Source organism: Drosophila miranda, chromosome 3, assembly GCF_003369915.1.
Source record: "Drosophila miranda strain MSH22 chromosome 3, D.miranda_PacBio2.1, whole genome shotgun sequence".
In the NCBI taxonomy this organism is placed as follows: domain Eukaryota; kingdom Metazoa; phylum Arthropoda; class Insecta; order Diptera; family Drosophilidae; genus Drosophila; species Drosophila miranda.
Window position 1 is genome coordinate 9,929,802 of NC_046676.1, and position 254,134 is coordinate 10,183,935.

Sequence of the window (254,134 nt, forward strand, 5' to 3'; positions counted from 1 at the left end):
ATAATGTACTTCCGAAATCGAATCATTGAAATCACCTTCAGGTTCGGCAGGGCAATCCGAGCTGTTCAAGGCATCGGACACCGCGGGATTTTGATGGAAGAAGGCAACCAATGCGGTTATACAAATGTTCCGATAAATTCTGTTGAAGAGTTTTCTTGGAAAATGAACTGATAAGAGTTTCCTTCGAAAGCAGCTGCCTTCTCTTTGTGCCTGCATATTCGTATATCTCATGGCAAAGTTCCACCTAAAACTGCACCAATTAATAACCTTGTAGATTATAACAATTAGCTTTGTTAATTCACATAAATATAGAATGGCAAAGACTCATTCTTCGTCGAGAAACTAACCCCTAACTAATGGCAGAGACCGATCCAACCCTCGCCGCGATGACTATGTAAATTGACTCATCCGTGTAGTCATTGGTATCCGACTGAGTTTCAGATTATGCCAACATTCTGCCAAATGCTGTAATTTGAACTCACTTCAGCGTCAGACATAGATGGGCAGGAGCGTACAGGGGACAGTGGTAGGGGGACAAGGCAATTCTTGTGCCACCTTATTTCTATTTTCAATTTTTTGCCTGATTCATTCCTGAATAGAAATCATTGTACGAGTATAGTATTGTGCTTTGTATGCCTACCATGGCCTCTGCTAATGGCATAATGCGCCTTCCTTTTGCCTCTTGCCTCTGCCTGCGTCTATGGCCTGTCCTTCCTGTGGCATGCCGTTCCTCGGGCTCGTTCGGCCTCTCGTTGGGCACAACAGTAACTGATTTTTTAATTTCATTATGGCGCACAATAGGCGTTCCATGTACTGTGACGATTGTGACCCGTTGACTACCATGCTATGCCCTCCTGCTCCTCCTCCTCCTCCTCCTCCTCCTCCTCCTCTTCAAATGCAGGAGGCTTTGGAAATTGTTGCCATTTAATGTGGCTGCCATTTCCATTGCCCGCTCCTTTGTATGGGTATGGGCGTGAGCATGGGCCACAGCCGGGAACTAAGCAGGAGGTAAACTCATACATACATACCACACAAATATACATACATATGTACATTGTATGTATGGATGTACATAATGTGCGCAATTTCAATTTATTTGTATTGCAAAGTTTGAACAGTGGAGTGGAGTGAAATGAAATGAAATGTTCTCCGAGTGTACGTACCGCTAACGTGGCTTTTGTGGCATTTATGCTTCTGTTTCTGTTGCCATTCGGGGGGTGGTTTGGCTTCGGCCAAGTGGGGGCAAGAGATATGCTGTGGGAGTGGTTTCTAACGCCCAAAATGTGAGGCACGAACGCGCGACGCCATTTCAAAAGGAAAATATATACGCTCTGGCGGCCAGTGACGTAGTCACAAGCAAAAGAGGGGACTTCTGTAGATGTAAATCCGAAATTTTCCATCAAACGAACCGCAAACGCATTTACCAGTTATGGCTAAATTATTGCTAGCCCTAGCTATCCGCAGAACCCACCTCCCCATCTCTTTCCCCTTCCCACACCACTGCCCCAATCAGCTCACGTACTCAATGTATTACAAAATGACTTCCATGTCATGTAACTGGCTGCTCTGTGGCTGAGAATGGAGCAGATGGACCGGGATGACGCCCCATCGGGTTTCCTTTGAATTGCGCCCGAAGTTGGAACAACTGGCCGCCACCAGCCCTCCCCCGCCCACCGAGACCCCTGCGAACATGTTGGAAATCACATAATGTGTCATTTAATAATCAAGCTCAATATTGACAACGACACAGCGCAACAATGTGATGTGTGCTGCAGTGGCAGAGGCAAGAAGCAGGCACAAAGTAATACAACAATCCCGCCATTAGGCATAAATTCATTTGTATCTGTGTGGAGTGCGTGTGCGTTTGTGTGTGGCAGCATCAGCCATTGGCACAATCATAAAAGCATTGCAAGCATATCCATCTTCACATTCATCTCCCATCATCTCATCCGATCCCATCCCATCCCATTCCATCCCATTCCATCCATCGCTTCAACATCATCGGTGTGTGAATCCCTGTGGCCGGCTGCTGCTGCTCCTCTGGAAATGGAATAAAAAAGTTAAATAAACCTTAAATGAAAAATTCAACTCAATTGAATTCGTTAGCGTGAAATGTCGTTCTTCCTTGTTACTTCATCGTCATATAGCCACATTGCCAGCGACAAGGAGAACACCATGAACATCATCGTCAATGGACATCAATGTCATGGAGCGGAGCTGGAGCTGGCGTTGGACTCGGCGCGGGTCTGTTTCAGCCATTGTCGAGCCGGTCCTGTCACTGGCAATGTCCTTTGGGGCGGCCGAGGCATGTGGGATGCAATGTTTTTTTTTTACGCAAAGCTTTAAGAATGGTTCCGAATGGAGCGGAAGACGATTATGGGTAGCTTATGGATGCGCTATTATTTCTAAGGCTGTACGTACATCCTAAAAGGGTTGAAAATGCAGAGATCTAAGGTTACATAATTCCATGCATCAACACATTTAGTTGTTGGGGGGAAAGGAACAGCCTGTCGGATGGGGCTGACGGTGTGGCAGGTAGTTTTCACACAAAGGAATAATAAGAGAAGAGACTTTTCAAACATGGTCAATGACTACGACGGCTGATGATGATGATGATGATGATGATGATCGTGGCGTGGTGATAATGACTGCGATGATATGGCAGAAATGAGCGAGGCGGATGCCAATGCTAGCAAATGCGGCCTGTCAACACGACTCGCGCTACCGTGTGCGGGGGCGACTCTATTCTGCCACCGCCCGACAAATTGCCATTTACACCACTCTCAAAGACAGTTACAACAACAAAAACAACAACAAAAACGGCAACAACGCCGACAAGTGGCGCACTGCACGCACACAGCTGCACAGATACATTGTGAGAGTGTAAGTAGTATGTTCATTAAGTATTTTCCCTTCAAGAGTTCCATCTAGATGGTTGTCTCTTTTCCGCTATTGTGGGGCGTGACCAACTCTCGACACGCCCTCTTTGCCAATGGAAGCCACACAATACAGAGAGAAAGAGAGACAGACAGAGAGAGAGAGAGAGAGAGAGGGACAGCGTGTATATAGCTTACATCCGCTAGAGCGTGCGTATCTATATCTGTGTGCAGGAAAACTTCACAGATGCAGATACTGGGACACTTTGTTGCAACGGCAACAGCAGCAGCAGCAGCAGCGACAGCGGCAACAACAGTAGCAGCAGGCAGGCAGACAGCCGCAGCAGCAGCAGCAGCAGCAGTAGAAGAAGCAGCTTTGAGTAGCTGCCTTTGACGTATTTTGAATAAATTTTAATTGAATTCGCACAATGAAACTGTTTACTTAACTTGCCACTTTGCTCGATGAGCTTCATCTGGGCGCCAAAGTCAAAGCCAACGCCAAAGCCAACGCCAAAGCGAAGATACGGTTACACACTCGTGGAGAGCAGAGCCCCACTCCGTCGCTGCTTCCATGTGTCGTTTAAATTGTGGCTGTGGCTGAGGCTGAGGCGGGAGTCTGTGTGCTACTCTTAGCATCTGTTTAATTACAGCAGCCAGTTTCTTGGTTTGGTTAGCTGCTGTTAGGTCTCTAGGAAAATGGCTGAAGTTCCGCTGAGGCGGACCCCAATGAATCTCAAGGAGGTCATCATAGCTGCAAAGCATTAAATCAATTTAATAATTTTACAACACCCACGGCGGAGACCCACAATTTCTTTAGTTAGTTGTTACTGTACTCCGGGAGGTACAGTCTGAAGACCACAAGAGGTTAGCTGTTAAATACTTCGTACCCTCCACGTTTCCCCAATAGATTAGAGGACAGCTCCAGCATCCAGGAAAATGTGTGAATAAAGTGAAATTAAGAATGAACGTAAGAAGAGTCTCATTGCAATTAATTACCTCCTTCCCCAAGCCGCTGCCGGACCCAGGGTTTCCGGTACATGGTGAACGGTGCTCGGATCCCGAATCACGTGTCAGGTAAATGTGACGCGCAACACTCCTTCATTAAGTTAATAACAGTTTTCCAAGTACAAAGCGAAATTCCGTTTCACAACTTTTCAGCGACGTTTTCCACCACAGTCCCCGTCCCCGTCCCCAACCCCGTCCCGTCCTCATCTCTGCGCCCTTTGTGTGAGGCAACTGCAACTGTAACTGGAACGAACTGTTTTTTTTTTTTTTCTTTAGCATCGCATCTCACAGATCTGTAATTTGCCATCGCTTGCCTTTTGATTCTTTGACGATTTTGTTTGGTTTTGAATTACAGCCGCCGTGTTAAAGCCTGAGACCCTCGCCCTCGCCCTCATCCTCACCCTCACTCCCCCGACCGGGAGACCCTCGACCCCCCGCCACACTTCTGCCGGATTGTGTTTTACATCTTGATTATCTTCCGTTTGTTTATATAGGACTCAGAGCAGGGCAGAGAGGCGTTCCAACCAACCCCCCAGCTCCTTATGCACCCCCCATTAGCAGCAAAGAAAAGTGAAGTAAAATTCTATTCAAATCTATTCAAGGATAAGAAGTCAATCAGTCTTCAAAGTGTAAAGGATTTCGCACTTTGTCAAATGCAAAGTCCGCTCGTATCCCAATGTTGATTTCCCCCGGCTGGCTGGCTTTCCCCCCTGGCATCATAAGCATAAGCCACACTTCCACAGCCACAGCCACAGATGGCAGCCAGAGGACAGCGCAGCGCAGCACAGCACAGCACAGCACGAGTGCTGCTCCAGTTGCCTGAAAACTTAATCCATGCCCTGAAACAACCCCAAGACGCTCGGCAAGGCAAAGGAATATCAAATTGAAACTTTTGTCCAGACCAACCGCCAGATGAAGGCGTCTTGTGGCACGTGGCAACACCAGCACCATAAGCAGCAGCGCAACCAAGAAGGGAATGGGTTGAACGGCCTGTTCTTCAATTACCCTTTCGACTGCGTTCGGTCATGTTATCATAATCGCATCCTAATTGCGAGAAAATTACGCCCACGTGCGGCTGTAACCTGATCAGGATTGCCATCAAAGGAGTAGCCGGCAGAGGTATACGAGTATTGGAAACTCCGCAAATTCAATATGTTTAACAGGTTAAAGTATTCATGTGTACATTGTACGAGTATAGGATGCATAGCTGCAGAGGGAAAATCATTCAATTGAAGGCGACTTAATTAGGTTTTTTGCTATACAATTTGAAGTAATGGCAAACGTTGGAAGATCAACAATCCCTTACACTTTATTAGTATATCAATTAGAGAGTCAGAATGGCATTCCCCTCCCAGATCGGGCAAAATACTGCATACAACTTACAGCAATCTCAACATCAATCTTTCACTCACCCATGCGATGTATTTGTGTCGATCATGAAATTGTTATACCCGATACTCAAAATGAGTATTGGGGTATATTAGATTTGTGGTAAAAGTGGATGTGTGTAACCTCCAGAAGGAATCGTTTCCGACCCCATAAAGTATATATATTCTTGATCAGCATCAATAGCCGAGTCGATTGAGCCATGTCTGTCTGTCCGTCTGTCCGTCCGTCCGTCCGTCCGTCCGTCCGTCCGTCCGTCCGTCCGTCCGTCCCCTTCAGCGCCTAGTTCTCAAAGACTATAAGAGCTAGAGCAACGATGTTTTGGATCCAGACTTCTGTGATATGTCACTGCTACAAAAATATTTCAAAACTTCGCCCCGCCCACTTCCGCCCCCACAAAGGACGAAAATCTGTGGCATCCACATTTTTAAAGATACGATAAAACCAAAAACGCAGAATCGGTGAGGATGACCATATCTTCTACAGTGCAAAATCTGAACCAGATTGGCTATAATGATTATAGCCAGAATCAAGAAAACAATTTCATTCTTTCTCGCTCTGTCTCTCTCTAACACACAGGTTTCATGGTCGGTTTTGTCAATTGCAAAATATGAGTTCAAGGATCTCAGAACCTATAAGAGCCAGAGCAACCAAATTTGGTATCCACACTCCTGTGATATCGGACCTTGACCGTTTCGTGTCCAAATTTCGCCACACCCCCTTCCGCCCCCGCAAAGGACGAAAATCTGGGGCATCCACAAATCTCAGAGACTATTAAGGCTAGAGTAACCAAATTTGGTATCCGCACTTCTGTTAGATCTCACTATAAAACGTATATCTCAGAATTTCGCCCCACCCCCTTCGCCCCCACAAAAGACGAAAATCTGTTGCATCCACAATATTGCACATTCGAGAAAACTAAAAATCATAGATAATGACCATATCTATCAGATTGCTGAATCTGGATCAGATCGGATCATTTTTGTAGCCAAAAGCAAGAAATCAATTTTCAGTGGCTACGCAGCGCCCGACGTCACGCTCAGACTGATTTTCTGTCTCTCTCGCACGCACTCTTTGTCGTGTGGTTCAATATTAGCGGCGTCTGCCGCAGGAGAGCCATACTGACTTAGTATCGGGTATAACTGTAGAGTTGCGGTGTCCGCAGCAACTCACAACGTTCCACCTCGTTTACGTTATAGTCGGTGTTATCATCTTTAGCAATTAAATATGAGTATGCTTTCGCTTTTAATCCTGCAAACGACGTCATTATTTTTCCTGCATTTTCGTCTTTCATTAATCCTAGCTCTTTGTTATTAGCGAGATTGATACCGAATCTGTTTGAGGCTAGGTAATTGGTTGTATCAAAGCGATTAGGATTGAATTTAATTAAATCATAAAAATCTTCTTCTGATGATATAATAAATGAATCTGTATCCATATAGAGTATTTTTGATGATGGACATTTTACAGAATGAAAATTATAGAAATAGTCATACATTAACTATTTTGAAAGTTCTAGTACACTAACTCCAATGTATATGGGCTTATCATAAAAAATTCGGGACTTAGTTGATTCAATGGCAGCCAAATTATCTCCAAAGATTTCAACACTGTGGAAATTATGTCTTGCTTTTACCACAAATCTAATATACCCCAATACTCATTTTGAGTATCGGGTATAAAAAGGTTAAGGGCGTAAAAAAGTCAGTAGTGAAACGATTAACTCATACTCATTATATTGAATGCATTAAACATAAAAAAACTTATTATGGACAACAGAGAGTTATTAGAAGTAGAGGTCATAAAATGTATACTGAAATTGTAAATAAGATAAGTCTAAATTATAAGGATGACAAAAGATTTATATTACCTGATAATATTTCAACATTAGCTCATAATCACTATGAAATTAAAAATATTTTAGGTGCTAGTAATAATACACAAAATATGGTATAAGTAAATTTAACATTATATTATTATTATTTTTATACCCGATACTCAAAATGAGTATTGGGGTATATTAGATTTGTGGTAAAAGTGGATGTGTGTAACGTCCAGAAGGAACCGTTTCCGACCCCATAAAGTATATATATTCTTGATCAGCATCAATAGCCGAGTCGATTGAGCCCTGTCTGTCTGTCCGTCTGTCCGTCCGTCCGTCCGTCCGTCCGTCCCCTTCAGCGCCTAGTGCTCAAAGACTATAAGAGCTAGAGCAACGATGTTTTGGATCCAGACTTCTGTGATATGTCACTGCTACAAAAATATTTCAAAACTTCGCCCCGCCCACTTCCGCCCCCACAAAGGACGAAAATCTGTGGCATCCACATTTTTAAAGATACGATAAAACCAAAAACGCAGAATCGGTGAGGATGACCATATCTTCTACAGTGCAAAATCTGAACCAGATCGTATAATGATTATAGCCAGAATCAAGAAAACAATTTCATTCTTTCTCGCTCTGTCTCTCTCTAACACACAGTTTTCATGGTCGGTTTTGTCAATTGCAAAATATGAGTTCAAGGATCTCAGAACCTATAAGAGCCAGAGCAACCAAATTTGGTATCCACACTCCTGTGATATCGGACCTTGACCGTTTCGTGTCCAAATTTCGCCACACCCCCTTCCGCCCCCGCAAAGGACGAAAATCTGGGGCATCGACAAATCTCAGAGACTATTAAGGCTAGAGTAACCAAATTTGGTATCCGCACTTCTGTTAGATCTCACTATAAAACGTATATCTCAGAATTTCGCCCCACCCCCTTCGCCCCCACAAAAGACGAAAATCTGTTGCATCCACAATATTGCACATTCGAGAAAACTAAAAAAAGATAATGACCATATCTATCAGATTGCTGAATCTGGATCAGATCGGATCATTTTTGTAGCCAAAAGCAAGAAATCAATTTTCAGTGGCTACGCAGCGCCCGACGTCACGCTCAGACTGATTTTCTGTCTCTCTCGCAAGCACTCTTTGTCGTGTGGTTCAATATTAGCGGCGTCTGCCGCAGGAGAGCCATACTGACTTAGTATCGGGTATAACTGTAGAGTTGCGGTGTCCGCAGCAACTCACAACGTTCCACCTCGTTTTCTTATATAAATGGTAGGAGTAATATATAATAGATTAGAGCAGATAAACGTTTTCTTGTTTAAATTTTATATTTTCAAAATTTGCGCCAAGTTTCATAGCTGCGAGTAATTTATTGTTGTTATTGTTGACCGATTTCATCGCCAGGTGTCGTCTCTGGCAATAGTAACCGAACCGGTTCCCTTCCAACACTACAATGAGTCTTGAAAAACTACGCCATCTGTTGGCAACATTTTCTTCGCAGCATCGTCCTTTTACGAAATTCGCAATATTTTCGCATTTCCAAAATTAGCAACATTTCTGAATATTTTCAGTGTGGCCGAAAATTTTCAACCTCCCTAGTGAGATCTTAAAACATTGATGTCTGCCACCCCCCCACCAGCACTTCTGCCCAATATTCTAGCTTTTCAAAACATTCCAAAAAGTGCCATTTGTGGATGACCAGTTAAGAAAATGTATTAACTATTTAAAGCGGCCGGAAATGTTGGAGGGAAAAATTTACTTCGTGTCTCACTTGACATATTTCAAGAACGAACCTTTTTTCATCATGATAGATGAGTATCATATCCCTCATATGGTAAGTGTTCGACTCAACCGTCTCCACCTCCTGATCCAGCTGCTTCGGCAAATTATAATTAATAACTATATATTTACAGACATTTCTTCCGATACCGAAGTGGAAAGTGCTGGCGATAGCTGCAAACAACGGTTCAGCTACGGCATTGCATTATTTGTGCATTCGTGTGGTAAGTATTATCCTTATAAGTAGTTATTATATAGGCACTTTGCTATGGGACAGTGTTAGGTAAACAAAGGAGGAATATAAATTATAGAGAAAGTAGAAAGGTTCAAGGGCATCGAAACCGTTTTTCAGGAAACACTTAAATAATACCTCTAAACTATCACATTAGATTCATTGCAAAGGGATGACCTACCTGTTTGAGGGTTGTTTGAATCGCAACACGGGACCAATCGTAAAAACAGGTTCATTGACAGTAAGAGGGAGGAGAGAGAATATAAATGAGTGAAGGATCGATTTGAGAGGATTTTACATGGTTGAGAAGGAGGATTGAGATCGAAGTTAGTTCACATTATCACCGATAGGTGGCGCTACCAAGTAGTAAGGATAAGGGACGCTCGCATTTTATACTGAATTACCAAATTCGCAACATGCTGCAGCAGCATGTGCTTAAGCATGTGCAGCTTGGCAACATGTTGAATGTAAGTGTGCATCATATTTCTATGTTATTACGTGATCATGTTAAATAAATACTTATAAGATATTTTATTAACATTGAATTGGGAAACAATTTCTGCTATGTTATTAACTGGTCAAGTTAAATAAATACTTATAGGATATTTTATAAACATTGAATTGGGAAAACAAATGTGTGAAGTTTCTGAAATTTACATCCTATAGAAAAACATAGGTTGGAAAACTGGGTTTCTAGATGTCCGTATAGAGGGTTGAATGGTAAGAGAACACAAATTAATGGAGATATATACAGGAGCACACAAAGAATAAAATTATAATAGGAAGACATAAAAATTAATTAAAGCTACTTATAGTAAATATACGGCCGTCCCTTATCCTTACTACTTAGTGGCGCCACCTATCGGTGATAATGTGAACTAACTTCGATCTCAATCCTCCTTCTCAACCATGTAAAATCCTCTCAAATCGATCCTTCACTCATTTATATTCTCTCTCCTCCCTCTTACTGTCAATTAACCTGTTTTTACGATTGGTCCCGTGTTGCGATTCAAACAACCCTCAAACAGGTAGGTCATCCCTTTGCAATGAATCTAATGTGATAGTTTAGAGGTATTATTTAAGTGTTTCCTGAAAAACGGTTTCGATGCCCTTGAACCTTTCTACTTTCTCTATAATTTATATTCCTCCTTTGTGTACCTAACACTGTCCCATAGCAAAGTGCCTATATAATAACTACTCACAGCTAACAGCTAGTACATAAACTAGTAATCTTTCAACAACGATGGATGACCTCGAAATCATTTTTATCGATTCCCAACCGGAATCAACCATAAATCTGGACTCTCAGCCGAGCTCCGTAGACCTGTCCTTGATTTTTGGGATTAAGACCCAAACCTATCTCGAGAGCAACTTGACCTGGTTAAGTGACATTAAATGGGATGATGACGACGATGACCCAAGGAATGCAACGCCTAATAATGATAATCCATCATACATTTTCCCGGATGATGACAACATTTTCGATTTAGTAGATAATCAGGATGATGATAAAAGATCTCAACTCCAGGAACTACTTCGGGATGAAGATGATGATGACTTAATTGCTGCGGTAAAATTAGCTGAAGCGAAATTTTAATAATACGAATACATATTTATATAATAAGAATATTTTATGTATTTTTCTAAAAATAATATATACATATGTATATAATAAATATAACACATTTAACCACTATTTATTTTAAATGTTTGCTGTTTTACTTTTGATTGGTTGAATTTCACTTCCTCTTATTACAAGAGAATCATAGGATTCGTTTGAAACAGGTTTCTTCCAAGTGAGGATTACACAAAAAGAATAAGTGGATTTCAGGTAGAATACTGATGCTTTTGAATGAATTTATTGAGTCATTTTTACATCATATTATACTTAGTTGGTAAATTTATGTAAAGGTATTTATATTTAAAAACGCACAGATTATTTCATTTTTGAATATTTATTTTATATTTTTCGCTTTAATTCCATGTTATGCTTAAATAAAATATGCATATTGAAGTCAATTCTCAACCAAAACAGTTCAGTTCCTGGACATAAGTAACATCGATAAAATGATGATTTTGATTTTGAATAACTAAAACTGTGGATTTTTAATGTATGTTTTTTCAGTTCATTGCGGGAACTAAAAGATGTTTTTAAATAGCACAACTCGCAATGAAATGTCCTCATTTCGAAGTAAAAGTGAACTAACCTATCTTAGTAACTTACAGTTCTTATATAGGAAGTGATCAGCATATAAACAAAAATTCTATGCATTTTGTTCTGTTTTATAATTTTTTCATGTTGACTGTTATATAAGACCAAAAATGTAAATATAATATTTGAACCAATATACAGCAGTGTATCCATAGTTCATCCCTTATTACTCAACCACCAATCAGACTTAAGACATCTGGCCATTACAGCTTTAAAACCATTTACTTATTATCACTCAACTACCAATCTGCTCAGATCACATTTGTATAAAATTGAATTAATGAGAGTATAAAAGATCATGCAATCTTTTAAATAATTTAGTATAAAATCGTTAGTAGGTTGAATAGTTTCTATTACTATAATGGTATGTAAGAATATTTAAATCTCTATATAGAAAATGATAAGCACTTAATCAAATATATACCTAGGCTTTCCTAGAATTACTTAACGAGACAAAGCCGGCGGTTGGATACACCAAGGTTGAGGACCTGTGCATAGGATTTGAGTACAAGATGAATGGATGTAAAATCAAAAAAACATCATTTGGAAATAAAGTAGTCCTTTATTTAACTGATAAGGACAACGAACCGCTTTGGATATTTTTACCTAAAAGTTATGTGACCAAATTTTTCACAAAAACACCCTTTAAGATGTTGAAGGAGCATGGAATCTCACATCTTATATATAAAGGAAAAGAGATGAATAGATATAGCACTGCCCATTTCCAATTTATATGTAAAGAGTAAATAAAGAGTTCCCATTATATATATGTAAGAGAAGAAGAGACAACTATACATGTAAAGACAAAAATAAAGAAAAAGGTTAAGAATATACATATGTACATATGTAAACGAGGTGGAACGTTGTGAGTTGCTGCGGACACCGCAACTCTACAGTTATACCCGATACTAAGTCAGTATGGCTCTCCTGCGGCAGACGCCGCTAATATTGAACCACACGACAAAGAGTGCGTGCGAGAGAGACAGAAAATCAGTCTGAGCGTGACGTCGGGCGCTGCGTAGCCACTGAAAATTGATTTCTTGCTTTTGGCTACAAAAATGATCCGATCTGATCCAGATTCAGCAATCTGATAGATATGGTCATTATCTATGATTCTGCGTTTTTAGTTTTCTCGAATGTGCAATATTGTGGATGCAACAGATTTTCGTCTTTTGTGGGGGCGGAAGGGGGTGGGGCGAAATTCTGAGATATACGTTTTATAGTGATATCTAACAGAAGTGCAGATACCAAATTTGGTTACTCTAGCCTTAATAGTCTCTGAGATTTGTGGATGCCCCAGATTTTCGTCCTTTGCGGGGGCGGAAGGGGGTGTGGCGAAATTTGGACACGAAACGATCAAGGTCCGATATCACAGGAGTGTGGATACCAAATTTGGTTGCTCTGGCTCTTATAGGTTCTGAGATCCTTGAACTCATATTTTGCAATTGACAAAACCGACCATGAAACCTGTGTGTTAGAGAGAGACAGAGCGAGAAAGAATGAAATTGTTTTCTTGATTCTGGCTATAATCATTATACGATCTGGTTCAGATTTTGCACTGTAGAAGATATGGTCATCCTCACCGATTCTGCGTTTTTGGTTTTATCGTATCTTTAAAAATGTGGATGCCACAGATTTTCGCTCTTTGTGGGGGCGGAAGTGGGCGGGGCGAAGTTTTGAAATATTTTTGTAGCAGTGACATATCACAGAAGTCTGGATCCAAAACATCGTTGCTCTAGCTCTTATAGTCTTTGAGCACTAGGCGCTGAAGGGGACGGACGGACGGACGGACGGACGGACGGACGGACGGACGGACGGACGGACGGACGGACGGACAGACGGACAGACAGACAGGGCTCAATCGACTCGGCTATTGATGCTGATCAAGAATATATATACTTTATGGGGTCGGAAACGATTCCTTCTGGACGTTACACACATCCACTTTTACCACAAATCTAATATACCCCAATACTCATTTTGAGTATCGGGTATAAAAAGAGATGGCTAGATATAGTACTTATCATTTCCAATACATGGGTAAAGAAAAATATAAGGGAAACAGAGCAAAGACGTGGATATAAAGAGTCCTGCTCTTTGAAACATTATCAGTAATAGATTCAAGAAGTCAGCTGCAAGATGCATGCCAAACAAATAAAACTTTTTTTAATGCAATTCGAGGAGATGATCTTCGAGGAGCACGTACAAATTCTTGAAAATTTGATGAGCATTTTGGAAGATCTGGAGGAAAAGGAGCTTCAGTACTCCAAGTTTGGCTTTCATTATAAGCCATGCCCCTGGAGTGATGACGATGCAACGGACGGACCTGACACATGCCTGTGTCATACCCTACCAAATAAGAAAGCAGAAGCTATAGACCTAATGTTAAAGTACTATAACTTAAATAAAAGAATGTATCCCAGCTCAAAAATTCAATAAACATCTTAAATGTCTCTGAAATAATATTGTGTTTTATTTTAAACGAATTTTCTTAAACATTTGTATTATTAACTTATCATTATAGTTAAAATCATTTTTCTTAAATTGTTTTAAAAAACAATTTAATGTTTTTTTGCTGCTTTTAAATATTCCATATAGGATACAGTAATGACCGCATGTATTTGAAAAATAACCTTGCAGTGGTTGTTTATTAAATGTAAACTTTATGGAATTTTTCCTTAATATTTTTAAAAAATCTTTATTTTGAGGATATTGACCATATGAATCAAAAAATTCGGCGGAATATTTGTTTTCAAACTAAAAAGCAGCCCAATGAGTTCCTGAATGGCTTGAAGAATCTGTGTTTGCTATTATTAAAGCAGGATATTTCGAAATTACTTGAGGCAGCTGATCAGAGGGATAAACTCCTTTAAACATTTTTTTTTGTTTTTGAATGCTTGGAAAGCAACTTATCGATTTGCAATGTATTCATTTTTACAATAGAACACGAATATTTCTATGTTTATCAATATCAATCATTGAGTCATATTCACAGTATACCAGACAAGTAACTGCTTCTGTAAGAGGCTCCGAAAATCGTCCTTCAATTCGGATGGCTCCTTGTGATATTAAATTTGAGCATACAGTTGAATTGTGATGGTCTGCAGTTAGGTCAAATGCTAATATAAAACTATTTTTATCAAACATTTTCTTTGTAATTTGTAAGCCTCGATCATAATGTTTTATTCCACTTGATCTGAATAGCATATTATATCCTCTAGAGCTTTGAGCTCAAACTCAAGTGCCTGCGATGGTACTTGTACTCCATTAACCAATAGATTAAAGCGTTGAATTTTAAAATGATCAAAATGGAAGGGGTTTAATGCCCGATTTCCAGAATATGATTTGTTTTTTACCATGCAAAAAGCCAAAAAATTGGGAAGCTGTCCAATAACTGCATTGTCAATTGATAATGTATTATTTCCTGGATATATTGTAAATGATTTTACTTGAACTTTGCTGTATGGATAAATGGCATTTTTAGTTTGTAAAACATGATGATGAGCCAATAAAATGCTCGGATTAATAGTTATGTGGTTCATGAATAGTTGGGCCTCCAATATTTTAAGATTTGATTCAGTTTCAGATTCCATTAAATAAAATGCTGTTTTTTCAATGTTAAAAGTAATCCTCAAATCTACATTATTTATAAGCAGTTTTGGTTGATTAAATATATCTCCATGAACTTTTCCGAATAGTTCAACCTTATTACTGTTTTGAAAAATATTTTTGAGCATAATGGATCCATCGGTGTTAACGTATCTACCAGATAATAATTTACCATAATTAGGATAATAACCTTGAGTGGCTAAGTGACTTTCACTGGCATCACTACCATAGTATAAAATCTTTTGCAAATACGATCTATAATGATAGTTATTATTACTCTGAGAAACCAAAATATTATTTAAATATACGGACGAACTTCTAAACATTGAATGCAAAATATTATTCACTACTCCAACATCGTTTCCTTCAATGTTGGTATTATCACTTTTTCTTAGTTGCACAACAAGTCTTAAGTAAACACTTGATAGGTCTCGATATGTTTCCCCATTTCCTAAGCAAACGAATTCAATTGAAGAAGCACTGTCCAACGAAGCTATGGGGTTATATGAAACTTCTTCTGTTCTCAGAATAGAGCTTTGTGTAGGATGTGGCTCAAAGAGATCCAATGCGCTTTTCATACATTCAATATGGGTGGTCATTTTGATTTAGAAAAAATGTCTCTTATAGTTAATTTCTTTGTTGATTTTTTTTTTTTGGGTCTCGACTGCGTATGTTTGCTTCCTTCTTTAGATGATAAATGAGAAAGTTTTTTCCTAGACCTTCTCTTTTTATTCTTTTTACCTGCCCCATTCTGGAATCGGGTTAACTTATTAATGGCTTTATTTGACAGGTTTTGCAAAGCAATTTTACTTTGTTCTTGGATAATAGTTCTTAAAGGTTTTCGACCAAACTCATTTATTACTGCCTTTCCAGTCTCAGAAGCTTGGTTTTTCATAGCGTTTATCCCCGAAAGGAATAGTGGTTTTATGTAATTAAAGACCACTAAAAAAATTCCCAATTCCTCTACCTTGTTGGATAACTCTGGGTGAAACATAAAGACTTCCTATATGATTCAACCCTCCTCCACACTGATTTAAATAATATTGTTGATAAGATTTCGTCATGGTGGTTATTTCTACTCTGAATAAATTTCCATCTTTACAGTATTATTTATAGCATTTCTTTTCGTTTTTTAAAGTGAAGGGTAACAAAAATTGGAATTGCTGAAGATTCAAATGGTACTTTATACCCTTTGGAATCGGTAATTAAGATCGAAATTTCTTTTGGAGACCATATTTCAATGGGATAATATTCAATATTGTTGAATTGTATAAGTTGCTCTTTTCCATTATAATGTAATACTCGAAGACATCGAGGTCTTTTATTTCCAACACATCTTGGTTTGATAATGTCAGTGTAAACAAAAATCAACCCATTTTGAAACTGTTCAGACTCTATTGACTCATTTTTTATACCCGATACTCAAAATGAGTATTGGGGTATATTAGATTTGTGGTAAAAGTGGATGTGTGTAACGTCCAGAAGGAATCGTTTCCGACCCCATAAAGTATATATATTCTTGATCAGCATCAATAGCCGAGTCGATTGAGCCCTGTCTGTCTGTCCGTCTGTCCGTCCGTCCGTCCGTCCGTCCGTCCGTCCGTCCGTCCCCTTCAGCGCCTAGTGCTCAAAGACTATAAGAGCTAGAGCAACGATGTTTTGGATCCAGACTTCTGTGATATGTCACTGCTACAAAAATATTTCAAAACTTCGCCCCGCCCACTTCCGCCCCCACAAAGGACGAAAATCTGTGGCATCCACATTTTTAAAGATACGATAAAACCAAAAACGCAGAATCGGTGAGGATGACCATATCTTCTACAGTGCAAAATCTGAACCAGATCGTATAATGATTATAGCCAGAATCAAGAAAACAATTTCATTCTTTCTCGCTCTGTCTCTCTCTAACACACAGGTTTCATGGTCGGTTTTGTCAATTGCAAAATATGAGTTCAAGGATCTCAGAACCTATAAGAGCCAGAGCAACCAAAGACGAAAATCTGTTGCATCCACAATATTGCACATTCGAGAAAACTAAAAACGCAGAATCATAGATAATGACCATATGTATCAGATTGCTGAATCTGGATCAGATCGGATCATTTTTGTAGCCAAAAGCAAGACATCAATTTTCAGTGGCTACGCAGCGCCCGACGTCACGCTCAGACTGATTTTCTGTCTCTCTCGCACGCACTCTTTGTCGTGTGGTTCCACCTCGTTAGTTCTACGTTCTTTGCAGTTTATTAATTATAGGAAAACCAATTAATTTTGTTTTTTCCAATTTGCACGGCCTTACTGTTTCTAACAGCCCTCATCAACTTTTCTCGTCCACTTACGTATTTCAAGTCTTGAAATGGATTTGGTTCACTTTTATACCTCTTAAGTTTTACTCTTAGCTTTCGCTGTTTATCAGTAAGCTTCACTTTAGTCAATGCTGATTTTTTTTATGCTTGAGTGTCTAAAAATGAAGTGTCCTCAACTTTACGCTTATTAGGTTTTGAGTTGAAAGATTTTTCGGTCAGAAAATCTTCATCCTCGATGTCGTTAGGTAAATCAGAGAACTCATTTGTGATAGAGAGTTCCTTTTTTGAGGACCCATTATTTGTATTGTTATGCATAGAAGTGTTAGGTTTTACATCTAACCAAACTGACTCGTCTTGTGTTTGTATACCAATGCTTTGAGGTGGTGAAAGTGGTTTGATCTGCGTAGTTCGTATATCCATTGTCTTATTTCTTTTTTTATTTTGATAGTAACACAATTCTTGACGCATTTTAATCCATTTATTAAAGTCACTAGTTTTTTTATCTTTTAAAATAGGCAAAAACGTTATATTTATTAAATCGTTTATGTGTGGACGTTGACATGCAATGACTGCATCTTTCAAGAGGCGATGCAGTTACTGCACCGTCAAGTGGCCCGTGTGACACCAGCAGAAGGCTGTTACGCGCGGATCCCAGGCAAAACGCAGACCTCCTCCCGCCCAACCGACCGAGGGGCGCTGCCGCATGACGCGCGGTGCGTAGCCGAACCAAACGCGAACATGCAAGAAAGATAGCTATTAGACTAACATTCGAGGAAAATTAGTACTAAACTTACTAAGAAACTAAGCATGCAATCAAAGTACAAATACCACTACAGTTACTAATTAATAGAAAGGTGTGTAAGGATTAATAATTTAATAAGAGGAAGAAAATTAGTGGTGGATATAATATGGTAGAGGGAATTATAATCCGAGCATAAGACCCTAAACGGTTCATGCAAGGAATAATTCGATCTACAAAGTGGAAGGAACAACGGTATAAAATTTCTAGTCAGTCTAATAGGAATCGTGAAGTTTATGCGGCTCAACAGATCAGGGCTGTCTATGTCACCCCTGATCAAGTTGTGCATAAATATCACACCAAGCATTTTTCTACGGTTAACTAAGGATGGGAGGTTTACTAATAGTAGTCTACTAGAGTAAGATGGGAGTCTTACACCCGCATCCCAGTTAAGGCTCCGCAGAGCAAAGAGTAAAAAGTTTTTCTGTACTGATTCTATACGGTCCTGGTGTACTTTGTACTGAGGGCACCATACACAGGAGCCGTATTCTAAGATCGGACGAACAAGCGAGGTATAGAGAGTCTTTGTTATATAGGGGTCGTCAAATTCCTTTGACCACCTCTTTATAAACCCAAGCACGCCCATGGCCTTATTTACCATGGTAGAAATGTGCTCGGAAAACTTTAACTTGGGGTCTAACATAACACCCAGATCATCCACCAGGGTAATTCTCTCAAGAGAACCACCAAATAGGGTGTAGGGAGCCAACAAAGGGCTAGAACGATGAAATGTCATAACTTTGCATTTCGAGGCATTAAGGTGTAACAAGTTTGCACAACACCATGACTGAAAGTTATTGAGATCGGATTGCAAGCGAGAATGAAATGAAATGTCCTTGTACTGGACACAGAGTTTAACATCATCCGCATACATAAGTACTCGAGAGTATGTTAATACTGAAGGTAAGTCATTAATAAAGAGTGTGAAGAGTAAGGGGCCTAGATGGCTGCCTTGTGGTACTCCCGAAGAAACCTTTACTGGGAAAGAGAGGGAGTTTTTGAAGAGGACTCTTTGAGACCTAGAACAAAGATAGCTAGAAATCCATCTCAGGAGGTTGGGCGGAAACCCTAAAAGGTCAAGTTTATGCGCTAAAAGGGAATGGTTTACAGAGTCGAATGCTTTACTAAAGTCGGTGTAAATAACATCCGTCTGTAAGTTACCTTGAAAGCCTTTAATAATGAAAGAGGTAAACTCTAACAAGTTCGTGGTGGTTGATCGCCGCCTTATAAATCCATGCTGAGTTGGAGATATAAGTGACTTGCAGAGATGTTGCAAGTGCGGAGTTAAAACCTTCTCAAACATTTTAGGAATAGCGGATAACTTTGCTATACCTCTATAATTTTTTGCATCAGACTTGCTACCTTTTTTATGGAGAGGAATTATAAACGATTCCTTCCAGATCGGGGGGAAGCAAGAAGAATCAATGGATAGGGTGAATAGTTTAAGCAAAGGTCCACACAGAGCCTCGGCGCAGTACCTGAGTACACAACCTGGAACCCCGTCTGGACCCGGTGAAAACACCGGCTTAACTAGTCGAAGATCATGAAGTAGGGAACATTCATTTAACAAGGGACTGAAAATGCCGTTCGACCTCGGTAAACCGTATGGGTACGGATGACCAGAGTAGCTTTCCTCAGAATAGGTGGTTTGGAAGAATTGGGCAAAAAGATCGGCAATTGCCTGATCATTATTTGCCGACGTATTACAAAATGATAGCGAGGATGGGTGTGCGGACGTTCTACGCTTACTGTTTACGAAGCTGTAAAACTGTTTAGGGTCCTGAGAAAAACGTATCCTGCATCGAGATAGGTAGTTCTTATAGCATTGAGCATTAAGAACTGAAAAGTTTGACCGAGCTAATACATAGCGAGAGTGAGAAGTAGGAGAACCCACTTCTTGAAATTTTTTATAAAGTCTTGATTTTAAGTTTTTTAGACTGGATAACTCTTTGGTAAACCAAGGGGGTTTTCCAGATCTAGTCGGACAAGAAAGCGGGACACAAGAATCGAAAAATGTGCCAAGAGCATTGTAAAAAATGTTTGTGCCTTTTATGATATCAGTGCACAAGTACAAAGCGGACCAATCAAAATCCCTAATGAGGTTATTAAGCTTCGCAAACTCGGCTTTACGAAAGCAGCGGACACGTTCGGGCAGCCTACTCGACCGATCCAATACAGTTGGTCCTATATCTAGCGACACCTCGAAAGTAGGGTGGTAGGCGTCTTCAGGTATAGTGAGCGGAAGGGCTCGGGTTAACAACACTATGGTCGGATCCAATACAAAGCACAGATCAAGCAATCGACCCAAGGAATTTTTCACATGGTTGACTTGAGACAGGGATAGGTCAAGCAAGCCGTCAACAAAGTCATGTCGTGACATGGGCACTAGGATACTAGACTCGTTTACCGAAGACCAAACAGTTCCTGGCAAGTTGAAGTCACCAAGAACTATCATACGATCTTTATCAGATAGCGAGGAAGAAACAGCGGTTAAAGCGGACAAATGCTGCTCATAAATTGAAATATCCGAAGAAGGTGGGATATACGAGCAAGTAATGAATATAGCGAAAGCGGGAAGAATTTTCTGGGCATTATTTACCAATTTTTGATATGCATTCGGATGCATTAATATAACTTTGGTTAATTGATGCTTATTTTTAAGCATTGTTCAATATTTTTCCAAAAATTCCCGAAAGCAATGAACTTATTAAAACAGGTAAAAATCCTCCTTTCTGGATGAGAACTTTTCTCTTAGAATTTATTGACCGTTTTGGACATGAAATAAGACGTAATGCATTTTTATACTTTTTTAGAGCATATAGTTGCTTTTTTGATATCTTATGATTTCCTCGTAGAGTATTCAACACTATCTCCACTAATGCTTTTACTAACTCAATGTCACAATTACTTATAATTGCATTTCGAAGTTTATTATTTGCCCTTTTGAGCACATACAATAAATGTTTGTTCGCTTTCAGTCGATTTAGATTCTTTTTGTAAACCATTTTCATCTGAAAAGCAAACTGTATACTCAGAATTAAAAATATGTGTACGAAATCTAAGGAGATCATTTATTCCCTGAGTAAGATCAATAAGTAAATAACCATGTGGTTCATCTGTCACCTCCTTATATATTCTGAAGAGCTCCTGAGAATTTTCAGGATAAATTTGTCTTGCTAAGCATTGAAATTGTAGCTTATCTCTAGGATTTTTGAACGCAACGATGTATTTTGTGTTTAGTGAAATATCTCGAGTATGTGATGATTTATGAAATATATTTTGTGTGACCACTATTACGGATAAATTCCTGTGGTGTGATCCTTTTGTAAATAGCTCACAGACATTTTTATTAAATGCACCCATCATTAAGTCATCTAGTATTAAAAGAATAGGCTCATGATTTTCATTTTCAATTGTTTCGGGAACTCCTTTATAGTATTCGATGGTATTAAAATTTGGCTTAGCATGCTCCTCTCCATAACACCAAATTATTCGATTAATTGAAATGCTCAGCAAATCATTCCTTTTGTTTATTAAATTTTCTAAAAACGTTGTCTTACCAGATCCTGAAGGTCCGCAAAAAAGCATTGTAAAAGGATGTATAAATTGCTTAAACATTTTTGGGTTTTGTTTTATTTATTAATATTTTATAAATGTTTTCTAACATCTAAGATATTCTAATTACGCGTCTCCTGATCGCGCTTTTTGGGACAGTTTTTTTCTAAGTGAGTATCAGATCCGCAATAATTACAATAAACAACTTGTGTGTATCCGCTTTTGTGAGGATCCTTTTCAAACAAACGCTTAAATGAATCCATTTTATACAACTAGTTACTACAAGTGCTGAATATAAACAGAAAGTCTAAACATATGAGTCACTATTACAGTAGATAGCGTAGTTAGAATTTTCCAAGATAACAAATAGCTTAAATAAATTATTTAGAGCACATCTAAGAGGAATTTTTTTGTGGATTCTACAGTTTGTAAAAAAATTTGGATAAAATGTGAGACTTTTTCCTATATCGATATCAATAATATTATTTGTTAAATACTTAGATAATATTGTGTATTGCGCCTTTTGTCATGTATTAAATAGAGAACGACGCGTCTGTGCTCATAAGTGGTTTATTCAGAACTGAAGAGATGACATGTGTACATATGTACTTACATACGAATAGGAGAGACGAGAGATAACAGAGGCTCTCGCTGTTCATGTACATTATGTTAATTAGCGTTGCCAGACAGATCATATTATGGTTACACTTCAAATTTCAACACTTTTGCTTAAGCATAATATTTTGTGATTACAATGTATTAATCAATTAATCCAAGCGATTTTACAAATCTATAATGCTTTTGCTTACATAAACTTTTGGTTAATACATCGGCAACGTTTTTCTGTGTGGATACATATTCAAGTTTTATCTCTTTACTTTCTACTTTGTCTCTAACAAAATGATATTTTAAATCTATATGCTTTGTGCGTTTATGGTGAATAGGATTTTTCGCAATATGATGCGCACTGAGGTTGTCACCATAGATAGCCATTGGCCCTTGATTTGAGTATCCAATCTCTTGCAACAGACCTTGTAGATATACTGCTTCTCTAGCGGCTGTTGATAGCGCCACATACTCTGCTTCGGTGCTGCTCATGGCGACGACGCTCTGCTTGGCTGATGTCCACGAAAACGCACTACCAGCTAGGAAGAAAACGTATCCGGGATATGATTTTCGGTCCAGCTTGTCATTTGCCCAATCAGCATCGGCGAACCCTTTTACTGGCTCTCCAGACTTTTGGTAGATGATGCTCATATTCATTGTGCCTCGTAAATAGCGCAACACATGCTTAGCTGCAGTTTCGTGCTCCACATGAGGGTCTTGGTTTCGCTGTGATAGTTTGCTCACAGCATGAAGAATGTCGGGCCGGCTCAAAACCTAAGTACATGAGCGAACTAATAAGTGATTGATAATATGTCTTATTTACCTTTACACATTCTTCATCTTTACAACCAACGTGAAAACCTGGGTCAAGTGGTGTTGCGACTGGACGGCAATCCTGCATACCGAAAGTATTCAAAACGCTTTCAATATACCTCTTCTGGCATAACTTGAGGGCGCCTTGTTTGCCTTCTCGATGAATTTCCATGCCTAGGAAAAAGTTGAGCTGACCTCCATCTTTCATCTCAAATACGGATGCGATATTTTGCTTGGCTAACTTTTCAGTAATTTCCACGAAAGAATTTACATATTGTACCACGTTATCACCGTTTTGCATATTTTGCCGCAAAAGTTTTTGGCATAACTGTACCTTTCGCACTGGTCCCACTGACACATGTACATCGCGTAATTTTTGCCACGCCTGCTTCGACGTTGTGCACGACTTTATGTGCATCAACTGCGTTGCTTTTCCATTTAATATAATACATGCCAACGCCTTTTGATCAGCCTTGTCCCACTGTGCCAAGTGTTCCTGTGTTCCTGCTGCTTCCTCCTGTGGCCTTTCCGTTTTACCACTTACATATGTCCACAAATCCGTTGTGATCAATACACTACGCATGGACATAGACCACACATCGTAATTGTCTTCCCCCAATTTTTCAATTTGCAGAGACACACTCATTTTGTTTTAATTGCTACACGCCACTTTCTAACTGGTGCACGATTTATTTGCAATTGCATCAAACAAAATATTAACTTCCAGTTCTACCACGGTTTTTTAATTGTTTTTAATACACGCCCGATCTTTCGGTGATCTGGGCCCATAACCTATTGTGTATTGCGCCTTTTGTCATGTATTAAATAGAGAACGACGCGTCTGTGCTCATAAGTGGTTTATTCAGAACTGAAGAGATGACATGTGTACATATGTACTTACATACGAATAGGAGAGACGAGAGATAACAGAGGCTCTCGCTGTTCATGTACATTATGTTAATTAGCGTTGCCAGACAGATCATATTATGGTTACACTTCAAATTTCAACAGATAAAAACTTTTTTTTAATTTCACCACGTACAATAACGGTGCTAAATCTATTTAGTGGTGAAAGTATTTCACCTAAACTTAAATATGATATTTCACCATCTGACAATTCCAATCCATTTATGGTTTGACGATTAATACTTTGTTGTTTAATCATTTCATTATCCAATTCATTCAGATGATATGGTGGTTTGAAATGAAAGAAGTTTGGTGTTACTGTTCCGGTTTGCATAAACGCCAATTCCTTAATAAAAAGTTGTTTATTATTTCCAAAGAGATATTGAAAATCAACTATAACGCTTGAATTCCTGTCGATTGTGTTCATGTTGGTTTGAGATTTTGTAATAAACTGAATGAGTCGTTGATTCCTATCTCCTTTATATACAGCCCAATTCAGTAAGAGTTCTTAGTTTAACAAAAGCATTCAACCCAAATGGACACGCTTCAATCAAAAAGAATTAGGTCCACTAGAAAGAAGCAGGATCACGAAGTCATTTTCGGTCTCGAATATTATGTAGTACATAATTTAAAACTTAAATGCGGTTTTTCAGTATATCCAATTGAAACTTGATCAGTATGATTTTTTGATGCCTGATACAATTATAGACCATCCATTATTGCCCACAATTAAGTGCAATTTTAGATTTCGAAAATCAGATAAGCAGTATGTGTTTATAATAAATCAGTTTGGAAATAAAATTGAATTTGATAGTGAGTCCTGGAGATCGTTTTTAAGATTAGGCATTTTTTTTACCACATTTTTATGTTGGAATACGATACTTAAGCAACAAATTATATACCTCTACTATAATAATATTATTCCTAAGTGTGCAGCCTTACAAAAATTTGATGTTCAACTAGCTGATTTAGACGGTACTTATGATAGAAATGTGCAAATAGATTTAACCCGTTTATGCTTTGAAATTTCCAAAAAAATGTGTAATCAAATAAAACGCCATGTTCTTGAGTATAAGCAAACACTTTTAAATAAGCAATCATCCCAACATAACAATAGAAAATAAGAATTATATTAAAAATGAGTAAGCAACAAGTTGTTAATGAAATACATAAGCCTGCTAGAAGAAATTTCATTCGACGTAAATTCGTACAAAAGGGAATTAATGACACGTGGCAAATCGATTTAGTTGAAATGATACCCTTTTATAAGGAAAACAAAGGATATAGGTACTTGCTGACAGTAATTGACACGTTCTCGAAGTATGCATATGCAGTTCCCGTTAAGTCTAAAACAGCTTTAGATGTTTTATCAGCATTGAAGAAAATATTAAAAATATCTAAACATAAACCTAAAAATATTCAGTCTGATCAAGGAAAGGAGTTTTTTAATGTAGCCTTCGGAGAGTTAATGAAAAAGAATAACATTAACCATTACCATACATATACACACCTTAAGGCATCTATTTGTGAACGTTTTAATAGAACATTAAAAAATCGTATGTGGAAAATCTTCAGTATGCAGGGTAATCATACGTGGATTTATACCTTGCATGACTTACTAAAAGATTATAATAATTCATATCACCGTACTATAAAAATGAGGCCTATAGATGTAAACAAACAAAATGAAGAGTTTATTTTTAAAACAGCTTATAATATTTGTAAGGTATTTCCTAAACACAAGTTTTCCATTGGTGATCCTGTTAGAATAAGTAAATATAAAGGTATTTTTACAAAGGGCTATGATCCAAACTGGACAACCGAAGTTTTTAAAATTTTAAAAGTAAAGTCTACTAATCCTGTAACATATGAACTGGAGGACTATAAGGGGGAAATGATCAAAGGCTCATTTTATGATCAAGAACTCCAAAAAGTTAAAGATGAAAATGCTTTCTTAGTGGAAAAAGTACTCAGAAGGAAAAAAGAACAAGTTTTTGTTAAATGGTTAGGTTTCGATGAAACACACAATTCATGGATAGATAAAAAGAGTATATTAAAATAATTAAGCACGCAAACAATGGGTTGTTTGACCAAGGGCCTATAGTTTCTCCAGATGTGCCTGCATTAATGTAAACTAGTCTCCAGCCCGTCAGCGATTTTCCACAGTTTATTTCTGTCCGTATCGGATTAATAATGTAATATATCAATGAATACAAATCAATTTTTTCGAGGCTGTGGTGTTAAGTGATTTTTTTCGGCAGTACAGTAAAACCAGAACGTGGTATTTTGTGTGCACTGTGTACAGGGTTCACTGTTCCTGCTGTATACTTGAAACCGCTAAGATCAGATCTACTATCATATCAGGTACTACATATTCAAAAACAAAAAACTCACTTGAAAGGAGTTACATTTTATTTGTGTACTCATTTTCTTGGAGGATTATTTGACAACCCTGCACCATATTTGGTATTTTCAGTGTGTACACATCTAATGAATTAATAAAGAACAAGCCGTCACAATTTTCTTGTCAAAAAAATAAATCAAGTACTTGCAAAATTTTTTCTGAGCGAAGACTGAAGTAAACTGTTTGTGTGCTGTTTTGCGCTAGATAAATAAATAAATCTTACCCTTCTGTGATTCAGAGTCTTGTGGAACTTAAGCCGAGAAGCGCATTGGAAGCGCAGCTGCAGTTGGCATTATCAGCAGAAAATAGTATTATTTTTTTCACTTCGGATCGAGAATCGACTCAGCAAAGTTCGGTTTAGCAAATAGCAGAATTTCGCCAGGAATATGTCTACGATTCAAGCGATCTTGTGGCGCGTCTACGTGTATGCCAATTCTTTGTACTCGCTGCCACCACGGCAGACGCGCAGCTTCCGCAAGTGGAGCCCTCGGGTGCTCAGGTAAGTGTCCGCCATGGCGACCAATGACACCCTTCTTGATCAACTTTTGCCAACAGAAATGATCCGTGTGCGATTCACCGCATCATGGAGTGGGCGATCCGCGATACAGCTGTCGTATGCAGGAGCAAGGCGGAGATGGTGAAAGCTTTCGAGGCGTTGTACGGCATGCTGTCGCATGTCAGCATGCAGAGCGCCGAGTTCGAGAACACTTTGCTTACCTTCTTTGGGCCCAAGACAAATCAGTTTATCCACGAGCTGATCAACTTTGCCCGCTCGCCGTACGACCACTTGATCTCCTACGATTTGAACGTGAAGTATCGCGCTGTGCACGATGTGCCGGATGATGGAAATGATGTGGAAATGCCGTGCACCTCGGCGGAGGCTCTTAAAAAGGAACAGGCGGGGGCAGTGCTTCATAGCCTTGTGGAGTTCGCCACCCGCATGAATAACGATTACTACCTTAGCTTCGACGCGGACTTGAATATCGAGGAAGAAGATTGCTTCCCCATAGACGCGTTGGGCGTCAGCAGGGCTCAGAGAAGCAGTCCCGCGCTAATAAGCCTTTCGCAAGCGGTGCCTGCGGGATATGCTCAGATGCCCGGATGGCAACAGCTGTCGCCAACACAAGAGGAGCAGCACTCGTACCCTGCTTTGCAGGAGGCCCTATCAAGGAGCGTGTTCGATGTGGGTGGCAATCGTCAGCGGATGCGGTTGCAGCGCTGGCTTCCGGCATTGCTGCCCTCGGGAACGCTCCCAAACTGGATGACAGTTCGGGCTCACCTGGAAGCTCAAAGGACTTTGGCTAATTCTGCTTCTTCTACGGGTTCTATTAGACGCAGGCGCAGACGCGCCCTTAACCGCGACGCAGCTTGGGGCAATTTTTCAGTTCCTAGGACCCGTCGGGACTAACCCGATCTTTGCTTATAATTACATTTCATTATCTCGTTTGCTTCGCAATAGCCCATATACTATAACACACAACGAACTCTACGAATTCCAAATTATTAATGCGCACAAAGGGCTCTAGGACCCTTCATCAAAAATTGATAACGCCCATCCGAATGGCAACTGTAACCATGACGGTATTGGATAACTGAAAACGGATTGGCCATCAATAAAAGGGCGAACCGTAGAAAACGGTGTACCAAATATGCCTCCAACGCATATTTTGTGCTTTGCAACACGGCACGGTCCTTTGTCTTAATTTTTCGAGAATAAAAAGGTAGCTCCTGCCACACTACGCCCCCGCTCCACCTCTATCCCATGTCCCACGGCGTCGAGTCCGGGCCCCGGCTGTTTGGAAGCGCATGAAAAATTGAATCACACGCACTTTTGCGCATAAACGAGAGAAGAAATAAACAAAAAAAATTTGAACAAAACAAAAAAAAATTAAGAAGCGATTACCATCGATGTACAAATACCCTTTCAGTTTCGGCGAACACTTAGCTTAATTCAATCTCAATGAAATCTGAAGGTAATCCCCTGCAGGACATTTTGTACAAAATCAGAAATAATTGTAGTTAGACAAACGATTATCTAGAACAGTAGAAATATGAGGGGATTACCTACAGAACACAGTGTACTTACATTTTAAATTTTAACGAGGGGGAACGTTGTGAGTTGCTGCGGACACCGCAACTCTACAGTTATACCCGATACTAAGTCAGTATGGCTCTCCTCCGGCAGACGCAGCTAATATTAAACGACACGACAAAGAGTGCGTGCGAGAGAGACAGAAAATCAGTCTGAGCGTGACGTCGGGCGCTGCGTAGCCACTGAAAATTGATTTCTTGCTTTTGGCTACAAAAATGATCCGATCTGATCCAGATTCAGCAATCTGATAGATATGGTCATTATCTATGATTTTAAGTTTTCTCGAATGTGCAATATTGTGGATGCAACAGATTTTCGTCTTTTGTGGGGGCGAAGGGAGTGGGGCGAAATTCTGAGATATACGTTTTATAGTGAGATCTAACAGAAGTGCAGATACCAAATTTGGTTACTCTAGCCTTAATAGTCTCTGAGATTTGTGGATGCCCCAGATTTTCGTCCTTTGCGGGGGCGGAAGGGGGTGTGGCGAAATTTGGACACGAAACGGTCAAGGTCCGATATCACAGGAGTGTGGATACCAAATTTGGTTGCTCTGGCTCTTATAGGTTCTGAGATCCTTGAACTCATATTTTGCAATTGACAAAACCGACCATGAAACCTGTGTGTTAGAGAGAGACAGAGCGAGAAAGAATGAAATTGTTTTCTTGATTCTGGCTATAATCATTATACGATCTGGTTCAGATTTTGCACTGTAGAAGATATGGTCATCCTCACCGATTCTGCGTTTTTGGTTTTATCGTATCTTTAAAAATGTGGATGCCACAGATTTTCGTCCTTTGTGGGGGCGGAAGTGGGCGGGGCGAAGTTTTGAAATATTTTTGTAGCAGTGACATATCACAGAAGTCTGGATCCAAAACATCGTTGCTCTAGCTCTTATAGTCTTTGAGAACTAGGCGCTGAAGGGGACGGACGGACGGACGGACGGACGGACGGACGGACGGACGGACGGACGGACAGACGGACAGACAGACATGGCTCAATCGACTCGGCTATTGATGCTGATCAAGAATATATATACTTTATGGGGTCGGAAACGATTCCTTCTGGACGTTACACACATCCACTTTTACCACAAATCTAATATACCCCAATACTCATTTTGAGTATCGGGTATAAAAATTCGGGACTTAGTTTATTCAATGGCAGCCAAATTATCTCCAAAGATTTTAACACTGTGGAAATTATGTCTTGCTATGCGTTGTCTAAACCCTGCTGAGTTTTGTCTTGAATCATAATGCTTAACTAATGCAACCTCACGACGTTTTTCTACATTCTCCATTGTTTAACCGTAAACGGCATTAACCATTAATTTGTAAAAGTTTATCTCAAAGTCATTGCTAGCTAATTTTCTAAGAGATGTATTGAGGTCAATATAAGGTTTCAGCCAACAGGACTGATTAAATGATAAAACTCTAGATATTTTTTCTAAAATCATACCTTGCTCTATACATAACTGTAGCTGCTTCAAATGGATTATATAGTTCTTTTTATCACTTAAGTCAGCTATTAGTTTTGTCTGCTTTCCTCCTGGTGGAATCTTATTTTCGGGGCAAAAAGGTAAACTATTATGCTTATTATGAATATCATCAGGATATCGCATATCTACTTCTAAAATATATCCAACATCACTAGATGCCGATATGCTAAGAACGTTGAAAGATGAAATTTCATCGTTACTTAGAAATTTAAAATTAGAAAATGGAAGGGGTTGACTCATAGCCCATCCATATAAGTTGTTGGCGTCAATATATGAAAGGAAATTTATGGGTTCGGTAGGCTTAAATTTATTATTTAAATATTTGTTATTTGCTGTTGCAATCCGTTGAGTACATTGGGTCAACCCTCCACGAACAGCAGTTTTTAAAAAATTATAAATGTCAGGATCACTAACAAGTTCTAATTCTACCCTTGTGTATTTTAACATTGCATCCCATGAAACTGAAGGAGCAGTAACATAATTAATGGGGTCTAACCTGTACACTCGGGAACAAAGACTCCTAAAATTCTCAAATACATCAGCAAGAATTAAAACATCGCTTTCCAAATATAATTTTAAATAATCTCTAATAGATTTGCAATTAAATGCGCTCCAAGCCTTCTGAGCAAAGTTGTAGTCTTCAACACTACATTCCTCATCATTCAGTGAATTATAAAAATTATCTCGCGAAGGAAGCAGGGATTCATCAAATTTTTCAAAACTATCCAAATAATCATAGGGAAATACTCCCTTTCGTCGTAGCATATCAAATTTTTCACCTTGATATTTAGTTTTCAAAATTTTAAAATTCGCTATGTTCATATAACTAGCGAGTTTTTCTAAGCTTGAATTTAAAAATCAATTTGAATCTATATATCTAATTATATATTGATGAAGATAAGATTCATCGAGCTTACAAATTTGAGTTAACGCAATATATAACTCTTTAATGCAAGGTATGGGTCTTAGTTCATCTTTTATTGACGTAACAAATAAATGTATATCATAACGAGACAAGTTATGAACGAGGGGGAACGTTGTGAGTTGCTGCGGACACCGCAACTCTACAGTTATACCCGATACTAAGTCAGTATGGCTCTCCTCCGGCAGACGCAGCTAATATTAAACGACACGACAAAGAGTGCGTGCGAGAGAGACAGAAAATCAGTCTGAGCGTGACGTCGGGCGCTGCGAAGCCAGTGCAAATTGATTTGTTCCTTTTGGCTATAAAAATTATCTGATCTGGTCCAGATTCAGCAATCTGATAGATATGGTCATTATCTATGATTCTGCGTTTTTAGTTTTCTCAAATGTGCAATATTGTGGATGCAACAGATTTTCGTCCTTTGTGGGGGCGGAAGGGGGTGGGGCGAAATTCTGAGATATACGTTTTATAGTGAGATCTAACAGAAGTGCGGATACCAAATTTGGTTACTCTAGCCTTAATAGTCTCTGAGATTTGTGGATGCCCCAGTTTTTCGTCCTTTGCGGGGGCGGAAGGGGGTGTGGCGAAATTTAGACACAAAACGGTCAAGGTCCAATATCACAGGAGTGTGGATACCAAATTTGGTTGCTCTGGCTCTTATAGGTTCTGAGATCCTTGAACTCATATTATGCAATTGGCAAAACCGAACATGAAACCTGTGTGTTAGAGAGAGACAGAGCGAGAAATAATGAAATTGTTTTCTTGATTCTGGCTATAATAATTATACGATCTGGTTGAGATCTTACATTCTAAAGCATACAGTCATCCTTTACGATTCTGCGTTTTTGGTTTTATCGTATCTTTCAAAATGTGGATGCCACAGATTTTCGTCCTTTGTGGAGGCGGAAGTGGGCGGGGCGAAGTTTTGAAATATTTTTGTAGCAGTGACATATCACAGAAGTCTGGATCCAAAACATCGTTGCTCTAGCTCTTATAGTCTTTGAGGACTAAGCGCTGAAGGGGACGGACGGACGGACGGACGGACGGACGGACGGACGGACGGACGGACGGACAGACGGACAGACAGACAGGGCTCAATCGACTCGGCTATTGATGCTGATCAAGAATATATATACTTTATGGGGTCGGAAACGATTCCTTCTGGACGTTACACACATCCACTTTTACCACAAATCTAATATACCCCAATACTCATTTTGAGTATCGGGTATAAAAACTACCGGGAAAAAGGGATCGCTTAATCTAAATGTCTGTTTACACAGCTTATGAATAGGACCTACATATTGTCCTGTAAACTGATCAAAGAATTTTTCTCGATCATCATCAGAAATTTGTTTCTCGCAGGCATAGCAAACACCGTGTTCCTGGTAATCCTCATCCCAAATGTTAAACTGGTAGATTGGTTTTTTATAGGACTTGCAGTACTTCTCATAAAGTCCATCGGTTTTCATCCTAAGTGCTTGACAAAATTTTTGGATACAATCCGGTCCGAAATAACGAAATCATAATGTTTATGAGTTTATTGCCTTTGCTGGAATGTTAAAATATTTACCTTCGTATGTCCACATCTCATTTAGATGATCATTGTATTTATGTACAATATAAAATGATGCTGCACATGCTGTATGCCTCTGTGCCATAGTAGTTGATGATTTTGATGGATCATTAAGATTTATATGGTAATTTTCCAAAACTGCTTCGATGTCAGCATAAATTACTACTGGTGGAGATAGTTTTTTAGAAAAACTTTTGAATACAGTTTTGGTATTAGGTTCAGGATACAAAGCAGCAACTTTTCCACACTCTTTAGTGTCATGTATAGTATTTGTTGTACTATAAAATTGCAAGCAGTTCTCGCAAAAATATGCAGTATTATGGGATTTACTATGTTGTGAATAGCATCATTTTCTCATGCACGTTATATATGCATAATGCATCATTTGCATATTATCACTATTAATTCCAAGCAAGTTTATGTGGTGAGTCCGAATTTTCTTAGTTCTCACTGTGGGTAGCATGCTCCTCTCCATAACACCAAATTATTCGATTAATTGAAATGCTCAGCAAATCATTCCTTTTGTTTATTAAATTTTCTAAAAACGTTGTCTTACCAGATCCTGAAGGTCCGCAAATAAGCATTGTAAAAGGATGTATAAATTGCTTAAACATTTTTGGGTTTATTTTTATTTATTAATATTTTATAAATGTTTTCTAACATCTAAGATAAGCGTCTCCTGATCGCGCTTTTTGGGGCAGTTTTTTTCTAAGTGAGTATCAGATCCGCAATAATTACAATAAACAACTTGTGTGTATCCGCTTTTGTGAGGATCCTTTTCAAAAAAACGCTTAAATGAATCCATTTTAAACAACTAGTTACTACAAGTGCTGAATATAAACAGAAAATCTAAACATATGAGTCACTATTACAGTAGATAGCGTAGTTAGAATTTTCCAAGATAACAAATAGCTTAAATAAATTATTTAGAGCACATCTAAGAGGAATTTTTTTGTGGATTCTACAGTTTGTAAAAAAATTTGGATAAAATGTGAGACTTTTTCCTATATCGATATCAATAATATTATTTGTTAAATACTTAGATAAAAACTTTTTTTTAATTTCACCACGTACAATAACGGTGCTAAATCTATTTAGTGGTGAAAGTATTTCACCTAAACTTAAATATGATATTTCACCATCTGACCATTCTAATCCATTTATGGTTTGACGATTAATACTTTGTTGTTTAATCATTTCATTATCCAATTCATTCAGATGATATGGTGGTTTGAAATGAAAGAAGTTTGGTGTTACTGTTCCGGTTTGCATAAACGCCAATTCCTTAATAAAAAGTTGTTTATTATTTCCAAAGAGATATTGAAAATCAACTATAACGCTTGAATTCCTGTCGATTGTGTTCATGTTGGTTTGAGATTTTGTAATAAACTGAATGAGTCGTTGATTCCTATCTCCTTTATATACAGCCCAATTCAGTAAGAGTTCTTAGTTTAACAAAGCATTCAACCCAAATGGACACGCTTCAATCAAAAAGAATTAGGTCCACTAGAAAGAAGCAGGATCACGAAGTCATTTTCGGTCTCGAATATTATGTAGTACATAATTTAAAACTTAAATGCGGTTTTTCAACTACAAGAAAATTCACTCCAATGATATGGATGCAGCAAAGCAAAAACAATTTCGTCGGTTTAGATAAAGATGAATGGATGCAATTGGTTACATACAAGGAGTATATCCAATTGAAACTTGATCAGTATGATTTTTTGATGCCTGATACAATTATAGACCATCCATTATTGCCCACAATTAAGTGCAATTTTAGATTTCGAAAATCAGATAAGCAGTATGTGTTTATAATAAATCAGTTTGGAAATAAAATTGAATTTGATAGTGAGTCCTGGAGATCGTTTTTAAGATTAGGCATTTTTTTTTACCACATTTTTATGTTGGAATACGATACTTAAGCAACAAATTATATACCTCTACTATAATAATATTATTCCTAAGTGTGGAGCCTTACAAAAATTTGATGTTCAACTAGCTGATTTAGACGGTACTTATGATAGAAATGTGCAAATAGATTTAACCCGTTTATGCTTTGAAATTTCCAAAAAAATGTGTAATCAAATAAAACGCAATGTTCTTGAGTATAAGCAAACACTTTTAAATAAGCAATCATCCCAACATAACAATAGAAAATAAAAATTATATTAAAAATGAGTAAGCAACAAGTTGTTAATGAAATACATAAGCCTGCTAGAAGAAATTTCATTCGACGTAAATTCGTACAAAAGGGAATTAATGACACGTGGCAAATCGATTTAGTTGAAATGATACCCTTTTATAAGGAAAACAAAGGATATAGGTACTTGCTGACAGTAATTGACACGTTCTCGAAGTATGCATATGCAGTTCCCGTTAAGTCTAAAACAGCTTTAGATGTTTTATCAGCATTGAAGAAAATATTAAAAATATCTAAACATAAACCTAAAAATATTCAGTCTGATCAAGGAAAGGAGTTTTTTAATGTAGCCTTCGGAGAGTTAATGAAAAAGAATAACATTAACCATTACCATACATATACACACCTTAAGGCATCTATTTGTGAACGTTTTAATAGAACATTAAAAAATCGTATGTGGAAAATCTTTAGTATGCAGGGTAATCATACGTGGATTTATACCTTGCATGACTTACTAAAAGATTATAATAATTCATATCACCGTACTATAAAAATGAGGCCTATAGATGTAAACAAACAAAATGAAGAGTTTATTTTTAAAACAGCTTATAATATTTGTAAGGTATTTCCTAAACACAAGTTTTCCATTGGTGATCCTGTTAGAATAAGTAAATATAAAGGTATTTTTACAAAGGGCTATGATCCAAACTGGACAACCGAAGTTTTTAAAATTTTAAAAGTAAAGTCTACTAATCCTGTAACATATGAACTGGAGGACTATAAGGGGGAAATGATCAAAGGCTCATTTTATGATCAAGAACTCCAAAAAGTTAAAGATGAAAATGCTTTCTTAGTGGAAAAAGTACTCAGAAGGAAAAAAGAACAAGTTTTTGTTAAATGGTTAGGTTTCGATGAAACACACAATTCATGGATAGATAAAAAGAGTATATTAAAATAATTAAGCACGCAAAATATTTATCAGATTTAATTTATTTTTGTGTATTTTTTACATTGAAATATAGTTTTAAAATTTAAAATACTAAAATTTCCACACTCTTTAGTGTCATGTATAGTATTTGTTGTACTATAAAATTGCAAGCAGTTCTCGCAAAAATATGCAGTATTATGGGATTTACTACTTGGTAGCGCCACCTATCGGTGATAATGTGAACTAACTTCGATCTCAATCCTCCTTCTCAACCATGTAAAATCCTCTCAAATCGATCCTTCACTCATTTATATTCTCTCTCCTCCCTCTTACTGTCAATTAACCTGTTTTTACGATTGGTCCCGTGTTGCGATTCAAACAACCCTCAAACAGGTAGGTCATCCCTTTGCAATGAATCTAATGTGATAGTTTAGAGGTATTATTTAAGTGTTTCCTGAAAAACGGTTTCGATGCCCTTGAACCTTTCTACTTTCTCTATAATTTATATTCCTCCTTTGTGTACCTAACACTGTCCCATAGCAAAGTGCCTATATAATAACTACTCTTATACATAACAACATTATATTTTCGAATATCGAACATCGATGTTTTAGAAAAAATAGATTGCATTTAAGTCCTTTTCGCTCATTAACTTTCAAACAATTTCTATTTGGCGCGCACCACTTGTGTCCAGTCGATAGTATCGATAACCGAACTTGAATCGGGTAAGGCGCTCCTTGAACCGATTGACAGACCATTTTCGCTAAAACCTCTTTTTACGCAAAATGCAATAAAAGCAAGTGTTTAAAATAAAACAGTCAACTAGAAAATATGTTCATTAATTGGATAAAATTATGTGGGCATGGCTAAATGTTCTACTCAGCTAGTAATATTCCACGGAATATCAAAATCGGAATATGTAAAATAGAACTTGAATTCGTCGGTATATTTACGGTATATTTTTAAAATGAGACGGTATATTTTAACGATAAGTCCGCGGATCGTCGCTTCGTCGGTTCATTCAATTTTCGCACTTATATCTGAATCCGAATCTGCTGCTGCTGCTGCTTACAGCTCGACCTAGTCTAAAGATAATGCAACAGGAACAACAGTGAATAATCACTGATAACCCGCTGGCCTGACTGCCAGTGTTCCTCCCTGCTCTGTGTGTGCGTGTAACGGAATTTAAGGATACGACCTACGATTTCGAAGAACAGTTATAGCATCCTCTATAATATATGTACGGACTGTTGAATTGAATTAGTCAGAAGCAACAATTACAAACAAATTCCAGTCCTCGTACCACCGTTATTTTCATTTGGCGTGCGTGTGTGTGTGTGTGTGTGTGTGTGTGCGTGTGGGCGGTTCTCGTGTACGGGTGTGTGTTCGAAACGAAACTAAGGCGAGGAGGGAAGACAACAAAACGGTTGGTTTGTGCCATTCAACAACCTCTTTGTGGCAGTATCGATTTTCCGTTACATCGTTATACACACACATTTGACCGACTTTGCAGCCAGCTATTACGCACACGCCACCCCACCCCACCCCACACGCCAAACGCCACACGCCCCAAGCCCCTCCTTAAGTTTAGCGCGGTTCGAGCAGGCGGGTTGATGCGCGGCAGCAGCAAGCAGAGCCAGAGGCAGAGCTAATCTGTTGGCTTAGTGTGAGCGAATTTGTTGCATCTTGGCGGCACTGGAGGCATGTTTATTTGGCACTTGTCAGTCGCCGGACGGACAAACCATTTAGGTGAGAGCCACCACTTCCACAGCGAGCGTAACCAGGCACGGCAGCAACAATAGGAGCGATCCCACTGTACGTAAGGCTCAATTGCGGGCAATTTATATTTAATCCACGATTCCACAACCCAAATAAAATCGCGCATTGTGCGCTTAATTTGCGTTTCGCTGTTGTTGTTGTTGCCGCGCCGGATTTCAATGAATGTACCCGTACGAGCATTCACACACATTCTCTGCTCTCCGCTCTCCACTGACCACTCTCCACTATCCATTCTTCTCGACAGGAATACAGCAATAACCACTGTAAATAGTATCATCAGCATCCACTGCAGGCACATCATCCACAACATTTACAACATCCAGCGCACCTTGGGAACGGTAATTTTCTGAGAGAAAGCTCAACATCCAAGATCCACATCGACATCGGGATCCACCAGTAGATGTTCACCATGATCCAGTTGAAGGAACTAAAGCTCCCCTTCAGCCACGCGGCGTTATTACTGATGCTGGCGGCGGTGGTGGGCGTGGGACAGGCGGGGTCCCAGAACACACCGCAGCAGCAGGTGTGTCCGGAGCAGGGCGACATCTCGCCCTGCATCTGCACGGTGAAGAAGAACGGCCTGGACATACTCTGCGAGACAACGGACTTGGCGCACATCACCAAATCGATGGGCACACTCAAGGGCAAAAGTCCCATCATTTTCTACCTGAAGTTGCGCCACAACAACCTGCCCAAGCTGCAGGGATTCGTTTTCCTGGCCCTGGACATTCGCCACCTGACCATACACAACAGCAGCCTGGCAACTATCGAAGAGAATGCTCTCAGTTCCTTGGGTGAGTGGTTCAGAAAGCTAGATTTTAGAAGCTCAGTACCGTACCATCTCCATTCTCTCCTACCATGTCCCATTACAGGCACTGGACTCACACAGCTGGACGTATCGCTGAACCAAATGAAAACCGTGCCTTCACAGGCACTGCAGCATCTGTTCCACCTGTTGATCTTGAACCTGAACCACAACAAAATCACCGTGATCCACAACAACGCCTTCGAGGGACTAGGAACACTGGAGATTCTTACGCTCTATGAGAACAAGATCACCCAGATAGACCCCGAGGCGTTCCGCGGACTGGAAGGGTAAGTTTATCTATCCTTGATTGTGTGTTCGTTCCGCATCTAAAATCGCTGGGACTTGCAGAAAATTGAAGCGTTTGAATCTGGGTGGTAATGATTTAAGCAGAGTTCCCCAAAAGTCCCTGTCTATATTGGACACGCTGAAGAAGCTGGAAATACAGGAGAACAAGATCCGCTCCATCATTGAGGGTGACTTTGAGGGCTTGGTAAACCTCGATTCCTTGATTCTGGCCCACAACATGATCACCACAGTGCCTGCAAATGTTTTCATACACCTTACCCAGCTAAATTCTCTGGAATTGGAGGGCAACAAGATCAGCGTTATCGATAAGGATGCGTTCAAGGGCTTGGAGGGTAGGTTTTCCACCACCATTACCTCTTGACTTAAAATTCTGATATTTTCCGAACTTCCACGTCTTTTAATCCTCAGAGAACCTGCAGTATCTGCGCCTAGGAGACAACCAGATCCATGCCATTCCCAGCGAGGCCCTGCGCCCACTGCACCGTCTTCGCCATTTGGATTTGCGGAACAACAACATTAATGTCCTGGCCGATGACGCCTTCACCGGATTTGGCGACTCGCTCACGTTCCTCAACCTCCAGAAGAATGAGTAAAGCTGCCGCGCAATATCACATACGGAATACTCCTACTTATCCCATTGTGATCCGTTCTGCGTTCCAATTTCAGAATCAAGGTGCTGCCAAGTGTGCTCTTCGAGAACCTAAACTCGCTGGAGACCCTGAATCTGCAGAACAACAAGCTGCAGCGCATTCCCCAGGACATCATGGAACCGGTCATTGATACCCTACGAATCATCGATATCACGGGCAAGTCATGGGCATCCAGATCCTGTGAAGCACACAACCACAGCAAAGAAAACTTATCTAAATCGATTGCAGATAATCCGCTGAACTGCTCCTGCGAATTGACCTGGTTCCCCAAGCTGCTCGAGGACCTGAAGAACAAGGATGACGAAATGTCGCAGAAGAAGAAGCCGCTGTGCCACATGTCGCAGGACAACCGCGAGTACTTTGTGCAGGCCATGCCCACCGAAAAGATGCACTGCGCCGGCCTCAATGTGAGTCCCTCACCCACGAGCGGCGGTCTGATGCGGATACTGCAAGTGAACCTTCTGGCCCAAATTGCCATGTGTAGCGTGGCGTTTCTGATTAGCGTTTAATCGCTTCCGATCTGATCCGATCTGAAGCGGGTCCCCAGTCTAGTTAGGTCCGGAGACCACTTTTCCATGTGGGTCAGTTTCATATCCAGATTCAGATTCAAGCACAGTGATAGAAGTTGATGGGGAGTCCTCGATTGCGGGCTCCCCATTCAATACAAATCGATTCGAACCAATTCGATGCTGAGACCATAGAAAATCCCACAAAAAAGAAATACCCATAGACCTTTTGTACGTCTGCAAACCATTTCTGTGTTGTTGTATTGTATATTTTCTTATAGATTATAGTGAATCCGTGAATTATGCAACTCTGCCAATTATTAGACCCAAAAAGCACGCTTTTGAACCGTACCAAACTGTTCGCTCGGCCTGCAGCCTACCCGCCACACCAGCAGCAAACATCACGAGATCAGCCAATCCAGAGCGACTTGTCCATTTCTGTGTCTGTTCCCCCCACCTCCACTCTGTTGAATTGATGCACCAACAGACAGACACCACAATCCAGTCCACAGTTGCAACATCATCAGCATCTACAACACGAGACACATGCACAGTAGCTCGACAGCGACGCGCTCCCAGCTCGCTCTCCTGGAAAAGCCCGAGAGAAGGGCGTTAGATGATAGCATCCCTTACATATCGATACGGATAAAGCTTAGACCTAAGACTTGAACTCAAACATATCAGATTTTGTGACACAGAATCAGAAGCAGAAGAATTGTTACGGTTAAGCAGCGACAGAACATTATTGTTACGATTACATTTGCATACGAGCATTACATGTTATTTCGTATTGTGTACATACTTACTCGTATCTATGATATTCCCATATGTGCACAGGTGCACTGGCACCTATATATGTATTTATTATGCGTAGTTTATCGTCGTTTTGTCGTCGGTGTTGTGAGATACAATCATTATAAGCAAGTTTTCTTCGTTTCCTGACCTGTTCCCTTCCTGTACCCGCCCCAGCCACCAAAGCAGCTTACAAGCAATCTAACCTAGTCGAAATTGTCAAATCTATATAAATATAAATATATATATAATTATATATATAATTATATGCATCGCAACCCAATGCGGTTCCACTTTGGGCGCCGGTCAGGAAAATATGCAAAAAAGGCAAGGCGATCAGGCGAAAGGAATAGATAAAAACAAATCATTTGCATCAATCACCAAGAACTGATTATGGAATAAGTAGTTTGTACTCTTTATTTGTGAGAAACATGGGGCAAGTACTGCAAATTATAACTGTAGTCGACACTCAACCCACTTCCAACTTCCAAATCCCAACTCCCTATGGCCCCCATCCCGTGTGCCCCCCCATATGATCCCTATATGCATATCGTTATATTGTTATTATCGTGACATATCAAGAGCTCCAAGTGCACGCACTGGATGACTCGACACGCACCTAAAATATAGGCATTTTATAGAATTTACTTACAATTTTAAAACATATGAAAAGTTGATATTTACGCGAACGGAATGGAACCGAACACACAAAGAACATTAACAAAGTGTATGCAAAGTGGAATTTTTGAAATGTTTTTATACATATACCTACTTTTAGATACACATACAGACATGCATATGAATTCTGTCTATTCGAACTAAGTTGTAATCTCCATTAGAAATTATCATTACATTACCATTAACATTGACACTGACACTCACACTGATATTTTCTGGTTTCCGCCGGGTTAGCCAGCAGTTGGACCCGTACCATACCCACTCCGCATCGGCCAGTCCGAGGCTTCGGTCAGTAGCCACTCTCTGGTGGATGGCGGGGAAGTGGTGCTCCAGCGGCTCGCCAACCCGACAGGCTATCCAGACAGAACGAGAACTCTGTCGAAAGGGATCAGAAATATTTTCAAGAGAATGCGCTACCACCAAATCGGGTCAGTATTTTTGGCAACAGCTGTTCTCTTCAAAATATTGTAGAACCCCAGCAGAGAGTGGGTAACGAAAGATGCTTTCCATAGGAGGAGCTATGTCTTCTCAGCCGAAATAATAAAGAATCCCATGATGGTTACAAATGCAAGCAAACGCTTCCTTTATTTCTGTCATTCTGTCCGATGTTAGTCACATAGCCCGGAAGTACAGGGTCCTTGGCACCTCGAAGCCATTAAACGGACTGGCAATAGGCACCGTGTAAGCACCCATGTTGGGGAAGCCAATCAGGTCGCCTCGGTTCAGGTTGGGCAGCCGCAGGTCCTCCGAGATCTGAAAAGAAGAGATATATTGAAGGCTGTAGGTTCAATCAGAAGAGGGGAAAACGGAACCCCTACCTTGTCCAAGGCATCACAGCTGGGACCCCAAATCAAGGATTTGAATTCGGGGAAGGCCTCGGATTCATCCTAGAAAGATATCAAACATGTGTTGAGCAGGGAACTCCCTGGATTCCCAGGTGATACTCACCAAATAATGCTCAGGCGTCACCACCTGATGGTCGTAGAGAATGCAGTTGAAGGAGCCGTAGACTCCGTCATTCAGGTAGTACATGATAGTGTCCAGCTTTCCGGCCTCATTGCGCACCTCACGTTTGGCATGGATCTTGCAGACCAGCGTGTAGGCCGCCGCCACGAAGAAGCGTCCGGGTTCGGCAATGATCTGGACGCGATCGTCTGGGAAGTGGCGCTGCACTGAGGTGTTGACAATCTCCGCAATCTGCAAAGTACTCGTATTAATACCAGAGCTTCGGTGATTCGGGGGGTCGAATAAACCTTTTGGAATTTCTCATCATCGCTGCCAGGAAAGCCGCCACCTATGTCCAGGAAATTCATGTCATAGCCCAGCAGCTCTCCGAACTTGAAAATGTTCTTGGCCTTCTTGATGGCCCGATCGTAGGCCTCCAGCTCGCTGCAGCCGGATCCTACGTGGAAACTGGTGCCGGTCACCTTCAGGTCGAGCGCCTTGGCCAGCAGCATCAGCGCCGTGGCTTCCGCGTCCGCATCGCAGCCGAACTTGTCGCCAAGCGGACACTGGGCCTCCTTTGCCTCGCTCTTGAAGCGCACAATCAAGCTGCGAGAGAGATCAAACGATAAGAGTTAAGTCGGAGAGATCGGATCGAACACTAATGTACTTGGACTGGGGATAATGCTTGTGCAGCTTGTAGATCTCGAACTCGTTGTCCACCGTGCCATTGGCCACCCGATGCTGCTGGGCGTACTCCAGGTGGCTGACGGGACGGCAGGGATTGGCGAATATAATCCGCTCAGGCGCTACATCCAATCCCAGAACCTGCAACAAAATGGTAATTGGAATCCGCATCTTACATCAATGATTTTTGTGGATTTTTCTCACCAATTTCACCTCGTTCTTGGAGGCACAGTCGAAGCCGGCGCCGAGTTCCGCCAGCACCTTGACAATCATAGGATCGTCATTGCATTTCACGGCATAGTAGGGGGTGATTCGGGGAAGATACTTCACCCAGAGATTGTATTTCCGCTCCACACTGGACAGATCGCAGATGTTGAGGGCCGCGTCCATGTTCTGCAGACTGGCCTGCTCCTCGATAACCCGGCGAATGTTGAGCTCGTGCTCGTAGTATGTGATTTCCTGGATTCCGCTCGCCATCTTAGCACGGCTCCCCACTCAGAATGCGACTGATCGAGAACGATTGAGGGCCTCGAGTGCCTTGGCTTGACCGACTTATAGCTGATAAGAATATTATCAGTCATCGGAGCACGACTAGGGTCCGAATCCGAACAGACTTGCGAGCCATTTAAGCTGGAAAGTGAATGCGGTCGTTGGCTCCGGGGAACGGAACAATGAGGCTCTAATTAGCAGCAAAGGTCAAGCGATAGTGCCGTCCGTTACAATTCCATTCCACGCAACTCACATCCCTTCCTGCATCCTGCCTCGTGCCTGATATTTGGCAGAATGGGAAATTTACAACCAACAATATTTGGCATCGTAAATAATTTTAATGCCCTCGAACCGCTGGCCGAGCATGTAAAACTAATAAAATGTAAATTTTCAACAGCGATTGCGGCGAGGCCATCATCAAGACGTGCATAATTGACACTTGCCCGAGGACACTCTCCGGTCCACTCCAGGGCATGCCACAATCGAGCCGTGTCAAACCCCTCCACACACCCCTAACAAATTCCACGGCAATGACCATAAAAATAGTAGAGTGCGTGTCCTGGAAGGAGGAGGTGAATGGCAGGGGAGGATTGCGGTCTGTTCTCCTGACAAATCGAGCGCAACCCCCTCGAGGGCACATCGAACGGCAATTAAAAATTAAAATCCAACTTTTGTAATCGATATTGGCAATTGCGGAGCCTCTTCATTCTGCACTCTGCACGGCACTTTCCAATCGGCTTTGGCGGAGATGGGTATATCAATCAACTGTTAATTGGGCAACTTCATCAATATCTTCCGCCTCTGATCGGACACTGCACGGCACCCTTTTGGGCCGCAGCCAAAGAGTATCTCTTTAAAAAGAATGGTCCAAAAGGGAGCCCAGAATGACAACTGTCAAAAGTCAGAGTCAAAAATATTGAGCGATGACCAAAAAGGGATCTTGTCACGCTCAAGAGCCAGAAAGATGGGATTGTGACTGTCGGTGCGAGTGCCGAATCATCGCGATTTGATTGCAATTTGCTGCGAGTGTCATCATTCACACTAGATTTTATTTCAGTTTTCAATTCGATTTCAAAATAGTCCCGAAACCACAGCAATGTCCTGTGTCCTGTGTGCTGCTCCTTGCTGCACAGCCCTCACTTTGAGTGATGTGACAAATCGACGTAAAGTGCTATCCGAAAGTGTTTCCATTCTCAAACGGCAATGGGTTCGACATCCAAATAAAAAGTGAACTCGAATGGAAAAACTGGTTTGGATATTTACACGGAAATGCATTTAAATCATTTGCTTAATTTGCTTGAAATTTACATGCAAATGTCATTAATTAGGACACACGGGGCCGGCGTCAGTCCCTCGGGTTCCCATAGCAATTGATTAAGAGTTTAAATCCATTTCGATTCCGGGTCCAGTCTCTAGAATTCTTTTATAAAAATTTCTCCTTGCTGAAGTCTTAGCTGATCCTTGTTTCAGTTGCTTCTCTATTCTTTATTCAACCTCTTATCTGTGCTTTTAACCGTCGTCTGTTCTTGATTTCATTATCATTTAGGCTCGGGTCGAGGGTTCAGACAGCTTTGATTTGGTTCCAGCGCACTTAAAAGCTGATAAGGCAGACAAAAAGCAATGTAAGCAATATACAATGTTCCGGGTACGTATTTCTGCAGCTAAGTCCTGAAAAGTATCACAAGCATATACGAAGAAAGAGTTATATAGGTCTACCTATCATATACTACTATACAGTTGGAAAGCCAGGAAACTCATTGAAAGGAAATTGGAAAAAGGAAACCCTCTCCGGAAATAGTTTCATAAGAAACTTTCCGTCGAGACTCATGGCGCCCACAATACCGCACGAAGCCAATAATCCGAGTGCAGGCCCTACCTTCGGCCCAGGTTATTACTGGGTTAGGGTTGGGGCCCAACCACTTGACCGGCCATTCGAGGGCACTCTGACGAGGAGGATGATTGTGGGCTGAGGGGTCTAGGTTCGGTTTAAGTACCGCTATTACCGCATTAGGCGAACCCCTCCTCCCCTTCGAGATTCCGCAATCTGTGCGCTCGCTGCGGCCTGGTCATGTTCTGCGGATTATACTGCGCCTGTGCCGACTGTGGCGTCGCGTGGGGGTCGTCTCTCAGCTGGAATTTGCAGTGGCTGCCATGAGTCATATGCCACACGACCGAGGCAGGGTGTCCTTGCCTGCTCCACCTGCAAGCCGCCGACGCCGCCAGCGAGTGTTCAATTCCCATTTCAGTTTCAGTTTTGTTTGGTTAGGCCAAGGTGCTGCAGCAGCTGTCGCGATGAGGCATGCTCCTGTCAAAGCCGCAACGTTTAGGCAACAACAATAGCAGCAATAATTGCACACTTCTGCCTTATTTTTGGGCAGCAAACAAAGGAACACCGAGGGAAAGAGCCGCAGAATGTCCCATTTGCTGAGGCGCACCAAAAAGTCCTGTCTGAAGGTGAGTGGGCGGTGGGGCCGAGGTGGCCGAGGGAGTGGGCAATCGATAAAAAATCGATGCCCCTGAAGGCACTAAAATAACCATTTTACGAACACGCGGAACAGGAAACAAGGAACCTCCGCCTTCCGTGTAGTTTATTATTCATACGCCGCGTTGCCTGCTCATTTGAACGATTTATTTTTAACGACTTGCATTACAGCTGCTGCGCAGGATATCAACTTCAAGGCAACTCTTTGTCCAGCGTCTGGACGAGGAGGATGGCGACGAGGAGCAGGAGATGGAGCCGGCCGAGGGGGAGGCGTATCAGCAAAAGGATGTGAACAGCAATTGCCACACGGCAGAGGCCATCTACGAGGAGCTGCAGCTGAATGAGTGCAGTCCCAAGCCTGACCAACACCAACCTCAACCGCAACCACAACCACAAGCCGTCCAACACTTTGAGTATGCCAGCGAGGCAGAGGAGGAGATGGAGAAGCAGCCGCACCTGCACTATCCGGAGGCTAAGCTCGACCTGAGGAGCAGGTACTTGCTCAGCTCGAGCAACTACGAGGTGCTCGAGTCCACCCCCGTCCCAGGCTCCGGCATCGAGTTTGAGCGCGTGCCCTACAAGGCCAACGTGCGCTATCTGCGCCACACCCCGTCCAACTCCAGCCTGGATCTGCGCCAGGCGGAGGAGTCACAGAAGCAGCAGTCGCAGCCAAAAAAGAAGACGCAGCAGCTGCAACAGATGCAGACTGCAGCCAGATTCCATCCGTGCAGCATCAGCCTGGGGTCGAAGATCGAGGGCAACTACCACAACGTGATGATCATGGAGCCGCCGCACGACGACTACCCCATCGTCAAGTGGGACATCAATGGCAACTCAATGGACGACGAGAGCCTCGATCGCTGGCAGCTGTCCACCCACTGGGATGACTTTGACAGTCGGTGGCGTAGGGCGGCGACCGGTCTCTCCCACTCCCACAACCGATCCCAGTCGCAGTCGCAGAGGTCGAGCCACCAGTCGAGCTCCTGCACCCTGGAGACGTGGATCGATGAGGCGGAGCCGCTTAGCCTGGGGCCCTTCGTCGATGAGCAGCAGAAGACCCCACAGCCGACAGGAACACACAGTAATCTTTGCCTTAAGAGCTTCTAAATTCGGAATTCGGTGGCCTTTGACTTTGAACACCGCCCGAATCAATATAGATGTAACCAGATATGTGAGAAATACTTACCCCGCTACTTATGTAGATACATGTGAACGTGTACGAGTATTGTACTATATGGTAGACCGCAATTTTCATTATAGAAAGTTGTTGCTAGAAATCCATTAAAATAAAGTGTTTGCGACGCTCCTTTGGCTCCATACCTTGAATGCACTTCAAGCAATTTGTCTCTCCTGTCTCTCGAACCGGGGAGCACGAGCACCCCGAAGAACTCCCCGGTCCTCTCTCTCTTTCGCTCTACAAAGCGGACGGCGCACGACCTGCACGTGCTGAACATGCGTGAGAATCCCCGGACCTTTGGCTTTCCCACGAGCCACGAGCCAGGGCTGCGATTTGGGTCTCGATTGCGAGTCCGTCGGTGGTGCAAGTTCAACTCGTCGTGCACTATCCATCCACTTGATTAGGGGTGGGTTCCGCTCTCAGTTCCATAGTTGCCGCCGCTTAGAGATTGTCCCACGCTGGGCCTGGCATTGGCCATTAAACATTTTTACTTTACTTTTTGCTACATTTGAAACCTGAGCGACAGCATGCCGAATCAAATTAAAAGCACGTTTTTTATTATTTTCCATTTTCAATTCATTTCGAAATTGATATGAGAGCGCATTAATATCAAGCATACGCCACGGAAATGAATACAGTTTTGGGGGATCGGATCTGAATGGGTCAGTTTTAGTCGCGAATTGTTTGATGATGAGAATTGTGTGGGGGAGGGCATGGAATGCAATAGAAACTGATGGGGTGGGCAGACTTTTTACATTAATTTCTTTATTTTTAATTTCTTTTGAAGAGTTTCTAATAGCAATTACATTGAGAGATATCAGTGCCCATCCACAAATATTTGTTTCCAAGGTATGCAAAAAACTTGAGAAGATTGTATATGTAGACCATCAGTATTCGTACCACAGCTGGTGCAGTTGATATCCGAAAATCTGGATATCTACAGACAGAGAAAAAAGCCCTGAGTATTGAATAGTGGCACTGAGATCTATAAATTTTTACCCATAGATTTGCACCGAGAGTGAAAATTGTAAAAAGAAAGTGTTTCTCACTTACGTTTTACCATTAATATGAAAATATTTGATATAAGTACATATTTCATATTATATTCATATTTAAATTAAATATTTCTATATTTAAATTAAATATATTTCTTATAAATTTATGATATTTTCTTTTGTTTTAACCGCTTTATACTCGTATTTAGCTTAAAAATGAAGAGTATTACTTAAAACCGCATATTTAATTAAAATATGGGTTCTTTTCTTAATACTCCGGCATATTTCTCTAGCTGTAGCTCTTACTACCATATTTTATTAGGTTTTTTAAAAGCACTACCCAGGAAGCAAAGAAAATACACTTTAAGGACATGTGAATATAAGCAACAAGTTATCATTTACTTTAAAATAGTAAAGAGTATAGTAAATAGTACCCTTCTGATGGGTAGCCCCAAGCTAAAGCAATTGAAGAGTACATTCATTAATTATCCTTTTCTTGTTTCTACCATTTTCCGCTCTATATTTTACCCAAAAATGGATAATAAAAGGCTTAATGTCAATGTACTTTACCTGCTTGATTGCCTTGTAATTAAAATGGCCTCAGCACAAAGGAAATGTATCGATTTCATCTCAGGCACTAGGTCAACACACCGCCTTCGGGCACCTGTCCACGCATTCCTCTTATCTCGGCCCCCGGGATGCGGCGGTGGCTGCGGCTCCCGTAACCTTGAGGCAGCACTGACCTAGAAATGTGGGCCAAACACGGGACGGGACGTGTGTTCGTATGCAGATAAAGGTCAACGGCGGCCGTTGCACTTGTTGGGGCACGGCGCCAGGGCCACGCCACACGACCGGCCGCTGTTCGGGTCGCGTGCTCCAGTTCCAGCCATTCAACGGGCCAGCGGCGGCAGGAGCAAGTGGCAGCATAAGTCAGCCGGCGGACAGGCAGACAGACTGACGCCCACGGCGATGATTCAAGGCGATGTCGTGATGCTGGTGCTGATACCGATGCTGATGCCATCGACATCGATGACAGGAGGATGCAATCGCGCCCGTCCACACAGTGATTGCTCTTTTGCCCGGCATCAATCCATCTATTCCTCTCGCACACCAAGTCCGTACTGCTCACTCCAAGGCCGTCTCTCTCTTCACTCTCTCTCTCGCTCACTGTCCGCCCTTGTTCATTTGTTGGTTTTTCGGCCTTATAGCGATCATTGTGGACTATTACCTACCCCCAGCCAGCGCCTGAGTCCTGGAGAGCGGCGGCACGCGTTGCCAAGGGGTGGTTGCTGCTGCATCTTATTGGGCGTTTGCCGGCGGCGTTAGAAAGGGGTTGAGCGGCGGCAGCGACGACGGCGACGGCAACGGCAACGGCGGTCAGGTCGTCCGCTAGTCGTGTGCTGCAAAATCAGTCGAACGCCGTTCGCGCACACGATAAGTCACGTGTTCAAGCCAGCTCCGCTCTTCGGTTCCGAGTCCAGATCCAGCCAGTGCCGCAGGAGAAAGAATCCCAAGTGATAAGACAATCGCCCAGTGTTCCCAGTCAAGTGTCAAGTGCGCAGGATCAGCAAAGGACAAAGATGGACCACAACATGCACGTGAATGCGCCACTCCACCATTGGGGCTATGGGGCAGGCCCGGCTGTGGCCTTGCCAGCGACTGCCAGCACCCCCCAGAGCCACTGGGTGCAGCCGCCGCAGAGTCATCACAGTCAAGGACACAACAGTCTGAAGAGGTCGCTCTCCGAGAGCGACTGCGACGACCTCTACTCGGAGGAGTCCTCCAAAGAACAGTGCGTATGCGTAATCTGACGAAATATCTGTGGGATCTTCTTATTAACATTTTGTTTTTTTTCTGATCCGCTCACAGAATCTCTCCCAGTCAGCCGGGAAGCTGCCAACTGATGAGCCGCAAGAAGCGTCGCGGGGTCATTGAGAAGAAGCGGCGCGATCGCATCAACTCCTCGCTCACCGAACTGAAGCGTCTGGTGCCCTCGGCCTACGAGAAGCAGGGATCCGCCAAGCTCGAGAAGGCCGAAATCCTCCAGCTCACAGTGGAGCATCTGAAGAATTTGCAGTCGAAAAGTAAGTTTCAATTTCTTGGTTGTGGAAAAACAGAATAAGAGAATGTTAGGGATATGTTAAAGGTTATGGGAAGAGCAGCGATAGGGAATTTCTCTCGTGGATCAGACTAACAGTTTGAGATCATTATAATCGATTTTCATTAAAAATTATGGATAAGGATAATCAAAAAGGTTTTCTGAGATCGGATAAATCATTGAAATACTACAAAATTGAATGATGAATCATATATTATCCAACATGAATCTTATTGAATTTTTTTTTTAAAGTTGAGAAAGGAATAGTCTATTAATTGGTATTGAAAAAATCTTAACAGTTTCGGACAAATAGTCTTAAACATTATCTTAAAGTTCAATATTATTTGGATAAATCATGAAAAGCACGACTCCAATATCCCACAGGATACGATAGGCTAACAATTTAAACACTAAACTGGGATAAGTGTTCCACAAATTATTTGAAATCTGGGTAAACGGTCCTAACCTGTTGTCCCAAAACAGGAGGGAGGACAAGGGTAAGAGGCAGGCTGGCATTATGGGAAAATTATGATTGCCGCAAACACAGAGACAATAACAGCGCACCGCCCAAGTGAATCTCGAATCTCGGGGCTTCCCACGCTGCTCATTGCTCGCCTCCCACTGCCTTTGCACCACTCGCTTTTTACACCCAGAAGCGGGCGAACATTGCTTCCACCCCTGGAAGCAACCATTAGCATTAGCAGTGCCACCCCCTGCCCCTGTCCGACTCTTCACATCCCGAACAAGGACATGGGGGTGGTTGTTTAGGCAGTCGCGTGGGAACAACTATTTTAATTGTTTGCCCTGGTCTGTGTCGATGTGGATGGATTAGACAGCTTATTGACTTTCGCCTCCTCCTCCTCCTCCTCTTGTTGCAGCATTGGACTCGCTCAGCTACGACCCGCAGCGCGTGGCCATGGACTACCACATCATCGGGTTCCGAGAGTGCGCCGCCGAGGTGGCCCGCTACCTGGTGACCATCGAGGGCATGGACATCCAGGATCCGCTGCGCCTGCGCCTCATGTCCCACCTGCAGTACTTCGTGCAGCAGCGGGAGCTCTCGGCCCAGAGCTGTGCCAGTCCCAGTGGCTGGTCGGCTTCCGCTCCAAGTGCCGCAGGCTACCAGGCCACGAGCAGCTGTGCAGCCCCGCCCTACCAGACCTATGCCTCCGCAGGAAATCCCGGAGCAGCCTATGTCTCCAGCTCATCGCTGCACAGCTATCCAACGTTGAGTGCATCGCCCTCGCAGCAGCAACCGCAACAGCAGCAGCAGCAGCAGCATGGTGGACGGACCAGCGTCTCCAGGACGAGTGGATCAGGTGTTGTCAGTGAGGCTCTGCCACCTCATAAGCTCCACTCCGATACCAGCAGCCAGCAACAGCAGCAGCAACAACAACAACAACAACAGGTGCAACATCAGCAGCAACCTCCCACCCATGTCCGAACCCAGACCACGCCTCAGCCGGCCCAACAGCCACAGCAGCAACAACAACAACAGCAGCAACATCAACAGCAACAGCAGCAGCAACAGCAACAACAACAACACTACACACACGATCACACTGTTGTTCATCCGGAGCAACAGATTCCCACCTACATAGATCTGACCAACAGCCATCGACCTCCAGCCGGCGGGGAAAGCCTCAGCTATAGCACAGCTCCACAGTATCCGGTGAGCGGAGGGCAGGATTACAACAACGCCAGCGTCCTGCAATATGCCACGCCCAACGGGGCCAAACCCTATCGACCCTGGGGAGCCGAGATGGCCTATTGAAGAGGTGGAACAGTATCCGAAAGTGGAAAGCCCAGAAAACAGAGTCTAGTCAGGCCCAGTGTGATAGTCTTAAGTTTGGCCTCCTCCAGGAGATCCTAACGAGAAAATCTCGTTGAGATTGAATACAGGAATAGGCACATTAACTAGTAATCTAAGAAACCATCTATCATCTAGAATTACGATCTACGAACCTTTTGTGAAACTATTGTAAATAAAGGCATTTTTTTTAGAAGAAATATACAAAAACGGGATGGCATTTAGCAGTGCAGGGTATACAAAATTCCCTTTTCTAGCTGACAAAGATAGGCGGCCTGGAGTATCACTCCATCCAAACAGATTTTTATATTTTTTACTATGTCGAAGTAGCCCGGATTCCACATAAAGAACAAATATTAACGAGTCCACCGATACATGTCAGAGAACGACAACAAGCGTCTGCCGCGATGGTGGTCGGGAGGAGTCTGCTCGGCCATTGCGGTGACCACCACACATCCGCTGGATCTGGTCAAGGTGCAGCTGCAGACGCAGACGCAGGCCGAGAAGGTTTCGGTCGGCCAGGTCATATCGAATATCTATCAGAAGGGCGGTCTCACGGGCTTCTACAGTGGCATCTCTGCCTCCTGGTTTCGGCAGCTAACCTATACGACGGCCCGCTTCGCCCTCTACGAGTACGGCAAGAATTTCGTGGACGCCAGCAACGTCAGTGCCAAGGTGCAACTGGCAACCTTTGCCGGCGTCTTCGGAGGCATTGTGGGAGTGCCGGGCGATGTGGTCACGGTGCGGCTGCAGAACGACATTAAGCTGCCGCCGGAGAAGCGGCGAAAGTGAGTACCGGTGATCGTCCGGAGTGATCAGCGATATGTAAACGAATCACTTCCTCAGCTACAAGCACGTCTTCGATGGCCTGTACCGCATACAGAAGGAGGAGGGCGTCAAGAGTCTCTTTCGGGGAGCCGTGCCCGCTGTGACCAGAGCCGTGGTCCTGACGATCGGCACTAACGCGACATACGATCAGGTGAAGCAGGTCATTCAGGGCACCTTCGGCACAAAGGAGGGCCTGCCCCTGCACTTCCTCACCTCGACGATAGCCGGATGCATTGGCACCATCATGACGCAGCCCATCGACGTGATCAAGACCAGATACATGAATGCCAAGCCGGGCGAGTACTCCGGCCTTATCGCGGTGGTCATAAGCATCTTCAAGCAGTCGCCGATGGCATTCTACAAGGGCTTTATTCCGGCCCTGATGCGGGTTAGTCCAAACACGATCATCACCTTCATGCTGTACGAGCAGGCACGTCTGCGCTTTGGCTACCTTCCGCCGAACGCCAAAAAAGAATAGTATCGAATATCCACGGCCTCCCACTCCGCCGTAAAAGTACTACGATACACAAATTGTTAGTAATCCAAACCCCTCATCGTATTGTTGCGTACCAATTGGCCTGGAAGTAATCCCCTCATGCCGTAATCGCGACTAATAAGCTGCCACCATGTTCGCCCGCTCGACCACTGACCGTTGGTCAGCAGAAACAGCGATGGGGGTCAACGGCAGTGCAGCGTGTCCATATGGAAATGATGTTTATGGTTTATGAAATTTGCATAAGCGCAGGGATACCCGTATACCCCATGTACCTGTGTGGCAAGCGCTAACTAAAAACAGAGCCCGAGAAAACCCAGTCCAAATGAGTTAGTTAAGCCGGCTGCACGTTCGCCGCTAGTAATTAGGAAACAGGGGCCACAAGGTGCAAAGGGTCGAACCAAACCCTCGCCGAAAACCCCGGGAGCTACAGAAGAAACAAGAATTTTCACAACAACAACCATAACTGGAAACCAAATGGGCTCAAGATTTTGTCACCCCTGTACATGTGTGTTTTACAAAATATATTTTTTAATAAAAATTCATTCTTTTACGTTCATTTGTGAGTTAAAATTGAAAATTATAGACCTTTAGACCTATTAGTTCTAATTATTTTATATACAAACTTATGTTGAAGTTTTATTTAAAATGGATATATCCCTCGAAAAGTTGAGAAATATGTTGAGGTGAAATTACGAATGTTAATGCGCAATATATAATCCAATTTCAAACTAAAGGAATGCAAAATATATCCTTAATTCCTTTTTCCATACTGGAAAAACACTTGAGTCCAAATTACATTTGTAACCGAGCAACTTCTCAGTTGCATGGGAATATTCCGATCTAAATCAACCCCTAAACAGCCATGCGCCCACTGTTTTTTATACCACACTTAAAGAGTATTGGGATTTATTAAATTTGTGTGTAATAGCAAAAAGGAATCGTTTTCGACCCCATAAAGTAGTCATGTCTATCTGTCTTGATGAGCCCTTAGATCTCAGAGACTATGAGAGCTAGAACAACCAAATTTTATACTTTGTACTGCTGTGATATCCCACTGGAAGAAATGTATTTCATAATTTTGCCAAGAGAAAAGAGTAGTGCAGGTTACATACAGTAAAAGTTATATAAATCATTGCATATTATCAAACTGAGTACCGGATAGAATGCATAGTGTCCGAACGTTTCGACTGGTTTTTAGTTGTTTGACTACTTCAAAATTTTAAAAGCCTAGGACCGCCCAAGTAAATTTATAAGCATTTTATACAAAATTGTATCGGCCCCAGTCTTATATTTCATGTGAGCGAACTAAAATAAGTGCCAAGGTAGAAAACAGACGGTGGGCCTTACGTCTTTAAAAGAAGAAATGTCCCAATAAAGTAACGTAAGTGTTTCCACCGTAAGTGTTTCCGGATTCCACCTCTGTGTCCTGTAGCTCTAAATAAATTTGACGTGTGCCATCAATAGAGCTACTCGAATCGGAGTCTTCATGCCAGAGTTGGTCATCTTCAGCGGGGCACAGTAGATTGCTACTCGAGCTGCTGCTCCCGTCTTCCGTGGCAGTGTTCTTTATCTGATCTAAAAAAAAGAGCAAGAATTAACATTTAAAACAAACTCGAGCGAGTAGATCCTCTCTTTCCCTCTATTTTGTTTCTTTCATGACAAGTGCAAGCAAAAGTTTTGATTTTTGTTTGCGGTGTGCATTGCCCTAAGAAAATGGCGGCCATAGCATCTATTAAATCGTGCCACTGCAGTGCACTGGTGTGTGCATGGCTAGATTTTAACATGCGCTTGAGCTGAGAGAATTTTAAGCCGGCAAAACTACATACATACATAGAAGGAAAGAATAAATAAAACTCACCTTTTCATCTATAATTCACCAATTCTTTCTGTCTGTCTTTTTTCACCGAACAAATTTGAACATACCAATAATGACACTATCGATAATATCGATATGTATATATGTACGATACCGTACAAAAAATGCTTCCCCGGCAATCCTCTATGACGCATAATAATTGATCCCAATGCTTCCATGCTTTCGACTCATTCGTTTTTGCTCAACTTCTCTCTCCTACAGCGAAAGTGGAATGCAAGCAAAGTCTCCTTTGCTCATCTTTTTCTCCCTCTCTGATGCAGAGGGAGATCGAAAGGACACCTGTTGGTGGGAGTTTGACCGACAAGGGAGTGAGAGGTTGCGTAGGTGCTCTCTCATTTCATGATCTCGTTTTCCTCTTCTTCATAATTGTCCTTTATTCCCTCTCCTACTGAAAAATTACAGTCATGGCGGAGCTCAATAGGAATTACCGCTGGTGATTCTTGTGTGGTTTTCTGTACCCGCACGTTTTTATTACCGCTCACGAAGAAACAATCTTTTGCGCATTAATTTATTTTTTGCCAGCTAAACACATACAAAAAAAATAAATGTTGTCAATACTTGCGCTTCAGCAGGGTTGCGCGGCCGAGTGAGAGACCTCTGAGCTTTGACTTCCCACGCTGGTCGGTGGCTCTACTATTAACAATCATCCACCACCCCAGGCGGAGAGAAAGTCCCGCATTGGAATACCACTCGAGGGTGGGCCGGGCCGGTCCCGAAGATCGGCGTCAACACCATCAGCATAATACACACGTCACAACTTCCAATTAGAGACAATCATTCGGATACAGGACAGGCGGGGGGGATACATACCATGTGGACTTCGATGGGGTGGTTTTACTGTCCTCGGCAGTGGCTACAAAACCGAAAGAACGCTACGAAGTGACTTTCATTCCTTGGATTACGTTCGGGCTACAAACACACATAGGACAGGAGCTGATATAACCAGCAGGACCGGACCTGGCGCGGGGTGGATTCAAGGAGTGCATGGTGTAGTTTTCATTGTGTGAATGGATGTCATAAATAGTCAAATGATTTCGTTTTTATTGCGGTGCGAGTCAATTAAGTGGAATAGTTTTGCCATATTTCTGAATGGATTTTCGTGTTAAAGGTGACGGAAATGTCCATAAAAGCTGGCCACTTGTTTGGATTATTTAATTTAATTTATGCACATGTGCAGTTGAAAAGGATATCATGTGCGGCGTAATGGTTCATTGATTTGAGTTGGAGAATCGGCGATTATGTATTTATGTAGATCATTTCACATGTGTAGGGTTGATTAATCGAACCAAAAACATTGCATCAATAAATCAACTCAATTTGAATTAAATAAATGAACTTGAAAAATGTGTTGTTTTTTTGTTGCTATATTTGCCCCCGGTGCATTCTACCTATCCCTGTCTTTCTTTCCCACCGCTTTTAAAATTAGCACATCAGCTCCAAGGCATATTAATACAAGGAGCGGCGTAGTCGGGAGTGTTCTCACTGGTTGTCACAGATTTGTTTACGGTTTGTCAAAAGAGGCGGGTTTCCAGCAAAAACGGAAAATTTGGCTCCATTTTGAAAGTCCTAAGCTTTCGTTTAACCACCTATTTTCGGCAGGTTTTACGGTCACACTGCTCCTTTGACAAAATTTTTATTTATTTCAGGAATATTTATGAAAGAGATTGACCTCACCTTACTTGAATACACCCTTGTGTAAGATCTGCCTCTAGCGCTGCGCGAATTTCGTTTATTATTATTTTGCGAGTGAAAGTAATTTGATTTGAGTTTTTGTTATTGGAAACTTTTCATAAAATCAATAATCGAACTGTTTCAGTTTGCCGCGATACGCTTATGCCACAGCCATGCGGCTGCTGCACGCGATCCACACGTTTCTGTGATGTAATCCGTGAGTGCGAGATCCAAAAAATGTGATCGGCAGAAATGTTAGCCAGGACGCTGTTTAACCGTTGCTGCAACGGATGCTGCATCAGAATGGCGGCTCCACACGTGAGGCGTAAGTGGGGTCATCGCACACACCGTAAAAAAATCACCACCAAGGGGAATCAGTTTCTAGATACATATTTTATTTAAGTGTGAATTTAAGCAAACTACAACATGCATCATCAGTGCCACGGCACCTGGTTTCCAATGGTGCCCTTCTTGTAGTACTTCGCTGTGGCCGAGGCGGTGGCGGCCAGAGTAGGGGTTGGTGGGGCCGGCTCGTAAGTGGGTCCACCGCCCTCGGCCTTCAGGACAGCGGCACACCTCCACTGCTTGTTGTAGTTCATCCGCCAGAGCCGCACACAACCGTCATCACCGGTGGAGATCAGCATGGTTGCCAGCATGTTCCAGCAGACGCGCCACACGGGGCAGTTGTGGTCGCTAAACTTTACCGTCTGGATGTCTAGTTTGGTGGTGCCCGTGGAATCTCTAAACAGATGGGAAATTATTAAGTTGGGGCAGCCTGACGAGAAAAATTTTTCCTGTTCTTACGTCACTCCGCGAAGATTCACAATATAAAGATCCTTGCTGGCCACGGCCAGCATGTGGAAGGTACGTCCTGCATTCGGAGCAAAGGCCACATCCGTGACGGGGTCTGTGATGTCGTTTACAGTGTCAATCTTCACACATTTGCGGGCGTTGTCGCTGTAGGCAAAGAGGAACACTTTACCCGTGGGCGTGGCGGAGTCGTCGCTGCCAGCCTGCAAGTGTGTGGAGATGCGGGATCAAAAAGTGTGCTGGGTCGCGTACTTACCGCCAGCAGTTGGGTGACCATGTAAGTGGATGTGTTCCAGGACAGACAGCTCAGCGGCAGCTTGTTTGCTATCTCATGCTGCACCGGCCACTGGGAGAGGTTCATAATGTCGGGAGCTTCGTAAATGCGTATGATGCCATCCGCGGAGGCGGTGGCCAGCAGCAAGCCCAGGTATTTTGGGGCGAACTCCACATCCGTGACGCTGGTCCGCGAATCCACGAGAGTGGTGCGGCGCACCCATCTCCGAGTAGGCGTGTTCGTGGTCGAGACTTTCTCGCCAATCACCTCCTCCCACACGGAGGCCGTGCGATCGAAGGAACAGGTGGCCACCACTTGGCCGAACTCCGGATGGGCCCACGACACGCGCCAGATAGAGCCCGAGTGCGCCTTCCAGCTGCTCGTCACAGTCCACTTGCCCTGCGCATCTTCATCCCAGATCTGCAAACTTAGATTCTTTGAAAATGCTCTTGTTTACCCCGGCGGCAAGCTATTCACCATAACTGTCTGATCGCTGGAGCAGGTGGCCATGCGGCGACCATAATAGTCAAACACCACGTCATGTATCACATCCTTGTGGTCGGCGGTAATGGTCTCCACATCGAACATATTTCTGTCGTTGGATTTCTTTGTGAAATGTTTATAAAATGCACGCGCGGAAAAATCTCCACTACTGCAGCGAAATGCAGCCCTGAGAAAGCCAAGTGTTGGTAAGCGACCGGCAGTCAGCTGTTTGGCAGTATTTTTCTTCTGCTGTTTCTGTTTATAATTCTGGGGCGGGAAAACGGTCACATTGGCGCTGCAGTCCGAATTACGCGTGAAGTACGAAAAAAATTAAGTGGAAAAAATACAAGAACAAAAAAAAAAGCAGACGATCTGCCCATTGACCATACCCGAAGAAGTAATCAACGGTGCCACACGCACGGTCATTGCCTGTGCTGTGAAAGTGAAGTGATAGAATTGGCAATCAAAAATTTTAGTGGCAAACACAGCCAGAGCTTCCCACCCGGAAAAGAACAGTTACACAAAACAAAATTGCTAACAGAAAGAAACGTGGAAAGCAGCGCATTACGATGGAGAAAAGTAAGTCGATGTGGAGGGGTGTAATCTAGTCGGTAAACATATAATTACTATCTGATTAGTGGCAGTAGCAGATAATATGCGCATATGCAAATAACAACAGTAGCCGCACCTGGGGGTTATTCACCCTTTTGGGGAGAGGCATTATGTATATGTCTGGGAACCGCCGGGACCCAGCATAAATCAAGATTCCGTTTGTTTATCATTTGCATTCGTTTGATAAAGTCCACATTCTGTGTTTGGTTCCATCAATCAAAGTACAGGCCAGCCAGGCAGGCCAGCATATTTTCCTTCCAATATGTTGTGCTTTTGCTCTCGCCACTCTCTTTCGCTCTCATCACTGTTACTGACCTTGATTCCCATTGGACTGTGAACATCGCGCGATGGTCGAGTCTGTATGTGTGTATATAGGCGAGTGGGCGAGAGTGTAAATATATGTATGTGTGTGTGATGCTGCAGCGTGTGGGCGGATGCGTAGCCAGCCTCATTCCAGTCTTAGTACAAGCCGGCTTTCATTACCTAATCGGTGTGAGTGCATCCACATGTTAGCCCGAACGAGAGCCGGCCCCAGCTGATAGGCGTCCCCACTTCTCCTTCGTCTATTATTGGCCGTGGTATCAGCAGCAGACGCACTGGCCACGCGCCAAACATGAATAATGCGACCGAATTTCGGCAGATCCCAACACAACAGTAAATTTCCGCCAGCCTGTGATAAGCGCTGCCTGCCCCGCCACTTGATCGCATTGAGTGGTGGAGGAAAAGCGGGGAACCGACAGCGCCAATTATTAATCATAATTCGTCGGAGCATACAGGTCGGCTGTTTTCAATGCCACAATCGGAAGATTCTCTGCAGCTTATCGCGGAGATTACAGGGAGCAGGCGTCGTCGACGGGAATTTCTTTTATGACTTTAAAAAAACCTCTGCTGATGCCCAAACAATCAGGAATCCGAGAGATTCGCGTGTTCTGCTCGTGGCAGCGTGCTGAAATCGTTATTAATTCTGATTTCAAGTGCAACCGAGGCGAATCAATCGAGATAATCAATTTTGTATTACCTCGTTAATTCAACTCAAATGCGTAATCAGAATCTGTCTACTTACGGTAGAAAATTGATAGAATTTTGTGGCTAATGTTCTCGTACGTACCCGTAAAGTGCACTATCGTCATCGGGAAAGGGTCAGCTTAAAGTTTACACAATAGCAACAGCAACAGCAACAACAACAGCCTTGACATTGAAAGCTCCCACAGTGCGAGAGGAGAGTGACACGTTTTAAAGCAACGGCCAAACACAGCTGATCGCTATCGACTCTTATCGACTGGAAATAAACATGAAAAATGGATGGCAACTAGCGAAAATAAACTGCTAATAAAACGCGGCTGCTCTTTTACCTTTTCTTTTTGTTTAGCAGCAGCAGCGGCAGCAACAACAGCAGCTCGACCTCTGAGGCCCTCTGTCGCGATTAACATACAGGCGCAACAACCTGTACACGCACACAACAGCACACCCGTCCCGTCCATGCACGCACCAGTGTAGTTGATATCGATAGTGACAGCGACGCCAGCAGCACTGGCCGCTGGACAGCAGCAGCAGCAGCAGCAGCAGCCCTCGCGATAGTGGGTTCCAGACGAGGAGCCTGGCCCCACAGCGCCACAGTTTGATTTTAAGCGTCGGTCACTGCAGTACCACTCGTGCGGAACTTGTGCCCGTTTAAAGCTACGAATGCAGTAGTCTGCCCCGTTAAAGAAATACAGAAACATAAAAGCAGAGTGGTAAAACTCCCATTAACTCGAATTCAAATATACTACTCCGTATGTATATGTCAGCAAGTCAAGGCATTAAAAAGTGTCCATAAGTGTGGTCCTAAAGATAATTGGCCCTGGCATTGAATTTGTTGGGTATTTTCTGTGTGTTTGTGTGCTTTCGACGATTGAATAATCTTTTCGGCAGAGATTTCGATTCCAGTCGAGCAGTTCAGCTAAGAATTTCTTATCGGATCGATGGGTAGAAAAACATACGACTCTCATCAAGCCAATTAGAATTGTTTATAGAACTGGGCCACAAACTCACAGATCGAATTCGCCGTCTACATCAGCTTCAGCTTGGGATCGATCAGGGATTGTATACCACGTCTCGAATACTTGAGATGGCCTGTCTTGGCAAAAAGCTGAAAAACTGATCCGCAGCCTTGTATTACATAATTAGCTGATAAGCCAGTGCTACTTAGTGGATCGATTCACCTTTTTGTGCCTTTGAAAGCGCTGGCTCTGGCTGGCTGGCACACTTACATATATATTGTAATGGCAAAATCATTGACCTCTTCTATAAGCAAAGCCAATTTGCATTTCCACATACCATACTACTACTCTAGTCGCTGTGCTGGTGATTTTTTGTTGTTTTTTGTTTCAGCTTTTGTTATTTCTCATTCTCCCCTCTTCCATTTTTGGTTTTTCGGTTTCGGTTTCTGTTTTAAATTTAAAAATGCGCCGTACATTGAACACCCAATAACAACATTTTAATCTTGGGTGTTTTGTAGTTTTATTACCCTTTCGAAGGGTATTAATTGAGAGGCATGTACGTCATTAGCAGAGGAATCTTTGGCCTTTGACTCACGGAACCATGGAATTGTAATATTCCGTAATCTACACAGTTTTCTTATTTATTTTCGTACATCATGATTCCATAATGAAATTCACCTGGGAACTTTTCTTGCTTTCAATTCCGAGGAATTTTTAATAACAACATACATTGCGTGTGCAGGACACGCACTGCATTCGCTAACAAGGGTTTTAAAAGTCCTTTCCACCGCTGTTAAAGGGTATTCCGATTTCGTATCGTCTTTGGGATCTTCGTTGACCTGTCAACGATATTCGATTCGGGTATTTGGGTCTCTAAATTATGGATTTTCGGTTTCTTAATTGTATCTGCAAACTAGTTTATGCATAGATAAGCATTTTGGTTTTGTTTTGTTTTTTTTTTGTTTTTTTTTGCTTCGTCGTTGCTTCTGTGGCCCACAAATTTGTGGCAAAGTCTTTGAACTTGAAAAATGTGAAATCGTGACGAGACGAGACCTACTGCTATTATCATATTCACGTAGATTTGGGTCTCCTTTATCCGCACAGCCACTTTCACTGACCCATAAAATGCATTTGTACGATACTTTTGTGCCGGAAACGAAAGATATCCATTATCTAATCCAATTTGAATTCACTGATTTAAAGCAGCTTTTTGGATATAGCCGATGTTGATCACACTATTAGTCACTCTGGCAGCATATATCGCGTTCCTCTTCACCCTGATCTTTGGCCGGGGCCAGAAAAGACCAGTCCACGCGCCATCCACCAGAGCAGCCAGTGAAACAGAAACTACAACACCGATTAATCGTAAGAATCTGAACACTTTATGAATCCATAAGCAGCACTTGAAGGGCCCCCAAACACAAACACAAACACAAAGCACATTTAGCTGATAGTCGAACCGATGCACTAGTAATCTGTATAATAATCAATATTTGCTGATTGATTGATTGATTTTCAGACAACTCCAGCGTGATTGCAGCTACAGCACCACCAGTCACAGCCACAAGCAGCTTGTCGTCGACCGCAACGGGAGGAGCCACAACAAAGCTGAACGAGAAGCGATTCCCCAAAGGAGCCAGCATCAAGAAGGTTCAGTTCTCCAGCGAAAGCCTTAAGGAGGTGGATATTGCCTTGTCCGATCTGAGCTATCACCAGAACCACAACAACAACACAACCGTCATCAAGAACAAGAACAACAATAATAGCATTGTCGAAATCAAAAAGAAATCATCAGTCGAGATGAGCGAGGAAACAAATGCAACGGCAGCCACGGATGCGGAGCGTCCAAGTTTCTTGGTAGGTCTTTGACAGTGGCACCCTCTTGAATCTGAATCTGTATCTAAATCTGAATCTTCTCTCTGACTCTGACAGGTGGGCGATGAGATTGACGAAAAGGCAGCCGAAGCCGGCGAGGCTGTGGACGAGTTCCCCCAGAAGATGCAGAGCGCGGCCCGGCAGAATGGCGATATATCGGAGAAACGCAAGCGATTAAGGTAAGGGGCACGCCCAGCCCTCCACATAGAGCAAACGCAGTGGGAGGATGGGTAGGCGGATGGGGTGACTGAGCAAAACAAAGAACAGGTGACTGCGTCATAGATATCGCGCGAGTTTATCAAAAAGAGACAGCGCGCAAAGCTCTTCCTCTAAGTGCGAATGGGAGGGAAGGAGCGAAGCTTTTTCGAGAGCTCTGAGAGAGGGCGAGAGCCAAGCATTTTGTGTGAGAGAGCGAGAGAGCCGCCTTTGGGGACGGACGCCGTCACATTTTGTTTTCATTCATAACGGAAAGCGTTGCCTCAAAACTTGTTTTATTGCGAGACTCGGAATCGCTACTCTCCCTCGCTCTCTCTCTCTCTCTGTCTCTCCAGGCGACCTCTGAGCAAACGGTGGCCCAACTATTTGTTGGCCGGCTATCTGTTTTGGCCCGCTCGAGACCGACCCGCCAGCAGTTCCACAGCAGTCGTCGGTTCCGTCGGTCAGAAAAGTAAAACCCCACAACAGCAGCAAAACTCGAACCTCCGCCAGTCGCCGAATTTCTCGTTGCCTAAATAGGTTTCTCGCGTGTGTGGATATTCCGTTCGACATTGATTTTCTGCCGTGTGGCTCGTCATCGTCATATCGTTGTCGGTGGGGAGAAAGTGTTGCTTGCAGCAAAAAGTGGTGTGTGTGGTGTGGCATAAACAGTGTTTTTTTTTTTGTTTGTTCTCCGTTCAGTTTTTCGGTTCTTAGTCAGAATTGCATAATTCGCGTGGGGTTGCCCGTCCGAGCTGAGTTTCCCCTGACCCCTGAATGCTATTGGCCCTCGTTGAGCTAGCCAGCATGTTGAAGCGTCGCACCAGTAAGCGTTTTGTACTTGTTGAGTCTGGCGAGGAGCCGGTGGTGCAGGCAGGAGCAGGTGCTGCAGCAGGAGCATCTGGATCGGGCCCTGTCATTCCACACTTTGTGGCCGTGGACTGTGGACAGAGCGACAGCAACCACAATGAGATGAGTCCCAGCGCCAACACCAGCCCCAGTAGCATCTCCATCAACGGCGGTGACAGCAGCACCAACAACAACAACAACCTCAGCAACCCATCGCCAGGACTCCTTAGTGTGCCCACCGTGGGAACCCTAAAGTAAATAAATGTTCAAAGTGAATAACTATATAGAATATTTGGGAGGGATAAAGCTCATTGTTTGCTAGAATATCGATTCCATTTGACAGGTAGACCCCAGAACCGGTTCCGCCAAATCTTCTTTCAATTGCGCTCTCACCTTCCGCTCTACACTGAGCAACAAAACAATTACTTGCGAATATTTACCGATCATTCAATATCTTTCAGACCGAGCATGTCGCGGGGCACTGGCCTGGGCCAGGACCGTCATCAGGATCGTGACTTTCATATAGCCACCACCGAGGAGTTTGTGAAGCGATTCGGCGGTACACGTGTCATAAATCGCGTCCTCATTGCCAACAATGGCATTGCGGCTGTCAAATGCATGCGTTCCATTCGCCGATGGGCCTACGAGATGTTCAAGAACGAGCGGGCCATTCGATTTGTGGTGATGGTCACCCCGGAGGACCTGAAGGCGAATGCCGAGTACATCAAGATGGCCGATCACTATGTCCCCGTGCCCGGCGGTTCCAACAACAACAACTATGCGAATGTTGAGCTCATTGTGGACATTGCACTTCGCACACAAGTGCAGGTGAGTAGTCTGGAGTGAGCGTCTGTAGGCCAGTGGCCAGCCGTAGATGTGGCCCAGTGTCAATCCGTTTGGGTTGGTTGCGCCTTAACCGCATCGTACGATTCGTATTTACACTCTGTTCTGTCGATCTCCAGGGGCTGAAAGAGTCGAACGATCGTATCTCGCATACCAATGCAAAAGCTCGAAAACTTCTGCTCCACCCCTCTACCAAACAGTCTTCTGTGGCTGTGGCTGTGGCTGTGGCTGTGTCTGTGTGGATAGCAACACTGTGCAACAAAAAGTGTGCGCTGTAACCTTGCTGAAAGTGCCTCTACCTTCTAGTAGAATCTCTCCTGCTTCTGTGTACCGTAAAAATTCCTTCATGCAAGTACAAGTACGAGTACTATTTGCTGATCACGTAACCTTTTATTTTCTGTAGTCCTCCCTCTAGATAATTGCATTGAGAGTAGCAAGAGATCACATCTAAAATACTATCTATAGGTATTTCTCTAACTGTTGTTCACATTAACTTTTACTTTGTTGTAGATCAGATCTTAATAGGGCACTTCTAGTATGTATGTATACTACAAAGTTGATTGAGATGTAAACAGTTGCTGCTTTTAAGTACATAGTAATTCTGTTTCCTGAAATTGCACTTTGTCGCTGCTCAAATAAACTTGATTTTCTGTAGATCTTTTAAGATTCAAGGGAATAGCTAATATCGGTCTACAACCCTTGCAATTGTAGCCGTAGCAATTAGTTACGTGATCTTTAGATGTTTAGCAATAACAACGAAATCCTTGTCAGCTAATCTCGAGGGGAGTTCTCGCACATTCTCTTTAATATTATTCGCTTGTGCGTCTCGAGTCCTGCTCGCATTATGTGAGAGGCTCTGCTTTCGCCTTCCTTCTTTCTAGTAAAATTCGAAGCGAACAAATGCCTTTCATAGGTTGTTATTCTTCAGTTCTAATCTAAAGCCTTCACTCGGAGAAGGCGGACAGATAGTGGAGATATTACCGATTCCCATTAGTGGAGTGTGTTTGCTTTCCATTAGTCAGGCACTAGAGATCTGAGTGAAGCGAGTTTATTCGAAGAGGTGTGTTTACGTCCAGCAAAACAACAATACTCTTATACAAATTCACGAAAAAATCGAATCCCTCGTTCGCACTCGTTCAATTCGTGCCTCTTTGCTTAAATGTTGTGCGCCCGAGCCTTACGGGCAACGTTTTATTTCACTCAATTCATTCTGAGCATTGTTGATTCCAATGGTGCACACACAAACACTGGCTTAGGTGTGGGACTAATTAGTAAAAAGTGGAGATAACAGGCAACACCTTGCTGCACAGTGTGAATTATCTAATTTTTTGTTGTGCTATCATTCGCTATGAGGTCATAAAGTGTTATATTGGGGCTTCAATTATTGATTATCGATGAAATTATGATTACAGGCTGTCTGGGCTGGATGGGGTCATGCCTCGGAGAACCCCAAGTTGCCGGAGCTGCTGCACAAGGAGGGTTTGGTGTTCCTCGGGCCACCGGAGCGCGCCATGTGGGCGCTGGGCGACAAGGTGGCCTCCTCGATTGTGGCCCAAACGGCCGAAATACCCACACTACCATGGTCCGGCTCCGACCTGAAAGCCCAGTACAGCGGCAAGAAGATCAAGATCACCAGCGACCTTTTTGCCCGCGGCTGTGTGACCAATGTGGAGCAGGGTCTGGCGGCTGTCGCCAAGATTGGTAAGTCCCATCAAAGGTCATGCGATGGAGCTCTCATTCTAATCTGTGTCTCCCACGTGCAGGCTTTCCCGTGATGATCAAGGCATCGGAAGGCGGCGGCGGCAAGGGCATTCGTCGCGTGGACACCACCGAAGAGTTCCCCGCCCTGTTCCGGCAGGTGCAGGCCGAGGTGCCCGGCTCCCCCATCTTTGTGATGAAGCTGGCTCGCGGCGCACGCCACTTGGAAGTGCAGCTGCTGGCGGATCAGTACGGAAATGCCATCAGTCTCTTTGGCCGCGATTGCTCCATACAGCGTCGCCATCAGAAGATCATCGAGGAGGCCCCGGCCATTGTGGCCCAGCCGGAGGTGTTCGAGGACATGGAAAAGGCGGCCGTGCGTCTGGCCAAGATGGTGGGCTATGTGAGCGCCGGCACCGTGGAGTACCTATACGATCCGGAGGGCAGGTACTTCTTCCTGGAGCTGAACCCCCGTCTGCAGGTGGAGCATCCCTGCACGGAGATGGTGGCCGATGTCAATCTGCCGGCCTGCCAGCTGCAGATCGGCATGGGCATCCCCCTATACCGCCTCAAGGACATTCGCCTGCTGTACGGCGAGTCGCCGTGGGGCTCCTCCATCATTGACTTTGAGAATCCGCCGAACAAGCCCATGCCCTCGGGCCATGTGATCGCTGCGCGCATCACCTCCGAGAATCCCGACGAGGGCTTCAAGCCCAGCTCGGGCACAGTTCAGGAGCTCAACTTCCGCTCCAGCAAGAACGTCTGGGGCTACTTCAGTGTGGCCGCCTCCGGGGGATTGCACGAGTTTGCCGACTCGCAGTTCGGTCACTGCTTCTCCTGGGGTGAGAACCGGCAGCAGGCGCGCGAGAATCTCGTGATTGCCCTCAAGGAGCTGTCGATCCGTGGCGATTTCCGCACCACCGTCGAGTACCTGATCACGCTGCTCGAGACGAATCGCTTCCTGGAGAACACCATCGACACGGCCTGGCTGGATGCTCTGATTGCCGAGCGCGTGCAGTCCGAGAAGCCGGACATACTGCTGGGCGTGATGTGCGGGGCCCTGCACATTGCCGATCGCCAGATCACCGAATCCTTCTCCAGCTTCCAAACGTCGCTGGAGAGGGGCCAGATCCAGGCGGCCAACACCCTGACGAATGTGATAGACGTGGAGCTGATCAACGGAGGGATCCGGTACAAGGTTCAAGCGGCCAAGAGCGGTGCCAACTCGTACTTCCTGCTGATGAACAACTCCTTCAAGGAGATCGAGGTGCATCGCCTGTCCGATGGCGGTCTGTTGATTTCCCTCGAGGGTGCCTCGTACACCACCTACATGAAGGAGGAGGTGGACCGCTACCGCATCGTTATTGGCAACCAGACGTGCGTCTTCGAGAAGGAGAACGATCCGTCGCTGCTGCGCAGCCCATCGGCGGGAAAGCTCATCAATCTGATTGTGGAGGATGGGGCACATGTGGCCAAGGGCCAGGCCTTTGCCGAGATCGAGGTGATGAAGATGGTGATGACCCTCAACTCGCAGGAGGCAGGCACGGTGAGCTTTGTGCGGCGTCCAGGCGCCGTCCTCGACCCGGGCTCCCTGCTGGGCCACCTGGAGCTCGATGATCCCTCGCTGGTGACCACGGCGCAGCCCTGCAAGAGCCAGTTCCACCAGGCCGAGAACGCGCCCATTCCCGAGAAGCTGAACCGCGTGCACAACACGTACAAGAGCATTTTGGAGAACACCTTGGCCGGCTACTGCCTGCCGGAGCCCTTCAATGCCCAGCGGCTGCGCGACATCATTGAGAAGTTCATGCAGAGTCTGAGAGATCCATCGCTGCCGCTGCTGGAACTCCAGGAGGTGATTGCCTCCATCTCGGGCCGCATCCCCATCTCCGTGGAGAAGAAGATCCGCAAGCTGATGACCCTCTACGAGCGGAACATCACCAGTGTGTTGGCCCAGTTCCCCTCCCAGCAGATCGCCAGCGTCATCGACAGCCACGCGGCCACCCTGCAGAAGCGCGCCGATCGCGACGTCTTCTTCCTGACCACCCAGAGCATTGTGCAGCTGGTGCAGCGCTACCGGAATGGCATTCGCGGCCGCATGAAGGCCGCCGTTCACGAACTGCTGCGCCAGTACTACGACGTGGAGTCGCAGTTCCAGCACGGCCACTACGACAAGTGCGTGGGCCTGGTGCGGGAGCACAACAAGGACGACATGCTGACGGTGGTGAACACGATATTCTCGCACTCGCAAGTGGCCAAGAAGAACTTGCTCGTTACGCTGCTCATCGACCATCTGTGGGCCAACGAGCCGGGACTCACCGACGAGCTGGCCAACACCCTCAGCGAGCTGACGTCCCTCAACAGGGCCGAGCACTCGCGGGTGGCTCTGCGCTCTCGCCAGGTACTGATTGCCGCCCACCAGCCGGCCTACGAGCTGCGCCACAATCAAATGGAGTCGATATTCCTGTCGGCCGTAGACATGTACGGCCACGACTTCCATCCGGAGAATCTGCAGCGCCTGATCCTCTCGGAGACCTCAATCTTTGATATTCTCCACGATTTCTTCTACCACACGAACCGAGCCGTGTGCAACGCCGCCCTCGAGGTGTACGTGAGGCGCGCCTACACCTCCTATGAGCTGACTTGCCTGCAGCACTTGGAGCTGTCCGGCGGCCTGCCGCTGGTGCATTTTCAGTTCCTGCTGCCCACGGCCCATCCGAATCGTCTGTTCTCGCGCATGTCCTCGCCGGAGGGGCTTGACCAGGCGGCCGCCGAGTCGATGGGCAGCTCCTTTGTCCGCACCGGAGCGATTGCCGCCTTCGATTCGTTCGAGCACTTTGAGATGTACTCGGACGAGATACTGGACCTACTCGAGGACTTTGTCTCGCCCGCGATGGTCAATGCCAAGGTGCTGGAGGCTGTGGAGGCAGCCGACTCCATCTCGGACGGCCGTCACAGCACCTCCATCAACGTGTCGCTGTCGGATCCCGTCACCAGAGCCAATGCCGCCGAGGAGGCCAAGTCCACGGAGCCCATTCACATTGTGAGTGTGGCTGTGCGGGAGACCGGAGATATGGACGACTTGCAGATGGCCCAGATCTTCGGGAGCTACTGCAAGGAGCACAACGAGGAGCTCTTCCAGCGCCGCATTCGGAGGATAACGTTTGCCTCTTTGAAGAAGCGCCAGTTCCCCAAGTTCTTTACATACCGCGCACGCGACAAGTTCGAGGAGGATCGCATTTATCGGCACCTGGAGCCGGCCTCTGCCTTCCATCTGGAGCTGAACCGCATGAAGACCTACAACCTGGAGGCCCTGCCGACGGCCAACCAGAAGATGCATCTGTATTTGGGCAGGGCAAAGGTGTCCAAGGGGCAGGAGGTGACCGACTATCGTTTCTTCATCCGCTCGATCATCCGCCACTCGGACCTCATCACCAAGGAGGCTTCATTCGAGTACCTCCAGAACGAGGGCGAACGGGTGCTGCTGGAGGCCATGGACGAGCTGGAGGTGGCCTTCTCCCACCCGCATGCCAAGCGCACCGACTGCAATCACATCTTTCTCAATTTCGTGCCCACCGTTATCATGGACCCGGCCAAGATCGAGGAGTCCGTCACCAAGATGATCATGCGCTATGGCCCCCGCCTGTGGAAGCTGCGCGTCCTCCAGGCCGAGCTGAAGATGGTCATCCGCCAGTCGCCGCAATCGCCCACCCAAGCGGTGCGCCTCTGTATTGCCAACGATTCTGGCTACTTCCTGGACATCTCCATGTACACGGAGCAGACGGAGCCGGAGACGGGAATTGTACGTGTCAAATAATCGACTATCTACCCTGTTCTCCTGTTCTTATTAGATCACCTTTGATTGCCGTTTCAGATCAAGTTCAAGGCCTATGGAGAGAAGCAGGGTTCCCTTCACGGCCATCCCATTTCGACGCCCTACATGACCAAGGACTTCCTGCAGCAGAAGCGCTTCCAGGCGCAGTCGAGCGGCACCACGTACGTGTACGATGTGCCTGACATGTTCCGCCAGATGACCGAGCGCCACTGGAAGGAGTTCTCCAATGCCCGGCCCTCCGTGGACATACGCATACCCGACAAGATTCTGATTGAATGCAAGGAGCTGGTGCTGGAGGGCGACAGCCTCATTGAGATGCAGCGTCTGCCGGGCGAGAACAATGTAGGTTTCCCTGCATTCCCATCGGCATTGCGGCCTCTCTATTGACTAACCTCTGATCTTTCAGTGCGGCATGGTGGCCTGGCGCATTGTCCTGGCCACGCCGGAGTACCCGAATGGGCGCGAGATCATTGTGATAGCCAATGATCTGACCTACCTGATTGGCTCCTTTGGCATCAAAGAGGATGTGCTGTTCGCCAAGGCTTCCCAGTTGGCGCGCCAACGGAAAGTGCCCAGGGTAAGCATTCAGATCATTCCAGGCTCCAATCATCCCTCACTCATCCACAAATCCCCTGCTGTAGATCTATATATCGGTGAACAGCGGTGCCCGCATTGGACTGGCCGAGGAGGTGAAGGCAATGTTCAAGATAGCATGGGAGGATCCCGAGGAGCCGGACAAGGGCTTCAAGTACCTCTATCTGAGCACCGAGGACTATGCCCAGGTGGCCAATCTCAATTCGGTGCGTGCCATTCTCATCGAGGATGAGGGCGAGCAGCGCTACAAAATCACCGACATCATCGGCAAGGACGATGGCCTGGGCGTCGAAAATCTGCGCTATGCCGGCCTGATTGCCGGCGAAACGTCGCAGGCGTACGAAGAGATTGTCACCATTGCGATGGTCACCTGCCGCACCATCGGCATCGGCTCCTATGTGGTGCGTCTGGGCCAGCGTGTCATCCAGATCGACAACTCGCACATTATACTCACGGGGTATGCGGCCCTGAATAAGGTAAGTCCTTCAAATCAGAATCCCAAAGCGGATCTTCAGATATCTTCTTCTTGCAGTTGCTCGGTCGCAAGGTATACGCCTCAAACAACCAATTGGGCGGCACGCAGATCATGTTCAACAATGGCGTGACCCACAAAACTGAGGCCATCGACTTGGACGGCGTGTATACCATCCTCGACTGGCTCTCGTACATTCCCGCCCACATTGGCTGCGACCTGCCCATCGTTTTGCCCAGCGATCGCATCGATCGGCCTGTCGATTTTATGCCCACCAAGTCGCCGTACGATCCGCGCTGCATGCTGGCCGGTCGTGTGAATCCCACCAATGCAAATGAGTGGGAGAATGGGTTCTTTGATCGTGATTCCTGGAGCGAGATTATGGCCCCGTGGGCCAAGACCGTGGTCACGGGACGTGCTCGACTGGGCGGTGTGCCTGTGGGTGTGATTGCCGTGGAGACGCGAACTGTGGAGGTGGAAATGCCCGCGGATCCGGCCAACCTGGATTCGGAAGCCAAGACACTGCAGCAGGCGGGTCAGGTGTGGTATCCCGACTCATCCTACAAGACGGCGCAGGCCATCAAGGACTTTGGGCGCGAGGAGTTGCCGCTGATTGTGTTCGCCAACTGGCGTGGCTTCTCCGGCGGCATGAAGGACATGTATGAGCAGATCGTCAAGTTTGGGGCCTACATCGTCGACGGACTGCGGGAGTACAAGAAGCCGGTGCTCATCTACCTGCCGCCCAATGCCGAGCTGCGTGGCGGAGCCTGGGCCGTTCTGGACTCGTTGATCAATCCGCGCTACATGGAAACCTATGCGGATCCGGAGGCCCGAGGTGGTGTCCTCGAGCCCGAGGGTATTGTGGAAATCAAATACAAAGAGAAGGACCTCATCAAGACGATAAATCGTCTGGATGCGACCACAATTGCCGTGAGTTTCATCTGCCACGGTTACCTGGTCTGTTCTTTCACCAATTCCCTGTATTCCTTATTCCCTGCAGCTAAAGAAGGAATTCGAAGAGGCAACTGCAGCTGGTGATAACACGAAGGCCGAGCAGGTGGATGAGAAGATCAAGGCTCGTCTTGCGCAGCTAATGCATGTCTATCATACGGTGGCCGTGCACTTTGCCGACCTACACGACACGCCCGAGCGCATGCTGGAGAAGGAGTGCATCAGCGAGATTGTTCCATGGCGTGGCTCGCGACGTTGGCTCTACTGGCGCCTGCGCCGCCTCTTGCTGGAGGATGCCTACATCAAGAAGATCTTGCGGGCACAGGACAATCTATCTGTCGGACAGGCCAAGCAGATGCTCAGACGCTGGCTAGTCGAAGAAAAGGGTGCCACAGAGGTAAAAGGATACACAAATCGATATATTTTTCGACTGCTTTACAATCATTTTGTTCTGTTTTGCAGGCATATCTGTGGGACAAGAATGAAGAAATGGTGGCCTGGTATGAAGAGCAGACGAATACAGAATCTATTGTCTCCCGCAATGTGAGTTCCGTGCGACGGGATGCCATCATCTCAACCATTTCGAAAATGCTCGAGGTAAGATCAGCTGCAATCTGGTTATTTAACAATATGAATATTAAATGACATTCTCTGGATCAATTGATGGATCTTTTAGGACTGTCCCGATGTAGCGCTGGACGCTGTGGTTGGCCTCTGTCAAGGCCTGACTCCCGTCAATCGTGGAGTCGTCGTACGCACACTGGCGCAAATGCAGCTGAACGAGGAGTCCTCTAGCAATACCCAGGGATGATTGTACGCTAGATTCTAAGTTCTTTTAAGCCCCCCCACCCCCTCTCGAAGCCATCGCAGCGGTTAGGTGATGCCTGGAAGAGAGCCCTCCGTCATCTTGTTGTGAAGCCTAGCGTCCTGGCTATTGTAAAATACTGGAAAAACTAGCATGATGTGCATTTTGTTTAGTTGAATTTGTTTAAACGTAATTAGTTAAATTTAGAATGTAGTATCTTGATAGAGAGCCCCACTCGAGTTGTGTGGGGCATGGGTTGGATGTTGCATGAATAGCCCTGAAGTAACTTGTAGTATCATGTACATATTTGTGTATGTATGGTATGTATATCACTTGAATACAGAACTTTCCACTAGTTGTCTAAGAACAAAGACCTTTGTACACAGAGCCTTTTGAATTATATGAATTATTGAAAATATATACATATATGGTACAAAACAGACAATCTTCAAGTCTTGCAAAATTCAAGTGTGAATTAGAACTATTGTTTGGGTATTTTTGTTTTTCATCGCACACCCGAGTCCACAGGATCGATAATGTACATAATTTCATTTATTTCGTAAATTAAAAATGAAATCTATCGCAGCACAGGTGAAACTTTTCTGAAATGCTTCGCTTGCATGGGTTCCGTTCGGGTTTGGAAGTTCTTCTTGGTGCTGCGTTGAGTTGAAGATGATGAAGTGGAGAATTTCAGTAAAATGGTATTGGGAAGGGGAGAGCATTCAGTTCAGTTTATCAAGCCAATCGGGTTCGGCGACACCTATCTTCTCAATGATGGAATTGACTTGATAGCAGAGTGACTGGATTTGTCGATCCCATTGTGGCAGTAGTTCGCGATTCTCGAAATGGACAATGCCGGAGATCTGGTCGATGTGCCCGTTCATGCGATCCTCGGTAATCATCTGGGAAGCGATTTTCTCCGCCTTGGCAGCAGGTATGTCCAGCAGGGCACCCAATTCCTCAAAGGTGATGTTGTTGTACAGCTTACTGGCCGACAACAAGTTGTGCTCGAAGACAGCGCGATCCAGAATGGACGAGCCGTCTGGGGTCGCTGCCTTCTGGTGCTCTTGCAGCAGAGCCTCAAACTCCTGCAGCTCCGAGCGGCGAATGATGCGCTCCAAGTACATCTTCTCCAGGATGCCGTAGGCTGGCAGGTGCTGGCAGCGCTCATCCTTGAAGAGTGTGGCCAGCATGCGAGAGCGCTGCTGTCCGGCCGAGGCCAGAACGGTGCAGATAAGCGCCTTCTTCAGCGCCGTCATGCGTTCGCCTTGGTCGACTATTTTGCGGTAGGAGAGCTCGTTGTAGCGTTGGGCAGCCTCGATAAACTTGCGCCTGTAGTCGAGCACCCGAGCATAGCACACTTTATAAAGCACCTGGCAAGAAAAGTGCGTAGGTTTTGGTGTGTGTGAGGGAAGGGCGCAACGTTAGTCCAAAGTTTATACGCACCTGGAGTTCCTCGGAGTTGGTCTCGGCCTGCAGCAGCGAGGCGCGATTAATGAACAGCTCGGCCTGCACGGAGTCATTGTCTTCTAGGTAGAGCCGGGCTATTTTCAAGTAGGTGCCCAATTTACACTCGACGGAATATTGCTTTTGACCAGTCTCCAAGGGTATGCCAACTAGCACTGTGGCAGCGGCACGCCACTGCTGGTTCCGTTCGTAGATGTTCGCCAAATGAAAACGGATGCCGGCAACCTGTTCCTCAAACGAAATTACGCGTGGATGGACCTTTTCCAGTGTGAAGTGCGACAATTGCTTAGAGAGATCATCGGGCAGCTTGCTCAGCTCCACGCCCACATCGTTCAGGATCTGACGCGAGATTACCAGGCTGACATGCTCATTGACAATTGCCTCAACAAAGAGCCTCAGCGCATCAATCAATTCTTGTCCGGTATTCGACAGAACAGTCCTTAGAAGCTGGCGGTACTTGTCCGCCTGGTCCTTGTGTGTGCCAGTGAAGTTGATCAGGCTCATCAACTGGTTCCGCAGGATAGCCGTCGAAATGCCCATTTTTGAGGATGCAGCTACGTTTAATTTAATATATTTATAATTATTTCGCACTAAAAACAACAATGCAAACTATCGATTGTCGATGTCGCGACAGTGCTGTAAGACGCGATAGCAAAAGTTTGGGCAGTTTTACAGCACTGGATTAACGAAAACAGTGAAAAATTATTTGGTACGGGTTCAATTGCAAAATAACAATAGAAAATCTTAGAAAAAACCCGCTTCCAATTAAATTAAGTGAAATTATTTTTTAGTTTAACCATTTGTTATTGTAATATTCTTGTGCTGTGTCCGTGCAATCGATAAAGGGGAGCGACACTCCGGTATACACACACAAACACACATATCGTTTCGTAGAGTGTCTGGCAGATTGAAAGAAAATGTATCCAGATACAACCAATGGCAATTTTTGCGAGCAAATATGAACGAAAATTGCCAATTGATGATACCCAACCGCTGAGCTGCGAGATAACCACAGTTGAGGAAGTCGACGGGCATACGGTGAGTGGCAGGCAGGAAGAAATCTTTTCGTGGGGCCCCAAGAAAAATCAATAATTGTTGATGATTTCATGCGAATGATAATAAGTATGTATCTTGTAATGTATGTGCATGTGCATGTCTGTCTGTCTGCCTGCAGGAGTACTTGCTGCGTGTGCAGAGGGGGCCGACCACAGAAAACTCCTGGAATGTTCTGCGCCGCTACAATGACTTCGACAAGCTGGACAAATGTCTCCGCATCTCGGGCATTGAGCTACCGTTGCCTCGCAAGCGCATCTTCGGTAATATGCGCCCGGACTTCGTAGCTGAACGAAAACAAGCACTGCAAGTATACATAAACGCTGTACTAATGAATCCCATATTGGCATCATCGTTGCCAGCGAAGCGCTTCGTTGACCCCGAGAGCTACTCGCAATCATTTCATGGTAACACTATACCCCACCCATTTGCATATTGATTAGTTACAATAATTCAATTGCAGACCATGCTGTGCAGAATGCAGTGCTCTGCCTGCGCAACGATTCGGCGTGGGCCCTGGGTGGCACAATGGGTGCCATAGGCTGGCGTCTACGCAAGCACTACTTTAAGGTGACGCCCAAGCCGCCGGAGAAGAGCAGCAACAAGTTGGTGAAGAGCGGCTCCCAGTCGCACCAGAGCAAGCATTTCGCCGCCGGCAGCAGCAATGGCAGCGGACATTCAATGGATGGCGGATCGTATGACCCCAATGCCGAGATGGTGGCCGAATGGCTCGAGGCTGGACCAGACAAGTTTATCGAAGAGAAGGAGATGACCGGGATTCTAAAGAGCCTGATGGGCCTCCAGCATCAACACATCGAGCCAGTAATCATGGCCGGCCACACGGAAAGCGGATGTCTTGTCATCAGAAAGTAAAATTGGAGAATGGGATTAATGTCGTACGTTTGCCTGAGTTTTTGTCTGCTTTTCTTCCAGATTCCACAAGCATGGCACCCTCAAAGATGTGTTGTGCATGGCCACGAACCCAAAGAACCCCTTCCTGACCAAGTACGGCAATCCGAAGGGACGCACTGCGCTCTCCATGAAGCAAGTGGCCACCTACGGCAGGCAGATCCTAGAGGCTCTCATATTTTTGCATTCCAAGGGCTATGCCTATGGTGAGTAGATTTCTTAGGGATCCCCTACCTGGTCAGTCAAAAAGGGATTTCTCATCTGAGTGTTCTCATTCCACAATTTCCATGGAATCGAATACGCCCTTAATACATTTGTTCCGCAAATCACTGTATCTGTATCATCCAAGCCTCACTGGTTCTCCAGGAATTGGTCTACCTAAAGAAAAAAAAACCAGGCTCTTTTCCACCTGTCTTTGGAACAGTCTTGTCTCCCCGCGATTTGATTTCCTGGTCACCCATCACATGTGCCCTTAAGATTATGGCACTTAATATTTAGCATCATCCGAACTTAGCAAATTCGTAAAACTGTTTTCTTTCTTTCCTCTCCTTTATTTTTTTAATTGTTGATAAATAATATACTTGTGTACACTCATGCAGGCCACCTACATTCCGGTAACATAGTCATTTTGGACGATTGTGTCAGGCTGCTGGATATTGAAAATCAACTGCTGGGCGTGCCGGCCTTCTATCGGCCATTCTTCATGCAGCACAGCAAGATTCATACAATGGAGACCGTGGACGTGTACTGCTTCGGCCATGTACTATTTGAAATGACCATGGGCTATCCCCTTCAAGAATCTGTGGTGCGACAAATTACCGAATGCCCCGAGACGCTAAGTGAGTCCCAATCCATGCTGTGCCTTCTCTACTTAAGCTATTTCATTTGCAGAATGTTTGCTGGAGAGCATCCTCTCAAAGGAGGCTTGCAAGTCTGGGCTTCCGACACTGGAGCAACTGATTGGCCACCGCTTCTTCGCACAATATGCCTCGACGGGTGAGGCAGCTGCTGCTGGCGGGGCTAATACCGAGAAGCCACACTTTAAATTGTCCTTAAACGCCAAAGAGCTGCTCAAGCAGGCAGCCATAAAGACAGAGAATCGGCTGCGCGACGAGCAAAAGTCGGTGAAGAACCAGAAGCGAATTGTGCGGGTGCAGGAGCTGATGAGCTCCGAGGAGGAGAAGCGCAAGTCCAAGCAGAAAGCAGTTAGTTATCAAACTCTAGCATCCCACGTAGCTCCTTTTGTCTCACAGCAATTTAACGATCACGTTTTGATTTCTCTTTTTCATTTATTGAAACATTAAACGCTTATATCTAGAAACTAGAGCACAAACAGTCCAAGCTAAAGCAGCAAGGTTCACTGCAAACAAACAACGGACGCTTGTCGCTTGCGGCTGCGACTGCAACTGCAGCGACTGCTTCATCCAGCACCCTGGCTGCTAGTGGGCCAAACGCGGCAGACTCCTTCAACCGCTCCGACAGCACTCCTGAAGAACCCACTCTGGCCGCCTTCAAATGTAGTTATCTCTGTCGTCCACACCTTAAAATTGATAGTTTGCTTTCCGTATCTCTTCATACTTACCCAACTGATATGCTGTTTCGTATTCCTCGCAGCCCCACCGCTTACACCGGCCCCACATTTTGGCACGATTTACCAGCGGGATCGGGACCTACCTGCTGCAAGCAGCACATCCACATCGGCATCTGGATCGGTGGAAAGGCAGTCATCCACACCAAATTTGCTGGCAGAGGACCCTGAAGCCGCTGAAGGCGAGGGCGATGAACTAACGCGTTCCGCACTGCTCGAGTCTATTTGCAAATTCAATCGCGGCTCTCTCCGCAAAGTGCGCTCAAACGACTAGTGCGGCAGGAGTGCAAATAGGCAAGAGATTTATAAACGTTAAAATTTGGACCAAATGTGGCGTTATGAAATAACCGTGCCATCAAAATCAATATAAAAACCATTTTTAGATGCATATTGAGACAAAAAACGGAACGCATGCCGGGCGGCAGATGAATGAAAGAATCGATCGATCTATCGCTAAGCTTAGCATACCCAGAGAAACAATCCAGCCTAATACTACTTGTATTTACGAAACCCACTGATTATACATATATATAATTACAGCCTATATGTGTCCACTATTTATAGCATACTCGTACAAATAATCAGCTAAAGGGATCTATTTATACTATATGTACACGTTACGAGTCACAACACGTTGCGAAACGGTCTAACGAATCCCAAAACAGGCTCCAGATCGCAACTAAAGCTTTACTTATGTGTCCACTACACGACTGAAACTGACTTTGGTACGAATGAATATCAAAAGAAACAAAAACAGAAGAACAAACGACATACAGAGGAATCTAATACTTTCCAATATTTACATACAAATAAGTCTGCACCAAAATTTGCACCACGGACGATGCTATCAAAGAGAGAACTATCTTTTATAATAACCCAAGGGTTACTTTCGTACAGTACATTGATGTTAGATGTCTAAGAACTTGTTCCTCGGTGTTGTACTCTCTCACACACTCTCTCTCTCTCTCTCTCTCTCCACCAAGAACACAATTTTTAGTAGTTTTACGACTTTTGTATTTTGTATCTTAACTTGAGTTTTAGTTTTCGAGAACCACGAGTGTTTCAAAAACGCTCAACTGTTCGTTAAAGTCTAGACATACCCCCAGAGTCGTGGACTCGCAAAGGAAGGAACAAAGTAGCCAAAAATGGACAAGGAAAGGTGGCCCACAATCTAGCACTGTTATTGTTTTTCCCCTTTTTATAGAGAATTTATTATGTGTGTAATTATCCGAATTATGTGAATCAGAATAATGTATGTATTTGAATATGTGTGTGTATATACGTGTACCGTAATCGATGTTTTGTAGTATGGCCCATAGCATACATACCCATCCACCATTAGAGCACAGAAACTTAAGATTAACTCGTAACTTGATACATATGTGTGTTATATTGTCTACAGACTGTGTATACAAATGTCTAACGATACTTAAAGGCAAACGAAACGCGATACCTACTCCCCACATCCAATTATTGCAAACCAAATAAAGTCTAAAGTAACTTGCCGTTGTAATCTGACTTACAATCGTAGGGCTCAGGGGAGGGTTCTCAGTATAATTCTCAGGGAATTCTCTGGAATATTTCCAAGTCTAAACAAATATGAGAGTCGTCGTACCTTACCTTTGGATCTCAATTACTCAGAGCTACTCAGATTTCATGAAGACATCACTGACTCAGACTCAGACAAAGTTTTAGTTTAACATCACGCCAAGCTATGATATCCCCGAATCCCAGCAGGCTATCCCAGTTCTGGGATTCTGTCCCCGCTCAGCTTAGATATTTATTTGTAGTCACAACAGGAAGAGCTAGTATTTTTTGCCTCTAAAATAAAAATAAGAAAAAAAAACTCGGATAATGTCCGACACTCCAGAAGAGCAGCCCAGCAAGGAGGATGGGCCTGCGGCTCCCGCTGCCAAGGAGGAGGATAAAGCATCTGCGTCTGCTGCTTCTTCCAAAGAGAAATCCGGCAAGGGAAAAGACAAGGACAAGGAGGGCAAGGACAAAGCGGCCAAGGGAGAGGTAAGTTCGGCACTCGGCAGTCGGCTGCCAAGTGGCACACAAAAACACATCCACATCCCAGCCATCGGCATCGGATTGGGGGCAGAATGTGTGCCATTTATTGATCCAACAATGTCCCGGGACATTGCCACGGCGACATGCGGCACTTTGTCATGCTGGAAATGGCTAATCATTTGTGGTTTTATGGTTAACCGCGATGTACTCGACTCGATTCCAATATTGACGGCACGCCAAGCGTTCAACCGAAATGGCCGACTCTGCAGCCAAGAACTGGTCGGGTCTGGTTACCCTGTGTCTGGGCCAGGAGCGTGAGAAGGTACACGATTGATTTTGCCATCATGATTCCATGGGTATTTGATGTCTTTTTAATGGATTGATGCTTGTAACGAAATGTGAACATGGGAATGCATTTGCTGCCCGAAATTTGACACAGTCACGCATATCCCGGCCAGGCATCAGTTTTGGGTTGGGTTTAGGGATTGGGATGTGTTGTGCAGTGCCGTGGATCTGGTTTTGGGTTTGGGGACATGTCTAATCCAGAACTAACGTGTTGTTTCGTTCCGCCACCATGCAGAGAGGGACTGGCAGCCAGCGCACATCTCTGACTAAGTCTGGGGGGGTGACCAGCCCCTTGGGCATGGCTCCGCAGCCGAAGGTAAGTTCTGGAAGTTCTTTTAAATCCCGTTCCCCGTCTAACCTGTCCCTTTTGTGGTAGCCCACTATGCGCTTTATGCCCACGTATCGCCTGGAACCCAAGAACCCTTTGAACAAGGAACGGGTGGAAATAATTATGAAGGCGGTTATGAACAAGCACTACAACGATGAGTACATGTTTCATCCGAAGCACTCGCTGCACATGGCAGCCCAGATCAGCGAGGAGATCAAAAATCGCATTAAATTAATGAACTATGATAGGTAATCCCCATCCCCATGTGGAGTTCTACCTAATCCCCAGTCTATATAATCTGTTCTCCCGCAGATATCGTTACATAGTGCTCGTCACTGTGGGCGAGTGCCTGATGCAGGGCCTCTATTCAATGGTTAACTTCTTGTGGGATGCTGAAAAGGATGGATTCGTCACATATAAGGTTGAGCAACCTTCATATTATGCCATCTGCACAACCTTTTATATATATTACGATTGAACTTGGATTGCTATTAAATCAAACACAAGTGTTTACGTTGTACATATCCATGGCGCGGATTATTTTACCTTCCTCCATCTGGGATCGGATTGGATCGTTGCACTGCATCACGACGGGCACTAGAACTCACTTTTTTCACAGCGTAACTTTGAACACATTGACATTGACATTGTAATTGGGATAGATTGTTGACGATTATATTTTATTTAAGTATCAGTATAATAGACAATTGTTTGTAATATTTTTTGAAGCATAGCATGGAATATTTTCATGGTTATCTTTATCCTTTTGGTATAGGTATATATGCTTTGCTTTCAACTTGAATTATTTTACTTTTTTTCGGTACAACTATCTCTGAGGGTACAGATTCAGGATCTATTAGGCTCGATTAAACAGAATTTTCGAATTTTCAATAAATATGTACGTATCTCTCTCGATATTTGTGATTTGACAACGCACGCATACACATACAATTGCACTTTCTTTTCTGGGATAGGTAGCTATTATCATCTATAGCTATATAGCAATGATATTGTTCCGGAATGGACACTTAAACACACAGAAACGGAAAATCATATATGTATTTGTATTTGTAAAATTATAATCGAAACACCACACCACACCACTTTGTTGTTGAGAGCAACCACAAGAGAACCAATGTAACAATCGCCAAACCCATTCAAACAGCGAAAACATTTTGGAGCGAATGCTACACGACGTTCTCTATTCGGATGGAAGGTGAACGTATCGGAACGGATCGAGAACAGGGTCCAGGTCCAGAAGGACCGAATACAGCACAGATTCACCACACCACACCTCACTCACCACAGCAAGCGCCAAGCCACGAGGAGATTCGAGTGAAGCTGATGGCATCATCAGGCCACCAATGGAACAATTCAAATCATTGTTTATTTAACACACTTTTTGCACAGGGGGAAACTGCACTGCTGCACTGCACCATGCACCATGCACCAAGCAACGAAATCAACTCGGAGGGCACTGCTTAACTGCTCATCTGCTTCAGAAACGAGTTCTGGTGTTTGGTCGCATGTAATGTCGACAATCAGACTGGGGGTGCACTTGTTGTCGCACTGTTTTACGGTCTTAAACTAAAACTTTGCATAAACAGGGTATCGAAAATAACACAACTCGAAATAAGGATGAATTTTAAAATAACACAAAACTCTTTTTTGCACTCGTTGAATGTTTTCTGAATTGTTTCGTAAGGGAGATATCTTGCATTTCATTCGGAAATTGGACACTTTATCATATATAATTACAAATTAAAAAAATACTTGTGTAGTTTAGATAGCAATTACAAAAAATTTTTCTTGTGGGTTTCATTCCACAACTTTTTAAGCACAACTGTACACTGTCACTAACACATCGGGAGAACTTTCAAGAAACCATAAGGATCAGACTGCCTCTCAAAGAACTGCAAAAAGAACAATAATTGATTAATTACAATGGATTATGGGGGAGTACTGGTTCTGTTACTGGTTATGGGATGTCTGCTCGATTCTCCGGCTCTTCTCTAAGGGAGTGCATGGGTGTGTAGAGATTTCTATGGCTAAGTGAATCGAATGTGTTTTTGTGTATGGGGATGAGTGATGTCTAGGATGTCAAGGATGTCTGGATGTTTGGTGTCCACCATATACACGACCCTTGCGTGTATGTCACGTCTCCTCTGGATAGGGGACTTTTAGATACATTAGGTTCTCTACTTAATAGTTACGTTGTGGCGGGGAGTGTGCTTTCCAACAAGCCCTGTGGATAGCTTTTTACCTCGCAGTTTGTCCAGCACTTTAGCTCTCCTCCTCCCAACACTGCCACTCCCCTTCCCCGGCCCAAGTTAGGCCGTTCCACCGCGCACCACAACAATGACGAGATGATCCTCCTTGAGGGCTTCCTCGGTGAGGCTGACGCACGTTCGCTTCAGCAGCTCTGTAGAAAAGTCACAGGGAGGGAAGGCATACAGAACTCCCGTCGCCTCGGTCTCCTTGTTCAGCAAGGAGATCACACCAGCCGCCTCCTTTTGCTTTAGGTAGGACACAAGGTTGCGCAGTGGACGCGTCTGAACGCTTGTGTCATCGCAATTGGTGTCCACCGTGGATCCGGCCAGACCCATGAAGATGGCATGCGCCGAGGAGGAGGCGATGCGCTTCTGCACATCATCTAGCTTTGGGGGGTCGAGGCGCAGTCTCTGGGTTATGCGTAGGTTATGCTTGCCCTCCTCGTCCCGCATCAGAGACTCCACGATGTCCGTGTCACCGTCTGTCAAATGGAACTTGGCCGGGAAGAGGGAGCTCTTCAGGATCAGAGCTCCAGTCCACACCGTGCCGCACTTGCGCGCCACTTCTGGTACTGTGGTGGCCGTGCCGAGTGCATCGTTGCGTCGAGTCGAGGTGTCCGAGTCGGAGCCTGGAGAACGGCCGCGCTTGAGGGGCGAACGAGAACGGGAACGCTCAACGCCAGGTTCGCGTGAAATGGAACGAGCTGTCCGATCGTAGGACTCGCCCGGTGGCCGACGCCACTCATCATCCACTCCGCCCGGTGGCGGCACCGAAGAGGGCCCTCCGCCCAGCGCCCCAGGGTGTGGAGGCCTGTGTACATCATTGTGATAGTGATACATGCCGCGACCACGTCCGCGATAGCCACCACGACCGCGGTAGCCGCCACGCGGCGGATAGGGGGAATAGCCGCCCCGGGGGGCATATACAGGTGCCTCTTCGTAGTAGGGATCGTACTCCGGACGTCGATACTCCAGTGCACTCTCATCGTACGGCGGCTTGGATGTCTTAAACGAGGAGGCCGCTGGTGTGGCTCCCGGCAGCTCTGCAAAATCAGTGCGCAGTCTTCGCTCCGGACCACCCAGGGGGAAGCCTCGCATCTCCTTGACCGCTGCTGTGGCTGCCTCCACAGTCTCGTATTGTATGTACGCGTAGGGCTCTCCCTTTTGATACTCAATCTTCTTGATGGCCCCAAAGCGGTCGAATTCTCGCTCCAGCTGTGTCACCGAGGTCCAAGCACCCAGTCCGCCGATCCACATGCGTGTAGCTGGCGTCACTTTTCCGTAGCCAATCTTACACTGGAACTTGCCAATGTACTGTCCGGAGAGTTCGATTTTGGCCCGATGAGCCATGTCAAGATTCTGGTACCGCACAAAGGCGAATGCGTTTCCGGTGCCAGGCGGCGGCCGCTTTATATCGATGTCGTCGACCACGCCGTACTTGCTGAATATGCGACGCAGCTCATCGTCGGCTATGGTCACCTCCAAGTTGCCAGCGAAGAGAGTGCGCGTCGCGAGCGGATCATCCTCGGGCTGCACGTGGTGCAGATAGTTGGGAAACTTGTCCTTTTTGCTCTCGGGCTTTTCATACGGAACGTGCGGTGCCCGCGGCGCCATGGGCCTCATGGGGGGATACTGATGGGGCGGAGGATGACCTCCGTGCAGATGATGCGGATGACCACGGTGCATCGGGGGACCACGTGGTGGATGAGGATACTCGTGGTGCATGGGACGGTACTCGCGTGGATGCACTGCATGCGGATGCATATGCGGTAACGATCCGTAACGATCGTACGGATCAATCGGAGGTCGACGGTGGTCGATGGGCCCTGGTCCCATGGGCGAGCGCGAGTAGTGGTAACGTTCGTAGTCCGGCGGCGATATAGAGTGCCCGCGAGGTCTGTAAATAGTTCAGGTATCGGTAATTGCTCGCAGGAAACAACTACAGCTCAGAGCTAACGAATCATACCTGAAGTCAGGACGGGGGATCGATTTGTACACTGGCTCCACCATCACCATTTTGTCGTAGATGATCAGGCGCGGCTTGTGATGCTTCGCCTCTCGAGCATCGTCGGGTGTGCGGAAGCACACATAAGCCACCCGCTCGTCGAGGTCATGCGTGATGCGAACACTAAAGTCCCCGAATTTCTTGTATTCGCGGTAAAGCGTCTCCTCGACGAACTCGTCCGGTGCCTTTGGCGGCAGTGCACTCACACACAAAACCTTGTAGGCGGCAGGGCGTTCCGCAGACGGTGGCCCACGCATATACTGCTCCCTATGCGGCGATCCGTAGCGGCCACGTGGACTCGGTGACCTATCCAAGCGGCGTCGCATGCGCTCCGGGGAGACGCGCTCGGGCGAGTCGCCTGGCACTCCGCTGCCATTGTCGTAGCCGCGTCCTATGCTCCTGGAGTTCCTGGGAGGCAAGGGTCCTCTGCCTGGACCAGGGCCTGGGGAGCGCGAGGCGCTTCGCTTCATGTTGTGGATTTTGACTGTGATGCGATCGAGTTCAGGTCCGGGTCCGTCTCTATGACTACTCATGAGCGGGTGGGTAATGCTCTTGCAATTATGGGGCTGCCTGAGAAGCTTTTCTCGTGACTATGTCTGCAAGATGGCCAAGAACAGAGTGAATTGAAAACTTAGTGATGAAATGCGACACGAATAACCAATTAGTTGCACCGTAAAAGTGCCCCTTGGTGAAAAAAGAGAAAAGGCGACACCGACAATGGCAGAAAAAAAATGGCGGCCGCCACTGACAAAGAAAAAACTCTTTAAGGGTATGTAGGGAGCCCAATGGAAAAAGATTCGGTTTGACAATTAAGTCCTTACCACTGTTTTCACTTCGAAACTAAAATATATATTAACTTTAGACAATTCGTCGGTAAAATAGACCAGTTTTCTGGTTTTTTCTGCGGCGTTGCAAATTCTGTATGCGCTAGAGGTGGACTTTTGGCGATGAGTAGCGAGTCGGAGCATCATTTTCTCCGATATCGGCAATGCAACTCTTCTCGACATAACCTTTATGGAGGGAAAATTTCTGTGCTCTTAAAATCCGAATTCAAAGTAACGCAGGTAAACTGAAAACAGGTAAGGAAGCCTTCGTATTTAGGTAATTAAACTCTCATTATCGCAGCAGATGCTGGGAATCCCGATGACTAGTCTGACGTGTTGGTGTTCTTGAAATTTGGCTATCTAATCATATAAAAGGATACCGGCAAAGATCTTGAGACTCACAGTTCCGAAGCATAGACGAAATGGTACATGTAGCAACGGAAAAGGCATCGGCGGCGGTTCCACGACAACTCCAACTGGGGGGCCATGTGGGCTTCGACACTCTCCCCGACCAATTGGTCAATAAAAGCGTGCAGAATGGCTTCAGCTTCAACATCATGTGTATTGGCGAAACGGCGCTGGGAAAGTCAACTTTGATGGACACCTTGTTCAACACCAGCTTTGGGTCGGCGCCCAGCACCCACAACCTGCCCAATGTCAAGTTGAAGGCCCACACCTACGAACTGCAGGAGAGCAACGTTCGGTTGAAGCTAACAATTTGCGACACGATTGGCTACGGCGACCAGGTTAACAAGGAGGACTCGTACAAGGCGCTCGTCGAATATGTGGACTCACAGTTTGAGTCCTACTTGCAGGAGGAGCTCAAGATTCAGCGATCGATGGCCACCGCCCATGACGGGCGCGTCCACGTCTGTCTCTACTTCATCTGCCCAACCGGACATGGCCTAAAGTCGATGGATCTGGTGTGCATGAAGCAGTTGGACACCAAGGTCAACATTATACCGGTCATTGCCAAGGCCGACACCATATCAAAGTCGGAGCTGGCTGGCTTCAAGGCGAGGATTCTCGCCGAGCTACGCGAGAACAAAGTTAACATCTATGAGTTTCCCACCGACGACGAGACGGTGTCCGAGACGAACGAGTCCATGAACAGCCATGTTCCCTTCGCTGTCGTCGGCAGCACAGAGTTTGTGAAGATCGGCAGCAAGATGGTACGCGCCCGCCAGTATCCCTGGGGCACGGTGCAGATCGAGAACGAAGTTCACTGTGACTTTGTGAAGCTTCGCGAGATGCTCATTCGCACCAACATGGAGGATCTGCGGGAGCTGACACACACGCGCCACTACGAGCTCTTCCGCCAGCGACGTCTGCAGCAGATGGGCTTTGTTGATGTGGATTGCAACAACAAGCCGGTTTCCTTCCAGCAGACATTCGAGACGAAGCGCACCAATCACTTGGCCTGTCTGCAGGCCAAGGAGGAGGAAGTGCGTCAAATGTTCGTGCAGCGTGTCAAGCAGAAGGAGAACGAGCTCAAGGAAAGCGAGAAGGAGCTGCACACCAAATTCGAGTGCCTCAAGAGGGAGCATCTGGAGGAGAAGGCCAGACTGGAGGAGACCCGTCGCCTGCTCGAGGAGGAGTGCCAGGAACTGCAGCGCCGCAAGCAGCAGCTCTCCAACGGCAGCAGCCACCTATCGACGCTGACCCTGGGCCGCGGAAAGAAGAAGTAGGTCACATAACATGAGGGGGAATAAAACTACTGTAAAACCATTTGCAGTACCTAGGATTAAGCCTGTCACATTTTCTATGAAACAATAAAACAACAGACCCGCGAAACATGTCTGCGACTCTCTTTCTCTCTTGATTTTCCGGATTAGTCCACAGCTGTGACGGATCTGGTTTGCCCGCACCCGCACCCTCTCAATCGCAAACATACGTACATATGTTTCCTGCCCGCCCGCTGCAAAGTGTTGATAACAAATACTCTCTGGGCCTCGAGCCTCTCGCTCGCACTTGCCTGCATATACATACGCTCTTCGGCGAACTAGTCTACGGCCTGAGCAGGGGGAACGGGGACAGAAATAATATTATATATATGCTAACATGGCAAGTCGGCGCGCGGTTGTTAGTCATTCCGATTCTGACGATGGCAGCGAGTGGTATTAAACTGGAATGTGGCGACGGAATTTGCCTGATTGACGCTGGGTCCCCGCCTCCGCCGGATCAGGCCCGGTACGACCATTATCGCATCTACAATGTACAATTTGACAATCAGGAGCAGATCGAGTTGTTCCAGAAACTGGAGGACCAGAGCGACAGCCTCACATTCATCGGCCATGCCCGCGAGATTGGCCAGAAGTTGTCCATTCTGGTGGCGGCCCATCGAGTGTCAGACTTTGCCGATCTGCTGAAGACCTACAAGCTGAAGCATCGTGTTCTGGTATTGCATGGCGATTGAATCTGTTCATTATACGTTGATTTGACCTCTAACATTTGGCCTCTTTGCAGACGTACAACTTTCAGGAAAAGATCGATCGCAATATGGGCGAGGTGCTGCCCGAGAGCATTGATGCCACACAGTACGACTGGCAGCATTTCTTCCACCTGAAGACCATCTACGGTTGGATGGATGTAATGGCGAAGAAGTACCCCGATCTGTTGACCGTGCTCGACATGGGCAAAAGCACTCAGGGCCACGCCATTAAGGGCATCAAGCTGGCCAGCAAACCGGACAACAAGGCCATCTTCATTGAGAGCGGCATACATGCCCGCGAATGGATTGCGCCGGCCACAGCGACGTACATTATCAATGAGCTGCTGACTTCGCAGGACGCTGGCGTGCTGAAGCTGGCCAAGAACTTCAATTGGATCATATTTCCCTGCGTGAATCCCGACGGCTACAAGTACACCTTCGAGCATGACCGCATGTGGCGCAAGAATCGTCAATTGTTCGGCACCTGCCGCGGCGTAGACCTGAACCGAAACTATCCCGATCACTGGAACTCCACCGGCTCCAGCAGTGATCCGACGCGGTATGACTTTGCCGGCCCCTCTGCCGGAAGCGAGCTGGAGACCCAGTGCCTCCTCCAGTTCATACGCAGCAACGTCCAGAAGGAGCAGATCAAAACATACATTGCATTGCATTCGTACTCGCAGATGCTCATGTTCCCGTATGGATATACCAAGGAGCGTGTGTCCAACTACGACGATCTGCAAGAGTTTGGCAAGAAGGCGGCGGCCGCCATCAAGGCGGAGAGTGGACGCGACTATGTCAGCGGGAGTCTCTACGAGACCATCTATCCCTCGAGCGGTGGCAGCATGGACTGGGCCCATGAAGAGGCGGGCATTCCGATTGCTTACACATTCGAGCTGCGCGGACCGCCCGACAGCCAGGACCTCTTCATTCTACCCGCCGTGGAAATACAGCCAACAGCCAGCGAGGCCTTCACCGCCATTCGCACCATTGTGGAGGCAGCCGACGAGAAGGGCTACTACAACTAGGAAAGAAGGTCCTGAGGAGCAACATCTATCCGATTCTATCCGTTCAACGATCTAGACAGACTTTAAGTACTTAGTGTATCTGACTTATGATAATATCTTTATCTTTGTTTTAATAAACCCGTATAAAAAAAACTTTAAATCTTTAAGATAAGCCACTTGAGGTCTGAGGTCTGCGGTTTATTGCTGACCCAGATTATTACTGAGGCAGCGTCTGGTTTTAACAGCCCTGGTGATGTGGTTTCTCGGCGATAGGCGGGGATTGAAGATTGCCTGAACCTCCACCTGACAATCTGCAAGTAAGGGATTGCTTGTAAAGGAATATCATATAAATCAAGAGGATCAGAAGAATACCATTCTCAGATAGAAAGAGAGCACGATCGTAGAGGATAATGCTTTCCACAAGCGGCGCAAGCATTAGGCGAAGCGTGTAGAAGATAACAAGCCGCTTCCAGTGCTTTACATCTGCAACGCATTGCCTAATACTCAGAACCTGCCGTTCTAGCATTTCAAATCGAGTCCCCTGCACGGCTTTCTGGAAATAACTATAGACCAGACCATCTGGATATCGAATTATCAAGATAACAAGGAGTGTGGTGCATGACTTACTCGTCGAACGACATTCCAGGGGCATGTTTCACGTTACGGAGAGCACAGTGCCGTAGATGTGGAAACTGCTGGACAATAATACGTTCGGCGGCGGCCCTAAACGAGTGTATTTTCAGATGGTCATATTGACCAGCCTGTAGGCGGTCACGGTACACCTCCATGGCATGGCAAGAGATCTCCCTGGCCTCGTAGCTGAGTTGAGTATCTGTATCCGGTTTGCTCTGCAGGAACGAACTCAACGGATAACCATGCACCTCCGCGCCGGGATGTGTTGCTGGAGTGCTCATTTTCTGGTAGCAGCAGCCCACGAAGTTCAGGAACTTGGCTTGCGAGCACCCAAGGAACGTTCGCATCAGGGTCGCCCCCAGATTCCCACACGGATGCAGGCCTATGATTCCAAATCGAAAGTCATCGCTTGCCAGTTGCAAGGTATCCCGGATCCCGGCGATGAATTGCGCCGGTTGCGTGTTACTCTCCAAACGCTGAGTGAGATGTACAGGTCGCTTGTAGCCGCTGGCCTCCGTGAGCTTTGATGCAATCGATTCCAGCTTCATATCAATGGCCACTGCTTGCTGATTTAGCTCGGCCTGCATCTCGAAACAGCAGACTTGTATGCCAAATCCATAGCCCAGAATGCGTGCCAGGTGACCAACGCCTGCTCCGAAATCAACAACGAAATCCACTGGTGTCGTCCGGCAGCTGAGAGCACAAATTTCCGCCATTCGGGTGATTTCATGTTGCTTCTTTGGCTTGACACGTTTCATGAACAGGTGCTTCAGCTTGTGATGATGCAGCAACGGACAAGGAAACGATTCCTGCATGCGAAAAGACGATTAGAACCATGACCCTCTTCCTCTTCAGGCTGGGGCTAGAGTTTACCAACTTTGGGTTGATTCTCTTCTGTCCGTGCAATGCAGAGATTACGAAGCGCTCCTCGCAACGCCAACAACTCCAGCGGCCATACTATGCTCGTAGTGTTGGGAGCAGCTTCACTGTCACTAATGTAGAGCAGCGCTTCAAATCTTTCTATAGGAATGCTTTCCAGGTGATGTTGCCAACTATCCGGCAGTTTGCTCCAATGGTCATCCACATAAAAGTCCTACGGGAGGCGACTCAATTAATAATTGAATAAACTCAAACAATTCACTTACCATAACATAGGCGTTCAAAAGCCATTCGTACCGTTTCAGCAACTCCAAAGAGGATCGCAGTTTTTGTTTTGTTAACATCTTTGGAGCCGGTGATGAATTAATACCAAAGCATGATGTACATACCCAGCAAACAAACAAACGTGACTTTCGCGAAAAGTCCGCCAAACTCTCGCAAACGATCTCGCAAGCGAGCAACAGTCTCGCAAAAGATATCGCACGAGGCTCGCAATAGATCCGTTTGCGAGCTATCATAAATCATATCATATCATAAATCACAAGTATCATATATCTATCCAATTGCGAGCGTTTCTTATATGATATAGTTTGCGAGCGTTTGGTTTTCTGGGTGGTCGTTGTCCACAGTGTGACCAGGTACACTGTTGTTTGTTAACAAATAAAATCAGATAAATATTCAAATTTTGTATGAAGGAAAGAAGGCATGTATTTTTTGAGGACCATGTAACGCGGGAGGCCAACAATTCACCTAGAAAGCACCGCAATCAACATAATTTTATCGCATTAAAAATTAATAAAATTAATTTAGATAGGTCGATAGTGTTTAATGTCATTCGACCATAAGTAGAATCGAAAATCGCGGCTATCGATACAACTGTTAACAATGCAACGAAAAAACGAGTCGTAGTTTTGAAAAGCCTATAGAAGGGGTATGGACAACAGGCAAAAGCAGGCAAGGCAAATTGCAAGGTTCGTACGAACCTCACCTCGCGTGTGAGGAAAATATACCTTGAAGACAAAATCTCGATATTTGGCAAAAGGGGTGGAATTTACCTTGCAAGTGTTGGCTTTTTGGGCCGTTTTGCCTTTTGTCCTTACCCTCTTTTTCATCCCATTATGTAGCCAATGTGTAGTTACCGTGTAGTTCTGCTGTTTTTGTAAATATTGTATTGTTATAATTTGTACCGCCGCGGTCGGACGCGTCTCGTCTCACTTCCTCCTACTAGGGTAGATTAGTATTTAAAAACAACTATATAAATATATTATATTCGGGGAAAACAATCGGTGGACCAGCAGTTTGATTTATGTTTACGTGTAATTTGTCCATGTTTAAAGTAGTCAAAAGTTGATAGAAGCCCCGCGCGTCCCCTGTGCAGGGAAATGCTTTAATATTTTTTTCTTATAACAAAATTGGCGAGTTAAACAGCAATAGAGCCAGCCGCAGGCCTATTTACATAATATTGTCAACAAATCACCAGCACACACACACCCATGCAGACTCGAGCGCTTTGAGGAAAATTAACAATTTGCTTGACGAAGGAGAGTGTGAGGGGCAAACAACAAGATCAAGTTGAGCGAAATGCAAGTGAAAATGCAAATGCAAATGCAACTGGATTTAAATTGAAAAGTGTCGGACAAAAAAGTGAAAACTAACTCAATTGACATTCTCCTGGGATTGGATCGGCTGCAGGCACAAATAAAAGCAAATATGTCGAATACTGAAGAGAGCGAGCTGGACCCGCAAATTCAGGTGAGTGGGGGGCTTCCACCTCTCTGCGTACCCCCTGTGACCCTCAAATATGCACGTGCCCCGTACCAGGCAGTGCCAGGCGTTTCACTCAAATATACATTCATATATATGTATGTACGTACCTAAGTACATATAGAAAACGCTGCCTTGGCACGTTGTTTTGTTTTTGTGTGTTGCTGCAATTGTTGTTCCTACTATTTGTTAGTTCTCTCCCCCTCTTTCTTTGTGTCTCTCTGCTCTCTTTTAATTGGCTTTGACAGACTCTTTACAGGAAAGCGCCGTTATGTTTTGCATTCCATTTCGTTGGCTCTTTTTATTGCGTGCAACCTTTTTTACGCTTTGCTGACTTTAAGCCACACTCACACAGCAGAAATCAATTTCCCAAGCGCTTTAACAAATTGCAAGTTTCCTTTCCCATCGAAAAACTAATATTCATTGTGAAAAATGCTGCAGGAATTGTAACTCTCCATCACACGCACACACACTCATAAAGTGCCCCAGGGTCAAGTGTTTGTTTCTTTATCCTCCATTTCTCCCTCTTCGACTCACACTCACTTCCTGGTAATGGGATTATATTTTGTTCTTTCCTGCGTAATTTCGGAAATTTCCTCTCCGTTCGGGGTACCTAAAACAGATTCAAGTGCAGTTATTGCCCTCTCGCTCCCTCTATATCGCTCTTGGTGATTTTCGGGAGAGGCCTGGTGGCTGCATGCAAAATTTAATAAATGGAAATACCGAAGCGCACACGCAAGCACTGTACACCCTGTGCTCGTAAAGAAGAAAGGCCTATGATGTTTGAGCTCTGTTTGGTACATCCGAGTAGGAGAGCTGTAAATGCAGCTTCTACGTTCAAACAGCTCAAATGAATTCGTTGTTACTGGGTGTTTTACAGTCGAAACATCTCTGGTTTCGGGTTCATTTCGTTATGAGGCAATTCGAGAAAAGAGACGACACAACACAATACAAAGTGTCTGCGTCGCGTCTCTGGTTCGGTGCTTCGTATCGCCCCCGGCGCATTTTGAATAATTTAAGATTTATTTTGTTACTTGTTCAACAGCGCGAAATAATTTGCAAATTTCTAGTCGCTGGGCATTAATGGGCATTAAAGGAGGCGATGAATGTGCCGGAGAATATTCCCCGTTTGGATCAAATTGGATCCGCACTAGACCTTCGTTTGTCTATTTTTGGAGCCCGAAAACCTAGCGGGAGACGTCACACGCGGCGTAAAAACATTACCGTTGATTCTGGCCATGTGACTTGATTGAAACACTCGATAATGTCTATAAATATGGTGTGTGCGAAAATATACAATTCGAATGGGAGAATCACACAGAGAAAGAGAGCGAGAGATAAGGTTCTACTCTAAACAAAATTTGTTTTGCTATGGCATACCGAATGGAATGCGAAACCGGTTAGTGTGAGCTCTCTCATCTATAAAAAATATATTACCAAATACGCAAAAACATCTTGCTTTTTGCTATGTATTCTATTTAGCCGATTTTTCAATGTTTTATGCGCGACTTCCTCTTTAGACAAGCTTTGTTTCCTTTCTCTGTTCTCCGCCGTTCTCTATTGTCAATGATTTATCAATGGAAAAGGTGGGTTTTGTTCGCTAGTTCTTTGCGCGTGCAGATTCTTTTATCAGAGGAAACTTGGTGACGACAAATGGCATAGACAACGAAAAGATTAGGGCGGCGATGGCCCAAAGTCTATTTAACTTCAATTCGTGCGCCTCGACAGCTGTTTCTTTGTGTTTTTTCTGCCAAAACACCGAGTATTTGCGTTTGTTTTTATTTCTGTACAAAATCCCACACGCGTCACGTCTCTGGAAAGCTTTATCATTTGCGTGCCGGGGGAGTTTTTCTACTCGTTTTCTTTGCCCAAAACTTTCTTCGTCATGAGTCGTATAATTATGTGGCACTTATCGATTATACGATAATTGTTTTCACAGACAAATGGTGGGGACAGGAGGCGAGTTAGTTGTCTCTATCTTGGAGAGAAAACTGGTGGGAAAAACTTTGAAGCAAATTATAAATAATAATTATCGCACAGCCTTGTCCCAGTAGATAATGCTGGTAATTTGATTAGCAAAGGAAACTTTATCCACTCCAATGCTCAAACTGATAAAGTTCAATGCCTAAATGACTAACAAATACTTGGATTTGGATGGGTGTCAGTTACGCAAGAAAGGTGAGAGTACATAAGCTTCCAGGGGGCTTTTGAAAGGGAATTAGAGAACACCACCGAGGTGGGGGGACAATGATTCAGAAAAGCGGGTCCAATAAGTGAGTCAGCGGCGAAAATTATAGACTTTAATAATCGGACTCCAAAAATGTAGTTTTCTTAAACGATCCACTCCATAATACCATAAAAGATTTACACCATCTTAAATTATACAAAGCTCTATACCTTTAATTTAGTAATTGATTTTCTCACGATTTAGAGAACACGATTTTAAGTAAAATGAATCACTAAACCATGTCCAATGACATGCGTCATTAACGTGGCTTTAATTAAGTGTTATGTCGACTCAATTTTAGATGGAAATAATTCACTCAGAAAACTTCGTAATGAACTCAAGTCTGAATTCTTTTAAGAACTGAAAAAGTACTCGTATTAAATCTAAACTCTCCTAAAAACTGAAAACATATAAAGTACATTAATTCTCTGAAAATGAAAGAAAAAAGATCATTCTCTATGTGGCAGCGGTGGGATTCGAACCCACGCCTCCGAGGAGACTGGTGCCTTAAACCAGCGCCTTAGACCGCTCGGCCACGCTACCCCTGCGAGATCCATCGGTGAGAGTCGGTTCTGATCGTCGGACGAGACGACGATCGTCGGTTGGGTTTATTTATAGTGTGAAAAAACGCGAAGCAACTGTAGGAAGTTTATTGAAATAAAAAAGCACTTGCATAAATATACCACACCCTCTCCTCTCGCCCACTGTTCGTTGAACTTTTAAATGAAAGCAGTGCAGTGTCTCTGAGGGGTGGCCTTTACCTTCATCATCATCGTCATAATAATTATCATCAATGATGCATAGCTGAGAGAGAGAGAGAGAGAGAGGGAGAAAGAGTGGCTCCTCTGACTTTGAGGCTTAATGAATTCATTTACATTTTGATTTGTTTCGTTTGTGGCTCGTTGTCTTTGAATTGGAATTGTTAATGCCATTTGTATGTAACAACTATTATTATGCAGTCAAATGGCCATTTCCTGTGTTATCGAATCAGCAATGGGGGGGCATGCCGCTGGCGTATCTTATCAGTCAGCAAGTCTCATAAATGAATATTTCACAATTGCACTCCGATTGCCTTTAGTTGAACTTTGAAGAGAGACCAGATCGTTTCGGCAATTGACATTAATTTGTATAAACATTAAAGCAAAGTCCCCAACCTCTTCAGCGTTCTGAAAGTTCCCCCACGAAAGTTGACATAACGCTTGGAGAGCGAACGGTGGGGGTACTAGAGCTTGAACTAATTATAAAACACAACAATTGGCTTGGCTTTCGAGTTCACGCAATGCTGTGCCGTTAGCCCCCCCCACCCCACCCCTTTATATAACCAACTCTTTGACCTCTCCGCGTCTTGCAGAGCGACTTTCTTAGCCAAGTGCTGTTCCAGTTTGGTTTCGAGTACTTTCTACGGGTTGATTGTCCTTTGTGTCGCCTGCGCAAGTCGTATCGATTGTAGATATGTATAATTTTTTATGGGTTTCCATTACAGTACGTTCCCTATTGCCATTTTGGCAATGTTGTCGCACCAACAGGGCAAGAGAGAGAGAGAGAGAGAGAGTGCGGATGTATGTAGGTCAGGTCAGGTCAGCCCCGACGTCGGCATCACGCCACTAAAAAGGCAGCTGTCGAGCGGAACAGGGAGGGGAGTGCCGGCAATGGAAAAAGGGAAAGTATAACTGAAACGGGAAGGGATAAGTTAATGTATAATAATCATACGATATGCCGGGGTGCTGTTTGCATAGGATATTGCTAATAAACGAAGGTAAAGGATGGGATAGGGGAGGCTGTTTTTGCACAGTCCTCGAGGGAGAAGTCCTGTCCATTTCCTCGATGGGTGTGGCCGCACTTCCATTTTATTTATTGCTTTCTGTCTGTCTGTTTGCAAATATCCTAAATATAGTCATTACACTATGTCATATCCCCTCAGGGCTGACTGTCTGTTGTCCAAACAATGCGGCGGGGGCGGCCGGCGCCTTCTTGTCTGACGAAATTGTTTGGGATCCTAACGAGCCGCACTCACGTCATCTACCGATTCTGGCCAAGAGACGCGCGCTGTAACCTGGCTGTAACCTTTTGCATTTGATGATTCGCTTCAGTCTGTGACTCAAGCCGGTCTTTGGCTCGGGCTGCCCTTTGGCAACGCCACTCCGACGAGATTGCACAACGAAAGGCAAGAAAAACGTCGGCACATCGCGTGATTTGGTAACGTTTCGGGCCCAGACCAGAATAGACCTTGTTCCACATGACTACGGCTTTGTTTTGCTTCAGATGTGTAAAATGATACAAATCAATAGTTAAAATACAATTCTCTGAAATATGTATTCAGGGGCTTGCAATATTCCAGGAATATTTGCCATATGCCATAAGAATTGAGCTCTTTGAAAATACTATTGATATTTATTGAGTCCAGTTCCCCCATTTGCCATTTTGGATGTTTATTTTTTGACGATAAAGTTGCGAAAATATTTGTACACATTTTTTCCAGCGTCATTTCAGCATTTAATATTTATTTTGTATTTTTTGTGGATAATCAAATATTACTTTCTGCCACAATGCATACACAGCCGGGCTACCTTGGCTGGTAAAATTTACAATTGAAATGGCAGCGTAATAAAGTTTTTTTCCCCTCCATTGGCTTCAGAGGGGGAGTGGGGGAGGTCTCCAGAGAGTATCTAGAGAGTATCCAGAGAGGAGGTCTAGGCCTCCTCCCTCCGCTGCATACGACAGCATTAATTATTGAGCTTTGTTTTGTGGGGTTTTTGTTTTGTTTTGTTTTGTTTTTCCAGGTCTTTGGCTCAACTTTTTCAATTGCATGTTGCTGCATGTGGAAATGTGAGAAAGTAAACTTTTAATTAGCCAAAAACTACATCATCCGAGGGAAATGCCAGACCAAAAATGCTGGCTCACTCGTGAGTCCCTCCTCGCTTCTGGAGAAGCCAGAAATTCCAGGAAAGTTCAAGCTTCAAGCTGCCTTTCATCTGCGGCGAATCGGATGCCCCAAACTGGTTTCGTTTGTTTACAGGCGCAAAAACCCGTTTGGAGGGCACCCTACGCCTTGTCTCGGCTCTTGAATCAATCACGATTATGAGACAGGGCCAACTCGAGCGACTCGTTGAGAAGACCTGCCCTCTCGCTGGCCTCTCAGCGGCTCATGTTTATGTCCGGGATGTGGAGAAATGGTCAACGGACACGATTAAAATCAAACTGGGACAAGCCCAACAAAGAGCAGCCGTAAAAAGAGGCAAACCTACAAACCAAAAATATTATAATTAAAACCTGTTTTCTCGACCACGAAATGTATGTGTGGGTCCAACGCTACACTGAAAACTTGTGTATAAAAAACCAAACTGTAACCGCATGCAGTTCAGCGATCCATGAACATGTCCGCTTCCCCATCCATGCCCTGCCCCTGCCCCTGCCTCTGCCTCTGCCTGTGAATGTAGATTTTGGCCATATGGAAGAGCTAGGAATTCTGTAAAATTTTGAAACGTGCACTAAACTTAAGCAACGCATGTTTTCAACAATGGATATGTTTGTTCTCTTACTGAACATCATCATTTCTTAAAGTTCCCCTCAAACGAGGGGAATGTAACAAATTTAATTCAATAACATGTTTTTTTTCATAAAAACTCGTATACATAATATAACAAGATTAATTTCTATGTGTGGTTTTTCTTTTTATCCTTATTTTAAATAATCAGTAATTTATAATTGTTTAGTATTATTAATGTATAAGAAAAACATTTAACATATAAATCTGCAATGTTATTCAAGCTATCAATAAATATATTTATTTTCAGCTTACTTTTCAAAAAACTTATTTAAAAAGAAATCTAGATTTCAAGAACTGAATTCATTTCAAAAATACACATTCGTGTCTTCAAATGCTCTCAAAAGATAATTGGCACATTTTCCTATATAATTTGTTATTCAATATAACCAGACTTTTTCCCCTCACTCAAATTTCCCTTAAGAGAAAAGTTATTTGTTATTGAATCCGACTAAAAGCTACGAGAAAATAAGCTAAATTGCCAGCACTGCCTCTCTGCCATTACTTTGCCCCTCTCTCTCTCGTCAACATCCATTTTTAGATGCGGCTTCCATCGATGTTCGTGTGGCGACGAGCGTTGAGCGTCGCTCCTCGGGGCTTGCTTTGGTGGTTTCGAGCTCCGGAGTTCAATTCCTGCTCAGAGCCGTCAAGAAAAGAGTGATTTTTCGTACAGAAAGGAGGGGGGGGACAGAGAGACAGTAGTTTAGTGGGCGTTTGTTGTTTGTGACCTTTGGGCCGGGAGGGATTGGATTTTCGCCCCCTAGATTTGTTGATGGAATTGTCTGCTCAAAATGCAATTCCATTTTCTCTCATGGGGCTATAGCATTACCTCAGTTCGGTTCCACTCCACGGAGAAGATGCGTTCACTTCAAAGTCCCTAGCGTCTTCTTCACTCCACAGACAAATCAAACCAAACCCACATTCACCAAATTTTTGTTGCTTTTCCAAATTCTTGAAACAGTTTTGTATATTCTTCGTTTCTTGTTTCGCTATTAAGTATGTACACACGCGCCTTAGGAACTACTTAAATGTTTGCTGGACTACAAATAAATTTGTTTTAGGAGGAAAAATGCATTGACAAAAAAATACAGAACACGATAAATCTTCTCGAAAGACAAGACAAGCTACATTTTTTTGGGATTTTGGGGGATTCTCATGGGCTCTCTGCTGTTGCAAGGGGGGGGGGGGGGGGGGGGGAGGGGGGGGGGACACTACTCCAGTCAATGGATTTGTCAAAGGAACACACATTTTCTAGATGAACTCGTAGCCGATGCCAAACTGGAAGCCATCGTCCAACTTGTCGGTGGCCTGGCGACGCACTGGGATGCAGTAGTTGATTTCGATGCGTGCCCGCTCGGCGAACTTGAAGGCCAGACCCATGCCAAAGGCGCTACGCATATTCTCTGCGAAGGGAAAGACGTGAAAAGATGGGAGACCGGATCAGCCGGGCAGGCTTTGCTTACCTATGCTAAAATTATTGGTGTTTCCAATGTTGTAGAAGAAATGCATTCTAAAGTTGCTCGCCAGGCTCTTGAAGACGCTGGCAAAAGGCAGCGGCGACCACAGATGCGCCCCCGTGCACCAGTAGGTCTGCGCCCCAATCGGTGTGCCGTCTACCACGGGTCCAGCTCTGCCGTATTTGAATCCTCGCAATGTCGTGGCTCCGCCGCAATAGAAGAGCGAGCTAATGGGCAACAAGGTGGTTTGTTTGGTCTCCTTGACGATGCCCACGCGTCCACAGAACTGCGCCACAAATCCAGAGAAGAGCGGCACATTCACCTCTCCGTGGGCTGTGCTGCTGGTGTAGGCGACGTTGCCACCCAGACCGCAGTACTCGTTGATGGATTTCAGTAGAATGCCCCGCGTGGGAAAGACATTGGCATCCCGATTGTCAAAGATCACGGAGTAGCGCACCAGTGAGGCCAGTTTGGGCCCACAATGCTCCCGAATGCCAAATGGCACGGATTTGTTCAGCAAACCCACGTTTCTGATCGAGTTCTCGTACTGCAGCGAGTGAGTTAGCTAGGGAAATACACAGATAGTTAAGTTGGCACTCGAGAGAGTTCTTTGCGCGCTTACATCCACTCCCAGGCTGCTGTGGGCCGAGAAGTCAATCAAGTAGCCCAGATTTGTGGATTGAAATGAGCTAATGTCGAAGCGATCCGTTTGCCTGAATATGCTGAACGAGAGTCTGTAAAGATTGAAAGGATTTCTTAGTAAATTTACTGCCCAGAGGAGACTTTGTCGGATCCTTACTCTGGTCGATTCTCGCGAAAGCGGGTGTGAAAGAAGGGTTTCCAGAACTTGAGTTGCAAATCATTGGCCCTGGTGTTGCTGTAGCTGCCCTGCAGGGAGATGCTCTCGCCCCGGCCCAGGATGTTCGGGACGGTCAGCTCTGTGCGTAGGGAGCCCTCGTTCTGGCCCACCTCCGTGCCCGCGGAGCCCATCAGGCGGGAGTACTCGTTGCCCTTAAAGGTGACCTCATAGCCCTGGGGCGAGGCATCTGCCCCGCGACTGACATCGATGTGCACGCTCACATCCTTGAAGATGCCTAGCTCGTGCAGGTACGCCTTGGTCGACATGGCCTCCAGCATGACGTCCTGGAAGTTGTCCGCCTTGAAGAGTCCGTCCGCCGCCCTCATCACATAGTCGTTGTGGGTCCGCAGCAACCCGCTGACATGAACGCGATCAACGCGAGCGGAAATTTTACCCAGATCGTATTTAGAATCCTTGGAGGACGCGGCCCCGCCGCGTTGTTTCGATTGAGGCATCTTTGAGGTGGTCCAAGGGCAGGAGATTAGCAATTACTGGAAATGAACGAAAAACAAAGGCATTCATTAAATGTACATTTTCTGTTCTCTCCACAGATTGAATTGGAGAATCTCAATAGTGCCACGGATGAGATAAACAAACTGGAGATCGAGTTGGAGGTAAGTGGAGACGGGTCAAATGGCTTGAAGCTGCTTTTACTCATGTTTTGCCGCCCACAGGAGGCCAATTCCACCTTTCGGATTCTGTTGAACGAGTCCACACGGCGCCTGAAACTTTCATCCAAGAAGCTGGGCAGCTGCATCGAGAAGGCCCGTCCCTACCATGAAGCTCTGGAGAAGGCACGCGAGGCACAAATCGAATGCCAGCAGGCAGCGGTTAAATTCCAACGAGCCAATGGTGAGCCAATGGAGCCAACACACGTCGAATTATCCGAGTAACCCATAAACTCTCGATTTTCCCCATTCAAGAAATCCATGCCGCGGCCAAGGAAACGGTGGCGCTGGCCGAGCAACGTTTCATGTCCAACTCACACGAATGGCAGTTCGACAACGCCTGGCAGGAGATGCTGAACCATGCCACCCAAAAGGTGATGGATGCTGAGACCCAAAAGGCCGACTGCCATGCCGAGCACCAGAGACGGACGCGTCTCTTCCACACGGCCGAGCAGAAGTTGCAGCAGCTGGAGGACCGCTTCAGGAGGAGCATCAACAAGTCGCGACCCTACTTCGAGGAGAAGCAAGTGTGTCAGGATCAACTCCAGACCCAAAAGAATCGAATTCAAGAGCTGCAACAGCAGGTGGCTGGGGCCAAGAGCACTTATTCCACGGCTTTGCGTAACCTGGAGAGGATTAGCGAGGATATACATAGGCAGCGCGGGGATTATCCCACACCGCCAGGACCCCGCGAGCCGGGAGTCGGTGCCGAGCTGAACACGCCCACGTCCAGTGCGTTGCCTTCGCTGCCGGACTTTCAGATGGAGCTGGAGAAATGCGACTATCCCTCTATAGCCGGCAGTCAAATGTCATTGGCGGTAAAACAGCCAGCCAACACAGCGGAAACTGAGGACGAAGAGGATGCCTGCGACTACGATGAGACGGGGGCTAGAGAGTTTCGAGGCGCGGTCGACGAAGGCGATCTGGAGGCCCTGCGTCAGAAGGTGAAAATCCTCGCAGTGCGCCCCATCGAGGGCGGGGATGGTCAGCAGCAGAACGATGTCTGGGAGCACGAATTGAAGGCCACGGTGGATAAACTGGATCATCTAATGATGCTCAAGGAGTCAGCCAAGCGGCAGCAAACCGAAAGGTTGAAATCAACCGAGCAGAGGCCCGACTCCCTTGGAGCCGAGGCCCTTGAACGCCACTGCGATGTTGTGGTGAAGATCACAAACACAACTAGCTTGCCAGTCACACCCCAGCATCACCAGCAGGTGCCGCCGACGCCCATCAAGAAGCTGCAACAGCAGCTGGCCCCCTTGCCCTCGGTAAATGTGTCCATGCGGGAGCTGCCGCTGCTGGCGCGTCTCTCAAACGAGCTCCTGGACCGCAGCAATGCTGCCATTGTCGGAGTGCGCCGTCAGCTACGCAGGCGCTCCCTGGAATAGGAATAGGAATAGGAGGAGGAAGAGGGGAAGCAGCAGGGAACAGGAGATTTGTTTATATTAAATGAATAATTGTAAAAGCTAAATGCCGCATTTAAGTACACTCTCAACGATAAGTCTACACACCTACATGATATATATTTTCGTATAAATGTTGATCAATTTCTAATCTAATGTCTCTGTATTTGTTTCTCACTGTTAATACTATGAATATGTAAATGTTTTGTGATTGAAATGCGTAAAAAAGCAGAGAAGATGAGGAGCAGGAGCTCTGCAAACAATAAGCAGCTTTAAGTTAACTTTAACATGAATAGAAAGGGAAAAAATCACTAATATAAAACGAATGGGGCACCTGCACTAAATAGTTTTGCCTAAAAATAACACAGAAAATAATAAAAGAAATAGAAGCCATTTTCGAAATGTAACCAATTCAATTAGGTAATTACTCGTAAGAGGAATTCTCAAAGGGAACGAAGAGATCTAGATCTATAGAGATGTAGTCCGTCTAATCCACAAATGAAAGTATTTCTAACATGTGTAGTAAGATTCATGATAATGATATCCCAAACTGAATAATAAAACATAAATTCTAATTCAAAAGTGAACTGTTGTGTTTCTGGCCGGTGTCACATATTTGCTGCTGCCCACTAATCTGCTGGCATGTCGATGGTGCAGTGGCATTTACGATTTCATTCCCCCAAAAGCTGATGCAATTGACAACCGAAATAGTGCAACCGAAAATTCACAAAAGTGTGCATAGTATGAGGGGCTCTAAAAATCGAACAATGATGTCATTGTGACAATTGCATGCGAATTCTAACGGGAGAAAACAAAAGTTCCGGCCCAAAATTATGTAAGCGAATTGTCTCCAAATGTAATCCATCAGCTGACTTACCTGTGGGTTGTTGCCTGTGTAGATGAACACGCGCGGATATCGTACTTAACGTTGACTTGTATTAGGAGTTGTAGGTACTAAGCGTTATAATTTATTAATTAAAACTACGTAAGGGGAATTTTTCCCGATTGAAGCGTGTTTCGGCAAAAAATCAACAATGCTAGGGATGCGGATTTAACGATATAATATACCGTCTGACCCTCAGAAATATACCAAAATATACCATCTCCTTTTCCAAATATACCGTACAAATACTCTCAGCTTTGCCCACATTATTTTACCCCATTGATGAATAAATTTACTACTCGATGAACTTCGTTTAAGTACAAAAAACACGGTTTACAAATTAATGTTGTTCGCAACATTGTGCATGGATTGGGGCTCATTAACGAACCTTACCCGATTCAAGTTCGATATCGATGAACATCTATTCGATAGAGTGAACCAGTTCGATAAGCAATTGAAACTGATTCCAGCAGAGCGCTGCCAGACTTTTGAGCTAATCATCTGTTCAACTTCGCGGCATTTCATAAATTAACAAACCAAAAAAATTGAAATGGTCAGAAATAAAAAGAACAAGTATGCCATGCATCCGCGCAATATTCTGCGCGTGCCGCCCGACTACACCAAGTTGGCCATCAAATACAGGGACTTCAGACAAGTCTGTGAATTGGTAAGTGAAATCTACTTGACATTGTCTGGAAGCAGCAGTTTAATGCAAATTGCTTCTAAACAGGAGCTAACAGGCAAAGTCTCGGTTAATTTTCGCAATGAGAAGACCTTACGCGAACTGTCGAAGATGCTGCTGAAAGAATATTTTGAACTAGATGTGGATTTTGCACCCGGCAGCTTGGTGCCCACATTGGCCTTGCGTTTGAACTACATCCTCTGGCTGGAGGATATGCTGCTGCCGCTTAACTTGGAGACTGTGAGGGGCATTGATGTTGGCAAGTGTTGTACTCATCGTTTGGCTAGCAATGCATTTATTAATACCGTCCTGCAGGTTGTGGCTCCTCTTGCATTTACTCGCTGCTTGGCGCCAAAAAGAACGGCTGGAACATGCTGGCCCTAGAGTCGAAGGAAGAAAACATTGACTATGCCCGGGAGAATGTCAGGCGAAACAACCTGGAAGGCCTTATTGAAGTCTATGCCCAGCCAGACAAGTCCAACATCTTCAAGAGCTACTTTGAGATGGAGAAACTGAAGAAGGAATTTCACTTCTGCCTCTGTAACCCACCATTCTTTGACTCAAACTCCTCCAATCCGTTCGGGGGCAACACGCGCAATCCCCAGAGACGGCCGGCGCCCAACAACGTGCGCACTGGCAGCGCCGAGGAGCTGACTTGTGAGGGGGGCGAGGTGCACTTCGTTCAGCGCATCATCGAGGAGAGCCAGCTTAACAAGCAGCGCGTGCTGTGAGTCAATCTTGATTAGAGCTAAGTGGCTTAAATTAAATTTACTTTGACATTTGCAGCATCTTCACCAGCATGCTGGGTGTTAAGGCGAGCGTGCCCAAGATCCTGGACTACCTGAAGGAACGTCAGATTACCAACGTTACCACCACGGAGTTTCATCAGGGACACACCACACGCTGGGCTGTGGCCTGGAGCCACCAGCCAACGCCCCTAAGCCCCGGAACACAATGTAATTGAGTTGCTTTCAACTGGGAATAAACTTCAGCTGCATCAGCTGCGCACACAACTGAACTCTGACCTTCACATGGCCTGGTCTACATATGTTCTTCAACCACCTAATGTGAGTCCATCCATTCCCTGTTTGGGCACTTCGTGCAGTCAAAAAGCTTTTCCTCTAAATGGAAATTTGCATGTCAATGCTCACTTTACTGCCACCCACCCCAAATTATCGTCTCGCTGTATTTCACTGACCAAAGTTGACCCAACACCGCGGCAGCCCGGAACTAGACAAACAGCAGAGGGAAAATGAACACGCACCCACACACACACGGGGACGGGAGCAGGTGCTGGCGTTGGCTTTTCCACACCTTTAGCCCCAAGAATTTGAGCCGAATAGCTGCTACTTTTAATTGCTGCACATGACTTTGGGTAGTTTGCCAAAGTCCGGCATGGGATGCTCTTGCGAAATTACTCTAAATTAGAATGTTTCCCTTGCTATAATTATATCAATTATTTCTCGAACGATCTGGGGGTGATCTTGTGATCGAGAGAGTCTTCTTCCGAAAAGGACTCTAATGAATACTCAGTCCAGATCATCCCGATCCATACTTAAGAATATTTTCAGGCTACAAAAATGTGTCTAGAAAATTCGTTAAAAGTCTTGAATTTCTTGAAAGGGCATCCACGTTTCTTTGGTCTTTCCTCTGCCTCTGCCCTGTTTTCAGTTTGCTTTTGAGAAGCTTTTCCTGGCTCTGCTGTTGTTCCTTTTTGGCCAATATGTGTTCTTGTTGGTATTGGTGTTGCCTTTTATGGTATTTCAACACGTTAAGGTGCAAAAAACAACGTAATTAAAATGCATGTCGTTGGTTTTCAGTTTGAAAAGATGGCTTCAGACTGCGTCATGCGCCAGGGGTGCGCCCGAAGTCTTTTTTGTTGCTGTTGTGGATTTTGTAGCCCCGATGGGTGTGCTCTAGGGGTTCCCTTGGAATGGTTCCCATACTTTTTGATTTCGATTGGGGCCTTAGTTGTTCTGGGTCCCCAGTGAGTGTTCTTTGTAATTTTCTAGCTATTATCTTAATTTCAGATACGCTCCACCCTTCCGTACACACAAACACTGTCCGGGACACGTGTGCCCGGGGCTTGCCTCTCTTGTTGTACGTAATTGTTAATTAAAAGCGCCTCCAGGTCACGTCTTGTGGGTGTGAATGGGGTTGTCCGTTGGAGGTGTCGACAAACAACCCGTAAAACCCCGAAACATTCGGATTTATGGCGGCAAAGCTCCTTGGTCTTGTGGGTTCGACTCTTTTATTGGCGCTCGTTAAACTGTTTATAAAATATGTTTATGGATGGCCATAACGCTAAAATAATATGTTTGCTTGTAGAATTGAGTTTTTAATACATTTTTAATGTATTGGGACTTGGCTTAGGCCTTTTGGGGGAGATATAAGTGATTGCTGAGTCCGGACTCTGGAGAACACAAATTGTGTTGAGTCATGTTTTGATTAACCCATTAAATTTGAGGCTTTCCTCTTTCAAATTTCGCATGTGATTCACTACCGAAGGAGCCTCAAATCTTTGCCAAGTTTTCAAAGAGCTAACATTAATCAATTTCCAAAAATCATCCATCAAGCAAATCAATAAACGGAAAAGCGTGCCCAAAAACGACATTCAGTCCAATGACCAGCGACATAGTGATATATCCATAATTCCCACCTAACTATAAGAAACACGATCCCCGACTCTTAAAAGAAAATGACTCCAATCAACAATAACACCACATTCAAGAATCGTTTTCATTAGGATAAAACTTTATTCCCACACTCTGGAATCACTCGACAATCGAGAATCAGTTTCGCACTGGAATAAACAACTGATTGCCAAAACCCCGTAATCCGTAATAGTTAGAAAAATAACAGAATCAGCCAAAGAATCTATGTGCATCGTGGCACTAGAAAAACAAAACCATTTACTTAAGTAAAACAGAAAAACTGAAACTGTAAAACAGGAAACCGAAGCAGTAAAAAATAAATTAACAAAATGGCTTTACCAGCATCCTCGCTCAGTGAAATCCACTTGAACCAAAAAAGAAAGAGACTAAGTTTAGCAAATATAATAATTCCAGAGAACCCGCAGAAAACGATGGAAAAAATAAACCGTAACGTAATCAGGACCATCATCTTTCTAATGTTCAGGATTCTTATTGCAAACGGACAAAACATCGAAATAAACCCCATCAAAGACACAAAGGGATACCTCATATTTAAAACAGGAACAATATATCACTCCCTCACAATTAATTTAACCAAAACAGAAGAAATCTATACAAATTTTATAGAGAAAGCTGATGAATTTAAAAACGAAATTGAAGTACAATATTTAGTAATAAAAGAGGTCTAATAGATATAGCAGGAACCGCATTGAAGTATTTGTTCGGAACATTAAATGAAGTGGACAAAGAAGGAGTAGAACAGAAAATTAACAACCTTTCAAGCTACAGTGTTCAAGCAATTGAACTAAACTTAGTAATAGATGCAGTAAATAAAGGCATGGAGATCATTAACAAATTGAACGAGGCGACAAATATATATCAAAAAAGAGATATTTTAATATTTAATCTTCAACATTTCACAGAATATATAGAGGATGTAGAGATGGGGATGCAACTAACTAGACTTGGTATATTTAATCCAAAATTGCTGAAACAAGATTCCCTAAGCAACGTTAATTCTGAGAAACTATTGAATATTAAAACATCCACGTGGCTAAAAACAGACACTAATGAGATTATTATAATCTCCAACATTCCAAACGAAAATGCTGAAGTCCCCCGTATATAAAATAGTTCCCTATCCGGATGAACAAAACAATATCCTAACTGAAATAACATTTGATAAATATTATGTTTATAAAGATGAGATATACAGAAAAGAAACGAAACAAATAATAAGAGACGACTGTTTAAAGAGGATCTGATAATATTTTGCATTATATCCGTAACAGGAATAATAGGTTACTTAATCGTTCAATTTAAGAAAATACCTAAAAACATAGTCGTCAAATATAAAAAACCAAGAGAAGAAGAAGAAGAATATCACCAGAAGGAGTGACATATCCATAATTCCCCGCTTACCCACACACATTACGTGTACATCTTATATACATAAAATAAAATCTGTAGCCAATTAAAGTTAGTTAAATAAAAACAAATATTTTTCAAAAACCTATTTTTGAGTTGCGGATATTTAAGAATAAGTTCATATGTATGTATATATATTTAAAAGTCAGTGAAATGGGGGGAAGCTCTTTAAGAGGTTAACCCGAGGGAAGGGGGGGAATATCGTGACGGCACGTAACGAGCTGCCAGACAGCGGCGTCTGTTGCAATTGGAAGCAGGCTGCTCGATGCTCGATGCTCGTTGCTCGATGCGATGCTCGCCTCCAAAAGGTTCGTGCACCTAAATGCATGCCCATTGTCATGTCACATCACATATGTATGTATATATGTGACTGTATGCAGATATGTACATTCACTTAATGCATTGAAAAGCGGCGGGGAAATAACGAATCCAAAAGGATTCATTCAGGCAGGCAGGCAGCCAGGCAGCCAGGCAGCCAATGCAAACGGCCTGCCCCCGGGTCGATGTCGTTGTCTGTGTGGTTGGGTGCTTCAGATTCTGCCTCGATTTCTGTGGCGTGTGTGTCATTCATGTAACCTTTCAATAAACATGTGTGTAGGGGTGACCAGCTAAAGCTACAGCTACAGTCTGGCCGGGGATCTGGCCGGAGGAGGTGTGGCAGTCTGCCGTCGGTGGCATGCAACGCCCCAGTGGTGTAATTGAACTGGCAATATGCATGTGTATGTGTGTGCGGTTGTCTATGGCTAGAGGAGAGAACTCTTGAATGTGATTTTAAAGTCAACAGTGAGCACTTCTGACATACGAACTGTCATTTTTTGGTTTGCCGCTTGTCTGCCTGTCTGCCTGTCTGTCACGCCCCCTCACGCTCTAACCCCATCCGCATCCCTCCCAGACACAGAGATATAGCCCTTATCCCCTTAGCCATCTATTGTCTGCTCATATTGCCGGTTAATATTGGCTTGGCATGCAGCCAGCCAGAGCGACAGGCGCCGGCTAGGAATTGCAGATATGGGATATCCATGCAATATGCAACACTTTCCTAAAGCCAAACGAATTCGAGTGGAAACGCGCCCTAACTGGAATGGTTTTCCATCAGTAATTAAATCACACAAAACGAATATTTCACATCAGCGCCTTTTTCGACTCTCCCGTCCAGCAGGGCGTATGATTAATTGGCATACCACAGAAAACGTTCACCAAATACCCGTACACGTATCATGCCACGACTAATTCAATTATCCTTAGAGATTTTCGCTGTAGTCCGTCGAGGCAGATGAAGTCGACAACAAATGATGGTGACAAAAGCGAATATGAATCAGATATGAGGGAGCTAGATACGAGTATGTGCCGAGGATTTGGTCAAAGGTGAAAAGTCAAATAACTAATGAGGCAGCAATGTGTATAAATTGCCACCGGCCAGGATAGGACAGGACAGGACAGCACGGGACAGTGTTGTCCAATAAATGAAGAACAAAGACAAATAATAATCAAATTCTGAAGGAAATGGTAGACAGTGGAAGCCGAACATTGCCAAGAGATAAATAACATTGTTGACCAGGCTCGGAGCAGATAGTCTACTTAGGAATCAGGACAAATAATTCCAATAGCATAGAAATTCTTAGAATATCTTTGCAAATAAACTACATCTTAAAGTTGAGTCTCTTTAATGTTCATTTTAAATTTATTGTGAGTTCTTCTAGTAGACCTGAAAATTGTTGCGCACCGTTGAACTTCAGACGTTGGACAGGAAAAAAAGGCGGACGTGAAAAACTTTCCAGTTGGCAGCCATCCCAGGAGCATACTCGTACCAAAAGAAAAAAGAAATAAAACAAATCAGACCCAAACCCAGTCGCCGCGGTGGTAAATGAGAGGAAGGTTGAATGGGCAGAGCAAAGGGCAGGCCATGCCATTCGATGCTGTTTAGGTGTTTAGTACCAGAGTTCAGGGCAGGGCGTATACGTAATATTCCACACAGACACACAGCGAGAGAAAAATCGAAAAGCCAGGAATTTTATCTAAAAACAAAGCTATTTATATTCGTTGTGGAGAATAATGACTTGGCATTTGCGTCGGCAAATGATGCGCAAACTTTTTTGGGAACGAGATCCAGCCTCTTCTGGGCCCTCCCCTGCCAGCCCATCCATCGCTCTTGTCTCGAGTTGTCAGTCATCTTATCAGCCCCCCAAAAAGGGTTTATGTGTCGCACGCGTTTTTGCCATCATCGGGGAAATGCTCAAGTCCCAGCGGGACGACAGTCGACGGGACTGCCAGTCAGTTGTCAAGAGCCAGCCGGAATTTGTGGCCCATGCGTCTTCACACCATGTTTTTCGGGGCCTGCCTTGACATGTTTTGGGTGCGCGAATTCACGCCTTTCAAGGCTGTCCCCAGTTCTGTTGGAGCTCGACAGTTGCTGCCGTCTCTTGTTCGGATCGTTGTTGTTGCTGCCGCTCGTCTGAGTGCAGCAGAGGATAAGAGAACCGCAGCTGTTTCCTGCCTCTTCACACTTAATTGTTGGCCTTTTTGTCTAGGCTCTGGCTTTGGGTAGTTAGGGCAGATGAAAGGAAGATTAAAAGAGGATTACTACAAGTATTCCAAAGGGGTTTCCACTTTGTCTGCTGTGAAATCTGGGCAACTTTAAAGCATTTACCATATTTGCAGCTTGTAAAAAAATATTATATTAACTTTTTACCCATAATTTAATTCATATTAAGGGATTTATTTACATTTGTTTTTTGTTCATTCGTAGAGTATGTTATTATATTTTGCACTTTAAAGAATGCAGCTGTAATTGGCAAATATTTCCATTTCCATACAGGTTGTTCTCCGCTGAATTTCGGATTAAATTTGTGCCGCATTTCTTATTTAAAAGACCATTTGCATATGTGCATGCGAATGTGCCTCCATTTTTGATTAAAATTACGCATGACGGGGGCCTTCTCTCTCTCTCTTTTTACGATTCTACATACGAGTTTTCGTGGGCCTCTATTTCAACTAACCGGAACGCACTTTCTTTTATTACCACGGCACCCTGTGTGCTTAGAGCAGCCATAAAGGAGGCCTGGGATAGGGAAATACTCGTAGGAATGGAGGATAGAGAGGTGGATAGAGAGATGGTGATGCACAGAGAGGGATGGAAAGAAACCAACCACAATACAGGCTTACCAATTCATTTGCTAGTTCCCCAGAAACACTCAGGCAGACAGACAGAGAGACAGAAAGCCAGCATTTCTGTGTAAGATTGGAGTCGAAGAGGCAGCTTCCTAAAAGCCAAAACAGACGCAGCCAAAAATAAACACACAGCAGCCCAGAAAAGAGGGAAGAAGAAGACCGCTAGTGACAGCCGAGGGAGGAGATGGTGCAGAGGTAGGGGAAAACAGTTAGTTTTATGAATTGCTATCTGGCCAAATGAGAAGCCAAGAAGCAACACAAGAACGTATTCATTGATATCTTTATGGATGAGGTTGCCCCTTTGTAGCATTGTATTTGCCAGGGTCCTTCCTTCTGCCATTCAACCATTCAGCTGTTCACGGCTGGCTACACGCGAGGCACGTAACTGTCTGGGCCCGCCCGAGTGGGAGTGTGACCGTAGCTTCCATGCTGATGATGCCATTGCCTTTGACAATGCCCGGCTGCTGTTGCTCTTCGGATTCTGTTGCTGCCGCAAGGGTTTTTGTGGCCCACTCTTAGGGGTTTCTGGGTGTATGATTTTTTTTGTGTGTGTGTGTGTGTGCCCCTGTCGACTGTCGGCTTTGGTTGTCGGTTTGTTTATTTGCGAAAAAGTTTTCAGCCAAAGCAGCACTCAGAGCATGCTCTCTTTAGCTCACTCGCCTGCTCTCAGATTTGGTAATTTTTTAGCCCGCACTGTGGTTAAATGGAAGGCGAAAACTGAAGCAGCAAAACAGCAGGAACAACAGTACATATACCATATAATATTGCATTGGAATTCCTTACCTTCCAACGAATACAAATTGGCAACGACTCTATTTTTACCCAACAAGAAACAAAATCATATTTAAATTAAGTATTCGGTTTATAGATACAAACATACACACATTTAAATTCATTTTCTTAAAGTTATTTGAATATTTTAATCGAAACATATTCACTCTGAATATAAAAAACATATTGTTCAGGGTAGCAGCTGTAACAGAGCTGTTATTGTTGCTGGAAACCGCGCTCAGTTAACAGCCTGTTACATCGCCCTTTGCCTCGCTCTCGGTTTGCTCAGGGTAACAGCTGTAACACGGCCCATGCTTACAGCCTGTTATTGCTGCTGGGTAACGCGCTCATTTAACAGTCAGTTAACAGTCGCCCTCTGGCTCGCTCTCGGTTTGTTCAGGGTAACAGCTTCAACAGGGCCCATGCTAACAGCTTGTTATTGCTGCTGGGCACCGCGCTCAGTTAACAGCCTGTTACTTCGCCCTCCGCCTCGCTCTTGTTCTCTCGGTTCTGGGCGCTCTTACGATCCGTTACGATCACCGTTTTTTTAGCAGGTAAGTTAGAATCAGTTTCGATTCCACCCCCGCTCCAAGCTGCCGTCGTGCCTGATAACACACACTTATTGGAACCACTACACCCTGCCGTTTTTATTTGAACACATCTTCCGATTCGTCGCTGGATACCAGCTCCTCCGATCCGCCCACCAACAAAAAAATATGAAATACACTTATTTTAATCATGAAATATAATTAAATCAAAGATATACATAGTAATGCCAATATGTATTTACGATTTCCACTCTCGGTGAATATTTCACACCTTTTTTCGATAAGCTCTGCCCACTGTCAACACTGTGAGAGAGAGAGCTTCGCTCTCTCTCGGGCACTCTCTCTCTCGCCTGGTTTTGTGTGTCGTCGACTGCCGGGAAGCGTTTGTTGAGCTCGGAGTTGCTGCTGCTGCTGCTGCTGCTCCTGCTCCGCTCCTGCAGGATGGCAGGCACTGGGGTCCTGGCCATTCTTAGTGTTGAAGCGTCGCTGGCCTTTGTCAGTCGTGCCTGAGCTTGTGCCAGAGACAGTCAGTGAGTCAGTCAGCGAGTCTGTGAGCGAGTCTGGTTTCCGTTTCCGTTGGAAGTCCCTGGCTGGTAATCTGTGGTTGTGCACCTTTTTCTTACTGTTTTTATAGACATTCAAAATATTGAAAGTAAATTTGGAAATATCCACACCATATTTTTCTAACAACTTTATGCGAAAAGGTTTCTACTCGTGAACGTTACAGTGCAAATTGCCCAATAAATAAACAAAAAATACACAAAAAATACAAAATTATAGAAATACAAACAACAAGTAAAGCTTAATAAGTTGTTTCCCCTGTGTGTGTGAGAGTGCGACTGCGAGTGTGTGTGTGCGAGTGAGTGTGAGTGTGAGTCTGAGTGCGCGCTTGTGTGAGCGATTGATTAAACAAAAGGCATTTGGTAACCTAGGCCAACTGATATTATAGAGACCCCACCAATACAAGTGACTTAAAATCAAATCAAATATAATGGGCTGCAACACCAGCCAGGAGCTGAAGACGAAGGATGGCGCCGCCATCGACGCGGTCAGCAACGGGGAGCCGGAGCCGAGCGCCCCGCAAATGGAGAACGAAGGTCTTCAGTCCTCCGCAAAGTCCTCAAACAATCATACAAATCACGCCAAATCAAATTCAATTACCTCCAATGGCGATGCCAAGGCGCCGAACGTCGGCGGCGGAGGTGGAGGAGGCGCCTCATCCGAAGCAACAAATGGCATTGATCGTCCCTTCGATAAGGCGGCAATCACGGAACTCGACGACGACGAGGACGAAGGTAAGGCTGGGGCGCTTTCAACTTCCTTCACTAATCCTCAATACGCAATACATTCATAACTAAACCTATTCAACATTCTCTCTGTGTGTGTGCCTGTGTGCTGTATGTGTGTGTGTGAGCATTGAACGAAATCCCTTGTTCAGGGGATTCATTATTTTTTATTAGATCAACATGCTGTGAGCACATCTCTATCACAGTCTGCCGCCCCCTGCTTAATGGTGTCGCAAATATAAATTGTTCCACTATACACGCATATAAAAAGCATACACGCATACGTATATGTATACTGTATACACTGCACTCCATTACACTCCACTACATACGCCAGAATTTGATGTGCCAATGGCAAATTTGTGTGAGATTCTTAACTTAGTTAAGTAGCAGCCACGTTGATGGGCCCACGTTTTTGGCTTGAGGCGAGGCTCGGCCAAAGGCCAGGATCCAAGATTCTCCTAATGCACATTATCGCAGTTCATGTTCCCGTTTATGTTATCTAATAATCGTGGCCCGAATATAATTTTATGGCTGGCGATATACCCAACATCATAATACATATTCCATAGCATACTTTTCTGGGCGACATTCGAGATTATGGCTGTTAAGGAAAGAAGCGAGGAAAGAACAGAGAGAATAAGGTGTAGAATAATATAATAAAATGAGCATACGTTAACATAAGTGGATCTTGTTTAGCAGACACCCAATTGGGAATTCTATGGGTGTAATATAATTTACTTTAATTTATGGCAATCCTTGTGGATATTCCTTGAGAGAACTAAAACCATTACAAATTTATTCGTTTTAGTCATTTAAAAATAACCCAGAATAAATTCATAAACTTGTTTCTCGCTTCAGAAGAGTGAAAAGTTCTGTTAGTGCCATTTGCAAATCTCGAAACGAGGGAAACTGAACCGCAAACAATTTTCTTTTTTCTTTTTCATAAGTTTTTTGCGGTTTATTTGCTTTTTGCTGATATAATGAAAATATGAAAAAGCGCACAGCGTTTCCAGAGAATGACTCATAAATTACCGCAACGCGTTTTCCCCTGCGGCAGGTGCAGTGCTCGCGGTGGTGGCGGAGAGGTTTTATTTGGCTGCCATTTCCACACCGCTAACCACCCATGCCCCTGCCCCTGCCCCTGCCCAGCTCCCATGGGTGGGGTGGTGGTGCTGATAAATTGTTTAGCGACACTTTATCAACGCTGGTCCGGGTTGGGTTTTATTGGGGAAAACGTACAAACTTACCCAGAAACTTCCGCCCCGTTAATGCCACAAATTATGATTATTGCTTAGCAATTTTCCTGCTGCTGCTCCAGCATTTCTTGTCAGTGTTTTTCTTGGTACTGATGTGGCTTTTAATATGCCAAAATTACATTTTGTATCCATGCGTTGGTGAATTTTAATGGCCTCCGAAGAAACGATTTCCTTTTGCTGCTGAGAATTTTCATGGTTCTCAATTACGGGCTTCCTCGACTAATTAGTACTTGATGAATGAATGCCTTTGATGTTGCTAAGGTCGAAGCAATCTCAAGGAGGATTCCAAGGAAAATAATGTACGCAAATTTGCGATACATTTCTGTGGGTTTCTCCTGCTGTTGCTGCTGAAGTTCTAAAACTTCTTGCGAATTTTCCATTTCTTGAGTGGTTTTCTGTAAATATTTGCCAGACATTCCCAGTCCTCTGTGTCCTTGGGATTGAGCTTACTATAAGTACTAAACTTTCGCAACAATTCTCTTTCTGTATCTGTCTCTACAACTTTTTGATATTCCGCCGCAGAGGCATAAAAAAGAGCAGCAGGAGAACACACAAAGCATAAAAACGAACTAAAGAAAATCGGGGCGGAACCCAAATCAACCATAAAACAGCCTCCGCATTTTGGGCAAAAAAAAAATGTATTTCATATTACAAACACGTAGACTGCATTCCACACCTACCCTCCCCAATCCGCTCCTCTCCTCGCCGTTTTACGAGCTTCCTTTTAGCTGCAACTGAAAATAAATTGAAAACATAAATCCGCAAATGGCCGAGTTTGCTCAACTCGGATTTTTTGTGGCCTGTCAACTAATTAGGAAATGCTGATGACGATGTTAATTCCCTATCTTTATGGACTCGCCGACGACGGGGCCACGCCCGGACGCAATTACCTGGCAATTGAGGATAGGCCCGGCAGGATACGCGTATAAATTGCGAATAAAGATGTCAGCCCATGCGTGGCCTACGCCCAAATAAACGGGGGAGATGGGTTAGACCCTGTCAGGACATGCTAAGCTCTAAAAAGCCGCTTTCAGCCGCCTCAGCCTAATGTGAAATGCAAATAAGTCCCAGCCAGTGTTTGTGCTCCGCCTGGCCCATTGTTGTTCCTTCTCTAGACAGGCAATTAAACCAAACAGCCAGCCGTACTCATGGTCGTGTGAATGAGAGGCAATTGAGACTAAGAGATGCTCTGCAGGGAACGATTTACGATCTTAAGTGGAAAGTCGTTGTTCATTTGGGTAAATGGTAGGGCATAATAATGTCCTTAGTCAGTTATCAGTTGTAGTATATTCCTAGCCATATGCTATACAGTTTGCTATGGCTTTTATCCCATTCAAGCTAATCAAAAGCAGATTTCACTCAAAGAAATGCTCCCCATTTGCAGCAGCTCAAAAAGATTGTCGCCCAACGGGGCGTATGGTGAATATTTTGCATAATTTTAATTAATTTTTTGGCTATTCTGGAGCCAAGTCTAAAACGTTTTCAATTAGAAAATGGAAATTTATACTAGGTGTGGCTCTCTGCGATGAATCCACAACTTGTTTGCTGTGCCGAATGTCTTGCTAATGTTGAACTAATTGAGAGTAAATACGGTGGTCTACTCGCCGCCGACAGGAGTCAATTTGATTTATTGAACAAATGATTTCCACCTGATATAGGCACACTGTTTGCTTTCGTTCTTCTGAGGGTGTGGTCGCTTAGGGCGTATTTGTTGCGTCGTGGACAGTCTGTCGTGTCCTGCCACTGTCCGTGTTGATGATGTGCGTGGCTCTTGTCAGTGTAATTAGCGCAATTCCCGCTCTGAGGTGTGCCTCCGTTGAGTTGATGAGCTGTTTGTTTAGAATATGCGGGTACGACTAAGGATGGTTAGATGACAAAGCAATAGAACGGAAAATCCATGGCAATAAAGTATTTTCACACCAACATGTACACATACATATATATATATGCATACATACGTAGAAGGAAGGGACATTAAATTGAACAAGTCAAAAACATTAAAATTCAAATTTAGCAGAACGTTCACAGCCCATTTGGTGCGCACAGGAAGCTATATCAATAACACGTATACGCCACGTTGGTCCCAACGCATTAATATCAATTTTCGGCAGAGAAGAGGATTGGTCTGGCCTAAAAATACTTCTCTTTTGGCAGTGGCCTTGCCCACAAATATGAACAGTCAAAGGGAGAGAGGTGCGGCATTTATACACGAACTAAATGCATAAAAAATTGGACACTCGGGTGGCATTAAAGTGCCGGCCAAGCGCCACAGATGCGTGCCCGAATGTTATTTAATATTTTTGTCCGACTACAGACTGAAGAATGTCGGCGCCATGGCTGACATTATGCATACCACTGTTCGTGAGGGGCAGGGGCCATTAATGGCATATCTGTATGTGTTTGTGGGAGTCCGTGCTCGTCCGCCTTAATGTCTGTGTGGATGCTCTGATAAAATGCCTTTTAAAACAGACGCGCAAAGCATTTCCTAAGCTCTGCAATTTGCGGCGCCCCACCAAAGGAAATGATAAATTGAGATTTTTCTGGAACTCCACGAAGGCGGATGGGACTCCATCCTATCCGAAACCGAAGCTCCCTGGTTCAGGTTGACTCGTTTTTACTCGTATTGTCATTGCTCTGTTTACGTTAAAGTATTTCCGCAACGACTGTTGATGCTGCCTTTGGGTTTTCCGTGAGGCTCTCTGTCTGTGTTCTCTGAATGGATTTCGCTTATTGGGATGAAAAGGATTTGCGGATTAATGGCACTCGTATTTCGTATTTCTTTTACTTGTCCTTGGACTCGCCTTGGCTGGCTTGTCCTTGTATTCATTTCTCTACGTATTCTTTGTTTTCTTTTTCTATTTCTTAAACAAATTTCTAGCAAACTTTTACTCGTTCTGGTCTTTGGGTTTCCTGCTTTTCACACTTTCTCTTTAGAACTTTTGCAACCCCAGCTAAGGAGATTAAAAGTGGGACTTGGTTTTTTTTTGGGGAGCAATATCTCATAGGTTTATCGTGATGGTTCACCCTAGTAGCAGAGCGAAATTCCATAGATTTCCTTGGCCAGAAGAACCTCCTGAATTTGGTTACGCCGGCTCTGGGGATTCGCTTATAAATTTATTATAGAGCAATTGATATGCCTCGCATTATTTATGATGCCTATCAGTACAGTCTGACACATCTCCGAGCTCTCTTTTGTCTGGCATTTGTCACTTGACGCAAATATATGCGCATAAAATTTATATTCATACAGATACGAGCATATCTGAGATACGTATCCTGGACGGAGCATACAGGCGAAGGGCATTCGTTTGGGCTGTGAATAATTAGCTGCGATTATGCCGCATCGGTTTAACAATAGTATTCCGTGCAAATGAAATATTTATAAGCAAATTCGTTTGGGAAATAAATAAACGTCAGTAAATATAATTTCGTATGTACATAGGTACAACATAATACTCCCTCATTAGGGAGCCCCAGTAAATTGATAAGTTTCTGATTACGTACAAACCACCCGATTGATTGCTTTGGCCTTTGCCCTGTTCTTGATTTTAGTTTCAATTTGGGCCAAGGTTTCCCCAAAATAGGTTCAAATTTCTTATTAATAACTGTCTCGGGAACAAAAAAAAAACTAGTTCGAACCCCAAGGAAGAGTTCGAGCATAAATAACCCGAACAACAATTTCAGGCACGCAGCAGACAGTGAAGAGCTTTCCAAATTGTAAATGTCTTTTGTGTCTGCCCTACTTATGTGGCGCACGGCGTCCTAATCAAGAGCACACAACATAAAGGCTAATTGCACAAAGCCAATGCCTCATCCTACAGCCAACGACCCAATAAAATGGCCCAGAGCAGCCGAACTGGCGACTAATGAAGTGCCATCCATTGTTATGCTCAAAGATGATAATGGATATTACACATACACATATGTACTAGTATATATGTATATGTCAGGGAATATAAAATTTAATTAAAAACTGTGTGCTCTGTACTTAACAACGTTGGGGCAAGTGTGGCGAGCGGTAATTGGGGGTAGAATGTTACGTATACGTCATGTTTGAACAGTATTGGCAGCTGAGCTGTTGCTTCCGCTGCCGCTGCCGCTCCGTACACAACAGGAAGACGGAACGAAACACAAAAAAAAAACACCAAGTAAAAACACCGAGCCACTCTCCCACATCTCCTCCATCAAGTTTTCTTGACAAACAAAGCGGAAATTGATTGTATTACGAGCAGCAGCGGTAGAAACAACAAGCCCAGCGACAGTCGCCGCCCCATGCCCCATTCCCCATGCCCCATAAAGGTTCAATCGAGCATATAACACCAATACAGCGGTAATGTTATGTTTTGCGACACCCGAACAATAAACTTGGCGCCGCTTTAACCCTCTTTCGTAGTATTTTAACATTCCTGGTAGGCCTTTGACAGAGGGGTGGGGTGTCTGCGTTGGGTCTACTTTCTGCCTGGCTTCATTCGGAGAAACAAAACTTATATCATCAACTGCGATCATGAACTTCCCTTTGGACTTTTCAAGCAGCGACTGGAGTATCCAAGGAGTACTTCTGATACCCTGAGGGGCTGATAAGTAGAGCTTCCTGATGGGCCTAAAATTCATGATTTTTTCATACAATCATCAACTTTTTCTCTCTCTTTCTCCTTCTTTATCGCTCTCTCACATAAAATTATGTTTTCCTGTCGGTTTTCCCAAAGTTTTAGGGTAGCAAAAGGTCGAATATCTCCGCCGTTTTCTTTTCCGGCTTTGTGTTTGGTCTTGAAGCCTTTCCATTTTGGCTTCTTTTCATTGTGCATACCATATTCCGTATGCAATTACGTTGATTATGTTTTTTTTATATGGAAAATTCTACTATAATTGTGCGCCCAAAAGAAGGCGATGCCAACAACTTTCCTTCTGTTCTTTTCTGAGGCTGATTAAAAGTTTTGGGGGAAACAAGTTGGGGCAGGCCAGGCCGGGCCGACGTCTGTCTATGCGATGTCTAACTTTCAGCAGACTTTACTTTGTCCTTTGTGTGTGTGAGTGTGTGTCTGTGAGTGTATACTTGGGCCGTGTCATTGGCAGCTTGGCTCAAAATGCTTTTATGTTTTTGACTGGCGGCTAGAACAGGACAGGGAAATGGATATGGCTGCAGCCCAAGCTGATTCCATAATGAAATTTCTAAAGCCTGGCCGCAGGCAAATTTATACATAATCATATAATCGATACTGTTTCGAAATTTATTGGACAAGACGATGGGAAAACTTGTTTGCAGACTAGAGTGGCAAATGAATGGAGAAACTATAAAAGTTTAACTCCCATTTTTGTGGGGCCAGAAAAGGCAGAATTTCCCAATTTACATACTTGTTTTCCCTTTAGTCCATAGGAGTTTGGAACATTTTTGGATCACGGAAATATCCCGCACATGCCTTCCCTTTTCCAAACCTTTTTACTGAAACAATAGGAATTTCATAATTCATTATTCAGTTAGCAAATCCACTTGTCAGGTACTCAAACTTTTCTTGGATACTTGGCTCGGGCTCAACTTTGGAAACTCCACTTCAGGATTTCTTTATTACATAACTTCCCCAGGAGCCGAGGAGAGCACTTCACTTCCGAGACACTCATAAGCCAAATGGCAGACTTGACTTCCGATTTCATTCCTCCATTGTGACTCTTCCGCACTATTTGTAGCCTCTCTCGACGGGGAAACTTTTCGCGCTCCCCAAGGACTCGCACTTTATTGCTATTTATATGATTAAAAAGTTTTGTGTGCGGGAAATTAGCTGAAAATTTATGATATTGCCGGAGTGCTGATGGGGTGGAAGAGTGGGCGAGGGTGGGGGGGACTGCGTGTTTGGAGAAAATTGAGTGGTATAAGCAAATATTGCGTATACGCCGGATATTCATTTCTAACATTTATGATTGCGTGTGTCTTGTCAATGTGACTGTGAATGTGCATCTGTTCCCTGACTTTCACTCTGCTTCAATACACATTTAATTCACCTACTTCATTAAGCAATTCCAACTCGCCCTCACTCTTTCGCTCTCTGAATGCATACGACTCACATAAACCAAAATATATATTGAAAGATAATAAATTTCCATATTATTGATGGTCTTTTTAATGGTTTCTCTTCTGTATTTATCTCTACTCACACATAAATTTGATAAATGATTGCAAAAACTATTAATAAACGAAACCCGAACCCGAACCCGAACCTGAACCGACGCAGAACCGGAGTTGGAGATACACATACCACATCACCACCATCACCATGGCAGCCAGAAATTCCGTCGAAATCCGTTGAAAAATTTGGATCTCGATTTTAAATTCGATGTTAATTCGTTTTAGCCAACAACCAGTCCGTCAACCGGTGTGTGCGTTTTAGCCAAAGATTATCGCTGTTGTGGCTAGAGCTTTTCCGGCGATAGCAGCAACCAAGTGAAAGTCTATCCAATATTTGTCTTAGCTAGAGAGCACGTGCTGTTACATATGGTTTACATACATACATACATACATATGTAGATATGTAGTTATGTATCTGTGTGTTAGTTGCTGTTATTACTGTTCTCGATGTGTTGCAGTTGTGATGTTAATACTAACCAAAAGTGTTGAACTCTTTGTTAAAGTAGCCAACGTATAGGATCTTTGCACGTTTTGTACACCTTTTCCTTAGCTTTTCTAACTCTGAACTACATACAAACATACATACATACCTATATCAAATTACAATATAATTAATTGGCATGTTTTCTGTCCTCTAAATAATTACCGAACGGGCTGTAAAAGCTATTTTTGAAATTCAAAATTTAACTTCTAGCTGGCAACACTTTTCCGAAGCGAGAAAGCTCCCCGTGAAAGCTTTCGCTCTCTCACCTACTCTCTTCCATAACTAACCAAAGCTTGCCTTGCTATTCCTTCCTATGTACCGTATCGTATCGTATCGTATCTATAAAATCCCTTTGTTACACAACTATTAACCGTTATTTGTGTGTTCAGTGTGTGTGTTCCGATGAGCTGCTAACCTTTATGTTGTCAACTGATTTGCATATGATTTATTTATTTACAGGTAATTATTGGCATTTAACATTTTACCAAAATCAACAATCAATTTCAAAAAACAACAACAGGTATTTATAGCATCGATTTTTGCATTCAAATAAATACTGGGAACTTTCTGTCAAAGCTCTCCCAAGCTTAAAAGGATTTATATCTGGGGAAAAGCTGTTCAGAACTTCACTCAAAGTGTTCCACGTAAATTCCGACTCGTTCCTTCGAGGAGACCTACTTTCGGCCGGGTTTCCTCAACGTTTCTCAGTCAATGGCAGTTAACATTGTCCCGAAGAGTGCTAACAGAGCCACACGATATACGTTTTTAACCAAATTCACAGGCTCAAACGAGGCCAGTTTCAAAAATCCAGCGAAGCGTTCGGTTCAATAGGTTCCCTTCGGAAAGCAAGCCCCATAACTCCCAGAAAAGGAAAGTGCGCGCCATTGAGAATATTTGAAAGATAGTGAAGTAAAGCGAGTCAATAGTTTGCCCGAGTTCTGTGCCGAGCATTCTCAAAGGAAAGCAAAAGGTAATTCTTTCTTTGGACTTTGGGCTTGGGGATATTAAATATATATAATTGTTTAAATCGACAACTAAGTGAGATGGAATTTTGAATTTATCCGTCGCTTCACTGCGAGCGGGATGTCCGTTGTCCCGGTTTACGATTCGCAGGTGTGTTGCCAGGGCCATAAAAATCTGGGACATATTTCGATAGTGCTCGTAAAAGAAGTATTTCTCGGTACACATCTTAGTTGCTGACTCCTGCTGACGTCCACAACAGTACTTCCTCCGTGCCCATGAATAAATAAGACTTTTGTGTGCTCCGTCGTCACACTCTCCCTTCCCATCCGTCGGCCCCTAGTTTGAACATAAAAATAACATCAAATCTGCTCGGGATTTGCCATTTTATTTTGTTTTCCTCTTCCGTTCTGTAGTTTGTTTTGAAGTGTCATTCTCGTAGGCTGGCAGGAGGCGGAGACGGAGGCGGAGGCGCAGGAGGAGGACTGGTAACGACTTAGTTTGATATTGATTCGGTATTTTTATCTTTATCACAGCCATTTGCATCTAATCAGCTTAAAATTGATGCCGCAACTCTGGCATATTTGATTTTATTATAATGTACTCTATATATACTCCTACACATCTACATAGAACGGCAATTAAAAGTTTTCACAAGTTTCCATGTTTACTTCGATTTTTTTCACTATTCAACTCGGACTCGTACTCTCAGCTTATTCGCTCGCTCTCTTTCTGGGGCTTTGAGTCTTAATGATTAAGTGTTGAAACAGTGGCATGGGCTTTTCGTTGGATTTTCGCTTCGTTTTTTTTTTCGGTGCCGTTGAGTTCTTTTTTCTTTTTCTGTGAAGCATCCAATTTAATTAAGTGGCATCAAGTAGGCGTCGGGGTCAGAGCCGGAAGGCTCAAGCGATGGGCAAATGGCAGTGAGAGAGAAAAGAACAGAAGAGAATGGCTTCTCCTTTTGTTTTTTGATGGAAAAATATGGGTGGAAAATATGAAAACAAATCTGGGGATAGGCTGTAGGCTTTCCCCGTCCGATATTAGTCAACAAATAATAGCCAGTGGTGTAGAGTGCTGCTTGCAGTGCCCACTGCTTGTTTGTTAAGCCGCATAACCGTTCTCTCGCTCCTCTGCCCACCCTCTTCGTATATGCAGTTCTCTCGCGCTCTAGCTATCGTTCGCTCTCGGCTTAGCTACAGCCTAAGCGAGCTGCTGCAGCGCTCTCCTTCTCTGGCGCTTTTTCGTTAGGGCACGAACCATTCGGTGCGCTTGCTTGGTCGTTGCTCAGTGTCGAGCTGATCTTCGTAGCCCACATCGTTGTTCATCGTTCGTTCCCACACACACCAACAAACACACTTTCGCTTTTGCCTATCAATAAACTGCAATATACATTTTTACATACATACGTCGGTCTACATCTAACCATAAATTGTGCTTATTATTTAAACAGCTCGACTTTTTATTTAAATCATACTTCAACAGCTGGTGCAAAAGCTCATTAGCTTTAATGGTTTGGGGAACTTCTGTTATAAAGAAATTCCAAAAAAACATGTAATTAAAAAGTTTTCTATTCAAAAGTTTTTAAAAATAGTCAACTTTTTCTCTAGCTAATATATCGAAATGAGCAAAGTTTTTCTCCTCCTTTTTTTTTTGTTATAAAATTCCTTAATTTCGATATCTTCTACACGATTTTTTCTGTGGCCTCACCAACGCTTCGACTTGACACCGAAAATAATGAAAAAATGCACTCTTCATCTGCTAGAACCGCCAAAGCATTTGAGTCTCTTTTGTGCACAAGCTGTCTAAAATATTTGCGAGGAATGGAATTTAATTAACGGCCCACTCGGTCCCCCACCCCACTCCTCCGAAAAAATTTTTATCAAAGCACTGGCGACAAAGCAGAAATTAAATATTCAATTTCAGACCCGTGGCATGGTACAAAATATTCTGTGTTAAAGTTTGATATCCCCCGAGCACTTCCCGCTGAGTGCAAACAAACATGCCACATGCAACACGAGTCATGAGCCACGAGGCGAAACAAAACTAAACTAAACAAGAGAGCGGAGGAGAGCGGAGGGGAACCAGGACCGGGACCGAGACCAGAACCGGGAGGAGAAGCGGAACTAAGGACTCTGCGAATGACACATGACCTACAACGTTCTGTTATTTCGTCTGCCGTTTTTTGGCTCGTTTTTTATTGTTTGGTGAAATATTGTGAGCTTCAGAGCCTCCAGGTGCCTCCAAGGGGCGGGGGCAATCGGCCTGACACTGGAGGATTCGTCTTGCCTTGTTTTCACTTCCATTACCACTTTCAGTCCCACTTCCCGCCGGCCAATCAATCACTGGCGAGCTCCGCTTAGCGCATAATTCGAAAGAATAAATAAACGAGGGGGAAAATATTCGGCAGAGCCATGCAAATCCAGACACGCCAAGACCTCTTCCGAAATCACATTCAGAGGAGCCGAAGGAAAATTAAATAAATGTGATGGATGGCCATACATGAACGGGGAAGCAATAATATGTGGGAAACAGTTCCTGAGAGCCGAAGATTAACATACCCTTTCAGGTGGATCGATGTTCAGCTTCGAAAGTAAACAAGTTTATTTCTAAGAGAATTGACCCTGTTCTCCCTCTGGCTTTAAGGAACTCTCTCTAATGACATGTTAGAAGTCACTGGCTTCACTGGCTTGCCATCAATATTAATGGATTTCTTCAAGCTTCGCTGGCACTTCTACTTCAATCATGAGTTGGCAACAAAGTCGTAATAAGCTGGAGTGCCTTCGCAACTCCAGTCTTTTTTGTGGTGTCTTATCTTACCACATGACTGCCCAATATGCCTTCAATGATGTTACCGAAAACAACGTAAACGTGTATAAAATCCCCTGTCACAATTGTGTTATCCCTGCAGCTTTACACAACTTTAATTTGTTATAATCCTCAGGGCTTGGGGCAGCCCACAAAGCCAAAGCTGAGTCTGAAGCATTCGAGAATACAAATATACAAACACCCACATGCTGAAAGATACACATATGTACATACGAAGATATCAATTTCACAAAAGAAATCATTCAGGCGCATAACAACAAAACAGACCGGAGAATGGGGCCCATCATGAATGTCCTGGCAGCATTTCATATTATGTACGAGTACGAGCCTGCTCCTTCCCCATGCCCCTCTCTCTCTCTCTCTCTCTCTGGGATCCTCTCCTTCAGTTTACACAAATGTCAAGTGACACACAAGCCCTCCAGCTTGCCCCTGTCCCGCCTATAAATACAGTTGTATATGTATATTGGATATATCCTAACAAATTGGAAACGTATGGTGCTCTGAGCTTGACTTTTGTGCTGTGCATTCGGTATGCTATAATTCAATTCCAGATACACTATGACAACAGAAAGGGGGACATGTGTACGTATGTGCGTATCTGTGTGACATATCATCTCTCACTTGCTCTCTGTGGCCACAAATGATTTTCAAGTCTGTCAAATTATGCTGCAAAAGTTTTCTTGATGTGACAGATTCGCTACGACATTCTGTGCCACTGCCTCATGCCTCCCGCCGCGCCTCAGCTCTTCCTCTGGCCTTCCATGCCATGCCGCATAATTAATGCCAATGACAAACAGTTACTTGCCTCCAACTGAAACTTACAGTCGCTGTTTGTTCTTCAATCGGGCCGTGAAATTGTGCCACTCAATGAACGGTCTGGGGCGCATTGCTCATACGCCCGGTTGCTCGGTCAGCTTTCAAGGAAATTCTCCGAGGAGTGCCTGTTTCTGCATTGCTGTTGACTTTGCATCTCGAATGGTTAACGGCAAGCCCCTGGCTTTTATGTACTATCACAAATTTGCAGCTTCATAGTGGGGTTGGGAAAATCTAGCCTACAACAGATTTCACAGAAAGAACACGATAACCTTTTTCCTTCAAACAATCGGTGCTCTAGTAGTAAAGTTCAAATCTATTTTGATCTGGATTTTACCATTTACCCAATAGCCATCTCCCTGCCTTGTGGCCAAGCGGGGTATCTATTAATAAAGCAGACAAAAGCCTCCTGCTGGGGCTGGGGCTGGGCCTGGACCTGCCCCACTTGCCACTGCCTCCAGTCCCCTCTGGCTAAGTGGCCCGCAATTTAGTGTCGCACTTTTGACAGCACGCATCGGCACTGGCAGTGGCACTGGCACTGGCCATTTGTCTGGCCCTGCGACACCGTATTCAATTAAATATTGAAAGACATGGCCAATAAATTACCCAACACGAACACGAACGCCAAATGGAATACCAAACCAGAGTCAGAACCAGAGTCAGAACCAGAACCAGAGCCATAGACTGTCCCGGTTAGGTCAGAGCGGACCAGTCCTGAGCCTGTCCGGGGGCAAGGTGAATTATTCAGGGCATGCTCATAAATATAACCCACATTAGGGCCAAATCGCTATAGATCTACAAATTGCCTAAATATTTAATAGCAATGGGTCCCGACAGCCGAACAAGAACTTTTAACCAGCGCCCGGAAGAGCGTTGGGGGATAGTCATCAGTATTGGGTGGCTGAAAAGATTTATACGCCCCGTTGACAGGGCCCAAACGCACGTGTCTTAGCACTGGTTTGGCATCGGCTTGGGCCTGGGTTTTGGGCTGGGGCTTGGGTAGGCTCCCTGCCATTCAAGGGGTTGGCACAAAGGAAATCACTTTTTTTGTTTGGCCACATCATAATTCATTTGTTTCGGTTTCGGTGATGAAGGCGGAAAATGTAATTTCCCAAATTCAAGCCCGGCCATTGTCTGGGAAATTCAAATCGCTTTCTGTCGCTGCGTTGCTGTTGGCTGCCTTCCGATTCGCAGTCAATAAAATCAAATTTATTTCAGTTAGGGATTTTCGGTCATTAAGCGGAATTTGTATTCCTTGAGTTTTCCTGTTTTGAGTTTCGGCTGTGCTCCATTAATCCGCTCAGCCAGGAAATTGAAAGAGGCGAGGCGAAAGCATCTCTAAATGTGGAATGTGATCCAAATTTCTCTGCCGTGGGATGAGTGGGCGGATGTAAGGGGGATTTCGTAATGCATTAAGTGACAGGAAAGCAAGCTTTAACCTTTAACTGGTCGCCTAGCTCATCAATTATTCCACAGTCCTTTGTATCTCTGCGAAACCCATTTCAGAGCAGCCAATAATCTTGGCAGATATCATCGCATACCCGTGGCAACCTTGATAATCTGCCAAAGGACATTCATACCCAGATGCTCATATTTTCCTTGAGACAGTCTGTCAGTCAGTCGACTCTGAGTCAATACTTTTGACTTTTCCTTTGGGGAAGTTGGCTGCAGCCAGCCGCCAGTCGCCAGCAACAAACAAGACAGCCAGCGAGCTAATGTATTGGCAAAGTTCAAAGTATGCAAAGTCGGTGGCAAGCAGCAAAGTTGCTGCCACAGTAACGAACTGACAGCAACCTCGTTATGGCCAACCAAGAGGCCACTTCGCCTCCTCCTCCCTCACTCCTCACTGCCGCTAAAAAGCAAGGAGTCTCCGTCGTAAGCCGTTCTTGGGACATTGCTTTAGCTGCCATTTGATACAGTTAGTTGGGTCCCCTGCCCCTCCGCCCCCGGTCCAGCACAATCCGTCGGTTACTCAATACATGGGTATGGTCTGGTCTGTCTCCGTTCTTTAGTCCTTTAGTCCTTCAGTACGTCAGTCCGCCAGTGGAGCATGTATTTCCTGCCTTTCTGCGCTGCAGCGCAGAATTTCCGTTTCAATGCACTCTGATTGAAAGTCTTACGTGGTGCTCTGTGTCTGTGTGTGTGTTTTGGTGGGTCTGTGTGCTGCCTGAAGGACCTCCCTGTTCGGGACCCACTCGACTGTGTAGTACTTTTTGCAATTTTAATGTGCAATGACGTAGATGCAGGCGCTGATAATGTCGTAACGCCCCCATTTTTGATAAGGCGTCAAACTCGAATAAATTCAAGGGGAAAAACGCTTCTTGGAATGCCACGAAGGGCAGCATACCCTGTGATAGATAGCTGCCTGGAGATAAAAACTAGTATAGATATTAATATTCAAACTGAAGCATATATGTGTGTACATACGTAGCACACAATATTCCAACAATTTATGCACTTATGCTTCCGTTAGCAACACTATTCAATGCAGTAGAGAAGGGGCCCTTCAGCTGTGAAGAGTATAAAGTGTGTCATGCCCCATAGAGGAAGCCTTTGTTGCATGTTGTGTGTGTGTGTGTGTGTGTGTGCTCTGCTGACAATGCAACTGTCCACGAACTCTTCAATCAGCACAATGCAGGCCAAAGAGCCGAGCCTTCTGATGCTTTTGGCCTTTGTTAATCAGTTGCCTCAAGAGCTTTTGGCCTCCCCCCATCGAGGGCGGAAGTGAGACCATGGGCGTTTTATGTGACCCAAGATCTGCACCGTTCCGTTCAGTCCTGTTCAGTCCTGTTCCGTCATCAAGTATCTAATTAAATTGAGCGTTCTACTTGGACGTTATCAAACGAATCTCACTTTCGAGGGGGGGGAAACCAAGGCTGAAACGGTTTCCGTGGAATTGCTTTCTCTTTAATTGGATTGGGATTGCTGTCGTGTTTGTCCAGGACGGTGAGCGCAAGGAGCGCAACGAGCGACGACCAAGGTCCTGCAAATACGGGCATTTGCCACCTTCTCTTGGATTTGCGCTCTCATTTATTTGCTTTACGGCATGTTTGTGCTCATAACTGTAAATCCGTTTTTATTATCCGCCCTTAAATCGTGGAGCCGGGCAGCAGAGCTCCAGGCCAAAAGGGTCGCAAGTTTTTGGCCACATTTTTCGTTCCTCCCGCTGCCCAGTTCCCCCGCTCTTCGTTTCCCCCTTTGGAAATTGTTGAGGCTACAAATTTGACTCTCACTCTGTCCGTATCTCGCTCTGCATGCCGCCCAGTCCATCCGGACTCTGTCTCCCCTCACTCCACTTGGCTTGTGCTATTTCTGTGCCTTGGCTTGTTTGACTCTTGCCACACAAACTATTGTGGGCCAAAAAATAACCAGCATTCCATGTAAATATGAATTGGGTGAAGATTCTGCGGGAAGGCATAAATAGCTGGCAAAGACCCTTGATTTACGACTACGGTTCGGGAATGGGGAATCTCATTCAATTGGATGGTATTTTCCAAGGAATTCGTTTGTTGAGTCACTCATTTGCCTGGCTTATCCTACGAGTATAATATCTGAAATTCCGTCTGCATTAAATTTAACTTCTTTAATCTGGGATAATTTTCCAATCCGCAGCCCCATTTGATCAGATTACTGCCTCTAACATCTTCGAGTATTCGGCATAAATTTGTGGTTTGCCTTGGTATTTATAATTAAAATGGCTTCAGGCTGTAGTTTCCCCATTACCCAGCACGAGTCCCTTTTGGGCGACACAAAAATGAGCCGCAGGAGCACCGAGGCAAAGCACCTGCTCGGAAAACTGTAATTGATTTTAATATTTAATTGCGACAACATTGAAATGCAAACAAGCTAAAAGTATTTCGAGCATAAAATCAATTTGCCCAAAATGCAGGAGGCGGCAAACTGCATTGGCATACATGCCTCATTCCTTCTCGCCCCATGGTGTCTGATATCTTTAGAGTGTCTGAAAAATATTTACCAGGGATATGTCTTCAACTAGATGATTGGCTTTCCACAGAGCACAGAGTTTATTTACTCAGTGGGGTGGGGAGTTTTCAATTAGTTGCCTCTTACATCGATATTGGCTTGCTTTCGTTTACTCTTTCGCTTGAAATGCTGCGAAAATTGTTCTAAAATTGACTTTTCGCATATATTTTCGTTGCGTTGGCAAACTCTGGCTGTTGTCAGTGGGCAAACACTTTGAGTGACAAAACATTTTTGGTAAGCTGCTTTTGCGCTGAGCTCCTCTTTCCACCCACCACCCGCCCGCTCTGTTGTCTCTTAGCCACACAAATGCCTCGACGACTACAGATACAAAACAACATAAACAAAAATTCCATTGGGCTTAGAGTTTCCACTCAACAGCTGCAATTTTCATGGTCTGACACTTTATGGTGCCGTTGTCCCATATCATCCACATCCCCATCCCCATCTGACATTGAAGTTGGCCAATCTATGGGAACATCTCGAGCTACTACACTTTTTTCTTTGAATTCCTATCTTTTGGTTGCCAATAAACAGTATCGTTTTGAATTATTTTGTTGTCTACTTTCGCCTTTCCATAAACTTGCCGACTTGTCTTTGGCTATTCGGGGCGGCTGTTGTTCTTTCATTTGGTTGCTTGCCACATGCCCCACAAAATGACACTTGAGATCCCCCAATGTTTGCATTTGCATGTTTGCACTGGACTACACACGGGTACCCCCACTCCCTCACTTTTGTTATGACTCTTTGGGGGACAGTCATGAGTTAATTTAATTCTGGGCCTCGTTCTCCCCTTGCCAGCGGTCGCTCGGACAGGCTTTCTTTGTCAGCGCAAATGGAAGAGAAATGTTGCGACCGGGTCTCTTCTGGGGCCACGATGGGGTCCACATGACATGCCACTTAATTTGACTTAGCTTGGCTCTTATTTGTCATTTATTTTGCCACACTGACAGTCCATTGGCGTGGCATTAGTGCATTTGGGATTGGCTTGGAAGACACTGGGAAATGTCGAAGCGAGAGTGCTGACCCAGTTCATACAAGGTGAAATGCGGCTAAGACCCCTGACAAGAATCAGTTAATTAAGACTTTGTTGGCTTTTGTTCAATTAAATTGTTGGACAACAATGTGTGCGACGAGTTTAGTTTAGAAGAGCGAAGAGATATTTCTCTGCACTTGACGTCGTGACAGCTTTGTTAATTTCATCTGACACTCGGACATTAATGTGCATAAACCAGTTCGAGTGAAACAATAACCATCGCACTCAAGAGCAAACAAAAGACGGCAGCCATAAATAAAAGTGGCAGCCATGAGTAACGGCAGGGGCACGGACATGGGCCACAAGTTTAAGTATAAATTACCAACATAAATATAAGACCCTGGCAACAATGGCAATGCCAGTCAATAGCTCACGCATCAGGGAAACGGAACCGAAAAAAAAACCCAAAGAACAACAAGAAACCAAACAAAAACCACAAAATGGCAACGGAAACTGCTGCACGGGTAAATAATGAAAACCGTAATAGCGTGGGAAAAGCAAGGGCGGGAAAAGGAAAGGGTTTCCCCATAAGCATGACTCTTTAGAAAGTTTCTTTTACGTTATGTTTTTGGTGTACATTACAAGGTGGAAATTAAATTTTCGCATGTCAGCTTGCAATTAATTCCCAAACCCTTTGAGCAGAAACCTAACGGAAACTGACCTGAACATAAAATAATATAAAATCAACATTCAAAAAGAAAAGCAAAGAATCTAGAGGGTATCCTCTACCATACTCCGTTCAAGCCTCAATGCATTGAAATCTATAGTTCTCGCTTCGATTCCCATCAGCTTCAAGCAGACGTGTAACAAAACCATTCGAGTATCTTGTTGGAAGATGGGGAGGAGCATCAAAAGGCTGCGCAATTATGGCAATCCGGAGCCCTGGCCCGGCCAAAAGGACCAGTCAGCAAATTGCTATTTGGCATGCCAGCCCAGCGCAGTTACCGCTGGCACGGCTTGAACTTTAACTCTTCCCAGATGCCCAAGGACCACAGGGCGGACCCTTTGCACTGCTGCACTTTTTTTTTATGGGCTCTGGTTGCCTGTTGCCGCCGCGCCGTGGCAGCATCAGGAGTGCTCACTGCGTCATCGACGTAATAAGTTTCAATTTCAATTGGCCTCTACAAAAGGACAGCAATTCGAGTGGCAAAAAGGGCAGGAGGAGGAGAAGGAGAAGGAGAAGGAGGGAGGATGCATGCAGATAGCGGGCAGAACGAGTGGATTCTTTATTAATAAATATAACTTTTGAAGGCCTCGCCATAGGGCTGGAGTTTTGGTCCTGCCTTCAGTGCCGGACCTGGCCACATAGTTTCGTAGGAGTGAATACTGGGAAAAGGGCAAATGGGACTGTCAGTGGATAGCATTTTTTCGCCCTCGCTGTTCTTTTCTTTATGGCCAACTTTTTGTGCTGCGTTGGCGCGAGCCTCGCCTGCGGACTGTTTTAATTTTGTTGCCAAAAGTTAGAGGCGAATTTTTGAGTAGCATTTTAATAATAAATACTGCCAACGCTCGCAACTCTGGGGCGGAATGCTTTGGAGCGGCCAGACCATACATGGCGAACGCGAGGCGCTTTCATAAATAGACCGGAAATATGCTAATGGCAGGTGGAGGAGAGGAGAGGAGAGCGCAAATCCGGTAGCGCTGCAGGCAATCTGGCCGAGCTTATTTAAGAGACGAGTATTCTCCACTTTTAAATTGTATCTAAAACACAAAACTTTGATCACTCTTTTATTTGCCTTTCCTTCCTGTTAGAGGGTTTAAATGAATAATGATAGTCGACTTCATTTGATTGCTTTTCTTGCCGAGAACTAAAACATTCGGAGCAGCCCTAAAAAGCATCAAAGTTGTGTTAATTTAATTGAAAACTTTCCACAGCCATTGAAACTAATTAAATTTCAAACGAGGAGTTTCCAATTGCAGCTCCAACTCCAATGAAAGCAAATACTCACAGAACTTCACAGTTCGTCGGCAAACAGACCACTCAAATGCTCTCGACACGTAGTCAAATGGTTAACAAATGGGTTTATTTATTTTCCGTTCTTTTCTGGAGTGAAACGTGACCAGCCTAGGGCCACCGAACGAATTCCCCTGTGGCAGAACGGTCCACAGCTGTCATCATCTCTTGCATCTTCATAATTTCCAATGCCTCCTCGTCTGCATATCAAGTAGTTAAACTTTGTATTGTCCCTTGTCCGAGGCCTACGCTGCGTATGCGCAATTTTCTGTAAGTTTACACAGGCATCAATCTGTGGGAAATCGGTCGTGTGTCGACTAACTGATTAGGGCCTTAACTGACAGGCTAATCGAAGCGATTATCCTAATGGAATAATCGAATATCCCCGACAATCAGTGGGGAGGGAAAGGAGTAAGAGCATAAATTACCCATATTTATCCTTGATTGTATGGAAAGGGTATCAAAACAGCTGGCATTTTCATTTTGATTGGAAAAACAATTCTAATGGAAATTGAAAAACGAATAATGGTTTTCTATAGAAATTAATGAACAATTGAATGGCCAATGTTTTCAGAGAAGTGGGTTTTTATCGCAACTCGTACACACATGAATGCTGTTTTCAATTTCCCTGTTCCTGGTCCTGGTGCTGGTCCTGGTCCTGGGCCTGGCCCTTACGCATTTACCGACTCCCTTCAGCCATTCTGCCAGAATAATGGTGTATTGTGGTCAGCCCGGGCTTAATTATGCAAAGCCTGTTCATTATGGTGCCATCTGAACGAGAGTGTTGGTAAGTCACATATAACTCAGATAAGAGCCTGTAATTAATGGCACAGTCCTGTCCGGTCTGCACATAACTCGACCAGCCAAAGCTCTGCAATTAGGTGCCGCCCCTAGTTAGGAGAATGACATCACATAAATTCCGATAATTTGTTCAGTATAAGGCATGGCACCGCCTTTGAGGCTAAGAAATAAATATGAACTGTAGTCAATAGACAAGAAAGGTTCCCGGGCAATATCGAGCGATGCACTACATTTCGTATTGCCACCCGCCGCCCTCTATTTGTGGCACGTGCGACAAACATTTCCATTTCGCACGCCACAACGTTCACCTGATTAACATTCGCGTTTTATAAAACCGATATCGATTGTTCGCCCTACTGAAGGCTATCGAAGGCGGAGTAGCAGTGGCAAAAATGGCACGCACTATGGAAAATAGTGGCAGCCGAACACAAAGAGAGTCACGGCCATAAATTAGAAATGTCAACTGTATAAATTGAGAGTGCCCACAACTGTGGGTCTGTGGAATACCAGCTGTAATACAGCGCGTGACCCCGTGCCTGAACTCATAAATAAACACATCATGGAGGTATCAATTTGCCACCAAATTATCACAGTCGCAAGTGCCTCCGCACTTGTGTGGCATAAAGAGGGCCCCCCCCCCCCCCCCATCAATTCCGAGGGTGGCTGTTGATGGACCCATGTGGCTGGCCAAGTGAATCTAAATGGGGCAAAGTTTCGCCAAGCACCACATACGAAGCTTTAATGGACTTTGTCAAACTCCCCGGCAGGTTAACGAGGACTGTGGGAATCCCAAAGAGCCGGCTGTGAATATGGAACTGGTTTGCGCCTGGCTTCTGGTACGAAAAGAGCTACAAAGCCAGATTGGACTTTCATTGGAAATCGGTCTGTCCGTGCGGTTGGCAGATCAAAGCGGAATTAATTACCAACTTTATTGCTGTCTGGGGAACTGACTGCACATTAAAAGTCAACCTGACATCCTCTTTTATTTTTATTAATCCTTTTTTTTTTGCTTTTGGAATTCAACCTGACAAAAACATTTAAGATTTCTCTTGACAAAATAATTGAAAATAGAGGGGAAACTGGTTCAGTTTATGCTTCCCCGTGCTTCCGTTGTTTGCTTATTTATTTAAGCCATGGCCCGACTCTGCTCGGAGTTTATGGCTCTAAGGCCAAGGCGCATCTGGGCCAAGTTTTCTCGCTGGCTCCTTGGCTGCTGTCTCCTGTCTCCTGTCTCCGGTCTCCTGCATAACTCATTCGTTTTAATATTCTCCAGGCATTCTGTCCCTCAGTTTAGCATTCTTTCCGCCTCCTGTTGCCCGTATTATTGTTTCTTGTGCCAGCAGCAGACCTGCGGCACCTGTGCAAGCGCTGTAATGGCAGGAGAAATTCCAGTTAAACTGCATCAGCCCACCGACAGTCAACGATTTAATTAAAATAATAAATTGCAAGTAATTTGTTGCAGGCAACTGCCGGGCGGGACGCATTTTGATTGAAAGGAATGTACTAGAGCATTCCAGGAATAAGCCGGCGCTTCTACGAGGTCAGGGTTAGCCCTCTGTGGGGGATGCCTCATTACCGTAGGAGCCAGCCAATGTCCCCCTCTGTAGTTTAATTTCCATTAGCAGGAAAAACTGGTTTAGCAGAAAATAACATAACTACTACGAGTACATCCACTGCACAGCTGTCGCTGAAATGCCATTAATTAAGACAGAAAAAAGTGTTTTTGAAAGGACAATTGTCAGAGTCGTGAACGTAGTAGTTCGAGGAGGAATACGGAGTGAATTTTAATTACGAAAATAACTTTGCTTGGTCATTGTGGCATTCACATTCCTGGGAAGCAGCTCAGAAATCCCACAAGGGATGGTAGGATGCGCAGCAGGAAGAGCAGGAAGCACTCGCAGCTTGACAAATGTAATCAGATTCTGTGCGTTCTGGGCGGAAACGGAAATGGTTTCGGGTTATTGCCTGCCAAATGGCAAATTATGAATGAATTAAGCATGAGAGATGGAGCTGCCACGCGCGGTTCCTGTTCCTGGCACCAAATTGCGTATACGCCGTGTGTAATTGGGTGCGTGCTGCGTTTAGTGTCAGGCACTTTATACTCCCGCCCGTTCGCGTGTCGATGTTCCGGGGCGAGAGACACAGGTGTGAATGTCTACCTATACGAGTATGCCACTCCATCTGTCTTGCCCCATCCCCTTCCCCTGCTCCATCTCCTTCTGCGGTTATCCAATTTTATTTCGCATTTGGGGAGGGTTCAGCGGAGCCTTTTGGCATTTTTTAGCGCCTGCCTTCATTTTTCTGCTTAATGAGGCGCATGCAATATTTATTTAATAAATAACCTTGCCTTGCCCCACACATAATTCGCTCCGTTTGATGGCCACACTAAAGCCGAGGCCATTAGGCTCCACCGCCAGACGGCACGTATAAATTTTCATTTTCCGTTTTTAGTTTCTAATTAGAGGATGACAGTGGTTTATGATCATTAGTTTTCCCGGCTATTCGAAGCTTTTTTGATGGCTCTGCAGACATAAAACGAATGCTAATTGGAAACACGCATATACCCGTATTATAGTTCAAAAAGCAGCTCTCAAAAGAGCCTGCCTGATGGCCTCTGTTTTTATTCCTAGCAAAACTGATTGGAAGATATTTTTTTTTTCTTTTAACGATTGAATATGGGAGCAGCTTTTTCAGGATTTCTCGAATGTAGGCCACAAAAACACATTTCCATTTATGCTATAATGCTATATTGTTTTTGCTGAAAAACCGGCCTGAACAAATGCCTGCATACGGAACAGATGTGCAATAAATAAACTCAATTTGGTGTAAAATTTTCATCTTTTTTTGTCAATCAAAAAACATACAAACAGCAGCTGCTTGTAGCCCGGAATATATTGGATTTTTATTCATGGAAAAAGTGTTGCATTACAAATGAGATAATTTGATTACAGTTCCGATGCCTAAAGGACTTAAATTTGAGAAACAATCCTTAAAGGGAGGCGAGAATGCCGCTCCATGCCGTTCAGCTCTCACTCGATGATTTAAGGGGAAAAGCCGGAGAGCAGTTTCAGCCGTTGTGGGCAGCTATTAAAAGCATAGCACTCGCCACTTGACAGCGACAACCTTGCCACAACCTGCCCCCGATCCCTTTCTGGTGAGGCAGCCCTGTGCCAGGCACAAACAACCATTTCTTTTTTTTAGAAATGGCCTCTGTTTCGGTTTCGCTTTTGCCGTTGCCGTTGCCTTTTCCTTATTGATAGTGTTTGGCAGGAATGCCCGTACCAAAAGCCTCACGTGTCAATTTATTATAACTTATTCAAGGACGGCAGAATTTTTTTTTTGCTTTCTTGGTATCTGCGTGAAAAATGCCATAAAAAATGAATGCTGACCCAGGAATGCTCGTAGAAGCATGGTCGATATATCTCTGTTTATTGCACATGGCCTTAGTCCGTTTCCGCCGTTTCTTTGCGATTCTTCATCCTTCTTATCCTTCGGCCTTACGAAACTTGCGCCTGAAGTTTATTAGCCGAAGAGAACTTTCCCTTTTTCCATTTTCCTTGGAGTCAAATGGCAGGGGGCCAGAAATTCGGAGCATTCCTTCAGCTCGGGTCGAAATCGATTGAACAGCCCCGGGGGCTGGGTGGCTGGAGAATTCCTTTGAAGTTAATTATTTGAGAGCTGCCAGAGAAAAAGTTGGAGAACTTGGCCGGAACGGAGCTCATTTTTATTGATTTTCTGACCGTTTTATAGAAGTGATCGAAGTCCCTTAGCTCCATTGAGTTTCCATTAAGGGGGAAACTTTTCTGCACTTTCAACCCAATTAATGAACGTCTTCTATCTTTTTCTTTTGTCTCTGCTCTACACTTTTGATTACAGCAAAAGCCGCAACAAAAATTCAAGCCGTCTTTCGAGGCCACAAAGTGAGAGAAACCATGAAAAAATCGGAAACCAAAACTGTGACCAACAATGGGGCCGCCGCAAGTGCTGCAGGACTCGAGGAGGCAGCCGGCTCCTCGGCAGAACAGACCAAGGCAGAGCTCGAGGCTGAGTTTGATCCGAACGACAAAGGTAAGTGCCAGGTTGACGCCACCCCCACCCCCACCCAGCGTCCATGTGGCGGAATGTTCCAGGAGAAAATCCAGGAAATCTGCTTTACAGCTCCCCATCTCTGTGCTCCAGCTGCCCCCCCAGAGGATTCCCAATTCCTCCATTCACACATTGTTTGGCGAAGCAGCAGGGCTCCACTCCACGGAAACGCAAACTTTTCGTGTTGTGCAATTTATTATCAAGTGTGAGGCAACCAAATTGTTTGTCACTTGCCAAAAACAAGCCCAAGTTTCAGCCTTTGCCGGCGAGGCTTAGGCACAAACTTTTGTGCCTCCCCCCCACTCGCCCTTGGGGTATTCAAACGGCAACTCCACGGATCCACAACGCTCCTAAATAATATAAAATCTTGAAACCCTATTAAGATGTTGCAGCCGCTGACAGTTTTTAGCCATAATTTGCCTGGGGCACAATCAAGTCGCGGGCATGGGAGAAGGAGAAATGTAAAGCCCCCTCAGCCTCATTAAAAACTTAGAGGAAACTGTCACCGAGGCGCATAACCAAAGAGGACAGCGTCAGTAGCTGTTAGACGACAGTTTCCAGCCTAAGCTCACGTGTGTGACACTTCCACGGCTCCTCCCTGGATATCTCTCTCTTTGTAGGCTTAATTATAGGGCTGGGCGTGTCTCTGGAGGCGTAACCCCCTCTTAAGCCATTCATATGCACATGTGTATGAGACGGCTAATTAGGCGCGTACGAGATCTCAAAGAAGAGGAGCCGAGCACTGAGCCCACACTTAATTATAGGTGGAAGGAACTTGGAGGCTTGGGGCTCTACCAAGATGCGTTCCAGTTGGCCTTAACATCTAGCCCTGTACGTTTTGTCCTAGTCCATAATTTAATCCACTTCGCTCACTTCACGCGAACATTTAACTCTTTCAAAGCACGCCCATCGGATCCAGTTAGAACTTCATCATTATTCACAGCCGTCGCGCTCCAACGACAGGCTAATGGTGTTGGCCTAGTTGTAAACTTCTGGCCCTTACGGCTGGACTTTAAAGCAATATTAGCAGCAACAACAGGGACGTACTTTCGTGCGGAGCCTCAGAAAAGAAAAAAAAAAAACACGTACATACTGAAAGCCAAACAAGGAAGCCCGCATATGGCCTTAGCCACAACTAAAGCCATTTCCAAGCCCAAAACAAAGATTTTGGCCATTTTATATGCAAATTGGAGTGCACACAGACACACACACACACACTCAAGCACATGTCCCCAAAAAAGGACAAAAATCGAAAGCCATTTGAGGATGGTTTCTTGTGTGTGCATTTCGCATTTTGGCATAACGCTTGCGGCTTTGCCAGGTCTTGGCTTACCGGCTCTTGGTATTGCTTTGGAGTTGCTTTGGCTCTGTGCAACCGATTCACAAATGCACAAGGCTAACCAACACAAACACATGAGCCCCCATTGACCGACATAAACATGGGCTTACGCATTTGCTCTAATGTCTTTTGGGTCGAGCTGTTTGTCTGGCGATTTGTTTTGGGGGTCGGTGGCTTGGCCGGGGCTGGCCTCATTCTCCCTGCAGTAGCATACCCTCACTAATTATAGTTTATGCCGATGCCACAGCCCCCCGCCCCGCCCCGCTCCCGGAACCCCCGATCAATGCCAAAGTGCGAGTACGCTATGGTAATTCGAACTACATTCGGGCGGTTGTTTGCGATAATTGGGCGGGGTTTGGTTGCCATTCGACAATGATGCATTAAGACTATGCAATAGCGAAACCGATATGGATCGACTTTTGATATGGACTAAGTGCTGCCGAAAGAGATGTACACAAGAATGGAGTCGAAATAGAGTTATGTGAATTTCCCCGCAAAGAATGAAAGGAAAATATGTATGATGAAACCAAGAAACCAAGGAAGTGGCGGACTTGTGGCCACCCTGTTAACGTTAAATAAGGAACTACCAACCGAGCGACAGCCATAGAAGACCCCTCGTTCCAGCAGATGTTGTCAGCGGACAGGAACATCTCGACAGCAACAACTGCGATAAAACAGCGGCACAGCACAGCACAGCACAGCAGCTCTGCTAATTGGATTTTCGGTTTTAAGCAAGCTTGTAATTCCATTTACACCGCCAGGAGGCCCACAAAAACACAGAAGCACCAGTAGTAGGGGCAGTGGCAGTGGCAGCGGTGGGGCAAGCCATTTAAGTAAAATGTTAAGTGCTGTTGTTTTTGTTGGCTGCCTCCCGGTTGGCCACGAACAAAAAGGCGGATCTAAAAAGCATGCGACAGAAGAAAAAAAAAAGGTGGAATAAAGGAAGAGAACGACATTGACATGAGACACGCACGCACCAAGTAGGCTGAAAAACATTGCTCGGCCGCTGAATTGGCGATTTTTTGTGTCTTTCCACGCTCACACACACACCCACAGATGGAGGTGGCATGCCCCACATGCCAACCCAACAAAACAGACAACAGAATGTGCACGGTGAATGGGACTCGGACTGGGACGGGGACAGACACCGAGTCGGACCTCTAATGTACGGATAATGTGCGCTGGTCACGGGGTGTCTGCAGGAGAGCAGGGGATCGGGCAGACCTGGACATGCCATGCATTTTGTTTTGGCTGCTTTCCAGTGTTTAGGCCAAGTTGGTTTTGTTTAAATATTTCAACAATTTTAGCACCTTTTCATTGAATTCCCCCACAGGCCTGCTGTCCGCTGGTCAACGTGTTTATCGTGGCTCGAGTAAGGTTCCCTCGATAAATATTTAATTGCCATTTGACTGGGAAATTCGACCAAATAATATAGAGAATTTTCCCTCTCGAACAGCTACGAAAAGGTGTCCCCGAGTGCAGTGGTGTTTAATTTAAATGGCTGAAAACAGTCAACAAATTAAGTACGTAACTGAAAATTGTCGGCAAACACTTGGCCAATACGATTAATAATAATTCATGACTCAATATCTCATAATTAATTCAAGCCTTTAATCTAGTTAATTATGGGCTGGGATTAGCCGGAAGCCGAGCTAACTTTTAATGAGTTTCGCAGTCAGGCAGAGCCTAGCCAGCCATATTTTATAATAAGCCATAAGCAGCTTTTTCTACGAGGGATTAATATTAATTAAAGTTTTGTTTGAATTCCCGGGAAAGCACCTCCGTAACACTCTTCTCTCTAGTAAAAAATACAGGCTGGGAAGAAAAATCTCTGCATGTTTTCCTCAGGGCCTAATGGGAAAACCACATTTATGGCTAAACCAATGGGAGGGATATTTCTAAGGGACACGCAATTACTGTTTGCCTATAAACTGTTTGTCTTTCAGGACGATTTATTTTCTCCAATAACAAGCCATTTGCAATGGAGGAAACGACCAAGCCCAAACAGAACTGAAATGAAAACCGCAAGAGTTTGCTCTGGCGGAAATTGAAAAATGGGCTTAGTTCTTGTGGCCGGTTGGGTCACCAGACCAGCAAGAAGCAAACGTATAAGGCCGAAATGGAATGGCAAAATCTTGGCAACCGCAACCATTTCTATCTCCGTTCTGGCAGCGAATAACTTTTGCTTAAAAATTCCATTTACGAGCTTATTATCGTGGTTCATTTGTCACAATTTGTCGTTATTTGGTAAACGTCGAAAAAATAGGAAACTCACCTACACGAAAAGACAGAAAACCTTCTATTCTGTCGAGTCGGTCAAAATAGAGTCGCAGCTGCCAGATGTTGGGCAGGGGACAGGAGACAGAGTAGCAAAGTGATTATTAAAATGTAGATTTATGACAAGGACTCAGCAACGGAATTGTTAAAGTTGCCTCCCAAGGACGAGCAGGGGACCTTGAGGGCAGGCCTGAGCACCCTCCGCCAGGTGTTGGATCAGATATTCTTAGTACTTAAAGTATTACAACTTGTTGGGCCTAATCCCAGCTCAGTCTTATCACTCATTACAAAGTTGGACACCCACAAGTTGACATCCTTTTTGTAGGGCATTTAACAATTCCTCAGCTTCCGTGGCTGTCTAGTTTTTGAACATTCGCTCATTACCAGCACGAGTATGTGCGTGTCTGGGCCACTTCTTGTGCACATATTGTTTCCGACACAATTGCTTAACAAACGTCAGAGATTTATACTTTCGCTAATGGTCCTCAAGCCTCCCCTCCCCACACACACACACGCCACTGTCATATTTCATACCCCTGCATTCTTTTTCATATAAATTTACATTGTAATGGGAATCTGGGTCAAGACCACAGTGAGACCAGATACAGGCGCGAAGTGGCAACACGTGTGTTGTGGCTGCTCTTGTGGGACACACACACACACACACACACACTCTCTCAACCAATAATCGCCATATACAGGGGGGGCCAGGAAGGACAGGTGAAAAGTGCAGCAAAGACGGCTCATGATTGATTTCATTCGGGGCAGGCCCTTTGGGTATTCTGCGGCATTGAGTGGAGGCTGCAAAGGAGCTTAATGGCTGGAGGCACAAAGGTCTTGCCCATTGATGGAGGCGTTGGGAGTGCCATAAAACCGAAGGCCAATTAAACAAACTGCAAAAAGACCTCGAAGCTGCTAGCGTGACGGAACCCAAAGTCCACAGTCCCATAGTCAGTCAATCAGGGCGACGTGACCGATGTCCCGAGGCTCGAAACATGCAAATCAGCGTGCAAAAACAGGAACAGAAACAGCAACTAGGGTATCTCCGCCTGCCTCGTACCGATATTAAAATGTGCAGGTGCAACAGTCACTGTGACATTTTGCCGAGAAAGAAAAGCAAACTCAATTTGTGTGCCTCGAACAGGCAGCGCAGCAAAACCGAAAGCAAAAGAAAGTTGGGAAAGCAGGACATGCATGTTGCTCTGCCTGATGACTGATGCCAGGTTTTTAGAGACTATTCCCTTGGATTTAGGGTCTTTGGGCGGTCCTGTGACAGGACACGCAGTGTACGTGAGCGGCTTGCGACATGGGCTACATGACCGTCGACAGCAGAAAATCTCTTAAATCCAAACAGGGTGCCACGGAAAACGTTTTCGTTGCAAAATCGCAAAAGTTTTTGAACAGAAACACCCAAAAGTGTGGACATGGAAAAACTTTCAAAGAAATTGAGACGAATTTCGTTGCGAGAACAACGGTAAACACCTAGAGACAGGCTGATTAGTGCCAGACAAGGACGAGTGGCAACAGCCACGATAAGGCAGGTGGCTTCCACTGACCCACATGTGGCACAGCATATCCCTAGAATTACGAGGCAATTCGCACGTCTTGCAGGTATTTTTAAATATTTTATAAATAAACATACACAAATGCAGCGGCAGCGTACGTCAGCACGTGCTGGGGGCCTGAGGCACGTTGCGTATACGCCGTGTGTCCGTAATTTGATAAAGGAGCAGCACACGCCATAAGTCCCAGCTGCTCCTGAGCTCCAGCTACTACCGGTTCGTATGCCCCTGCCAAATGCTTATCTTGGCTAAACTCCAATTATGCTTAACGAATTAACGCAGACCGTTCTCTCAGACAATATTTGCCAGGGGAAGGAAGTGGATTGCGAATGGAAGTGGAAGTAGCAGGGAGGTGAAGTAGGTTACCTCTGCCCGCAGGGAAACGCGCAATTTAGCTGGGTAAATTGGCCATGTTAAGTATGTATATATATATATATATATATATATATCTGTATGCAGTCTTGTTGCTTTAGAGCTGAGCGAAATCTCAACAAGGCCAAGGCAAATGAAATCAAAAACGAATTTTTTAAAAGAGAATTTCCCCAACATTTGCATAACTGCACAAAAGCAATGGGGGGAAAACTGAGAGCAATGCAAAATGGCAGCTGAGATGATGTAATTTCGTAACGGAACACTGCAAAAATTCTATCCCTTCAGCCGGGGGTACTCGTATCCGTATGCACAGAGAACTTTTAGACAATTACCCAGTAATTACATTGACCATCAATCCTGAAAAAGTAAAAGTATTAAGGCCAAGAACTCTAGACCACGTAGGAGGTAGGTGCCACGCGTGACTCGGCCACAGCCACATGCGCCGTGATGCAGGAGCTGTGAGTGTTTCAAATGGAGCTTAATTCTGTGGTCTGTTCCCTTCTGCCTCCTCCTGCACTCGGGGCAGATTAAATATGCAGGAAGTATGCGTCCCATCGCGTCCAGTGCTGCGTAGACGTAACTTGATTAGCCAGGCGACGTGGCCCGACAGGCCATGGGGAAACGGAACATGAATTGCGGACAGGAATCGGCATACAACGAATACCGAACACTCTGAAGAGAGTCTGGGGAATAATTCCGTGTGTGATTTCCATTATTTTGCTTTTATACAAGCGCTCGGGGAGTCGTAGAAGATTTACTGCCATTGTGGGCCACGAATGAAAACACAATCAAGGCTGTAGGATATCCCATGAAGGGGCAGGAGGAGGAGGAGGAGGAGGAGCTGGAAATAATAATAATTGCAGTGCTGGGATACGCTGAACTATTACTCGTACACTTAATTATATAGGAAATTGTGGAAGCCAAAACAACATTTGTCGGACCCACTCGCAGGCTAATTGAAAATAGTTTACAACAAATTGAGGCATTTGTTGGAGTACCATCTCAAGTTTCAATTGGCCAAGGAACCCTCGACAAGTTTCTTACAACTTTTGTATATAGTTTAGCCCAAATTTGTGTGTGTTTTTGTGGCCACTCAACAGCAGTTGCAACACTCTTAACAGCCACTCTCTTTCATTCTTTTTTCCTTCTCTTAGAGCTCTGCCATGCAGCACTGAAGATTCAGTCCACATTCCGTGGCCATTTGGCACGCAAGCTGGTCAACAAGGACGCGCCCGAGGACGAGGACATCCAGGAGATAACCAAGAAGGTGGCCGAGGAATTGGACATAGATCTGACCGATCCGGAGTTGAACAAGGCCGCCACCAAGATCCAGGCCTCGTTCCGCGGCCACAAGACACGCAGGGACACCCAGCCCGAATAAGGGAATCACCATTTGAATTTTGTTGGTCATGGCTTAAAGGAATGCAAGTCACTGAAAAATATAGAAAAATATAAATGAAAAAAAAACAAGAAAAAAACAACAAAAAATTGGTAAATTGTAAATGTGCAAAAGGCCGATCGAGACGAGGGCACACAGTTGTAATCTTTTAAGTGAATGTACGTTTAACTACTAAATGGAAAACCAAAGAAAATCTCATAATAACTATACAATACATATTAGCTACCATAAGGATGATTTTGCTTAGCTTTAAAGAGCTGAAGGGAGCATTGTTTGATTTTCGGGCTTTTCTTGCTAGTTGAAAGTTTCTCAATTAATCGGAAAAACTGAGTTAATTAATATTTAATTAAATTTAATTTCGGTTTTCGAACTTAGGATCTACCAAAGCAATCCCAAAACAGTAACTAAACCTTAACTAAAGCTAACTAAAAACTAAAAACGTTTAAAAAAAACAAGTTAAATTTGCAAAGTAATACTAAATGTTACAATAAAAAAAATGGTAATTAAAGGCACGATGTTCCATAAACATTTATTGTAGACAAATCGACAAATGCAAGGAAAATGCTGAACAAATTTTTGGGAAAACATTTTTCCGTTTTGTCTGGCCAAAGCCAAAAGTCAAAGAAATTTAATTGTACCTACATGAAGATATATAAAAACATAACATAAAAACACGAAGAACATGAATTATAACCGATGAAACTCGATGTTGTTGTTTCACATTAGGGGTATCCGAGCAACAGGAAGCAGCTACGAAACGTCAACACACAACAATTTTTCAGCCTCTGGGCTCTCTATATATATATACGAGTATGTATGAAAACTGATGGAAAATCGAAAGGCGATAACTAATCTGGTGGCACAATTTTCGTTTTTCTACCAAGGGTATTACCAATTTGTCTACTTAACAAGAGAAAAAAACACATATAGCCGAAAGGGAAGCCCCAAAAAAGACAGCGGGGAAACTGAACCACATATACTTATATAACTATACAAACCAAATACAAGTATTAGAGCAAGTTGAATTGGTAAACTTTTAAGCTACAGCCCGGAACCGGGAGCCTAAGCCACTACATAAATGTTTAAAATTCAAATTAATTAATGTAAACTAACAGAGAGAATTGAAATTACGAGTATATTAGAGATCAACGTCAAATTCAAGTAAATCGCATATAAAAACCAGCATCTACAGGCATCTAAGCCAGCAAATGGGTAAGGCAGATACATATTTGTGGATAACTGAAGGAGAAAACAGGATTAAACAGATACAAATGACAGCATACCTATTATACAAGATGAAAAACCAAAAACCAAAAACCAAATGTGTCCCAACTAAATTTTAATTGAGTAATAAAGTAAATACAATAAAAATAATAAAATAAACCTATTCTATTGAGTTGATCTTTTCGAGAGCAAAGGCGCCGGCAAAGGCAGATGATAAGGCTCCAACCTTAGCTTAGCTCCACCACAAAAGCTGATCTGCTCAACAGCTTACCGCCATCATTATCATAGCCTGGCCAGTGTGGTATTAGTCGTCAAGCATCCTCCAGACCTTGCTGCACATGGCCACCATTTAACGATTTTTTGTTGCTACCTCAAGAGCTCGAGTGCTCCTCCAGCACTGCAGTGGCTTCCTGCTCTGCTGCTGTGGTTGCCATTACCACAGCAACTGTCAGTTGTCAAGGACGTTTGGCCATTTTATAGGGATCTGGTTGTGGTTAAAGAATAGGGAAATTCCGGCGCAATTTCTCGGCAAAATATTAATGTATCCATTTACAGAATATTGCGGCGTACCTAATGTAGTTATGCGGGGCATCAGCCATGACAAGGCCAACTGCAGAAGCACACTCCGTCAGAGTTTCGGGCCACACTTTAAGCAGGGCCCGGACCACTGTGCTGACGGCTGACGGCTGACATGAACTTCACTGACAGTTTTAGCACAAGAAATTTTCATGACAATGACGAGGACTGCGATGGCGGTGACGACGAGGACTAAGATGAGGATGATGATGATGATGATGGTAAGGCCGACTCTTACAATGCTTGACCTAGATGGGTCTGTGTACGGCTTCTAGTGGAGGTAAGTCCCGGGCAAAGGCAAGCACTTGAGACGTCAGAGCAGTGGCGAAAGGACTTTCACAGCATTATCCCTGGCGCCAATGTTTACAGGCAGAGTCAAAGCCAGCAAATATTTAAGTTCTCAAGCAATCACATATAGTATATAGTAAAGCGAGAACGAGCTCCCTCCCAAGTGATGTGCAAAATTGTGAAACGAAATTTCGCTTAAATCCGCGGAGAGTGCACCATCAGAATGGGCCAAGTGAAGGTGTGACTTCCAAATAAAACTTGCCACCGAAAAGAGGACCGGGCGGAAAGGCGGGGAGGTGCATCCACAGATACACACCCGGCGGCAGGTTACCAGAGCAATTTGCTTTCCATTGCATGGTACATGTCAATTTGGTATCCCAATCCTCTGGAAGCGCGAGAACCGTCTAAAGTGCTCGGAGCATTCGGCTGACTGTTTTTATACCCGATACTCAAAATGAGTATTGGGGTATATTAGATTTGTGGTGAAAGTGGATGTGTGTAACGTCCAGAAGGAATCGTTTCCGACCCCATAAAGTATATATATTCTTGATCAGCATCAATAGCCGAGTCGATTGAGCCCTGTCTGTCTGTCCGTCCGTCCATCTGTCCGTCTGTCCGTCCCCTTCAGCGCCTAGTGCTCAAAGACTATAAGAGCTAGAGCAACGATGTTTTGGATCCAGACTTCTGTGATATGTCAGTGCTACAAAAATATTTCAAAACTTCGCCCCGCCCACTTCCGCACCCACAAAGGACGAAAATCTGTGGCATCCACAATTTTAAAGATATGAGAAAACCAAAAACGTAGAATTGTAGAGAATGACCATATCTTTAAGACAGCGGAATCTGAATTGGATCGTATTATTATTATAGCCAGCATCAAGAAAACAATTTCATTTTTTCTCGCCCTGTCTCTCTCTAACACACACGTAGCATAGGCGGCTTTGCTTAGAGTAAAACATTAGCGCCTAGATCTCAGAGACTACAAAAGCTAGAGCCACCAAATTTGGTATCCACACTCCTAATATATCGGACCGAGACGAGTTTGTTTCAAAATTTCGACACACCCCCTTCCGCCCCCGCAAAGGACGAAAATCTGGGGATATTCAAAAATCTCAGAGACTATTAAGGCTAGAGTAACCAAATTTGGTATCCGAACTTCTGTTAGATCTTACTATAAAACGTGTAAAACGCCCGACGTCACGCTCAGACTGATTTTCTGTCTCTCTCGCACGCACTCTTTGTCGTGTCGTTCAATATTAGCGGCGTCTGCCGGAGGAGAGCCATACTGACTAAGTATCGGGTATAACTGTAGAGTTGCGGTGTCCGCAGCAACTCACAACGTTCCCCCTCGTTTGTGACTTGTTTTATGTGTCGCTTCACGGTTCACAAATATTTCAGCCGTTGAATTTATGCGTGGTGCCTTCTGTGCTGATATCTATGTTCAACGCTGGCGCTTGCTGTGGCCTCTGCTCCTATTCCTACTCCTGGCCCTGTTCTGTGGCCTCTCTGTGCGACATGGCGTATGCGCAATTTATGAGGCATGCAAAACAAAGCGCTGTGTAAGTGCAGAAGCAACAAGAACGACGGGGCCATTTCGTAATGGAGCATCCGTGAGAGCATGAAGTGCCATGTAAGACCTGCGAGTGGGCAACAAATTTGCAGCTTTTTGATGGCAGATTGCAATTTACAATTTGATGGGATCCCCATATATATTTGCAGCCCGAGAAGGGGGACTGTTCCAACGGGTAACTAAAGGCCAGACATCCATTTTTATAGCACTTTCAGCGATCGATTGCACTGGCAGCCTTTTAGCTCTTAAAATGTTCTTCTCAAGGGAAAATCGACTGACAATTCGATTCAGTCAACGCACACTGCCAATGCTTTTCCCGCTGCATCTGTGGTGGCGCACGTTTACGGTTATCGCACATTTGCAGCGGCAAGTGCCAGTCTTCCTCTCCCTCAACTTTCAATTTCTGAGACCACTTTCGCGCGGGAGCAGCAACGGCAGACAGGCCACAGCGGGTGGGGCTGCAGCGGAAGGCACACGAATCCGTGCCAAGTAAGCAACAGCATCACATCAAAAGAGCCACCATTCCGGCTCTGGCTTCGGCTACGTCTCCGGCATCTGCGTCAGCTGCTAATGTTCACACCTTTTGTGCGGATCCCAACCGCAAAATATGGATGGAGCACTAGAGCAGGATGCAGGGCGCTCGGCACTCGGCACTCGGAAAGCATTCAAATTGGACTGCCACTGGCAGTCCATTCCTTCCGCTCCTGCTCCACAGGTACTGGCACCTCCGACACGTGTAAGGCAGCTGCATCTGCTGATTAGATATCCTGGGTATTATATAGAGTTTACTCCTACTGAGAAATGTTAAGTTGAACCATCTGGTTGCTATAGTTTCGAATGAATTTTCTATATTATTCACAGAATTTCCCCCATCTTGATTGCCTTTTTCTTGAGCTAGTCTCGCTTGGGCAGCAGCCTGGACTGAATGGCAGGACTGGCCAACCTGGCTGACAGGGTGAGTGTGGGTTTAATTTGTTGGCCAACTGCCAGGACATGACGTTTTGCCCACAGTTTGGATGGCTGCAATTGCAGCCCGTAAACAAGTTGTTTACCATCATTTTGGTCCTGTCCTCCCCCATTGATTGCGGTGGTTCATTATTGGCACCGCCCGACAGCTACGCCCTGGGGGGATATGGTTTTATCTCTTTCTTATCTCTTGCTCCAGTGAAAAGTTAAACATCTTAAAATATTTAACCCTTGCGAAGTGGACAGATGCTTCACCGAGAATTTTGAAGATAGGATATATACTACTCAAAAATATGTACCACTCTTCCTCTGCATACCATCTGGTGTATGTTTATGAATAGCTAAACAAGTTCCCTGTGGTCAGGCCCGTCATCGTGTTGAATGGCCTAATCATAGGCTGACCCTTTACCATCTCCGCCCACTTCTAAATAAATATAATTTAAGTTATTATGTGGACCATAGATCCCGGCCATAGACGTAGAGGCGCAAAACACGTCACATGGCTGTGACCACACACACGAGAATGTCCTCTGCGCTGCGCCGGGCAGCTCCATCCTGTCAAGCTGTCCACCTGTCCAGCTGTCTAGCGGTCTATAATTACACCCACTCAAACCAGAACGAGTGTAGAGCGTGGCGGAACCTGGAATTTGCCACCCGGCTATTCAATTTGTATGCGACAGGCGGAAATTTTCAGATAATAATAATAAAACTAAAGCGGCCCCGAACAAAAAATCGATGGCCATTCTGGATTTACGGAGCACACGGCTGGCGGGTGGGGTGGGCCCTGCGGATATTTGGACAGCATATCTTGTTTATATTTTGTTGCAGCTTCCGATATATTTGTATTTATGTGTTTTTCGTGCTGCCTGAATGCATCAATGCAACAAAATGTGGCAATATTTCTGCGGAATCCCCTGGTATCGATTCAGGGAATATTTAACATGACTTTTTTCCAGGCTTACGAATAATAACCATTCAGAAATCAGCATTCCGATGGGAATACCAACTGTCATTGGTAAAAATAATCGAGAGTCGAAGCTATAACCTTTTCCCACTTCATTTTCGGTGGTGTCTGGAACTTAATAAAAGTTTTGATTGAGGTGCAAATTGAGGGCCATTTCAGGATAAATTCAGCAGCATATTGAACACTTTCCGCAAATTGACAAAGGATTCAAGCAGGGACTAGCCAAAGCGGATTGCTGACAGATTTCTGAAGACCTTTGTCCGGAGAAACGCTTTGTTCGACAAGAAAATAAAAGAAAAACCAACAAAATGGCATTTAATTTTTCATCTCTGTATTTTTGTTGCTTCCTTCTGAATCCTTTATTCCCGAAAATGTTATAAATTATGTTTATGTTCTGGGTTAGCCAAAAAATTAGTTGCCATTAGATTTAATAGTCTTGGCCCACCTTTTTTGTAGTTATTAATGCGGCAGAGCTAAATGGACTCGTTAGGCTCATTATGTGTGATAAGATAAACATGAAGGGTCCCACTAAGAGCCCAAGTAGTACTTTTCACACTTCTGGGCCATCCTATTCCACTGCTTGCCCATCGGACACTGTCTCCGACCTGTGCCGCTGTGGACGATAATCAAAATCAATACCACAATCAGCTGAGAAAGTTTCATAGCGAGTGAGCCGTTGGCCCATTTGTCCCCCGAATGCCGCAACGTATTGATTAGTCAAGGCTTTGTGCCCAGCACCGTTGTGGCGCCTCAGCTCCCAGGCAATCGTCACATACTCTGTAACTGTGAGGTCGCAACGCTCCAGAGCGCAATCCCAAGCGAGGAGGAAGATGAAATATGTGGCAGCCCAACACCTGCGGCAGCTCTGAGTGAAAGCAACATAAACTGAAACCGAAAGTGTAGCCACATAGCATGATATCAGCCAGGAGTATCAGCCAATGGGGACAGGCGAATGTTTTACGATTAAACTCCCACAGAGCAGAACAGCTCACGATGCGTATACGTAATTCGCCTGGGGGCTTTGCCCAGATTTATCTGCATTTGTATACATTTATACTGACATTCATGGCCTGGCTATGGTAATGAGTGGGGGTCTTATTTGATTGGAGGGAAAGGGCCATAGCAGAAAGGATATTTGTATTGCAAAAGGAGCTGCGAAAGACCCTGAATAATAACTTCGAAATTTGATTATATAATTTATGTGTCCAACTACAAAGTAGGACACTTTCTAGCACAACTTCCCCAGACCCCTCGTTCCACCGTGTGTCCTTCGTCACTTGCCATAATGTCGACACAGTTAAAAATTCCTACAAAACCTCGTGCGTCAAACTCGGGGGCGTATGTATGATATGCGCTCCACAAACTTTGTCCGCCGCTAAAGCGAACGAAACTTTGAGGCTAACTTTATTGGGAAAATTCCCTGTTTAAGCGCCGAATACATAACTGAGTGGATCTGTAAACTGCACAAATTAAACTTCAAATAGATCTGGGGTCAAGTGCACAGGAATATATCTAAATGTTCGCCCAATTTAAAATAGTTTACGATGCCCTCTTTGGGTTCTGCATCACGAATCGTCATAGTAGACCATGTGTGAATACTGATGTAGCTGAAATTGGCCAGTTCAAGAGGAAGGAGACGTTCGCATTTCATTTTGCAGATCGAAGTCTGGGATCCATATGGCAGCAGAATCGTTTGGCTATAGTTCCAAGTCCCACAGATAGGCATAGGACCAGAGCAGCCCTAACACCAACATTGATAATGCGGCATTTCAAGAATAATTTAAAAAAATAGAGGAAAATATTTGTGTTTGATATAAGATTCTTTTCAGTAGGTTTACACGTCATGGAAGAGAAAAAGCAAGCAATATTCATGGATCTTACGATTATAGCTTCCATAAGCTTAATAAGGCTTCCATTATGGATTTCACACACTAGTTAATTCCACTATTCAGCGTCTTTAAGTTTCTCTCACATCTCCATCACGAAACATAATAGCTATCATAATCGCATATCAACACCTTCGCGATGGGTAAAACAACAACAACAACAAGAACACACTACAATGTGTCTTTGTGTGCCTCGGTAAAAGTCAATTAAATTTGCATAATTTCCATATTAATGGCACTTGATGGTTCCACAAAAGAAACACAAGAATCAACCGATGGAACTGTCACTCTTTTCTCCCTCTCTATTGCTCTCATTCGCTCACTCTTTTGCATCTCCCTCTGTCTCTCTCTCTCAATGGACGACTGGATCCATGAGATAGCCATGGGGACTGTCGGGCGACATTGTCGCTGTTTATGACAGCTCTGATTGAGGCCATCATTGGCAGTGTTAGAGGCGATGCCCGGCCCGGCTGGCATCCAGCAAATGGCCAGTTAGAGTGCTGATTGCATGGGTTGCGGCCTTTACACTGACGGAGGACTGGAGAAGTGGCCGCCATTGTGGGCCGGATGAGAGATGACTCCACACAGTTGCTGAAAGCTGCTGGAAAATGCCATTTATTCGAAAGAAATGTCCTTTGCTCTTAGGCTGGCGCACAAATTGCTATGCTAATAAATCGACAGACATACAAGTACTGTGTATGCAACTTATAGACGACTTGCTGTAGGGGTAATAAAGTAATCTATAGCATATCTGCCAGACAAACAACCTGGCACATCATTTCTTTCCCCTCAGCACGAGCAGGTGCACGGGGCAATCGAGGAGGTTTGACAAACATGTCTTATCAACATTTATGACACTTTTATGAGCCTCTCACCTCTCAGACTCCCTCCACACAGGCGGGTTAAACTTTGCCGTTAGTGGAAGGGAAAGTCATTGGGGCGCAAAATGGAGCAATAATCTTGGCCCAGTAAAAGTGTGCGGGGGCACAGATGGAGAGCGAGGAGCGGCGGGCTGCGGCACTTGTATGTTCGATAGCTTGAGAAAGCTTACCGCCTTGTCCTGTCAGGTGGTCAAGGCGGCCTTCGAAACATAAAAGTAAGCTTAACACACCTGTGTAATATGACAGATGTATGTACATACATACTCGTATCGAAGGACAGGACCACAATTACATCTTTCGGCTTACACTATATTGAACGACGCAAAATAATTAAGTTCTTCCCTGAGCCCAGGTTGTTTCTCCTACCACAGCCACTCCATCAGCAACATCATGATTAAAAACGATGATTGCATACAGCTGGGTCCAGTTGGGAATAAATAGACTATACGGACATCAGGGCTAAGGCAACAAAAAATATATTACTCTACCAAAACAGGGTGTCTGTGGCTGTGCTGTGGAGATGAAAAATTATAGCAATTTCGGACGGATGCACTCTGAAAGGGAACCCTGCACATTATCGTAGCATTTACGAGTATTTTCTGTTTAAAAATACCCCATCGATCCCCCTGTTCGCTGGCCAACTTCCATTGAATGGCCATCAGTTCCCTTAGCCGAGGGAGCACTGCGGGCCATTTAAATATTTGATATACCAAATAATTTGATTGCAAATCTGTATTGAGATATTTAATATTCCGCTTAAAGGCCATTCCACCGGCCAGGTAATCCTGGAAAATGCTGCCAGTGCTGGCGCTCGGCTAATGAACTGAACATTTCTGTATGTAGCTTCAGCACCTCTGTTTATTGGCCAGGGTCCTTCGGGTCTGTATCGGCCATTTATGGCATTCATCTGGTAATCAATGTAATAATTGCAGAATTCCTTGATGGCTTGATTCCTTGATTGTTGTTGCACTTTGCTCCTGGCCGAGCTTTAATTATATGGAGTCCTCCACTAATGAGCAGCCCAGGACGTGGGCAGAGCCCGAAGTGGAGACGGAACATAATTAGTTGGTTAGTTGCTAGGTAGAGCCTCTCGGACGCCCACCGTAGATGAGGTTTAATGAGGCTGAAGCGAAAGCTAAAGGTTAACGAATGGCAAACGATGGCCATTAAGGCAGGAGTTGGCTCCACTTCAGAATCAATTCATCCGCCTGGTAACCAGTCCCCCAAGTACTATTATCCGTATCACACTTATCTCCCATGCGAATGTTCATATGTAAAACCTATGAGAGGACCTATTGCATAACTTGTCACAGATTCGTCGGCAATCTGAAGAAACGCCTCCCTGCTTATGCAAATGCCTTTGCCTTGTCCCGAGGCCAGAGCCGGAGACAGATAACCGCCACAGCCACAAATCGTTCCTGTGGCAGTACCTTTGGCAGCGCGCGAATCTGACGCTCACACATTCCGTGAATGCACAACAAAAGGTCAGATGTCAAACAGGAAATATGCTAAGTATGGCCACGCCCTACGTGGAGGCGAGAGCCGCCAGAAGCGCAAATGTGCCCTAAATTGGAGGTGGGAAGGAGAGTGAAGGGTGGACTGCGGCTTCCAAGGCTCCAGAGACAACCGAAGGCGAAAACAAGAAACCTAATTGAATTTATGCTAATTAGCCAACCGTGACTGGGGCATACAGCGTTAATTATGGGAGCCGAAGCATACGGGACGGGGCGTATGTGCAACGGCACACTAAAATTCTAATCAATTGTTGGCCACATTTGCATAATGGCCATGAAGCCAGCCCCGAGACAGCGGGGGCAGCCAAACACATTATCAATCAAAAATCGATGAAATCGATGGATAGGTAGGTGCCGAGCATAGCCGTTTTTCTGTAAATAAAACCCATCGAATTTACAGCTGATTGATTCCTCGACATTCTACTCATGTCCTGCACTTCTGACAACGTCATGATTGCAGCTCTGGGAGACATCGACTGACTCTATCCATGTGGGCGTGTACCCGTGAGGGCGTGAGGAACCCGCCATGAGAACCCCTCAATCATTTTTGTTTCATGATTTATTCATCTAGACACTCGAAATGTATTTTTTCCGCCCAGTTGGATCTGCGGCAGCCGCAACATTTTAATAGCATTTTTAGCCAGCGATGTGCGGTCCCGGAATAGCCCATTAAGTTGCTCCTCATCTGAGTGGGTTGTGCTGGGCCATCGGCTTGGGAGCGGGAACAGTTGCAAATTCAATGGCTGATGTGCTTCTGTTTTTTTTTTTGGGAGGACGTATGGCAATGCCGTATACAAAACGTCGTCCACCTTTAATTGAAAGGGCTTTTTTATGGAAGTTTTTCCTACACCAGAAGTGTTTGCTGTTGAAGCCTATGAAACTGAATGTATATGGTTGGAATGTTTTCTTTCAAGATGAGCCCCAGGTGCTCATTCACAGAAATTGAAATGAAATGAAATGAAATGTTTGGGAGAGCTAAGAAATTCGGAGTAAAGAGAAGCGGATATCTCAAAGGAATTGCTTGTTACAGTCTTACATATTCATATTCTTTAATTGAATTTCATATTTGAACAGCATTGGCAATGTCCAGTCAAGTTTCTATCCGCCCTATCCTTTCAGCTACCCCAATACTTCCACAGCACAGCCCACACCCCACCACCATTACCCAACAAGACAATTCTATTCGCCTTGTCTCAAGGAACAATAGAGCACTATGTTAAGATCCTGGGAACAATGGGATTGGAGCGTAACAGTAATTTGAAATGCGCTCAAAGTTGGTGCGCGGACTGGACTCTCTCAATGTTGAGTCAACAACCTTATGTCACGGCGTAACCCAGCAACCCAGAGACCTAGAAAGCAAAAGCTTCAAATGAAAGCCTCCAAAGCTTAGAAAAGCTTGAAAAATACTGGGAAATCGGTACAACACAGATAATACAGAATTAAACCCAACTATAGCGTCTCAAAATGGTTTTATAAAGAGAAACAACTCGATACTTAATTTTCTCACACAGATATACTTAACTTTGATTTTTGTGCATTGATTGTGAAGTTACATAGTTACATAATATTCAATTAAATATATACACTGGTATATACATTGATTTAAACAACTTTCAGATTGCCGTAGTTATACTAAATTATTCTAAGACAATTCTCCTTAGCCTAATAGAGAGACTATCTGTCTCTCCTCTCTCAGTGTAAGTCGGAGTCATCCGAAGGAACTGGCTTCCGAGACAGATATAACACAACGGTGGTAGTCAGGGCGCTGACCAGGAATATGACATCGAACCAACGATGATAGAAGTTAAAGTGTAGATTGCCGAGAACCTCGGTGATGATCACCCGATACTCGGCTGGCATATTCATGCGCATCAGCAGCACCGAGGAGCAGAAATACATGCCCATGATCTGCCCGAGGATCAGTACGATGATGTTGCTCGACTTACTCGATGAAATGCGATAAAAGAACTGCAAAATAGAAAAAGTTAGAGACAAAACGAGGGGGAACGTTGTGAGTTGCTGCGGACACCGCAACTCTACAGTTATACCCGATACTAAGTCAGTGTGGCTCCCCTCCGGCAGACGCCGCTAATCTTAAACGACACGACAAAGAGTGCGTGCGAGAGAGACAGAAAATCAGTCTGAGCGTGACGTCGGGCGCTGCGCGGCCACTGCAAATTGATTTCTTGCTTTTGGCTACAAAAATGATCCGATCTGATCCAGATTCAGCAATCTGATAGATATGGTCGTTATCTATGATTCTGCGTTTTTAGTTTTCTCGAATGTGCAATATTGTGGATGCAACAATATTTTGTCCTTTGTGGGGGCGGAAAGGGGTGGGGCGAAATTTTGAGATATACGTTTTATAGTGAGATCTAACAGGAGTGCGGATACTAAATTTGGTTACTCTAGCGTTAATAGTCTTTGAGATTTGTAAATATCCCCAGATTTTCGTCCTTTGCGGGGGCGGAAGGGGGTGTGGCGAAATTTTGAAACAAACTCGTCTCGGTCCGATATATTAGGAGTGTGGATACCAAATTTGGTTGCTCTAGCTTTTGTAGTCTCTGAGATCTAGGCGCTAATGTTTTACTCTAAGCAAAGCCGCCTATGCTACGTGTGTGTTAGAGAGAGACAGGGCGAGAAAAAATGAAATTGTTTTCTTGATGCTGGCTATAATAATAATACGATCCAATTCAGATTCTGCAGTCTAAAAGATATGGTCATTCTCTACGATTCTGCGTTTTTGGTTTTATCGTATCTTCAAAAATGTAGATGCCACAGATTTTCGTCCTTTGTGGGGGCGGAAGTGGGCGGGGCGAAGTTTTGAAATATTTTTGTAGCAGTGACATATCACAGAAGTCTTGATCCAAAACATCGTTGCTCTCGCTCTTATAGTCTTTGAGCACTAGGCGCTGAAGGGGACGGACAGACGGACAGATGGACGGACGGACAGACAGACAGGGCTCAATCGACTCGGCTATTGATGCTGATCAAGAATATATATACTTTATGGGGTCGGAAACGATTCCTTCTGGACGTTACACACATCCATTTTCACCACAAATCTAATATACCCCAATACTCATTTTGAGTATCGGGTATAAAAACAGTCTTAACCTTTTATCACCTACCTTAGTGAGGGTTAGCAACAGGCCCCGTATGGAGGTGATCACGATGCAGCCAACCAGCCAAAACGAAATGTGCTGGTTCCAAAAGGCAAAGTCTATGTCAAAGCCGCACCAATGGATGGCTATCTCCAGGCCACGGGTTACGGGATCCTTGCGACCCACTCTGTCGAATATGATATTGATGCAACACTATTCAGGAAAAACGTAAATAAAGACTTCGATATAAATGTTAAACTATGTTTTTGTTGACCTACCATAAATATCTTATAGACGCAGTAGACACTGAAAAAGTGTCCAATCACATTAAAGTACTTTCCCTTCAGCGTTTCCGACCAACGCTGACGCTCTTCCATGTTTTTCAGCGAATTCAACTCCAGGAAGACGGAGCGCAGTAGCTCCTCCAAGCCGTAGACTTCTTGCTTTAGTTGGTTGATGTCTGGAAGTCACCAACGAAATTAATTTAAACGCAGATTGATGGTCAATGCGTTCCCACCTTCGCCGCTGTTTGTGCGGTGCACTGCCGACGTTATCATTTCCCAGATTCTGGGCTTTGTGTTATGCTGTTTATTATGGTTATAAGCAGCCATAGCAATGCGTCGCTTCTTGCCCGTCAGCATATCCACCGTCAAAGCCAATCGACGTTCGAAACAGATGATGTCATTACGGGAAACGGGCCTGTTAAGCAAATTAAATAAAATGTACATCGCAATGATAAGAAACGGTTTAGAGCAGTTAACATTACTTGATAAAGTAGGTCATGCTGGTGTAGGGATAGTTCACGGCACCAAATCCAGACAGTATGGCCATTACAGTGACACCAATGACACTGATCCGGGAAACGCCCTGCTCAATGGTAAATATGCCGTGGGATGCACTAAGCAGTGGAAATGGTTCACCAATACGCCAGAGGCCATAGAGAAAGACAAACCAGCAGATTGTCGTCAATATTCTCACCAATTTGTCGGAAACTAAGGAAGATTCAGCGATTTGGAGCGAGTATATATTGGAGGGTATGCTGACAACTTACAAAAGGAAATGCTGTGTATCACAGAGTAGCAGATATAGATCGGTATCACAGCCGTCACCATAAACAGTAGCAACGTGAGACCCAAGCGCCAATGGAAGTACCGGGAACTCGACTCTAGAACGCCGATGATCTCGAATATAATCAACTCAAACATGGTCACCGACAGGGCGAAGGTGGATGAGAAGATCAGCTGAACGGATATGTGGCGAATTTCATAGTGCTTGAAGAGTTCCTTGTTGAAAAACATCCATCCTCCGGCAAAAAACAGCATCTGCAAATAAAAACAATTGAAATTTCAATGGTTGGCATCAACATGAGATCTCCCACCACTTGCCTGCGACACAAATACAATCACACAGTCGCCCAGGAATGCCATTTTTAGCCCTCGTCTCCTTTCAGCTCAGATATAATAGTTATTTTTCAGGTGGCCCAGCCAGTGGCATTGCTTCGTTGGATTAATTTCGCTCTTAGAACAAATGCCAACAAGTACAAATATAAACAAAAGGTGCCACCGATGGGAATATATCGATAGGCGGTGAAGAGTAGCAACTTCGGTTGGCAGTGATCCAATCGGCAGCTGTGAACAGTACTAGTACTAACGAGGTGGAACGTTGTGAGTTGCTGCGGACACCGCAACTCTACAGTTATACCCGATACTTAGTCAGTATGGCTCTCCTCCGGCAGACGCCGCTAATCTTAAACGACACGACAAAGAGTGCGTGCGAGAGAGACAGAAAATCAGTCTGAGCGTGACGTCGGGCGCTGCGTAGCCACTGCAAATTGATTTCTTGCTTTTGGCTACAAAAATGATCCGATCTGATCCAGATTCAGCAATCTGATAGATATGGTCGTTATCTATGATTCTGCGTTTTTAGTTTTCTCGAATGTGCAATATTGTGGATGCAACAGATTTTCGTCCTTTGTGGGGGCGGAAGGGGGTGGGGCGAAATTTTGAGATATACGTTTTATAGTGAGATCTAACAGGAGTGCGGATACTAAATTTGGTTACTCTAGCGCTAATAGTCTTTGAGATTTGTGAATATCCCCAGATTTTCGTCCTTTGCGGGGGCGGAAGGGGGTGTGGCGAAATTTTGAAACAAACTCGTCTCGGTCCGATATATTAGGAGTGTGGATACCAAATTTGGTTGCTCTAGCTTTTGTAGTCTCTGAGATCTAGGCGCTAATGTTTTACTCTAAGCAAAGCCGCCTATGCTACGTGTGTGTTAGAGAGAGACAGGGCGAGAAAAAATGAAATTGTTTTCTTGATGCTGGCTGGATATGGTCATTCTCTACGATTCTGCGTTTTTGGTTTTATCGTATCTTCAAAAATGTAGATGCCACAGATTTTCGTCCTTTGTGGGGGCGGAAGTGGGCGGGGCGAAGTTTTGAAATATTTTTGTAGCAGTGACATATCACAGAAGTCTTGATCCAAAACATCGTTGCTCTCGCTCTTATAGTCTTTGAGCACTAGGCGCTGAAGGGGACGGACAGACGGACAGATGGACGGACGGACAGACAGACAGGGCTCAATCGACTCGGCTATTGATGCTGATCAAGAATATATATACTTTATGGGGTCGGAAACGATTCCTTCTGGACGTTACACACATCCACTTTTACCACAAATCTAATAAACCCCAATACTCATTTTGAGTATCGGGTATAAAAACTACAATAATTCATTATATTTATTGACATGTCATTTAATAATTGTCAAAGCCCAGTCTTAAGTGCAAGTCGTGATTATCAATTTAATGCCGCAGTGACAGTGACTTGCTTGTGACTTTCGCTCATCTCTAATCGATAACAGTAAACAGCTGTCCAATTAATTAACTACAATTGCAATAAATTAGAAAATTGCGTTTAAATGCATGTTTAGCCTAGAAATACGTGTTTAATGCGTCAAACATCTGTGAGGGAAGGGAAAGAACAGCGATGGCTTGCTATTACCGCCAGAACGAGGAGACGACGGTGACAATACCGAAATACACGAATGAAACCTCCAGCGGCGGGGTCACCTACTATGACATCAAAGTGCGGGTGGCAAAGGTGGAATGGATGGTGGAGCGGCGCTATCGAGACTTTGCCCAGCTCCATGATAAGCTGGTGGAGGATATAGCAATCAGCAAAAAGTTGTTGCCCCCAAAAAAGGTACGCCCCTTAAAACAAAACATACTCGTATATACATATATTCATGTTGATCTCCGTTGCAGCTTGTGGGTAATAAGCAGCCAGCGTTTCTGGAGCAGCGTCGCGAACAACTGGAAGCCTACTTGCAGGAGCTGCTCATCTACTTTCGCACGGAACTACCGCGGGCTCTGGCTGAATTCCTGGATTTCAACAAATACGACATTATCTATCTGCTGCAGGATCTTGCCAAGTTATTCGACGAGAGCGGCGATGCGCTTCTCAGTTCCAAAAAGGAATACAACCTGTCGGCATTGGAGGTGAGAAAAATCTCACTTTTCTATCCCTGCAACATATGTATGTACATATGTAGGCTCATGTTTCAGATATAATTCACACTTTAAATCGAACACAGTATATACTAGTAATATTTATTTATTGAAATGTCGAAATTTTTGTTAACTTCTATAGTCACGTGCTGGCCTTTGCAGCTGCAAAAACTAGGCAGTAACTTTATCCACTTTCGAGGTGCCAAGTACTCCCTTGGCACTATCGCAAATTTGGGAGCAGAAACGCGGCATCCTGCTGATTCGTGGCTTTCGCGGCATATCCTCCGCGGATGCGCAAACCCGCGAGGCCTCCATGATTAATGCCCTGGGCATAAACCATTTGACAAATCGACGAGTGGGTGTTTTTTTCGGTCCGGCTAAGAACAAATATACACCAACGCAGAGGAAGCTTCTGCGAATCGCTTTACTCTATAAGCTGATGTCTAAGTTCATTGCAAACGAAGAGCGGGAAATTTATCCTCAGATATCTGTGGACTCAGTTGCAAAGGCAGCCTAATATACACATATAAATTGCAATTAATACTAAGAAATGTAGCTGAGATACTATTTACATATATTATTTATGGAATCATCTACCTTATGCACAGGTCTTTGCCATTAGCGAGCGTCTGAGTCTTCCCTGCCCGCCGAACGTGGATCGAGACGGAAAATACGACTTTTCGCACGTCCTGGACTTCTGCACACAACTCGTGGCATTGGTAGTGACGCCAGTGAAGGATAATGCCAGCTATGCGCAGGACTACAACACAGTGGACGTACCCATTGGGCGAAGCAATATCATTCCGAACAGGCTAAACTTCAATCTGAATGCATTTCGAAATCTCAAAACCCTCAAATTCTCGGCCCTGTCCACGGAGAACATCGTGGACATTGAGCTCTTGAAGCCAACGTTACAAACAATCTGTGTTCACAACACGACTATACAAAACATATGCCAGGTGCTGCTCTGCGATAACTTACACAAGTACTGCGATGTTCCGAGCCTCCTGCCTGAGGCCATCCGTCCATCCTCCGCAACAAACGGCAGTATCCTCATCAGCACAGATGCGTGGCAGGAGCTAACTGACCTGGATCTGACTGGCAATCTGCTCACCCAAATCGATGGCAGTGTGAGGACAGCACCAAAACTGCGTCGCCTGGTGCTCGAGCAGAATCGCATCCGGGTTGTACAAAACCTGGACGAGCTTCCCCATCTACAGCTGCTCAATCTGTCCGGAAATCTTATAGCCGAGTGCGTGGACTGGCATCTGACAATGGGAAATCTCGTCACACTGGAGCTGGCTCAAAATAAGCTCAAGTCCTTGAAGGGCCTGCGCAAGCTGCTTTCATTGATCAATCTAGACCTGAGCTGCAATCAGATTGAAGATCTCGAAGAGGTTGATTATGTGGCTAATCTTCCACTGCTGGAGTCCCTTAGACTCACTGGCAATCCCCTGGCGGGCAGTGTGGGTGAGTTCGCGTGTTGATTTTCTTCTTTTTTCTTTCCTATTTCAATTGTATTTTCTCTGTAGACTATCGGCCTCGTGTCCTGGCTCGTTTCCATGAGCGCGCCGTCGAGATTTCTCTGGACAATGAGCGAGGCAGTCAGCAAGAGTTGGACACGGCCCTAGTGCTCTCCGCTCTGCTTCAATCAAAGCAGCGCCAGCGCCAGAAATGATATCGGCTCAATTCTAGAATTCCACAAATCTATTCATGCGTAAAAGTATTCCAACCGTCTAAATTTATTAGTCCTAGTTTTTTAACCAAGCCCTAATGCCGTGTGTCTCTGTTTCTAGTAATGTTTTAACTGTTTCGTCTATCTCCGATGTGCAATATTTCAATCATCACCTGAAAATGTAAAGTGTATATCTTAATAAAATGTATACCTGTAGGACCACGAATGATTAAGAGCTTGCCCGCGCACATTACGTTCCCAATTATAAGAGGCCACCCTATACCGCGTTGAGACCAATTCGAAGCAAGTGAATTATCCACACGATGTTCATCACTGATAAGACTAATCAAGGCTGATTATATTTAATGAAACCAATTATTCGCTGCCTTAAAAGCCTGACCTCTGTGCTGCAAGAAATCACAACAGTCCCAGCCCGCTATGTGCACAGTGCTGATACTTCTGCTCCTGCTCTGCACTTCCTCCCGGCTGGAGCCTGCCGAAGGCGTCCACAACATGAGTTTGCTGAGGTCCGTTATGAGCGTCATCGCTAGCCGGGAGAATTGGAAAAATACGCCAATCTTCGTGGGACACAGGACAAAACGGGATGATATCAACAGTCTGATAACTTGGCTGCATCGAGCCATGGAAGTCACAAGTCACACGGTGGATACATCCATTTCGGCACGCAAGAATAAACCATTTGGCCATTACAACATGAACGCGGACAACGCCGTCAGTCTGTTCTTCTGCCACAGCAACCAGGAACTGATTTGGTACAATCTAAACAGGAGTCTTCGTAGGATGCGTCCTGTTCGATTGATTGTGGCCTTGCCCAACCAACGAAGTGGTTCCTACAAAGCATTGTTGTCCGTATTCGAAAAGCTCTGGCACTACCAGTTTCTCAATGTTTTGGTCTTGCACAACAAGCACATCTACTCCTATACTCCTTATCCGGCTGTGCGCTTCTACAAAGTGGATATTCATTCGTACCCGCTGTTTCCTCCGGCAGCGAGGAACTTCAAGGGCTATGTTGTGTCCACCCCAGCGGAGAACGATATTCCGCGTGTGTTTCTTTTCCGTGACCAGCGCACAGGCCGACGACTGATACGAGGCTACGGCTTTCGGACCTTTATTGAGTACTTGCATCGCCATAATGCCACACTGCAGGTGACCAATCCGAACCAGGATTTCGGCCCAACAAGTAATGTCAATATGAGCCGCATAATCCAGCTGATAATGGAGGGTCAATTGGAGATCTCCATGCATCCGTATGTGGATGTACCGGAAGAGATGGGCGACTACAGCTATCCCCTGGTCGTCGCCAGGAATTGTCTGATTGTCCCCGTGAGGAACGAGATTCCGCGTCACATGTACCTACTGCTGCCCCTCAACCGCTGGAGTTGGTTGCTTCTTCTTGGGGGAGTGTTCTACATCAGCGCCGTACTTTACTGGATTAATCCCGGGCACGAAAATAGCACCTGGCATCAACGCGTTGGCTTGAACTTTCTGGATGGTCTCAGCCGGATACTTTTTATCTCTTCCCCCACAAGTGTGCAAAGGCCGTCTGTTCGCTACTTCCTAGTCACGGTGCAGCTGACGATCCTGGGATTTGTTCTGACCAGCTGGTACAACATTCAGTTGGACAGCTTCCTCACCGCATTGGTCGTGGGTAAGCAAGTGGAGAGCATGGAGGACCTGATCGAGCAGCAACAACAGGTTCTGGTGAAGCACTACGAAGCTAGCACTCTCCTACGCCACGTAGAACCCCAACTCATCAATGAAGTGGCCAGTCTGTTGGTGGGCGTTAATTCCAGTGAACAGGTCTCGGCCCTGCTCAGCTTCAATCGCAGCTACGCGTACCCCTTCACCCTGGAGCGCTGGGAGTTCTTTTCGCTACAACAGCAATATGCCTTCAAGCCGATCTTTCGATTCTCCTCCGCTTGTCTGGGATCGCCCATTATAGGCTATCCGATGCGCAGCGACTGCCACCTGGAGTCAACTCTCAGCATGTTCATTATGAGGATTCAGGCCACGGGGCTTCTGCAGCACTGGTTTGTGTCCGACTTTAACGATGCGATGCGGGCTGGCTATGTGCGCCTGTTGGACAATGTCCTCGGATTCCAAGCCCTAGATGTGGACACTTTGCGGCTTGGCTGGTTTGTCCTCGGAGGCGGTTGGCTGCTGTCCTTATTGGTATTCGTATTCGAGCACTTACGGCTGAACACAGGGCGTTCTATCTAAGAAATAACCTTACTACATATAACATCGATATGTGTTGCATTAGAAATTTCACTTTTGAAGAACCCCGAACTTCTATTCAATCTTGTTTCCTTTTTGGTAAAGGTCATTCGTCATTTATTCTTTTACTTGGCAGCGGCAGTGCACCTGGCATTCGGTTCCTTGATTGCACCACTTAAAACAATTACCAAACGGGAATAAAAGTATAACGAGGGGGAACGTTGTGAGTTTCTGCGGACACCGCAACTCTACAGTTATACCCGATACTTAGTCAGTATGGCTCTCCTCCTACAGACGCCGCAAATATTAAACGACACGAAAAAGAGTGCGTGCGAGAGAGACAGAAAATCAGTCTGAGCGTGACGTCGGGCGCTGCGTAGCCACTGCAAATTGATTTCTTGCTTTTGGCTACAAAAATGATCCGATCTGATCCAGATTTAGCAATCTGATAGATATGGTCGTTATCTATGATTCTGCGTTTTTAGTTTTCTCGAATCTGCAATATTGTGGATGCAACAGATTTTCGTCCTTTGTGGGGGCGGAAGGGGGTGGGGCGAAATTCTGAGATATACGTTTTATAGTGAGATCTAACAGAAGTGCGGATACCAAATTTGGTTACTCTAGCCTTAATAGTCTCTGAGATTTGTGGATGCCCCAGATTTTCGTCCTTTGCGGAGGCGGAAGGGGGTGTGGCGAAATTTGGACACGAAACGGTCAAGGTCCGATATCACAGGAGTTTGGATACCAAATTTGGTTGCTCTGGCTCTTATAGGTTCTGAGATCCTTGAACTCATATTTTGCAATTGGCAAAACCGACCATGAAACCTGTGTGTTAGAAAGAGACAGAGCGAGAAAGAATGAAATTGTTTTCTTGATTCTGGCTATAATAATTATACGATCTGATTGAGATTTTACACTCTAGAACATAAAGTCGTCCTCTACGATTCTGCGTTTTTGGTTTTATCGCATCTTTAAAAATGTGGATGCCACAGATTTTCGTCTTTTGTGGGGCCGGAAGTGGGCGGGGCGAAGTTTTGAAATATTTTTGTAGCAGTGACATATCACAGAAGTCTGGATCCAAAACAACGTTGCTCTAGCTCTTATAGTCTTTGAGCACTAGGCGCTGAAGGGGACGGACAGACGGACAGATGGACGGACGGACAGACAGACAGGGCTCAATCGACTCGGCTATTGATGCTGATCAAGAATATATATACTTTATGGGGTCGGAAACGATTCCTTCTGGACGTTACACACATCCACTTTTACCACAAATCTAATATACCCCAATACTCATTTTGAGTATCGGGTATAAAAACCGGCAGCTCATTAACGGGATTATTTTAACAACTTAATTCGTAAATTGTCCAACACAATGGAAAGGCACATTCTAAGGATAGCGTGATATACTTTTATTGAAAGTTCGATTTCTTTGTTTCTTTAACAAATGATTATTTTTCTTATATCAAGACTGTAGGCCAAGTTCAAGCTATTTCAATTATTCAGGATAGATCGAATTGTAGAGGAGTGGTTACGTTTTCTTCAAGCAACTGAGATTATTTCCAGTATGTAAGTATATTTTTACTGCAAAAAGATGCAAAATTAGATGCTAACAAACTTAAAGCCCTACCCTAAAATGTCTCAACTGGGTGTCTATGTACTTTATTCTTCGCGATATTATACGAGAGGATACTAAAGGGATTCATTTTTGAATATCTTAACTGTTTTTATGATAAAAAAAAAGTCTAAATACGATTTTTAAAAGCAAATCGTGTGTCTAGTAATTCTGCCAATGAATTGTGTAGTCGCGTGATTTTAGCTTGCCGGGTGGCCTATATCATTGGGGATGATGATGGTGCTGGGCGTGGTAGTGCTGCTGCTCGGCGGCGGCCACTGCATCGAACATGGGCGTGTGCACTTCGCCCAAGAACTGGGGCGTGGGTGGAGCATTGGGCTCGGACAGCTCCCCAATAAGCGGCATGTCAATGTCGGTGGATATGCCGCCTTGGCCATAGTTACCGAGTCCATACGACTGCTGCTGCTGGTGCTGCTGCACCACGGACACTTGAGCGTAGTCGGTGGGTGCCGGTACCTGATGCTGGGGGTCAATAAGGACCGGGGCCGCCTCCATTTCACCGAACTGAATGGGAGCCGGCAAACTCTGCTGCACGGGTAGGACTGGCACTGGTTCGGGGTCCACAGATGCGGACAAGTAGTTCTGTTGAAGCTCTGTCTGAGGCTCCGGCTCTGGCTGTTGGACCTCCATTAGTTCCTGCTGCTGCAGGTGTTGCGCTCTTGGGGCCTGCAGCATTTCGCCGTGATCATCAGTGGCATCGCCCGCAGTCTCACTTATGTCGGCACCCTCGCCAGACGTGTCCCCATCGCGTCGAACCAAACCCAACATGTCCAGCATGTTGCGCTTCACGGCGTTCTCATTTGCCGCCTCGAGACTGGGGTAGCAGGTGCTCAGGCCACAGTTGGCCAAATGCTGCGCCATCTTGTTGCCATTGCTGGTGGCGAAGCCGCAGATGCAATGCATCTCCTGGGGCAGATTGACCTCCATGGCGTCCACGAAGTTTCCATTGCAGTTCACGCCGTGCCGGAACTGGGCCCGCTCGCAACATGTCTGATAATTGCACTTCACGCAGTGCAGCCACCCGCTGTAACGAAAGAAGGGGAGCCATTTAATTTCACTCTACATAACGTTACAAATAGACTCCTTTCAGCCCCTAGGAGCAAGTCCTACAATTCACCCGTTATTACTCTGATTTCTATCAGTAATAAAGCCTGATTAGATTCAATTAAAACAATTATTTACGGCCTTATAAGGACGTCGCAGGCGCGCCCAAAAGCCACAACGTAGTCAACCAAAATGTGCAACGGGCTGTTATTATTGCTGCTCTTCAGCTGGTCACAGCCAGCGTTGGTCCACGGCAGTCACAACATGACCTTAGTGAGGTCTGTTCTAAGCGTCATCGCTACCCGGGAACACTGGAGTAATTCGCCAATCTTCGTGGGACACAGAACAAAACGGGATGATATCAACAGTCTGATAACCTGGCTCCATCGAAGCATGGCAGTCAGTAGTCACACGGTGGATTTGTCTACGCCAGCTCGAAAGCAGAGACCCCTTGGTCAATATAATATGAACGCGGACAATGCCATTAGCTTGCTCTTTTGCCACAGCCGCCTGGATCTCATTTGGAATGCTCTGAATAAAAGTCTGCATAGGATGCGTCGCGGTCGCTTAATTGTCGTCTTGCGCTCAAAACGAAGTGGCTCGTACAAGGCGATACACGCCATATTCCAGAAGCTCTGGCACCAGCAGTTTCTGAACGTTCTGGTGCTGCATAAGGATCGAATCTATTCCTATACTCCCTATCCGGCAGTGCGCTTCTTTCAGATGAATCTCACTTCGATTCCGCTCTTTCCAGCAACTACAAACAACTTCCAGGGCTATGTTGTGTCCACTCCAGTGGAGAATGATATTCCGCGAGTGTTTGTGGTGCATGATCCCCACACAGGACGGAGACATATACGAGGCTACGCCTATCGCACCTTTGTGGAGTACTTGCACCGCCACAATGCCACTCTGCAGATTACGAATCCTCACGAGAATCTTGGCCCCACGAGCAGTGTCAATATGGGCCGAATTGCGCAGCTTATAATGGAAGGACACTTGGAGATTTCAGCGCATCCGTACATCAGATCCCCCAGTGATTTTGGGGACAGAAGCTATCCGTTGATGGTCACACAAAACTGTTTGATTGTTCCGGTACGGAACGAGATTCCCCGCCACATGTATCTACTGCTGCCCCTCAACCAATCAAGCTGGCTTCTGCTGCTTTGTGGAGTGTTCTACATTAGTGGCGTGGTTTTCTGGGTTCGTCCCAACATGGGCAGGAGGACCTGGCAACATCGTGTTGGGTTGAGCTTTCTGGACGCCGTCAGCCGTGTACTGTATATCTCCTCGCCTGCAAGGATAGACAGTCCTTCTCTGCGATACTTCATAGTTTTCCTGCAGCTGACCATCTTGGGATTTGTATTGTCCAACTGGTACAACCTTCAGTTGGATAGCTTCCTCACCGCATTGGTGGTGGGCGAGCAAGTGAACTCATGGGAGCAGCTTATTGAACAGCAGCAGAAGGTTTTAGTCAAGGAGTATGAGGTCGAAACAGTTCTGCGTCATGTACATCCGCGTCTCGTCAGTAGAGTGGCCCGCCTGATAGTGGGCGTTAATGCCAGTGAACAGGTCTCGGCTCTGCTCAGCTTCAATCGCAGCTACGCATATCCATTCACCACGGAGCGCTGGGATTTTATCGCCATGCAGCAGCAGTACGCCTTCAAGCCGATCTTTCGATTCTCCTCGGCTTGTCTGGGCTCGCCCATTATAGGCTACCCGATGCGCAGCGACTGCCACCTGGAGTCATCTCTCAGCATGTTCATTATGAGGATTCAGGGCACGGGCCTTCTGCAGCACTGGCTTGTCTCCGACTTCAACGATGCTATGCGGGCTGGCTATGTGCGTCTGCTGGACAATGTCCTCGGATTCCAAGCCCTAGATGTGGACACATTGCGACTTGGTTGGTGTGTCCTGGGCTTCGGCTGGCTACTCTCTGTCTTGGCTTTCACTTGCGAACGCTTACGATTTTACCGACCCCGTACAGCCATACTTTGAAAATAAATAAAATACATGCAATGAATGTGGTTAATACTGACGTGTAATGTGTCTCCTCGCTGGCGTAATCGGTGTTGCACTCGGCACAGGTCTTGCCCTCGAGAAACGCAAAGAATATCGGTCGCTTGTAGGTGGAGAAGGGAGCCGGCTCCTTGTGATGGGTGCGCACCTTTGGTGGAGGAATCAGCAGCGAAGTGTTGAGCAAGAGACGGACCGGCCTGTTGGTCTTGGTCATGCTGATATGATGCTGAACCGTATGCTGCTTCAGATCACCCTTCTCCAGGAAGCTGAGCGAGCACTTCTGACAGCGCAACGATGGATCCCGCTTGTTGACGTGATCATTCAAGTGCATGAAGTAATGCTCGATGCGCAACTGGTTGACAGACCCGCGAATGGAAAAGTAAAATATCTGCAAGGAATGAGAGCTATGAAATATTTTACTTTACAGGCTATTTACGAATGGAACATACGTCCAAGCAGTAAGGGCACTGCAGGAAGTTCTGGTTCTTGTGGTCATCGTAGAAATGCCTGACAAGATCGCGATGGGACGACGAGCGGTAGCCACAGGAGTGGCACCAATAGGGCAGCTCCAGGGTGCTGTGGACCCTCTGTAGATGGGCCGTTAGCAAATGCAGAGAGTTGTGCCGCTGCTGGCAAATGAGGCAATAGTAGGAGGGCGAACCCTCCGTCTTGGTCTCGGTGGGATGCATGATCTGGTTGTGCTTGGCCAGCACTGACTCCGTGGGATGTTTCTCCAGGCAGAACAGGCACTGGAACTGATGCTGCTTGCCATCGGACGAGATGTGCGATACCAAATGCGTTTGCAGCTTCTCATTGGAGTCAAAGGATTCGCTCTGGCAAATCGGGCAGTCCACTGTCTTGGTAAGCTCATGGGGATTGGCCCTGGGCGAGTTGTATGGGAATTGTTCAAAGTATTCGTCCATCCCATCGCTTATGCCGTAGTACAGCTCCTCCAGTCCCTTGAGGTCGTCCTCCTCTTTCTTGACCACCACGGGAAGTTTCTCTTCTTTCTCCTTTGGCTTCTTTGCCGCCGATTTTGTCACCGTTGGTGAAGGTGCGACTGGCTTTGAAGGCGTGTGTTTGACTGAGCCCTTGCCTGGTGGTCTTCCCGGTCCCTTCGTAGCTGGTGGCGGCGGTGGCGGTGTGTTCACCGCGCGCCTCTTGGTGCCAGCTGGCAATATGTCCTTCTCAACATCTTTTTCTTTCTTTTCCTTCTTGGGCGTCTTGGTGGAGCTGGTATAATCAGCATCGTTAATCGCTGCGCACAGATAAAGGGTAAGGGTAAATTATCAATGTGGATCAAACTCGCCAAACAAAAAACAACTTCCGATCAACTTTCAATATCAAATAAAGTTAGCACATGGCTGGAGCCACATTATAAAATTAACTGTATGCGTTTTATCACTCCAAATTATAAATAAATCAAATAAAAACATAGCTTTAGCAAGGCTTTCCATTTCTTAAGTTTTTGGGCAATTTTATTTAGTGGTTTTCGTTTAGTTCTCTGTTATTTAAAATAAGTTAACATGAAAGATGCCAGAAAGTAAGCTTATGTGCTGGGTTTTTTGCGAGTATCTAAACCAACACTTGGTGTTGTCTTAAGAACTTTTCCTGAGCTCAACACTAAGCGACAATGATTGAATTAATAAAAAAGAGGAAAACACTTTACTTTGGATCAGTGGTCGGAGCGCCAATACAATAACATTTTTCCGCTTGGTCAAGTTGTTTAAACAACAGGGAATACGAAGCCTAAGACAACGGAAAAACGACCACTGCTTGTCAGGCGGCGACCACTGCTTTGGAGTGACAAACGCTTTAGCCTAGAATTATTATTTAGAATTAGAATTATTCTATTAACGGCCTTGTATTAAATTCAAGTCGATTGAACACTACGAAACTACTAACGTTTCTTGAGGCGCTTGGGTGCCGCATTGGCCGGTGTCTCCTTGTAGTTGGCCGGCAGTACGCTCCAGTCTTTGAAAGGGTTGGTTGCCACCTGAACAGAACAAGAGAAGGATTAGAAAAGTGTTAGTGCCATAAAATGGATCCACTTTGCTTACCTGATACAGGCGTTGAGTGATTGTCTCGGTGGTGGTAACTCTTGTCTGCTCGGCTATGTGTATTATAATGTTATTGAAGGCCTGCAGGGCATACGTTCCAAAAGATTCACGCCAGACAAGCTCGTCCAGGAATTGCTGAATCATCTGACGCGAGAGCAGCGACAATGTGTTCTGGAACATGCGAGGAACGATTCTACGCAAGTACTCCATCACCGCCGAGTTGTTGTGCTTGGCCGTGTTGTCTGTGGCCGATGCCTGGACAATATTCTTGAATCCCAAACTGAACAGGGTGATCTTGTCTACCGTCAGGTCGATGCAAATAGTACTGTCCTTGTGGACCCAACGCGAAAGCGGCTCCAGTATGCCCTGGAAGCGTTTCTTGTAATTACGATCTCCATCGATAATCGGCTCTACTGCACGCAATCGGATTGATTTGTCTGCATAATCATAGACACCTAGCACTTCGACCTTAACCTGACGCTGAGCTCCATCTTGCGAGGTGGTTCCCAGCGATATGACGCCCACCTGGGAAGAAGAACATCAAACAGTGAATGGACATACATCAAGGGAATAATTTTGTAGATTACCTCCACAAACTTTCCGGGACCTCCTAACTTTTTGCACTTCTGATGCACGCCCAAAGTGCAAATGGCTCTCAGCCAGGTGTAGATGCCCTTGATGTACACACTGTCCACCTTGACCCACTGGACTACATTCTGAATGCTGGTCTGGCAGGCCCAATGGTAGATAAGCTTTAGAAGAAATGTGGGCGGATGCGAAGCTCCCTCGAATATTGAATTATTGAAGACGGAAACGAAGCGAAAAGGACAGCAATCACTAATCCACACATAGCCTCCGGTATAGGGGAATTTCGATACATCCGAGTATATTCCTAGGGATTCAAGGAGAAGTGAAAGTGAGAAGAGTTTTCGGTGTGATGCACAACTGATCCTACTTACCCAATTTCAGTTCACTATTTCGATGATTAATGCAATTCTGCTGGGATCTGAGAAGACCCTCCTGGAGCAGCCACTCGCAAAACTTGTTCGGAGTCAGCATGAGAACCAGTTTAACCTTGGAATCCAGCTTGCTGCGTGTTGCAGCCATGTCTTTGATCTTAAGGAACGGTTTGGCCAGCACCACCAGAGACGGATATGTTTTTCCCTGCATTTTGGAGTCCTTGCCATCCTTAACGTCTTTAGAATCCTTACTTTCGTCAGTGCTGCCCACAACTAGACCTCCCACCGAGTTGACCTCAGCTGGGCGATAGTTTTTAGGAGGAGATTCGCCATCTTTGTTGGAGTCTTTTGGAGATTTGCTACTCGAGCCACTTTTGCTGCCCTTGGGTTGGGGCGAAGCTTTGCCTGGGGATGCGGCAGCGGCGGCGGCGGCTGCTTTTTTCCCAAGCTTTGGAGACGTTCCAGCAGCCACTGCCTTTTTACCTGCGGACAGGGCCAATCTCTTGGCCAACGGAACATCATCATCGCCGTCGTCGGATGACTCCAAGTAAGCAATATTTGAAGACTGTTTTGGTCGGCCACGTCCTCTTCCCGTGGAGCCAGCGACCGGAGTTGAAGGCTGCGGTGGTTCCACCGGCTTCGGTGGTTTCTTAGGCAAGGTGGCCTCTTTCAGCTCCTGCAGCACTTTTCCCTTGAACGAATAAGCTTGAAACACTTGGCCATTGAACAGTTCCTTTCCTTCATTGGCGCTCACGGCGCTCTTAAGTGCATTTTTCACAGCATAATGCTCGTTTGTGATTTTGTCGTAGTACGCCAACTGCGCCTCCGACAGCTCCTCCACCCAGACCTCCATATCGAGCGAAATATCACTTTTCGTTACACGCGACATCTTGGGGATTAACTTAACCCAACCACTGGCCAAGATATGGCGTTTTTTAGATCAATTTTAAGCGAAAATAAATTATTTTCCGTATTGGATTAGGCTTTTTGTCGTGGGTGTACCTGTGGCCAGTGTGACCGCGGGTAGTAGATGGCATATACAGTCCCACCCTCAGAAATATACCGTCTCATTTTCAAAATATACCGTCTCATTTTCAAAATATACCGTAAATATACTGACGAATTCAAGTTATATTTTACATATTCCTCGATTTTAATATTCCATCAAATATTACTAGCTAGATAGAATATTTAGCCATGCCCACATAATTTTATCCGATTAGTGAATCTATTTTCTAATTGTCTGGTTTATATTCAACACTTGCTTTTATTGGATTTTGTCTAAAAAAAGGTTTTAACGAAATAGGTCAAAACAAAAAAACGCAAAGGATTGGAGCAGTCGAAAGTCACTTATCGATACTAAGCAGTGTTTATTTTGCACATATCTCAAAAAAATACCGCATTTTCAAAAGAACGAAACAAATATAACGATAATTTGAAACAAATAAAACGCTGTTTGGCTTGTGTTATGTCACGGTGAAATACCGACAATTTAAATTGTATTTATGACCCCTTATCAAATATCACCGCATCAGTAATTAAACCCATTGATTAAACAGTTGAAAAGTGTTTTGTTGTTTTGAATTCTAATTATCACGATCTTAAGTTTTATTTTCAACACATGCTTAAGCATTCTTTATGTCATTGATCACTCGGTCATAAAGTATTTCCTTGACATTCAGGCCCCACAGGAAGTCCAAATGATTCCATTTAGTCTCGGGTAGGCGATACGCACTCTTCAGGGAATTCGGATCCATTACGTAGCGAAGACGATCCACATCGATTAAACTGGCAAAGTAGTCGTTGTCGCTGTAGTAAAGGTATGTGGGAACGTTGATGCCCTCCACATCGTAATCTGGTGGAGCCTTGGAGCCGTACTCCTTCTTGTTCCGGGTCGAGCCGTAGTCGAATCGACGGAAATATCCCGAATTGTACTCCTGCAGATAGTGGAAGATCTGGTTCACAGAACAGCCTGCCGGGGTGGTGGCCATTATTTCTGGGATCATTGACTCGTTCAAATATGGCGAGTTCCAGCCGCCCATGAGGAGCAGGCTGTTTGTGCAGATAACCTGGGATATAGCCTGATCACTGCACAATACAGCGCCCAGCAAATTCATGAGCTGAGTGTTTGGCAGAAACTCCATACTGCCGAATAGCTCAACAAAGGCATTTGGTTGTCCCAACAGAGGACCTCCTACGGTGGCCAGGGGACTCTCCATGTGCTCCATCCAGGCGACGGGCGCCAGCAGATGAGCCGAGCGTATGCGACTCTTAAATCGCGGAATCATCGAGTTGAGCACGAAGAAAGCGGTGGTGCCCTGGGAGTGACCCACGTACGAGATTTGATCTACACCCGTGGCGTATAGGACGTAGTCTATCATGGCGGGCAGATCATAGATTCCAATGTCATGCCACTCGAAGTTCCAGAAGGGCTGCAGCAGCGGTGTGTGGGTTGCATGTTTCTTCGAATAGGTGTTGCCACGAGCATTGCCCATCCAGACATCATAGCCAGCCTCAGAAAGCAGGTAAGCCAGGCCACTGTGTGGACCGCCCAATACCCAGTCAGAGGACGAGCAGAGCAGACCGTGCATGAGGAAGGCAACAGGACGAGCGCCATCGTAGCCGGTATTCTTGGAGTATGGAATGCGGTGCATGGTGAGAATATATCCATCCGACGTCTGAACAGTATGCTCCTGAATCTCATAGCCTTGTGCTCTCACTAGAGTCAACTGAATAATACAGGAAATCATATTTAAAATTAAAATAAATATTAAAACAATATAGAGATTCGTTTTTACCGTTGTCACAGAGCTCACCCGCCCGCCATCGGCGGGCAAGGCTGTGGCCAAGCCTAGACATAGAAGACACAGAAATACTTGGGGAACCAGCATTTTTGATCACAGGTGCAGGTACTTTACCAAATGGTGTGACCACTCATACCTTTTATATACCCCCAAGGAACATCTGATAAGAACTGGAAGATTTGGGCGGGCAAATTTATGGCAGGCTATTTTCGCACAGAAACTACGTTCAATTCAACAAGACTGATAGGTCGTTTGGGAAACACATGAGCGATTTGCCAGAAGCGATAATACAGGTGGCTTCAAGTCTCACGACAAGTGGTGCAGTTATCACTCTGTGAATCTTGATAGCTGCGCTACTGGCGGTTACATGTAATTAGATTGTATTATCTGAATTTTCAACGACCTTCTGAAAGTTCAAATAGTTAAGCATGCGATCCCACATCTAGTTAAAAAATCCATTACTAAAAGAACTACTTGCAATACTAGAATCCCAGGCGGAAGCTATCATAGCGGGCGCTTCTTTATATAATTTTGTAGTTTTTGGCGCCCATATTTAAATTTGGATTCAGTATTATTATAATTTAGAGGGCAGTCGATAGACACAATATATAATATCGATATTATATATAATATAATATCGATGTGTAACAACCCCATAGAAAGGGGTAGGGACGACGAGCAAAAATAGCCTAGGCAAGTTGCAGACTTCGTACAAACCTCACCTCGCGTGTGAGGATAATATACCTTGAAGACAAAATTGACTGGTTATCTCTTCAAGGTATATTAAGCAAATGGGGTGCATTTTACATTGCATGAGTTGCATTTTCCTGTTGTTCATACCTTTTTGTAGTGAACTGTACATGTACATGAGCCGAGCGACAATACAATCAAAAATAAATAAATAAAAAAAGACAATGCGTGAACGGGAAAGACATGATAGAGACCGCGACCGGGAAAGAAAGCGAGATCGGGACCGCGACAAAGAACGCGACCGAAGGTACCACTCCAAGTCCCCCACCAGGAGCAGCCGGCAAAGCTCCAAACCCAAGAAGAAGAAGTCGAAGAAATCTAAAAAGTACTACAGGCGTAGTCGTAGCAGCAGCCGCAGCTCGTCGCGCACCTCATCGCCACGCAGTCCAAGTAGCTCCCGGAGCCGGCACAGCAAGAGTCGCAGTCGGGACTATAACAAATCTCGCTCTGCCTCCCAAAGGACAACCAGAGCACCGAGTTCGGAGAGCAATTCACGTTCAACGCCTCTCGCTAGCAACGTCAAGGGCATCGATTTGCTGGATACCAAAGTGCAGAAGGCCTTGGAAAAGATAGACGAGGATACCTTCAAGCCGACAGCTTTCTTCAGCACCAAAGATCGTGAGGCTCCAGAGAAGATTATCATAGATCTGAAAAACGAAACGGTGACCGTACCGAAGCCATCGAACCCGGTCCAAACCGAAGATGTAATATTTCATCCCAACGTAAGTTGCATTTCTCGGTTCTATCGTCCTCTTCTCACAAATATCTGTCGTTTTCGTTTTTCAGTTCCTTGGAAATCCTGACCTTAAGACGGAGAAATGGATTCGCAAACTTTACGTATATCGACAAAAATACATCCAGGAATAGTAGAATTTACAATTTGTATTTAAGAAACAATAAACGTATGTCTAGAATATGTCGCTGCCAGTTCTTCGCGCACGGAGAAATGCCTCCGATGAAGTAAGTTGCTCTTCGGCCGATGGTTCTTTGGGACTGCCGTCTGCCTGGAGGCTGCCCGCCTTGAAATCCTCAACAATCTTTTTCGAATAGACTGCGTTGAACAAGTCCAGACTGGTGAATTCTGATTGCACTACTTCCGGTGCTTTGTACGACACATAGGGCTTCAGCTTGCAGTCCGTTAGATCGGGCACAATAATATCGGGGATTTTCTCAGGGATCTCCACAAATTTTCCATCAACCAAGATGCCTGTGTCGCGGACGCCCCGCTTGTCAATGGGCACCGGGGGATTGGCCATGGTCTTTTGGGCCTCCTTAACCACGCGAGTGCCGCGCTTGCTGTGTACGTTAAATTTGCGAAAGTTCCGCTTGCCATCCAAGACAGCAGACGTGCTGATGGCTCTCTGCGGGCACTTGAGTGCCAATGGCACCAGTTTAATACAGTTCTGCATTGCTTTTTTTGTATTTTTTGAAATTCCTGCTGGTTAAATAACCAAATTCGGAAACAGCAATCAGCTGTGAATTGTGCGCGCTGCCAACTTATTTTTATACTCCAGCGCTGCCAATCTACTTTTCTCTGCAGTTACTCTCATACTTTACCTTTACCTTTTTTAGGCAAAATCCAATTAAAGCAAGTATTTAAAATAAATCAGTCAAGTAAAAAATTGATTCATCAATCATATAAAACTATGTGGGCAGGGCTGAGGGTTCTATTTAGCTAGTAATATTCGACGGAATATCAAAAACGAGTAATATGTATATCGTTAGTATATTTACGGTATATTTTTAAGGTGCTATGGTCTATTTTGGTATATTTCTGAGGGTCGGGCGGTATATTTGACCGATATATCCGCGGTCACACCGGGCACAACAGACGAGCGCGACTGTCAAACATTTGAAAAACGCCGGCGCGTGTGATACCAATAGGCTGACAGTTTGTCGTGTGTTCAATGCTAGAATAAATCGCATTTCTTATGAGAAAGCCCGCCGCTGAAGTTCGCTTCCACCGTGACGTATGTGCGCCAAACAATTTCTAACAAAGTAAACAACTCTCTGTGTAATCAAGAAACAACCACCATGCTGCCGCTGCAGGAGCAAGTGCAGCCGCAACCGCCGCCACAACCCCAGACCTTTAATTGGCAACTGGAGGATTACGCCTACTTTCGAAAATGCGGAGAACTTACCACTTCGCCGGATGTGCAGAGCTTTGGCTTCAATTGCGCCTTCTGCCCTGCAATTTGCCTGCAGTTCTCGGTGTTTATGGATCACATTCGCGGCCAGCATATTCAGGACGTGAGACGACGGTACGAGGACTCCGAGGATACAATCGAACAAACAACCCAAACAGATTTAATGATAATGGAAATGGACTGCCATGACATATTCCAACTGGAAGACCAGGACCAGACCGCAACCGACAAATGCACGAAGAAATCAAATTTGAATGGAATGGAGATGGGAACTGAGACGGAATCCACGATTGTGGCAGACACGCAACGCTTGGGGCTGATAGACATGGACATTCAGCTGATGAATATCGTCGCAGCGACCCCCACAATGCAGCTATCCCATGCAGTAGGAGAACCCGAAATAGATTTGGTTTATGTTATGGAAAATCCATTGCCACCCTCACCGCCGCCATCCGCGGACATTTCGGGTGACGAGCAGACCTGCCTGCAGGCACTGGGTCCGTTTGAAGTGCTTCATGAAATAGTGGGCACGGTCACGTCTACGCCGACGCCCTCACCTTTGGCTGGGCCTGGTGTTGGGGTCGCCGCTCCACTTCAACCGCCGCGATACGAGACACGACGCGTGGTAAGTTAATCGCCGATTCCTTCTGTACATTCGCTCTTTTTCCCGCTCTTTCCCGCTCGCTGCCCTCTCTTGTTACAGTAAACGCTCTGCCGCGAGCGTACCAATATTGCTTGCTCTTCCAATTACCAAAGTAGTTCGCGCTCGGGGTGATTCACTGTCGTTTCCCCTTTTCCTTCTTTTTATTAGATTTTGTAATGCAAAAATGGTTTTCCGCCGCTGTCTAGAGGTGGAGGAAGAGCTGAAGGCTGAAAGGCAGTTCCGGAGGAAGCTTAACCTGGTCACTTGACCTTCAAAATAACGGCGCAATGGCACACAACAAAATATTGAGAAAAAGTGTGTCGCTTCGTTGCCCTGTCCGTCCGCGCTCTCCCGCTCCCTCGTGTTTCTCCTTTGTTTTTTGTCTTCCCCTTTGAGTCCCGTTGTTATCCACGGCCCTATGTTTTGGAAGCACAGAGAGACAGAGAGAAAGAGAGAGACGTTTTGTCAGTTCGTCAGAGACATTGCTATTTTTGTTGTTCCGTTTGTATACACTTGCATAGGGTATTATCATTTTGATCAGATGTTTGCAATGTAAAGAAAATGGAGGGCATATTCTTGATCAGCATGGAAATTTGAACGGTGTTATTTTGTGGTGCTTTTTTTAATCCCAACTACTGTTTCTTTACACATACTTACCCGTCTAAGTGCATCTAGTGAGTACTACTGTATGCAGATTTAAAAGGGGTATCAAAAGCTTCGGCCAACAACTTTTCATTTTGTTTTTCTTCTCCCCTCAACGCGACGTAATTTTTCAGTTTCTTTTCATCTTCGGGTTTCCAATTCTGTTTCGTTTGTTTTGTTTTTGTGGACATGGAAATTTCGAAGACACAACAATAACTTTTTTTGTGCATATGTCTCGTACGTAGGATCTGTGCAATTTCTGTGCCACCGTAAAAAATAAATATACTCAAAATGTGGGACACAAAAATTTCAGCATTTTGGAAAAGCTTATAGTATATTTTCGGGTTTGTTGTGGCACGTTCTTTGTTGTGGATTTTTAAAAATAAAAACCTATTAAACGAGAATTAACGAAATTCGTGGACATTGTCAGCCTATACATAGACACCGAATTGGTTCGGTAGTATAATGTGTTTCGAATTATGCATATACTCGTACTCATATTCGGAGTATAACTCTTACCCGTAAATGGTCATACAATAGAGTTTATATAATTTTCTAGACCTACTTCTCGGGCAACCCTCCCTGAGTTAATTGCTTTCTCTGTTCTGACAAACACTTTAGGCCATGATGTAGATGCTTGTCAATGACGAAGGTGGTAATCGGCCTTTAAACTATCAGACCATAGATTGGTAAGGTTTTTCGTTCCCCATCAATTTGACGTAGAGAAATTTCAAGAGTTTTTCGCTCTTCCAGATAAATATAGACCACAGACACAGGCCAGCGGCCACTGCATTGACGCAATGTAAATGTCAATGAATAATAATTAATTCAGCACATGGTGGTTCTGATTTTAATTTTGTGGGAAAATGGCACGGATAAATGATGGAATGGAATACATAGAGTACTTGTACAAACAAAAAAGAGAGGAATTATTATCGCAAAGCCGATATCCGGGCTAGACCATAGAGGGGGTTGGGGGGGCGGGCGGGCACAGAATAACAGAACTCTCTGTGAAATGTGAATGTGAATGCTGATAAAAATCATTTTCTATTTGCCCCTAGACCCCCGGCTACACGACACTTTCAATACAAATTATGGGTAATTTTTGGTCTTTTTTCCTTTCGTTTTTTTTTTTTACGAGTATTTTGCTATTATCAACATTGGGCAAGTTTGTCGGGCGACGCGGGCATTATCTAGACCGCAAAGAGGTAAACAAATAGGGGAAAATTATCTAAGCTTCGATTTGGTATGCGTTTTCGAGACTCTACGCACATTGGGGCAAGAAATATTGGTAAATGGAAACATAATTGTTCTGAAACTGCAAATTCCTTGCACAGTGCTTGCTTTTTCGCCTGTTTCCAATCAGTTTTTGCCATGAAATCAGTTGGTTTCTTGTCTAATTTTGATATATTTCTTTGTCTGCCATCACTAAGTGAATAAACGATGGCGATGGCGATGGCGATGACAATGACGCGCGTCTCTCCAGCCACTTTGAGTAATTTAACATTCGCCCGAGCTAACGATCGATCGATCGATCGATTCGACTCGACCGATCGTTGCCCCAGACAACCCAATCAGTCCTCCTCTCTGACTCCCAGTGCCTCTTTATCACCAACCACACCACGCCTTCGCGTCGGGGGTAATAAAATAATTGTAGATTTCTGTCGATGTTTTTAGCTATGGGAAATGGCTTAGAGATAAGACGGCTAAAAGACGGCGAAAGCGCTGCACAAAACCCCAACTAAGGAGGTTTTAATGTTCATTTAAACACTTGTAAATTGGAATTTTTAGAGCACCTGCCATAAAGGCGATCGCTGCCCATAAATCATTGTCCAAACAGAGTGACATATAGAGATCGTCATACCATAGGTGACGTTAGTATTGGCAGAATTGGTAGTGTTTTATGGATAATTATTGTTCCACAATCATGATAAATATTTATCAACTATATATGTATGTACTCGTAGGTACATTTTCTTGGTTCTTGGAACCCATTATATGTTGAAAAATCTCAGAAATTATTACCAGAGATTAGTTATTTGCTTTTTATTATCAGCAAACAGTATCTCGAAGACTTAGCCACATCTAAATCATCAATAATCCGTTGAAATCAAAGTATAATTCACCGAAAACTATCCCATATATCACTGGCTATAATCTAATCTTAAGTCGGGGATATCACTGTGCGGGTTTATTATGTGCCCCAGCGATAATTCCTTTCCCATATTTCAACATCTTCGGACAGGGGCGTTTTATGACAACGTTAACCATTCTTGAGCCCAAAAATGTGGTGGCTGGGGGGGCATTTTGACAGGCGATGCCTCAGTTTTTATCAGTCACAGCCGCGCTTATTAAATAATTAACAAGTTTAACTAAACATTCAACATTTGGGCAGGTGGAAGGTCTGTCTAGGGAGGGAGGGCTTAGAGTGCGGTTTCCACCCGCAACCTGGCCGCTGATCGATCAGCTGACGGGGTTTTATAATCAGTCTAATTAAATTAAGGCTGCCTTGTGACTGACTCCGCCGGCCTGACGGTCTGACGAAAGTTATTTGTTTAAAGTTTTGGCCACGACTCCGCGCTTAAGAGCTCTCCGACCTTTTCAAACCGAACGCATTTCGCTTTGTCAGAAATTGATTGCACCGTAATGCCCCGCGTAGTACGAGTATTATCTTTGATTTTTCGACTTTCGTTTGTATTTGCTTCCCGGTTCTAGCATTCTCTATAAGGTTTCCCGCCGCAAGGTTTATTTTCGTCGGTTGCATGGGCTTCCTCCATCAGAGGGCGTGGGCCAGGCCATAAAAGAAATGAATGAAACCCTCCCGCAGGTTGCGTGGAACCACACACCAAGTATTGCTCATAATTTATTAGCGCACGTTTCGTTTATTACATTCCATTCCAGTCGAGTCAAATCGGGTCTCGTGTTCTTCCGGATTTTGCATGTCGGTGTTTTGCCTGTTGTCATATGGCTTTGGGGATATTTTATATAGCCTACAAATGGGAGCTTGGCCTCTAAGCTCGACCATAAGCCCAGTTCATAAATAGAGCATTCCCCAATTCGTATCAATGTTTGAGTTTATGAGGTGAATGCCGATCAATAAGAGCCCTCCCTTGGGCCTGTCAAACGATTCACTGGGAGCAATAAATCGAACATAAAACGGGGGAAAAACCGAACCGAACAGAACACCTAAAACTTGCAATCATCAAGCAGGGCCGAATACACAAGTTGACACCATTTTCCAGCGATTCGGCATGGCTTTCCATGCCCAAGGCCTTATAATGGTATTACCCGTAAGTGCAGCATTAACGGGCTTTGCCATGAATCTTTTTATTTGCACTCGGCCCATACCCAGCTCAGTCCCCGGCCACATCCAAAGCTCCACACACATTTGGCCAGTGGCTTAACTGGAGCGCGTTCTAATTAAAAACTAAGAGATTGGGAGGGGGGGCGGAACGGGGCAAATGGCTACGATGTCGAAATACAAAATGGTAATGGAAACGTATCGGAATAAGTGTATTTCTATTAATTAGTTTGAGGCGAAAACGAAAACAGCATCGCAACATCGCATCATCAAAGGAACTTTTGATTGGCCCTGCCCGCATATTTCTTGGTGACAAATGCAATAAACAATCGTTTTTAATTGACGAGAAAACATCAGAGTGGACCCCTCCTCCCCCCAACCCCATTACCATTACCCTCTGCAGCCATTGGCATGGATGACGCAGCTGCTCGCACTCGCACTCGAACCCGGAATTGAAATCGGAATCGGAATCGTCAGCCATGGAGCCGCAGTGCAAGTGTGGATTCTGCTTATCGCAGAACTTATTCCTTATATTTAGTCTTGGGAAAGTTTGACCACATACATTCCTTCCTTTCGTCGAAATGAAAATATTCAGATATCCTTAATGCTTATCCTGCCCCTACACAATCTATTCCGCCTTCGAAACTTCACTTAAAATGCATTGCTGCACTGCCTTCCTCCCACCCTCTCAGCCCCTGACAATCCCTTGACGAGTTTCGACCCCTTTCCATTTAAAAAATATATAAATAAACCATAAGGGAGAAACAAAACACACAGTTAACTCAATCAAATTGGTCTGCGATCGGGTTTCAATGCAGTATACCCCGGAGAAGTCCAGTCCCTGTCCCATCTATTGGCGCCCGTTGACGTTGCCGTTGCCGTTGCCGTTGCCGTCATCGTAGCTCCTTTTGTTTCTGTTGTTGCTTATTGAATTTTTATGCAATTTTGTTAAACAGTTAACTGGATCAATTATTTGAATTGCGTGTTCAGTAAACAGACACAGAGAAAAGGCAGGCAGACTGGACACGCCTTAGAAATGTGTCTGTAGTGTGTCGAGTGTCGGTGTCTGAGCGGTCCGAAGAAGCGGCAAAGCCCGTCTAGCCTCGCCTTTGTTTGCCTCTCTCGCCCAACACAAAAGAATAAAATAAAATAAAATAAAAGCTAAAAAGACGAGCACTAAGAAACAGCTGCTCAACCATTTGCACTATTCAAATTTCCGATATGGTCGGTCTCTACAGCGATGTACAGCGACGGATATGTGCTGTAGGGATATGCAACTATTTCCTGTTGCTAGGTAGACAACGACGTCAAGGATAGACCCAGGCCATAGAGGGTCAGCCGGCGGGTCGAGCTTGGGAATACGACTGAGAGAGAGAGAGTGAGAGAGAGAGGGAGGCGGGGTAACTTTAATGGGCTTTCAGTTCCCTTCGCTCACCTTTTTGGGGTGGCGTCGAGAGTTGGGTGTGACCCGAACATGTTTTTCCTGGGTCCAACAGAGAGGGGGTCGAAACTTTAATTTCCACGTTTTTAAATTGCATTCTCGATTGGGGCCAAGGCTTTTTTTCTTTCTTTTTTTGTAGTTGTGTGCAATTTTTAGTTATTCAATTAACTTGGAAAGGGTTCCGTTCGTTTTTTTTATGGAAAAGGTTAGGCCAAGGCCCCTTTCCGACAGGTGAATGAGAGTGGTTAAGTTCCGCTGAAATGCCATCCAATTAATCAGAATCCACTCTGGCCAGTAACCCCATTTGGATATTGATTACTGGGCTACCACTCACTGGGCTTGTGGACACAGCAGTAGCTTTGATAAACGTCAGCAGGGAATGATTTTAATGGAGTTTCCCCGTACCCTTTAATTGGCCATCGTACGACACTAGAAATTGGTCATTAGCTCGGACTCAAATGGTGGTTAATGCCAATACGATTATAGCAACATTAGTATTGATTTCCGTAGTACCATTTTAGTTTAGAACTCTTTCTACTTCTGTCAGCCACAAAGGACACTCTGGAAATAGTGCATAATTATTAGAACAGTTTAGCCCGAAGCTAATGTACCAGCTTTTGGGCTAATCGTTACCAATACCACAAATCCCAATTAAGTCTCCCCAAAGAACGTTTTATTATACTTTATCTACCACCCCCAATAATGATATCGACTTTTTATGGGCGGGTATGGAACAAAAAAGAGGTGCTAAAACATGGACGATTGTTGGGGCCCGGCCACTCGCCTTCAGCTCTAATTCAAGACAACTTCAATTACAACTACTGGAAGCAAGGGTAGAGCTGGGAATACCCTCTCGCAGTGGGGACAACCAGTAGGAATTATTCGTCGAATGGTGCAAAATTCCCATAAGCGAAAGGAAACATTCGTTGGCGTTGCTAACCTCTAGCCAAAGCTGAGGGTGTGCCATTACAATATATTATGTCTCACGCGATGCCGATCACAGCGGGTGGGAACCGGTTAGAACTGCTTATCACGTACATACATATAACGTATCTAATGTTTGCGCCCCAGTCGACCGGTAGGACAAAATAATTTGGAGTTTCTGTATCGATTTCTGTTCTCAATGGTACCTACGCACTGTATATGGGGTAGGTCGGAACTCGTTTGGGTTTCGAGAGATCAGGGGAATAGCATCTCGGATTGAAGTTACATATATCCACCCAGCGCCTTGAATTATTCATGCATACTCGTATGTTTCATTCATGGGGACAATACAATAGAATGCGAAGAATGAGAACGGTTAGGCGCTCGCTGGCGAGGGATTCGTTTTGTATATTTTTCGAAACGCAAAGCAACAACCAACAGGGGAGCAAAAAGATATATAGTACACATCGAAATGTGTACATATAGGAGAGGTATGTGAGTGTATATGGGTATGTATATGCCATATGCAATGCCGATAAGAACAATGACGACGGCAACGACAACGTAGACGACACAAAGGCCAATAGCCGCTGATATTGGAGGACTGGGAACTGTGAGCTGTGGCGAGGAGAGCGGACTTTCCCTTTTTGTTTGAGTTCGTGTTCATGTGATTGTTTTTGTGATTGTGTGTGTGCTTGTTTGTTCCATCGATAAACCCAACCCCTCCCAATCCTCTGAGGCTGGCCAAGATCATGTGGCCAGGTCATTGCTTATCTTAAAGATACAAAACACAAACAGAAGCAATACAAAAATTTATTTATTTATGCGAAATATTTATTCTTGTTGGATCTCCAGGCAATGCAGCGCAAACTTCGTCAGGCGGAAAACCAGAATGCAAAAGATTCCAACCGGCAAGAGCCAGAGGCGGAGGCAGAGGCAGTGACGGGAGCGGCAGATGCAGAACAGTTCTCCCCCGAAAACGTGTCGGAGCTAACACCGCCAGCGACGCCTCCAACCCCAGGGCCGCCCACGTCCCCCACGAGTAGCATTGGCAGCAACGTGGACTTCCAGGCGGTGTGTAAATATACATATATGCCAGTGATGGCCCCTCCCCCATATGATCGTTCTCTAAGAGATCCACCCTTCCCTTCCTGCAGCGCACTCGTCGCGAACTGGAACGAAATCGAGAATTCGTTGGCTCTCTGCTGGCGGCCTATGAACGCATGGAAAAGTTGTGGAATCCCCGGCATCCCGACTACAAGTACAATGCCAAGCGGAGTGTTTACGGAGAACTGGCTGCCCCACTGGAGGGCATCTGCCAGATGCAGCTGACGGGCGTCGAAATATTTGCCGTACTCAAGGAGCTGCGTGGTCGCTATCGCCGGGAGCTGAGCAAGCTAAATGCCCTCGGCGGGAAGTACAAATCCCGCCTGTGGTACTTTGACAAGATGCACTTCCTCAGAGGCGTCATCGAGAACAAGCGAGCCGAAAGGGAAGCCAAGGTAGGTAGCCAGATACGGGACTCTCGTATCGACCATCGCACTCATCTGGAGGAGTACTTACAGATCAGCAATGATAGCACCGAAAGCGAAAAGTCATGCGAAACCGATGGCGAGTCCTGCAGCAAGTCTGCCCTGTATCGTGAGGTGCTCAGCTTCATACTGGATGCGTTCAAGCGGCTGGAGTGCTTGTGGAATCCCCAGCACTACGAGTATGCCAGCTGCTGCAAGAAGGAGCTGTACCGGGAGATCTCCGCCCAATTGCAAGAGGAGCTCAACTACGAGCTGAGCGGCGAGGAGTGCCACAAGGAGATACTGAAGCTGAGGACGCGCTATCGCAAGGAGCTGCGCATGGTGATCAAACACAAGGGATTGTATCTGCCCAAGCTCTGGTGCTACGACGAGATGGAGTTTCTGCATCCGATACTCCAGGAGCAGATCTTCAACAAGATCAGCAAGGTAGGTCTGCTGATTTTCTACCCTTCTAGAACCTACAAAATCCATCCTTTGGCTTTGCAGAAGGTCGGTGTGGTGGAGACCAACCAGAAGACGAAGTTCATCGATGCCAGCTCCATTGAATTCGGAAGGGCAGAGGATCAGCTGCAGTTTGTGGAGATCTATCGCAATTATGCGGCGTTGTGGGATGTGGATCATCCCGACTTTAGATCGAATGCCTACCGCAGTCAGGCGCTGGCCCAGATGTTGGACGAACTGAACACATCCTTTCATACGGCATATGCCGCGGACCAACTGGAGAAGACTCTGTTCGAGCTGCGCAAGGAGTTTTCAGCGCAGAAACGGAAAATACTCACCAACCCAGGGGACTCGTGCAGCATTCCCCTGCTGCACGCAAGACTGGCAGACTTTTTGGAACAGAACCTGGGGCCCTTCCGATGTGACGTCTGCTCGGAGCTCATCAAGACCAGCGACCAGTATAAGGTGCATCGGTCCGGGCACGACGGCACCCCGCCCTTCATATGCACGCTCTGCGGCAAGGGCTTCCAGATGCCGTGCAATCTGACGGTGCACATTCGGCGGCATCGGCGCGACTTTCCCTATGCGTGCGAGAAGTGCGACAAACGCTTTGCCACCTCCACAGAGGTGGCCATCCACCTGCGGACGCACACTGGAGAGCGGCCCTACATTTGTGACCTGTGTGGGAAATCTTTCAAGACGTGGTCCTTCTTCGATATACATCGGCGCAGGCACCTTAACCAGTCGACATTCAGCTGCCCCATCTGTGCAAAGGGGTTCTACGAGAAGAATCGCTTCACCGACCACATGAACTCCCACTGGGCCATACGCAAGCACCTGTGCACGGTGTGTGGCAAGACCTTTACCACCTACGGCAATCTCAAGAAGCACACCGAATTGCATTTGGCCGTGAAGAAGTACAAGTGCTGCTCGTGCGGCAAACGATTCGCCCAGTTTGCCAGTCTGCGCTGGCACAAAAAGCGGGCACACGGCTCTGGGCAATCGGAGGAGAAGTAGACCTCGCATCCACTCCTGTGCCCCATGTTATTTACAAGGCAATCGTAGAGAGTTAGCTACGAGTTGTACAACTTATATTGCCATCATCCACTTGAAGATATTGCTAGCTGGAAGTGTACTTATCTAGCACTAAGTAATGTATTTATTTACTATTTAAGTATGTCTGTTATATGGCCTGGCCCCTAGAGTTCGCTGCTTGAGTTCAGTATGCTTAATCGCGATAATCGAGCGATTAGGTTTCCATTAACCGAATGGTTGTAACTTGCTGTTGTGCTGTCGAAATGTCATTGAAAGTGAAACCAAATATACATACATATGCACATATGGAATGAATCGAATGCACATAGTATGTGCATTGTAAATGTACATAAGTGTTCTCTTCAGTTATTTTGAAGTGGAAACAACCAGTTGGAGGGGGTGTATTCTGTAAGAAACTGGAATAAACTCAATTTAAATAAAAATTGTTCTTCTCAGACCACAAATCCTCCGTCGCATCGATATTCATTTATATTTTATGCCTCGACTTTGGCTAATTTGTCAAGCCTTTATTTACTCCAATTGAGTTTCTCCACTCCCACAGCGGTCCCTCGGCAATAAAAGTGCAAGTGACAAATGGTGGGGGCAGACCAGACCAGGCCCATAGAAGCACTTAAAGACCAGAGTCAGAGCTCAATTAGATTTCATTAAATTGTTGCAACAGCGAACGAAATGCGAGCACAAATGAAAATGAAAATGAGAATTAATTGCACTAATCACTTGTGCGCGAATAAACAAATGTCTAGAGCAGCGAACTGCAGTGAACTGTAACGAAGTAATTATTGTACCCGGGAGAGGAGAGGGCGAAAAATCGAAAGCTAATCAACTGTCGAATGGTGGCGGGCGGCGGGTGTCGGAAGAGTAAATAACAAAGACGAATGGGGTTCGGCGTTTGGCGCTCGGCTTCGTATTGAGATTTATCTGGTTTCACAGTGCTCTTAAAGCCTGTAGAGTAGAGATAATGGCCGAGCAATTTCAATTCGTAGCCTTCCTCCTCGCTGCCAATAACAAAGTCATCGTAGTGAGCATAGCTTGACTCTCAATTGAATCTCCTGAAGCTTATGTAGAGCTCATGAGGCTGGGAGCTGGTCAGGCGGTGCAGTTTTTCGAGGCCAATAAAGAACTCCCCGTTGAGCTTGCCAAACCCTTTCCTGTACTGATCCCAGTTGCGATAGAAGTTCACAGAGCCATCCAGTCGACGCTGAATAGCCATCCATCCAGGACCGGCGGTCGTGAGACCCTCACAGGACACCAGAAAGGGCAGGAACCCTGGCAGATGGATCAAATGAATCCCAGACGACATGCCGTAGGGCATACAAGTGGTGGTGGCTGCCTCCCAGTCTGCCAACAGGTCGTCCTTCTTCTCCCTGAACTTACCTTCAAAATATACGACTTTGGCTCTCAGATGATCGATCAATGCCGCACTGGAGGTGTTCTGTTTTCTTAAATCAGTCAACACGTGCTGTTTCCTCTTCAATCTGGTCTCGTAGACCTTGACCTTTTGCTCGAGTTCCTTGATTTGATCCGCCTTTTCCTTCAGTTTGGCTGTATATGTAGCATTTTGAGCATTACAAATCTCTGTGAGATTCTCAAATCTCTTCAGTAGATCGTCGTCAGTGTGTTCCTTGGTTTGAAGCTTGTTTATTTCATTTTCTCTGTCCTTGATGGTGGCTGCACTCTCTGCTATTTTACCCATATAAACGTCCAATAGATCATCCAGATCTCCTTTGCTAATGCGAATGGTTTTGTGCTGATCAATGTGGACTTCTGCCAACTTCTCGTGCAAGGCTGTGACATTGGCAATGGGCATGCTACTTGACGGTACTACTTCAGTTTTGTTCTTCAAGTCTATAATGGCAGCCTTGGTTGGCTTAAGCTTGGGGGTGTCTTGAAAGGACCAAGGTACAGCCAAAAGAATCAGCAGTAAAACGAAACAGTTTTCCATTGTGAGTCGTATTCTCCGAACCGTGCACATTGCAATCAAAATTAAACTGAGATCGCAGACGAAATGCATTTTGAATGAATTAACTGTTCAAATCCGGAAGCTAATGCAAAGCTGTTTGCTGATAAGAATTATTGCACTTCCAAGCCGCACTTGAACTTGAAAGTGTACTTGTACAGCTGCGTTTGATTCGTTTGTTAACCATAGCTGGGCTTGAATTTAAATTTTATTTTAGATACAAATATTTAAATTATTTTAATACATTATTTAAATACATTTTTTTTCAAAACATTGGTGCTTTTTTCATTTACTTTCATACTTCACGCTCTACTGAAAGCAGGTTGGCAGTCCAGCAGCATTTCATTCGAGGTGCAGTTTTTCAGCAGTTGGCAGTTTTCCCGTTTATCGATAGCAACAGTGGAACATATGAAATACCCTTCCGGAATATTTAAACCTATTTCAAAAATATTTTGCAGCTCATCTTCTTTCTACAGAGACCAAGAATAATCATGCATGAATATGTCTAAAACATATCAATTTGAGAAAATTTCTTCATCAATTACGTTTTAAAAACATTTTGGAAAACAGGGTATACAAAGGGCTATACACGCATCATGTCTTTAAATACTAGCAACATTGATACTGTTTTTTTTTTTTGTTGAACTATTTTGTTTAAGCCTTGTTTTAGCCAAAATACAATAAAAGCAAAGACTAAAAACTAGCCAATCTTGAAGAAAATTTATTAATCAACGGCTTAAAACTATGTGAGCCGAACTAAGGGTTTTAGTTAGCCAGAATTATTCAACGGAATTTCTAAATTGAGCAATATGAACGACTAGCCTATTTCGTTTTTTTGTTTTGACTTATTTCGCTAAAACCGTTTTTTGGTTGACCTATTTCACTAAAACCTTCTTTTAGACAAGATCCAATAAAAGCAAGTGTTTTAAATAAACTAGTCAATTCGCAAATAGATTCACTAATCGGATAAAATTATGTGGGCATGGCTAAATGTTCTATATAGCTAGTAATATTCCACGGAATATCATAAACGAGGAATATGTAAAATAGAACTTGAATTCGTCAGTATATTTACGGTATATTTTTCAAATGAGATGGTATATTTTGGTATATTTCTGAGGGTCGGACGGTATATTTGAGCGATAAGCCCGCGGACAATGCTGAGGGACAGAACTTTATTCTCTTTTTTTCTTTTTTTGCAATTTATGTATTCAGCTCTTGCAATTTATTATCTTAACTGATCAAATACTTGTTCAATACAATATATCGGTGGAACAAAGTTCAATTAAAACAAAGGTGAGGCGAGACATTTGCCGGTCAACCTGCGCGTCCATAGCGGTGTTTTCCGCACACAGAGAACGGTGACTGGAAAAAAATGTAAATCCCGTACTTCCAGCTAGAGTGTAGCTCATGTAGCTGGTCACATCCTGAGAAACCTGCTGTGTCATTATAGCCACGTTAGAAATCATCTTAGTTGGCGAGCTTGTGCCTGCATTCACTGAATTTTATTTTATTTCATCACTTTCAGCTAGCACCCGGAGCAAATAGGACCATCATGGCAGACAACGTGCATAATGGGGAATCCGAAATAAAGGTATAAATAAGATAAATTCCAGTGCATATACATAAGTTTGTACTTTTTGCTGAATTGTAAAAATGCATTCGCATTTGTTGCAGCCTCGCAGCTATCAGCTGCGTCTCGTGGATCATATTACGAAGAACAATGGGATAATCTACTTGCCGACCGGATCTGGCAAGACATACGTGGCCATCCTGGCCCTGAAGCGATTCTCCAAAGACATGGACAAGTAAGTCGCTTGCATTTTTTTTTCATACTGGAATTTTGCAAACACACTCATACATAAGCAAAAAAGCAAAGCATACATACATATTTTGCTGTTGAACTGAATTCTCGGATTTGTTTACACTCCTACAGATCAATCGAGGAGGGCGGAAAACGAGCTATATTTATGTGCAATACAGTCGAGCTAGCCCGCCAGCAGGCAATGGCCGTGAGGAAATTCTCAAATCTCAAAGTGGGGTTCTTTGTGGGGGAGCAGGGCGTCGACGACTGGTCGAAGATAAAATGGAGCCACGAAATAAGCGATAGCCAAGTTAGTGTCGAGCTCATGACGCCTCATCAAACCAATATGCATTTCTGATATTCGTTTATATAGAACGGATGCACTAGTATTTGTGCTTCCAAGTGCTTTACAAATTTGGCCCTGGCTTTTTTTTCTAATTGAATTTTCTTATATCTTGCAACGACAATAGGTTCTGGTGGGCACAGCCCAAGTCATGTTGAATATGGTCACCCAGAAGTACTTGGAGCTGAGCTCTGTGAGCATCGTGATTATAGACGAGTGCCACCATGGCACTGGCCACCATCCCTACCATGAGTTCATGCATCTGTTTTTACTCGCTGAACGGAACACGCCACTGCCGCGCGTTGTGGGACTGACGGGTGTACTCATTAAAGGCAACGAATTTAAGCTGGTCGCTCAAAAGCTCAGAGAGCTGGAGACGACATACAGAAGCAATATTATCACCGTGTCCGACACGGAAGAATTGAAAAACGTGATGCTGTGAGACCTTTTAAGCCCTTTCCATAGAAGAAATCACGCTATAGCAGTTCTATTTATTTTTTGCAGCTACTCTACCAAACCAAGGGAGTATTTAGTGACTTATCCAAACCAAGTGGGGAGCCTTCAGATCGGGCACGCCATACAACGATGCATAGAGCACTTCTACGTAATCCTAGACGATTTGGAGATTGGCAAACAGCCTACGCGCTATTCCAAGGGACTGTCGACCTTCCGCGATCCGCACAAGAAGGGATATATAAAGACTCTGCTCAACGACTTCCAGTACCAGCTGGAGCACTACGGCGTATATGCGGCATCCATGGCCATAGTATCGGTGATTCTAGAGATTGAAATCAAGCTGCATCAGTCGGAAACCCTTGCCCTGACCCACATATATAAGTTGGCCATCTGTCTGTGTAACCGGATCAATCACATGCTAAAGAAAAAGCTTCGCGATTTGGTCGACGATGATACGGAACGCGATGACGCAGTCCACACGGAGGAAACCATCATAAACTTTTCGACTCCCAAGGTGCAGAGATTTTTGCAATACGTGCAGAAAACGTTCTCGGGCAAGGATGCCAAGGATATTTGCTGCTTGGTCTTCGTTGAGCGCCGGTATACGAGCAAATGCATATACCAAGTGTTGAAGAAGTTCATTGCGGTTATTCCGGCGCTGCGCGATGTTCTCGTGCCGCAGTTTATGGTGGGCCGCAACTCAGTTTCAGCGGATTGTGAGAGCGTCCTGGAGCGCAAGTGGCAAAAGTCGGTACGTTATGCCTCGGGCCTCAGCACAGAACAGTATATTAACAGTATATTATTCTCCCCTGTCGCAATCCCCATCAAAGGCCATTCACCAATTTAGGGATGGCGAAGCCAACCTGATGGTCTGTTCGAGCGTTCTGGAGGAAGGCATCGATATAAAGGCCTGCAATTACGTGTTGATCCTGGATCCTATAAAGACATTCAACATGTACGTGCAGACGAAGGGGCGGGCTCGATCCAAGGAGGCCCACTTTGTGCTTTTTTCCTCAGATTTGGACCGCATGAAAATCAACCAACAAATCAATCAATATCGCCAAGCCCATACCGACATCGGAGAGTATTTAAAGGATCGCGTCCTGGATCGGGCCGAACCTTTGATGCAAGAGATAGCCGATCACTTCCACGAATTGATCCCACCATTTATAAACGAAAAAGGTGCCGTGCTGCTGCCTAGCAGTGCCCTGATGCTGCTCCACCGCTACTGCCAGAGCCTGCCCTCGGATGCATTCGGCTTTGTGGAGCCCTGGATCACACTAATCAGCTGGGACCAGAAGCAGAAACTCTTTGGCACACAGGCCGCAAACAAAGAAGTCGTCTCTATCGAACTTCCACTCAGCTCGTCCGTGCGGGATAAAATTTATGTAAGCCCAAATTGGACTACCCAGCGTCGACAGTCAGTAATCATGTTCGAATCATTCCAGAGCGATCCCATGACTTCCGTTAAGGCGGCAAAAATATCGGCAGCCTTTAAGACCTGCATTAAACTGTACTCCACGGGGGAGCTCAACGAGCGTTTCCTACCCGTCACGCTTAAGGACCGGGTGACGGCGATAGCCGACTTTCACTTTGACCACTGGAAGAAATACAGCGACGATGGTGAGTCTTATTCAATCAAATACCCACTAATTCTGTTTAATCATTCTCCTCCTTGGGTGCTTTTAGTTATCGATACGGTAAACAAGCAGAAACTCAAGCCGGAGACACAAACTACCTTCAAGACCTCTTGTCCGACGGAGTTCTTCGATTGCCGGCCACGGGTGGGTGAAGTCTGTTATGCCTATGAGATCATTTTGGAGCCGCAGTTCGAGCGCAACGACTACACAGAGCACATCCACGACAACATGCTGTCGGGTAGGAACTTTGCGTTGCTGCTGAGGAAGCAGCTGCCACCTCTCTCGAAGATGCCGCTGTTCTGCAATCAGGGCCCATTGCATGTGCAGGTTAGGGAGCACCCGCGAGAGCTGGTTATTGCAAGTGCGGAGCAGCTGGAGCAACTGCATCAGTTCCATGGAATGCTGTTCCGCGATCTGTTGAAGATCTGGCGTCCCTGCTTTGTACTGGATCGTCGAGGCAAGGACAACTCCTACCTGATCGTGCCTCTAGCCGTGGGCGCAGAGCATCAGAATGTGGTGGACTGGCCGCTGGTCCATCAGTTCCAGCGTCTGCCCACCCCGAAGCCTGTCAGTGTGAAGCAGCGCAAGGAACAGCGAGCGCCGCGTCCAGAGGACTATGAGGGGAAAATTGTGACTCAGTGGTATGCCAACTTCGCGAGCAAGCGAATGCTCGTGCACAAGGTGCGCAGAGACCTGACTCCGAGCAGCCTGATGGGAAGCAACCACCAGAACACGAGCTATGCCAAGTTCACCACGTCTAAGTATGGCGATGACATCGGAGGAATTGTTCGCATGGACCAGTTCCTGATCGAGGTGCGCGAGCTTACGGAGCAACTGAACTTCTATGTCCAGCAGCGGGGCAAGACGTCGGCCCAGAGCAAGGCCAGGGCCAAGATCATCCTCATTCCGGAGCTCTGCTTTAATTTCGATTTCCCCGGCGACCTCTGGATAAAAGCAGTGTTTCTACCCAGCATCTTGAATCGGCTCCACTTCATGCTGCATGCTGAGGCATTACGACAACGCTTCAATACCTACCTGGGGCTGCAACATCTGCCTCAAAATGGAGTTGACTATAGGCCAAAGCTCTTGGAGATCGACTGGTCGTTGCGCCGCAATGTGGATACCCATGGCAATGCCATTCCCAATGATTATGATGAAGGCTCACGCTCAATTCTGGAGCCCCTACCCATCAAAGAACTTGAGATTGGGATGAAGACACTGCAGATACGCGACTTACAACATTCGTGGCAGCAGAACCTGGAACCCGTAGACCTACCCCGGAACATCATGTCCGCCTATACCGTGGAGTTGAACTATTACAACAATTTTATATCCGGCCAAGTGGCGTCTCTCGACAAAATGGAGCAGGACGACAGGGAGCTCTGGCTGGAGACGCAGTTCAAGATGCCTAAAGGGAACATCTATGAGACCAGGAGTCCAGCAATGCCCCCTGCCGCATGGACTGCCGTGCTCCCGCAGACCAGCTCAGCTCCCAAACCACAGTCGTTGAATGTGTTGCCGGTTCTGATGAAGAGCGTCTCCGATGATCACATCACTCCGGCCCACCAGGGTGAGTTCCTGGCGGCCATCACCACAGCGGGATCGTCCGATGTTTATGATATGGAGCGAGTGGAGCTGTTGGGTGACTCGTTTCTCAAGATGAGTGCCAGTCTTTACCTGGCCAGCAGGTATCCCGACTGGAACGAAGGCACGCTCACGGAGGTCAAGTCGAGGCTGGTGTCCAACAAGAACCTGATGTATTGCCTCAGGGAGACGGATATTCCCAGTCGTATTAGCTGCAGTCTGTTCGACCCCAGATTAACGTGGCTTCCGCCCAGCATTAATCTGCCCGAAGATGTCTTGGATGTGTGGACGGAGCAGCCGAGCTTTGCCAAACTGATTGGTCCCCAAAATCTCTTGAATCTGGCCCTTAGTGACGAGGAGATTCTGGCAGGTCGTTGCAACGAGGATACCTATCGTCGCTTTGTGCAAGATTGCAAGAGCAATCAGCAAGGCTATTATGACGGTGGAGACTTCTCCTCCGGCGCGAACTTCTTGTTTGGTGAGGTCACTGTTCAGAACAAGGTGGTGGCTGACACTCTGGAGGCCCTTCTGGGAGTCGTTGTGAGAAACTATGGATTGCAACATGGCTTCCGCATGCTGGAATACTTCGGCATTTGCAAGCCGGACGTTGATAAGCCATTGTCGCAGCTGCTCGATCTTCAGTTAAAGAGCACCAAGATGCGAGCCAACGCGAGCCCTGACGATATTGATGGCTTCCTGATCAACCACTCCTATTTAGAACAGAATCTGGGCTACAAATTCCGGGATCGGGGCTACCTCTTGCAGGCCCTGACGCATCCGTCGTTTCCCACCAATCGCTTGACCGGCTGCTACCAGGAGCTGGAGTTCATTGGCGATGCCATACTCGATTTTCTCATCTCTGCATACATTTTCGAAAACAATACCAAGCTGCGTCCGGGCGAGCTCACGGATCTGCGCTCGGCCTTGGTCAATAACACGACACTGGGATGCATCTGCGTGCGCCACAATCTGCACCTCTTCATTCTGGCAGAGAACGCGTTGCTATCTGAAACCATCAGCAAGTTTGTGAAATTCCAAGAGAGCCAGGGACACAGAGTCACAAATCATGTACGCTTTCTGCTCGAGGAGAGAGATGTGCAGCCCGTTATTCTGGACTTGGACGATGAAGTGGAGATGGCCATGGAAAATGAGTCGGAAGACGGTCCACGCATCGGTGCTTTCAACTTGGCGCAAAACGTAGATGTCCCCAAGGCTTTAGGCGATGTCCTGGAGGCCCTTATCGCGGCCGTCTACCTGGATTGCCGGGATCTGCAGACAACCTGGCAGATGATCTACCATTTGTTTGAGCCCGAGCTGAAGGAATTCTCCCAGAATATACCCATCAGCCCGATCCGTCAGCTCCAAGAGCACAAGCTGGCCAATCCCGTCTACGGTCCGCCCCTGGTAGACAAGGACGTTGTGATGATGTACTGCCAGTTCACCTGCATGGAGAAGACCATTCGGGTCATTGGTTTCGGCTCCAACAAGGACCAAGCCAAATTGGCTGCTGCCAAGAGCGCTCTTCAGAAATTGGCTAAGTGTGATGCATAATCCAAAGAACTTCATACCATTGACCGTGACCCACAAAGTCTAAGCCTGACATCCATTCTGAATACGTACAATTCATTTCCACGTCTGAATGTTCAAAATGGGTGTGATGCTTAGACTTTTATTGGTCACTGTATTATTTGTAAGCTTTTCATGAACAAAAAAGCATTTTTACCAATTAGTTTATCTTTTTAAAAATTATTTTAATATGTGCGATTTCATGTACCGCGTGTGCTCGTTTTAGCTAGATTTACAATGGGCTAGATGGGCGGGCTACATCGTCAACGACGTCAATGCCATTGTTTATATTTACAATAAAGTGCAGAGTGCACTCTACATTCATTTGATCCGAGTGTCCATGCAACAGCGGTGGCTTCTGTTCAGGCCTCTGCAGATACATATATTAAGTGCCTTAGAAACTACAAATTAGAGTAAAGTAACATTGGAGGAAACAACAAATGTTTAAATGTTCCAAAGATCTGTAAGATTCTGTATGAAACTGGAATAAACTCAATTTAAATAAAAATTGTTCTTCTCAGACCATAAATCCTCCGTCGCATCGATATTCATTTATATTTTATGCCTCGACTTTGGCTAATTTGTCAAGCCTTTATTTACTCCAATTGAGTTTCTCCACTCCCACAGCGGTCCCTCGGCAATAAAAGTGCAAGTGACAAATGGTGGGGGCAGTCCAGACCAGGCCCATAGAAGCACTTCAAGACCAGAGTCAGAGCTCAATTAGATTTCATTAAATTGTTGCAACAGCGAACGAAATGCGAGCACAAATGAAAATGAAAATGAAAATGAGAATTAATTGCACTAATCACTTGTGCGCGAATAAACAAATGTCTAGAGCAGCGAACTGCAGCGAACTGCAGTGAACTGTAACGAAGTAATTATTGTACCCGGGAGAGGAGAGGGCGAAAAATCGAAAGCTAATCAACTGTCGAATGGTGGCGGGCGGCGGATGTCGGAAGAGTAAATAACAAAGACGAATGGGGTTCGGCGTTTGGCGTTTGGCGCTCGGCTTCGTATTGAGATTTATCTGGTTTCACAGTGCTCTTAAAGCCTCTAGAAACAAACATAATACGCATAAATTATTAAAAATAATGAGCATTTGTGTGTGTTGAGCTGATGGAGGGATTCATTTTAATGAATTTTTAGGGGTACAGTACGCTTGGTCCTCGGTAAATCGTTCAGCTCCATTTGGCTCTTTGGACGGATTAGCATCTGTACGGATCTCAGAGATCTGAAGCTATACCATTGCTCCCAGAAAATGCCCTGGACATTGTCCACCTCGGCCTTGAAGTACTTGCCATTCAAATTGCTATGGAAAGAGGATATAACCTGAATAATTCGTATGTGGTTGTGTGATACTCAGTGGACGGATGAATTACCTTCGCGAACAGAAGTCGTACCACCAGGCTCCGTGGTGATACTCGGCGCAATTCATATGCGTAAATTCATCGTTATCCCTATCGAAGGTTGAGAATTTCATCTTGTCATGGGTGCGTAACGCGTCGCTGGAATTTCCTTGATAATGGCCGAGCAATTTCAATTCGTAGCCTTCCTCCTCGCTGCCAATAACAAAGTCATCGTAGTGAGCATAGCTTGACTCTCCATTGAATCTCCTGAAGCTTATGTAGAGCTCATGAGGCTGGGAGCTGGTCAGGCGGTGCAGTTTTTCGAGGCCAATAAAGAACTCCCCGTTGAGCTTGCCAAACCCTTTCCTGTACTGATCCCAGTTGCGATAGAAGCTCACAGAGCCATCCAGTCGACGCTGAATAGCCATCCATCCAGGACCGGCGGTCGTGAGACCCTCACAGGACACCAGAAAGGGCAGGAACCCTGGCAGATGGATCAAATGAATCCCAGACGACATGCCGTAGGGCATACAAGTGGTGGTGGCTGCCTCCCAGTCTGCCAACAGGTCGTCCTTCTTCTCCCTGAACTTACCTTCAAAATATACGACTTTGGCTCTCAGATGATCGATCAATGCCGCACTGGAGGTGTTCTGTTTTCTTAAATCAGTCAACACGTGCTGTTTCCTCTTCAATCTGGTCTCGTAGACCTTGACCTTTTGCTCGAGTTCCTTGATTTGATCCGCCTTTTCCTTCAGTTTGGCTGTATATGTAGCATTTTGAGCATTACAAATCTCTGTGAGATTCTCAAATCTCTTCAGTAGATCGTCGTCAGTGTGTTCCTTGGTTTGAAGCTTGTTTATTTCATTTTCTCTGTCCTTGATGGTGGCTGCACTCTCTGCTATTTTACCCATATAAACGTCCAATAGATCATCCAGATCTCCTTTGCTAATGCGAATGGTTTTTTGCTGATCAATGTGGACTTCTGCCAACTTCTCGTGCAAGGCTGTGACATTGGCAATGGGCATGCTACTTGACGGTACTACTTCAGTTTTGTTCTTCAAGTCTATAATGGCAGCCTTGGTTGGCTTAAGCTTGGGGGTGTCTTGAAAGGACCAAGGTACAGCCAAAAGAATCAGCAGTAAAACGAAATAGTTTTCCATTGTGAGTCGTATTCTCCGAACCGTGCACATTGCAATCAAAATTAAACTGAGATCGCAGACGAAATGCATTTTGAATGAATTAACTGTTCAAATCCGGAAGCTAATGCAAAGCTGTTTGCTGATAAGAATTATTGCACTTCCAAGCCGCACTTGAACTTGAAAGTGTACTTGTACAGCTGTGTTTGATTCGTTTGTTAACCATAGCTGGGCTTGAATTTAAATTTTATTTTAGATACAAATATTTAAATTATTTTAATACATTATTTAAATACATTTTTTTTCAAAACATTGGTGCTTTTTTCATTTACTTTCATACTTCACGCTCTACTGAAAGCAGGTTGGCAGTCCAGCAGCATTTCATTCGAGTGCAGTTTTTCAGCAGTTGCAGTTTTCCCGTTTATCGATAGCAACAGTGGAACATATGAAATACCCTTCCGGAATATTTAAACCTATTTCAAAAATATTTTGCAGCTCATCTTCTTTCTACAGAGACCAAGAATAATCATGCATGAATATGTCTAAAACATATCAATTTGAGAAAATTTCTTCATCAATTACGTTTTAAAAACATTTTGGAAAACAGGGTATACAAAGGGCTATACACGCATCATGTCTTTAAATACTAGCAACATTGATACTGTTTTTTTTTTGTCTAACTATTTTGTTTAAGCCTTGTTTTAGCCAAAATACAATAAAAGCAAAGACTAAAAACTAGCCAATCTTGAAGAAAATTTATTCATCAACGGCTTAAAACTATGTGAGCCGAACTAAGGGTTTTAGTTAGCCAGAATTATTCAACGGAATCTCTAAATTGAGCAATATGAACGACTAGCCTCTTTCGTTTTTTTGTTTTGACTTATTTCGCTAAAACCGTTTTTTGGTTGACCTATTTCACTAAAACCTTCTTTTAGACAAGATCCAATAAATGCAAGTGTTTTAAATAAACTAGTCAATTCGCAAATAGATTCACTAGTCGGATAAAATTATGTGGGCATGGCTAAATGTTCTATATAGCTAGTAATATTCCACGGAATATCATAAACGAGGAATATGTAAAATAGAACTTGAATTCGTCAGTATATTTACGGTATATTTTTCAAATAAGATGGTATATTTTGGTATATTTCTGAGGGTCGGACGGTATATTTTAGCGATAAACCCGCGGACAATGCTGAGGGACAGAACTTTATTCTCTTTTTTTCTTTTTTTGCAATTTATGTATTCAGCTCTTGCAATTTATTATCTTAACTGATCAAATACTTGTTCAATACAATATATCGGTGGAACAAAGTTCAATTAAAACAAAGGTGAGGCGAGACATTTGCCGGTCAACCTGCGCGTCCATCGCGGTGTTTTCCGCACACAGAGAACGGTGACTGGAAAAAAATGTAAATCCCCGTACTTCCAGCTAGTAGCTGGTCACATCCTGAGAAACCTGCTGTGTCATTATAGCCACGTCAGCAATCATCTTAGTTGGCGAGCTTGTGCCTGCATTCACTGAATTTTATTTTATTTCATCACTTTCAGCTAGCACCCGGAGCAAATAGGATCATCATGGCAGACAACGTGCATAATGGGGAATCCGAAATAAAGGTATAAATAAGATAAATTCCAGTGCATATACATAAGTTTGTACTTTTTGCTGAATTGTAAAAATGCATTCGCATTTGTTGCAGCCTCGCAGCTATCAGCTGCGTCTCGTGGATCATATTACGAAGAACAATGGGATAATCTACTTGCCGACCGGATCTGGCAAGACATACGTGGCCATCCTGGCCCTGAAGCGATTCTCCAAAGACATGGACAAGTAAGTCGCTTGCATTTTTTTTTCATACTGGAATTTTGCAAACACACTCATACATAAGCAAAAAAGCAAAGCATACATACATATTTTGCTGTTGAACTGAATTCTCGGATTTGTTTACACTCCTACAGATCAATCGAGGAGGGCGGAAAACGAGCTATATTTATGTGCAATACAGTCGAGCTAGCCCGCCAGCAGGCAATGGCCGTGAGGAAATTCTCAAATCTCAAAGTGGGGTTCTTTGTGGGGGAGCAGGGCGTCGACGACTGGTCGAAGATAAAATGGAGCCACGAAATAAGCGATAGCCAAGTTAGTGTCGAGCTCATGACGCCTCATCAAACCAATATGCATTTCTGATATTCGTTTATATAGAACGGATGCACTAGTATTTGTGCTTCCAAGTGCTTTACAAATTTGGCCCTGGCTTTTTTTTCTAATTGAATTTTCTTATATCTTGCAACGACAATAGGTTCTGGTGGGCACAGCCCAAGTCATGTTGAATATGGTCACCCAGAAGTACTTGGAGCTGAGCTCTGTGAGCATCGTGATTATAGACGAGTGCCACCATGGCACTGGCCACCATCCCTACCATGAGTTCATGCATCTGTTTTTACTCGCTGACCGGTACACGCCACTGCCGCGCGTTGTGGGACTGACGGGTGTACTCATTAAAGGCAACGAATTTAAGCTGGTCGCTCAAAAGCTCAGAGAGCTGGAGACGACATACAGAAGCAATATTATCACCGTGTCCGACACGGAAGAATTGAAAAACGTGATGCTGTGAGACCTTTTAAGCCCTTTCCATAGAAGAAATCACGCTATAGCAGTTCTATTTATTTTTTGCAGCTACTCTACCAAACCAAGGGAGTATTTAGTGACTTATCCAAACCAAGTGGGGAGCCTTCAGATCGGGCACGCCATACAACGATGCATAGAGCACTTCTACGTAATCCTAGACGATTTGGAGATTGGCAAACAGCCTACGCGCTATTCCAAGGGACTGTCGACCTTCCGCGATCCGCACAAGAAGGGATATATAAAGACTCTGCTCAACGACTTCCAGTACCAGCTGGAGCACTACGGCGTATATGCGGCATCCATGGCCATAGTATCGGTGATTCTAGAGATTGAAATCAAGCTGCATCAGTCGGAAACCCTTGCCCTGACCCACATATATAAGTTGGCCATCTGTCTGTGTAACCGGATCAATCACATGCTAAAGAAAAAGCTTCGCGATTTGGTCGACGATGATACGGAACGCGATGACGCAGTCCACACGGAGGAAACCATCATAAACTTTTCGACTCCCAAGGTGCAGAGATTTTTGCAATACGTGCAGAAAACGTTCTCGGGCAAGGATGCCAAGGATATTTGCTGCTTGGTCTTCGTTGAGCGCCGGTATACGAGCAAATGCATATACCAAGTGTTGAAGAAGTTCATTGCGGTTATTCCGGCGCTGCGCGATGTTCTCGTGCCGCAGTTTATGGTGGGCCGCAACTCAGTTTCAGCGGATTGTGAGAGCGTCCTGGAGCGCAAGTGGCAAAAGTCGGTACGTTATGCCTCGGGCCTCAGCACAGAACAGTATATTAACAGTATATTATTCTCCCCTGTCGCAATCCCCATCAAAGGCCATTCACCAATTTAGGGATGGCGAAGCCAACCTGATGGTCTGTTCGAGCGTTCTGGAGGAAGGCATCGATATAAAGGCCTGCAATTACGTGTTGATCCTGGATCCTATAAAGACATTCAACATGTACGTGCAGACGAAGGGGCGGGCTCGATCCAAGGAGGCCCACTTTGTGCTTTTTTCCTCAGATTTGGACCGCATGAAAATCAACCAACAAATCAATCAATATCGCCAAGCCCATACCGACATCGGAGAGTATTTAAAGGATCGCGTCCTGGATCGGGCCGAACCTTTGATGCAAGAGATAGCCGATCACTTCCACGAATTGATCCCACCATTTATAAACGAAAAAGGTGCCGTGCTGCTGCCTAGCAGTGCCCTGATGCTGCTCCACCGCTACTGCCAGAGCCTGCCCTCGGATGCATTCGGCTTTGTGGAGCCCTGGATCACACTAATCAGTTGGGACCAGAAGCAGAAACTCTTTGGCACACAGGCCGCAAACAAAGAAGTCGTCTCTATCGAACTTCCACTCAGCTCGTCCGTGCGGGATAAAATTTATGTAAGCCCAAAATGGACTACCCAGCGTCGACAGTCAGTAATCATGTTCGAATCATTCCAGAGCGATCCCATGACTTCCGTTAAGGCGGCAAAAATATCGGCAGCCTTTAAGACCTGCATTAAACTGTACTCCACGGGGGAGCTCAACGAGCGTTTCCTACCCGTCACGCTTAAGGACCGGGTGACGGCGATAGCCGACTTTCACTTTGACCACTGGAAGAAATACAGCGACGATGGTGAGTCTTATTCAATCAAATACCCACTAATTCTGTTTAATCATTCTCCTCCTTGGGTGCTTTTAGTTATCGATACGGTAAACAAGCAGAAACTCAAGCCGGAGACACAAACTACCTTCAAGACCTCTTGTCCGACGGAGTTCTTCGATTGCCGGCCACGGGTGGGTGAAGTCTGTTATGCCTATGAGATCATTTTGGAGCCGCAGTTCGAGCGCAACGACTACACAGAGCACATCCACGACAACATGCTGTCGGGTAGGAACTTTGCGTTGCTGCTGAGGAAGCAGCTGCCACCTCTCTCGAAGATGCCGCTGTTCTGCAATCAGGGCCCATTGCATGTGCAGGTTAGGGAGCACCCGCGAGAGCTGGTTATTGCAAGTGCGGAGCAGCTGGAGCAACTGCATCAGTTCCATGGAATGCTGTTCCGCGATCTGTTGAAGATCTGGCGTCCCTGCTTTGTACTGGATCGTCGAGGCAAGGACAACTCCTACCTGATCGTGCCTCTAGCCGTGGGCGCAGAGCATCAGAATGTGGTGGACTGGCCGCTGGTCCATCAGTTCCAGCGTCTGCCCACCCCGAAGCCTGTCAGTGTGAAGCAGCGCAAGGAACAGCGAGCGCCGCGTCCAGAGGACTATGAGGGGAAAATTGTGACTCAGTGGTATGCCAACTTCGCGAGCAAGCGAATGCTCGTGCACAAGGTGCGCAGAGACCTGACTCCGAGCAGCCTGATGGGAAGCAACCACCAGAACACGAGCTATGCCAAGTTCACCACGTCTAAGTATGGCGATGACATCGGAGGAATTGTTCGCATGGACCAGTTCCTGATCGAGGTGCGCGAGCTTACGGAGCAACTGAACTTCTATGTCCAGCAGCGGGGCAAGACGTCGGCCCAGAGCAAGGCCAGGGCCAAGATCATCCTCATTCCGGAGCTCTGCTTTAATTTCGATTTCCCCGGCGACCTCTGGATAAAAGCAGTGTTTCTACCCAGCATCTTGAACCGGCTCCACTTCATGCTGCATGCTGAGACATTACGACAACGCTTCAATACCTACCTGGGGCTGCAACATCTGCCTCAAAATGGAGTTGACTATAGGCCAAAGCTCTTGGAGATCGACTGGTCGTTGCGCCGCAATGTGGATACCCATGGCAATGCCATTCCCAATGATTATGATGAAGGCTCACGCTCAATTCTGGAGCCCCTACCCATCAAAGAACTTGAGATTGGGATGAAGACACTGCAGATACGCGACTTACAACATTCGTGGCAGCAGAACCTGGAACCCGTAGACCTACCCCGGAACATCATGTCCGCCTATACCGTGGAGTTGAACTATTACAACAATTTTATATCCGGCCAAGTGGCGTCTCTCGACAAAATGGAGCAGGACGACAGGGAGCTCTGGCTGGAGACGCAGTTCAAGATGCCTAAAGGGAACATCTATGAGACCAGGAGTCCAGCAATGCCCCCTGCCGCATGGACTGCCGTGCTCCCGCAGACCAGCTCAGCTCCCAAACCACAGTCGTTGAATGTGTTGCCGGTTCTGATGAAGAGCGTCTCCGATGATCACATCACTCCGGCCCACCAGGGTGAGTTCCTGGCGGCCATCACCACAGCGGGATCGTCCGATGTTTATGATATGGAGCGAGTGGAGCTGTTGGGTGACTCGTTTCTCAAGATGAGTGCCAGTCTTTACCTGGCCAGCAGGTATCCCGACTGGAACGAAGGCACGCTCACGGAGGTCAAGTCGAGGCTGGTGTCCAACAAGAACCTGATGTATTGCCTCAGGGAGACGGATATTCCCAGTCGTATTAGCTGCAGTCTGTTCGACCCCAGATTAACGTGGCTTCCGCCCAGCATTAATCTGCCCGAAGATGTCTTGGATGTGTGGACGGAGCAGCCGAGCTTTGCCAAACTGATTGGTCCCCAAAATCTCTTGAATCTGGCCCTTAGTGACGAGGAGATTCTGGCAGGTCGTTGCAACGAGGATACCTATCGTCGCTTTGTGCAAGATTGCAAGAGCAATCAGCAAGGCTATTATGACGGTGAAGACTTCTCCTCCGGCGCGAACTTCTTGTTTGGTGAGGTCACTGTTCAGAACAAGGTGGTGGCTGACACTCTGGAGGCCCTTCTGGGAGTCGTTGTGAGAAACTATGGATTGCAACATGGCTTCCGCATGCTGGAATACTTCGGCATTTGCAAGCCGGACGTTGATAAGCCATTGTCGCAGCTGCTCGATCTTCAGTTAAAGAGCACCAAGATGCGAGCCAACGCGAGCCCTGACGATATTGATGGCTTCCTGATCAACCACTCCTATTTAGAACAGAATCTGGGCTACAAATTCCGGGATCGGGGCTACCTCTTGCAGGCCCTGACGCATCCGTCGTTTCCCACCAATCGCTTGACCGGCTGCTACCAGGAGCTGGAGTTCATTGGCGATGCCATACTCGATTTTCTCATCTCTGCATACATTTTCGAAAACAATACCAAGCTGCGTCCGGGCGAGCTCACGGATCTGCGCTCGGCCTTGGTCAATAACACGACACTGGGATGCATCTGCGTGCGCCACAATCTGCACCTCTTCATTCTGGCAGAGAACGCGTTGCTATCTGAAACCATCAGCAAGTTTGTGAAATTCCAAGAGAGCCAGGGACACAGAGTCACAAATCATGTACGCTTTCTGCTCGAGGAGAGAGATGTGCAGCCCGTTATTCTGGACTTGGACGATGAAGTGGAGATGGCCATGGAAAATGAGTCGGAAGACGGTCCACGCATCGGTGCTTTCAACTTGGCGCAAAACGTAGATGTCCCCAAGGCTTTAGGCGATGTCCTGGAGGCCCTTATCGCGGCCGTCTACCTGGATTGCCGGGATCTGCAGACAACCTGGCAGATGATCTACCATTTGTTTGAGCCCGAGCTGAAGGAATTCTCCCAGAATATACCCATCAGCCCGATCCGTCAGCTCCAAGAGCACAAGCTGGCCAATCCCGTCTACGGTCCGCCCCTGGTAGACAAGGACGTTGTGATGATGTACTGCCAGTTCACCTGCATGGAGAAGACCATTCGGGTCATTGGTTTCGGCTCCAACAAGGACCAAGCCAAATTGGCTGCTGCCAAGAGCGCTCTTCAGAAATTGGCTAAGTGTGATGCATAATCCAAAGAACTTCATACCATTGACCGTGACCCACAAAGTCTAAGCCTGACATCCATTCTGAATACGTACAATTCATTTCCACGTCTGAATGTTCAAAATGGGTGTGATGCTTAGACTTTTATTGGTCACTGTATTATTTGTAAGCTTTTCATGAACAAAAAAGCATTTTTACCAATTAGTTTATCTTTTTAAAAATTATTTTAATATGTGCGATTTCATGTACCGCGTGTGCTCGTTTTAGCTAGATTTACAATGGGCTAGATGGGCGGGCTACATCGTCAACGACGTCAATGCCATTGTTTATATTTACAATAAAGTGCAGAGTGCACTCTACATTCATTTGATCCGAGTGTCCATGCAACAGCGGTGGCTTCTGTTCAGGCCTCTGCAGATACATATATTAAGTGCCTTAGAAACTACAAATTAGAGTAAAGTAACATTGGAGGAAACAACAAATGTTTAAATGTTCCAAAGATCTGTAAGATTCTGTATGAAACTGGAATAAACTCAATTTAAATAAAAATTGTTCTTCTCAGACCATAAATCCTCCGTCGCATCGATATTCATTTATATTTTATGCCTCGACTTTGGCTAATTTGTCAAGCCTTTATTTACTCCAATTGAGTTTCTCCACTCCCACAGCGGTCCCTCGGCAATAAAAGTGCAAGTGACAAATGGTGGGGGCAGTCCAGACCAGGCCCATAGAAGCACTTCAAGACCAGAGTCAGAGCTCAATTAGATTTCATTAAATTGTTGCAACAGCGAACGAAATGCGAGCACAAATGAAAATGAAAATGAAAATGAGAATTAATTGCACTAATCACTTGTGCGCGAATAAACAAATGTCTAGAGCAGCGAACTGCAGTGAACTGTAACGAAGTAATTATTGTACCCGGGAGAGGAGAGGGCGAAAAATCGAAAGCTAATCAACTGTCGAATGGTGGCGGGCGGCGGGCGGCGGGCGGCGGGTGTCGGAAGAGTAAATAACAAAGACGAATGGGGTTCGGCGTTTGGCGCTCGGCTTCGTATTGAGATTTATCTGGTTTCACAGTGCTCTTAAAGCCTCTAGAGTAGAGATAATGGCCGAGCAATTTCAATTCGTAGCCTTCCTCCTCGCTGCCAATAACAAAGTCATCGTAGTGAGCATAGCTTGACTCTCCATTGAATCTCCTGAAGCTTATGTAGAGCTCATGAGGCTGGGAGCTGGTCAGGCGGTGCAGTTTTTCGAGGCCAATAAAGAACTCCCCGTTGAGCTTGCCAAACCCTTTCCTGTACTGATCCCAGTTGCGATAGAAGCTCACAGAGCCATCCAGTCGACGCTGAATAGCCATCCATCCAGGACCGGCGGTCGTGAGACCCTCACAGGACACCAGAAAGGGCAGGAACCCTGGCAGATGGATCAAATGAATCCCAGACGACATGCCGTAGGGCATACAAGTGGTGGTGGCTGCCTCCCAGTCTGCCAACAGGTCGTCCTTCTTCTCCCTGAACTTACCTTCAAAATATACGACTTTGGCTCTCAGATGATCGATCAATGCCGCACTGGAGGTGTTCTGTTTTCTTAAATCAGTCAACACGTGCTGTTTCCTCTTCAATCTGGTCTCGTAGACCTTGACCTTTTGCTCGAGTTCCTTGATTTGATCCGCCTTTTCCTTCAGTTTGGCTGTATATGTAGCATTTTGAGCATTACAAATCTCTGTGAGATTCTCAAATCTCTTCAGTAGATCGTCGTCAGTGTGTTCCTTGGTTTGAAGCTTGTTTATTTCATTTTCTCTGTCCTTGATGGTGGCTGCACTCTCTGCTATTTTACCCATATAAACGTCCAATAGATCATCCAGATCTCCTTTGCTAATGCGAATGGTTTTGTGCTGATCAATGTGGACTTCTGCCAACTTCTCGTGCAAGGCTGTGACATTGGCAATGGGCATGCTACTTGACGGTACTACTTCAGTTTTGTTCTTCAAGTCTATAATGGCAGCCTTGGTTGGCTTAAGCTTGGGGGTGGCTTGAAAGGACCAAGGTACAGCCAAAAGAATCAGCAGTAAAACGAAATAGTTTTCCATTGTGAGTCGTATTCTCCGAACCGTGCACATTGCAATCAAAATTAAACTGAGATCGCAGACGAAATGCATTTTGAATGAATTAACTGTTCAAATCCGGAAGCTAATGCAAAGCTGTTTGCTGATAAGAATTATTGCACTTCCAAGCCGCACTTGAACTTGAAAGTGTACTTGTACAGCTGTGTTTGATTCGTTTGTTAACCATAGCTGGGCTTGAATTTAAATTTTATTTTAGATACAAATATTTAAATTATTTTAATACATTATTTAAATACATTTTTTTTCAAAACATTGGTGCTTTTTTATGAAATACCCTTCCGGAATATTTAAACCTATTTCAAAAATATTTTGCAGCTCATCTTCTTTCTACAGAGACCAAGAATAATCATGCATGAATATGTCTAAAACATATCAATTTGAGAAAATTTCTTCATCAATTACGTTTTAAAAACATTTTGGAAAACAGGGTATACAAAGGGCTATACACGCATCATGTCTTTAAATACTAGCAACATTGATACTGTTTTTTTTTTGTTGAACTATTTTGTTTAAGCCTTGTTTTAGCCAAAATACAATAAAAGCAAAGACTAAAAACTAGCCAATCTTGAAGAAAATTTATTCATCAACGGCTTAAAACTATGTGAGCCGAACTAAGGGTTTTAGTTAGCCAGAATTATTCAACGGAATCTCTAAATTGAGCAATATGAACGACTAGCCTCTTTCGTTTTTTTGTTTTGACTTATTTCGCTAAAACCGTTTTTTGGTTGACCTATTTCACTAAAACCTTCTTTTAGACAAGATCCAATAAAAGCAAGTGTTTTAAATAAACTAGTCAATTCGCAAATAGATTCACTAATCGGATAAAATTATGTGGGCATGGCTAAATGTTCTATATAGCTAGTAATATTCCACGGAATATCATAAACGAGGAATATGTAAAATAGAACTTGAATTCGTCAGTATATTTACGGTATATTTTTCAAATGAGATGGTATATTTCTGAGGGTCGGACGGTATATTTTAGCGATAAGCCCGCGGACAATGCTGAGGGACAGAACTTTATTCTCTTTTTTTCTTTTTTTGCAATTTATGTATTCAGCTCTTGCAATTTATTATCTTAACTGATCAAATACTTGTTCAATACAATATATCGGTGGAACAAAGTTCAATTAAAACAAAGGTGAGGCGAGACATTTGCCGGTCAACCTGCGCGTCCATCGCGGTGTTTTCCGCACACAGAGAACGGTGACTGGAAAAAAATGTAAATCCCCGTACTTCCAGCTAGTAGCTGGTCACATCCTGAGAAACCTGCTGTGTCATTATAGCCACGTCAGCAATCATCTTAGTTGGCGAGCTTGTGCCTGCATTCACTGAATTTTATTTTATTTCATCACTTTCAGCTAGCACCCGGAGCAAATAGGATCATCATGGCAGACAACGTGCATAATGGGGAATCCGAAATAAAGGTATAAATAAGATAAATTCCAGTGCATATACATAAGTTTGTACTTTTTGCTGAATTGTAAAAATGCATTCGCATTTGTTGCAGCCTCGCAGCTATCAGCTGCGTCTCGTGGATCATATTACGAAGAACAATGGGATAATCTACTTGCCGACCGGATCTGGCAAGACATACGTGGCCATCCTGGCCCTGAAGCGATTCTCCAAAGACATGGACAAGTAAGTCGCTTGCATTTTTTTTTCATACTGGAATTTTGCAAACACACTCATACATAAGCAAAAAAGCAAAGCATACATACATATTTTGCTGTTGAACTGAATTCTCGGATTTGTTTACACTCCTACAGATCAATCGAGGAGGGCGGAAAACGAGCTATATTTATGTGCAATACAGTCGAGCTAGCCCGCCAGCAGGCAATGGCCGTGAGGAAATTCTCAAATCTCAAAGTGGGGTTCTTTGTGGGGGAGCAGGGCGTCGACGACTGGTCGAAGATAAAATGGAGCCACGAAATAAGCGATAGCCAAGTTAGTGTCGAGCTCATGACGCCTCATCAAACCAATATGCATTTCTGATATTCGTTTATATAGAACGGATGCACTAGTATTTGTGCTTCCAAGTGCTTTACAAATTTGGCCCTGGCTTTTTTTTCTAATTGAATTTTCTTATATCTTGCAACGACAATAGGTTCTGGTGGGCACAGCCCAAGTCATGTTGAATATGGTCACCCAGAAGTACTTGGAGCTGAGCTCTGTGAGCATCGTGATTATAGACGAGTGCCACCATGGCACTGGCCACCATCCCTACCATGAGTTCATGCATCTGTTTTTACTCGCTGACCGGTACACGCCACTGCCGCGCGTTGTGGGACTGACGGGTGTACTCATTAAAGGCAACGAATTTAAGCTGGTCGCTCAAAAGCTCAGAGAGCTGGAGACGACATACAGAAGCAATATTATCACCGTGTCCGACACGGAAGAATTGAAAAACGTGATGCTGTGAGACCTTTTAAGCCCTTTCCATAGAAGAAATCACGCTATAGCAGTTCTATTTATTTTTTGCAGCTACTCTACCAAACCAAGGGAGTATTTAGTGACTTATCCAAACCAAGTGGGGAGCCTTCAGATCGGGCACGCCATACAACGATGCATAGAGCACTTCTACGTAATCCTAGACGATTTGGAGATTGGCAAACAGCCTACGCGCTATTCCAAGGGACTGTCGACCTTCCGCGATCCGCACAAGAAGGGATATATAAAGACTCTGCTCAACGACTTCCAGTACCAGCTGGAGCACTACGGCGTATATGCGGCATCCATGGCCATAGTATCGGTGATTCTAGAGATTGAAATCAAGCTGCATCAGTCGGAAACCCTTGCCCTGACCCACATATATAAGTTGGCCATCTGTCTGTGTAACCGGATCAATCACATGCTAAAGAAAAAGCTTCGCGATTTGGTCGACGATGATACGGAACGCGATGACGCAGTCCACACGGAGGAAACCATCATAAACTTTTCGACTCCCAAGGTGCAGAGATTTTTGCAATACGTGCAGAAAACGTTCTCGGGCAAGGATGCCAAGGATATTTGCTGCTTGGTCTTCGTTGAGCGCCGGTATACGAGCAAATGCATATACCAAGTGTTGAAGAAGTTCATTGCGGTTATTCCGGCGCTGCGCGATGTTCTCGTGCCGCAGTTTATGGTGGGCCGCAACTCAGTTTCAGCGGATTGTGAGAGCGTCCTGGAGCGCAAGTGGCAAAAGTCGGTACGTTATGCCTCGGGCCTCAGCACAGAACAGTATATTAACAGTATATTATTCTCCCCTGTCGCAATCCCCATCAAAGGCCATTCACCAATTTAGGGATGGCGAAGCCAACCTGATGGTCTGTTCAAGCGTTCTGGAGGAAGGCATCGATATAAAGGCCTGCAATTACGTGTTGATCCTGGATCCTATAAAGACATTCAACATGTACGTGCAGACGAAGGGGCGGGCTCGATCCAAGGAGGCCCACTTTGTGCTTTTTTCCTCAGATTTGGACCGCATGAAAATCAACCAACAAATCAATCAATATCGCCAAGCCCATACCGACATCGGAGAGTATTTAAAGGATCGCGTCCTGGATCGGGCCGAACCTTTGATGCAAGAGATAGCCGATCACTTCCACGAATTGATCCCACCATTTATAAACGAAAAAGGTGCCGTGCTGCTGCCTAGCAGTGCCCTGATGCTGCTCCACCGCTACTGCCAGAGCCTGCCCTCGGATGCATTCGGCTTTGTGGAGCCCTGGATCACACTAATCAGTTGGGACCAGAAGCAGAAACTCTTTGGCACACAGGCCGCAAACAAAGAAGTCGTCTCTATCGAACTTCCACTCAGCTCGTCCGTGCGGGATAAAATTTATGTAAGCCCAAAATGGACTACCCAGCGTCGACAGTCAGTAATCATGTTCGAATCATTCCAGAGCGATCCCATGACTTCCGTTAAGGCGGCAAAAATATCGGCAGCCTTTAAGACCTGCATTAAACTGTACTCCACGGGGGAGCTCAACGAGCGTTTCCTACCCGTCACGCTTAAGGACCGGGTGACGGCGATAGCCGACTTTCACTTTGACCACTGGAAGAAATACAGCGACGATGGTGAGTCTTATTCAATCAAATACCCACTAATTCTGTTTAATCATTCTCCTCCTTGGGTGCTTTTAGTTATCGATACGGTAAACAAGCAGAAACTCAAGCCGGAGACACAAACTACCTTCAAGACCTCTTGTCCGACGGAGTTCTTCGATTGCCGGCCACGGGTGGGTGAAGTCTGTTATGCCTATGAGATCATTTTGGAGCCGCAGTTCGAGCGCAACGACTACACAGAGCACATCCACGACAACATGCTGTCGGGTAGGAACTTTGCGTTGCTGCTGAGGAAGCAGCTGCCACCTCTCTCGAAGATGCCGCTGTTCTGCAATCAGGGCCATTGCATGTGCAGGTTAGGGAGCACCCGCGAGAGCTGGTTATTGCAAGTGCGGAGCAGCTGGAGCAACTGCATCAGTTCCATGGAATGCTGTTCCGCGATCTGTTGAAGATCTGGCGTCCCTGCTTTGTACTGGATCGTCGAGGCAAGGACAACTCCTACCTGATCGTGCCTCTAGCCGTGGGAGCAGAGCATCAGAATGTGGTGGACTGGCCGCTGGTCCATCAGTTCCAGCGTCTGCCCACCCCGAAGCCTGTCAGTGTGAAGCAGCGCAAGGAACAGCGAGCGCCGCGTCCAGAGGACTATGAGGGGAAAATTGTGACTCAGTGGTATGCCAACTTCGCGAGCAAGCGAATGCTCGTGCACAAGGTGCGCAGAGACCTGACTCCGAGCAGCCTGATGGGAAGCAACCACCAGAACACGAGCTATGCCAAGTTCACCACGTCTAAGTATGGCGATGACATCGGAGGAATTGTTCGCATGGACCAGTTCCTGATCGAGGTGCGCGAGCTTACGGAGCAACTGAACTTCTATGTCCAGCAGCGGGGCAAGACGTCGGCCCAGAGCAAGGCCAGGGCCAAGATCATCCTCATTCCGGAGCTCTGCTTTAATTTCGATTTCCCCGGCGACCTCTGGATAAAAGCAGTGTTTCTACCCAGCATCTTGAACCGGCTCCACTTCATGCTGCATGCTGAGGCATTACGACAACGCTTCAATACCTACCTGGGGCTGCAACATCTGCCTCAAAATGGAGTTGACTATAGGCCAAAGCTCTTGGAGATCGACTGGTCGTTGCGCCGCAATGTGGATACCCATGGCAATGCCATTCCCAATGATTATGATGAAGGCTCACGCTCCATTCTGGAGCCCCTACCCATCAAAGAACTTGAGATTGGGATGAAGACACTGCAGATACGCGACTTACAACATTCGTGGCAGCAGTACCTGGAACCCGTAGACCTACCCCGGAACATCATGTCCGCCTATACCGTGGAGTTGAACTATTACAACAATTTTATATCCGGCCAAGTGGCGTCTGTCGACAAAATGGAGCAGGACGACAGGGAGTTCTGGCTGGAGACGCAGTTCAAGATGCCTAAAGGGAACATCTATGAGACCAGGAGTCCAGCAATGCCCCCTGCCGCATGGACTGCCCTGCTCCCGCAGACCAGCTCAGCTCCCAAACCACAGTCGTTGAATGTGTTGCCGGTTCTGATGAAGAGCGTCTCCGATGATCACATCACTCCGGCCCACCAGGGTGAGTTCCTGGCGGCCATCACCACAGCGGGATCGTCCGATGTTTATGATATGGAGCGAGTGGAGCTGTTGGGTGACTCGTTTCTCAAGATGAGTGCCAGTCTTTACCTGGCCAGCAGGTATCCCGACTGGAACGAAGGCACGCTCACGGAGGTCAAGTCGAGGCTGGTGTCCAACAAGAACCTGATGTATTGCCTCAGGGAGACGGATATTCCCAGTCGTATTAGCTGCAGTCTGTTCGACCCCAGATTAACGTGGCTTCCGCCCAGCATTAATCTGCCCGAAGATGTCTTGGATGTGTGGACGGAGCAGCCGAGCTTTGCCAAACTGATTGGTCCCCAAAATCTCTTCAATCTGGCCCTTAGTGACGAGGAGATTCTGGCAGGTCGTTGCAACGAGGATACCTATCGTCGCTTTGTGCAAGATTGCAAGAGCAATCAGCAAGGCTATTATGACGGTGAAGACTTCTCCTCCGGCGCGAACTTCTTGTTTGGTGAGGTCACTGTTCAGAACAAGGTGGTGGCTGACACTCTGGAGGCCCTTCTGGGAGTCGTTGTGAGAAACTATGGATTGCAACATGGCTTCCGCATGCTGGAATACTTCGGCATTTGCAAGCCGGACGTTGATAAGCCATTGTCGCAGCTGCTCGATCTTCAGTTAAAGAGCACCAAGATGCGAGCCAACGCGAGCCCTGACGATATTGATGGCTTCCTGATCAACCACTCCTATTTAGAACAGAATCTGGGCTACAAATTCCGGGATCGGGGCTACCTCTTGCAGGCCCTGACGCATCCGTCGTTTCCCACCAATCGCTTGACCGGCTGCTACCAGGAGCTGGAGTTCATTGGCGATGCCATACTCGATTTTCTCATCTCTGCATACATTTTCGAAAACAATACCAAGCTGCGTCCGGGCGAGCTCACGGATCTGCGCTCGGCCTTGGTCAATAACACGACACTGGGATGCATCTGCGTGCGCCACAATCTGCACCTCTTCATTCTGGCAGAGAACGCGTTGCTATCTGAAACCATCAGCAAGTTTGTGAAATTCCAAGAGAGCCAGGGACACAGAGTCACAAATCATGTACGCTTTCTGCTCGAGGAGAGAGATGTGCAGCCCGTTATTCTGGACTTGGACGATGAAGTGGAGATGGCCATGGAAAATGAGTCGGAAGACGGTCCACGCATCGGTGCTTTCAACTTGGCGCAAAACGTAGATGTCCCCAAGGCTTTAGGCGATGTCCTGGAGGCCCTTATCGCGGCCGTCTACCTGGATTGCCGGGATCTGCAGACAACCTGGCAGATGATCTACCATTTGTTTGAGCCCGAGCTGAAGGAATTCTCCCAGAATATACCCATCAGCCCGATCCGTCAGCTCCAAGAGCACAAGCTGGCCAATCCCGTCTACGGTCCGCCCCTGGTAGACAAGGACGTTGTGATGATGTACTGCCAGTTCACCTGCATGGAGAAGACCATTCGGGTCATTGGTTTCGGCTCCAACAAGGACCAAGCCAAATTGGCTGCTGCCAAGAGCGCTCTTCAGAAATTGGCTAAGTGTGATGCATAATCCAAAGAACTTCATACCATTGACCGTGACCCACAAAGTCTAAGCCTGACATCCATTCTGAATACGTACAATTAATTTCCACGTCTGAATGTTCAAAATGGGTGTGATGCTTAGACTTTTATTGGTCACTGTATTATTTGTAAGCTTTTCATGAACAAAAAAGCATTTTTACCAATTAGTTTATCTTTTTAAAAATTATTTTAATATGTGCGATTTCATGTACCGCGTGTGCTCGTTTTAGCTATATTTACAATGGGCTAGATGGGCGGGCTACATCGTCAACGACATCAATGCCATTGTTTATATTTACAATAAAGTGCAGAGTGCACTCTACATTCATTTGATCCGAGTGTCCATGCAACAGCGGTGGCTTCTGTTCAGGCCTCTGCAGATACATATATTAAGTGCCTTAGAAACTACAAATTAGAGTAAAGTAACATTGGAGGAAACAACAAATGTTTAAATGTTCCAAAGATCTGTAAGATTCTGTATGAAACTGGAATAAACTCAATTTAAATAAAAATTGTTCTTCTCAGACCATAAATCCTCCGTCGCATCGATATTCATTTATATTTTATGCCTCGACTTTGGCTAATTTGTCAAGCCTTTATTTACTCCAATTGAGTTTCTCCACTCCCACAGCGGTCCCTCGGCAATAAAAGTGCAAGTGACAAATGGTGGGGGCAGTCCAGACCAGGCCCATAGAAGCACTTCAAGACCAGAGTCAGAGCTCAATTAGATTTCATTAAATTGTTGCAACAGCGAACGAAATGCGAGCACAAATGAAAATGAAAATGAAAATGAGAATTAATTGCACTAATCACTTGTGCGCGAATAAACAAATGTCTAGAGCAGCGAACTGCAGTGAACTGTAACGAAGTAATTATTGTACCCGGGAGAGGAGAGGGCGAAAAATCGAAAGCTAATCAACTGTCGAATGGTGGCGGGCGGCGGGCGGCGGGTGTCGGAAGAGTAAATAACAAAGACGAATGGGGTTCGCCGTTTGGCGCTCGGCTTCGTATTGAGATTTATCTGGTTTCACAGTGCTCTTAAAGCCTCTAGAGTAGAGATAATGGCCGAGCAATTTCAATTCGTAGCCTTCCTCCTCGCTGCCAATAACAAAGTCATCGTAGTGAGCATAGCTTGACTCTCCATTGAATCTCCTGAAGCTTATGTAGAGCTCATGAGGCTGGGAGCTGGTCAGGCGGTGCAGTTTTTCGAGGCCAATAAAGAACTCCCCGTTGAGCTTGCCAAACCCTTTCCTGTACTGATCCCAGTTGCGATAGAAGCTCACAGAGCCATCCAGTCGACGCTGAATAGCCATCCATCCAGGACCGGCGGTCGTGAGACCCTCACAGGACACCAGAAAGGGCAGGAACCCTGGCAGATGGATCAAATGAATCCCAGACGACATGCCGTAGGGCATACAAGTGGTGGTGGCTGCCTCCCAGTCTGCCAACAGGTCGTCCTTCTTCTCCCTGAACTTACCTTCAAAATATACGACTTTGGCTCTCAGATGATCGATCAATGCCGCACTGGAGGTGTTCTGTTTTCTTAAATCAGTCAACACGTGCTGTTTCCTCTTCAATCTGGTCTCGTAGACCTTGACCTTCTGCTCGAGTTCCTTGATTTGATCCGCCTTTTCCTTCAGTTTGGCTGTATATGTAGCATTTTGAGCATTACAAATCTCTGTGAGATTCTCAAATCTCTTCAGTAGATCGTCGTCAGTGTGTTCCTTGGTTTGAAGCTTGTTTATTTCATTTTCTCTGTCCTTGATGGTGGCTGCACTCTCTGCTATTTTACCCATATAAACGTCCAATAGATCATCCAGATCTCCTTTGCTAATGCGAATGGTTTTGTGCTGATCAATGTGGACTTCTGCCAACTTCTCGTGCAAGGCTGTGACATTGGCAATGGGCATGCTACTTGACGGTACTACTTCAGTTTTGTTCTTCAAGTCTATAATGGCAGCCTTGTGTAGCATATTGGATATTACCAAACCTTCACGGAAGGCTGAGCAGGTGATGGTTCGTCTCCCGTCCGGGCACGTGCTTGTTCCGGCTTCCGTCTCATCGGCAAGAAATGGGGGGGTTTTTTTATTTCCCAGAACGGACGGGACACAGCTCTACTTCAACAATCATAATACTGACACAGTAACGTTCATTAAAATTTCACGTGCAAGCGAAGTATCGACACAAATATGTACAAGAGCAAACACACACACGGACACATACACACATACAAGTCGTGCCACGGTGTTGTTGTGACCACTCATGCCCACCCTACCATGATCACCGCTCCCGGTTCATCCGGTGATCCCATAAAGAAGGCTCTTACAGCCTCCTATCCAACCCCATTACCCTCCTTTGCCCAGCATGGTCCCCGCATATAGAACTCTAGCCCCGATTCATGTTAAATCCTATATTTCATATTGAGCAATAGCACATGCATCGCACTAGTAAACTAATAAATGATTAACTCTTAATAATACACTTTAGATTGAAATTTAACTTACAAATTGAAAGAAGGGAAGGGTACATATCTCCAGCTTGTATGTTAGGCAAATAGATAATAATAATAAATAAATATGCAAAAGGGAATGTAAAAACTGTGCGCCGCGATCGTTATGGCAGGTCAGTTATTCAAGTGCATTAGCGAAAGCAACCGCAAGTAGAAAGCATAAAAGAACGTCAGAGCGACCAGCCTCGCATCTTCCCTTTTGTGCCTTGTTCTTAAGAGGGCTGGTTCTTATGCGCGGCGTAAGCGCTTATGGTTGCCAGCAGGGCATAAGGGAGAGCGCACAGCCTCTCTTAAGCGACGAAGCCCCTGACTACGTGAGGTTTTTTTTTTTTCGGTCATGCAATAAATAGTTGCTCATAACAAACAAACTCCAATATTTTATCTTTATGTTTTGGGATCACTTACGGCCTTCCTTTGATTTGTTTTAATAAATGCGTTGAAACAGCGATGAAAGCGCTTCCATGGACTGCGGCAACGTTCCTAAAACGAAAGCTGGAGAAATACTTTTACAAAAAAAAACTCACGCTCTCCTCTGCCGTTTAACCGTTGTTCACTTTCGCCCTGTCACACATTCCACTTGCTATTTCTTCCGAACAGAATTTAAAAACACAACCAAAAGAAATTTACTAAGCTAATTACACTAATGACACTATAGCATAAAAATAGGAATCAGTGGTTACACTGATGGATATAAAAAAAAACGACAGTCGTTGCCGCCGGCTTCACATCTGGGCACTCCTCGGCACTTCGTATGGGGAAACGAAAATAGGTCGAGACCCAGATCTATATTTCGGGTAGAAATTGGCTGACCGTTTACATAGCTTTAATAATTTCCGCAGAATTGGACGGCCTCCAATATATCGCGGGTCCGTGACACATAAGTGGCTCGCGCCCGCAAAGCGACTGATGAGCCGATCTTTTACGCCTCCCGCTTTGTGCTGCTCGGCCTAGCGCTGGGAATTTTTGGTACGGAGCTGTAGTTGGGCGAGGAGCATAAGTCCCTTGCCGCGGGCGGAGGCCCTAATATCGGGGAAATTGTTGTTGCGAGCTTTCGTATTGGGGTTCAGACAGGTACCCAAACGATTGCCCGAAGTTTAAGCCGGTACTAACCGCCAATCTGAAAAATTAATTTCCTACAATAAAAAAAAAGCACTACCCTACGCCACGAGTGTATGTGGTGTATATTAGCGACGCTGAAATACATACCAATTGAGATTGGCACTTAACACACTTTTACTTTATAAGCGCACAATATTTCTTTCTTTTTGCTGTATTCAGCTGTTAAGATCTTTTCCCGGTTTTTATTCCTCTTTTTTTTTCTTTCTACTTGGACTGGACAAAAATAGCACGTCTGTCTTCGCCAACAGTTTTTCTTCCAAGAGACCGAGGCTAGATCTGCACAGTCTGAGACCCCCAGTACAGCGTTAAACTTGAGAATCCTCCATTTTCGAATTGACGCCGTAATTATTTTACAAGTTTCAACTCAAAAAACAGAAAAAAAACCGCTCTCCTTCGTTTACCTTTTAACTTGAATTGAGGCGGCAAAGTTGAGTAACATAGGGAGACCAATATCCCTTCTTGGTACTTTTCCAAATGTTCCCTTTTGTGGATCCCAGTATTTATACCTTTTTTTTATACGTTACTCTTTCAAACCACTTCACTTGGTTGGCTTAAGCTTGGGGGTGGCTTGAAAGGACCAAGGTACAGCCAAAAGAATTAGCAGTAAAACGAAATAGTTTTCCATTGTGAGTCGTATTCTCCGAACCGTGCACATTTCAATCAAAATTAAACTGAGATCGCAGACGAAATGCATTTTGAATGAATTAACTGTTCAAATCCGGAAGCTAATGCAAAGCTGTTTGCTGATAAGAATTATTGCACTTCCAAGCCGCACTTGAACTTGAAAGTGTACTTGTACAGCTGCGTTTGATTCGTTTGTTAACCATAGCTGGGCTTGAATTTAAATTTTATTTTAGATACAAATATTTAAATTATTTTAATACATTATTTAAATACATTTTTTTTCAAAACATTGGTGCTTTTTTCATTTACTTTCATACTTCACGCTCTACTGAAAGCAGGTTGGCAGTCCAGCAGCATTTCATTCGAGGTGCAGTTTTTCAGCAGTTGGCAGTTTTCCCGTTTATCGATAGCAACAGTGGAACATATGAAATACCCTTCCGGAATATTTAAACCTATTTCAAAAATATTTTGCAGCTCATCTTCTTTCTACAGAGACCAAGAATAATCATGCATGAATATGTCTAAAACATATCAATTTGAGAAAATTTCTTCATCAATTACGTTTTAAAAACATTTTGGAAAACAGGGTATACAAAGGGCTATACACGCATCATGTCTTTAAATACTAGCAACATTGATACTGTTTTTTTTTTGTTGAACTATTTTGTTTAAGCCTTGTTTTAGCCAAAATACAATAAAAGCAAAGACTAAAAACTAGCCAATCTTGAAGAAAATTTATTCATCAACGGCTCAAAACTATGTGAGCCGAACTAAGGGTTTTAGTTAGCCAGAATTATTCAACGGAATCTCTAAATTGAGCAATATGAACGACTAGCCTCTTTCGTTTTTTTGTTTTGACTTATTTCGCTAAAACCGTTTTTTGGTTGACCTATTTCACTAAAACCTTCTTTTAGACAAAATCCAATAAAAGCAAGTGTTTTAAATAAACTAGTCAATTCGCAAATAGATTCACTAATCGGATAAAATTATGTGGGCATGGCTAAATGTTCTATATAGCTAGTAATATTCCACGGAATATCATAAACGAGGAATATGTAAAATATAACTTGAATTCGTCAGTATATTTACGGTATATTTTTCAAATGAGATGGTATATTTCTGAGGGTCGGACGGTATATTTTAGCGATAAGCCCGCGGACAATGCTGAGGGACAGAACTTTATTCTCTTTTTTTCTTTTTTTGCAATTTATGTATTCAGCTCTTGCAATTTATTATCTTAACTGATCAAATACTTGTTCAATACAATATATCGGTGGAACAAAGTTCAATTAAAACAAAGGTGAGGCGAGACATTTGCCGGTCAACCTGCGCGTCCATCGCGGTGTTTTCCGCACACAGAGAACGGTGACTGGAAAAAAATGTAAATCCCCGTACTTCCAGCTAGTAGCTGGTCACATCCTGAGAAACCTGCTGTGTCATTATAGCCACGTCAGCAATCATCTTAGTTGGCGAGCTTGTGCCTGCATTCACTGAATTTTATTTTATTTCATCACTTTCAGCTAGCACCCGGAGCAAATAGGATCATCATGGCAGACAACGTGCATAATGGGGAATCCGAAATAAAGGTATAAATAAGATAAATTCCAGTGCATATACATAAGTTTGTACTTTTTGCTGAATTGTAAAAATGCATTCGCATTTGTTGCAGCCTCGCAGCTATCAGCTGCGTCTCGTGGATCATATTACGAAGAACAATGGGATAATCTACTTGCCGACCGGATCTGGCAAGACATACGTGGCCATCCTGGCCCTGAAGCGATTCTCCAAAGACATGGACAAGTAAGTCGCTTGCATTTTTTTTTCATACTGGAATTTTGCAAACACACTCATACATAAGCAAAAAAGCAAAGCATACATACATATTTTGCTGTTGAACTGAATTCTCGGATTTGTTTACACTCCTACAGATCAATCGAGGAGGGCGGAAAACGAGCTATATTTATGTGCAATACAGTCGAGCTAGCCCGCCAGCAGGCAATGGCCGTGAGGAAATTCTCAAATCTCAAAGTGGGGTTCTTTGTGGGGGAGCAGGGCGTCGACGACTGGTCGAAGATAAAATGGAGCCACGAAATAAGCGATAGCCAAGTTAGTGTCGAGCTCATGACGCCTCATCAAACCAATATGCATTTCTGATATTCGTTTATATAGAACGGATGCACTAGTATTTGTGCTTCCAAGTGCTTTACAAATTTGGCCCTGGCTTTTTTTTCTAATTGAATTTTCTTATATCTTGCAACGACAATAGGTTCTGGTGGGCACAGCCCAAGTCATGTTGAATATGGTCACCCAGAAGTACTTGGAGCTGAGCTCTGTGAGCATCGTGATTATAGACGAGTGCCACCATGGCACTGGCCACCATCCCTACCATGAGTTCATGCATCTGTTTTTACTCGCTGACCGGTACACGCCACTGCCGCGCGTTGTGGGACTGACGGGTGTACTCATTAAAGGCAACGAATTTAAGCTGGTCGCTCAAAAGCTCAGAGAGCTGGAGACGACATACAGAAGCAATATTATCACCGTGTCCGACACGGAAGAATTGAAAAACGTGATGCTGTGAGACCTTTTAAGCCCTTTCCATAGAAGAAATCACGCTATAGCAGTTCTATTTATTTTTTGCAGCTACTCTACCAAACCAAGGGAGTATTTAGTGACTTATCCAAACCAAGTGGGGAGCCTTCAGATCGGGCACGCCATACAACGATGCATAGAGCACTTCTACGTAATCCTAGACGATTTGGAGATTGGCAAACAGCCTACGCGCTATTCCAAGGGACTGTCGACCTTCCGCGATCCGCACAAGAAGGGATATATAAAGACTCTGCTCAACGACTTCCAGTACCAGCTGGAGCACTACGGCGTATATGCGGCATCCATGGCCATAGTATCGGTGATTCTAGAGATTGAAATCAAGCTGCATCAGTCGGAAACCCTTGCCCTGACCCACATATATAAGTTGGCCATCTGTCTGTGTAACCGGATCAATCACATGCTAAAGAAAAAGCTTCGCGATTTGGTCGACGATGATACGGAACGCGATGACGCAGTCCACACGGAGGAAACCATCATAAACTTTTCGACTCCCAAGGTGCAGAGATTTTTGCAATACGTGCAGAAAACGTTCTCGGGCAAGGATGCCAAGGATATTTGCTGCTTGGTCTTCGTTGAGCGCCGGTATACGAGCAAATGCATATACCAAGTGTTGAAGAAGTTCATTGCGGTTATTCCGGCGCTGCGCGATGTTCTCGTGCCGCAGTTTATGGTGGGCCGCAACTCAGTTTCAGCGGATTGTGAGAGCGTCCTGGAGCGCAAGTGGCAAAAGTCGGTACGTTATGCCTCGGGCCTCAGCACAGAACAGTATATTAACAGTATATTATTCTCCCCTGTCGCAATCCCCATCAAAGGCCATTCACCAATTTAGGGATGGCGAAGCCAACCTGATGGTCTGTTCGAGCGTTCTGGAGGAAGGCATCGATATAAAGGCCTGCAATTACGTGTTGATCCTGGATCCTATAAAGACATTCAACATGTACGTGCAGACGAAGGGGCGGGCTCGATCCAAGGAGGCCCACTTTGTGCTTTTTTCCTCAGATTTGGACCGCATGAAAATCAACCAACAAATCAATCAATATCGCCAAGCCCATACCGACATCGGAGAGTATTTAAAGGATCGCGTCCTGGATCGGGCCGAACCTTTGATGCAAGAGATAGCCGATCACTTCCACGAATTGATCCCACCATTTATAAACGAAAAATGTGCCGTGCTGCTGCCTAGCAGTGCCCTGATGCTGCTCCACCGCTACTGCCAGAGCCTGCCCTCGGATGCATTCGGCTTTGTGGAGCCCTGGATCACACTAATCAGTTGGGACCAGAAGCAGAAACTCTTTGGCACACAGGCCGCAAACAAAGAAGTCGTCTCTATCGAACTTCCACTCAGCTCGTCCGTGCGGGATAAAATTTATGTAAGCCCAAAATGGACTACCCAGCGTCGACAGTCAGTAATCATGTTCGAATCATTCCAGAGCGATCCCATGACTTCCGTTAAGGCGGCAAAAATATCGGCAGCCTTTAAGACCTGCATTAAACTGTACTCCACGGGGGAGCTCAACGAGCGTTTCCTACCCGTCACGCTTAAGGACCGGGTGACGGCGATAGCCGACTTTCACTTTGACCACTGGAAGAAATACAGCGACGATGGTGAGTCTTATTCAATCAAATACCCACTAATTCTGTTTAATCATTCTCCTCCTTGGGTGCTTTTAGTTATCGATACGGTAAACAAGCAGAAACTCAAGCCGGAGACACAAACTACCTTCAAGACCTCTTGTCCGACGGAGTTCTTCGATTGCCGGCCACGGGTGGGTGAAGTCTGTTATGCCTATGAGATCATTTTGGAGCCGCAGTTCGAGCGCAACGACTACACAGAGCACATCCACGACAACATGCTGTCGGGTAGGAACTTTGCGTTGCTGCTGAGGAAGCAGCTGCCACCTCTCTCGAAGATGCCGCTGTTCTGCAATCAGGGCCCATTGCATGTGCAGGTTAGGGAGCACCCGCGAGAGCTGGTTATTGCAAGTGCGGAGCAGCTGGAGCAACTGCATCAGTTCCATGGAATGCTGTTCCGCGATCTGTTGAAGATCTGGCGTCCCTGCTTTGTACTGGATCGTCGAGGCAAGGACAACTCCTACCTGATCGTGCCTCTAGCCGTGGGAGCAGAGCATCAGAATGTGGTGGACTGGCCGCTGGTCCATCAGTTCCAGCGTCTGCCCACCCCGAAGCCTGTCAGTGTGAAGCAGCGCAAGGAACAGCGAGCGCCGCGTCCAGAGGACTATGAGGGGAAAATTGTGACTCAGTGGTATGCCAACTTCGCGAGCAAGCGAATGCTCGTGCACAAGGTGCGCAGAGACCTGACTCCGAGCAGCCTGATGGGAAGCAACCACCAGAACACGAGCTATGCCAAGTTCACCACGTCTAAGTATGGCGATGACATCGGAGGAATTGTTCGCATGGACCAGTTCCTGATCGAGGTGCGCGAGCTTACGGAGCAACTGAACTTCTATGTCCAGCAGCGGGGCAAGACGTCGGCCCAGAGCAAGGCCAGGGCCAAGATCATCCTCATTCCGGAGCTCTGCTTTAATTTCGATTTCCCCGGCGACCTCTGGATAAAAGCAGTGTTTCTACCCAGCATCTTGAACCGGCTCCACTTCATGCTGCATGCTGAGGCATTACGACAACGCTTCAATACCTACCTGGGGCTGCAACATCTGCCTCAAAATGGAGTTGACTATAGGCCAAAGCTCTTGGAGATCGACTGGTCGTTGCGCCGCAATGTGGATACCCATGGCAATGCCATTCCCAATGATTATGATGAAGGCTCACGCTCCATTCTGGAGCCCCTACCCATCAAAGAACTTGAGATTGGGATGAAGACACTGCAGATACGCGACTTACAACATTCGTGGCAGCAGTACCTGGAACCCGTAGACCTACCCCGGAACATCATGTCCGCCTATACCGTGGAGTTGAACTATTACAACAATTTTATATCCGGCCAAGTGGCGTCTGTCGACAAAATGGAGCAGGACGACAGGGAGTTCTGGCTGGAGACGCAGTTCAAGATGCCTAAAGGGAACATCTATGAGACCAGGAGTCCAGCAATGCCCCCTGCCGCATGGACTGCCCTGCTCCCGCAGACCAGCTCAGCTCCCAAACCACAGTCGTTGAATGTGTTGCCGGTTCTGATGAAGAGCGTCTCCGATGATCACATCACTCCGGCCCACCAGGGTGAGTTCCTGGCGGCCATCACCACAGCGGGATCGTCCGATGTTTATGATATGGAGCGAGTGGAGCTGTTGGGTGACTCGTTTCTCAAGATGAGTGCCAGTCTTTACCTGGCCAGCAGGTATCCCGACTGGAACGAAGGCACGCTCACGAAGGTCAAGTCGAGGCTGGTGTCCAACAAGAACCTGATGTATTGCCTCAGGGAGACGGATATTCCCAGTCGTATTAGCTGCAGTCTGTTCGACCCCAGATTAACGTGGCTTCCGCCCAGCATTAATCTGCCCGAAGATGTCTTGGATGTGTGGACGGAGCAGCCGAGCTTTGCCAAACTGATTGGTCCCCAAAATCTCTTGAATCTGGCCCTTAGTGACGAGGAGATTCTGGCAGGTCGTTGCAACGAGGATACCTATCGTCGCTTTGTGCAAGATTGCAAGAGCAATCAGCAAGGCTATTATGACGGTGGAGACTTCTCCTCCGGCGCGAACTTCTTGTTTGGTGAGGTCACTGTTCAGAACAAGGTGGTGGCTGACACTCTGGAGGCCCTTCTGGGAGTCGTTGTGAGAAACTATGGATTGCAACATGGCTTCCGCATGCTGGAATACTTCGGCATTTGCAAGCCGGACGTTGATAAGCCATTGTCGCAGCTGCTCGATCTTCAGTTAAAGAGCACCAAGATGCGAGCCAACGCGAGCCCTGACGATATTGATGGCTTCCTGATCAACCACTCCTATTTAGAACAGAATCTGGGCTACAAATTCCGGGATCGGGGCTACCTCTTGCAGGCCCTGACGCATCCGTCGTTTCCCACCAATCGCTTGACCGGCTGCTACCAGGAGCTGGAGTTCATTGGCGATGCCATACTCGATTTTCTCATCTCTGCATACATTTTCGAAAACAATACCAAGCTGCGTCCGGGCGAGCTCACGGATCTGCGCTCGGCCTTGGTCAATAACACGACACTGGGATGCATCTGCGTGCGCCACAATCTGCACCTCTTCATTCTGGCAGAGAACGCGTTGCTATCTGAAACCATCAGCAAGTTTGTGAAATTCCAAGAGAGCCAGGGACACAGAGTCACAAATCATGTACGCTTTCTGCTCGAGGAGAGAGATGTGCAGCCCGTTATTCTGGACTTGGACGATGAAGTGGAGATGGCCATGGAAAATGAGTCGGAAGACGGTCCACGCATCGGTGCTTTCAACTTGGCGCAAAACGTAGATGTCCCCAAGGCTTTAGGCGATGTCCTGGAGGCCCTTATCGCGGCCGTCTACCTGGATTGCCGGGATCTGCAGACAACCTGGCAGATGATCTACCATTTGTTTGAGCCCGAGCTGAAGGAATTCTCCCAGAATATACCCATCAGCCCGATCCGTCAGCTCCAAGAGCACAAGCTGGCCAATCCCGTCTACGGTCCGCCCCTGGTAGACAAGGACGTTGTGATGATGTACTGCCAGTTCACCTGCATGGAGAAGACCATTCGGGTCATTGGTTTCGGCTCCAACAAGGACCAAGCCAAATTGGCTGCTGCCAAGAGCGCTCTTCAGAAATTGGCTAAGTGTGATGCATAATCCAAAGAACTTCATACCATTGACCGTGACCCACAAAGTCTAAGCCTGACATCCATTCTGAATACGTACAATTCATTTCCACGTCTGAATGTTCAAAATGGGTGTGATGCTTAGACTTTTATTGGTCACTGTATTATTTGTAAGCTTTTCATGAACAAAAAAGCATTTTTACCAATTAGTTTATCTTTTTAAAAATTATTTTAATATGTGCGATTTCATGTACCGCGTGTGCTCGTTTTAGCTAGATTTACAATGGGCTAGATGGGCGGGCTACATCGTCAACGACGTCAATGCCATTGTTTATATTTACAATAAAGTGCAGAGTGCACTCTACATTCATTTGATCCGAGTGTCCATGCAACAGCGGTGGCTTCTGTTCAGGCCTCTGCAGATACATATATTAAGTGCCTTAGAAACTACAAATTAGAGTAAAGTAACATTGGAGGAAACAACAAATGTTTAAATGTTCCAAAGATCTGTAAGATTCTGTATGAAACTGGAATAAACTCAATTTAAATAAAAATTGTTCTTCTCAGACCATAAATCCTCCGTCGCATCGATATTCATTTATATTTTATGCCTCGACTTTGGCTAATTTGTCAAGCCTTTATTTACTCCAATTGAGTTTCTCCACTCCCACAGCGGTCCCTCGGCAATAAAAGTGCAAGTGACAAATGGTGGGGGCAGTCCAGACCAGGCCCATAGAAGCACTTCAAGACCAGAGTCAGAGCTCAATTAGATTTCATTAAATTGTTGCAACAGCGAACGAAATGCGAGCACAAATGAAAATGAAAATGAAAATGAGAATTAATTGCACTAATCACTTGTGCGCGAATAAACAAATGTCTAGAGCAGCGAACTGCAGCGAACTGTAACGAAGTAATTATTGTACCCGGGAGAGGAGAGGGCGAAAAATCGAAAGCTAATCAACTGTCGAATGGTGGCGGGCGGCGGATGTCGGAAGAGTAAATAACAAAGACGAATGGGGTTCGGCGTTTGGCGTTTGGCGCTCGGCTTCGTATTGAGATTTATCTGGTTTCACAGTGCTCTTAAAGCCTCTAGAAACAAACATAATACGCATAAATTATTAAAAATAATGAGCATTTGTGTGTGTTGAGCTGATGGAGGGATTCATTTTAATGAATTTTTAGGGGTACAGTACGCTTGGTCCTCGGTAAATCGTTCAGCTCCATTTGGCTCTTTGGACGGATTAGCATCTGTACGGATCTCAGAGATCTGAAGCTATACCATTGCTCCCAGAAAATGCCCTGGACATTGTCCACCTCGGCCTTGAAGTACTTGCCATTCAAATTGCTATGGAAAGAGGATATAACCTGAATAATTCGTATGTGGTTGTGTGATACTCAGTGGACGGATGAATTACCTTCGCGAACAGAAGTCGTACCACCAGGCTCCGTGGTGATACTCGGCGCAATTCATATGCGTAAATTCATCGTTATCCCTATCGAAGGTTGAGAATTTCATCTTGTCATGGGTGCGTAACGCGTCGCTGGAATTTCCTTGATAATGGCCGAGCAATTTCAATTCGTAGCCTTCCTCCTCGCTGCCAATAACAAAGTCATCGTAGTGAGCATAGCTTGACTCTCCATTGAATCTCCTGAAGCTTATGTAGAGCTCATGAGGCTGGGAGCTGGTCAGGCGGTGCAGTTTTTCGAGGCCAATAAAGAACTCCCCGTTGAGCTTGCCAAACCCTTTCCTGTACTGATCCCAGTTGCGATAGAAGCTCACAGAGCCATCCAGTCGACGCTGAATAGCCATCCATCCAGGACCGGCGGTCGTGAGACCCTCACAGGACACCAGAAAGGGCAGGAACCCTGGCAGATGGATCAAATGAATCCCAGACGACATGCCGTAGGGCATACAAGTGGTGGTGGCTGCCTCCCAGTCTGCCAACAGGTCGTCCTTCTTCTCCCTGAACTTACCTTCAAAATATACGACTTTGGCTCTCAGATGATCGATCAATGCCGCACTGGAGGTGTTCTGTTTTCTTAAATCAGTCAACACGTGCTGTTTCCTCTTCAATCTGGTCTCGTAGACCTTGACCTTCTGCTCGAGTTCCTTGATTTGATCCGCCTTTTCCTTCAGTTTGGCTGTATATGTAGCATTTTGAGCATTACAAATCTCTGTGAGATTCTCAAATCTCTTCAGTAGATCGTCGTCAGTGTGTTCCTTGGTTTGAAGCTTGTTTATTTCATTTTCTCTGTCCTTGATGGTGGCTGCACTCTCTGCTATTTTACCCATATAAACGTCCAATAGATCATCCAGATCTCCTTTGCTAATGCGAATGGTTTTGTGCTGATCAATGTGGACTTCTGCCAACTTCTCGTGCAAGGCTGTGACATTGGCAATGGGCATGCTACTTGACGGTACTACTTCAGTTTTGTTCTTCAAGTCTATAATGGCAGCCTTGTGTAGCATATTGGATATTACCAAACCTTCACGGAAGGCTGAGCAGGTGATGGTTCGTCTCCCGTCCGGGCACGTGCTTGTTCCGGCTTCCGTCTCATCGGCAAGAAATGGGGGGGTTTTTTTATTTCCCAGAACGGACGGGACACAGCTCTACTTCAACAATCATAATACTGACACAGTAACGTTCATTAAAATTTCACGTGCAAGCGAAGTATCGACACAAATATGTACAAGAGCAAACACACACACGGACACATACACACATACAAGTCGTGCCACGGTGTTGTTGTGACCACTCATGCCCACCCTACCAATTTAAATTATTTTAATACATTATTTAAATACATTTTTTTTTTAAAACATTGGCGCTTTTTTATGAAATACCCTTCCGGAATATTTAAACCTATTTCAAAAATATTTTGCAGCTCATCTTCTTTCTACAGAGACCAAGAATAATCATGCATGAATATGTCTAAAACATATCAATTTGAGAAAATTTCTTCATCAATTACGTTTTAAAAACATTTTGGAAAACAGGGTATACAAAGGGCTATACACGCATCATGTCTTTAAATACTAGCAACATTGATACTGTTTTTTTTTTTTGTTGAACTATTTTGTTTAAGCCTTGTTTTAGCCAAAATACAATAAAAGCAAAGACTAAAAACTAGCCAATCTTGAAGAAAATTTATTCATCTGTAAACTTTTAATAGCACGGTTTTATTATATGTTCTTCTTTCTTGATCGGCGTATTCGAATGAATGTACATTGAGTATGTATGAATGTATCGAGTACATTGGTATTTCTTATAATACTATCGATGAGTAAATCTTAAACTAATATTCAAACCTTATAAACTAATATTCATATCTTACATTCGGGCAACCTGACTACAGATCGCCCACGATCTACACACTAAGGCATACAGTTGGTTAAACATTTCTTATTCGGTATTGTCTTACTTAACATACTATTTCATCGATTAACAACATGAGACCATGGTTTTATCCTTACACTCTACCCAGGGTTTAAGCCTTGCTGGTTCTAATATACTTCGGAATGGCATTTGCGTCAACTGACAGTCCTCAATGTCGACAACCTCATAACGATCATTATCCAATACTCTATTGATCCTGTACGGTCCTCGATACTTTGGTGCGAACTTCTTATTGATCCCCGGTGTTGTGTCCACATGCCGGACTGCTACATAGTCACCAGGTTCATACTTTAATGGGGCTCTATGTTTATGGGCATACATCTTCTCATTTCTTTTCTGCGACAACCGTATGTTCTCACTTGCTATTTCTCTTATAGTTTCCAACTCTCTAAGTTCTGACGCTAACTTCTCCTCTAGGTATTCGGTTAATTCATCTACAACGGGTCCTTTCTGGGGTATTCCAAATAACAATGTGCTAGGTGTCTTTTTCGTACTGCTGTTAACGGAGTTATTAATGGCTTGCTCTACCTTGCTCATCAACCTATACCAATCGGCTTGCTCAAGGGGCTCTGACAGTTTTCCTAACATAGGAGTAAGAACACGATTCACCCGCTCCACTTGGCCATTCGCCTGCGGTGCACCTGTAGCTACCTTAATGTGCTCTATCCCTCTCTCCTGCAGAAAACTAGAGAACTCTAACGAGGTGAAACAGGTCCCACGATCTGATATTATCCTAGTAGGGCGACTATAGAAATCAAAATATTTACTTAAGGCATCCTTCGCTTCCCGCGTGCTGGTACTATTAACCGGGAACAATTTGACAAACTTAGTGAATGCATCTATTACCACAAGGAGGTGTTTTCGCTTAGATCTAATACTCGGCAACGGACCCAAATGATCAACATGTAGGGTATGAAAAGGAACACACGACTTTGGGATACTATGGAGCGTTCTGTTATGGATTGTTTTAGGCATCGAGTGTAGTATACACGGTAGACAGTTTCTGATGAACCTTGCCACTTTACTTCTCATTGACGGAAACCAGAAGGTCCTCAAAAGGTCACTCACGCACTTCTCTGCGGCCAGATGTCCTAGTTTTTCGTGTGACCGCCTTATCAACTGCTCTTCCATACACATTGGTACATAGAAACATAGTTTGTTTTCACAACTCCTCTTGTAAACAATACCATCTATCATTTCAAAATCTACTTCAATTCCATCCTCTAGCATTTTTCGAATCCTAACTACTTCCTTGTCTCGCATCTGTTCTGTTTGCAATATCAAATCAACATCTTCTGGCGTTGCACCTACTACCCCAACTATCAATGATTTTAGTAATCTTTCCTCCTGAAACTCTAACTTGTCCCTCTCTACTGTATCCTCAACACATTTTTTCTCTTTATCTGAATTCCTACTACTAATGTACTTTACTCCCCCCACCACATCGCTAACGCTTCCTCTACATTGGCTCAAATCTCTAATTTCAATCTTCCATCCATCCTCTTCCCTATATTCACTATTCTCTATGTTATCTCTACAATCACCACCAAGGTTCTCTCTATCATCAGACTTCCACCTATTTCCCAATCTACTTCCTACTGCACTTGATTCTCCACACTCAATCGCAGGGTTCTGTACGGTACTACTACGCTCTCTATTGATATTTAATTCTCTACACTTAATCACAGGGTTCTCTACGGTACCTCTATGCTCACTACCAGTGTTGTCTCTACTTACACTATTCCTTGTATATTGCTTTCTACTCTCATCTTTTTCTAAATTAGACTTTTCTAAACCGTATTTGACTCTATAACCATCCTCTAACATATTCGTCACTTGATCTTGTCTGCTCAGCGCATCAACGTGCGCCATACTGGCCCCAGGTCTGTGCATAATGGAGTAATCATAGTTCTCTAACTCTAGGGACCACCGTGCTATCTTAGGACTAATTGACTTTCTGGTTAACGTCTGTACTAACGAATTACAATCCGTGAATATTTTGAAGGACCTATGCTCCAAATATGCTCTAAAACGCCTCAATGCATAAATTATAGCCAATGTCTCTAGTTCGAAACTATGATAACGTGATTCTCTTTCTGTTGTTTTGCCGGAATAATAGGACACAGGGTGCATCTTCCCATCATCTTGTCTTTGCATCAGTATTGCGCCATAACCGTATGAACTTGCGTCTGTATGTAATTCCGTTTCTCTATTTGGGCTAAAAATGGCTAATACCGGAGGATTTGCCAACGCATTCTTAAGAGTTTCAAACGTCTTCACCTGTTCTCTATTCATGGGAAACGGACCACCTTCTTTTAACAACTGCACCAAGGGCTTAGCTGTCGTCGCAAATGACAACATGAAACGTCGAAAATACGAAAAGAATCCCAAGCATGAGTGCAGTGCTTTTACATTTTGAGGGACTGGGTATTTTTTCAAGGCCTCAATATGGGAATCACTAGGAACTATTCCGTTTTGATTAACTTTATACCCCAGGAAATCGATGTTTCGATTGACAAACCTACACTTTTTTAGATTTATCTCTAAATTTTGCTCGCTAAACCGAATGCATAGTCTTTTTAATATATCCATGTGTTCTTCAACTGTTTTAGTCGCTACTAATATATCATCCATGTACACTACAATGCTTTTGTTCCTAATAAAGTCTCTCAAGAGCTCCGAAATAAATCTCTGAAAAATAGCGGATCCATTTTTTAACCCAAAGGGCATTCTCAAGTACTCATACTGTCCTTGCGGTGTCACAAACGATGTATACGGAACTGATTTTTCTTCTACGCCTATTTGATGATACCCACTTTTCAAATCTATAATGGAAAAACAGCACTTGTTTTCTAAAAACTCAAGACAGTCCTCAATAAGGGGCAATGGGAAATTATCTTTAACAATTCGTTTGTTCAGACCACGGTAATCGACACACATTCGAAGTTCTCCTGATTTTTTTTTTACTAGGACCAAGCATATGGAGACTCACTATGACGGATTACTTTCTTTTCTAACAGATCATCTACTATTTCAGCTACTTTCTCTCCCTCATGGTAGGATAAACGACGCGGAGTACAATGAAATGGTGTTGTTTCTGTTACACGAATCTGCATCTGATACTTTGGTGGTGCTTTAAAGTCAAATTCTTTGTGTAAATAGTATGTCTTAATAACTTCCCTACACTTTTCTGCAAGAGTGAGGCCAAATTCGAAACCTACGTTAATATGTTCCTCTTCATCAATCTCTACCGACGCACAAAAGTTACTGAATTCGTCGCCTTGATTCATATTCTCGATGGCCATTTTGTCATTCCTTGAGTTTTCTTGTGTCTGATTTTTAAATGGATTAGAACGTTTGATTAGCTCGCTTCTTTCTGATTGATTACCATCTAACTTATCATATAGTCTTATGTTAATATTATTTTTACGTTCGGTGAATAAAGACGCGCAGGTTAAACTAATAGCTTTTTGCTTTAACGAACTTAATGATGTGTGTTGCTTCGCATTGATATTTTTCTTATGAACTAATTTTACTTCAATAACTTTAAGGGCATCGCGTCCCAACAATACCGGCAAAGGCAGCATGTTATCATCTACGATGTTTAATAAATCGATATATTTCTTTGTGCAAAATTCAATATGGCACTTAAATTTTCCCCATATGGGAATTGGTTGTCCTCCTAGTCCATAGTATTTCCTAACTTCATTATAGGATTCAACTATAGCCGACTTCGGTATCAAAGACTTATGAATAAAACTTACAGGGCTACCTGTATCAAATAGACTAAAAATACTGACGCCTCTTTGTTCACCAAACGGAAGTCATAAAGTGATTAACTGGACAGCCGCTAAATCGTCGTTGTTTTTTTCTCCTGGTCGCTCCTCATCTTGAACTGCAGCTACCCTAGTGGCCATCTTTCGTTTCGGGCACTGCGAATATAGGTGGCTGGTACTCCAACAGTTAAAATATGCCCCATCCGGTCTCTTTGGCTGACTGCATTCCTTCATAACGTGCCCAAATTGCCGACAGTTGTAGCAACGCATTGCGCCACCACCTTGCTGCTGCCCAACTGCCATACTCACATTTAGTTTTCCCTTTGTCATACCTTCGCTACGAATTGCTACGACGCCAGGAGCTCTTCTGACCTTATCATAGGTGACCATCTTGTCACGCAACTCGTTGAGTGTGCTGCAATATAGCATGGATGCTGCCATGCCCGTCTTGTCCTGCAGTCCCTCTACAATGAATTTGACCACATCGCTCGTGGCCATGTCTGCTTGCGACGCTATGCTGCACATTGCGACGAAATATTGCAATGCGCTTTCATTATTTGCAATTTTCCGTGCCTCCAGTCGCTTTCCAATGTCCCACGCTGTCACTTTCTGCTCAAAGACGTTGAGCAATTCTGCTCGCATCAATTGCCAAGTCAAAGGCGCCACATGGTCGATGTACGCCTTCGCCGATCCGCCTAGCAGCCGCTTCGCTAATATCCAGCATTTGGACTCGGATACACCATGGAAATTCATAATGTCCTCAAAGTTACTTATACAACTGGTTACAGCCTGGTCGTCATCTCCAGAAAATGGACGCATCAACGCCTCAATGTGTGTCAAGTCGATGCAATCTCTCGGCGTTTCCAACTCCATAGCCTCTTTCTCCGTTTTCAATATGCTTAATTTTAGATCAGCTAAGCGCTTGCGAGAAACGTACAATTGTTCCAACTGCTGCAAACGGCGCGATTCTTCTTCGTATTCATCTGATCGCATGGTCAATTTCGAACAAGCGTTGTCTTGTCGCGGCATGAATGCTTCTCGAGCCTTCTGCACATTTTCACCATATTCTTCTGGCGCCGCTTTTACTGCGTGTTGTGCACTACGGTTGTCTCTATCTATCTCGCGCTCAACCGGGACTGCAAAAATGTCTGCCTGCATAGTCTCGTCTGCGCTTGGCGCCGTATTTCCTAGCTCATGCGTGTCTTCCATGATTTTTTTCACTGCTGTACGTAATTGGTGTATGTTGGCATCTTGATCAAAATATACGTTATGTCGCTACGCAATATGTCGCTAAGTTCACTTTTGGTTTTCGCTCTTATGTCTGCATTGTTCATCGCAGAGTTTTTTTTTTTTTTTTTTTTGGGCAAACCCCACACCTGATATGTAAACTTTTAATAGCACGGTTTTATTATATGTTCTTCTTTCTTGATCGGCGTATTCGAATGAATGTGTTGGCATATCGATACTTGTCGAGGACAAGTATCGATATATCGAGTACATTGGTATTTCTTATAATACTATCGATGAGTAAATCTTAAACTAATATTCATATCTTATAAACTAATATTCATATCTTACACATCAACGGCTTAAAACTATGTGAGCCGAACTAAGGGTTTTAGTTAGCCAGAATTATTCAACGGAATCTCTAAATTGAGCAATATGAACGACTAGCCTCTTTCGTTTTTTTGTTTTGACTTATTTCGCTAAAACCGTTTTTTGGTTGACCTATTTCACTAAAACCTTCTTTTAGACAAGATCCAATAAAAGCAAGTGTTTTAAATAAACTAGTCAATTCGCAAATAGATTCACTAATCGGATAAAATTATGTGGGCATGGCTAAATGTTCTATATAGCTAGTAATATTCCACGGAATATCATAAACGAGGAATATGTAAAATAGAACTTGAATTCTCCAGTATATTTACGGTATATTTTTCAAATGAGATGGTATATTTTGGTATATTTCTGAGGGTCGGACGGTGTATTTTAGCGATAAGCCCGCGGACAATACTGAGGGACAGAACTTTATTCTCTTTTTTTTTTTTTTGCAATTTATGTATTCAACTCTTGCTATTTATTATCTTAACTGATCAAATACTTGTTCAATACAATATATCGGTGGAACAAAGTTCAATTAAAACAAAGGTGAGGCGAGACATTTGCCGGTCAACCTGCGCGTCCATCGCGGTGTTTTCCGCACACAGAGAACGGTGACTGGAAAAAAAATGTAAATCCCCGTACTTCCAGCTAGTAGCTAGTCACATCCTGAGAAACCTGCTGTGTCATTATAGCCACGTCAGCAATCATCTTAGTTGTCGAGCTTGTGCCTGCATTCACTGAATTTTATTTTATTTCATCACTTTCAGCTAGCACCCGGAGCAAATAGGATCATCATGGCAGACAACGTGCATAATGGGGAATCCGAAATAAAGGTATAAATAAGATAAATTCCAGTGCATATACATAAGTTTGTACTTTTTGCTGAATTGTAAAAATGCATTCGCATTTGTTGCAGCCTCGCAGCTATCAGCTGCGTCTCGTGGATCATATTACGAAGAACAATGGGATAATCTACTTGCCGACCGGATCTGGCAAGACATACGTGGCCATCCTGGCCCTGAAGCGATTCTCCAAAGACATGGACAAGTAAGTCGCTTGCATTTTTTTTTCATACTGGAATTTTGCAAACACACTCATACATAAGCAAAAAAGCAAAGCATACATACATATTTTGCTGTTGAACTGAATTCTCGGATTTGTTTACACTCCTACAGATCAATCGAGGAGGGCGGAAAACGAGCTATATTTATGTGCAATACAGTCGAGCTAGCCCGCCAGCAGGCAATGGCCGTGAGGAAATTCTCAAATCTCAAAGTGGGGTTCTTTGTGGGGGAGCAGGGCGTCGACGACTGGTCGAAGATAAAATGGAGCCACGAAATAAGCGATAGCCAAGTTAGTGTCGAGCTCATGACGCCTCATCAAACCAATATGCATTTCTGATATTCGTTTATATAGAACGGATGCACTAGTATTTGTGCTTCCAAGTGCTTTACAAATTTGGCCCTGGCTTTTTTTTCTAATTGAATTTTCTTATATCTTGCAACGACAATAGGTTCTGGTGGGCACAGCCCAAGTCATGTTGAATATGGTCACCCAGAAGTACTTGGAGCTGAGCTCTGTGAGCATCGTGATTATAGACGAGTGCCACCATGGCACTGGCCACCATCCCTACCATGAGTTCATGCATCTGTTTTTACTCGCTGACCGGAACACGCCACTGCCGCGCGTTGTGGGACTGACGGGTGTACTCATTAAAGGCAACGAATTTAAGCTGGTCGCTCAAAAGCTCAGAGAGCTGGAGACGACATACAGAAGCAATATTATCACCGTGTCCGACACGGAAGAATTGAAAAACGTGATGCTGTGAGACCTTTTAAGCCCTTTCCATAGAAGAAATCACGCTATAGCAGTTCTATTTATTTTTTGCAGCTACTCTACCAAACCAAGGGAGTATTTAGTGACTTATCCAAACCAAGTGGGGAGCCTTCAGATCGGGCACGCCATACAACGATGCATAGAGCACTTCTACGTAATCCTAGACGATTTGGAGATTGGCAAACAGCCTACGCGCTATTCCAAGGGACTGTCGACCTTCCGCGATCCGCACAAGAAGGGATATATAAAGACTCTGCTCAACGACTTCCAGTACCAGCTGGAGCACTACGGCGTATATGCGGCATCCATGGCCATAGTATCGGTGATTCTAGAGATTGAAATCAAGCTGCATCAGTCGGAAACCCTTGCCCTGACCCACATATATAAGTTGGCCATCTGTCTGTGTAACCGGATCAATCACATGCTAAAGAAAAAGCTTCGCGATTTGGTCGACGATGATACGGAACGCGATGACGCAGTCCACACGGAGGAAACCATCATAAACTTTTCGACTCCCAAGGTGCAGAGATTTTTGCAATACGTGCAGAAAACGTTCTCGGGCAAGGATGCCAAGGATATTTGCTGCTTGGTCTTCGTTGAGCGCCGGTATACGAGCAAATGCATATACCAAGTGTTGAAGAAGTTCATTGCGGTTATTCCGGCGCTGCGCGATGTTCTCGTGCCGCAGTTTATGGTGGGCCGCAACTCAGTTTCAGCGGATTGTGAGAGCGTCCTGGAGCGCAAGTGGCAAAAGTCGGTACGTTATGCCTCGGGCCTCAGCACAGAACAGTATATTAACAGTATATTATTCTCCCCTGTCGCAATCCCCATCAAAGGCCATTCACCAATTTAGGGATGGCGAAGCCAACCTGATGGTCTGTTCGAGCGTTCTGGAGGAAGGCATCGATATAAAGGCCTGCAATTACGTGTTGATCCTGGATCCTATAAAGACATTCAACATGTACGTGCAGACGAAGGGGCGGGCTCGATCCAAGGAGGCCCACTTTGTGCTTTTTTCCTCAGATTTGGACCGCATGAAAATCAACCAACAAATCAATCAATATCGCCAAGCCCATACCGACATCGGAGAGTATTTAAAGGATCGCGTCCTGGATCGGGCCGAACCTTTGATGCAAGAGATAGCCGATCACTTCCACGAATTGATCCCACCATTTATAAACGAAAAAGGTGCCGTGCTGCTGCCTAGCAGTGCCCTGATGCTGCTCCACCGCTACTGCCAGAGCCTGCCCTCGGATGCATTCGGCTTTGTGGAGCCCTGGATCACACTAATCAGTTGGGACCAGAAGCAGAAACTCTTTGGCACACAGGCCGCAAACAAAGAAGTCGTCTCTATCGAACTTCCACTCAGCTCGTCCGTGCGGGATAAAATTTATGTAAGCCCAAAATGGACTACCCAGCGTCGACAGTCAGTAATCATGTTCGAATCATTCCAGAGCGATCCCATGCCTTCCGTTAAGGCGGCAAAAATATCGGCAGCCTTTAAGACCTGCATTAAACTGTACTCCACGGGGGAGCTCAACGAGCGTTTCCTACCCGTCACGCTTAAGGACCGGGTGACGGCGATAGCCGACTTTCACTTTGACCACTGGAAGAAATACAGCGACGATGGTGAGTCTTATTCAATCAAATACCCACTAATTCTGTTTAATCATTCTCCTCCTTGGGTGCTTTTAGTTATCGATACGGTAAACAAGCAGAAACTCAAGCCGGAGACACAAACTACCTTCAAGACCTCTTGTCCGACGGAGTTCTTCGATTGCCGGCCACGGGTGGGTGAAGTCTGTTATGCCTATGAGATCATTTTGGAGCCGCAGTTCGAGCGCAACGACTACACAGAGCACATCCACGACAACATGCTGTCGGGTAGGAACTTTGCGTTGCTGCTGAGGAAGCAGCTGCCACCTCTCTCGAAGATGCCGCTGTTCTGCAATCAGGGCCCATTGCATGTGCAGGTTAGGGAGCACCCGCGAGAGCTGGTTATTGCAAGTGCGGAGCAGCTGGAGCAACTGCATCAGTTCCATGGAATGCTGTTCCGCGATCTGTTGAAGATCTGGCGTCCCTGCTTTGTACTGGATCGTCGAGGCAAGGACAACTCCTACCTGATCGTGCCTCTAGCCGTGGGAGCAGAGCATCAGAATGTGGTGGACTGGCCGCTGGTCCATCAGTTCCAGCGTCTGCCCACCCCGAAGCCTGTCAGTGTGAAGCAGCGCAAGGAACAGCGAGCGCCGCGTCCAGAGGACTATGAGGGGAAAATTGTGACTCAGTGGTATGCCAACTTCGCGAGCAAGCGAATGCTCGTGCACAAGGTGCGCAGAGACCTGACTCCGAGCAGCCTGATGGGAAGCAACCACCAGAACACGAGCTATGCCAAGTTCACCACGTCTAAGTATGGCGATGACATCGGAGGAATTGTTCGCATGGACCAGTTCCTGATCGAGGTGCGCGAGCTTACGGAGCAACTGAACTTCTATGTCCAGCAGCGGGGCAAGACGTCGGCCCAGAGCAAGGCCAGGGCCAAGACCATCCTCATTCCGGAGCTCTGCTTTAATTTCGATTTCCCCGGCGACCTCTGGATAAAAGCAGTGTTTCTACCCAGCATCTTGAACCGGCTCCACTTCATGCTGCATGCTGAGGCATTACGACAACGCTTCAATACCTACCTGGGGCTGCAACATCTGCCTCAAAATGGAGTTGACTATAGGCCAAAGCTCTTGGAGATCGACTGGTCGTTGCGCCGCAATGTGGATACCCATGGCAATGCCATTCCCAATGATTATGATGAAGGCTCACGCTCCATTCTGGAGCCCCTACCCATCAAAGAACTTGAGATTGGGATGAAGACACTGCAGATACGCGACTTACAACATTCGTGGCAGCAGTACCTGGAACCCGTAGACCTACCCCGGAACATCATGTCCGCCTATACCGTGGAGTTGAACTATTACAACAATTTTATATCCGGCCAAGTGGCGTCTGTCGACAAAATGGAGCAGGACGACAGGGAGTTCTGGCTGGAGACGCAGTTCAAGATGCCTAAAGGGAACATCTATGAGACCAGGAGTCCAGCAATGCCCCCTGCCGCATGGACTGCCCTGCTCCCGCAGACCAGCTCAGCTCCCAAACCACAGTCGTTGAATGTGTTGCCGGTTCTGATGAAGAGCGTCTCCGATGATCACATCACTCCGGCCCACCAGGGTGAGTTCCTGGCGGCCATCACCACAGCGGGATCGTCCGATGTTTATGATATGGAGCGAGTGGAGCTGTTGGGTGACTCGTTTCTCAAGATGAGTGCCAGTCTTTACCTGGCCAGCAGGTATCCCGACTGGAACGAAGGCACGCTCACGAAGGTCAAGTCGAGGCTGGTGTCCAACAAGAACCTGATGTATTGCCTCAGGGAGACGGATATTCCCAGTCGTATTAGCTGCAGTCTGTTCGACCCCAGATTAACGTGGCTTCCGCCCAGCATTAATCTGCCCGAAGATGTCTTGGATGTGTGGACGGAGCAGCCGAGCTTTGCCAAACTGATTGGTCCCCAAAATCTCTTCAATCTGGCCCTTAGTGACGAGGAGATTCTGGCAGGTCGTTGCAACGAGGATACCTATCGTCGCTTTGTGCAAGATTGCAAGAGCAATCAGCAAGGCTATTATGACGGTGAAGACTTCTCCTCCGGCGCGAACTTCTTGTTTGGTGAGGTCACTGTTCAGAACAAGGTGGTGGCTGACACTCTGGAGGCCCTTCTGGGAGTCGTTGTGAGAAACTATGGATTGCAACATGGCTTCCGCATGCTGGAATACTTCGGCATTTGCAAGCCGGACGTTGATAAGCCATTGTCGCAGCTGCTCGATCTTCAGTTAAAGAGCACCAAGATGCGAGCCAACGCGAGCCCTGACGATATTGATGGCTTCCTGATCAACCACTCCTATTTAGAACAGAATCTGGGCTACAAATTCCGGGATCGGGGCTACCTCTTGCAGGCCCTGACGCATCCGTCGTTTCCCACCAATCGCTTGACCGGCTGCTACCAGGAGCTGGAGTTCATTGGCGATGCCATACTCGATTTTCTCATCTCTGCATACATTTTCGAAAACAATACCAAGCTGCGTCCGGGCGAGCTCACGGATCTGCGCTCGGCCTTGGTCAATAACACGACACTGGGATGCATCTGCGTGCGCCACAATCTGCACCTCTTCATTCTGGCAGAGAACGCGTTGCTATCTGAAACCATCAGCAAGTTTGTGAAATTCCAAGAGAGCCAGGGACACAGAGTCACAAATCATGTACGGTTTCTGCTCGAGGAGAGAGATGTGCAGCCCGTTATTCTGGACTTGGACGATGAAGTGGAGATGGCCATGGAAAATGAGTCGGAAGACGGTCCACGCATCGGTGCTTTCAACTTGGCGCAAAACGTAGATGTCCCCAAGGCTTTAGGCGATGTCCTGGAGGCCCTTATCGCGGCCGTCTACCTGGATTGCCGGGATCTGCAGACAACCTGGCAGATGATCTACCATTTGTTTGAGCCCGAGCTGAAGGAATTCTCCCAGAATATACCCATCAGCCCGATCCGTCAGCTCCAAGAGCACAAGCTGGCCAATCCCGTCTACGGTCCGCCCCTGGTAGACAAGGACGTTGTGATGATGTACTGCCAGTTCACCTGCATGGAGAAGACCATTCGGGTCATTGGTTTCGGCTCCAACAAGGACCAAGCCAAATTGGCTGCTGCCAAGAGCGCTCTTCAGAAATTGGCTAAGTGTGATGCATAATCCAAAGAACTTCATACCATTGACCGTGACCCACAAAGTCTAAGCCTGACATCCATTCTGAATACGTACAATTAATTTCCACGTCTGAATGTTCAAAATGGGTGTGATGCTTAGACTTTTATTGGTCACTGTATTATTTGTAAGCTTTTTATGAACAAAAAAGCATTTTTACCAATTAGTTTATCTTTTTAAAAATTATTTTAATATGTGCGATTTCATGTACCGCGTGTGCTCGTTTTAGCTAGATTTACAATGGGCTAGATGGGCGGGCTACATCGTCAACGACGTCAATGCCATTGTTTATATTTACAATAAAGTGCAGAGTGCTCTCTACATTCATTTGATCCGAGTGTCCATGCAACAGCGGTGGCTTCTGTTCAGGCCTCTGCAGATACATATATTAAGTGCCTTAGAAACTACAAATTAGAGTAAAGTAACATTGGAGGAAACAACAAATGTTTAAATGTTCCAAAGATCCTGAAGATTCTGTATGAAACTGGAATAAACTCAATTTAAATAAACATTGTTCTTCTCAGACCATAAATCCTCCGTCGCATCGATATTCATTTATATTTTATGCCTCGACTTTGGCTAATTTGTCAAGCCTTTATTTACTCCAATTGAGTTTCTCCACTCCCACAGCGGTCCCTCGGCAATAAAAGTGCAAGTGACAAATGGTGGGGGCAGTCCAGACCAGGCCCATAGAAGCACTTCAAGACCAGAGTCAGAGCTCAATTAGATTTCATTAAATTGTTGCAACAGCGAACGAAATGCGAGCACAAATGAAAATGAAAATGAAAATGAGAATTAATTGCACTAATCACTTGTGCGCGAATAAACAAATGTCTAGAGCAGCGAACTGCAGTGAACTGTAACGAAGTAATTATTGTACCCGGGAGAGGAGAGGGCGAAAAATCGAAAGCTAATCAACTGTCGAATGGTGGCGGGCGGCGGGCGGCGGGCGGCGGGTGTCGGAAGAGTAAATAACAAAGACGAATGGGGTTCGGCGTTTGGCGCTCGGCTTCGTATTGAGATTTATCTGGTTTCACAGTGCTCTTAAAGCCTCTAGAAACAAACATAATACGCATAAATTATTAAAAATAATGAGCATTTGTGTGTGTTGAGCTGATGGAGGGATTCATTTTAATGAATTTTTAGGGGTACAGTACGCTTGGTCCTCGGTAAATCGTTCAGCTCCATTTGGCTCTTTGGACGGATTAGCATCTGTACGGATCTCAGAGATCTGAAGCTATACCATTGCTCCCAGAAAATGCCCTGGACATTGTCCACCTCGGCCTTGAAGTACTTGCCATTCAAATTGCTATGGAAAGAGGATATTAACTGAATAATTCGTATGTGTTTGTGTGATACTCAGTGGACGGATGAATTACCTTCGCGAACAGAAGTCGTACCACCAGGCTCCGTGGTGATACTCGGCGCAATTCATATGCGTAAATTCATCGTTATCCCTATCGAAGGTTGAGAATTTCATCTTGTCATGGGTGCGTAACGCGTCGCTGGAATTTCCTTGATAATGGCCGAGCAATTTCAATTCGTAGCCTTCCTCCTCGCTGCCAATAACAAAGTCATCGTAGTGAGCATAGCTTGACTCTCCATTGAATCTCCTGAAGCTTATGTAGAGCTCATGAGGCTGGGAGCTGGTCAGGCGGTGCAGTTTTTCGAGGCCAATAAAGAACTCCCCGTTGAGCTTGCCAAACCCTTTCCTGTACTGATCCCAGTTGCGATAGAAGTTCACAGAGCCATCCAGTCGACGCTGAATAGCCATCCATCCAGGACCGGCGGTCGTGAGACCCTCACAGGACACCAGAAAGGGCAGGAACCCTGGCAGATGGATCAAATGAATCCCAGACGACATGCCGTAGGGCATACAAGTGGTGGTGGCTGCCTCCCAGTCTGCCAACAGGTCGTCCTTCTTCTCCCTGAACTTACCTTCAAAATATACGACTTTGGCTCTCAGATGATCGATCAATGCCGCACTGGAGGTGTTCTGTTTTCTTAAATCAGTCAACACGTGCTGTTTCCTCTTCAATCTGGTCTCGTAGACCTTGACCTTCTGCTCGAGTTCCTTGATTTGATCCGCCTTTTCCTTCAGTTTGGCTGTATATGTAGCATTTTGAGCATTACAAATCTCTGTGAGATTCTCAAATCTCTTCAGTAGATCGTCGTCAGTGTGTTCCTTGGTTTGAAGCTTGTTTATTTCATTTTCTCTGTCCTTGATGGTGGCTGCACTCTCTGCTATTTTACCCATATAAACGTCCAATAGATCATCCAGATCTCCTTTGCTAATGCGAATGGTTTTGTGCTGATCAATGTGGACTTCTGCCAACTTCTCGTGCAAGGCTGTGACATTGGCAATGGGCATGCTACTTGACGGTACTACTTCAGTTTTGTTCTTCAAGTCTATAATGGCAGCCTTGTGTAGCATATTGGATATTACCAAACCTTCACGGAAGGCTGAGCAGGTGATGGTTCGTCTCCCGTCCGGGCACGTGCTTGTTCCGGCTTCCGTCTCATCGGCAAGAAATGGGGGGGTTTTTTTATTTCCCAGAACGGACGGGACACAGCTCTACTTCAACAATCATAATACTGACACAGTAACGTTCATTAAAATTTCACGTGCAAGCGAAGTATCGACACAAATATGTACAAGAGCAAACACACACACGGACACATACACACATACAAGTCGTGCCACGGTGTTGTTGTGACCACTCATGCCCACCCTACCATGATCACCGCTCCCGGTTCATCCGGTGATCCCATAAAGAAGGCTCTTACAGCCTCCTATCCAACCCCATTACCCTCCTTTGCCCAGCATGGTCCCCGCATATAGAACTCTAGCCCCGATTCATGTTAAATCCTATATTTCATATTGAGCAATAGCACATGCATCGCACTAGTAAACTAATAAATGATTAACTCTTAATAATACACTATAGATTGAAATTTAACTTACAAATTGAAAGAAGGGAAGGGTACATATCTCCAGCTTTTATGTTAGGCAAATAGATAATAATAATAAATAAATATGCAAAAGGGAATGTAAAAACTGTGCGCCGCGATCGTTATGGCAGGTCAGTTATTCAAGTGCATTAGCGAAAGCAACCGCAAGTAGAAAGCATAAAAGAACGTCAGAGCGACCAGCCTCGCATCTTCCCTTTTGTGCCTTGTTCTTAAGAGGGCTGGTTCTTATGCGCGGCGTAAGCGCTTATGGTTGCCAGCAGGGCATAAGGGAGAGCGCACAGCCTCTCTTAAGCGACGAAGCCCCTGACTACGTGAGGTTTTTTTTTTTTCGGTCATGCAATAAATAGTTGCTCATAACAAACAAACTCCAATATTTTATCTTTATGTTTTGGGATCACTTACGGCCTTCCTTTGATTTTTTTTAATAAATGCGTTGAAACAGCGATGAAAGCGCTTCCATGGACTGCGGCAACGTTCCTAAAACGAAAGCTGGAGAAATACTTTTACAAAAAAAAACTCACGCTCTCCTCTGCCGTTTAACCGTTGTTCACTTTCGCCCTGTCACACATTCCACTTGCTATTTCTTCCGAACAGAATTTAAAAACACAACCAAAAGAAATTTACTAAGCTAATTACACTAATGACACTATAGCATAAAAATAGGAATCAGTGGTTACACTGATGGATATAAAAAAAAACGACAGTCGTTGCCGCCGGCTTCACATCTGGGCACTCCTCGGCACTTCGTATGGGGAAACGAAAATAGGTCGAGACCCAGATCTATATTTCGGGTAGAAATTGGCTGACCGTTTACATAGCTTTAATAATTTCCGCAGAATTGGACGGCCTCCAATATATCGCGGGTCCGTGACACATAAGTGGCTCGCGCCCGCAAAGCGACTGATGAGCCGATCTTTTACGCCTCCCGCTTTGTGCTGCTCGGCCTAGCGCTGGGAATTTTTGGTACGGAGCTGTAGTTGGGCGAGGAGCATAAGTCCCTTGCCGCGGGCGGAGGCCCTAATATCGGGGAAATTGTTGTTGCGAGCTTTCGTATTGGGGTTCAGACAGGTACCCAAACGATTGCCCGAAGTTTAAGCCGGTACTAACCGCCAATCTGAAAAATTAATTTCCTACAATAAAAAAAAAGCACTACCCTACGCCACGAGTGTATGTGGTGTATATTAGCGACGCTGAAATACATACCAATTGAGATTGGCACTTAACACACTTTTACTTTATAAGCGCACAATATTTCTTTCTTTTTGCTGTATTCAGCTGTTAAGATCTTTTCCCGGTTTTTATTCCTCTTTTTTTTTCTTTCTACTTGGACTGGACAAAAATAGCACGTCTGTCTTCGCCAACAGTTTTTCTTCCAAGAGACCGAGGCTAGATCTGCACAGTCTGAGACCCCCCAGTACAGCGTTAAACTTGAGAATCCTCCATTTTCGAATTGACGCCGTAATTATTTTACAAGTTTCAACTCAAAAAACAGAAAAAAACCGCTCTCCTTCGTTTACCTTTTAACTTGAATTGAGGCGGCAAAGTTGAGTAACATAGGGAGACCAATATCCCTTCTTGGTACTTTTCCAAATGTTCCCTTTTGTGGATCCCAGTATTTATACCTTTTTTTTATACGTTACTCTTTCAAACCACTTCACTTGGTTGGCTTAAGCTTGGGGGTGGCTTGAAAGGACCAAGGTACAGCCAAAAGAATTAGCAGTAAAACGAAATAGTTTTCCATTGTGAGTCGTATTCTCCGAACCGTGCACATTTCAATAAAAATTAAACTGAGATCGCAGACGAAATGCATTTTGAATGAATTAACTGTTCAAATCCGGAAGCTAATGCAAAGCTGTTTGCTGATAAGAATTATTGCACTTCCAAGCCGCACTTGAACTTGAAAGTGTACTTGTACAGCTGCGTTTGATTCGTTTGTTAACCATAGCTGGGCTTGAATTTAAATTTTATTTTAGATACAAATATTTAAATTATTTTAATACATTATTTAAATACATTTTTTTTCAAAACATTGGTGCTTTTTTCATTTACTTTCATACTTCACGCTCTACTGAAAGCAGGTTGGCAGTCCAGCAGCATTTCATTCGAGGTGCAGTTTTTCAGCAGTTGGCAGTTTTCCCGCTTATCGATAGCAACAGTGGAACATATGAAATACCCTTCCGGAATATTTAAACCTATTTCAAAAATATTTTGCAGCTCATCTTCTTTCTACAGAGAACAAGAATAATCATGCATGAATATGTCTAAAACATATCAATTTGAGAAAATTTCTTCATCAATTACGTTTTAAAAACATTTTGGAAAACAGGGTATACAAAGGGCTATACACGCATCATGTCTTTAAATACTAGCAACATTGATACTGTTTTTTTTTTTGTTGAACTATTTTGTTTAAGCCTTGTTTTAGCCAAAATACAATAAAAGCAAAGACTAAAAACTAGCCAATCTTGAAGAAAATTTATTCATCTGTAAACTTTTAATAGCACGGTTTTATTATATGTTCTTCTTTCTTGATCGGCGTATTCGAATGAATGTGTGTTGGCATATCGATACTTGTCGAGGACAAGTATCGATATATCGAGTACATTGGTATTTCTTATAATACTATCGATGAGTAAATCTTAAACTAATATTCAAACCTTATAAACTAATATTCATATCTTACATTCGGGCAACCTGACTACAGATCGCCCACGATCTACACACTAAGGCATACAGTTGGTTAAACATTTCTTATTCGGTATTGTCTTACTTAACATACTATTTCATCGATTAACAACATGAGACCATGGTTTTATCCTTACACTCTACCCAGGGTTTAAGCCTTGCTGGTTCTAATATACTTCGGAATGGCATTTGCGTCAACTGACAGTCCTCAATGTCGACGACCTCATAACGATCATTATCCAATACTCTATTGATCCTGTACGGTCCTCGATACTTTGGTGCGAACTTCTTATTGATCCCCGGTGTTGTGTCCACATGCCGGACTGCTACATAGTCACCAGGTTCATACTTTAATGGGGCTCTATGTTTATGGGCATACATCTTCTCATTTCTTTTCTGCGACAACCGTATGTTCTCACTTGCTATTTCTCTTATAGTTTCCAACTCTCTAAGTTCTGACGCTAACTTCTCCTCTAGGTATTCGGTTAATTCATCTACAACGGGTCCTTTCTGGGGTATTCCAAATAACAATGTGCTAGGTGTCTTTTTCGTACTGCTGTTAACGGAGTTATTAATGGCGTGCTCTACCTTGCTCATCAACCTATACCAATCGGCTTGCTCAAGGGGCTCTGACAGTTTTCCTAACATAGGAGTAAGAACACGATTCACCCGCTCCACTTGGCCATTCGCCTGCGGTGCACCTGTAGCTACCTTAATGTGCTCTATCCCTCTCTCCTGCAGAAAACTAGAGAACTCTAACGAGGTGAAACAGGTCCCACGATCTGATATTATCCTAGTAGGGCGGCTATAGAAATCAAAATATTTACTTAAGGCATCCTTCGCTTCCCGCGTGCTGGTACTATTAACCGGGAACAATTTGACAAACTTAGTGAATGCATCTATTACCACAAGGAGGTGTTTTCGCTTAGATCTAATACTCGGCAACGGACCCAAATGATCAACATGTAGGGTATGAAAAGGAACACACGACTTTGGGATACTATGGAGCGTTCTGTTATGGATTGTTTTAGGCATCGAGTGTAGTATACACGGTAGACAGTTTCTGATGAACCTTGCCACTTTACTTCTCATTGACGGAAACCAGTAGGTCCTCAAAAGGTCACTCACGCACTTCTCTGCGGCCAGATGTCCTAGTTTTTCGTGTGACCGCCTTATCAACTGCTCTTCCATACACATTGGTACATAGAAACATAGTTTGTTTTCACAACTCCTCTTGTAAACAATACCATCTATCATTTCAAAATCTACTTCAATTCCATCCTCTAGCATTTTTCGAATCCTAACTACTTCCTTGTCTCGCATCTGTTCTGTTTGCAATATCAAATTAACATCTTCTGGCGTTGCACCTACTACCCCAACTATCAATGATTTTAGTAATCTTTCCTCCTGAAACTCTAACTTGTCCCTCTCTACTGTATCCTCAACACATTTTTTCTCTTTATCTGAATTCCTACTACTAATGTACTTTACTCCCCCCACCACATCGCTAACGCTTCCTCTACATTGGCTCAAATCTCTAATTTCAATCTTCCATCCATCCTCTTCCCTATATTCACTATTCTCTATGTTATCTCTACAATCACCACCAAGGTTCTCTCTATCATCAGACTTCCACCTATTTCCCAATCTACTTCCTACTGCACTTGATTCTCCACACTCAATCGCAGGGTTCTGTACGGTACTACTACGCTCTCTATTGATATTTAATTCTCTACACTTAATCACAGGGTTCTCTACGGTACCTCTATGCTCACTACCAGTGTTGTCTCTACTTACACTATTCCTTGTATATTGCTTTCTACTCTCATCTTTTTCTAAATTAGACTTTTCTAAACCGTATTTGACTCTATAACCATCCTCTAACATATTCGTCACTTGATCTTGTCTGCTCAGCGCATCAACGTGCGCCATACTGGCCCCAGGTCTGTGCATAATGGAGTAATCATAGTTCTCTAACTCTAGGGACCACCGTGCTATCTTAGGACTAATTGACTTTCTGGTTAACGTCTGTACTAACGAATTACAATCCGTGAATATTTTGAAGGACCTATGCTCCAAATATGCTCTAAAACGCCTCAATGCATAAATTATAGCCAATGTCTCTAGTTCGAAACTATGATAACGTGATTCTCTTTCTGTTGTTTTGCCGGAATAATAGGACACAGGGTGCATCTTCCCATCATCTTGTCTTTGCATCAGTATTGCGCCATAACCGTATGAACTTGCGTCTGTATGTAATTCCGTTTCTCTATTTGGGCTAAAAATGGCTAATACCGGAGGATTTGCCAACGCATTCTTAAGAGTTTCAAACGTCTTCACCTGTTCTCTATTCATGGGAAACGGACCACCTTCTTTTAACAACTGCACCAAGGGCTTAGCTGTCGTCGCAAATGACAACATGAAACGTCGAAAATACGAAAAGAATCCCAAGCATGAGTGCAGTGCTTTTACATTTTGAGGGACTGGGTATTTTTTCAAGGCCTCAATATGGGAATCACTAGGAACTATTCCGTTTTGATTAACTTTATACCCCAGGAAATCGATGTTTCGATTGACAAACCTACACTTTTTTAGATTTATCTCTAAATTTTGCTCGCTAAACCGAATGCATAGTCTTTTTAATATATCCATGTGTTCTTCAACTGTTTTAGTCGCTACTAATATATCATCCATGTACACTACAATGCTTTTGTTCCTAATAAAGTCTCTCAAGAGCTCCGAAATAAATCTCTGAAAAATAGCGGATCCATTTTTTAACCCAAAGGGCATTCTCAAGTACTCATACTGTCCTTGCGGTGTCACAAACGATATATACGGAACTGATTTTTCTTCTACGCCTATTTGATGATACCCACTTTTCAAATCTATAATGGAAAAACAGCACTTGTTTTCTAAAAACTCAAGACAGTCCTCAATAAGGGGCAATGGGAAATTATCTTTAACAATTCGTTTGTTCAGACCACGGTAATCGACACACATTCGAAGTTCTCCTGTTTTTTTTTTTACTAGGACCAAGCATATGGAGACTCACTATGACGGATTACTTTCTTTTCTAACAGATCATCTACTATTTCAGCTACTTTCTCTCCCTCATGGTAGGATAAACGACGCGGAGTACAATGAAATGGTGTTGTTTCTGTTACACGAATCTGCATCTGATACTTTGGTGGTGCTTTAAAGTCAAATTCTTTGTGTAAATAGTATGTCTTAATAACTTCCCTACACTTTTCTGCAAGAGTGAGGCAAAATTCGAAACCTACGTTAATATGTTCCTCTTCATCAATCTCTACCGACGCACAAAAGTTACTGAATTCGTCGCCTTGATTCATATTCTCGATGGCCATTTTGTCATTCCTTGAGTTTTCTTGTGTCTGATTTTTAAATGGATTAGAACGTTTGATTAGCTCGCTTCTTTCTGATTGATTACCATCTAACTTATCATATAGTCTTATGTTAATATTATTTTTACGTTCGGTGAATAAAGACGCGCAGGTTAAACTAATAGCTTTTTGCTTTAACGAACTTAATGATGTGTGTTGCTTCGCATTGATATTTTTCTTATGAACTAATTTTACTTCAATAACTTTAAGGGCATCGCGTCCCAACAATACCGGCAAAGGCAGCATGTTATCATCTACGATGTTTAATAAATCGATATATTTCTTTGTGCAAAATTCAATATGGCACTTAAATTTTCCCCATATGGGAATTGGTTGTCCTCCTAGTCCATAGTATTTCCTAACTTCATTATAGGATTCAACTATAGCCGACTTCGGTATCAAAGACTTATGAATAAAACTTACAGGGCTACCTGTATCAAATAGACTAAAAATACTGACGCCTCTTTGTTCACCAAACGGAAGTCATAAAGTGATTAACTGGACAGCCGCTAAATCGTCGTTGTTTTTTTCTCCTGGTCGCTCCTCATCTTGAACTGCA

General features: G+C 44.8%; 39 protein-coding genes, 1 long non-coding RNA gene, 1 other non-coding gene and 1 pseudogene across 66 annotated transcripts; 24 read left to right on the forward strand and 18 right to left on the reverse strand.

The window, feature by feature from the left end:
- Positions 1-26,392: 26,392 nt before the first annotated feature.
- On the forward strand, positions 26,393-28,410 carry LOC117188342. 3 transcript variants are annotated; one of them, XM_033392055.1, is made up of 3 exons: positions 26,393-26,487; positions 26,552-26,812; positions 26,869-28,410. In XM_033392055.1, the coding sequence occupies exons 2-3, from the start codon at positions 26,700-26,702 to the stop codon at positions 27,719-27,721; spliced, it is 966 nt and encodes a 321-aa protein (XP_033247946.1). In that variant the 5' UTR covers positions 26,393-26,487; positions 26,552-26,699; the 3' UTR covers positions 27,722-28,410. The 3 variants fall into 3 exon arrangements, with proteins under 3 accessions (XP_033247946.1, XP_033247947.1, XP_033247945.1); XM_033392056.1 differs by having other exon boundaries at positions 26,409-26,494; XM_033392054.1 differs by having other exon boundaries at positions 26,450-26,812.
- Positions 28,411-36,494: 8,084 nt separating this feature from the next.
- Positions 36,495-41,562, forward strand: LOC108160298 (slit homolog 2 protein). Of its 5 annotated transcripts, none has more exons than XM_017294211.2 (8): positions 36,495-37,221; positions 37,496-38,045; positions 38,124-38,346; positions 38,408-38,697; positions 38,774-38,954; positions 39,032-39,171; positions 39,244-39,422; positions 39,803-41,562. In XM_017294211.2, the coding sequence occupies exons 2-8, from the start codon at positions 37,652-37,654 to the stop codon at positions 39,818-39,820; spliced, it is 1,425 nt and encodes a 474-aa protein (XP_017149700.1). In that variant the 5' UTR covers positions 36,495-37,221; positions 37,496-37,651; the 3' UTR covers positions 39,821-41,562. The 5 variants fall into 5 exon arrangements, 3 of the variants coding, with proteins under 3 accessions (XP_017149700.1, XP_017149699.1, XP_017149698.1); XR_004472471.1 differs by having other exon boundaries at positions 36,496-37,221; positions 39,244-39,752; XR_001775403.2 differs by having other exon boundaries at positions 36,496-37,221; positions 39,244-39,596.
- On the reverse strand, positions 41,545-43,143 carry LOC108160300 (ornithine decarboxylase 1). The gene is made up of 6 exons (XM_017294212.2): positions 42,825-43,143; positions 42,604-42,761; positions 42,245-42,542; positions 41,940-42,188; positions 41,810-41,878; positions 41,545-41,744 (listed from the first exon to the last, which is right to left on the reverse strand). Exons 1-6 carry the CDS (start codon positions 43,095-43,097, stop codon positions 41,604-41,606), a joined length of 1,188 nt encoding a protein of 395 aa, XP_017149701.1. The 5' UTR covers positions 43,098-43,143; the 3' UTR covers positions 41,545-41,603.
- Positions 43,144-43,258: 115 nt separating this feature from the next.
- Positions 43,259-43,790, forward strand: LOC117188115. The gene is made up of 2 exons (XR_004472472.1): positions 43,259-43,436; positions 43,507-43,790. It is a non-coding gene; the product is annotated as an uncharacterized LOC117188115 (long non-coding RNA).
- Positions 43,791-45,272: 1,482 nt separating this feature from the next.
- Positions 45,273-46,927, forward strand: LOC108158226. Its single transcript, XM_017290456.2, has 2 exons — positions 45,273-45,563; positions 45,763-46,927. Exons 1-2 carry the CDS (start codon positions 45,522-45,524, stop codon positions 46,696-46,698), a joined length of 978 nt encoding a protein of 325 aa, XP_017145945.1. The 5' UTR covers positions 45,273-45,521; the 3' UTR covers positions 46,699-46,927.
- Positions 46,928-49,175: 2,248 nt separating this feature from the next.
- LOC108160987 (hairy/enhancer-of-split related with YRPW motif protein) lies at positions 49,176-51,866 on the forward strand. Its single transcript, XM_017295291.1, has 3 exons — positions 49,176-49,555; positions 49,633-49,847; positions 50,740-51,866. The coding sequence occupies exons 1-3, from the start codon at positions 49,344-49,346 to the stop codon at positions 51,633-51,635; spliced, it is 1,323 nt and encodes a 440-aa protein (XP_017150780.1). The 5' UTR covers positions 49,176-49,343; the 3' UTR covers positions 51,636-51,866.
- Positions 51,867-51,953: 87 nt separating this feature from the next.
- LOC108158202 (mitochondrial dicarboxylate carrier) lies at positions 51,954-53,547 on the forward strand. The gene is made up of 2 exons (XM_017290425.2): positions 51,954-52,459; positions 52,518-53,547. Exons 1-2 carry the CDS (start codon positions 52,047-52,049, stop codon positions 52,975-52,977), a joined length of 873 nt encoding a protein of 290 aa, XP_017145914.1. The 5' UTR covers positions 51,954-52,046; the 3' UTR covers positions 52,978-53,547.
- A 3,369-nt stretch (positions 53,548-56,916) lies between these two features.
- LOC117188511 (nucleoporin seh1) lies at positions 56,917-58,314 on the reverse strand. Its single transcript, XM_033392510.1, has 4 exons — positions 58,104-58,314; positions 57,609-58,046; positions 57,347-57,555; positions 56,917-57,283 (listed from the first exon to the last, which is right to left on the reverse strand). Exons 1-4 carry the CDS (start codon positions 58,212-58,214, stop codon positions 56,977-56,979), a joined length of 1,065 nt encoding a protein of 354 aa, XP_033248401.1. The 5' UTR covers positions 58,215-58,314; the 3' UTR covers positions 56,917-56,976.
- Positions 58,315-58,410: 96 nt separating this feature from the next.
- On the forward strand, positions 58,411-73,259 carry LOC108158186 (acetyl-CoA carboxylase). 5 transcript variants are annotated; one of them, XM_017290404.2, is made up of 14 exons: positions 60,339-60,493; positions 61,907-62,065; positions 62,220-62,557; positions 62,633-62,754; positions 64,081-64,447; positions 65,875-66,163; positions 66,226-69,959; positions 70,032-70,334; positions 70,399-70,569; positions 70,634-71,062; positions 71,119-71,988; positions 72,059-72,406; positions 72,472-72,606; positions 72,686-73,256. In XM_017290404.2, the coding sequence occupies exons 2-14, from the start codon at positions 61,924-61,926 to the stop codon at positions 72,818-72,820; spliced, it is 7,383 nt and encodes a 2,460-aa protein (XP_017145893.1). In that variant the 5' UTR covers positions 60,339-60,493; positions 61,907-61,923; the 3' UTR covers positions 72,821-73,256. The 5 variants fall into 5 exon arrangements, with proteins under 5 accessions (XP_017145895.1, XP_017145893.1, XP_017145894.1 ...); XM_017290405.2 differs by having other exon boundaries at positions 60,339-60,454; XM_017290406.2 differs by lacking the exons at positions 60,339-60,493; positions 61,907-62,065 and adding an exon at positions 58,411-58,688.
- Positions 73,260-73,348: 89 nt separating this feature from the next.
- Positions 73,349-74,913, reverse strand: LOC117188510 (COP9 signalosome complex subunit 4). The gene is made up of 2 exons (XM_033392509.1): positions 74,261-74,913; positions 73,349-74,187 (listed from the first exon to the last, which is right to left on the reverse strand). Exons 1-2 carry the CDS (start codon positions 74,819-74,821, stop codon positions 73,537-73,539), a joined length of 1,212 nt encoding a protein of 403 aa, XP_033248400.1. The 5' UTR covers positions 74,822-74,913; the 3' UTR covers positions 73,349-73,536.
- A 304-nt stretch (positions 74,914-75,217) lies between these two features.
- Positions 75,218-79,337, forward strand: LOC108158190 (PX domain-containing protein kinase-like protein). Its single transcript, XM_017290409.2, has 8 exons — positions 75,218-75,319; positions 75,456-75,741; positions 75,798-76,203; positions 76,268-76,449; positions 76,843-77,082; positions 77,135-77,448; positions 77,562-77,760; positions 77,858-79,337. The coding sequence occupies exons 1-8, from the start codon at positions 75,218-75,220 to the stop codon at positions 78,103-78,105; spliced, it is 1,977 nt and encodes a 658-aa protein (XP_017145898.1). The 3' UTR covers positions 78,106-79,337.
- Positions 79,338-79,445: 108 nt separating this feature from the next.
- Positions 79,446-82,135, forward strand: LOC108158200 (tctex1 domain-containing protein 2). The gene is made up of 4 exons (XM_017290423.2): positions 79,446-79,850; positions 80,425-80,505; positions 80,566-80,765; positions 80,830-82,135. Exons 1-4 carry the CDS (start codon positions 79,686-79,688, stop codon positions 80,993-80,995), a joined length of 612 nt encoding a protein of 203 aa, XP_017145912.1. The 5' UTR covers positions 79,446-79,685; the 3' UTR covers positions 80,996-82,135.
- Positions 82,136-82,218: 83 nt separating this feature from the next.
- Positions 82,219-85,750, reverse strand: LOC108158189 (RNA-binding protein spenito). 2 transcript variants are annotated; one of them, XR_001775230.2, is made up of 4 exons: positions 85,614-85,750; positions 84,754-85,388; positions 82,493-84,684; positions 82,219-82,430 (listed from the first exon to the last, which is right to left on the reverse strand). XR_001775230.2 is itself a non-coding variant. In XM_017290408.2 (3 exons), the coding sequence occupies exons 2-3, from the start codon at positions 85,323-85,325 to the stop codon at positions 82,848-82,850; spliced, it is 2,409 nt and encodes an 802-aa protein (XP_017145897.1). In that variant the 5' UTR covers positions 85,326-85,388; positions 85,614-85,750; the 3' UTR covers positions 82,219-82,847. The 2 variants fall into 2 exon arrangements, 1 of the variants encoding a protein (XP_017145897.1); XM_017290408.2 differs by having other exon boundaries at positions 82,219-84,684.
- Positions 85,751-85,942: 192 nt separating this feature from the next.
- LOC108158195 (septin-2) lies at positions 85,943-87,416 on the forward strand. The gene has a single exon (XM_017290414.2). The coding sequence runs from the start codon at positions 86,039-86,041 to the stop codon at positions 87,302-87,304; it is 1,266 nt and encodes a 421-aa protein (XP_017145903.1). The 5' UTR covers positions 85,943-86,038; the 3' UTR covers positions 87,305-87,416.
- Positions 87,417-87,654: 238 nt separating this feature from the next.
- On the forward strand, positions 87,655-89,214 carry LOC108158192 (zinc carboxypeptidase). Its single transcript, XM_017290411.2, has 2 exons — positions 87,655-88,014; positions 88,083-89,214. The coding sequence occupies exons 1-2, from the start codon at positions 87,670-87,672 to the stop codon at positions 89,073-89,075; spliced, it is 1,338 nt and encodes a 445-aa protein (XP_017145900.1). The 5' UTR covers positions 87,655-87,669; the 3' UTR covers positions 89,076-89,214.
- On the reverse strand, positions 89,156-91,213 carry LOC108158191 (protein RRNAD1). 3 transcript variants are annotated; one of them, XM_017290410.2, is made up of 5 exons: positions 90,833-91,207; positions 90,565-90,780; positions 89,682-90,496; positions 89,427-89,617; positions 89,156-89,365 (listed from the first exon to the last, which is right to left on the reverse strand). In XM_017290410.2, exons 1-5 carry the CDS (start codon positions 91,082-91,084, stop codon positions 89,253-89,255), a joined length of 1,587 nt encoding a protein of 528 aa, XP_017145899.1. In that variant the 5' UTR covers positions 91,085-91,207; the 3' UTR covers positions 89,156-89,252. The 3 variants fall into 3 exon arrangements, with proteins under 3 accessions (XP_017145899.1, XP_033248399.1, XP_033248398.1); XM_033392508.1 differs by lacking the exon at positions 90,833-91,207 and having other exon boundaries at positions 90,561-90,653; XM_033392507.1 differs by lacking the exon at positions 89,156-89,365 and having other exon boundaries at positions 89,542-89,633; positions 90,833-91,213.
- Positions 91,214-91,732: 519 nt separating this feature from the next.
- Positions 91,733-103,063, forward strand: LOC108158193 (SH3 domain-binding protein 5 homolog). Its single transcript, XM_017290412.2, has 4 exons — positions 91,733-92,318; positions 100,969-101,031; positions 101,092-101,269; positions 101,341-103,063. The coding sequence occupies exons 1-4, from the start codon at positions 92,277-92,279 to the stop codon at positions 102,471-102,473; spliced, it is 1,416 nt and encodes a 471-aa protein (XP_017145901.1). The 5' UTR covers positions 91,733-92,276; the 3' UTR covers positions 102,474-103,063.
- Positions 95,019-95,100, reverse strand: Trnal-aag. Its single transcript has one exon. It is a non-coding gene; the product is annotated as a tRNA-Leu (tRNA).
- LOC108158194 (SAM50-like protein CG7639) lies at positions 99,038-103,527 on the reverse strand. Its single transcript, XM_017290413.2, has 5 exons — positions 103,366-103,527; positions 100,358-100,908; positions 100,181-100,292; positions 99,565-100,123; positions 99,038-99,504 (listed from the first exon to the last, which is right to left on the reverse strand). Exons 2-5 carry the CDS (start codon positions 100,870-100,872, stop codon positions 99,353-99,355), a joined length of 1,338 nt encoding a protein of 445 aa, XP_017145902.1. The 5' UTR covers positions 100,873-100,908; positions 103,366-103,527; the 3' UTR covers positions 99,038-99,352.
- A 318-nt stretch (positions 103,528-103,845) lies between these two features.
- LOC108158198 (U6 small nuclear RNA (adenine-(43)-N(6))-methyltransferase) lies at positions 103,846-122,245 on the forward strand. 3 transcript variants are annotated; one of them, XR_001775235.2, is made up of 5 exons: positions 103,846-104,038; positions 104,102-104,312; positions 104,369-104,780; positions 104,840-105,120; positions 122,229-122,245. XR_001775235.2 is itself a non-coding variant. In XM_017290417.2 (4 exons), the coding sequence occupies exons 1-4, from the start codon at positions 103,922-103,924 to the stop codon at positions 105,015-105,017; spliced, it is 918 nt and encodes a 305-aa protein (XP_017145906.1). In that variant the 5' UTR covers positions 103,846-103,921; the 3' UTR covers positions 105,018-107,085. The 3 variants fall into 3 exon arrangements, 1 of the variants encoding a protein (XP_017145906.1); XR_001775233.2 differs by lacking the exon at positions 122,229-122,245 and adding an exon at positions 106,084-107,085; XM_017290417.2 differs by lacking the exon at positions 122,229-122,245 and having other exon boundaries at positions 104,840-107,085.
- Positions 113,006-145,614, forward strand: LOC117185746. 3 transcript variants are annotated; one of them, XR_004472612.1, is made up of 4 exons: positions 113,006-113,917; positions 121,392-121,532; positions 122,229-122,289; positions 138,017-138,045. XR_004472612.1 is itself a non-coding variant. In XM_033392511.1 (3 exons), exons 1-3 carry the CDS (start codon positions 113,614-113,616, stop codon positions 145,155-145,157), a joined length of 723 nt encoding a protein of 240 aa, XP_033248402.1. In that variant the 5' UTR covers positions 113,136-113,613; the 3' UTR covers positions 145,158-145,614. The 3 variants fall into 3 exon arrangements, 2 of the variants coding, with proteins under 2 accessions (XP_033248402.1, XP_033248403.1); XM_033392511.1 differs by lacking the exons at positions 121,392-121,532; positions 122,229-122,289 and adding an exon at positions 144,931-145,614 and having other exon boundaries at positions 113,136-113,917; positions 138,017-138,208; XM_033392512.1 differs by lacking the exons at positions 113,006-113,917; positions 121,392-121,532; positions 122,229-122,289 and adding exons at positions 122,496-122,739; positions 144,931-145,614 and having other exon boundaries at positions 138,017-138,208.
- A 5,463-nt stretch (positions 145,615-151,077) lies between these two features.
- Positions 151,078-151,441, reverse strand: LOC108157982. Its single transcript, XM_017290127.2, has 2 exons — positions 151,293-151,441; positions 151,078-151,228 (listed from the first exon to the last, which is right to left on the reverse strand). Exons 1-2 carry the CDS (start codon positions 151,424-151,426, stop codon positions 151,138-151,140), a joined length of 225 nt encoding a protein of 74 aa, XP_017145616.1. The 5' UTR covers positions 151,427-151,441; the 3' UTR covers positions 151,078-151,137.
- Positions 151,442-156,494: 5,053 nt separating this feature from the next.
- On the reverse strand, positions 156,495-159,721 carry LOC108160649 (Golgi pH regulator). 2 transcript variants are annotated; one of them, XM_033391691.1, is made up of 7 exons: positions 159,534-159,719; positions 159,200-159,470; positions 158,915-159,140; positions 158,666-158,847; positions 158,427-158,608; positions 158,176-158,361; positions 156,495-157,012 (listed from the first exon to the last, which is right to left on the reverse strand). In XM_033391691.1, exons 1-7 carry the CDS (start codon positions 159,573-159,575, stop codon positions 156,737-156,739), a joined length of 1,365 nt encoding a protein of 454 aa, XP_033247582.1. In that variant the 5' UTR covers positions 159,576-159,719; the 3' UTR covers positions 156,495-156,736. The 2 variants fall into 2 exon arrangements, with proteins under 2 accessions (XP_033247582.1, XP_017150270.1); XM_017294781.2 differs by lacking the exon at positions 156,495-157,012 and having other exon boundaries at positions 158,269-158,361; positions 158,666-158,689; positions 159,534-159,721.
- A 1,271-nt stretch (positions 159,722-160,992) lies between these two features.
- Positions 160,993-163,556, forward strand: LOC108160515 (nischarin). The gene is made up of 4 exons (XM_017294565.2): positions 160,993-161,350; positions 161,413-161,646; positions 162,264-163,125; positions 163,188-163,556. The coding sequence occupies exons 1-4, from the start codon at positions 161,135-161,137 to the stop codon at positions 163,331-163,333; spliced, it is 1,458 nt and encodes a 485-aa protein (XP_017150054.1). The 5' UTR covers positions 160,993-161,134; the 3' UTR covers positions 163,334-163,556.
- A 102-nt stretch (positions 163,557-163,658) lies between these two features.
- On the forward strand, positions 163,659-165,640 carry LOC108160514. Its single transcript, XM_033391589.1, has one exon. The coding sequence runs from the start codon at positions 163,769-163,771 to the stop codon at positions 165,569-165,571; it is 1,803 nt and encodes a 600-aa protein (XP_033247480.1). The 5' UTR covers positions 163,659-163,768; the 3' UTR covers positions 165,572-165,640.
- Positions 165,641-166,956: 1,316 nt separating this feature from the next.
- LOC108159689 lies at positions 166,957-174,317 on the reverse strand. Its single transcript, XM_017293196.2, has 7 exons — positions 173,287-174,317; positions 172,915-173,219; positions 172,328-172,852; positions 172,173-172,263; positions 170,717-171,525; positions 170,288-170,655; positions 166,957-168,228 (listed from the first exon to the last, which is right to left on the reverse strand). Exons 1-7 carry the CDS (start codon positions 174,173-174,175, stop codon positions 167,406-167,408), a joined length of 3,810 nt encoding a protein of 1,269 aa, XP_017148685.1. The 5' UTR covers positions 174,176-174,317; the 3' UTR covers positions 166,957-167,405.
- Positions 168,441-170,288, forward strand: LOC108159690. Its single transcript, XM_017293197.2, has one exon. It carries the CDS (start codon positions 168,441-168,443, stop codon positions 170,244-170,246), a length of 1,806 nt encoding a protein of 601 aa, XP_017148686.1. The 3' UTR covers positions 170,247-170,288.
- Positions 174,318-174,853: 536 nt separating the features above from the next.
- LOC108160918 (lipase 3) lies at positions 174,854-176,293 on the reverse strand. Its single transcript, XM_017295197.2, has 2 exons — positions 176,085-176,293; positions 174,854-176,015 (listed from the first exon to the last, which is right to left on the reverse strand). The coding sequence occupies exons 1-2, from the start codon at positions 176,175-176,177 to the stop codon at positions 174,912-174,914; spliced, it is 1,197 nt and encodes a 398-aa protein (XP_017150686.1). The 5' UTR covers positions 176,178-176,293; the 3' UTR covers positions 174,854-174,911.
- A 592-nt stretch (positions 176,294-176,885) lies between these two features.
- Positions 176,886-177,754, forward strand: LOC108160650 (probable splicing factor, arginine/serine-rich 7). Its single transcript, XM_017294784.2, has 2 exons — positions 176,886-177,562; positions 177,627-177,754. The coding sequence occupies exons 1-2, from the start codon at positions 177,005-177,007 to the stop codon at positions 177,705-177,707; spliced, it is 639 nt and encodes a 212-aa protein (XP_017150273.1). The 5' UTR covers positions 176,886-177,004; the 3' UTR covers positions 177,708-177,754.
- On the reverse strand, positions 177,708-178,324 carry LOC108160651 (39S ribosomal protein L41, mitochondrial). The gene has a single exon (XM_017294785.2). The coding sequence runs from the start codon at positions 178,247-178,249 to the stop codon at positions 177,749-177,751; it is 501 nt and encodes a 166-aa protein (XP_017150274.1). The 5' UTR covers positions 178,250-178,324; the 3' UTR covers positions 177,708-177,748.
- A 333-nt stretch (positions 178,325-178,657) lies between these two features.
- On the forward strand, positions 178,658-189,294 carry LOC117185745. The gene is made up of 5 exons (XM_033391400.1): positions 178,658-179,612; positions 186,794-187,012; positions 187,096-187,440; positions 187,504-187,896; positions 187,957-189,294. Exons 1-5 carry the CDS (start codon positions 178,875-178,877, stop codon positions 188,926-188,928), a joined length of 2,667 nt encoding a protein of 888 aa, XP_033247291.1. The 5' UTR covers positions 178,658-178,874; the 3' UTR covers positions 188,929-189,294.
- A 96-nt stretch (positions 189,295-189,390) lies between these two features.
- On the reverse strand, positions 189,391-191,076 carry LOC117188079 (angiopoietin-related protein 7-like). Its single transcript, XM_033391401.1, has 2 exons — positions 190,342-191,076; positions 189,391-190,233 (listed from the first exon to the last, which is right to left on the reverse strand). The coding sequence occupies exons 1-2, from the start codon at positions 190,976-190,978 to the stop codon at positions 190,004-190,006; spliced, it is 867 nt and encodes a 288-aa protein (XP_033247292.1). The 5' UTR covers positions 190,979-191,076; the 3' UTR covers positions 189,391-190,003.
- A 1,031-nt stretch (positions 191,077-192,107) lies between these two features.
- Positions 192,108-198,641, forward strand: LOC108158386 (endoribonuclease Dicer). The gene is made up of 9 exons (XM_017290640.2): positions 192,108-192,220; positions 192,453-192,518; positions 192,602-192,732; positions 192,861-193,038; positions 193,199-193,509; positions 193,576-194,278; positions 194,358-194,915; positions 194,976-195,150; positions 195,217-198,641. Exons 2-9 carry the CDS (start codon positions 192,480-192,482, stop codon positions 198,300-198,302), a joined length of 5,181 nt encoding a protein of 1,726 aa, XP_017146129.2. The 5' UTR covers positions 192,108-192,220; positions 192,453-192,479; the 3' UTR covers positions 198,303-198,641.
- Positions 198,561-201,005, reverse strand: LOC108158391 (fibrinogen-like protein 1). Of its 2 annotated transcripts, XM_017290649.2 has the most exons (3): positions 200,256-201,005; positions 199,697-200,147; positions 198,561-199,626 (listed from the first exon to the last, which is right to left on the reverse strand). In XM_017290649.2, exons 1-3 carry the CDS (start codon positions 200,890-200,892, stop codon positions 199,449-199,451), a joined length of 1,266 nt encoding a protein of 421 aa, XP_017146138.2. In that variant the 5' UTR covers positions 200,893-201,005; the 3' UTR covers positions 198,561-199,448. The 2 variants fall into 2 exon arrangements, with proteins under 2 accessions (XP_017146138.2, XP_017146137.2); XM_017290648.2 differs by having other exon boundaries at positions 199,697-201,002.
- Positions 201,006-202,019: 1,014 nt separating this feature from the next.
- Positions 202,020-208,539, forward strand: LOC117188053 (endoribonuclease Dicer-like). The gene is made up of 9 exons (XM_033391283.1): positions 202,020-202,130; positions 202,351-202,416; positions 202,500-202,630; positions 202,759-202,936; positions 203,097-203,407; positions 203,474-204,176; positions 204,256-204,813; positions 204,874-205,048; positions 205,115-208,539. The coding sequence occupies exons 2-9, from the start codon at positions 202,378-202,380 to the stop codon at positions 208,198-208,200; spliced, it is 5,181 nt and encodes a 1,726-aa protein (XP_033247174.1). The 5' UTR covers positions 202,020-202,130; positions 202,351-202,377; the 3' UTR covers positions 208,201-208,539.
- Positions 208,459-210,449, reverse strand: LOC117188054 (fibrinogen gamma chain-like). Its single transcript, XM_033391284.1, has 2 exons — positions 209,696-210,449; positions 208,459-209,587 (listed from the first exon to the last, which is right to left on the reverse strand). The coding sequence occupies exons 1-2, from the start codon at positions 210,330-210,332 to the stop codon at positions 209,127-209,129; spliced, it is 1,098 nt and encodes a 365-aa protein (XP_033247175.1). The 5' UTR covers positions 210,333-210,449; the 3' UTR covers positions 208,459-209,126.
- An 878-nt stretch (positions 210,450-211,327) lies between these two features.
- On the forward strand, positions 211,328-217,848 carry LOC117188024 (annotated as a pseudogene).
- Positions 217,604-221,788, reverse strand: LOC117188025 (fibrinogen gamma-B chain-like). Of its 5 annotated transcripts, none has more exons than XM_033391162.1 (3): positions 221,691-221,788; positions 218,998-219,482; positions 217,604-218,889 (listed from the first exon to the last, which is right to left on the reverse strand). In XM_033391162.1, the coding sequence occupies exons 1-3, from the start codon at positions 221,771-221,773 to the stop codon at positions 218,432-218,434; spliced, it is 1,026 nt and encodes a 341-aa protein (XP_033247053.1). In that variant the 5' UTR covers positions 221,774-221,788; the 3' UTR covers positions 217,604-218,431. The 5 variants fall into 5 exon arrangements, with proteins under 5 accessions (XP_033247053.1, XP_033247055.1, XP_033247052.1 ...); XM_033391164.1 differs by lacking the exon at positions 221,691-221,788 and adding exons at positions 220,435-221,146; positions 221,236-221,438 and having other exon boundaries at positions 217,604-220,339; XM_033391161.1 differs by having other exon boundaries at positions 217,604-219,482.
- A 1,172-nt stretch (positions 221,789-222,960) lies between these two features.
- LOC117188048 (endoribonuclease Dicer-like) lies at positions 222,961-229,481 on the forward strand. Its single transcript, XM_033391263.1, has 9 exons — positions 222,961-223,072; positions 223,293-223,358; positions 223,442-223,572; positions 223,701-223,878; positions 224,039-224,349; positions 224,416-225,118; positions 225,198-225,755; positions 225,816-225,990; positions 226,057-229,481. The coding sequence occupies exons 2-9, from the start codon at positions 223,320-223,322 to the stop codon at positions 229,140-229,142; spliced, it is 5,181 nt and encodes a 1,726-aa protein (XP_033247154.1). The 5' UTR covers positions 222,961-223,072; positions 223,293-223,319; the 3' UTR covers positions 229,143-229,481.
- On the reverse strand, positions 229,401-231,878 carry LOC117188049 (ficolin-1-like). Of its 2 annotated transcripts, XM_033391265.1 has the most exons (3): positions 231,086-231,878; positions 230,527-230,977; positions 229,401-230,456 (listed from the first exon to the last, which is right to left on the reverse strand). In XM_033391265.1, the coding sequence occupies exons 1-3, from the start codon at positions 231,579-231,581 to the stop codon at positions 230,279-230,281; spliced, it is 1,125 nt and encodes a 374-aa protein (XP_033247156.1). In that variant the 5' UTR covers positions 231,582-231,878; the 3' UTR covers positions 229,401-230,278. The 2 variants fall into 2 exon arrangements, with proteins under 2 accessions (XP_033247156.1, XP_033247155.1); XM_033391264.1 differs by having other exon boundaries at positions 230,527-231,878.
- Positions 231,879-238,325: 6,447 nt separating this feature from the next.
- Positions 238,326-244,842, forward strand: LOC117187728 (endoribonuclease Dicer-like). Of its 2 annotated transcripts, none has more exons than XM_033390511.1 (9): positions 238,326-238,433; positions 238,655-238,720; positions 238,804-238,934; positions 239,063-239,240; positions 239,401-239,711; positions 239,778-240,480; positions 240,560-241,117; positions 241,178-241,352; positions 241,419-244,842. In XM_033390511.1, the coding sequence occupies exons 2-9, from the start codon at positions 238,682-238,684 to the stop codon at positions 244,502-244,504; spliced, it is 5,181 nt and encodes a 1,726-aa protein (XP_033246402.1). In that variant the 5' UTR covers positions 238,326-238,433; positions 238,655-238,681; the 3' UTR covers positions 244,505-244,842. The 2 variants fall into 2 exon arrangements, with proteins under 2 accessions (XP_033246402.1, XP_033246403.1); XM_033390512.1 differs by lacking the exon at positions 238,326-238,433 and adding an exon at positions 238,497-238,515.
- Positions 244,843-244,986: 144 nt separating this feature from the next.
- Positions 244,987-249,240, reverse strand: LOC117187730 (fibrinogen-like protein 1). Its single transcript, XM_033390515.1, has 4 exons — positions 249,148-249,240; positions 246,455-246,939; positions 245,896-246,346; positions 244,987-245,825 (listed from the first exon to the last, which is right to left on the reverse strand). Exons 1-4 carry the CDS (start codon positions 249,228-249,230, stop codon positions 245,648-245,650), a joined length of 1,197 nt encoding a protein of 398 aa, XP_033246406.1. The 5' UTR covers positions 249,231-249,240; the 3' UTR covers positions 244,987-245,647.
- Between the last annotated feature and the right edge of the window lie 4,894 nt (positions 249,241-254,134).

What these genes read in the sequence shown, in the direction of transcription:
- LOC117188342 (XM_033392055.1), top strand. Translation starts at nt 26,700, where the DNA reads ATGTCTACGATTCAAGCGATCTTGTGGCGCGTCTACGTGTATGCCAAT. An exon ending in TGGAGCCCTCGGGTGCTCAG is followed by an intron (nt 26,813 to 26,868) that starts GTAAGTGTCCGC and finishes TTTTGCCAACAG; the next exon opens with AAATGATCCGTGTGCGATTC.
- LOC108160298 (XM_017294210.2), top strand. Translation starts at nt 37,652, where the DNA reads ATGTTCACCATGATCCAGTTGAAGGAACTAAAGCTCCCCTTCAGCCAC. An exon ending in CTCAACCTCCAGAAGAATGA is followed by an intron (nt 38,955 to 39,031) that starts GTAAAGCTGCCG and finishes TTCCAATTTCAG; the next exon opens with AATCAAGGTGCTGCCAAGTG. An exon ending in ACGAATCATCGATATCACGG is followed by an intron (nt 39,172 to 39,243) that starts GCAAGTCATGGG and finishes AATCGATTGCAG; the next exon opens with ATAATCCGCTGAACTGCTCC.
- LOC108160300 (XM_017294212.2), bottom strand. Translation starts at nt 43,097, where the DNA reads ATGGCGAGCGGAATCCAGGAAATCACATACTACGAGCACGAGCTCAAC. An exon ending in ATGATGAGAAATTCCAAAAG is followed by an intron (nt 42,189 to 42,244) that starts GTTTATTCGACC and finishes AGTACTTTGCAG; the next exon opens with ATTGCGGAGATTGTCAACAC. An exon ending in GCTGTGATGCCTTGGACAAG is followed by an intron (nt 41,745 to 41,809) that starts GTAGGGGTTCCG and finishes TCTTCTTTTCAG; the next exon opens with ATCTCGGAGGACCTGCGGCT.
- LOC108158226 (XM_017290456.2), top strand. Translation starts at nt 45,522, where the DNA reads ATGTCCCATTTGCTGAGGCGCACCAAAAAGTCCTGTCTGAAG. An exon ending in CCAAAAAGTCCTGTCTGAAG is followed by an intron (nt 45,564 to 45,762) that starts GTGAGTGGGCGG and finishes CTTGCATTACAG; the next exon opens with CTGCTGCGCAGGATATCAAC.
- LOC108160987 (XM_017295291.1), top strand. Translation starts at nt 49,344, where the DNA reads ATGGACCACAACATGCACGTGAATGCGCCACTCCACCATTGGGGCTAT. An exon ending in GAGGAGTCCTCCAAAGAACA is followed by an intron (nt 49,556 to 49,632) that starts GTGCGTATGCGT and finishes ATCCGCTCACAG; the next exon opens with AATCTCTCCCAGTCAGCCGG. An exon ending in GAAGAATTTGCAGTCGAAAA is followed by an intron (nt 49,848 to 50,739) that starts GTAAGTTTCAAT and finishes CTCTTGTTGCAG; the next exon opens with CATTGGACTCGCTCAGCTAC.
- LOC108158202 (XM_017290425.2), top strand. Translation starts at nt 52,047, where the DNA reads ATGTCAGAGAACGACAACAAGCGTCTGCCGCGATGGTGGTCGGGAGGA. An exon ending in CCGCCGGAGAAGCGGCGAAA is followed by an intron (nt 52,460 to 52,517) that starts GTGAGTACCGGT and finishes TCACTTCCTCAG; the next exon opens with CTACAAGCACGTCTTCGATG.
- LOC117188511 (XM_033392510.1), bottom strand. Translation starts at nt 58,214, where the DNA reads ATGTTCGATGTGGAGACCATTACCGCCGACCACAAGGATGTGATACAT. An exon ending in TGGTCACCCAACTGCTGGCG is followed by an intron (nt 57,556 to 57,608) that starts GTAAGTACGCGA and finishes ACACACTTGCAG; the next exon opens with GCTGGCAGCGACGACTCCGC. An exon ending in GTGAATCTTCGCGGAGTGAC is followed by an intron (nt 57,284 to 57,346) that starts GTAAGAACAGGA and finishes CCATCTGTTTAG; the next exon opens with AGATTCCACGGGCACCACCA.
- LOC108158186 (XM_017290404.2), top strand. Translation starts at nt 61,924, where the DNA reads ATGTTGATCACACTATTAGTCACTCTGGCAGCATATATCGCGTTCCTC. An exon ending in AACTACAACACCGATTAATC is followed by an intron (nt 62,066 to 62,219) that starts GTAAGAATCTGA and finishes ATTGATTTTCAG; the next exon opens with ACAACTCCAGCGTGATTGCA. An exon ending in GTCTGCCGGGCGAGAACAAT is followed by an intron (nt 70,335 to 70,398) that starts GTAGGTTTCCCT and finishes CTGATCTTTCAG; the next exon opens with TGCGGCATGGTGGCCTGGCG.
- LOC117188510 (XM_033392509.1), bottom strand. Translation starts at nt 74,821, where the DNA reads ATGGGCATTTCGACGGCTATCCTGCGGAACCAGTTGATGAGCCTGATC. An exon ending in CCAACTCCGAGGAACTCCAG is followed by an intron (nt 74,188 to 74,260) that starts GTGCGTATAAAC and finishes TTTTCTTGCCAG; the next exon opens with GTGCTTTATAAAGTGTGCTA.
- LOC108158190 (XM_017290409.2), top strand. Translation starts at nt 75,218, where the DNA reads ATGGCAATTTTTGCGAGCAAATATGAACGAAAATTGCCAATTGATGAT. An exon ending in CTACTCGCAATCATTTCATG is followed by an intron (nt 75,742 to 75,797) that starts GTAACACTATAC and finishes ATTCAATTGCAG; the next exon opens with ACCATGCTGTGCAGAATGCA. An exon ending in GGATGTCTTGTCATCAGAAA is followed by an intron (nt 76,204 to 76,267) that starts GTAAAATTGGAG and finishes CTTTTCTTCCAG; the next exon opens with ATTCCACAAGCATGGCACCC.
- LOC108158200 (XM_017290423.2), top strand. Translation starts at nt 79,686, where the DNA reads ATGTCCGACACTCCAGAAGAGCAGCCCAGCAAGGAGGATGGGCCTGCG. An exon ending in ACAAAGCGGCCAAGGGAGAG is followed by an intron (nt 79,851 to 80,424) that starts GTAAGTTCGGCA and finishes GCCACCATGCAG; the next exon opens with AGAGGGACTGGCAGCCAGCG. An exon ending in GCATGGCTCCGCAGCCGAAG is followed by an intron (nt 80,506 to 80,565) that starts GTAAGTTCTGGA and finishes CTTTTGTGGTAG; the next exon opens with CCCACTATGCGCTTTATGCC.
- LOC108158189 (XM_017290408.2), bottom strand. Translation starts at nt 85,325, where the DNA reads ATGAGTAGTCATAGAGACGGACCCGGACCTGAACTCGATCGCATCACA. An exon ending in ATCCCCCGTCCTGACTTCAG is followed by an intron (nt 84,685 to 84,753) that starts GTATGATTCGTT and finishes AACTATTTACAG; the next exon opens with ACCTCGCGGGCACTCTATAT.
- LOC108158195 (XM_017290414.2), top strand. Translation starts at nt 86,039, where the DNA reads ATGGTACATGTAGCAACGGAAAAGGCATCGGCGGCGGTTCCACGACAA.
- LOC108158192 (XM_017290411.2), top strand. Translation starts at nt 87,670, where the DNA reads ATGCTAACATGGCAAGTCGGCGCGCGGTTGTTAGTCATTCCGATTCTG. An exon ending in AGCTGAAGCATCGTGTTCTG is followed by an intron (nt 88,015 to 88,082) that starts GTATTGCATGGC and finishes GCCTCTTTGCAG; the next exon opens with ACGTACAACTTTCAGGAAAA.
- LOC108158191 (XM_017290410.2), bottom strand. Translation starts at nt 91,084, where the DNA reads ATGATAGCTCGCAAACGGATCTATTGCGAGCCTCGTGCGATATCTTTT. An exon ending in TTTTGAACGCCTATGTTATG is followed by an intron (nt 90,781 to 90,832) that starts GTAAGTGAATTG and finishes CGCCTCCCGTAG; the next exon opens with GACTTTTATGTGGATGACCA. An exon ending in CCTGGAATGTCGTTCGACGA is followed by an intron (nt 89,618 to 89,681) that starts GTAAGTCATGCA and finishes TCTGGTCTATAG; the next exon opens with TTATTTCCAGAAAGCCGTGC.
- LOC108158193 (XM_017290412.2), top strand. Translation starts at nt 92,277, where the DNA reads ATGTCGAATACTGAAGAGAGCGAGCTGGACCCGCAAATTCAG. An exon ending in AGCTGGACCCGCAAATTCAG is followed by an intron (nt 92,319 to 100,968) that starts GTGAGTGGGGGG and finishes TTCTCTCCACAG; the next exon opens with ATTGAATTGGAGAATCTCAA. An exon ending in AACTGGAGATCGAGTTGGAG is followed by an intron (nt 101,032 to 101,091) that starts GTAAGTGGAGAC and finishes TGCCGCCCACAG; the next exon opens with GAGGCCAATTCCACCTTTCG.
- LOC108158194 (XM_017290413.2), bottom strand. Translation starts at nt 100,872, where the DNA reads ATGCCTCAATCGAAACAACGCGGCGGGGCCGCGTCCTCCAAGGATTCT. An exon ending in TTTCGCGAGAATCGACCAGA is followed by an intron (nt 100,293 to 100,357) that starts GTAAGGATCCGA and finishes CAATCTTTACAG; the next exon opens with ACTCTCGTTCAGCATATTCA. An exon ending in CACCAATAATTTTAGCATAG is followed by an intron (nt 99,505 to 99,564) that starts GTAAGCAAAGCC and finishes TTCCCTTCGCAG; the next exon opens with AGAATATGCGTAGCGCCTTT.
- LOC108158198 (XM_017290417.2), top strand. Translation starts at nt 103,922, where the DNA reads ATGGTCAGAAATAAAAAGAACAAGTATGCCATGCATCCGCGCAATATT. An exon ending in TGTGAGGGGCATTGATGTTG is followed by an intron (nt 104,313 to 104,368) that starts GCAAGTGTTGTA and finishes ACCGTCCTGCAG; the next exon opens with GTTGTGGCTCCTCTTGCATT. An exon ending in CTTAACAAGCAGCGCGTGCT is followed by an intron (nt 104,781 to 104,839) that starts GTGAGTCAATCT and finishes TGACATTTGCAG; the next exon opens with CATCTTCACCAGCATGCTGG.
- LOC117185746 (XM_033392511.1), top strand. Translation starts at nt 113,614, where the DNA reads ATGGGCTGCAACACCAGCCAGGAGCTGAAGACGAAGGATGGCGCCGCC. An exon ending in CGACGACGACGAGGACGAAG is followed by an intron (nt 113,918 to 138,016) that starts GTAAGGCTGGGG and finishes TTTTGATTACAG; the next exon opens with CAAAAGCCGCAACAAAAATT. An exon ending in GTTTGATCCGAACGACAAAG is followed by an intron (nt 138,209 to 144,930) that starts GTAAGTGCCAGG and finishes TCCTTCTCTTAG; the next exon opens with AGCTCTGCCATGCAGCACTG.
- LOC108157982 (XM_017290127.2), bottom strand. Translation starts at nt 151,426, where the DNA reads ATGAAACTTTCTCAGCTGATTGTGGTATTGATTTTGATTATCGTCCAC. An exon ending in AAGTACTACTTGGGCTCTTA is followed by an intron (nt 151,229 to 151,292) that starts GTGGGACCCTTC and finishes TTAGCTCTGCCG; the next exon opens with CATTAATAACTACAAAAAAG.
- LOC108160649 (XM_033391691.1), bottom strand. Translation starts at nt 159,575, where the DNA reads ATGGCATTCCTGGGCGACTGTGTGATTGTATTTGTGTCGCAG. An exon ending in GCGTCTATAAGATATTTATG is followed by an intron (nt 158,362 to 158,426) that starts GTAGGTCAACAA and finishes TTTCCTGAATAG; the next exon opens with TGTTGCATCAATATCATATT. An exon ending in TGTTGCTAACCCTCACTAAG is followed by an intron (nt 157,013 to 158,175) that starts GTAGGTGATAAA and finishes TCTATTTTGCAG; the next exon opens with TTCTTTTATCGCATTTCATC.
- LOC108160515 (XM_017294565.2), top strand. Translation starts at nt 161,135, where the DNA reads ATGGCTTGCTATTACCGCCAGAACGAGGAGACGACGGTGACAATACCG. An exon ending in ACAACCTGTCGGCATTGGAG is followed by an intron (nt 161,647 to 162,263) that starts GTGAGAAAAATC and finishes CCTTATGCACAG; the next exon opens with GTCTTTGCCATTAGCGAGCG. An exon ending in TCCCCTGGCGGGCAGTGTGG is followed by an intron (nt 163,126 to 163,187) that starts GTGAGTTCGCGT and finishes TTTTCTCTGTAG; the next exon opens with ACTATCGGCCTCGTGTCCTG.
- LOC108160514 (XM_033391589.1), top strand. Translation starts at nt 163,769, where the DNA reads ATGTGCACAGTGCTGATACTTCTGCTCCTGCTCTGCACTTCCTCCCGG.
- LOC108159690 (XM_017293197.2), top strand. Translation starts at nt 168,441, where the DNA reads ATGTGCAACGGGCTGTTATTATTGCTGCTCTTCAGCTGGTCACAGCCA.
- LOC108159689 (XM_017293196.2), bottom strand. Translation starts at nt 174,175, where the DNA reads ATGTCGCGTGTAACGAAAAGTGATATTTCGCTCGATATGGAGGTCTGG. An exon ending in TCACTCAACGCCTGTATCAG is followed by an intron (nt 172,264 to 172,327) that starts GTAAGCAAAGTG and finishes TGTTCTGTTCAG; the next exon opens with GTGGCAACCAACCCTTTCAA. An exon ending in AGTGCCCTTACTGCTTGGAC is followed by an intron (nt 170,656 to 170,716) that starts GTATGTTCCATT and finishes CATTCCTTGCAG; the next exon opens with ATATTTTACTTTTCCATTCG.
- LOC108160918 (XM_017295197.2), bottom strand. Translation starts at nt 176,177, where the DNA reads ATGCTGGTTCCCCAAGTATTTCTGTGTCTTCTATGTCTAGGCTTGGCC. An exon ending in GGGTGAGCTCTGTGACAACG is followed by an intron (nt 176,016 to 176,084) that starts GTAAAAACGAAT and finishes TGTATTATTCAG; the next exon opens with TTGACTCTAGTGAGAGCACA.
- LOC108160650 (XM_017294784.2), top strand. Translation starts at nt 177,005, where the DNA reads ATGCGTGAACGGGAAAGACATGATAGAGACCGCGACCGGGAAAGAAAG. An exon ending in ATGTAATATTTCATCCCAAC is followed by an intron (nt 177,563 to 177,626) that starts GTAAGTTGCATT and finishes TTCGTTTTTCAG; the next exon opens with TTCCTTGGAAATCCTGACCT.
- LOC108160651 (XM_017294785.2), bottom strand. Translation starts at nt 178,249, where the DNA reads ATGCAGAACTGTATTAAACTGGTGCCATTGGCACTCAAGTGCCCGCAG.
- LOC117185745 (XM_033391400.1), top strand. Translation starts at nt 178,875, where the DNA reads ATGCTGCCGCTGCAGGAGCAAGTGCAGCCGCAACCGCCGCCACAACCC. An exon ending in GATACGAGACACGACGCGTG is followed by an intron (nt 179,613 to 186,793) that starts GTAAGTTAATCG and finishes TTGGATCTCCAG; the next exon opens with GCAATGCAGCGCAAACTTCG. An exon ending in TCTTCAACAAGATCAGCAAG is followed by an intron (nt 187,897 to 187,956) that starts GTAGGTCTGCTG and finishes TTGGCTTTGCAG; the next exon opens with AAGGTCGGTGTGGTGGAGAC.
- LOC117188079 (XM_033391401.1), bottom strand. Translation starts at nt 190,978, where the DNA reads ATGCATTTCGTCTGCGATCTCAGTTTAATTTTGATTGCAATGTGCACG. An exon ending in CAAAGTCGTATATTTTGAAG is followed by an intron (nt 190,234 to 190,341) that starts GTAAGTTCAGGG and finishes TCCATCTGCCAG; the next exon opens with GGTTCCTGCCCTTTCTGGTG.
- LOC108158386 (XM_017290640.2), top strand. Translation starts at nt 192,480, where the DNA reads ATGGCAGACAACGTGCATAATGGGGAATCCGAAATAAAG. An exon ending in AGCGCAAGTGGCAAAAGTCG is followed by an intron (nt 194,279 to 194,357) that starts GTACGTTATGCC and finishes TCCCCATCAAAG; the next exon opens with GCCATTCACCAATTTAGGGA. An exon ending in CCGTGCGGGATAAAATTTAT is followed by an intron (nt 194,916 to 194,975) that starts GTAAGCCCAAAT and finishes GAATCATTCCAG; the next exon opens with AGCGATCCCATGACTTCCGT.
- LOC108158391 (XM_017290648.2), bottom strand. Translation starts at nt 200,892, where the DNA reads ATGCATTTCGTCTGCGATCTCAGTTTAATTTTGATTGCAATGTGCACG. An exon ending in TACGACTTCTGTTCGCGAAG is followed by an intron (nt 199,627 to 199,696) that starts GTAATTCATCCG and finishes CTCTTTCCATAG; the next exon opens with CAATTTGAATGGCAAGTACT.
- LOC117188053 (XM_033391283.1), top strand. Translation starts at nt 202,378, where the DNA reads ATGGCAGACAACGTGCATAATGGGGAATCCGAAATAAAG. An exon ending in ACGAAATAAGCGATAGCCAA is followed by an intron (nt 202,937 to 203,096) that starts GTTAGTGTCGAG and finishes CAACGACAATAG; the next exon opens with GTTCTGGTGGGCACAGCCCA. An exon ending in AGCGCAAGTGGCAAAAGTCG is followed by an intron (nt 204,177 to 204,255) that starts GTACGTTATGCC and finishes TCCCCATCAAAG; the next exon opens with GCCATTCACCAATTTAGGGA.
- LOC117188054 (XM_033391284.1), bottom strand. Translation starts at nt 210,332, where the DNA reads ATGCATTTCGTCTGCGATCTCAGTTTAATTTTGATTGCAATGTGCACG. An exon ending in CAAAGTCGTATATTTTGAAG is followed by an intron (nt 209,588 to 209,695) that starts GTAAGTTCAGGG and finishes TCCATCTGCCAG; the next exon opens with GGTTCCTGCCCTTTCTGGTG.
- LOC117188025 (XM_033391161.1), bottom strand. Translation starts at nt 221,773, where the DNA reads ATGGAAAACTATTTCGTTTTACTGCTAATTCTTTTGGCTGTACCTTGG. An exon ending in CCCAAGCTTAAGCCAACCAA is followed by an intron (nt 219,483 to 221,690) that starts GTGAAGTGGTTT and finishes TATGCTACACAA; the next exon opens with GGCTGCCATTATAGACTTGA.
- LOC117188048 (XM_033391263.1), top strand. Translation starts at nt 223,320, where the DNA reads ATGGCAGACAACGTGCATAATGGGGAATCCGAAATAAAG. An exon ending in ATGGGGAATCCGAAATAAAG is followed by an intron (nt 223,359 to 223,441) that starts GTATAAATAAGA and finishes CATTTGTTGCAG; the next exon opens with CCTCGCAGCTATCAGCTGCG. An exon ending in GAAGAAATACAGCGACGATG is followed by an intron (nt 225,991 to 226,056) that starts GTGAGTCTTATT and finishes GGGTGCTTTTAG; the next exon opens with TTATCGATACGGTAAACAAG.
- LOC117188049 (XM_033391264.1), bottom strand. Translation starts at nt 231,581, where the DNA reads ATGCTACACAAGGCTGCCATTATAGACTTGAAGAACAAAACTGAAGTA. An exon ending in TACGACTTCTGTTCGCGAAG is followed by an intron (nt 230,457 to 230,526) that starts GTAATTCATCCG and finishes CTCTTTCCATAG; the next exon opens with CAATTTGAATGGCAAGTACT.
- LOC117187728 (XM_033390511.1), top strand. Translation starts at nt 238,682, where the DNA reads ATGGCAGACAACGTGCATAATGGGGAATCCGAAATAAAG. An exon ending in ATGGGGAATCCGAAATAAAG is followed by an intron (nt 238,721 to 238,803) that starts GTATAAATAAGA and finishes CATTTGTTGCAG; the next exon opens with CCTCGCAGCTATCAGCTGCG. An exon ending in CCGTGCGGGATAAAATTTAT is followed by an intron (nt 241,118 to 241,177) that starts GTAAGCCCAAAA and finishes GAATCATTCCAG; the next exon opens with AGCGATCCCATGCCTTCCGT.
- LOC117187730 (XM_033390515.1), bottom strand. Translation starts at nt 249,230, where the DNA reads ATGGAAAACTATTTCGTTTTACTGCTAATTCTTTTGGCTGTACCTTGG. An exon ending in CAAAGTCGTATATTTTGAAG is followed by an intron (nt 246,347 to 246,454) that starts GTAAGTTCAGGG and finishes TCCATCTGCCAG; the next exon opens with GGTTCCTGCCCTTTCTGGTG. An exon ending in TACGACTTCTGTTCGCGAAG is followed by an intron (nt 245,826 to 245,895) that starts GTAATTCATCCG and finishes CTCTTTCCATAG; the next exon opens with CAATTTGAATGGCAAGTACT.